This window comes from Pezoporus flaviventris, unplaced genomic scaffold (genome assembly GCF_033815535.1).
Source record: "Pezoporus flaviventris isolate CSIRO_AGI_PZ_B2104156 unplaced genomic scaffold, CSIRO_AGI_Pfla_v1 ptg000007l, whole genome shotgun sequence".
NCBI lineage: Eukaryota > Metazoa > Chordata > Aves > Psittaciformes > Psittacidae > Pezoporus > Pezoporus flaviventris.
Window position 1 is genome coordinate 25839607 of NW_026892555.1, and position 288358 is coordinate 26127964.

At 38.3% G+C, this 288358-nt stretch overlaps 2 protein-coding genes across 3 annotated transcripts; one reads left to right on the forward strand and one right to left on the reverse strand.

Moving 5' to 3' along the window:
• Positions 1–7213: 7213 nt before the first annotated feature.
• On the reverse strand, positions 7214–19187 carry LOC133266323 (rab-like protein 3). Its single transcript, XM_061447532.1, has 2 exons — positions 18566–19187; positions 7214–7329 (listed from the first exon to the last, which is right to left on the reverse strand). The coding sequence occupies exons 1-2, from the start codon at positions 19185–19187 to the stop codon at positions 7214–7216; spliced, it is 738 nt and encodes a 245-aa protein (XP_061303516.1).
• A 21576-nt stretch (positions 19188–40763) lies between these two features.
• On the forward strand, positions 40764–242493 carry MMP16 (matrix metallopeptidase 16). Of its 2 annotated transcripts, XM_061448176.1 has the most exons (10): positions 40764–41037; positions 140531–140679; positions 150817–150939; positions 162602–162906; positions 183323–183484; positions 190454–190671; positions 220539–220677; positions 231626–231776; positions 234141–234256; positions 238759–242493. In XM_061448176.1, exons 1-10 carry the CDS (start codon positions 40906–40908, stop codon positions 239091–239093), a joined length of 1830 nt encoding a protein of 609 aa, XP_061304160.1. In that variant the 5' UTR covers positions 40764–40905; the 3' UTR covers positions 239094–242493. The 2 variants fall into 2 exon arrangements, with proteins under 2 accessions (XP_061304160.1, XP_061304161.1); XM_061448177.1 differs by lacking the exon at positions 140531–140679 and having other exon boundaries at positions 40954–41037.
• The last annotated feature ends 45865 nt before the right edge of the window (positions 242494–288358 follow it).

A 288358-nucleotide genomic window follows, 5' to 3' on the forward strand; every position in this document is an offset into this window, starting at 1 on the left:
TGGCTGGATGGCTGCACGCAAAGAGTTGTGGTCAATGGCTCAATATCCAGCTGCGGACCAGTAACAAGTGGTGTCCCTTGGGGATCGGTGTTGGGACCAGCCTTGTTCAACATCTTTGTGGGTGACATGGAAAGTGGGATTGAGTGTGCCCTCAGCAAGTTTGCCGATGACACCAAGCTGTGTGGTTCGGTTGATAGCTGGAGGGAAGGAATGCCATCCAGAGGGACCTTGACATGCTTGTGAGGTGGGCAGATGCCAACTTCATGAAGTTTAACCATGCCAAGTGCAAAGTCCTACACCTGGGTCGGAGCAATCCCAGGCACAGCTACAGGTTGGGCAAAGAAGAGATTCAGAGCAGCCCTGTGGAGAAGGACTTGGGGGTGTTGGTCGATGAGAAAATGAACATGAGCCGGCTTCAGTGTGCACTTGCAGCCCAGAAAGCCAACCGTATCTTGGGCTGCATCAAAAGGAGCGTGACCAGGAGGTTGAAGGAGGTGATCCTGCCCCTCTACTCTGCTCTTGTGAGACCTCACCTGGAGTATTGTGTGCAGTTCTGATGTCCTTAACATACAAAGGACATGGAACTGTTGGAACAAGTCCAGAGGAGGGCCACGAGGATGATCAGCGGGCTGAAGCACCTCCCATATGAAGACAGGCTGAGGAAGTTGGGGCTGTTCAGCCTGGAGAAGAGAAGGCTGTGTGGAGACCTGATAGCAGCCTTCCAGTATCTGAAGGGGGGGTTTTATAATAATGCTGGGGAGGGACTCTTCATTAGGGACTGTAGTGATAGGACAAGGGGTAATGGGTTCAAACTTAAACAGGGAAGTTTAGATTGGATATAAGGAAGAAGTTCTTTACTGTGAGGGTAATGAGGCACTGGAATAGATTGCCCAGGGAAGTTGTGAATGCTCGATCCCTGGCAGTGTTCAAGGCCAGGTTGGACAGGGCCTTGGGAGACATGGTTTAGTGTGAGGTGTCCCTGCCCATGGCAGGGGGGTTGGAACTTGATGATCTTAAGGTCCTTTCCAACTCTAACTATTCTATGATTCTACAGTCTCTCTTGTCAGTTTTCTTTAGAAACAGAGACACCATTACATGCAGTAAGCTATATTTTTTCCCATTGAATTTGTGTCAAATGTATGTAATTGCCTTTCATTTGTTCACCTTTGTCACAGATGTTCCAGTCCTTCGCACGGTAATGCTCAAGCATAAATTTGCATATATAAGTAATCAATCAAAAAACCGGGAGGTGACTGAAGTGCTTTGGACATACAGATGTGCTAATTTCTCCTAGGCCCAAGCTGAAAAATTAAACAATTTGTAATGCACTATGAATACAGAGTGTCCAGAGAGCCAAAAAAAGGGACATGTGAAAATGAAGATTACAACAAGATGCTGGAATTCTATCTCTGTTCAAATTGATGGCAACATTTTACTGACTTCCATGCAGCCAAGTTTTCATCCACTTTTTCCAAAATAATAATTCTCAGAGATCACCCCTAAATCACAAGCCTGTATTCTGTGAATAACAAATTTCTATTGATCTTGTCTGCTGCTGGGTTTGCTTTCTGATAAGCATTATTACATGTCGCTGTACTAATCTGTCAAGTTTTTCTGCTTACAAAAGGAGAGAAAATACAGTTTGCCTTAGCTGGAAAATACTGTACAGAACATGTTTATCACTTCACCCAGTAAGAAATTTCTGAGGTAGTGAATCACAAGAGGCCTTAGTGCATCTGTATTTCCTAGGTTGCTCCTTTCCTCTGGAGCAGTATTTCAGGCATTGGCATTAACACCTAGCAGGAAACGTATCAGGGCTTATTTGATGTCAGATGTGACATACAGATGTGATGTATATTACAAAGTAATTTCCTTTTTTAAGAGAGCACAGAAATCATTTTTGGTGCATTTAGAAAAGCTGCAACTTCAAAAAGACTCTTCATTTTCAAGGAATAGGCAGAATAATATCCTAGTGTTGTCATAAAAATGAGTTTGTGCCCTAACTTTAGTGACCCAATAACTTGCAACACCAATATCATTCATCACACTGTCAGAAAGAAAGAACCAAGGAGGAGGGAAATAAAACACCATATTATATTGTACAGTCAGTATTTGCAGTTGCCAAGGGAGCAGGGTACCATCTGATTGGTGCATAAACATCAGATCATTAAAACTGATTCAGTTAATAACTGTAATTTTAAAAAATATTATTTTTTAATCTGATTTTTCTGTATAGTTTTGTTTTGGTTTCTCTCCACCTATTTTAATAAGAAGTCTTTCAGTTTGGGCTCTGGGTGAGTTCTGAGAATATTACTTCTCATTTTTGATTAATATCTTAAAATTATTATCTCTTTACACTAAACTTTGTGAAGATGTAATTTCTGAGCTGATTCAATATAATGAATCACATTTCCTTTGTTCCTAAGCCATTTAGAGAAATGCAGCAGATTTAATCTGCTCTTCACTAATAGAAATTGATGCAGTATCACATGGAATGTTCATTACAGCAGAGAAAATGGGAAGAAGTAGAGGAACCATGTGACAGGTAAGAAACTGACCAATGAAATATGAAAAAGAACTGAAATGGGATTTGTCTTCATATGAGAAGGTTAGTAAAGTTCCTAAAAAGTTAGTCTTGGTTCTGATGTTATTTAAATACTTCCTTAGGGATTTGGCACAGAAGTGTCAATGTGATAATAAATTTTGTTGAAGATATAGAATTGGAAAGCACTTTAAATACAGAGTATCAAGTGTCCAGGTATTGCAGGCTAGTCCCCAAGGTATTATTAGTGTATACCCTGTGCTAGTGACCTTCCATTTTAGTATAAAAGCACACAAGCTTCTAAATGTAAAGCTTACATCTCTTTCATCGATACAGAGAGGCAGGCGCCTTTGGAGTCCTCATGAGTGCCTAATTTAGGTGCTAAACCTTGGACAAATACATCTTTGCGCTAGAGATAAATCATTAGATACTTAAAATGGAGGCATTATGTAGTTACCTAAATTAAATGAACTGGATTCATCCCTACGAACATATGGATTTGACATGTGAGACCTACCAGAGTGGAACCTAAAATATAGAAATAAAAACCTTGATTATGTATTAGGGTAATCCAGAAATGACACTGTTGTGTGAGGAATCCTCTTTAAACTACCCCATAGCAAACAAAGAAGTTTAGAAGGGAAGCATGCCAAAAGCACATTCCTTTATATAGCTTAAGCAAGAATCCTCATTGGATTTCCTTTTCAAATTCACAAAGTGAAGGAAGATGAGGTATCACTTAGCACTATAAGGGTTTGGGGGTAAAAAGCTTTCTCCAGCTAATTAGAGATGGGCCAGGATGGACTCAGGTGTAACAGAAGTCCTTAATATTTTTAAAGGGACTGAAAATCCTGAGGTAGATGCTTTTACATACACAGATTGACTACATAACCTGTATAAGACAGGAAACTCAAACTTTCTTACATCAGACACTTATTCTTCTATTCACAGACATGGGTAGAGGTTTATGAAGTCTGGAAGTGACAGATAAAACTGCACTCTGTACTTGTAATTTCCGTATTTTTAAGTTGCAAATGATACTCAGTCTCACCAACTTTTTATCTTTTTCCTGCCCTTGAATGAGTTAAAAGAAAAATGACTGGATTTCTGCAGCAGTAATAACTACTCAGTATATCCTAGCATAGCTTGTCTCTCTTCTGCCACAAACAGCATATTTAATGCTATTTCTAATGTTTTTCAAATGCTGTCAGGTAAGACTTTTCCTATGTAAGGTTGCACACAATTAAAGGGCAAAATATTGAGGAATGTACTATTTCAGTTAGTAATGTTTCGTTTACTCACCTTCATTGATTATTTAAGCTTCAAGTGCTTTGATTAGTTTTTATACATTTCCTGTGGGTTTGAAAGATTTATTGATGACTGTTAGTGCTGTAACACCTCAGTTGTTGTTAGGCTGGAGATACGTTTTACAAGGACTCCAGCAAGGACTGCCCAGCATCATAAAAGAGCAATAAAATTGGGGACTTTTTGATTGCTTGTTCATTTAGATAAATCAAGAAATGTTCATGATTTAATGAGTCAAGACTTTAAAAAAATAGCACACCATGCAAAAGCTTTCAAGTTGCTTACAGCTAACAGGGTTCTGTATGCCCTGATATGCCAGGAAACACTTGTGCTTTTCTGCATGGTACTGCACTGCATGATGTTCTATTCCTCAGGTATGTGGAGCTCTTGAATAACAAAACTCCACAATTTCAGAACCCAGGAAAGCAATTTAGGATGGTACAACAAACATATACTCTCTTTATGAGCTAGTTGGGAAATCTACACAGAATAGTGCATTTAGATGCTGCCAAACCCTTCTGTGTGTGTAAATCTCTCGCTAGGTCGAGTCCTCTGTGTCTCAGAGGAGTTCATTGCTTCTTTTTACAACTCAGTCTGTAACCTTGAACAGAAAACCACAACCCAGTAGGAGTCAATTAACTTAGAATTATTTAATAATTATTTAGTTTCCAACTAAAATGGAAATGGGGTTTCATAAACCCCATTAACCCCATTAACTATCCTCAATGAAAGCCTTACAGATTGGAAGGAAACAGCAAATGTCTACACGTGCCACTCTCAAACTATAACCTTACTATAGGAAGTAATGAAAGCAAAGGAAACAAAGCACAAATGGGACCAAATGCTGCATTGCTGCCACTCTGTAAACAAGAGCTGTCTTTTGTGAGATGTCTCTAAATGATGCATTAGCCACATTGAGACATCTCGGAATAAAATTAGGATGTCAGTATGGTTCTGCCAGTTTTATATTGAAGATTTTTCAGTATTGGGAACATCTTGAGGCTTTAAATACCCATTAAAATGATCTGTTTCCTCACAGAGCAAAGTAGGAAAGGTATTAAAAAACCTGCTACCAGCTTGAATTAATGACTAATCCAATAATGTTCATGCAACACCAGGGCAATTAAAATTATTTTTAACATTTTCAAATTTGCATTTAAGAAAAAGCTAACCACATTTTCCTACCACCTTTCAAACCCTTTATTTCCCTTGAAGATAAGCTTTCCAACACTCACTTTTTTTTTTTCCCTGGGAAATTATTATGTATTACCTTTTAGGGCTCTAAATCAGCACTGTAATGATAGAGTGAAATGGTTAGCTTATTCCATTAAAAATACAGTGGTAGAGTCAGACTGTAAAGTTGTTAACTCTTTCCTCCTCACTTTATTGTATCTATGAACATACAAGCACATCTATGAATGCGCAATTTTAAAACCTATAAAATCAAAGTTTAATCTACATATATTTAAAATAAAAATTCCAGCTAACATAAAATATAAAACTGCTTTCCAGGGAGACAGTTTTCATATGCCAAGTCAGGGCATACTTCTCTGTTCCCATGCACTTCAAATTTTTGTTACTAGACAAAAGTTGTACTAAGATCAAGAACAGAGGTAATGGGTATCCCATAAATGCTCTCACATCACAGCATCCAATAACCACCGACAGATGTTTAATTTTTTCCTTCAGGGTGGAAGTACATTTATCCCTATTGTGATGAGATGTTACAGGTATGATATTGGGTCACAGATTTTTTTTTTTTTTTTAGAGTATTTAAGGAGAGAAATATCATTATAATTACATTTTGAAAATATCAAAGGAATAGAAATTCATATGTGCCCTTTAACTCATTCATTGCTTCGAGAATGTGTTTTAGGAAGACATTCAGTTATCATATCAGTGTAATTAAAAGAACAACCACACTTCTTGTTGAACTGTCTCAGCAGTTAATTGCCTTCAGTAACTGTTTTGTTTTGAAATATAATATAAGCATCAATTTCTAGATTTGATAAATGATCTCTTTAGATTATCTTCCTAACTTCAGGTTAGGCATTCTATATAAAAATCTGGAAATTGTATTAAAATCATTCTCATCTGTTTGTGAATTATTAAATAAATATTATTTATAATGGCAACTAGGATTAAAACTTAATATCTGATATCTTTTTATAAATAGCATAAAACTAAATAATTCCCTGAATGGACTTTTCTTTGTATGAATATCCAGAAACATACATACAGCTTTGAAAATGTGTGCCTATTTTTAAAAATAAAATAACTGAAAGAGGTAGAATTAATGTTTAAGAACACTGCTTACTGCTTAAAAAAAAAAAAAAAGCAAAACCACTGCATCATATTTCATGATTACATATGTCAAAAAGGGTGATCATTTTTACTATAGCTACTTCACAGACAGGGAAGGTGGTTTTGGTCTGAAGCCTAAGTATCATGATTCTCTAGGGCTGTATTTTAAAATGCTCTAATGCTGTTTAATATTTTACATCCAGCATATTATATGCTTTGCGGTGTAAGATATATTTGTTCCGTTCCTGCAATACTTGGCACCACTTCTTCCATCCATCCTGCATATCTACACTGGATCAACTATGCATTTCATTTAAATGAGAGTGTTTCATTCAGTACGGCTACCTGAAAAATATGGATAAACTGAACTAGGCACTGCCACACTGTCAGCAATCTTAGTCTCACTGAGAGGAGGTTAGAGAAGGTATTGCGCTTCTAAACCCACTCACACTGTTTCCCATTAAATTTTCTCCTGCCAGTGCTAATTTCTGTTTATAACTCTGAAGTTCTCCTATACTAGTGTGGTGGAGATAAAATTAAGAAACTGCTTTCAGCTGTCCCCATACAAATTAACTATAAACTGAAATCTCTCAGTAGTGTTAATTAATAAGTTCTTCCCTGACAGTGCAAACACAACCTTTGTAAAATTTCACATTGATGTAATTCTGTAACTGACTTATACGGCTAACCAGATCTAACCTAGACTAAAGTTAGAATCTACAACACAGATAACCTATTAAGAACAAATGGTTTTATCAATATATTAAATAATATTCTACACAATTACTTAAGGATGGATTATACAGGATAAATGCAAAATTTCTCACCTAAAAATCAAATCAGAGAAAAATTTGAGATTGTGGTAATGGTAGCTAAAGCTGTATTTAATAAAACAGTTTTCCACCGCTTTGTATTTGCACTTAAAGCTTAAAGAATCAGCATCAAATTAATGTATTGTTGAGCAACACATATTTGGGAACATATGATATTATTTAAGCTATTTATTTTCTTTCTTTTTTTGAAAGTCTACATATTATAATAAGTAAGACTTCAAAAAAAAGATTATAGGTCAGATGTGGTGGCAAAACTAAAGATCTTGCCATCAGTTTGAAACAAGTTTGACGTAGAGATGGCTACATCCAGGTTTTCTGTTTCAGGATAAAGTTTGATGATTATTTCTGAACCAGAATGGAAACGAATATTTTCAGAATTCCTATCAAACATAAATTCTAAAAATATTTTCTTCTTCAAAAGTCTGATTTTGGAAGCATTTATGGTGCCTAAGGGGACTTGTCAGCTCATGTAATGTACTTCATTGTCACAGATGTATTATGCAAATTCATTTTGCTTGAAGTGTCACCATCTAGGTCACTCTAGGTCACATTCTTTCTGTCCTTTCTATGCTGTCTGTCTGCCAATTTTATGAAGTTGCCGATGGTTTCCTCTCCACTGTTCTCTCCATCTGTGTTTACCTTATATGCAATGTTATCCATGGGAACATGGGCTACTGCCACTGTTTCTGTGGTGATTTGACAGTTGGACCCAAGCATGCTCAGCTGTACATCCTCAGCTCAGGTCATTGACTTCTTTGCTATAGAGGGCTATTTCACTTAGCATTTTCCTAACTGTGACAGGGTCTGTTATTTATCTAATGAGGTTCAGATGACTTCAGGGGATAAAGATGATTTTTTCTAGATCGTCAGACTTTGCTTTGTTACCTGGGAATATATTTTGCTGAATCCAATACTAGCAGGTAGGTATCCTTTTCTGTTTGTTTGCCCTTGCCATCAGTTTCTTGGATGTCTTTCCAGGGGATTATGCATGCCTACTGCTATCCATTATGTTTTCAGATTCCCAGATGCCACTGAACCACTTGAATTCTCCTGCAATGTGTTCATTTCCTGAGCCAATGTCAGATAGGTCAGAAATTGTAAAATCTATCTTTAGTTCCCTCACCACACTTTTTTTGCCCTCCAGATAGACTTTCTCTGAGAAATTTAGAAATTAACCGTCTATCATCCCTGTATTTCCTAAATCCTGACCTGGTGTTTTCTAGGTTCAGTTGAGAATTTGGTAAGGCTATAAATCTTCTGTATTGTTTGCACTCTTCTCACTGTTTCAACATATGCCAAAAAAGTTTACTGATCGAGACCCTAGTCTACTTTCATGCAATTATAAACATACATTTTTCTTAAGTCTCCTCTTAAATCTGCAAGGGTTATCTGCACAGTTCCCTCAGTAATTTGGAATATTTGCTCCTTAAGATCTGTGCATCTGTTCAGCCTCCTTCTCAGTCACTTTCATGAAGTAAGGGTATGGTAGCAAGCTGATGGAATCAATATTTCACTTTTCGGAGCTATGTTCTCAAAATCTTCTCGTTTATGTCAGCTTGCCAACAGCTGTCAGAGGCAAAATATTTCCAAATAGAGGAATTTTATTCAAGTTTCATTTGAAATTCATGTGAACTTTTGATAACTGATTTAGGTACTGAGAAAAAAAGGGAAAATATACACAATTAAATGTTGGCACTTTCCTCCCCTCTCCCTAGGCTCAACTGCTCATTGCTGCCAGTTAACATGATTCCAGTCTTCAAGATGTTTCCACACTGCCTTAGACACCATCCAGGAGTCTGTACATACATATACCGAGGCCAGTGATACTCCTGAATATGTTCCAAGGCTATTTTCAAGGCCATTACTTCTGCAAACTGACTAGAGCTTCCAGTCCCTTCACAGGTGGCAGCTTCTTCCGTGGAGGGATTCCAAATAGCAGCTCACCACCTCCTGATCCCTGCTGTAATTTTACAAGATTCATCTGTAAACAAACTCCATTGTTTGTTTTCAGCACTTAATTCATCATATGCTTGGGCTTCAACAGCCTCTCACATTGTTAATTTACTGACTGCAGACTAATAAACTCAGCTAATCCCAATCTGGAGCTTGAACCAGCACATGCCTACTGGGTAAAGGCCAGCACATATTTTTTTCCTTCTAGCACTGGTTGCTCCTCCATCAGTTGGTTTTGAATTCTTGAACAAAAAATTCAGGACAGGTAATCTAAGGTATAACCACAGTGGCTGCTCTGTGCCTAACACTTCAGTGGCATGCAGAATAACCTTATCTGCAGCTTGAACATTTTGCTCCACATAAATGAGTTATTTTTGGGTCTTTTGTAGCTTCAGGAGCTCAGTCTCCTCTCATGTGAGAGATGTTCCAGTCCCTCAATAATCTTAGCTGTCCTTTTCTGGACTATCTCCAGGATCTTCTTACCTCTCTCACATCCACTCCTGGATATCCCTTTGTATTCAAGCTTTTGAAAATAATGCTTCTTTCAGGCAAAATGGTCTTGACTTGGAGCATATAGTTTAATTTAATGCCAACTGAAAAAAAATATTTATTGTTGATTCAGGTACTGACGAAAAATAAAACAACAAAACAAAACCATAAACAATCAAACAGTTAGGAAACACCTTTCTTCCCCTTTTGCCAGGCTCAAGTTCAGCCAAACATGTTTCTTACTGCCCAGTAAGTTTTGATGCACAATGAAGCACTCACACAGGTGTCAGAGCTGGTTAGAACTGGTTCATGGTTTCCTCCCATACTAGCTACAACTGCTGCCCCTGTAGTGAAACACTACCAGCTATGCCAAATACAATAGGAGAGCCATTTTTTGAGCAGTACAATGTTATGACTCCAGACTGAAGAGATTTAACATTTATACATTTAACGTATTAAATGCCTTTAATCTTCATTGCATTTTCTTTATGGAACTCTTTGAACATGATAATGTGACTAAAAATGTTACATTTGTCTTGAAAACTACTTCTGGAAAGTGATTCTGAAGAAACAGCCTTTAAGAATCATGTTTCAAGTACACCCTGTTTTATATCTCCTAAACACTTACTGATAGATGCTTCTTTCTATCAACCCATGGTGCCTCAAACACCATTTCAAAACAGTGTATTGCTGTTCCAGTTTCTGAAGTAGTAAGGTTCTCTGGAAGTTGACTCTTTCCATAGTGCCACTTTGCTGTCTTCCAAAGTAATTCTTTATGCACTAATCAAATACTGTTCTTAACTCTGGATCTGACAAGCTACTTTAGTTACATTAACTCAGTATGAAGATGAAACCACATCAAGTTTCTAAAGATAATTTATTTTTTTTAATAAAGAAAATTCATTATTAATTTATTTAGATTATGTACAGCAAGAATCTTAGCTATAAATGAGCTGCTGTCATGATTTCTTCCTTCAAAACATATCCTGCCTTAACTGCTACTCTTCTAAATCTAATCCTAGTCTGGTTGAAACTAACGTAGTTACCAGTATACTTAAGCATGACTGCAGACAGCACAGTTATCCTTCAGTAAGAAAAACAGGCACTCACCTTCTATTCCTGTGTGCTTGTGTACTGTTGCCAATTCCTACTGTAAGAAGGATTTCTTTAAACATCAATTCTCAGAGATAAGTGTTTTCATTTAAATTATACTTGCAGAGGGAAGTTGAGTAACATCTTATGGCCACAATACAGCAGTAACAGGAAAGATGACAACATGATTACTTCGAAGAAGTAATTTAGAAGCTTAATTTAGAAACCACTCTTAGGATCGAAGATGGTGGGATGGGGACTGTGAATCATGCACCCATACACATTTTAAAATTTTGGTGGTGCTGCCCAAAGTTATTAGGTTACAGTGCACTGTTTAAAGGATTCTTGTATTTGGTAAGTCAAAATAACTCTGCAGAAATTTCATGAAACATGGGCAAAGGCAATTTAACTGATACTGGATTCTGTGAATCTGTGACAATTTAAGATATCAGGAGGTCCTTTCCTGACCAATATTTAGCTTTCTCTTGATGTAGGCATTAATATCTAAAATCAAAGTACATCACTTTGCATCCAGCTGGATTATTTATTTGCCCAGATGTTGTATGGGGAAAAAAGTGACTGGAGAAGAGGAAGAAGATATATGTGCCTATGCTCTGGCTGCATTTTTCCTATTCATTCCTTTAATTTGCACTTCAGAAGATAGCCTGGCACAGTCTACTCTGGCGGGTTGAAGCAGGGGAAGTTCCGCTAGTACTTCAGCTACATCCCTTCCTTTGGGAAGAAAGGAATATACTGGGCTGCCTCCTTAGGTTGTCCTCCCCTTGAAAAAGCTCTGTCCATAATTATTGTTTAGGAAAGTTCCACGTGAGGTCAATATAAACGTCACCGGAATGAGGATGAATAGACTGTTCCCCTCATTTTACCAGACACATTCTACTCATTCTTACACATCCATTGAAAAGACCTGCTTGTGTCTCATTTTCTAAAACAATTCAGGGTACCTTGAATGCAAAAGACAGTGCATAAAACCAGATTTTATTACTTTTAACCTTAAAAAAAAAAAAAAGAAATAGAAAGCCATGAAGAGAAGTAAAAACATCGCTATATGATGACATCATACTAAAGCATTTTAGACTTCACTGTCATCCATTTGTTAATCTGAGCTAACAAACTTCAGTCTACGGTGAAACAGGCTCTTTAGGTAGGACAGGCTGGTGAGATGAGAATGGGGTGTTGCCCTCTACATCAGTGACCAGCTGCAGTGCATGGAGCTCCATCTGGGGATGGATGAGGAGCTGACAGAGAGTTTATGGGTCAGGACTAAAAGAAGGGAAGGGACCCAGGATATTACAGTGGGGGCCTGCTACAGGCTGACTAGGATGAGGCCCTCTCTAGCCAGACAGGTGCAGACTCACATACATAAGCCCCAGTCCTCGTGGAGGACTTCAGCCAGCCTGATATCTGTTGGAGGGACAACACAGCAGGGCATAAGAAATCCAGCAGGTTCCTGGAATGCACCAGTAACTTCCTTCTCCAAGAGACAGAGAAGCCAATGAGGAAGGTTCTATGCTGGACCTTGTTCTTACCAACAGGGAGGGGCTGGTGAGGAATGTGAAGCTCCAGGCCATCCTTGGCTGCAGTTACCACAAAACCCTGGAGTTTGAGATCTTTAGGGCAGTGAGGAGGATGCACAGCAAACTCATTACCCTGGACTTCAGGAGAGCAGACTTTGGCCTCTTCAGGGGTCTGCTTGGTCGAGTACCATGGGATAAGGCCCTGGAGGGAAGAGATGCCCAAGAAATCTGGATAATACTCAAGGATCAACTCCTCCAAGCTCAGCAATGATGCATCCCAACAAAGAGAAAGTCAGCCAAAAATGCCACAAGGCCTGTGTAGATGAACAAGGAGCTCCTGGACAAACACAAACTAGAAAAAGAAGCCTACAGAGGCTGGAAGCAATCCTGGGAGGAATCAGAGAAATTGTCTGAGCAGCCAGGGATCTACAAAAATGTGTACACCTTGGTGAAATTGTAAAAGAAATATTAAAATTAGTTCCATTTCACTAGTGTGACACAGCTACTTTCCACCTTTAAAAGAAATCTGCATTTAAAGTGAAATGAGCGTTTCTTTCAACATGAACACCCAAAATCCTTTTCAAGGAGAATCACAGAAGTCACTTGTCATCCAAAGGGACACAGCCAGTGGCTCTAATTCAGAGTAGCTTGCTTAGAAATATTATTTTTAGTATCAGACTGGCATTGCTCTGCAAGCATATTAGGCTAATAATGTTATTTTATAGGGTACCCAAGTCAGTTCTTTATATAATAGTCCGAGCACATTGCTTAACTCAATGCGTGATTGTTAAAGAAAGACTTTAAAAAAACCCTGCTACCATTTGTGCCTTTCCTTCAGGAAGGAATAGTAGAGGCATATCAAGAAATAAAAGTAGTGATTGTTCTCATTCTTTTACTCATCTATTTGCTTTATATGGCTTCAGGATTTATGTACCTAAGAGTGTAATTATGGAATGGGCCTCATTTGCAGGCAGGAGAACTTAAAATTCTTTCAGACTTCAAACATCTTGCTGTTAAAATCATAGAATAGTTAGGGTTGGAAAGGACCTTAAGATCATCAAGTTCCAACCTCCCTGCCATGGGCAGGGATACCTCACACTAAACCATGTCTCCCAAGGCCCTGTCCAACCTGGCCTTGAACACTGCCAGGGATCGAGCATTCACAACTTCCCTGGGCAATCTATTCCAGTGTCTCATTACCCTCACAGTAAAGAACTTCTTCCTTATATCCAATCTAAACTTCCCTGTTTAAGTTTGAACCCATTACCCCTTGTCCTATCACTACAGTCCCTAATGAAGAGTCCCTCCCCAGCATCATTATAAACCCCCCTTCAGATACTGGAAGGCTGCTATGAGGTCTCCACGCAGCCTTCTCTTCTCCAGGCTGAAGAGCCCCAACTTCCTCAGCCTGTCTTCATACGGGAGGTGCTTCAGACCGCTGATCATCCTCGTGGCCTTCCTCTGGACTTGTTCCAACAGTTCCATGTCCTTTGTATGTTAAGGACATCAGAACTGCACACAATACTCCAGGTGAGGTCTCACAAGAGCAGAGTAGAGGGGCAGGATCACCTCCTTCAACCTCCTGGTCACGCTCCTTTTGATGCAGCCCAAGATACGGTTGGCTTTCTGGGCTGCAAGTGCACACTGAAGCCGGCTCATGTTCGTTTTCTCATCGACCAACACCCCCAAGTCCTTCTCCACAGGGCTGCTCTGAATCTCTTCTTTGCCCAACCTGTAGCTGTGCCTGGGATTGCTCCGACCCAGGTGTAGGACCTTGCACTTGGCATGGTTAAACTTCATGAAGTTGGCCTCAGCCCACCTCACAAGCATGTCAAGGTCCCTCTGGATGGCATTCCTTCCCTCCAGCTTACCAACCGAACCACACAGCTTGGTGTCATCGGCAAACTTGCTGAGGGCACACTCAATCCCACTTTCCATGTCACCCACAAAGATGTTGAACAAGGCTGGTCCCAACACCGATCCCCAAGGGACACCACTCGTTACTCGTCTGCAGCTGGATATTGAGCCATTGACCACAACTCTTTGTGTGCGGCCATCCAGCCAGTTCTTTATCCACCGAGTGGTTCACCTATCAAATTGATGTCTCTCCAATTTAGAGACAAGGACATCATGCGGGACAGTGTGAAACGTTTTTCACAAGTCCAGGTAGATGACACCAACTGCCCTACCCCATCCATCAGTTCTGTAGCCTCATCATAGAAGGCCACCAAAAATGAGAAAAGTGGTATTGTATTTTTTTATTCAGCATAAATATTTCATGTTCATCCATTCCTCCATAAAGTTCCACAGTATACAAAGTCTTTCATGATACACACTGTAGTGAAATCACCTAATGTAAATCAGCATGGATCAGCCTGAATCTCTGATTAGACGGCTGAAATTATAACCTATATGTATGTGTAGGTGTCTGTCAGTTAACAACTGAATGTCACCATTTTATGTACATTTGTGTAATATATAATCCAGAGACAAAAAAATATTTTAACACAGAAGTAGAGTGAGTAGTGTGTGTCAGTAGATGAAGAATAAGCAACATTTTGCTTTGGGAAAACTTTGCTTTTTATCAGTGTATTTTTCTATATATTTTCTTATGTTTTAAGAATTGCAAAACAGTTCATACTAGAAAGTGTTCAGAACATATTCTCTTCATAACTTAATGATATGAATACATGAAATATCAACTTTTAAAAAAATAAAAATATTTCAACTGTTGAGATCAGATTTGTTACCATGCCAAGGAATTCAGACCCCAGTAAACCTGCAATGATAGTTATTCTGTGTTTTCAGAGCAGAGCACACTGGTGAATCTAGTCAGTCTTTGAGTTTACAATACTTTAGAGAGCTGCATAACTAAAAGCAGTGAGTGTTATGTGAAAGCTGGACAGAGAAAGTCACATTCCGGAGTTCCTCTGTGTCTCCCTGCATTAAGGATTTCACCCCGTAAACACAAAATGCTGGTCATGGTAAAATCATAAGGAACCTTTAATGATTTTGGCAGCAAGAAACTATAGCACTGTAGAGGACCATTAACTACCAAGCATCCAGAATTCTTGAAACAATCTTTCTGTTTTTTGTCTTTCTGAGTCATATCATAATAGAGACTGCTTCCTGAAGATTAATTCTAAAGGAAGAATTTTATAACTAATGGCATTTCTTGCTAAATTTGCTGAGGGAAACTAATTAGCAAATCATATGCAGAAAATGAAGACACTGAAACAAACCCAAAAATTCTTAAAGGGAATACTTTAGCTTAATGTTTCCTTCTAACATTTCACCAGAAGTTAGTTCTATTGGCTAGGCTAGATACTTGGGAAATACTTATGTATTACTTTTCAGGCAAAGAAAATTAGAAGAAATTGTGACTTAAGCACAAAATTAGATCACAACCATCCTGTCTATGACTCACTGTATTTTAGTTCTGATTTTTTTTAGAAATACATTATTTAATGATCTAACCATCATAATAGCAGAATTTCAAACTTCCAGAGAACCATATACTAGGTAGAGAAAGCCTACACATTTGGACTCATCCTCAGAAAAAATATAATCAATTTCTTCTAAGTATATCTTATTATATTTATAATGTAATCTATAATTGCATCTATGCTTTGGCTTCATGTATAACCCACACAGAAAGTTTCCTCCAGAAGTAGTTCAGCATGTTAAGTTAAAGACCTATTCATTTAGAAGGAACCTCTTTCAGTGACTAAGAAGAAAGCTATGGAGATTATCTTTTTTTCTACTCTACCTCTCGCTGGGTGTTAGTAACTCCAAGAAAGAAAGCCCACTAATCCATTCATAATGGATAATTGGTAGAAATATGAAAATAAATCAATCTTCTAACAGAAAATAATTAAAATTTTAAATTATATTTATTACTTGGATTCTGATCTTGGTTAGAGTGCTTAAAGTTCCTTTCAAAACATAGTGCAAAGGACATATCACCAAAACAGCTGAAAGATTAACTTGAAAAGTTTCCATATGCAAAGAATAGGGGCTACTAATCTACTGAAATTTCACCCAGTTAGTGATGTGTACATAGAAGAGGCTTATATTTGCATACCAGTGAGTATGGGCTTTTGTTTTTGGCATGACACCTTAGAATCATAGAATCATGATTCACAGAATCATAGAATCAATCTAAGTTGGAAAAAACCTTTAAGATCATCAAGTCCAACCGTTACCCCAGGACTGCCAAGTCCGTCACTAAACCATGTCGCTAAGGGCCTCATTTACACGGATTTTGAACACTTCCAGGGATGGTGATTCCACTACTTCCCTGGGCAGCCTGTTCCAATACCTGATCACCCTCTCAGTGAAGAAGTTTTTCCTAATATCCAATCTAAACCTCCCCTGGCACAGCTTGAGGCTGTTTCCTCTTGTCCTGTCACTTGTTACTTTGGAAAAGAGACCAGCCACCTCCTCTCTCCATCCTTTAAGGTATTTGTAGAGAGTGATAAGGTCCCTCCTGAGCTGTCTTTTCTCCAGACTAAACAACCCTAGTTCTCTCAGTCATTCCTCGTAAGACTTGTATCACAGTATCACAGTATGTTAGAGATTGGAAGGGACCTCGAAAGATCATCTAGTCCAATCCCCCTGCCGGAGCAGGAACACCTAGATAATGTTACACAGGAATGCGTCCAGGCGGGTTTTGAATGTCTCCAGGGAAGGAGACTCCACAACCTCCCTGGGCAGCCTGTTCCAGTGTTCCGTCACCCTCACTGAGAAGAAGTTTCTTCTCAAGTTTAAGTGGAACCTCTTGTGTTCCAGTTTGTACCCATTACCCCTTGTCCTATCATTGTTTGCCACTGAGTAGAGCCTGGCTCCGTCCTCGTGACACTCCCCCTTTATATATTTATAGACACTGATAAGGTCACCCCTCAGTCTCCTCTTCTCCAAACTATAGAGACCCAGCTCCCTCAGTCTTTCCTCATAAGGGAGATGCTCCACTCCCTTAATCATCTTAGTTGCCCTGCGCTGGACTCTCTCCAGCAGCTCCCTGTCCTTCTTGAACTGAGGGGCCCAGAACTGGACACAATACTCCAGATGCGGTCTCACCAGGGCAGAGTAGAGGGGAAGGAGGACCTCTCTCGACCTACTAACCACCGCCCTTCTAATACACCCCAGGATGCCATTGGCCTTCTTAGCCACAAGGGCACAGTGTTGGCTCATGGTCATCCTATCGTCCACTAGGACCCCCAGGTCCCTCTCCCCTACACTGCTCTCTAACAGGTCATTCCCCAACCTATACTGGAACCTGGGGTTGTTCCTGCCCAGATGCAGGACTCTACACTTTCCCTTGTTATATTTCATCAAGTTACTCCCTGCCCAACTCTCCAGCCTATCCAGGTCTCGCTGGATGGCAGCACAGCCTTCTGGCGTGTCAGCCACTCCTCCCAGCTTAGTGTCATCAGCAAACTTGCTGATAGTACACTCAATTCCCTCATCTAAATCATTGATGAATATATTAAATAATACCGGTCCCAGTACTGACCCTTGAGGCACTCCACTAGTTACAGGCCTCCAACTAGACTCAGCCCCATAGACTACAACTCTCTGGCTTCTCTCCTTCAGCCAGTTCGCAGTCCACCTCACTACCTGATCATCCAGTCCACACTTCCTCATTTTAGCCGTGAGGATGCTGTGGGAGACTGTGTCAAATGCTTTGCTGAAGTCAAGGTAGACCACATCCACCGCTCTGCCATCATCCATCCACTGTGTTATTTCCTCATAAAAGGCTAAGAGATTGGTCAAACATGATTTCCCCCTGGTGAAGCCATGTTGACTGCCCCTCATAACCTTCTTATCCTTGATATGCCTTAAGATGGTACCAAGGATAAGGTGTTCCATCACTTTCCCAGGGATGGAGGTGAGGCTGACCGGCCTATAGTTACCCGGGTCCTCCTTCTTGCCCTTTTTGAAGACTGGAGTGACATTTGCTTTCCTCCAGTCCTCAGGCACCTCTCCCGTTTCCCAAGACTTGGTAAAGATGATGGAGAGTGGTCTAGCAATGACTTCCGCCAGTTCCCTCAGCACCCGCGGGTGCATCCCATCTGGACCCATGGATTTATGGATGTCCAGATTGCTCAACTGGTCTCTAACCCATTCCTCATCGACTAAGGCAAACCGCTCCGTCGACCTGACTTCATCTAAGGTCTCAGGGGTACAGGGCTCTTCAGGACTGCCCGCAGCAGAGTAGACGGAGACAAAGAAGGCATTCAGTAACTCTGCCATCTCTTTATCTTCTGTCACCAGGGCACCCATCCCGTTCATCAGTGGGCCTACATTGCCTCTGGTGTTAGTTTTGTCTGCCATGTATTTAAAAAAGCTCTTTTTGCTGTCCTTGACCCTTCTTGCCAGGTTTAATTCTAAGGATGCCTTAGTCCTCCTAGCTGCCTTCCTACATCCTCTAGCAGCAGCCTTATATTCCTCCCAAGTGGCCAGCCCCTCCTTCCATGACCTGTAAACTCTCCTCTTCCACTTGAGCATACCCAGCAATTCCCTATTTAGCTCAAAAAACCTGCTTAGTTTGACAGCATTGGATGAACCTGCAGCCAGGTAACGAGGATTGGTGCAATCCAAATTAATCTCTTCAGCATTGAAATCCTCAGCCAAAAAAGCTGTTCTGGTCAAAACTTCATTCCGTTTAGTTTCTGGGATCTGATCCAGCTTAGTTCCTATTACCAGCAGTGGAATCTGGTTATCAGCAAACTGTTCACGGTCATAGTCCCCATTTGTCACGAGAACTCCTGTTGGAGCGATATCTCTGTTGAGTGCTTCCAAAGACCAGCGATACAAATTCTGGGATGATTTCTTATTGGTTAAGTCATGCACTAATATTATCCCATTCAGCAAATTATAAAATACTGCTCGTGTGCTTTTCACACTAGTGGCACTACCCACAGAACCTCCAACATCCCACAGCTCAATGTAGTAGGTCTTCTCTTCTGGAGTCCCCTCTTTGTAGTCATGGATTCGAACATCCACCGAGCAGCCCACCGTCCAGGATGGGTTTCCCAACACTTGGTTGTGGCATAAGAGGTGAACAAGCGAAGACTTCCCGACACCGGAGTCGCCCAACACCAGCACCTTGACCCTGTCCAAGGCCGCCATCTTATGTGTTCTAAAAATCTTCAGAAGTGAATTTGCAGTTGCCAGAACCATGTAGTTATTGGGAGATAAGACTTCACATAACATTTAATAATATTCTTATAATGAATTTATTTTTTTAATTTGTGAAGACATGGTAACAGAAAAAGCTTCAACTATAATAAAGTGTATAGTTGTTATTTTAACTATCTTGCGCATGGATCTACAGCATAATGCACTGGACATTATGTTTTAACACATAACCACCAGTTTAGGAGAATAATGTGCTTGTAGTTGGATGCAGAATTTGTCATTTCAAGGTTATCAGTTCTGGAAATAAAAACTTTAGGCTTTCTAGTCTGAGTTTTAATATTTATATGTGTTATTTCTTTTTCTTGCATACATACTACCTAGAGGAGATTAGGGTGAATCAGAATTGATGTAGATAACCATGATCTTACTGGGCCAGGACTGTATATTTTAGGAAATCCATATTCTCAACACTATACATTTTGGGCAAAAAGAGAGAGGCTATGGACTTCTCTAAATATTTACCGAGGCAAAAGAAAAAGATGGCTTCATATTCCATTTTCCTTGCTTCCAGGCAGCTATCACAAGTCATGAGGAATTCAGCAGGCCTGGCACGACAGCACACTTACACTGTGCCAGACAAGAAGGCTCAAGCAGAATATATTCCCCCATCCATCTAGTGCAACGGTTATGACCTTCTAGTTTACAGTTTCCAGTGTGAATTCCTCCTGGAGCATATATCAATGCTACTTTATCTTCAGGATTAATTCAGTGCTACTACTAAACCCCATTTACTCATCATCTTTGACATCACATCCCAAGCATTTTACCAGCATCTCCTTTGGCATCTGGAATGTATTTCCATTTAAACTGATTTACCTATAATTTAGTATGTATGTATGTTTATTATTTCCTTAATCCATTTCAGACCTTACATATAAGTGTATGTGCGTATAGTAACGAGAGATATCATTAGAACTTCATTAATACTGGGGTGAAATTTAAAGAGGGACCTTTATTTCTACTTTAATTGTTCAAATAAATCTGCAAATTTAGTTTTACAACATAGATTAGCTGAATTTGTTTCTTAATAATTGTGTGTTTTCAGAAGAATAATATGCTTTTTTGTTAATGTTGTTTTCTTCATGCTTATTTCCTACCCACATTTCCTCTGCTTGAAATGTGTAGACCTCTGAGAGACCTGCCTAATGCCACAACTACTGAAAAATGTTTCTTTAGCTTTCCCCAGCTGCTGTTACCAGGATTCACAGGTAGTGGCAATTTTTCCTTGGAGCAAAGAACACTATTGAGGCAATAATTTTGTTGTAATACCAAATGGGATAGCACTTCTACAAAATTATGCATAACCCCTATAAACTATCCAGTTTTATTTCTGATTTTCTCTGTTAAACACAGTTCAACTTTTTTAAAGCAGGATGGCAATATTTTGTTACAGAAGGCTCTGTTTGGAATTAAATCTGCAACGGAGTTGTCAGAGTTCCTGAGTCTGGAGGGTCTTCCAAGTACCCATGAAGACATGATTTATTTTCAAGAATTCTTTTTTAAGGTTTTAATTTTTGTAGAGAACAGCAAACAACCATGTATAATCCACACAGAAAGTTTCCTCCAGAGGTAGTTCAGCATGTTAAGTTAAAGTCCTAGGGAAGTTTTTCCTAGGGAAAAAACAAAAACCCAAGCAAAAAAACAAACTCTCTGAAGCTCACTAACACTTGGTGAGTATATTGGGATTGTCTGCAAAGACCACAGATGCTGCTTCTACTCCTGAGTTGTGAAGAGACCAGGTAATGTACCACTTATTATGGTGACAAAACCTAAAGAAAAGAATGATCACCATACAGTTTCTAGGTTTTCTTAATTCAGTCAGTATTTGCTTTGTTAAAAATGTGTTCTTTCAATAAAAGTTAACTGAAACCAAATAATACCTATTTTCCACACAGTTTTAAACTCAGTTAAGTTGAGGTTTATCAGAACTGCATCTTCATGGATTTCAACTAAGCAATAGTGAGAATGAGAATATAGAAAACTAACATCGCTTCACCACTCCATTTTAAATGTGTTCAAATTCTGTACTTATGAATATTCTGGGGAAGAAAAGAAAAGAGATATTGACTCTATAAACAAATTTACTGCAAATTATTCATACAACACAATTTCTACATTTAATTTACACATAGTCAAAAGTTAATTTACTGATGTTTTTCCATCTTTTTACCCTATCTTGTTTACATAATCAATATTTGAATTCATTATATGAGATAGCTTGCTGATGAGATCAATATAGCTTATTATTTTTCAGACGATTTAAGTGAATATGTGTTTCCACCAAAACTTTCCTAATATCAATATGGACAGTTTTGCATTAGTCTTACCTAGCAAGACAAATAAGCAGACTTACGAATCCCTCATTATAATTTATGCAGTAAAAATTTGACATTGCATGTATTCGTTATTTTCATACACTACCCACATTTACATCAAAAAGGTAAAGCAAACTAGATTTTGAATATTTAATTTGTAAAGAATTAAAATTATGCTTTTGTTTACTGAACAAATTACTACTTATTTCATTGGATGTGAAACACGCATGATAGACAGCCCCATCAAAGCTCGGAGGAATTAGGTGGGGAAGGTGAGTGCATTATCGGGTAACATGGTCTCTCCACTTAAGAAGTATTCTTTCTGTAATTTCTTTCGGTCAAAACATTTTGGAAAGATAGTTCTACCAACTCTTTTATCTCTCCATTTTTTACTCACATTTTCCTTCTCATATTGTAAGGGTTGGCATATAGTCCTAAAGGACAGCTTTTTAAAGACACTGGTAAGAGTTTCTGATTGGTACTTTGCAGGTCAGGAAGGGGTTTTCTAAATAAGGCTGAAACTGGTGATCATTTGACAACTTTTTTACTTTTCCAACTGGTATAACGCGGTTACTGTTCAGGCTAAAGACTGACGGGTTTAACATATCAGGTTAAGTTACACTGGGAAAGTAGGGTTCCTGATATCCCTACAAAGTTGTCCTTTTGACATGCCCTTGTCACTTCATTGAACAGGGGTCAGTACATCTAAAGATGTCTTCCCTGGCTGTTAGTTTCTATGCTTGGAATAGGAAAACCAAAGTATGAGTACTGTTCCCAGACTGGAGTCAGCTCAAATACCCTGTCACTCACATGATTTCCTGTGGCTTTCCTTATCATTTAAATATTTTAAACAACCAGATTTTTGTTATTTCAGCTGGATTAGCAATGTTATTGCCCTCTAGTGGGCTTATTTATTTGCAATTCTATGAATTATCCTAAAATATTTTGAAAAACCTATGCTCTGTGACATAGAACGAGTCTGAACCAGAAAATATCCTTGATTGAAAAATGCCCCATGAGTTACGTTTTGCAAGGTATGTGGGGGGATTTTAAAATGTAAATTACATTGGAAGAGAGGAAACTTCTTGTATTATGTTAAACAATGAGTAAAGTCTGATGCAACAAAGGTTCAAAATCTACCTAGCAGTGGCACCAACTGAACAACTACAGCATGACCACCTAAGGCCCAAACCATGCAACCAAATTTGGTTGGTGACTGTCATTTCAGCACTGCAGTATCTGTACTAATCAGTCTTAATAACTCTGAACCATTATTCATATTTTACTGCAGCTTCAATGCTTGGTTAAATTTCTGAAATTAGTCAGCATGTCGAAGTCATATGGCTTCTGCTAGGGACAGAGAGCAAGCCTTGGATAATGTTCTATCAGAGAAAAAGTAAATGGTAAGCACAAAGGCAACAAAAGAAAATGCTGTCAGAAGTACGTTGGAGAATTATCAGGGCATGCATAGAATATAAAAGTGTTTTGATTAATACAAGGATTAGAATTGAAGAGACTAGTCTAATAAAGACAGCTAAGTTGAGTAAAGACACAGGAAGGTATTCAAAAGAACCCACTAGAGTAAGCACTTAACTCACTGACTTCTAAAAGCCTTGTTTAATGAACCTCACTTGCCATAGTAAATTGCACTGAGCATCAATCTGTATAGCTAGACCTCTTCAAATGTATGTAAATGTGGCCTTTATATCTACAATGAATTATGTTTTATATATTTTAATTTGGAACAAGAATCAATTAAAGTCTCTTTGGGATCAGATGTGTCTGAATTTTCATGAAATATGGATTAATAGGAGTAAAACATGGCTACACAAATGTCACAAATTTACATGCTGCAGCAACTGCAGGTTTAACATAATTTGGTCATTTAACTGTTTTTAAGCATCCAGTGGGTCTTGTTTTAATATTCAGGGTCCATCAATAAGAGTTATTTCACACAATATGGAGCAACATAAATATTTATTAAATGACTCATTATTTCCCTAAACCATTTTTTTAGCACAGAGTGGACTTGAAGGCTTGACTGAGAGAGACCAATTACTGTAAATTCCATTTCTTATACTTTGAAGTGAATGGCATTACTTTGGATTTACACTGTCAGGGCCATGAGTAAATTAATAGGCTTTAGCTACCCTAAACAGCCTCACCTGGATCTCCACCCACTCTTTCTGCCCATAGGTACAGGGGGTTAATTCAAGGTCATGGGTGGACAGCCAGGCCTAGCGTGATCTACACATTAACCCAGTGGTGAAATTGTGGGCAGATACTGTATATCTTATACATCCTCAGAGAAGAATGCAAGGAAATAGAATCTGGCAAGAGGGTGCTTTGCCTCTGCCATAAAAAAAAAATAAATTGGCCATTTCAAGTGCTCCACAATACAGCTATCACCATACTGATGCATCATATGCATGGCTTCTAAGAGTGAGCAAGATGAGCAAGGTGAGTGGTGAGATACATGTCAGCCATTGTCGTGGTTTAAACCCAGTCAGGCAATTCGTTCACTCACTTCCCCCCCTCTTCTTGCCCTCCCCCTGCTCCCAGAGGGACAGAGAGGAGAATTGAAAAGAATGCAACTCCCACGGGTTGAGATAAGAACAGTTTAGTAACTAAGGTATAACACAAATCACTGCTGAAACCACCAATAATAATAATGATAAAGGAAATAACAAGGGAAGAGAATACAACATCTCACCACCAGCCAACTGATAACTCGGACCCCCAGCCCGACCAAGCTCTGATCGATACCTCCTACAACCCCGCAGTCCCCCAGCCCTTCCGGCTAACTCCCAGTTACATCCTGGGCATGACGTGCTGTGGTATGGAATACCTCTTTGGTCAGTTTGGGTCAGGTGTCCTGTCTCTGCTTCCTCCTGGCTTCCCCTCCTCCCTGGCAGAGCATGAGGCTCACAAAGTCCTTGGCCAAACCAAAACATCCTTGTTATCAGCTCTGTTCCCAGGCCGAAAGTCAAAACACTGCACTGCACCAGCTACCAAGAAGGAGAAACATGACGGCTACTGCTGAACCGAGGACAGCCATGCACACAGTTTTATCCCTGTACTATTGCTGGGCCAGACCAACTATAAAACACTCTATATGCAGCCATTGAAAACATGCAAGCATTTGAGCGGTCATAATTAATTGTGATCCAGCACTACATTATAATAAAAAATGCCACTAAGGTGGATTCCTCATATTAAGTAATCAATTTGCCATCCTCATGGAGTTTCAATTGTGCTTACCTTGTTATGAATTTCATAAAATTCTATTAAATTACAGGATTGACTCTATGAATAAGATAGGCAGAATCCAAATTTATGTCAATATTTGTGAATAAAAGTCCAGGACTAGTTTTATGAGATCTTGAGATAGCCAACTTTAACTGAAAATTTAGTGCAGGCACTTCCCATTAGATCTGTGTTTTTATATTAACCTGATATTTAAATTCTCTACAAAGAAATATGCACATCTATCTCATAGCAAGATTCCACTTTTTTTTTGTACTACATGGTTTTTAACTTATTTCCATCATTAGAAGTAATTTTTATTTGGATATTTCAAGTACTGCCAATGGAGTTTTGCTTGATCTCAGTGAGCTATATTAATATTGGGTTTACCACGCTACATTAAACTGTATGTATTCTTTTATTCTGATACACAGACAATATGCTCCTCTGCCTGGTGTTACCCTTTCTACATCTTTTTATACTTACAATCTCACTCTTTTCCCTGCCTCTTAAAACGTACTTATTAACTCAAGGCCATAGTTGGTATATAATGGATACATTTAAGAATAAAAACACGTACTGCTAAAGAAATTGTCCAAGAAATTCATAGAAAAGGCATAGGAGATAAACTACAATATACAGCAAGGTATAAAGGTAAATATTCAATACTTAGGGTGAACTCATATCCCTGGTTGTAATTATATGACAGACTTCCCTCTGAATTTTAGTGGATCCAGGATTTCACCATTTTTCTTATATGGAGTAAAAAACTGTTTTCTGTACTACCTAGTAATTTTGACTTTGCTGTTTCAACATATTCCTGGCAGTTTCCAGACTAAAGATATTTTCTCCCAATTCAGTCAGGCAGCAATAAAGCCTCACAGTTCCACTTCTCGATCTCATTCTATTACTTCATTATTTCTTTGTTTCACTGTTTCCAGTCATGATGTTCTCAGATAGTATCATTTTTCCTGCTTTCTCTTAGGTGTCCTGGTATCTTCTTACCACATATGATTAATCTCTTGTCTACATCTGAAAAGGATATTCCCCCATTCAGCTTGACTCATCTTTTTTTTATGACTCGCTGTCTCTTTCCTTGTTTTTGTATTTTTCTGGAGCATTGGAGCATTAAGAAAGTGGCCTTCAGATGGATATCACAAACATAACTTATCACTCAAGGGAGAGATTGCTTTTCCCATTCACCACAAAAGTAAAAATGTTTCCCAAAGAATGAGGAAAACAGCTAAAGGCATTAACAGGAGATGGCTGGAAATGCCTGAGAAGGCTGATAGTATTCAGGGATGTATCAGAAATTGTAAGCTCATGTTCTACACCTCTGCTCCTTCTCTGTCTTAGGGCTTTTCCCCCACTTTATTCTTTTGCTTTTCTTTCTTTTTACTATCTTACAAATAATTTGAGCTCTGTAGGTAACTGATCATGTCTTCTACCAGAAAAAGGAGGAGTAGCATGAAGGGCAGACTTAGTTTTACCCATTACTGACTTCTAGGAATACAATGCAGATTTTGCATAGCTGAAAAAACTTTAAAATTTACAACCTACTATTAGTGAAACTGTTCCTGGAGCATTCTATTATAGTATGCAGGAGTTCCACATGAAATTATAAATAAAATAAACTTATCAGAAGTACCTGAATGTAGAGGAAGCCAAAGTTTCAAACTGGTCTAGTGAACAACTAATTACACAACTCATCAGAGTCCACATAGGGGTGTGAAGGTGGATGAAGTAGTTTTTTTCCTCTCACTCCAAGGAAATTGTAAGTAAAAGACTTTGACTCAGGAACATGTAGATAAAAGTCTCTAGAGCTGCTTCAGCTTAATTTCAGATAATAGCTCAAACATGGAAAGGTGGTACTAAAGAACGGCATTAGTATCCTCACGCATCTTAAAGCGGAAGGTCTGGCTCCTATGACATTTTCTTGTTTGTTTTCCATTTATCGGCAGCTGATGAGCTTTCCAGTTGCAATGTACTTGAATTGCCATGACTAGTTTTGTTGACAGATACAAGACTCATCTTCCCTAAACATTTTCCAGCATTTCCTTTAAATGAACAATTTCTTAGAAATAGCTAATTAGCCAAATAAATACAATCCTGCACTCTAATTCTAGTTCACTAGAATATTCATAGACAAACAGAACCAAGAAATACAATGCTGAAGTGAATTAATTAAAAAATTAAATGACTATTTACACCTTTCCCTGTATTCACTAGCTTGCTTTAATGAAAATTACTTGCATAAAGAGTAGGTTACTCAACACAAGGTCATGCCCTTGCATGCCTCACTTTGTTGTTCTAAACACTACTGGTGTCATATTATGTTTTTCTTTGCCAGCCATACTGTCTATTGCTCTACTCATGTGGAAGGTTTCTAGACATATGGACCATGAATTGTTTATAAGGTACTACATGCTCAGGGGTGCTGTTTCTTCTTCTTCCATCTTCATTACCAAAACCAAGACAATGGTCTTGCTGGCTGTAGACATTTAGGCTAAATAAGAAGCACAGCTGATTACAGCAAACAGCAAGCAGAAGAATGATGTGGTGAGCAGTATCACTGCTCAGATTGAAATGATCCCTTTACAGCTGCATTAGTAACAGGGTGGTCTTCAATAATGTGGACCAAGGTTTAAAAGTTATCCAGCTCTTGCATTTTTCCCCCTCCAAATAGCATCTATTTCTGAAAAAAAAAGGCAAAAAAAAAAGAAGGCTAGAAGAAGTTATCTAAGTTAATGTAACAGAAACTCTAATCTTCTACCAATCTAGGTAAAACAATCTAGAAAATAAGCTCTTGTGGTCAGTATTTTTAACAATTCAGGATCCTCAAGCTCACTTTTTGAAAAGGGCAACAGGATGCCTTAAAAGATGTCTAGAGTCTGACTATTTGCATCTGCAAAATTTGCATCTGTCCAGACAAACTTTACCCTCTTTGCATCTGTAAAGGTAAGTTTAAAGACGGTACTGGTAACTACTATGAGGAGCTATGGGTTTCTGAGATTGAGATCACTTCCCAAAGCTGTATATGCTGTAATTACATCACAATCATATTATTGTCATCATATTCTCAGAATGGCAAGCTCATACCATTCCAAGCAAGTACATTTTTAATCATTAAATGAAAAGCTTTTAGTTCCAAGACCTAAGCAAAATATCATCTGTCAGAAAAAAATGAAAGGAGAGAATACTAATGTTTCAAAGAGTAGCCCTGCTAGTCAGCACATTAATGTGCTCCACAAAAGCACACAAAACTACAAAACTTCCCATCATGTGAGGGTCTTTCTTGAAAAAAAAAAAAAAAAAGAAAAAAAAAGAAAAAAAGAGAAAGAAAGAGAAGCTTATCTCTAACAAATAAATTTACTGTATGAACTGGAGAAATGCAAGTATTTCTCTGTCATTTCTTTATTCCCAATGAGTGGAACAAGAAAAAAATTCTTCCTATGGAAAAAAATACTTCTGTACATACTACATACTTAAATCCAGATCAAATATACATTTGCTATTCTTTTAATGTTGACTGCATTACCTATAATTCATTATAAAGATAATTCAATGGGTCAGTCATTTGGTCAATCTACTTTGCTTAAAGGCTTGAAACTTTCTTATTTTTAAAACCTTTATGGCCATCTTAAGTAGCTCTTCCGATGTTTACATAGTATTACAGCAAGGAAAAATATATCTTAACTAAATGCCCTGAGTTTAAATTTGGTCAAATTTATCCCACAGTGATCGGGGATAAACATATTCTGCTCACAATACCTGTAGAGTTTCACAGATGTCATTGCATTGACAGGTCCTCTGCACTGTCTTTCATTCTAGGCTACACAAATCTAATTTGTATAGACAAACAGACAGAAGCTTTTCTCATACACTTTTAAATTTCTGATCACTTTATTGTTCCTGTTTTCTCTCAGAAAATGGTGCCCAAAGCTAAACTTCTAGCTGAAGCCTTGCCAAGCCTGAGGAAAGAAGAACAAATATCACTCAGAGCTGTCAATTTTCCATGAACCATTCCCAGAATGACATTTATCTTTTTTAGCAATATCTTATAAATCTTAATTCAGATTACGGCACATCTATACTTTTCTGTAGTCTTTCTTGCATTGCTCTTTCTCCTTTTGTATTTGCTCATATGACAGCTTTCCCAAGCATGGTACTTGTGTTTGTCATCATTACATTAAATCAGATTTTGGATCTTTTCTATTATATACTTTGATCTCCACAAATATTGTGTCATTTGTAAATTGCATAGTTATGCCCTTTATTTAATTTTTAAAAATTATTAATGACAATATGGAATAGAACTTTAGAGAAGCTGTTTTGCTGAATAGGTCAAATGGGACAGACACGTACCACCTTTCTAGTTTGACACAAAACTACTGAAAACTGAACAAACACTTTTTTCAACCTCTTCTGGTGATTTAATGTAGATTGTGTAAAATTAACATGACAGCATATTATTAAGGAGCTGGATTTCTAAATATTGTATATTACGAAAGGATCATTTTTCATCTCTAGTCATGAACTGTCCCACATTTTCAGACTTAAATCCCTGCTGCCTCCACGAAAAAATATACTAATCTGGTGAATGTACCAAGTAAAATAGAAATATTTGTTTCGTTATGGCAACAAAGTACTTTAGTGGGGAACAGAACATTCAGCTAAAATGTACAGAGCAAATAGTTACATAAATTTGGGAACTGAACCATCAAATCTTGAAAATGAAAACTGTGAACTGTTTTGATAGTATGGAAAGGTAGGAAAATGGAGATTCCCAGGTGCCAGTTCAGTACCATGATGCCAAATATCACAATAAAGTACTGCCAAGTAACCTGAAATTCCTGAGGGGTTGTAAAAGTAGCCAGTGACACTATTTTAAAGAAAAAAGAATATGTGGCATGTGTTGGCAAACCATGTTACCTACACTGTTATTATTTAAAAAGACAAAAGTTAATATGAATCCAATATAATGCATAGCATGATTATTAAGTTTTAGTATGTATTTGTAAAATGCCATAATGAAAAAGTACTTATCAGAACCACTTCTGAATACTGAAGTAATCTTGTTAGACTGAAGACCTAAGTTCCACAGACTCTGCATGTACCTGAAACTCATATTATAAAAAAATAAAGCAGTATTTAGCTTTCAGAATTATTAGTCCCTTCACTTAGCACATACATATACATTAATCTGTCCTTTTGCACATTATCAAAGTATTTGGTTAATCATAGAATCATAGAATACAAGGTTGGAAGGGATCTCAAGGATCATCTGGTACAGTCTTTCTTGGCAAACATGTGACCTAGAAAATATGGCCCAGCATCCTGTTCAGCTGAATCTTAAATGTGTCCAACGTTGCAGAATCCACCGCATCCCCTGGCAGATTATTCCAATGGCTGATTATTCTCATTGTTAAATTTTTTTTTTGTGTGTCCAGTTGGAATCTCCCCAGCAATCTCTTAGTAACTTGTACCCATTACTGCTTATCTTCTCCATAAGAGTCCTTGTAAAAAGGGTGTCTCCATCTTCTTTGTAGCCACCCTTCAAATACTAGTTGTACTGTTGTACAGGAAATTATTTAGGTCAAATGTAGATTTCCTGAGGCAGATCCTTTGGTAGTGAAAGTTAGTTCCATTGAAAACACTGAAAGTATCAGGCTACAGCACACTGACCTGAACCCTCATGTGAATGCTGGAAATGCATCTGTTTTACACTTTTTTAGAGCTGAATTTTTAAACAAATTATTTTGAATTCATAGGTTATTTGCAGAACACTTACTGGAAATTTCCAAGTTTTGTATGAGCCTGCATAGCTTCATAAGTTATCTGATAATTATTTATGGTCCCTTAATATTTTTTGTATGTATGATTATGTACTTACAGATGTACTTGAATTCCTCATCTAAATGTAAAATTAGCTATTTTCTTTTGACTATTGATCATTTATGTAGTTTGAATATAAATTTTCTCTCTGTGCATATTTAGATTTTTAAACTTTAAATTTTAGTTTTTGAATGTTCCTTATGATAACCTTTGCTCAGAACTACACTGCCTAAGGAAGAAAAACTACAAAACTTAGACACTTAAACACTACAACTATATATATTTTAATATCACTTAAGTAAAAAATGAAGCACAAACAGCATAGAAATAAACAAACTTACAACTAAAATACTTTATGAGCTCCAGTCTCAAAGTTGTAATGATAATTAAAGAATGCACTAAGTAATAACTTGGTCAACAAAAAAACGGTAAACTCATCGATTTGATGTTCCAGATTTAAAGCCATTCCTCCTTGCCCTATCATTACATGCCCTTGTAAAAAGTAATTTTCCATCTTTCTCGGAAGGCTGGAAGGCTACTCTAAGGTCTCCCTGGAGACTTCTCCAGGCTGAACAACCCCAACTCTCTCAGCCTAAAGAAGGTGGGTTTTCACTATGAATGACTGGCCACAGTAACAACAGAAACAATATGAACAGCATGAAAGGTTTTCAGAAGAGTTAGTAAGTTGAGCAACTGCAATATCAGTCAATTAATGTAAACCCTGTGAAAATCTCTGGTGATGACTAAGCAACTAAATAAACAGCAGTAAACTGACTTTTTAAAATAATTAATTACCTATATTATCAAGTCTCTTTATAATTCTACTGGTTTTGCTTTCTTTCATTTTTATTTCATCCTTTCCACCACAGGACATGAAATAGACAATGGAATAGACGAAGTGTAAGCCTTGTGTTTTTAAATATGCCTATGAGATGGGTTTGTGCAGTTGCCATAAAAATAAATGAGAACTATATGCCCAAATCTGCTAGGTTGCCTTGAAATTTCAACCTGGAAGTATAAGCATTGTTTGGAAGCCACTCTCAAGCTAAAGGTCTAAGCATAATTCTGTCTCTTCTGCAGTTATGCATGAGTAAGAACACATGCTTAGGATCTCTACTGGGAGTCCCCTTAATGATATGGAAATACTGTATAGCCAGATCTTGTACTTTTATGAAGTGTCAAAGCAATACAGAAGTTAGAAGAAAATAAAAGTGAGAAAAACAGGAAAAAAAAACCAACAACAAACCAAACCAAACCTCAGAAAGAAGACAGAGGAAAGGTATAAAAACCGGCATGTCTTCAATTAAGGAAGATTAAAAATTATAAATTACAAATATATAAATAGCAGCTTTTTTGAAGAACAGCAATACAAAACATTACAAGGACCAGGACTGTGTTCTCACACGTTATACAGAGCAGAACTGGGGGAGAAGGGAAAAGCAGTGTTGCAAAAATCTTCAGTAGCTTTTGTGTGACTTTTCTGTGTCTGCATTGCACAGGTTACATCAAACTGAAGCAGTAAGACTTTATAGAAGTGCAGACCATATTCTAACTACTTTCTGTGTATTCCTCCCAGAATACAGATATGAAACCATACTGCTTATCTCACTTTCCTGACAATGTTACTGACACCAAAAGCCATGTATAAACAGACTTTTCAAAGCTAATAACCTCCAGTTGTGCCTCACCACTTTATCCTCCCATCTTTTGCCTTTAACTGTGTGCACTGGAAATATAATGAGTTTAAATCTATTTCTGCATCTCTACGCACACCTACAATACAATCATATATACAGATAGGTTTGACATGTACCTCTTTACATGAGGTCCTCCCCACCAGAAATGCTATTGTGGCAGACGGTAAGATTCTAGAACGTTTCATCCTCTTCCCAACAATCACATCTACACCAACATCTTTACCCTTTTTCATGTATTTTATGCAAATATTTTAAATTACTCGTTGCTAAGGTCATGACTGCCGCTGGAATTGCAAAGAACAGCCAGGATGGCCATGAAATTTGACTGATGAAAAAAGCTAACAGGGTAAAATTTAGTTTAAGCTTAATTACTTTAAAATTATTCCCTATCTTCTCCTTCCAGAATAAACATAAATTAAACCCCACATATAAGAGTAAGTGGTCTAATTGAGAAGTAAACAGTGTTAAAAACAGAGGAACTGAACACTGTTTAGTCAGAGGAGCTTGGGCAGAGAAAAACTGCCAGGTCCAAACATATTCCCCTAAGAGAGGTAAAATCATCTCTATATGGTGCAACTAAATACTGTATATGTGCAATGCATTTTCACATAGCATAGCCCTGGTAAACACATGTACCCTACTGTTCTAAAGAATTCCTTTTCTGAATATTTATTTCCCTTCAGCTTCCCAACTTTTTAACTTTAGGATGTGTTTATAAAAACACACCCACACTTCAATATTCTATATTAAATGGAATGCTGCATTTCTAAAATGGTTAAATGTTGCTTATTAGATCATCATCATTCAAGTTAAAATGTTGAAATTGCAAATAGAATTTTAATACTAGTCTCATGAGAATGTGCATTATTTTATATTTTTCTTTGACTGACCACTATTTCCAAATGACAACATCCTACCCCCAACCCCCAATTATAGCAAAAGGATGCTATGATAATTCTGACATGGAAGTAAGTGAAGGTTGTCAATAAACGGGGAAAACAAACAGCTTGTAGTTGGAGGAGTACAGACACAGAAACTGAAACCTGTGTGTGTGTTTTTTTCCCTCTCATAGTTTTTATCAGATACACATCTCTCACTTTGGGTGTATCTGTATTGCAGAATGGTGGAATATGAAAGGTTGACATGAAGTGAACCCTGCTGTTTCTTGCAGGCTAACCTTCTCAGGTATGTTTTCAAGTATGGCTTTTTAAAACTCATTTTCTACTGCTAACACAGCTCTCTCTCTACAAGCAGTGTGCAGTTTTTCTTCTCTAAACTATTCTCTCAGGTCTTCTTGATCCAAAATCTCATATATAAATGGTATAAAATAAAATGATCTTAAGCAGTCATATGTCCTCGTTACTTTCAAGGGAAATAACTCCAGTTCTTGGGCTACCAAAGCAGCAGAACTGGTTTTTAGAACCTCAAATTTAATTCATGCAAAAGCAAATAAATAAAGAAATCATGCTGTGATGATAAAGATATCCTTGAATCTATATGCCAACTATAATAATTTTTTTCTGGAGTCTGAAGAACAGTGATTTTATTAATGACACTTGTAATTATCTCTGAAACTCACAACTGATATTCAAACATTAGCATTACTACCTATTTTACTGCTACTCATTTTGCCAATCCACCTATAAAATTCCACAGTCTTGGGTTTACTCTTCAAGTGCCAAATGCAATGCGAGTTCTCCCAGACCTCAATTGCCAAGACTTATATTTCTCCAAGTAACATTTCCAACATTTATTTGTGATGCAAACATATGAAAAAAAAAAACCTTAATGTGTTGAAAGTCAAATATAAAATTAATTTCTATGGACAACAAAAGAAATTACACAGGTTGTAAGCACAGATAGCTTGGGAAGGTTAATTAATAGAGTAACTTAAAATAGTCTATTTTAAACATTTTGATGTTAGAGCAACACAAAACCTGGGATAATTACTTTCTATATAAGATTCAACTTGATACAGAGTTGTGGAGGTCTTCATGTTTACATTATAGAAGCCATCTATTAATTAGACCTTTGCACACTTTTGAAACATAGTATTTATGACAGACACCTCTTTGTTTCTTTCTTGACCAATCCCTTCAATATTTCTGAGATGACTTCATTGATTTTCAAGCCATTCAGCTATGTCACTGTATTCTCACAGAACTCATGTCTTCCTCCTAAAATCTGTCAGACTCACCTGTCATGCTTTTCATTATTTACTTCTGTTTCATGTGTACTTCTCTGAGCTGTTAACAACATCAATCTTACACACACAGCACCTTGCAAAAATGAAGGAGATAATATTCAATGTAGGATCTCACAACAAACACTGGACGGCTTTCCTTTTTACTATTGTAAACTCAGTGAACAATCACCAACACAGTCCAAAGGATAGATGGACCACTTGCAAGCCTTTGGCTATAAAGAATCCTTTAGTTTTAGATACATATGTTGGGAAATTGATGCTTGAATGAGCCTTTCTTGCCCTGCAGACTAAGCCAAAAATCAGAAATCCTGAAGAGAATGTATCAGGAGTCAGAGAGAAAACAGCAGCATGAAAATTGTCATAAAGTAGAGAAAGTTTGATATCAACAGTTACATGGAGTAAATAGGTAAGGACTTGGCTGCTTCCATCCATTTTCTGGATCTATTCTTCACTAAACCAATATGAACGCATGTTCCTAGAAAAGTTCTTATGAAAACGTTAGTATTAAAAAAAAAAAAAAAAAGGATATATTCTTTTCTTATTCTTTTCTTCTTATTCTTGTTCTGTACTTCTTGATGTTTTTCTTCCAGGAGCCATTTCTCATTCACATTGTATCTTCTTTATCTTTAAAATGTATTTCTCTCAGTCTTCAGCTACAGAATCATATTTTTTTGTATCTATTTCTCTTGACCACTTCTCTAGCCTTAAAGAGAGAGAGATACTTGTTCTACTTGGTGAAACGGGCATTGCCACCACAAAGAGCAAAATAACTGAAGGCCTGACAAATGCCTCACAGAAGAAATTTTACCCTCAAAATAGATCCCTGAGAAGAGAAATTGCATTTCAGACTAGGAAATGATTCCTATGTTAGATTAACTTTATTCGTGCTCCTTGAACAAGCACCAGAGTAAACCTGAGTTGCCTCTGCTTTGCGCAGATAGCTGGATAACTTACAGATGTCTCATTTAGTCTAAATTATTCTATGATATTATAACTGTATGAATTAGGAATTCAACTTATAACTTCATTTTTTAATTTTTTTTTACTTTTTTAGACTTTCTTCCTCTCTGACTTCCCTGGCTGTGAAAAATTGCAACCAAACATGAACCAAAATATCCTGAAATATTACTCACTTTTATGCAGGATCACAAGGAATTTTCCTTGCGATCTTACAACACTTATGTGTGAGTTTTAAACTGTGATTTATCTTTACTTAGGTTCTTTGTAAAGCCATTACTGGAACTGTAAGACAACTCAGTAAAGTGCATTGGCAGTGTAAGTCAATTCTGCTTCCTGACTGGATAGCCTTACGCCTCCAATGAACCTTGTGTAAATAATGAACCATATATACCTGAACACATGAAATATGAGTGTGATCCTGGCAGGAATACATATTCAATGCACTATTCCCTCCTACACTATTGAAGTCATTTGTTGCCTTCACGTCCCATAGGATACTTCAAATAGCAAAATCACAGAATATTTGGGGGTGGAACAGACCTCAGGAGATCATCTAGTCCAATCCCCCTGCCAAGGCAGGACCACATAGGGCAGGTTACACAGGAACACGTCCAGGTGGGTTTTGAACATCCCTAGACAGGGAGATTCCACAATGTTCCTTGGCAACCTGTTCCAGTGCTCTGCCACCCTCAACGTAAAGAAATTCTTCTCAGGTTGAGGTGAAACTTCATATGGGCACATCTATGATAGTATCTTTCGTTGGGTAAGTTTAGAACATCTTTTCCAAATCAGAACTAAATATGTATTGTAAGATGAATACAGATGTGTAGACATGTGACATCTACCCTAAATCTTTTCAGTTTACTATACCTTGTAAAGAAGATGTCTTCTCTTTAAAGATTCCAGCTGGTACTATCAGCAGCTAAGCAACACAAAATGCAGAAAGCACAACCTGCAATATTTGATTTTTTTAGTTACAGTATGTATTTCTATTCAGAATTGATATAAAGGCAAATGGAAGATTTGCCTTTTGTTCAAAGCTTGACATGGGACTGTTTAACAATGTCTACGTCTGCTTCTGGTAATAATCATCCACTTTAAGCCTGTGACTATAGTCATACATAAAAGATACATTCTACAGAGTCTAAGAAACTCAGCTGGTAAATGGGCTGGCTAAGAGCACAGGAGACAGATCTCTTCCTGCCTTTCAAAAAGTTTTAGAACTAAATGGAAATTTTTCAGTTTTGTTTCCCTACAAACTTGCTCACTGCCTAGTAATTACTGCTGGTAACTGCCACAGGCAAGAACAATCATATTGGTATTTGATAAGGATAAAAATATGAATGAAATTATAAAGCATACAACTTGAATTATTCAAACATGTCAACAAATATCTCACATGTATTTTTAACTGCATTTTTCTGCTTCCTTCCTTGTTTACTTATCTTTCCATCTTTGCTGCTATTTTGTCTTTGCTTTAATTGCTCTCATAATCCCATACACATATAACTGCATGGAGACACATATAACTGCATGGAGTTTTCAATTTTCTATTTGTCTTTACTTTCTCACATATCCCATGAGGCTCTGACCCTACTCCTGCATGTTCCTACCCACATTTTACTCATAAATATTCAAAGCCATAATTCTTCCCTCACACAAACATTCCTGAGTCACATTTTTCTCTTCAAAGATCTCTGTCCTTCATATGCCTTGCCTCTTCCCTTGGTACTTATATTCACACACTGCTACTCTCTTTCCTGACCGATTTATTTACTTGTGTTGTCTCCCTCTCTCTTCCTCAAACATGCTTACAAATACTCAGGTGATTTTGTTCTCCACCACTTTATTCATACCATTGCTATTCTTTTTTCTTCTAATGGATACAGTGTAAAGGAAGGGGACAGCTGTATTTGTCCATGTGCTCTTCATAATAAATAGCCATAGCTATTTATTGTCATGACAGTGAAGATTAATGAAATTCCAGTTACAGTAACACATCTATTTCCACTTCCGTTTCCATTTCTGGGTATTACACTAACAGCAGAGCCTACAAAATGCACCAGCAAAAATAGAGCTAGCGCTTGCTGAGAGTGCAGAAAAGGAGGAGGTCACTTAGGAGAAGAGAAAAAGCAAAAGGGATGATATGAAGTGGTTTAGTGTTTCTTTTACACCAGTTATAGTGCTTAAGGAAATAAATTACTGACATACTAGAAACAAAAATGTTTCTAGAGACACTAGTTTAGGAATGGAGGGAGGTTAGCTGCAATATTCTTGCCTATCAAACCTTGGAAGAGATTCCACACTCCCATAAGGTATTTTGTTCCACACGCTACTAACATCACGTTTTAGAAGGTTTTGTCTAACACTGAACTTTCTGAATAATTTAGTTGATTCAATTTTTCCTCCATCCCAGACCCAGAAACAAAGAAATATCCTTGTCCTTTTCACAGCAACACTTTCCATATAAAGAAATCATTTATTCTCAGTCTTCTCTGGATAAATAGATAGTATTCTTTCAACTTTTACACATCTTAGTTTCTACAAGTTTTAGTATTTTGTTATTTTCCTCTGGACTGTCCTTAGTTTGAGGCTTACCACAGCTGGCTTCATCAATCCTAGCAGAAGAATAATTTGTCCTGTCAGGAGTACTGCACACCTATTAATATACTCCACAATGCCTTGTCTTTAATAGCAGTACATTGCTGACTCATATTTACTTTATAGTCCATTACAGCTCCCAGATTCCCTTCTGAAGTGCTGCTGTTTTACCAGTATCCTTTTGATTCTTCTTCCCAAACGCGATTTGCATTTGTCAGTATTAAGTTTCCTCCTGATGATTCCAAGATGTTCATTTAATTTGTTAAAATCATTCTGACTTCCGACAGTGGCTACCAAAGTGCCAAGAGGTCCTTCTAGCTTGTTGCCACCTCTGTATTTCATGATTTCATCTTTCACACCACTAAAAATCTGCAGAACAGAAAATGCCTATAAGATCAAGCAGTTAACATGCAAAAGTGTATCACATAAGGAATTCTGCTTAAATAGCATTACTTTTGATTAGGCAATATATGACTTCTTCATTACTCTTATGATAACAAATGATGCAGAACCTACCACATTCCCATGTCCTGCTACTGTGTGCTATGAAAATTTTATACATCTAATCTGCATGTGTTTTAATTCTGGCCATTGACCTCAACTATTGGAGTAAGGAGATTTCAGCTATTGGCTGTACCTTCTACTCCCAGGCTGTTCTGCATCATGATCAATAACTTTGCTTTGCTTTTTTTTTTTTTTTTCTTTTCTTAATAACCAAACATGTAAAAATGAGATAAATTTTTGAATATTGCAATTTTGAGATTGCTTCTTTTTTTTCTGTAAGCTTGCCTTTTTTTCCCCCACCCCTCCTCAGTTTTCAAAGGATGCATTATTGTAATAGTTTGCTGCCTTAATGTGTATCACACCATATTGCTTAGACTAGATAACATATCAAAGGACTGCACAAAAAGCCACCTTAACCATAAAATCTCTGCAAGAGTGGTTTATCTGCCCTGCACAATACCCAGCACAAAGTTTGTTAGCGCTACAGGTATTCCCACATTGTTTTCCCTTGAATACACGACCACGTATTTGGACTCATTAAAACAGATTTTCAATCAACACAATGCCCAAATTTTTCTCAGTTTGTTTATGTCACTGTTAATTACACTACCACGATTTCTGTGAACTTTGTCAGCAACGAATCAGGATTTTCTTCTGAGCTGCGAAAGGAATAAATGGCCACAGGACGCCCTCTGGACTTCACGATCATCCGTCCCCTGCACTTCAGACACTCCATCCCTCCACCTCAGCTACCATCCAACCTCCTTTACAACTGCCTAAAAGGTAGTTCTAGCGAGGTGGGGATCAATCTCTTCTCCCAAGTAACAAGTGACTGCACAAGACGAAACGGCCCTCAAGCCGCGCCAGGGGAGGTTTAGGTTGGCTATTAGGAAAAAAAAATCCTCACTTACAGGGTGGTCAGGTATTGGAACAAGCTTCCCAGGGCAGTGGTGGAGTCACCGTCCCTGGAAGTATTCAAAAACGTATAGATGCCCTCAGTGACATGGTTTCGTGGTGGACCTGGCAGTCCTGAGGTAACTAACGGTTGGACTTGATCTTAAAGGTCTTTTCCAACCTCGTTGATTCTAAGATTTTACGACCTCGGTGTGCCGCTCGCTCTGCCAGCTCCTCCGCCGCTGTCCGTCTCGGTGTGAGGTACCGAAGCGGCGCGGTCAGGGGCGTGGGCAGGCAGCCGGGTCGCACCCGGTGGCGGTAGGGGGAACCCCGAGGCTGAAAGACCCACTCGCCCCGGCGGCCGCCCCCGGCGGCCGCCGAAAGGAAGCAGGCGGCGCACAGGGCGGGCGGGGAAGCCCGCTGGTGACACGCAGATCCCCGACCGCACTGGGAGGGATCCGGGCTCCTCTTCGTGAGGAGGGGAGGGGCAGGCCGCCCTGCCAGCAGACCTGGCACTTGTACGGCTGCTGGGGTACGCTCCTGTAAAGAAAGGCCGAGCGCGCCCCCCACACGGCGCCCCCCGCGACAGCCGCTATCGACTACAGCTCACGGCCAGCTACCCGCCGGCTGGGCTAGCGCGGCCGCACGGCGGCGGAGCGGCAGGGCGGCCTGGCGGACCCGCTGCCTGTGAAACGCCTACTAGGCGGAGCCATGTAGATTTCGGCTGAACATTCTGGAGTGGAGGGGAGCGGCGGGGGGCGATGTGAGGCGAGGCGAGGAAAGGCAAGCCAAGGCAAGGCAAGGCAAGCCAAGCCAAGGCAAGGCAAGGCGAGGCGAGGCTAGGCCAGGCAAGGCAAGGCAAGGCAAGGCAAGGCAAGGCAAGGCAGTGTGCCGAGCCGCGCCGCGCCGAGCCGAGCCGAGCCGAGCCGAGCCGAGCCGAGCCGAGCCGAGCCGCGCCGCGCCGCGCCGTCAGGCTGGCCTTCCCCGGGAGGGGGAGGAGATAAAAGGAGGAGGGAGGAGAGGAGGAGGGAGAGAAGGGAGGACACGGGGAGGCGGTTGCTGCTCCTGATCAGAGGGGTGTCGTGCAGGAGCTGCGGCTGCACTCGGACGCCACATTTCCTCTTTACGGGACTGGTGGTGAGGATGAGGGAGAGCTGACCCTGTCACTGCCGCCGCCAGCGCTGTGAAGTGTCTGTTGCTGCTGCTGCTGTTGCTACTGCTGCTGCTCCTGCTCCTGCTGCTCCTCCTCCTCCTCCTCCTCTTCCCCTGCTGTGGGTGAACCTGCGCTACGGGCTCTTCACCGACACGGCCGGGGGTTGGTTTGTTTGTGTATTTGTTTAAGGCAAGGTGAGAGAAAGAGAGATCTTCCACCCGCTGAAGCACAGTTCACTATGATCGTACTCGCATCCAGCACTAGAAGCCGGTTGGATTTCGTGTCTCAGTCCAGGGTGTTTTTCTTGCAAACCTTCCTTTGGATTTTATGTGCTACAGTGTGCAAAGCGGAGCAGTATTTCAATGTGGAGGTAAGATCAGCCGTGTGCGTGTTCGATCGTGTGTGCTCTCCCTCTTCCGTTTCCCCTTCCCTTTTCTTACATCCCTTAAATGAAATGAAATAGCCAGTCAGCTATGTCTTCCAGCAGTCAGGGCAGAGGTCTGTGGTGGCTTTCTTTCCAGCAGCCGATAGATAGCTCCGCTCCCTGAGTTCCCCGCCCGGTGGATGCATTTCGTCCAAAGATCCCGCTGTCCGCGGCCCCACAAAGCGCGGAGCTGGGCGGCGGGCGCAGCCTCAGCAGCCGCGCTGCCCTCGCCCGCCCAGCGCTGAGGGGACATCCTCGCCTTGGGCACGGGGGACTCCTGGGGAGAAGGATGTATCTCAGGGAAGCTGTGAATATCTTGGGCTTAAGAGAACACTGTATTGCTGAGTTCTTTTTTAATGAAGAACGAATGAAAGAGCCTTATGGGAACAGGAGGAAGGAAACTTAAGATTTTGGCACGTTTCTTTGTGGTATTTGACAAGATAACATCTTTTTCCTATTCAAGGGTAACAGAGTTGCCACGGCATAAAGGTGCACCTACAGCACAAAAGTTGGATGGTGTGGAGGACCAGGAAACAGCATTTTTCCAAGTGAAAAAGATAATAAAATGTGGGGATACCTAGATGGGGCAAACCCTAAGAGTTTACAATGACGCTGAGAATTCAGTGGGCATCCACTTCCAGTCACTCTTCTGTACATTCCCAGTTTCGCCGTCTGGGGTTTTTACATAGTGCTTTTTATTAACTTATGTTCCTTTACTGACTTTATCATCTTTACATATATTCTTCCTTTCTTTTTCTCTCTCCTGTCACTTCATTCGTTCTGCTGTGAGCCCCGTTTCTCAATCTGTTTCAGCGTGGTGTGTATTTCCCTCTTCCTTTCCCTGTTTGACTTCTTAATCTTTCTTGTCATGTGTCTCTTTTTAATTTACTGTGGGCTCTTTCAACTTCTGTTTTTCTCTTAAATCCCTGTGTGCCTTCACTTTCTTCCATTCTGCCAGTGCCACTCTAAACTTTATGCTGCACCCATCCATTGCCCTCGTTTTTGTTTCTAGTTTCTTTCATCCCCTGGGTTCCCACAATTCTTTGAAAGAATAAAGCCTGTGTCTTTTCTCTGTCTCGCACACATGCACACTTGCTTGTTTCATATAAGTTCTTGTTCTCAGTCACTAACACTCATTTTTGCTACTGTCTCTGTCAGGATCTACTCCTGCAGATGATCCTCCGTTCCTAGACTGTTTCCTTCTTTGTCTGAAGTTTTTACCTGTACTTCTTCCCCCGAGTCACGCAAGATGACCTCAAATGTATAACCCCCCCCCACACACACACTTTTTCTTTCCCCATGACTGCTTTCATTCAAGTCTTTCTCTCTCTACAGGCAGTTTCCTTTGCAACCTGCAATCCTTCTCTCAGCCTGACAACACACAACCATAGCTTGTCTCTTTGACTTTTATTTCTTCAGACAGTGTTGTCTTTTTACTCCATCATTAAGGTCTTTCCCATTTATAAGTCCTAGTCTTTTTTCTCTGTCATCTACGTTCTAGTTGGTCTTGTTTGTTCCTTATAAGCAGTGTTCATCTCTGCTTCTGTTTGATTGTAAGCTCTTTGGGGCAGGACTCGTGTCTTCTTGCATGTTTATGTGGTGTGTACTGTGCTCAGGTCCAGAGTACAATTGTGAGACTTTTGCCATATAAATATTAAAGTCACAAATTTCAGAGTGAATGTTGAAGTTTTATCCTTCTTTTGCTCATGTCCTCAGCTGCCTTCTTTACCGATGAGCAGGGGAATACAGTATGGAAGAGAGGAAGTTGCTCTCTGCATCCTCTTCAGGCTTCACAGCCTGGCCCCCTGCAGGGTATAGGGAAGAAATTCCAGCGACAGAACTTTCTCCTCCCACAGCAGTCTGCTTTGCTGGCATCTGGCTCTGCTGGAGAGACGGGCGGCAGATGGAGCTAGTGTGGGAGGAGAAAAAAGATAGGTTTAGTCAAGTGGAATATGAACAGGAGGCCAACTCTAGTCAGAAGGAGGTTTTATGAGAAAAGAAGGGAAGCACTTTCTTTTCTGCAGCCTCTTCCATATGGAAAACAGTACATTTTGAGGGCAAAGGCAGTATTGGAAGCAAGAAACGCTGCTGGGTGGAATGAAGTAGCATGTGTGTGTGATGAGAGCACATATTTCTCCCTTTGAAATAGGCCATCTCCTGTTCTTCATCTCAGCCCTTCAGAAACAAAGTGTTATCTTATGTCAGTGCTCCCAGTCTCTTTTCATATTTAAGTCTGAGCAACAGGTTGCTGGGAGCTAGAAGAGTTTCAGGGTATTTAAGTTTTAACTTAAATACTCTGGTATTTAAGTTTTCCTAATATGAGGCTTTACCCTGGGCTTTTGACAACTCTCAGTGACATGGTCCTGGGCTACATAGACCTAAGATCTGCCCCAGAACAGCCATTGCCGTGTTCGCATTGTTTGAATAGCACTAAAAATTCAACTTTGTTTTCACTGGGAACTGCAAAGGCTAAAAGCATGGGAAATTTGAGGCAAAAGACTTGGCAACAGCATGCATGTATTGTGCTGTACAATCCTCCGTGTCAGCGTGAGTGCATAAACCAGTTGTACTTAATAGTAAATTGTGAAAATATGTCAATTGTTTCTTATAGCAATAAGAATATGCAAAGTACAGTTCAGGAAAGAAGTAGTATACGCACAGTTGAATGAAATGTTATTGAAAAATACTTAGGGTGGTTAGAAAGCAGTTGTTTTTTTTTTTTTTTCTTTTTTTTTCATTCCTTACTGTCTCTAAACAAAGTCCAGATAATACCTGTTGAACATTAGAAAATGTGGATATCATTTATTTCCTTTTGTTGTTCTGTCTTATTTGATCCACATTCCTGATCGATAGACAAAATCTGTGCAATAGTATATGATGTTTTGTTTTGGGTTGTTTGTTTCAATATGGGTTTGTTAGGCTGTGAGCCAGGGCAGTTCTTAGCAGATACTACTATAGCTCGAAGATACTAAATAATGATATTATCTTTTAAAAGAAAACAGAAAGCTGAAGTTTACAAGCTTGTGTTAACATTATTGTTCCTCGTTGTTTGGTTGCCCTCTGTGAAATTTCTTTTAACCATACGTTTTCATGGATGAAGTCTTTAAGCTTCCAATGATAGCCAAGTTGTCAGTCCAGAAATGTATTCATGTATGTAGTATTTCATGTATAGCCATAGTTGCGTAGGATTCAGATATTGGAGTACAGGACTCTGGAGGGGCACACTTGCACTCTTCAGTCAGTGAGAGCTTTATGGTAAAGCTGTATGACAGATGACTGTAAACTGATATTTTAATCATGATAAGGCTTAGGGTTCACATAGTATCATTTTTAAAGTCCAGTGATTGCCAGTGGCATTTTTGTGAGACTTTGTTTCTGACATCATGAGAAAAGCTAAGGACTACACTGCTAGCTCCATCCTCTCAGTGCTGAACTACTGGTCCAAAATGATAACGTCAGTAAGTGCGTGCACTAACAGAAGAATTAGTCCATCAGTGTAGAGTTTCTCTACTATTTTCAGCTAATTCTGTACAGTTGCAGAGGAAGGTAGACATGAATGAGATAGTGGATGGAATAATAATTGTTAAAAGAACATTTTAAATGTAAAATTGAAAAACTGAAACAAAACTCACAAAAGGTAATAGAACAGCCAGCTTTCCCTTCCTGCCTTCCCCGCGTTTCTCAGTATAGTGATTATATCTTCTGTTCCTCAAAAGTAAATCCTTTGTATGTTTAGCTGGCGAATGAAGTAGCTAAGCCACTGTCCATCATATTTGAAAAATCACGGCAGTCAGGTGAAGTTCCCAATGACTGGAAAAAGGGGAATATAACCCCGTTTTCAAGAAGGGGAAAATGGGTGACCTAGGGAATACAGACCAGTCTCACCTCTATGCCTGGCAAAATCTTGGAGCAGATTCTCCTGGAAAGCATGCTAAGGCGCATGAAAAACAACAAGGTGCTTGGTGACAGCCAGCATGGCTTCACTAAGGGGAAATCCTGCCTGACCAATTTGGTGGCCTTCTGTGATGTGGCTATGGAACTGATGGACAGGGGTAGAGCAGTTGATGTCATCTACCTGGACTTGTGAAAAAACGTTCAACACTTTCCCACACAGCATCCTTGTCTCTAAATTGGAGAGACATCAATTTGATAGGCAGACCACTCGGTGGATAAAGAACTGGCTGGATAGCTGCACGCAAAGAGTTGTGGTCAATGGCTCAATATCCAGCTGCAGACCAGTAACGAGTGGTGTCCCTCGGGGATTGGTGTTGGGACCAGTCTTGTTCAACATCTTTGTGGGTGACATGGAAAGTGGGATTGAGTGTGCCCTCAGCAACTTTGCTGATGACACCAAGCTGTGTGGTTCGGTTGATACGCTGGAGGGAAGGAATGCCATCCAGAGGGACCTTGACATGCTTGTGAGGTGGGCAGATACCAACTTCATGAAGTTGAAAAACATGTCTACAACACTTCAAACAAAGGTTAATTTATGAGAAAAGGTTGACTTTTTTTAAAGTATAAGTACCAAAACTTGGTAGAGAGCATTATCAGTAGGGTTATGTGAAGAATTACGTGATGAAATCCATCCGCGGGTCCTGAAAGAGCTGGTGAATGAAGTTGCTAAGCCACTGGCCATCATATTTGAAAAATCATGGAAGTCAGGTGAAGTTCGCGATGACTGGAAAAAGGGACATATAACCCCATTTTCAAGAAGGGGAAAACGGATGACCCAGGGAATTACAGAGTAGTCAGCCTCACCTCCGTGCCTGGCAAAGTCTTGGAGCAGATTCTCCTGGAAGGCATACTAAGGCACATGAAAAACAACAAGGTGCTTGGTGACAGCCAGCATGGCTTCACTAAGGGGAAATCTGCCTGACCAATTTGGTGGCCTTCTATGATGCAGCTATGGAACTGATGGACAGAGGTAGAGCAGTTGATGTCACCTATCTGAACTTGTGCAAAGCGTTTGATACTGTCCCTCATGACATCCTTGTCTCTAAATTGGAGAGACATCAATTTAATAGGTGGACCACTGGCTGGATAAAGAACTGGCTGGATGCCAGCATGCAAAGAGTTGTGGTCAATGGCTCAATGTCCATCTGGAGACCAGTAACGAGTGGTGTCCTTCAGGGATCAGTGTTGGGACCGGTCTTGTTCAACATCTTTGTCGTTGACATGGACAGTGGGATTGAGTGTGCCCTCAGCAAGTTTGCAGATGACACCAAGCTGTATGGCTCAGTTGATACGCTGGAGGGAAGGAATGCCATCCAGAGGGACCTCGGCACGCTTGTGAGGTGGGCGGATGCCAACCTCATGAAGTTTAACTATGCCAAGTGCAAGGTCCTACACCTGGGTTGGAGCAATCCCAGGCACAGCTACAGGTTGGGCAGAGAAGAGATTCAGAGGAGCCCTGCGGAGAAGGACTTGGGGGTGGTGTTCGATGAGAAAATGAACATGAGCCGGCTTCAGTGTGCGCTTGCAGCCCAGAAAGCCAACCGTATCCTGGTCTGCATCAAAAGGAGCATGACCGGCAGGTTGAAGGAGGTGATCCTGCCCCTCTACTCTGCTCTTGTGAGACCTCACCTGGAGTATTGTGTGCAGTTCTGATGTCCTTAACATACAAAGGACATGGAACTGTTGGAACAAGTCCAGTGGAGGGCCATGAGGATGATCAGGGGGCTGAAACACCTCCCGTATGAAGACAGGCTGAGGAAGTTGGGGCTGTTCAGCCTGGAGAAGAGAAGGCTGCGTGGAGACCTCATAGCAGCCTTCCAGTATCTGAAGGGGGGTTTATAATGATGCTGGGGAGGGACTGTTCGTTAGGGACTGTAGTGACAGGACAAGTGATAAGGGCTCAAACTTAAAGAGGGGAAGTTTAGATTGGATATAAGGAGGAAGTTTTTTTTGTAAGGGTGGTGAGGCACTGGAATGGGTTGCACAGAGAGGTTGTGAATGCTTCATTCCTGGCGGTGTTCAAGGCCGGTTTAGACAGAGCCTTGGGTGGTATGGTTTAGTGTGAGGTGTCCCTGCCTATGGCAGGGGGGTTGGAACTTGATGATCTTAAGGTCCTTTTCAACCCTAACTGTTCTATGAATCTGTGTTATTTGGAGTGTCTGCAGAATGGTCTTTCACAAGTGTCATCCATATAGACTATACGTATATATTCATGTTTTCCTAAAGCCAATAATACTGTACTGTTTGAGCTGGTATCATCCTGTGAGTTTATCTTCTAATGTTATCTGTTGATTTATTTATATATTTAAATTATATGTGTGTATATATTTACTATGAAATATTTAATAGAAACGAAATTGAAAAATGATGTCACTGTTTTGTTAAGGGAAAAATGGTTACTGAAACAAGAATATCTTGTTTGGAAGACAGGATCAGCATGCATCTAGAATAAGATTAATCTCCGGATGCTAATACTGCCCACTGTTACTCAATTGAGCATCTGCGTAAACCCTGTTGAGCAGAGAAGTGTTTTTTGAGAATGGCACCTAGCTTCATTGACTGCATCTGTGATGAGGAAAACACTAAAGAGAAAGCATGCTTCATCATCTTTCTCCTCAAGCTGTTATGCTTTGTTTTCCTTCTTCTAACGCTAAATATGTAGACTTGAATTCGTATGGTAGGTCTGAAAATTATGCAGCTCTTTAAGGCCATACAGTTATTTCTCTGTTTTCAGAGGTGGAAGAGTTAAACTGCATACTGTGGAACAAAATACAGTAGAATCTGAACTTCAGGAAAATACCATTACTTTCTTTCATGTCAATAAGTGCCTGTGAACCCCATTGTTTTCATTGTTAATGACTTTACAATTAGCCTCCAGCTCCTGCTGAATGGTAAAGCATGACCTTTTCTCCCATAGGCTCTGGGTCTTTTAAGCTTAAAACCAGACCAGTTTAATGTTTCAGCTGGTAACTGAAAGGGAATAAACATTTGGAATGGGAAAAAGTCCTCCAGTATCACCTTTACACACTTTTTAAGAAGTGGGCTTGATTGTCAGGTTTGCAAGTGCAACACAATATTTCTATAATTTGTTAAAATTCAAGCTCAAAACTGTATAGAAGCAGTTAAGATGGTTTTGGTATAACTAGTGGCATGTGTCCTAAAAGGAACTTCCACGATCTTCTGCATTGTTTCTAGTTGTAGTCAGTGTGCATGATTCTCAGTTATTTAAAATCTGAATCTTACTCTTATATAAGGTATCAGCTAAATGAATTGGATTTCTGTTAGAACAAGAAGTTCAAATTGAAATTACTAGGATGGAGAGGAATTACTGAATCAGGTGGTGGAGGTGGTTAGTGGTTGAAATAGTAGTCCATAAAAATACAGATATAATGTGGTGCATTTCCTATTTGCTTTTGAGGAAATTCAGATGTATAGAAAATCTCCTGTAAAGGCTTCTAATGAGTAGATATATCTAGATAAGGAAAATAATGGTAAAGTTACGTGTCTGATCGATAGGCAACAGAACACTTTCTTGTCGTAGAAGGTAAATGACTACTGTATAAGCTGTCTCTTATTTGACAGGAAGAAATAGAGGCTAGTAGCTGGCAGAGTGCATTCTCTACTGTAATATAAACAATGATTCCTGTTTACAAAAATTGTGATTGGTCAATTTCTTACTGTAAAGCAGGAAATTATTTTGTGCTTCTAATGTTGCAGGGGAGTTTATGGATTATGTTACATGTATGTTGTTCAAAGACAGATTGAAAAGATGGTCCTGGTTCTTATGAGTTCCCAATGGATGTAGTATGTTAGAAGAAGACATATTTGTTTATACTTGTGGCTCATCTTACTCTCCTATTGGAAATTTTTGCCTGTTTTGTGTTTAAATGTCAGACCTCTTAGTGATTCTCAATTCAACTAAAGAAATAAAATGGTTAAAAGATTTATGTAATCACTTTATGTAGGGAAAGATAAATCTACCAAAATTAGGAATACTTCCAAAATTATGATATTCCTAATGTTTTGTGACATGAGGTCTTACTAAAACAAATACACAATTTGTTAGCTCACCTAAAACCCCTGAACAAATGCAAGCTTTCCACCTTCCATTACTCAGAAGGCATAATGTAAAACTGCATAACCATTCATTGTTTCTTCAGAGTGGATATATTGTGTTCTTTAACTGGTTTAAGATTTATGTTGCTCTTCCTCAGTTTTATTTGAATCCATCTAAAAGGTCAGTGCTTGCTCTAGGCACCTCAGCTCTTCTTATGCACTCAAGACAGAGTTGTAAGAGTTTATAAGCTAGAATGCAGTATTATATAGAAAATGTTTCAAACTGTATCTGTTTTCAGTATTTTAGTCTGTCTCATTCTTCTGCTTTACTGTGGGGTTAAACACTGGAGGACTTTCGGTTAATGCTTTTTGAAGATCTTTAAAGTAACAATGTAATTAAAAAAAAATATTTAAATTATCTATTTAAATTGCTTAGTTCTTCTCACCTCTGTGTCTGATTCCACTCTATTGTCTGACCTGTTTGCTATCCTCAAACTACATTATTGACCATAATCTGAAGGAACAGGTTAAGTCTGTTTAATTTGTTATCTGTGATATGTCAAATGACAGATTTGGTTTCATTTTGTATGAGGAAGACCAGGATTAGCACTGCAAATATGGTTTTAGTTGGCACTGAAATGGATTTGAAAAATAATTATGATTAGAGCTTTATCCTTTAAAGAGGGGTCATGCTATTTGGAACCTTTATTTATTGGTTGCCTGGCAACTGTTCATTCATGCTCCTGCTTATCATCATTCATTATAAGTATCTTTGCTGTATAGTAAGAGCAAATACATGGTAACAATTTATCTCTTTGCTGAATTCAAATTGACATGTAAATTACTGATATAGAAAAAATATTTATGTAGTTTTAGTTATTAACTGTAAGTGTTGGTACAATGTTTCTCTACTTACTAACAGCTGAATTATACCAGTTGAGGAGGAATCTGCACTTCAGATGTTGTCATAATGTTCCTAGCATACCTTTTAATGTATTACAGTACATAATTGATTTAGGGGCTTGTTCAGGTGTTTTTGTCATGATTAAAATCTCCTGTTAATTTCAGGATCAAGGCTTCAGGATGTGAAAAAACTTGTTTCCTGTGATGTCAGTTGTGGCATTAAGCAACCCAGTCTCAGGTGATGAGACTTGAACCTGTTGTTGGGAAAGGGGTTTAAAATTCTGGGATTAAAACCGCTGTGACATGGAATATGCAGCTGAAGCAAGGAGCCACAATAGAACATTAAAGACACTTGATGAGTTCTCATTGTAGAAAAATAGCAGTTTTTATCACACTGTGAGAAAACATAAAGCATAATATTTGACAATTGTTTTATGACTTGATGAAAAATATTTTGCCTTTTGTATTCATTCTTTATGAATCGTACTGTAATTGACCCCAGTGCGGAATAGCAGTGTGGAATGGGACAGTTGTACTGTGGAGCATTCATAGAAGGTGCCTCTGCATGTTGGGAAGAATATTGGAACAAATTCCTTATAGCTGCATCTTAAAAGAGCATCTGTCACTGTAGGGGCAAGGTGGAAGTAGATTTGTCTCTCTGCTGCTGCCTCTTGGTAGCAGTGGTTTTGCCTCAGTATTGGACAGTTCAGAGCTTAGGGGAATAATGTACTTCTAAGACTGATGCCCTCAGCTTTGAGATTCTGGTTGTATTAACTCAGCAGTACTCTTCATACCATGCCACGATTATGGGGGACAAAGTAACTGCTGTGAGACAAATCTGCTTCAATTTTTCATAAGCTTTTCCCTCTCACATGGCATGTCTGTAATACACGAAGATGCTGTTGTGCGTTTTTCTCTTCTATGAAACAGCTGAACTGGTTTCACAGTTGTATAGATAATTTGAAAAGAAATGCTAACCTCAGAAAATCTGCTCTTTAATTTTTTCCTCCTGATCTTGTAGAGAAACAGCCATTTTATTTCATTGGTCCTGTTAATTTTTGCTGACATACAATCAAATTTCACAAGTGTGAAATACAGGTTGGCAAGGGGAGACTTACTTACCTTGTCAGAAAATTACCAGCTGAAAGGCATATGGAAACGTATCAATTTCTTTAAAATTGCAAGAGAAGATTGCAAAAGAAGATTGCAAAAGAAGAAACCAAGCATTGCTTTCAATGAGTAGAAGGACACTTCCTTTAAATGTTATCAGTGGGCATTTGCAACATGCACCAAAGAGGAAATTGCTTCCTGGTTTGTATTGCATACAGATCTGAAAGTGATGATCCTGTCATATTTTTCTTTCTTACTTCAGACTTGTTGTGTGATGCTCTTCTAGGATGTTGCTTTGACCTACTGTCTTTGCAGAGAAATTGACAGACTGTGTTTGTCTACATGTCATGGTTTACATGCTGTACAGAATAGTAATATTACAGTTAACTGCATGTAGAAATAAATGATCTGTCTTCCACACAATAAAATCTGTTAGTATTACTACAAGTAATAGTTTTATAGTGCTAACTATACAGCATGATTTTAGTCTTTGTGAGTGAGGGTTTTTTTTTCTTTCCTAATTACTTTGTATATTTAAAAAAATAAAATAATATATATAAAAAAACCCCAAACCATGAACAAACAGAACCTAGGACTGTGTTCCATTATTTTATTTTCCTTACTGATTATAAAGTGCTGCATTCTGTCCTTCATTACTTGTACATGGAATGCCAGCTTTGGTAAGGTCTTTATTATCTCTTTCTTTGTTGCATGTATTTTTAAACATGTTTGGAAAAGGAGGTAATGTAAGTGACTGTGGCACGTGGGCATGGAGATCTAAGTTTTGTGTCCATTTATATCATGAGTCTTCATATCGATCATGTAGCTTACTCATCTTTGTAACCTTTCTTGTGCAAATATGAAGTGGAATAGTTGAAGAATGTTTGCTGCCTTTCCCAATGCTTGACAAGATCAATAGAAGTGATGTAAAAGAGCCAGTAATATGTCTTCATCACTCACTTGTCTCAGAACTATTTAACATTTTTCATAATAAGTAGTAGAGGGATATAATAAAATGTAAATACAGCATTTCAATTTGATCATTTGTGTAGTCATTCAAGTAGTGAATATGTTAAAAGAGACAAATACCAGATCAAAAAAGGTGAAAAACATGTCTACAACACTTCAAACAAAGGTTAATTTAGTTTTGTTGACTTTTTTTAAAGTATAAGTACCAAAACTTGGTAGAGAGCATTATCAGTAGGGTTATGTGAAGAATTACGATGAAATCCATCCGCGGGTCCTGAAAGAGCTGGTGAATGAAGTTGCTAAGCCACTGGCCATCATATTTGAAAAATCATGGAAGTCAGGTGAAGTTCGCGATGACTGGAAAAAGGGACATATAACCCCCATTTTCAAGAAGGGGAAAACGGATGACCCAGGGAATTACAGAGTAGTCAGCCTCACCTCCGTGCCTGGCAAAGTCTTGGAGCAGATTCTCCTGGAAGGCATGCTAAGGCACATGAAAAACAACAAGGTGCTTGGTGACAGCCAGCATGGCTTCACTAAGGGGGAATCTGCCTGACCATGAGCCGGCAGTGTGCACTCGCAGTCCAGAAAGCCAACCGTATCCTGGGCTGCATCAAAAGGAGCATGACCAGCAGGTTGAAGGAGGTGATCCTGCCCCTCTACTCTGCTCTCGTGAGACCTCACCTGGAGTATTGTGTGCAGTTCTGGTGTCCTCATCATACTAAGGACATGGAACTGCTGAAACAAGTCCAAAGGAGGGTCATGAGGATGATCAGGGGACTGGAGCACCTCCCGTATGAAGATAGGCTGAGAAAGCTGGGTCTGTTCAGCCTGGAGAAGAGAAGGCTGCGTGGAGACCTCATAGCAGCCTTCTAGTATCTGAAGGGGGCCTATAGGGATGCTGGAGAGGTACTATTCGTTAGGGACTGTAGTGACAGGACAAGGGGTAATGGGTTCAAACTTAAAGAGGGGAAGTTTAGATTCGATACAAGGAAGAAGTTGTTTACTGTTAGGGTGGTGAGGCACTGGAATGGGTTGCCCAGGGAGGCTGTGAATGCTTCATCCCTGGCAGTGTTCAAGGCCAGGTTGGACGAAGCCTTGGGTGGTATGGTTTAGTGTGAGGTGTCCCTGCCTGTGGCAGGGGGAGGTGGAGCTAGATGATCTTAAGGTCCTTTCCAACCCTAACTATTCTGTGGTTCTATGGTACTATGCCGGAAGATAGAGAGTATCTTCTCTTTCAGAATTAAAGTTTGAATAATTTTTGGTACCCCAATACAAATACATACAAATACCCCAATACAAAACCATATAGTCTGCTCATAATGTATTTAAATAAATGTAAAAGTCTTAGCAAGTAAAATAGATTTTGGATCAGATTGTAAATGTTATAAAATGCATAATTAAAAACTGCTCTTTTTTTGAATGAATGTACTGTTTTGTAAGTAAATTGTTCCAGAAACATTCATATTGCCTTGTCTTCACAGTATCTAAGCTGCTTCTTTTTTGTTTGAATATTTGTGGATTTTTATGAAATACAGTAAAAAATTGGCCTGTCACTTCTCCAGGTATTAATGTTTTTTATTAGACACCACTAACAGGCAGACCTGGTGCTCACGTACCCCTGGATGTTAAAAACATAGTATTGTGAGAATGAGGCACTGGGGAAATAAAAAACTTGCTATGCTGGCATCTTACTTATGGTAGAAGTGGAAACTGAATCTTGTTTTTTAGGGTTCCTGTACTATAATCACATTATGACCTTCCTTCTTTCAACTTTCCTCCTTCGTTTTTTTTTCTTACTTCTTTCTTTCTTGTCTCCTGTTTTCATCACATTTTTTTTAGTTTTCTGTTCTTTCCTGTCAACTTGTCTTCACACAGACTATTGCCAGCAGCCAAGTAAAATCATTTGTCATTATTGAGCCATAGAATTAGAGATACTAGAGATGGAAAGATTTATCAAGAGCCTATTTCTCTGCCAGTGCAGGATTGCTAACTATTGTATATTTGCTGGAGTTTTGTCAAGTTTTAAAATCCACAGTGGTGGGACTTCTAAAATTAGAACTGAAAAAAAAAACAAACCTGGTAAAAATACAATAGGGAAAACTACAGTGGAAGATTTCATTTCAATAGACTTTTCCTTTGGCTACTGGCAAGAGATTGAAGTTGGCTGAGGCTAAGCAATTTTCGATAGAAAGTGATGTCTGTTCTGTACTCCAAGATGATAGAAGCTGTTTATGAGCATAGATGACATGCTCCAGTTGGTAATTTGGTGTATTTGACTTTACAGAATGAAAAATAGAGGAGGGGTAGAAAGAAATGAAAGATTGATTTAATTTTTTGCTCAGTTTGAAATCCTTAGTGCAGTTGAAATGGACTAACACTGCCTGATTCTAAAAGATATGTAGATGTGTGTGTGGATTGCTGACACAGCTCAGGAGGACTTGACTAATTTCTGACGATTTTCTCTACTGTGGCTTATTGTATTGAAGTATTAATACTTAGTGAATAAAACTGGATGTTAGTAGGAGTGTTACGGATAACTAGGTATTGTGCTCTGTTAAAGAATCTTATTTTGGAATTTCATGCATTATATCATTACTGTGGTCACAAACAGAGATTTAAAGATGTTCATGACACTGACACATATGCGCTGTCAGAATGTCCATGCTTTGCAAATTATTTAACACTTGGGAAACAAGGATCTCAAGATATTCAGTGTGAGAATGTTGAGTCTTTTTAATGATATACATCCTTATGGTGGGATTTGTGCAGGGAGATTTGCATGAAGTAAATTTTCCAACAAGTGTGCAAGCTGTAAGGTTAGATTTGGAAAGGGATTTGGTTTGAGAAAGCAACACTTAAATTTAAGTGTTCAAATATGCTGTACACGTATCCTATATACTAATAAGTCTGTTTCCTGAAGTCAGTGAAACAGAGAAACTAATTCAGCTGATCAACCAGTTAATGTTTGTATCAGAGTGAATTGAATCTTTTTTCTGGGCTCTACTGTTAGTATTCACTATTAGTGTGATTCAGTTGCTTACGAATGGGCATCCAGCACTGTTTAAGGTGCCTTTGTCTGAGATGTGCAAAAGGCTGATGGAAATAACATGGGACCTACGAAAGCTTCACCTTTCTAGGAAGCCAGGCTGTGTGTCCTAAGTAATCTCAGATGTCATTAGACTCTTCTATTTAGTTTTCTAAATCCTGTTCCCAATTTTAAGTGATGGTGGAGGGTGTTAAGACACCAGTAGACACTGACAGTCAGATGTAATTTGGGTCTGAATCCCTGCCCTCTGCAATGGTGGAGATTCATTAACACTTGTCTAGGTACCTGATACTGTTTTGGCCCTGGGGTTTGGCTTGCTTGGCCCTTAGATAATGTTACAGAAAAGTATAGGCCCCCTAAAGGTCTGATGATATATCTGCCATCCCCTGGATAATGTAGATCACCTCAGATCACACCAGACACCTGTACTTCTGATAAAACCAAGGACATAACTTCATTTTTATGGAATTTTTACCCTATTGCTCTGATGCCCTGCACATTAAGTGCAATATCCTTAAGCACAAGAGGCTAAGACTCTTAACATCTTTAGAGCTCATTATTTTTAATAATATAGGGATTTATATCCTATATTATTTTTATAGATTTATATATTTTATATTTACATATTTTAATAATATAGGTTAGGGATATAAAGAACGCAACATTTCTCTGCTGACGTCAAGGCAGTTTTCCCTTCAACTGTAATGAGACCAGGTCTAGCCCTGTTTAAATCTGTGTAAAACTATTACCTAACTTACAACAAATACTGCTCACATGTTTTACAAACTCAGTGCTTCTGACTGTTGTTTGATGCCTTACCATAAATGATTTTAAAACTGTCTTTCCTTCCTAGACATACAAACTTCTAAACAGCTATTTGTTGCTCTTGAGAGAACAGAATGTTAAGCATCTTTATAAACAGTAATCAGAAAATATATTTTAGAAGAATAAGCTTGCTAAATGTCTATTGTCTGATAGACAATCCCCAAGAAAATAAAAATGACACTGTAATAATTTATTTGGGTAAGAGCCCTAGGCTCTCAAGAATAATTAGCAATGTTTTCAACTACTTTTGTTATATAAAGTAACGTAGATTAATTCAACAGAAATTTACATTTCTGTGTTGATACCAGAATTTAGATCTCATCATAGACAGGTATGTATTTCATTGATCTATTTACACTGCTTGCTTTAGTTCCTCAGAACTGTGGAGTTAACTGGGTCAGAATAAGAGTGGTATTGGTGAGCTTATATTTATATATGTACTCACTATCTGTAACTACACAATTTAAAATACCTGAATATGCTACCTGATGTACTATAGAATCATAGAATAGTAAGGGTTGGAATGGAACTTAAGATCATCTAGTTCCAACCCCCTGCCATGGGCAGGGACACCTCACACTAAACCATGCCACCCAAGGCTTCATACAACCTGGCCTTGAACACTGCCAGGGATGGAGCATTCACAACCTCCCTGGGTAACCTATTCCAGTGCCTCACCACCCTAACAGGAAAGAATTTCTTCCTTATATCCAGTCGAAACTTCCCCTGTTTAAGTTTGAACCCTTATCCCTTGTCCTATCACTACAGTTCCTAATGAAGAGTCCCTCCCCAGCATCCCTATAGGCCCCCTTCAGATACTGGAAGGCTGCTATGAGGTCTCCACGCAGCCTTCTCTTCTCCAGGCTGAACAGCCCCAACTTTCTCAGCCTGTCTTCATACGGGAGGTGCTCCAGTCCCCTGATCATCCTCGCTGCCCTCCTCTGGACTTGTTCCAGCAGTTCCATGTCCTTTTTATGTTGAAGACACCGGAACTGTACACAGTACACACAGCTTGGTGTCTTCGGCAGACTTGCTGAGGGTGCACTCAATCCTGCTGTCCATGCCACTGACAAGGATGTTGAGTAAGACCAGTCCCAACACTGATCCCTGAGGGGCATCACTCGTTACTGGTCTCCAGATGGACACTGAGCCATTGACTACAACTCTTTGAGTGCAGCCATCCAGCCAGTTCTTTATCCATCGAGTGGTCCACCTATCAAATTGATGTCTCTCCAATTTAGAGACAAGGATGTCATGCCGGACAGTATCAAACGCTTTACACAAGTCCAGGTAGATGACATCCACTGCTGTACTCGTGTCCATCAGTTCTGTAGCCCCATCATAGAAGGCCACCAAATTGGTCAGGCAGGATTTCCCCCTTAGTGAAGCCATGCTGGCTGTCACCAAGCACCTTGTTGTTTTTCATGTGCCTTAGCATGCCTGGCAGGAGAATCTGCTCCAAGATTTTGCCAGGCAGAGAGGTGAGACTGATTGGTCTGTTATTCCCTGGGTCATTCATTTTCCCCTTCTTGAAAATGGGGGTTATATTTCCATTTTTCCAGTCATCAGGAACTTCACCTGACTGCCATGATTTTACATGAGTTTTCCGCTAACATGTAATTATGGAAAGACTAGATCTATTGTTGATTTTTAGGTCTAGAAAAGCTTCCTTTGTGATTTTTAGCTATATTCCATTATTTTTTTTTTCACTGACAGGCTCATTTAGAGAAAAAAATCCAGTATTTTAGTTCCTTTGTGAATAATCCTACCATTTTTCCTAGCTGCCAAGAGAATTCACGTTTTGTCCCAACAGTGACATAACGATAGAGTCATTTTTCTTCATAGATTAATTGCTTAGATGCCTTTTTCACTGAGATATTAGAGAATTTTTCTCTACATGCAAGATCTTTCTAAGGAGGAGATGTCAATTTAATTTGTGCTGAAAGATTTCAATTTTATAGAAATACATTCTTTCTTTGGCTTTGCTCAAAATAAAAAATCTGTTCCATTTTGTCCTGGGTTCAGCAGTAGCAGTTATGTTTCTCCTTCGTGATAGCTGGTGCAGTGCTGTGTTTTGACTTCCAGCCTGGGAACAGTGTTGGTGATACCGACGTTTTTGGTTGTTGCGAAGTGATGTTTACCCTGACCAAAGAGGTGTGAGGCTTATGCTCTGCCAGGGATGAGGGGAAGCCGTGAGGAAGCAGAGATGGGGCGCCTGACCCAGGCTAGCCAAGGAGGTATTCCATACCACAGCACATCATGCCCGGGGTGGGGGGTAACTGGGAGTTACCTGGAAGTCCAGGTGGGACTCGTTTTCTTGGCTGGTGGTATTGTATTCTCTTCCCTTGTTATTTTCTCTTGTTGTTGGTTGTAGCGGTGGTGATTTGTGTTGTACATTGGTTGCTGGACTGTTCTTGTCTCAACCTGTGGGAGTTGCACCCTTTCGAAGGGGAGAGCCCCAGGGAGGGGGGGGAGGAGGCTCGATTCCTCTCAGCCTGGCACCATTCACTGGGAGTGAGTGAACAAGCTGTCTGGCTAGGGTTTAAACGATTACAGTTCTTTTGGCGCCCAACATGGGGCTCGAGGGGTTGAGATAACAACAGATCTGACCGGATTAATAGTTACTCGTCGCAATGCTGATTTATTGGCTCTCAAGGTTGTTCCTCTTGATCTCACAGTTGATTTATTGGCTCTCAAGGTTGTTCCTCTTGATCTCAGAGTTTCAGTATATCATATCTTACTTCCATCCAGTATTTGCTGTATTAGTGTTTTTCAAGTGTGGGGCTTGGGCTAAGGTTTTTGTCTCATTGTACTTTATGGTAATGACTTGTAATACAATAGAATCATTGATCATGAAACTGATCTGGCTTATGTTCCCAGTGTGGTCACCACCTTTATATTTTGGGAGGTATATAATAGAAGCGCTTAGCAATTACACATCTTTTTTCTCCTTCTCAGGTGCTCAACCTGTGAAGGAGACATCCTTTCACCCTCCCAGTCGTCCCCCCAGACCATTTACATTTGAGAGTTTTGAAGTTTTTGAATGGCCTTTTAATGCTGTTGAGACTTGTTTGCTGATCATGATGGGAATCACCATGGTAGCATGCATACAGAGTGTGTTTTGCCCACGACTGATTTCAAGAGTTAATCAGAGTCAGGTTTGGGTCTTGTCTGGGGTCAAACGACGATGTAGGAGGACCAAGGGATTTTCCCTTAGGCTGGACAGCCATGAGTGGCAGGGTGTGTGGGATAATGTGGGCAAGTATCTAAGTCAGTGGGCCCCTCCAGTACTTTGGAATTTCACCACCCAACAACTGCAAATTACAGAATAATTAGTAAAACACTTAAATGAGGTGTGTGGTCATTCTGGCCATACCAGAGATGGACAAATCATGGCAACGTGCTGGGGCTTGGCTTATGCTTACAGGGCCTTGTTCAACACTATCCAGCACCTTCAAAAGGAAAAGAGTGTCAGTGGATCTGAGGGCAAAGCAACGGTCAGCGCAGCTACTCCAGCTCCAGGCACAGCAGCTTCACCACCCCCAGGGACAAGTACAGTTGCTACTCAAACCTTGGCTGCAATGAACAGCACAGCTACCCCAGTGGCAAGTACAGCAGCTGCTCAAACTTGGACTGCAACAGACAGTGCGGTTACCCCAGCTCCAAGCACAGCAGCTAAACCACCCCCAGCAACAAGTACAGTTGCTCCTCAAACGACAGTGATAATTACTGCAGCCAAACCAGAGGACCAATTCGTACCAGTATCGGTTGCCCCTGTACGCAAGAGAACAAGCAAAAAAGATGCAAGAAGGGTGAAGCAAGATGAAGAAACAATGTACTCACCACCCGGCCAGCATCTGATCAGGAGTCATGATCATATGATGAAGAAGAAGAAGAAGAGGTAACTTCTCGACCTCGGACCTCAACCGAGCTACGGAATATGCAAAAAGATTTTACCCGTCAACCAGGGGAGCACATCATCACCTGGTTACTCCGATGCTGGGACAATGGGACCGATGGTCACGAACTAGAAGGTACAGAAGCCAAGCAGCTGGGATCACTTGCTAGAGAAGGGGGAATTGACAAAGCAATTGCAAGAGAGAAAAAGTCCCTCAGTCTTTGGAGGCAGCTCTTGGCAGCTGTGAAAGAAAGGTTTCTGTACAAGGACGATGTTATGAGTTGTTCGGCCAAGTGGACTACTATAGACAAAGGCATCCAGTCTCTGAGGTAATCAGCCATCGTAGAGATGATCTGTCACATCCAGCCGAATAACGGGTATACACCCACAGATCCAGATGAAGTTGAATGTACACGACCCATGTGGGAAAACTTACACGGAATGCACTGTCATCATATGCCCATTCATTTGCAACGCTAACCTGGAATGACATAGTACCACTAACAGTGGATAAAATGGTTCATAAACTCTGAGAGTTCGAAGACAATCTCACCCCTTCCATCATCTCAGCTGTGGAAAAACTGTCCCAGGATCTCAAACAATTGAGGGACTATCTATCTGATTTATCCAGCTCCTCACGTGTACCAACACACGTTTCAGCTATTAACAAAAGGCGTCCTATTGTTTGAGAGAGGACATACAGGAGGTATATGCCACGGGCTACCCTATGGTTTTACCTGTGGGATCACTAAGAAGACATGACAAAGTGGGATGGAAAACCTACTTCAGCTTTGGAGGAACGGGTGAGTTAATTGAAGAGGGGAGCAAGGGCCAAGACTGATCGTCCCATGAGAGCTACGGCTTCAGTCTCTGGTGAGCAGTTTCCCAGATGGAGTGGAAGAGCTGATTTTACTCCAGCTCCTGTGATAACGAAGAATAATCCCTTTTACCACGACTTAAGTGTCCAGTGCTGTGACGACCATTAGAGGGGCCCTGCCTCCAGCCAGGTGGAGGTAGGGAACAATCGGATTTACTGGACTGTGTGGATCAGATGGCCTGGCACATCAGTCCCACAGAAGTATAAGGCTCTAGTAGATACCGGTGCACAGTGTACCCTGATGCCATCATCTGTCAAGGGGTGGAACCCATCTGTATTTCTGGAGTGACAGGAGGATCCCAAGAGTTGACTGTGCTGGAGGCTGAAATCAGCCTGACAGGGAGGGAATGGCAAAAGCACCCTATTGTGACTGGTCCAGAGGCTCCACGCATCCTCGGCAAAGACTACCTCAAGAGAGGGTACCTCAAAGACCCAAAAGGGTACCGGTGGGCTTTTGGTATTGCTGCTTTGGAGACTGAGGAAATTGAGCAGCTGTCCCCCTTGCCTGGTCTCTCAGAAGATCCTTCTGCTGTGGGGTTGCTGAAAGTCAAAGAACAGCAAGTGCCAATTGCGACCACAACAGTGCACCGGCGGCAATATCACACCAACCGAGACTCCCTGATTCCCATCCATCAGCTGATCCGTAGACTGGAGAGTCAGGGAGTGATCAGCAGGACCCGCTTGCCTTTTAATAGCCCCATATGGCCAGTGCGAAAGTCTGATGGAGAATGGAGACTAACAGTAGACTATCGTGGCCTGAATGAAGTCACACCACCATTGAGTGCTGCCGTACCGGACATGCTAGAACTTCAGCATGAATTAGAGTCAAACACAGCCAAGTGGTATGCCACGACTGATATTGCCAATGCATTTTTCTCAGTTCCTTTGGCAGCAGAGCGCAGGCCACAGTTTGCTTTTACTTGGAGGGGTGTCCAGTTCACTTGGAACCAACTGCCCCGGGGGTGGAAACACAGCCCTACCATTTGCCACGGACTGATCCAGACTGCACTGGAACAGGGTCAAGCTCCAGAACACCTGCAATACATTGATGACATTATTGTGTGGGGCGATACAGCGGAAGAAGTCTTTGAGAAAGGGAGGAAAATAATCCAAATCCTGCTGAAAGCCGGTATTTCCATAAAACGGAGTAAGGTCAAGGGACCTGCACAGGAGATTCAATTTTTGGGAATAAAATGACAAGATGGACGTAGACAGATCCCCACAGATGTGATCAACAAGATAACAGCAATGTCTCCACCAACTAATAAAAAAGACACGCAAGCTTTCTTGGGTGCTGTGGGGTTCTGGAGAATGCACATCCCAAATTACAGTTCGATTGTAAGCCCTCTGTATCAAGTGACCCAGAAGAAGAATGATTTTAAATGGGGCCCTGAGCAACAGCAAGCCTTTGAGCAAATTAAACGTGAGATAGTTCATGCAGTAGCCCTTGGACCTGTCCGGACCGGGCCAGATGTAAAAAATGTACTGTACACTGCAGCCGAGGAGAACGGTCCTACCTGCAGCCTCTGGCAGAAAGCTCCAGGGGAGACTCGAGGTCGACCCCTCGGCTTTTGGAGTCGGGGATACAAAGGATCTGAGGCCAGCTATAACCCAACTGAGAAAGAGATACTGGCAGCCTGTGAGGGGGTTCCAGCTGCTTTGGAAGTGATTGGCACTGAAGCACAGCTCCTCCTGGCACCCCGGTTGCCCATGCTGGGCTGGATGTTCAAAGGCAGGGTCTCCTCTACCCATCATGCAACTGATGCTACACGGAGTAAATGGGCTGCACTAATTACACAATGAACTGGAATAGGAAATCTCAGTCGTCCAGGCATTCTAGAAGTCATCATGGACTGGCCAGAGGGCAAAGATTTCGGAATGTCACCAGAGGAGGAGGTGGTGCGTGCTGAAGAGGCCCCACCATATAATAAACTGTCAGAAAGTGAAAAGCAGTATGCCTTGTTTACTGATGGGTCCTGCCGTATTGTGGGAAAGCATCAGAGATGGAAGGCAGCTGTATGGAGTCCTAGATGACAAGTTGCAGAAACTGCTGAAGGAGAGGGTGAATCGAGTCAGTTTGTCAAGGTGAAAGCCATCCAGCTGGCCCTGGACATTGCTGAACGAGGAAAGTGGCCAGTACTTTATACTAACTCATGGATGTTGGCAAATGCCCTGTGGGGGTGGTTGAAGCAATGGAAGCAGAGCAACTGGCAACGCAGAGGTAAGCCCATCTGGGCTGCTGCACTGTGGAAAGATATTGCTGCCCGGGTGCAGAACCTGGTGGTGAAGGTACGTCATGTAGATGCCCATGTACCCAAGAGTCGGGCCACTGAGGAACACCAGAACAACCAACAAGTGGATAAAGCGGCTAAGATTGAAGGGGCTCAGATGGACTTAGATTGGCAACATAAAGGTGAATTATTTCTGGCCTGGTGGGCCCATGACACTTCAGGCCATCAGGGCAGAGATGCAACATATAGATGGGCCCGTGATCGAGGGGTGGACTTAACAATGGACACTATTGCCCAGGTTATTCATGAGTGTGAAACATGTGCTGCAATTAAACAAGCCAAGCAGTTAAAGCCTCTTTGGTATGCAGGATGATGGTTGAAGTATAAATATGGGGAGGCCTGGCAGATTGACTATATCACACTGCTGACATCCCCCCAAGGCAGGCGCCATGTGCTTACCATGGTGGAAGCAGCCACCGGGTGGCTGGAAACATACGCTGTGCCCCATGCCACTGCCCGGAACACTATCCTGGGCCTTGAGAAGCAGATTTTGTGGTGATGAAGCACCCCAGAGAGAATTGAGTCAGACAATGGGACTCATTTCCGGAATAACCTTATAGATATTTGGGCCAAAGAGCATGGCATTGAGTGGGTATATCACATCCCTTACCACGCACCAGCCTCTGGGAAAATCAAATGGTACAATGGGCTGTTAAAAACTACACTGAGAGCAATGGGTGGGGGAACTTTCAAGCATTGGGATACACACTTACCAAAGGCCACCTGGTTGGTCAAAGCCAGAGGATCTGCCAACAGGGCTCAGTCAGAACTTTTACAATTTTAGAGGGGGACAAAGTTCCTGTGGTGCATATGAAGAATTTGCTGGGAAGACAGTCTGGGTTATTCCTGCTTCAGGGAAAGGCAAACCCACTCGTGGGATTGCTTTTGCTCAGGGACCTGGATATACTTGGTGGGTAATGCGGGAAGATGGGGAAGTGCGATGTATACCTCAAGGGGATTTGATTTTAGGGGAAAACAGCCAATGAACTTAATTGTATGCTGTTGCCTGCTGTGTAATACTTTTATAGCCCATCAACTAGATGTCTCCAGGTCACCAGCGACTATCCCTGACTTCCCTCCAACCATCATCCTAACAGAGAATGAACTTTGATAGAACCGGATGAGTTCTGCAGTAAAGGAATGACCCGCATCAGCAGGCAATGATCCAATACTGCACTCAGCCTTTCCTGCCCTGAAAGATTGTTACAAGGGATGGAACCTGACATCATGGACCGGATGGACTCGGCAGCATTATAGGGATTTGTCCATGCACTAAGAAAACGCTTTTTTTTCCCTTGGTCTGTCTGTATATGGATGTATATATGTGGGAGAGCGATAGTGTATTGAAAATGTGGGATCTGAGCATGATGTGAATGGTATGGTATAAGGGGTGGATAATATCCTGGGTTCAGCAGTAGCAGTCATGTTTCTCCTTCGTGGTAGGTGGTGCAGTGCTGTGTTTTGACTTCCAGCCTGGGAACAGTGTTGGTGATACCGATGTTTTTGGTTGTTGCGAAGTGATGTTTACCCTGAGCAAAGACTGTGAGGCTCATGCTCTGCCAGGGAGGAGGGGAAGCTGGGAGGAAGCAGAGATGGAGTGCCTGACCCAGGCTAGCCAAGGAGGTATTCCATACCACAGCACGTCATGCCCGGTGTGAGGGTAACTGGGAGTTACCCGGAAGGACACGGGCGTCCGGCTGGAACTCGTTTCTTGGCCGGTGGTGTTGTGTTCTCTTCCCTTGTTATTTTTTCTTATCGTTGGTGGTGGTGGTGGTAGCGGTGGTGATTTGTGTTGTACATTGGTTGCTGGACTGTTCTTGTCTCAACCCGTAGGAGTTGGACTCTTTCAGTCCTCCTCCCCATCCCTCCAGGAGCGGGGAAGGGGAGAGCCCGGGGGGGGGGCCTTGATTGCTCTCAGCCCGGCACCACTCACTGGGAGTGAGTGAACAACTGTCTGGCTAGGGTTTAAACCACGACACATTTAAAGGGGGTTTTAAATCCCTTTATGAGTATTCCCTCCCTACTTTAAATTTTCAGCAGCAGAGGAGGATTTTTAAAGTGAATCTAAGCTTTAAAAATGGTTGAACAATACACTTTATGAACAAATAAAGACAGAAGAGCCTAAAGCAACCACAGCTTTTCTCACTCTAGGGACATGGTTTCGTGAGGGACTTGGCAGTTAACACCTGGACTCAGTGATCTTAAAGGTCTTTCCCAACCTAATGATTCTAATAGAATAGAGAAATTCATCATACCTGTTAGCTTTAGTGTGATAGCTAGAAAAGGAGAGAATGATAGATAGAAAAGGACAGAGTGGAAATTAAAATGCCCCACAGTGCAAGGTCTTTGTAGGTGTTAACTTTTTTTTTAGAAATAAAACAATTGTATGTGTACTTGAAAATTGTATAATGGTATTTGATAAAATATCTAATTAAAAAAATGGTTATTTTTTTTACTTTGGAAGAAAACGTTCGGAGTTGCTGAAAGAAGTCAACAGTCTTCAGATTTATATTGAAATGCAGAGTATAAATATGCTTTTGCTCAATGCATTTTTTTTTTCTTTTTTTTCTTCTTTGGGGATCATACACTGTCCATATTTCAGTGATGAGAAGAATCTGTTTAAAGACAGCGAGAAGGGAATCCACTCATACTTGATCTGTTTTATTTTACATAGCTGTTACTCGTTTACTTATGTGCTTACATCACAGTAAGATATCTGTGTCTAGTGTTCTTGATTGCAAAACTTTGATGAGATTCTAACTTCATGGAATTGGTCTGATTGTACCATTGATTTCATTGAGTTGAAGATTTTACTCCAAGCTATTTGAAAACACTGAATTGTCAAACATTTTAACAGAGCAAATTAATAGTTTATACATATTAAATATGTTTGGTAAATATTGTTGTGGAAATCTATAGGTTTAACCTGTGGGATTTTAACCTAAGGGACAAAATTGGTAAAAAAAGAGGTGGTGATACAGTATGTGTAAACTGCATCTTGTGGTTAGAAGAAAGTTTTAAATCATTAGAGGAATTGTATTCTTAAACAACTTTCCAGAAAGAATAGTCGGGAAGTAATGTATGGGAGAAACAGTTAACTTCTTTCGAGATGGAATCTAACTATTTAATGAAAGGGTTTACATAGTATTACTTCTCTCATTAGCAGTAATGGACTGGATTCCTTCCTTGTCCTGTACCCTCAATCTAACTAATTTTCCTCGTTCAGTGGGGCTGATGGCTCTACTGACAGCCACCGACAGTAATGTTTATTCTTCTGTATTAGTCTGTCTACCTTAAGAATTCTATTGCTATTGTATTAGACAAAAAATGTGGACTATTTTGCAGCAGTTGAGTTCTCCATTTTATTGCTTTTTTGTCACTTTCTCTACTCAGACACCATGTGTGAAAGTCTGTTTTTCAAATAACATTTAATTCAGTGCTTACAAGCATGAATAAGGCCTATGGAATCAACCAGACTGGCTTGAAAAATCGTAAAAGGGCTTTTGGAATATTTTTGGTTGTCTTCTGCTTTTTGAGCTTTTGGGTTCACTTTTTTAGTAGTTTCGGGTTTTTTCTTTTTTTCTTTTTTCCCCTGAAACAAAGATAAGAAATTCACAGTTAAGGAAGGAAGTGGATATTTTCATTATGCGCAGTAAGCCAAGTCTTCTGGAAACATACCAAATGTTTAAGAGAAACCTATCTAGCATTAGCCACAATGTTCACTTCATATCTCTTTTCAGCTTTGTCTTCAAAATTGTATTTGCTGCTGTTTTTTATGTTGTTCAAACTTGTCACTTCATAATGTCGAAGTACTTCTAGCTGCTGACAAACAGTTTTTCACTATATGATGAGTACTAACATCTACTAACATACAGTTTCCATAATACCATTAAACTGTTTAACAGTGGCTAACTGGCTGGCCTTTTTCATCACTATTTGCTTAACTACAGAGTAGCCTAAGCTTGATTCTGTGGCTTAGCCACTGATTGTTTGCAGCAGCAGGGACTAGGTGATTCTCTAGAGATTTAGCTTTTATTTTTACAGGTACTGTGATTTTTTTAGTAGGAAAAAACCCACAGATTTTACTGCTTTTAAACTAAATTTGCCATTTTCTACTCTTGTTATTTGGTATCATCTGTGAGAGACAAAAGGAATTGCAGTGAGATGGGACCAGTGTCCTAGAGTTTTAAGGTTAGACCTCCAAAAGCAGTATGTTAATACATCAATATCAGTAATGATGTGTATTTTCAGTCATAACAATAATTTGTGAACTAGGGAGGTTAATTTAAATAAGAAATAATGTAAACGAATTTTTAGATAAGTATTTAGGTAATAAAAATTCTCTCTCCTCCTATGTAAAGAGATGCTTTTTCTTTTATATTCTTTTATTGTTTTATTTTTTTTACTTCAATTGAGATACATGAAATTTAAGACAAGCCTTGAAGAAGACAGTGGCTGACTCCTTAGATAATATTTTCATGAGAAAAATGCCAGCGATTGATACATACTCAATGGATATTGATTGGAGAGGGGACAACATGACAATAGTTGACTGCCTAACAATGTAATTTAAACTTCAGAATTTCTGTAGTGATTGACTTCATGTATGAGTCAGGAGCTGAAAGTCAGGAAAACCTTGGAAGACCTGGCAGTAGGGACTCTGCTTGTTCAAGAATGAAAATAGGGAGTTCAGCATTATTTTAGCCATATATATGTCTCTTTTAGGTCAGCCACCTAATTTCTTTCCTACGATTCAGGAGACATTTCTTTGGTAGAAAGGAGAAAGCATGTAATGAATTTCAAAGTAAGAACTAAACAGAAACACATGTTTATATGTCATATAAATGCAGTGGATAGTGTGACTCTTGACTTTGAAAGAACAGAGGAGGTAGCCCCTTCGGGCATTGCTTTTTGCTTGTGTTAATAAAGCTGTATTCAGCTTTTGAGGTGTAGTGCCCCAAAGGGATTAAAGACAGTGAAATGAATTTAGCTCATTATGTCCAGCTTGGATTAAAGCCCTGATCACATTAATGTTGGAGACAAAAAAGCATTTGAAATGCAGTCCCACATGACTGTGGACCCCTTGTCTTACATACCGTGAAGCAGAGTCTGTACAAGAAGGTATCCCTTGGGTTCACTGTGAGTTTCAAATTACGCCACCTCGGTTCATGCTGAATGAACACAGTATTGGAAGATTTTTGAAAGAGATGTGGCTGTGTTTATGTTTAATATGTTAAAATAATAAAACTGGTTTTGCAGGTTTTCTGGAGATCTATATGTAAAAATGCCAATACAGTTTAAATTTCTGCATTATAGACCTAACTGAAACTGGAACAAGTCTTAGTATCTTTAATTACATTGAGAAATGTTCAGCAAAGATGGTAAACTGAAAAGGTTTGGATAAATTTTCGTATTGTGGAACTGCTGACTATTTCACCTGATGATTTGCTTGATGTAAGGTATCATAACTTGCAGGAGTTAAGTCTCAAGTATAAAAGTCAGTATCAGAGTAACTCTGTCTACATAGGTAAGCTAAGCAATGCCAGAGAAGTATTCAGGCACTGAACTCATCTCTCTATGGAGTTCAGCTTTCAGGCAGGATTTTAGTAGGGACCAGCTAACACTCTCACTGACCAGGGGCAACCTCCTGAAGTATTTGAATTCAGACACTCCTGTGTGTTTAGCAGAATGGAAGTGAGCTGTTGTGCCAGTAATTTTTTCGTGCTGGAGAATAGTCTCAGGCGTGTGTAATTTAGACATGACCAGGGTTTTTTTTTTTGTGAGTGTTCTTAAATGAACTGATCCTGATTTGTTCCTCTTGGTGATTAACTCTTCTTCAGATGAGATGTAAAGGGTAAAGGTCCAGAACATCTATCTCCTTGTTATCAGTTATTGCAGTTTCTGTCAGAAAATTGTGATGACAGACACTGTGTTGGAAAACTGATTGTTTTGTTGTTTCTTTGTTTTTTCATATCAATATTTTCTTTGGATTTCCATCAGCCAAGCACCACAAACAAAGGTTAGCCCCAGACACTTCCGTGCTAGAAGGAGAATCTAACCAGATTTAAATACTTGAGGATCAGAGCAGTCTGCATTAGTGTCATAATGGTGTGTTGGACAAGGGCTCAGTCAGGTTTTATGTGTGATTTAGAAGGTATGCCTTCAAAAGCCTGAAATAATTTTATTGTCATTTGTTGCGTACATTAGATTGAGTCAACACTTTGTCTACCCTGTATTATATTTCTTTTGACTGTGCTTTCTTATGATCATGTTTTTCTTGGTTGTAAATTTGGCTTACATTGGCTGTTGAGGAGACAGACATGCTTTTTTCCATCCTTGTCTGTGGAATGGTTAGTGGCAGGGCAAGTGACCCAGTGCTGTACCAAAGTTCATCAAACCTGAGCTGGAGAAAGCAGCACCCAAATCTCCAGCTGAAAAAATAGTCAGCTGAAGCAGAGGTATTAATTGTTATCTCTGATCATGACCTATGCAGTTGGCTCTCAGGAAACACTTCCATGCAGTTTATGTGCTTGCAGTTCTGCATTGCAAACTTCTGGTAAATTTGTGCATGGTGCAAACGTTAAGGTGTTGCTCCACAGTCAGGTCCGTATATGATTGGAGTCTCCTGTGTTGAGGGTGAGGTAAGTCAAAAGAGCTTTCCAAAGCTCCTTCACTCTTTGGTACTTCCTGAAACTGTCAAGGAAGAATGTCACTGAGAATTTAGTTGAACTGTATGTTTGGGAACTGAGCTGGGATATCAACTTATGTTATGTACTAGCAACCCTCTGAACTCCTGTAATAGGATGGTGTAGTATTATTAGTCTTTAAGACTACATTCAGAGTATTACTTACATGGGGAAAAATGAGCCTTCCTCTGCTTTTTTCCTTTGCATTTTCCTTTATAGAACTCAGCATAGTACATAGCAGAAGGCTTTAGCTTTGATCTGGGAAAGCATGAGATTGGGAGCTGTTTAAGGAAGCTAGGCAGTTCAATGTCTTGAGAAGGAGAAAACTCAGAATGGCTTTTTGTGATTGGTCATATTAGCCTTCTCTGACACCCTGTGAAATAGCATCTTCTGTATAAACTGTAAGCAAAATCAAGCTGTTGATACCTATTGTGGTTACTACTCCTGCCCAAGTCAAATGTTTCATCTTGACATGGTGCCCTCCATTCTCATTGTGTAAGCCAGTTCTTAATTTGCATGAACAACTTTTTTAATGTCTGGCCTTCTAGGTGGAAGTGCTGTGTGATGCAGAATTAACTGATTTAAAATTGAGGTAAATAAAATGTTCATTATGTCACATTTATCATCTGTTGTATCAGAAATACATACACTAAATTTGCAATGTGTATTTTTTTTAAACGTTTAAGTTACTCTGGCTGCTCTGTGCAGCATACAGTTTTAAAGGTTTGTAAATGAGGCCATATCAAGCGTTTCCAATTTCTGACCTAAATGTGAAGCCAGTTACTGGATTGCAGTTTTTCAGATCCTCCCTTGTTCTTTATGTAAATGTAGTTATTATCATATAACATATGGTGCTTCCTCTCCCCTTTTTAACTTCACATCTTTATTCTAAGTAGAAGAAAGGACATTGAAAATACAGCAAACCTAACAATGATGAAATTCCTACAGTGAAATTGTGTCCTGACTGAAATTAATGGGAGTTTTACTCTGACCTCTGTGTGGCTGTGGTTTCACCTGGGTTTCACTCTTCCAAAGCTTTCAGTTCAAGTGTGAGGGAACTACGTCTGAAGCCATGGAATCCCTTGTCATTAGCTATAATGTTTCATGTTGCTTTTGCTCTGTACTCTTAACTCACAGGATTAGCTCTTGCTAACATCTGTGCTATTGGTCAAACACTGTAGGCTATGGGATAAGTGTAATTCAGGGGAGTATTGTTTGCAGGATGATAGTGTGGCTGATATTTTTCCAGAAACATTTTGTGTGTACTTGGCAAAGTAGTTTGAAGTTATTAAGACTTGTTTCTTTTATTTTGTTTAGAAAATGTTAAAATACAACAAAACATCAAATGAGGCAGTGCAGATACTTCAAAGGGGGGAGATTTAGCTAGGGATCATTTAAATAAAGTGTCTGACAATTTTCAAGGTAGTGCCTCATTTTAAGCCACTTGTAGAATAAAGTGCCAAATGATTATCAGTATGTTTAACGTACCTGTATGTACCAGTTAGATATACACCAGATCACTAAAAATATTTTTATTATGTTTCATTGTGATGTGAAATGAGAATATAATTTCTTCATCAACTTGAAATTCTTCTCTGTCAAAATTAGTCTGAATGATCACCATGAGAACAAGGTATCAATGTTGCTACTTTGACCTAGCCTCTTTGCCTGAACTACATACTGAAACAAATTGCTCGCACTTCCCTTCCATATGGAGGAGGAGATTATGAGATATATTGCACCACTGCTACTTGATTGGCATTAGGAGTGTTACTCCTTCTTTCTTTGGCCAAGGACCAGGTGAAGTGTTTCTTTTAAAATGTATGAGATGCTTATGTCACTATAGCATCACATGGATCTGTGATACTGTTTTGTGATATGCAAGGCATATGTGTCCTACAGTAAAGAGTGAAACATAGGTATCTTGAAACTAGTATTACTCCTACCTGCTATGTCTGCTAGGTAAAGATACTTGATTGGGCTCCCAGTAGCAATCATACAGTGCTATGCCTGACCCCCAAATCCCCAAATCCAAAGACAGAAAATTATCATGTGTGTGAGTAGATCCAGACGCATATCACTTTACTCCTTTTGGTTAGGGACCTTTTGGAAGGTCCCATAAAGTCCATCTTACTTTATTTCATTTTGCTGGCCAGCCTCACATTTTGTTAAGCAATTGTCGTGGCTTACTTAACCCAAGTAGGCAGCTGAGTCCCTGTCGTGGTTTAAACCCAGTCAGGTAACTTGTTCACTCACTCCCAGTGAGTGGTGCCGAGCTGACAACAATCGAGGTCCGTGTCCCCCCCCCCCCCACCGGGGTTCTCCCCCACTCCCGGAGGAACGGGGAGGAGGATCGAAAGAGTGCAACTCCCACGGGTTGAGACAAGAACAGTCCAGCAACCAATGTACACAAATCACCACCGCAACTATCAACTACAACAATGATAAGGGAAAATAACAAGGGAAGAGAATACGATACCACCGGCCAAGAAACGAGTCCCACCCGGAAGCCCCGTGTCCTTCCGGGTAACTCTCAGTCACCCCCCACCCCGGCCATGACGTGCTGTGGTATGGAATACCTCCCTGGCTAGCCCGAGTCAGGTGCCCCATTTCTGCTTCCTCCCGGCTTCCCCTCCTCCCTGGCAGAGCATGAGCCTCACAAAGTCCTTGGTCAGGGTAAACATCACTTAGCAACAACTGAAAACATTGACTTCACCAACACTGTTCTCAGGCTGGAAGTCAAAACACAGCACTGCACCAGCTAGCACAAAGGAAAAAAAAGAACAAACATGACTACTACTGCTGAACCCAGGACAGTCCCACACAGCCACTGGCTCACTTTCCCCCCCAATGGGATGGTGGAGAGAAGCAAAAGGGAAAAAGTGAGAAAACTCATGGAGTGAGGTAAAGATAGTTTAACAGGTACAGCAAGAGCTGTGCATGCAAGCAAAGCAAACCAAGGAATACAGTCACTCCTGCCCGTCAGCAGGCAGGTGTTCAGCCATATCCGGGAAAGCAGAACTCCATCACGAGTGATGGTGACTTCGGAAGGCAAAATGCCAACACTCTGAATATCACCCTGTCATGGTTTAAACCCAGCCAGACAGCTCGTTCACTCACTCCCAGCAAGTGGTGCTGGGCTGGAAGCAGTCGAGGCCCGCGTTCCACCCCCCCTGCCTCCAGGAGCTCTCCCCTTCCCTGCTCCCAGAGGGATGGGGAGGAGAATCGAAAGAATGCAACTCTCAAAGGTTGAGACAAGAACAGTCCAGCAACCAATGTGCAACACAAATCACCACTGCTACCACCACCACCACCAATGATAAAAGAAAATAACAAGGGAAGAGAATACGATACCACCCGCTGAAAAATGAGTCCGACCCAGAAGACCCTGTGTCCTTCTGGGTAACTCCCAGTTACGCCCCCACCCCAGGCATGACGTGCTGTGGCCTGGAATACCTCTTTGGCTAGCTTGGGTCAGGTGTTCTGTCTCTGCTTCCTCCCGGCTTCCCCTCCTCCCTGGCAGAGCATGAGCCTCGTAAAATCCTTGGTCAGAGTAAACATTACTTAGCAACAACTGAAAACATCGGTGTTATCAGCACTGTTCCCAGGCTGAAAGTGAAAACACAGCGCTGCACCAGCTACCAAGAAGGAGAAAAATTGACTGCTACTGCTAAACCCAGGACAGTATCCACCCCTTATTCCATACCATTGACGTCATGCTCAGATCCCACATTTTCAATATACCATTGCTCTCACATATATATATACATCCACATACACACACAGACAATCTTTCAGGGCAAGAAAGGCTGTGTGCAGTATTGGATCGTTGCCTGCTGATGCTGATTGTTCCTTTACTGCGGAACTCATCTGGTTCTATCAAAGTTCATTCTCTGTTGGATGATGGTTGGAGGGAAGTCAGGGCTAGTCGCTGGTGACCTGAAGACATCTAGTTGATGGGCTATAAAAGTATTACACAGCAGGCAACAGCATACAATTAAGTTCATTGGCTGTTTTCCCCTAAAATCAAATCCTCTTGTGGTATACAACGGACTTCCCCATCTTCCCGCATTACCCACCAAGTATATCCAGGTCCCTGAGCAAAAGCAATCCCACGAGTGGGTTTGCCTTTACCTGAAGCAGGAATAACCCAGACTGTCTTCCCAGCAAATTCTTCATATGCACCACGGGAACTTTGTCCCCCTCTAAAATTGTAAAAAGTTTGACTGGGCTGGGCCAGCCTTGTTGGCAGATCCTCTGGCTTTGACCAACCAGGTGGCCTTTGGTAAGTGTGTATCCCAATGCTTGAAAGTTCCCCCACCCATTGCTCTCAGTGTAGTTTTTAACAGCCCATTGTACCGTTCGATTTTCCCAGAGGCTGGTGCATGGTAGGGGATGTGATATACCCACTCAATGCCATGCTCTTTGGCCCAAATATCTATAAGGTTATTCCGGAAATGAGTCCCGTTGTCTGACTCACTTCTCTCTGGGGTGCCTCGTCACCACAAAATCTTTTTCTCAAGGCCCAGGATAGTGTTCCGGGCAGTGGCATGGGGCACAGCGTATGTTTCCAGCCATCCAGTGGCTGCTTCCACCATGGTAAGCACATGGCGCTTGCCTTGGGTACATGGGCATCTATATGACGTACCTTCACCACCACGTTCTGCACCAGCAGTATCTTTCCACAGTGCAGCAGCCCAGATGGGTTTACCTCTGCATTGCCAGTTGCTCTGCTTCCATTGCTTCAACCACCCCCACAGGGCATTTGCCACCATCCATGAGTCAGTATAGAGGTAAAGTACTGGCCACTTTTCTCGTTCAGCAATGTCCAGAGCCAGCTGGATGGCTTTCACCTCGACAAACTGACTCAATTCACCCTCTCCTTCAGCAGTTTCTGCAACTTGTTGTCCAGGACTCCATACAGCTGCCTTCCATCTCTGATGCTTTCCCACAATACGGCAGGACCCATCAGTAAACAAGGCATACTGCTTTTCACTTTCTGACAGTTTATTATATGATGGGGCCTCTTCAGCACGCATCACCTCCTCCTCTGGTGACATTCCGAAATCTTTGCCCTCTGGCCAGTCCATGATGACTTCTAGAATGCCTGGACGACTGAGATTTCCCATTCGAGTTCGTTGTGTAATTAGTGCAGCCCATTTACTCCGTGTAGCATCAGTTGCATGATGGGTAGAGGAGACCCTGCCTTTGAACATCCAGCCCAGCATGGGCAACCGGGGTGCCAGGAGGAGCTGTGCTTCAGTGCCAATCACTCCTGAAGCAGCTCGAACCCCTTCATAGGCTGCCAGTATCTCTTTCCCAGTTGGGGTATAGCTGGCCTCAGATCCTTTGTATCCCCGACTCCAAAAGCCGAGGGGTCGACCTCGAGTCTCCCCTGGAGCTTTCTGCCAGAGGCTCCAAATAGGACCGTTCTCCCCAGCTGCAGTGTGCAGTACATTTTTTACATCTGGCCCGGTCCGAACAGGTCCGGACAGCTACTGCATGAACCCAGGACAGTATCCACCCCTTATTCCATACCATTCACGTCATGCTCAAGGAGGGCAGGAAACCCTCAGGATGCTGCCCAGCGTTAGCTCTGCTGGTAGCTTGATACCTGTATCTTATTTCCAGACTAGAAGGAACTCCAACAGCATGAACAATCTCGCGTTTAATTTGCTCAAATGCTTGTTCTTGCTCAGGCCCCATTTAAAATCATTCTTCTTTTTCTCCTTCCCCCAGCTTATATTGCTGGGTGTGATGACATACGGTATAGGTTGTCCCTTTGGTCAGTTGGGGTCAGCTATCCTGGCTGTGACCTTTTCCAACTTTTTGTGCCCCGGCCAGGTCACTGGTGGGACAGCAGGACAGAACCCTTGGTGCTGTGTGAGCACTGCTCAGCAATAACTAAAACTTCCCTATGGTATCAACACTCTTTTCATCACAAACCCAAAATATAGCTTGATAAAAGTTACCGTGCAGGTAATTAATGCTGCCTAGCCAAAACCAGTACAGAAATTAAAAAAACACAAAACAAACCAATGTGGAACTGAAACATAAGCGTCGATAATTCCCAAGTGCATGGGAAGAAATATGAGGTGTCAAGATGGAGTGAAGTTGTGGTGGTAGTCAGAATCTTACATTCTTTCATAGTTGCCTAGCAGCTAAATGTGAAATTATTACTGCATATAAATATGCCCTTGTTCAGAATGTTTGACAGACATTGGCAAACAAATTCTCACAGTGATAATAATGCTGTGTAAAAGTGTTATCTCTGCAGTATCCATAGCACTTTGTAGGACATTTATTGAAAGCTTCTATGTATATGCTGGAAAATACTCATCACTCCAGACAGACTTTTCACTCACTCTTCTAGTCCTGTCATTCCTTCTGAGTTTCCAGTCTGTACCGCTTTCACATTCTAGACATGCTCACTGTTTGTTTAATTATCCTGTTCGATAAGAGCTCAGCATCCCCAGTGATTCATACTGCATTGCATTGCAATGTGTTGCATTGCACTGCATTGCATTGCATTCCATTCCAAGCCTCCCCATTCCATTCCATTCCATTCCATTCCATTCCATTCCATTCCATTCCATGCCTCCCCATTCCATTACCAGCTGGCAACAGAACAGTCACAATGACCTCCCTCCCTGGGAGGGAGCAGCCTCTAGGGTCCTCTGGCAGAGATGGCCTGGGGCGGCCTGGGGCAGCCTGAAAGCATCCGAGAGGAAGTCCTTAAGATGCTGCAGTTAGTTACAGTGGGCTGAGGGAGGAAGACCAGTGGCTGGTCGAGGCTGCTGGAGATTCTCTGCTGCAAGGCCAGCTCCTGGTGGCACCAGCTTATTAGCTCATGGGAGGGATAGTGATACTTTTTGGCTGTATAGCCATGGCGTGACCATAGGAGTGCCTTCTTGAGGAGCATGGCAGAGCTCATCATCGCCATCCACCATGGAGCCAGGTACAGCAGCCATAAGCAATAAGATGCAGAGATGTTTTCAGGGATGCCAGTGCTTTGGAGCAGCCACTGGTGCCGTGCAGTGGTAGGAAGGATTTTTGCCCCCAAGGTCATTCAGGCCGAGGGCCTTTAGCCACTCTCAGAAGCCCCTGAGGTGGCTCCAGTTTGAGGGAGAATGGGGCTTGGGCATCTCTTGGGAGGTGTGACCAGCCTGTGGATGGGGGGCAGGCCCTGCTCACATGCTCAGGGATAGCCAATTGCCAGCACTGGGGTCAGGAAGGAATTTTCACCTGGGCAGATTGGCACTGGTCCCAGGTTTTTTTTTTGTCTTCCTCTGAGCATCGAGCAGGACCACTTGTCGGGGTGCCTCTGGTCCACCCTGGCTGCATTACTGCCTGCTGCTTTTGCACCACAAAGGTGGCTCCTTGTGTCCTGCAGCTGGGAGGGGAAGGCTTTTTTTCCCCCAGTGAGGGCCTTGGGGCATACCCAGGGTTTTTTGCTTTCCTCTGCAGCTGAGCACAGCCCTGTGAGAGGACTGCTCGTGCTCCATGTAGGTGGCCTTCGTGCCCCTTATCCAAGGGGAGGAAGCCTTCTGCACTCCCAGGGTTTCCCCTGGACTTTCTGCTTTTCCTCTGTCTCACTGAGCACATCCCCTTGTCAGGGCTTCCAGGCCCCTTTGGGATCAGTTGCTGTCCACTGCTCATGCACCTCCAGGGTACCACTTGTGCCCTGGCGCTCTCTGTCTCAATAAAAAACCCAACCAACCCAAAACCAAAATGCCCCCATAAAATAACATAAAGTAATATAACATAAAAGTAACAAAGCCAAAATAAAATGAATTCATGAAATAAAATCATGTTTCCACTTACAAGCTTTGTGATATGTGTCCTTGAAAGTGGTTTTGGATCTGAAAACCTCTTGCATTGCAGGGAGATAACAATCTCCATATTATTCAGCTCAGGGTGAGTGCAGGGAATGGAGTGGAACTGAATAGAATGGAATGGGATGGGATGGAATGGAATGCAGTAGAATGAAGTGAAATGGAATGCAATGCAATGGAATAAAATGGACTACACTAGACTAGAAATAGAATAGCTTATGCTATGTTATGTCTATAACTTTGCATGACAAGCAATGACCTAGGTCTAATGTGAAATTTAGTGCAACTCACATAAACAGCTATTTCTCTACTTCTTCTATGTTAAAAGACCTAAAGCTCTGTAAATAACGTTTATGTCCACTGTAAGATTCCTGTACTGAAAAAGCAGGCCAGTAGCTGAAAACCAAGTCCAAAAGAACCCATTTCCAATGTTCTTTATCTCCCACATGTTCAGGATAACAAAAAGAAGAAACTTAATATCAGGAAATGTGATTTTTCTTTATTTCCTTTGTTTCCACAGTATATACCCTCAGCAACCACTGAATCCATCCGTAACAGTATTTAGAGCAATTTTTCATGGTAATTGTTCTTTTATACTTTTTCCCATGTCCACTTATATGTTTTTTAAAGGAAAAGTTTGTCAACAGACTCTCATTTATGCCTTTTCTTTGCACATTTTAGAAATAATGAAAATTAAGATGTATTCTTTCTTCTTGCAAGTAACAGTTTACAGAAATCAAAGAGATTCAGTAACATTGCTAGCTGCAGGGATTTACAGGAGTGTAAGTGCAATATTTATTAAACAACAAATCAGTTTAAGGCAGATGTATAACAACTTTTTACAAGCTAGATAACAACTTTCCATGTATGTTCATGAGAGGCCAAAAGGCCTGCCTTTGGCATTGCATGAAGGTTGGGTTGGAGGTAACCCTCTTCTAGTCAATTTAAATCAGCATGTGTATCAGAACCATTCAGCAGATTTCCTCATCTGTCCAACACTTGCTGGTGTTTGTGTTACTGTATCTGCAGTTTTTACACATTCATAGTGAGGTCTTCAGATCCATGATACTCAGGCTGTTCTGTGTGCAGCCTTGGAGGTAGGCCAGACCTGTCATATCTAATGGAAAATAAATGGAATGGTCAGCTGTCTTAGAAGGCTGCAGTTAGATCATCAAGAATGAAAACTCGACAAGGAGGTCTGCTCTTATGTAGTGGAGTTTGGACTTCCAGCAATGGGCCATGCTGTCTCTACCTGAACTGCAAGGCTTCAACCTGTGTTTTTTTTTACCATTTTATAATTGAGCAAAGGGGCTCTGCTTGTTCTAATTTTCTGCATATGGTGCTTCAGAGCATCAGGCGAGATATTTTTTTTTGGTGATTTAGTAGTCTCTTTCTAGGAACTTTTTCTCTTTTTATGATGAGATAATGAAAAGATGTCCCACATGCCTTCTGTCTAACAAATATGTGATGATAAAAAATCAGTCACGTTAGTACTTGGATTTCTGGATTGTTTCATGCCAAATATTATTCTGGGGAAAAGCAAATCTTCTCTAAAACCTAACAAGGTATGTTTTTTAATTCTTTTACCTCCTTCATAATTATACAGGAAAGATAAAAAAAACAAACACTGATATTGTGGTTTTTAGAGGGTGGACTGGGATTTAAATTAGGCCTTGTGGTTCTGACATCAGGGGTTGGCTGACTTATCTCCTCGGATTTTTTCAAGAAATGCACTGATTTTCAGTTCCTATTTATCAGCTTTACCTCAGGAGAAATTAGTCTCAAATTTTATATGGCTTACATACATGCAGTTGCTAGAGGATACTGCTGCAAAGCGTTGTGGGGCTTGTGTTTATTAACTTTTATTTGAACATGGAGAATTTCTGTAGGAGTACTGGTAATACAAAGGAGAGGTCTATTATGTCCACTCAGCCCTGCTATAAAATATAGCAGGTACAGATTTTAGTAAACCAAAGATTTTGAAGGGGAAGTGATAGACAAGAATATGGCTACACAGCATTGAGCCAAAGCATAGGGTGAGATTGGCAATTATAGAGAAAAAACTTAAAGGGTTGGTCCATACTAGTTTCAGGGTTCTGTAGCTGTAACAGGAGTGTGCACTGGAGGCAGTGGGAGGCTCTTCCAGGGCAAGCAGTCAGAGATGCTCCTCTGTTGGTTTCAGGGTTACCACGCAGAAGTAATGTGGTCCTCTCACTTATGTGCTTGTGGTCTCATACTGTAAATTTCCCTTTTATCGCCTATAGAGAGTACACTGTGGCTTGCAAAGGTTATATATATAGTACCATTTTGTATTAGCATAATGTCAGCATTCCACAGAATCACTTTTTCCAATAAACGCATAAGCTGCAGTATGTGGGAATGTGCTAAAGGTAGTGATTTTATAAGTTTTGTGGAATGAACAGGCTTAGAAGTGAGCAAAAGAATCCAGATTTTTTTTCTAGGAGGTGGCAGAATGGATCTTATTTTAGGTTTTTACTTTATATATCTAATAAAAACATGACCAGGCCCTCACTTTACAGGTGGTTTTGAGTAATAAAATGTGGTGATGTTTAGTAACAGGTGCCTGGAGAGCAAGATAGTCAAACAGCAGTACACAGCAGGAAAAAGAAGGGATGAAAACTGGTTCTAATGTTAAGTGGATCTACTGTAAATATTTCAGAATAGAATTTCATTTTTTTCATTGATAGAGCATACCAAAATGCTCTAAATAAAATTCATGTTAATGAAAAACATTAATTGAGAGAGAAAACAACCCTTCAATAAACATAGTTAAAAAACATTTTTCCTCTTTGATGTATTTTTTTTTTTTTTTTTAGATAATAAATATGCCTGTCTTTTTAAAGAATGATGAGAGAACTCTGAAAATCAGTATTACGCACTTCCCATATGAAGACAGGCTGAAAAAGTTGGGGCTGTTCAGCCTGGAGAAGAGAAGGCTGCGTGGAGATCTCATAGCAGCCTTCCAGTATGTGAAGGGGCCTATGGGGATGGTGGGGAGGGACTCTTCATTAGGGACCATAGTGATAGGACAAGGGGTAACAGGTTCAAACTTAAACAGGAGAGGTTTAGATTGGATATAAGGAAGAAGTTCTTTACTGTAAGGGTGGTGAGGCACTGGAACGGGTTGCCCAGGGAAGTTGTGAATGCTCCATTCCTGGCGGTGGTCAAGGCCAGGTTGGACAGAGCCTTGGGTGATATGGTTTAGTGTGAGGTGCCCCTGCCCACGGCAGGGGGGTTGCAGCTAGGTGATCTTAAGGTTCTTTCCAACCCTAACTATTCTATGATTTTATTATACAGCAACTGTATATGAAGGTAAAAGAAGCCCAAGCAATAAATCTTATTTCTGTATTTGTGTTTCATTTTACCCCTACAACTGTATTTTAATAACAAAAATGAGTCCTATAAAGCATGTATCTTTAATAATTTGCCATCTGCAATGTATAGGACAATCTGTTTGAAGAGCAGCAGTAGCTCTTACTAATAATGGGGGGGTTAGTACTTCTCTCATGTAAAATAATAGTTGTATCAGTGCAAATAGGAACTGCTTAATGACTCATTTGTCACTTAAATCTTTGAATGCAGTTACAGCAGATGCTTTTATATCCTTATTTTGCTTCTCTTTCTTTTGCTTTTATTTTACCTATTGTTCATTGCTGAAATGAGCACAGCTGATCAGCTGATGCGGTTTTTCATTGGCTCTCTCAGCAAGGGAAGGAGTGGGGATGAAGCTGCATGTAGGTCTCCATGGTGACCTCAGTCTTGGCCTGATGCCTGCAGTCTGGCCTGCTCACAAAACACCATGCCCTGATGAATTATTTAGCTCTGTCGAATTAAAAAAAATACAGCAACAGGCTCCTAGTGAGTAACTGAGGGGAGCAGTGAGGTTACATCAGTCGGCTTATGTGCTTGAGGGTTCTCCCCAGCTAGCAGAGGGATCAGTTTGCTCTTGCTTTTCCTAAGGCTTTGCTATTTATTTCTGTCCATGTTGGATACCCACATCTTGTCAATGGTCATGAACAGAAAATAAGAGAATAATAATTCTGGAACTTGATGGTCTTTTTTCATTTGGGGATCTTTTATTTATGGTTGAACAATTTTGTTCTTCCATTTTTAACAATTTACTTTCATAGAGAAAAATTACCACAACAGTTTGACGATATCATACAGCAAATTATTAAGCCAAGAAATAATTATGCCCCAAATTGCTATGTGTTTCTGTGTATTTAGATGATTGTATCAGTTTACTGAAGAGCATTTTATAGTTTTCAGTTGTTTCCAACAAAGTTAACTGATCTGTATTCTGTTTTCGCATTGTTACCATCCTTGGATCATATGTACCCTATCCAAAACACATATATGCAGTTTGGGGTTTTGAAGCATACCTGCAGGTAGATAATTTAAGCAGACTAGACAGAAGTTATTTCTAGCAGTACTATCTGATGCAAGTATGAAGAAATTCTGGAATACTGGGGGAAGAGGTAATATATCAAGTGTACACTGTTTGCTTTGGCACCTTAGACTTTGGAGACAAATTGTGCCAGTAAGTCTGATTTTTATAAGTTCAGTCTATAAAGGATTATTCACGTGCATGTCCTTCAGGACAGAGTACCATTACAAGCATGTATAAGACTCAAACCCCCTCTATTTCAGAACTTGTAATTTTCTTTCTAAGGAGGGAAGGTTATTTCATACTACCACTGACTTTCTCTGTTCATGTCAAAAAAGTGAAATGTTTCAAATAGTTTTTTTCTTGGCCCTGATATATTTTTGTATAGTTTTGAGCCATACAATAACTCGTGATCCTTCCTTGTATAATATCACTAAGTAAGGATTGCAAATGAGCTGTTTGATAGATTCAGTGGGGAGCATGTCTGTGTCAGGGAGTTGAAATTAAGGTATGTTTTCTTTCTTGACTAGCCACCTCTTTTCAGTTTTGACATGGCAACATGACATTGACCTTCTGCATGAAATCAGGACCTGCAGAAGGAATACTTTGTGCACTCACAGCTGAGAAAGCCAACTGTGTCCTGGGCTGCATCAAAAGGAGCGTGACCAGCAGGTCAAAGGAGGTGATCCTGCCCCTCTGCTCTCATGAAACCTCACTTGGAATATTAGAATAATAGAATCATAGAATAGTTAGGGTTGGAAAGGACCTTAAAATCCTCAAGTTCCAACCTCCCTGCCATGGGCAGGGTCACCTCCCACTAAACCATCTCACCCAAGGCTCTGTCCAACCTGACCTTGAACACTGCCAGGAATGGAGCATTCACAATACTCCGAGTGAGGTCTCACGAGAGCAGAGTAAAGGGGCAGGATGACTTCCTTTGAGTGTTGCAGTTCTGGTGTCCTCAACAGAAAAAGGACATGGAACTGTTGGAACAAGTCCAGAGGAGGGCAGCGAGGATGATCAGGGGACTGGAGCACCTCCCGTATGAAGACAGGCTGAGAAAGTTGGGGCTGTTCAGCCTGGAGAAGAGAAGGCTGCATGGAGACCTCATAGCAGCCTTCCAGTATGTGAAGGGGCCTATGGGGATGGTGGGGAGGGACTATTCATTAGCAACTGTAGCAATAGGACAAGGGGTAACGGGTTAAAACTTAAACAGGGGAAATTTAAATTGGATATAAGAAAGAAGTTCTTTACTGTGAGGGTGTTGAGGCACTTTAATGGGTTGCCCAGGGAAGTTGTGAATGCTCCATCCCTGGCAGCGTTCAAGGCCAGGTTGGACAGGGCCTTGGGAGACATGGTCTAGTGTGAGGTGTCCCTGCCAATGGCAGGGGGGCTGGAACTAGATGATCTTAAGATCCTTTCCAACCCTAACTATTCTATAATTCTGTGATTCTGCGATACTCCGAGCTTGGTATACTGTGTAATTAGTCCATGTGAGTCTTGAACTAGTCCAGAGGAATGCTACCAGCACTACCTGTCATCATCAGCAGCTTGCAAAGGATTTGTGTGCCTAACCTTCCCTTCATTTGTCTTTGCAGCTTCAGCTTCAACCAGAGGGATCCTCTTCATGTCTGTGTCAGCTTCTAAGTCCAAGGCAGGATTGTGCTGTCCCCTTGTGCTTTGCTTTTGTTCTAACCAGAAGTAACATTAACTAAACCAAAGCCTTAGCTAAGGTTATTAGAAGTAGAAAGTTGCATGTTGGGTTATTAAATTCTTAGTTTGAAAGTGAGTAATTCAGTCTAATAATCTCTTTTTGCCTTGGGCCTCACATTTCTTGCAAATGAAACATGGAACAGTTTGCTGAAGGGAAAATTGTAACTTCTCTACATTTCAAGAAGTCACATGTCAAAGTCACCTGAGTGTAACTAACATCTTTGCATCTGCCAGCTGCGAATAGAGATTAAATAGTAAATACAGAGCTCAGTTACAGTCTAGAGAATACTAGAATGTGAAGACCTTACAAAGTCACTGTAAAAAAATACAGTATAATTTTAAAAAGTACAGTATAATTCAAATGTAGACAACAAATGATCAAGTAAAACAAAAAAAGTTATAATTTTTTATCAGACAAACATACCACAGTTATAGAACATTAAATGAAGCAGCACTGATGGCTTCAGCAGAAAAGAAACACAGATTTTTGACTGTAAGAGATTATAAAGTCCATATTTTCTATGAATAATGAAGTTCTATTCTCTTTTTCCATTAATGCTTAGTTTATAAGCTTATTTTTCTTCAGTTATATGAATTTTCATTATTCTTAGGGAACTGATTCTGAGTCTGGGAGTGCTGCTTTACATAAGGCTATTAGGTGGTTACTTAGAGCTGAAATCCGGAGTTTGCATTCTCTATTCTTTTAGATTACATTATTTTTTGATAAGTGGAACATATGGGTATTGTTATTACATGGATTGTATTTACTCCCAAACAATCAAGTATGTAAACTTAGCTTCACTTTCAAAATCTTACAAAAATCATAATTTCAAAATGTATTTGTAGAAACCAGTGGAAACAATTGTTAGTAAATCAATTCCTTGAAATACCATTATAACTGTGCAGATAAAATCCACTATAAAGTCCCATTAGACTGATCTCAATATTAGCTAATTTGTAATTCTGAAGGTACTAAAAAGTGGGAATGGGTTCTTTTTGCTTTTAAAGTAATAGCATATAAGTAATGTATTTTATTTCCAGATATGCATGTTTTTAGATTTTTTTATAGTATCAATTTATCAATCCTGGTCATTTGCAGTAACCATCCAAGGTGATGGCTGTATTGCTAGTACCGTGTCATAAAGGGATTCGGGGATTCAGGGGAATCCAACTTTGATTACTCATTGATAGTTGCAGTGGTTTACGAGATGTCCTTATTTTTCCATCTGTGGCTTTCAAAATAACCTGGTGTTACTAAAAATAAAGTCTACCATCAATATAATGTGTGGGTTTGGCTGTGATGTTTCAGGTTCCGTTTAGTAAAACTGGCTGTTTTAAAGGCATCTCCATGTGCTATTTTATCCTGTTGAAATACCTCAATTTGCCACTGAACCTAGTAAAGAAAAGACTTTAGTCTTTGTTATCCTTGGTTTGTTTTTTTTGACGCTTGAAAGCTGTGGTCAGAATACTTTCCTCTTCTGTTGAGTTTACTGCTGAATAGCTCAGCTATGCTTAGATGTCAGGTGTAGAACCACTAATCAGTAGGCTTAAAAATTTATTGTCCAGTTAAAACTGATTTGCAATGGTCTAGCTGTATCATGTGGTGTTAAATTCCAATATTCCCCACATTTTTTTCTCACATTTTTCTTGTGTTACTTAAAATAGAAATGTATGGAGCAAGGATGACTGGCATTTTAGACATTTTGAGGTTGCACATCTTTAGTTGCATTTATGTTCAATGAAGAGTTCATTTAAGATGATGTGACTTTACCTATGCCATAGGAAAAGCAGTATGTGCTTCTTGAAAAAAAAAAAAAAAATTCTTTTTTGAAAGTACTATAATGCAAGCAAATTTTCCCCAAACACTTAAAAGCCTGTTATCCGGTTTAGTATTTTATTTTGATATTTTCCTGACATGTTTTCTGAAGCAGAGAACATTTTTTGTAAATCAGTTTCTATTTTATACAGTTTTTACTCAGAGAAAAATGCTGTTCAAGTACACTGTTACTACACCTGTGTTTTACATCCTAGATAAAACAGAAGAGTTTTGCACCAAGTTGTTCAGCAGAATTCATTCCTGTGTCTTTGAAGTTTAAGACAGATTTGAAAAAAAAACAAAAATCCTAATTAATATTTAATGCATTGTATGATCTCATGGCTTTGCTGAAGTAGAAGGCTGTAATCTATAATTTAAGAGTGTGAAATGCACTTTCTTTGTTTTATGCAATTAAAACCGACATTATTTAAGAAATACTTTTCATATTACTTAGGCCTGGCTTTCAAAGGATATTCAAAGGATATGGAAGGAGAAGTTTCTATTATAAATTATATCTCAAAAATGACACTTTAAGTCTCATTTGTTAGTACAGTGGACTGAATTCCCATTTAGCGACTGATTACCTTAATTCTTTTCTGATATTTTCCATCAGTTGAACATTTGCATGAATGAAACTGAGAAAAAGAAGCATGGGATGGTTTTCATGACACATCTTGAAATATATGGGCTTCTATAGGGATCTCTAAGGGGATGAGCTCTCACAGCTAAGATGTAGCCTGGCACGGATTTGGTGATCAGCACAACTATAAAAGAAGTTGTGAGAAAGGAAGCAAAATTTAGCGTGTTCTCTGTGGAGCTGGACAGTTCCCTCTGTGTCCCAGCCTTCTGCAGCTGCCCACTTGCTTATTTGTGTTGCTCAAGAAATGGCTGCTGTTGTGGGTATACTTTTAGCATTACAGTGAGCATGAGCATTAGTCTGTATCATTTAGTGTGCTGTTCTTAAAATTAGAAAGGAACAACTTCAGGCTGACTGGAAAAAGATAACTTCAAAAATATATTTATAAAAGTTAAGGAATAGTAAAAGTAAAAAAATCCTTGAGGAGTATTATACAGCAGTGTCACAGATTGAGACCACATTGATAGTCTGGAGACTAATAGGGCTGCAGAGGGTTGACTGGTGCTGTGGTTTTGGGTTACCTTGTTTCAAATAGCTGGGTTTAATCCGATTGTTATGCATGAGACACTTCTCATTCCTTATGATAGGTGACTTTATGACAGCAGTCAGAGGTAAAAAAGGGGTTGAATTCTTGAATTGATGGCCAAATATATGAAGTTGCAAGACCAACATACTGGGTACAGCTGGATTCTATTACTGCTTGCTTTTCTTGGTGGTGGTTTTGTTTGTTTGGTTTTGCGAGAAACATCTGAAGCTTTCCTGATTTGAGAACCTATGTTTTAGTGGCATGGGACCCCAAGTCAGCCACAGCTGCAAGGCAGATGTGCATAGACTTTCCCTTACAAGGAACTCTTCAAAGAAAACCAAAAGATTGTAAATAAACAAGTAAATAAGTAAATTACCTTTAGGTTTTACTAGCATAAAACTAGATTAGTTAACTTCCTAAGAAAATGCAAAGAATTTAGGAAAGGCAATAGAAATAAGAAGGATTTATAAACAAATGCCTTCCCAGAGTTGATTCTTATTTCCAGAAGATCCACTGATATCCTGACTCAGCACCATTCTGTGGGGCTCACAGGGAAAAAAAAAGTCCCATCAGCTCTGAAGACTGGTTTCTGAGGCCTGGTTATCTGCTCCTTGCAATTATTTCTTCACCTCTTAAAATGAGTTGCAGGCTCCCAGCTCTGTATTGCTACGCAAGTTCCTTTGGCCTTTTTGAGGATGCTCGGCGTCTTCCCTGGGGATGGAGCAATATCCCCTTTTCAACAGATTACATCCCAACACGTGTTCATAACTTCCATCAAGAATGAAAACCCAAGAACTGCCTGGTTTGCTCCCAGTACAAATTTTTTTCCTTGCAGCAAATGAGACAGCTAAAGAAGCAAACTCCACTCCAGTATGACTTGGTAGAATTGACATGAGCATAAAGGTGATCTGTACTGTTTTATCTATCTCTAGATGTGGAAGCAGGAAATTAAAAATATATAGCAGTATGAAGACTCAAATGTAAAGAAGGTACCGTCATTTAAATCAGAAGTTGCAGTTGTGTAATTACTGTGCTAAAAGAACCCACAAATCAAAATTTTAAGTATGTTATAATCTGTGTATAGAATAGCGTTAGGTGTATATGCACAGGCTGACAATTGTAATGAAGAATGTCTGTTAAATAATTTCAGGAAAATACTCAGACCTGTGTGTCAAATAATATTTTTTTTTTCTTCAATTTCTGCCTGTGCATGCTGTTAAAATTGTTTTCATTCCTTTGCCATGCAGGCAGTTTTGTGATTTCATCTGAAAATGATCCTTCTGCATTTCAAGGAAAGGCTTTTCATTGGGTTCCTTCAAAACACACGCAGGCAGGAGTATTTATCTGAATAATGCATAATGGGACTGTTGCATTCCTTTTATTAATATGATGGTCAATTAATGCTTTTCTCTGAAGAGAGGCTTAAGAGCAATGATCCTGGTAACCGAGAGCATGTCATTCAGTCATTGGTGTGTTTTTTATTGTGCTGGTCTGTCTGTGGTTGTGTATATGTGTGTAGATACTTCTCAGGTGATTGTGAACATGGATGAGAGTTTTCAGGGGTCAGTTTTATGACTCCAGAGTCCTTATTCCTGTCCTTGGGGACAGACTATTAGTGTCCAAGAAAATGCTGAAAGCTATTTCTTTTCCTTTCCTTCATTGTGGAGTTTAGCTTGTAAGGCATACGAAATGGACATATGAAAGCACTTGTGGTGTGATGTGATAAGTAACTATTTCAGAATTGAGCACTTCTGCTTCTGAAATCAGTTATGTGGATTTTGCAAGGCTTGCTTGGTGTGCAACTCCAAATGCAAGCAAACTTTCAGTTTCCATAGAAATATGTACAGCATGTGTTTAAAAACTTTGAATCACGGCCCTATTTAATACCATCAAAAGAGATTTAACAGCAATGTAAATCTGCATGCTGAAGTTGCAAGCTGCTTGCTGCTTTATTGCTATCTCACATTTTTCAGTTTCTGGAAATGTTTGTATATGTCTTTTTTCTCTGATTTTTTAAAAGAATTATTACATCAGCAGCCGTATGGTAGATTGAAGCTGAACACTCATTAAAATTGCAGTTCATGTTCACAGTTCAAAGTAAGGAAATAGTTTAATATCTGGTTTTCATTTCTGACAGTTACATGTGACATACAAGCACTGCTGTCTGTCTGAAGTGAAGACAGTGCAAAGCTGCTCAGAAAATGAAAGTCTGATTTTCTGGAAAAGCTTTAGCAGAGCACCATAGTGAGCATCAACTGTGTGTGACTGGAGAAGATGGTGGCTGTTTATGGAAAAGTAAAGAGAACATAAAAACCAAGAAAGCTGTGGATGTTTCAGCATAACTTGATTGACGTATGCTTTCCATGTCTGTTACCCTGCTAATGTATCTTTATACATGCTGAAATCTTTGAGAAATGTCTGGCAAGCAGTCTGTGATAAATTGAATGCTGTCAGAAACCGAATCCAAAAGGAAGAAAGTAATTTAAAAGGCAGTAAGTCAGTGAAATCAGCATTTCTTCTGAAACAGTTAAGATTATATGGAAATGGATAGTTTTCCATTCTTCTTAAGATATGGAAGGTTTTGCAGGAGCTTCTTGCTGTGCTCAGTAATATTGCTAAACTAATGTTGGATAGACACTGCACACGTTTAAATGAGAAAGGCAAGCTTACAACAGTTAGTGCAATGTGATTTTTCCTTCTCAAGCATTGACAACTCTCATAATTTCTCTAGTTTTAGCTGCTTGCATGACAAAATTCTTTAACCTGGCAGGCCTTACAGTCTAAGAAAAATAATTAAGCATACCAGCGTCTTAAGAAAGTGGTATCATAGAATCGGAATGGTTTGAGTTGGAAGGGACTTTAAAGATCATCTAGTTCCAGCCCTCTTGCGATAGGCAGGGACACCTTCCACTAGACCAGGTTGCTCCAAGGCCTGTCCAACCTGGCCTTGAACACTGCCAGGGATGTGGCATCCATATCTTTTCTGGGCAACCTGTGCCAGGGACTCACCACCCTCACAACTCGCATTAAGAATTTCTTCCTAATGTCTAATCTAAATCTGCTCTCTTTCATTCTAAAGCCATTCCTTCTTGTCTTGTCACAACAGTCCCTTGTAAAAAAGTCCCTCTCCAGATTTCCTATAGGCCCCCTTTAGGTACTGGAAGCTGCTGTAAGGAATCCCCAGAGCCTTCTCCAGGCTGAGCAAGCCAAACTCTCTCAGCTTGTCTTTATAAGGAGAGGTGCTCCAGTCTTCTGATCATCTGCATGGCTGCCTCTAGACTCCCTCTAACAGGTCCACATCCTCCTTATGTTGACAGCCCCCGAGCTAGATATATATCACAGCAGGAGAAGCCTAGATTTTCCTGAGAGAAATAATCACAGAGCCTTGTAGTTGTGATTACATTCTAGAACGTTTTCATGTTATTTTTCAAGAAAGGTTGTGTATCCCTGCAATAGATTTTATGGTTCAGGATTCTTGAGGGTCAGCTAGCTAAGCAGTCAAAAGAAAACCTGAAATATTATGAATGATTACAAAATTAAAGCAGGCATGGACATAAGTATGATAATGCTGATGCCTTAACCAGATGTTTGATACTTTAGGACAGGATCTAGGTGAACAACATAAATAAAATGTACAGGAGAAAAGTATAATGGTAGGAGTCACCTCTGTTCATAATTCAGTAGATTTAAGATTAAGATCTGTTTTCAGATCTACTGAAAACTTACCTAAGAAATTCCTAATGTCAGAGTAGGAATTAGTGGAATATGAACTGGTAAATTCATCCACTCTGCAGTGTCATATGCTCCTCAGAGAATGTACCACTTTTAAATCAAAGTATGAAAGCATAACTTTTGCAAGTGAAATATCAGGATGTAGAGGAAGCCTCCAGGTGAAGGACATGAGTAACAATTGGCTGTTCTGTTCAGGAGAAGCAAATACTCTCTTTCTATAACTTCATAAAACTATTGGTCTGCTGGGGATTTCAAACTCTGAAGAGATTTCTTGGTAAAACACTGAATAGGAAGATGTGGGAAATCACTTCAAGTGAAATAAGCTTATGTTACAACGACAAGTTGTTTTTAGACAGACAGCTCCAAAAGTTCCACGTCATTCAGGGTTCACTATTGGAGTAAGTTGAGGTTTGGGCATCTGGCTGGAATACAAGCTGACAGTCCTGTTTATTGATAGTGATGAAGTGCTTTGCAAAATAACCTGAAACTTATCCAGTAAGAAACAAGCTTTGATAGTAGTGGGGGCTTCACCAAACGAATTGATTGGATTGCGTGTTCTGAGTCAGTTTAGAGGGGAAGGCCCAGCATCTAAAGAGTTTCAAAGGACATGAAATAGTCTGGGTTTAACAAAAGATACACCACCTTGGAAACTAAAATCTAAGATAAATGTAGTGTCAGATCTCAGGAACTCTCCTAGGGTATGTTCCCACAACATGCTGCAGTGATTGGTCTAATTAGCTGTGGCAGAACACTGCTGTACTGCAACTGTACTACCTCTAGTATTTGAGCTAGTTTGTGCAGCTCCACAGGCAGCATTACATCCTGCTTACGTACCTTAGAATTCAGCTTACTGCCTATGCAGAACAAGAGCATTGCAGCTCAGAGCCAGTCTGCATGGAAATTCAGGTGACCAGGTAAAAATAAAAGCAGAAGAGCAGGAGTCTACTGTCATTAAAATAATTTCCTATGTTGATGAGTCTCGCTGCTTTCTGCTGACACACTTTCTTGTTTTCACCGTGCCGTATCTTCCCAGTATTTTGTAGCAGAATATCTGGGCCCTTGGTTATTACTGAATGAAATAGAATTGGTTAGTTAATCCCAGCTTCCAACATTATGAAAGCGAATGTGGCAACACTTCCACTGATCGCTTTGTGTTGCTGTGTCTCATTTTCTTTTAATTTAGAATTATGGAGAGTTGTTTGGAGGTTGCATAGTCAATACCTGCATCCGTATGTAGAAACACACCCCACTTCCCGCAAGTCAGGGAGACTCAACATAGCTGTGAAGAGAAACAGAACGTCTACTGGGATCAGCATTAATTACCTTGATACCAAACTTCTATCCCAGAACCTGTAAAATCCAACTAGCCTTGGGCTACCAGTTTAAATGGGAGAAGAGACTCACGACTGTCTCATCCTTTACTGGCAAGCAAATGCCACCTGTTGGGAAAGATTAGTAGAAGCTTGATACCCTTTCCTGGTTGTTGGGAAAATCTTAATGATTAATTTCTTCTGGCACTGGTTGGCTCAGTTCTTTCCTTTTCCACCTGTCATGCATTCTCTCTTTATCTGTTCTTCCTGCTCATTAGCCAAGAGTTTCCGTCCTGCCTCCAGCTAGAGACTAGTCTTACTGGCTCTTACTACTTATTCACATACAGGAATGGCATGTTACAGTAAAAAGATTAGCACATCTTTGCAAAGCTTAGTATTCTGCCTCCTAACTGCCATCTCTGAATCTTTTTTTCCTCCTTTGAGAGCAAACCTAGAAGAAATTAAACACACATGGAAATAGGAATTGTAGGGAATAGGGTTTATTTTAAAAATCCAAGCAGGAAAAAAGACCCAGGGAATTCTATTCAAAATTAAAGGCAATGCCAAAAAATTAGGAGTCTGAAATTGAACACTCTTAATGTAATTACTTTTGAATTTAGACCAAAAATCATAAAGACCTATGTTCACATTGAAAATGAAGATTAGAAATTTGTACCAGTGACTAGAATGGGGAAAAAAGTAGCTCTTCTGTTTCATGATAATCACATTTGTTGCCTGAGTGTGTTTCATTTGGCGTGGCTTGTTAGAAAATTAAACTAAGACATGTTATTAAAATATTTTTATTTGATCCCTTTAGATGTCAACTGAGTTAGCAGTTGTTCTAGCAAGGGAAGACGTGGTACTTTTCCATTACTGAAGATTACTTATGGAATGACTGTACTGAATGAAGAGGACATAAGTGGCGCTTTTCAAGCAGAAAGTAACTACTGACCACCATGTGTTTTAGTGATATTAGACAATCTGCAGTACATATGTGACATACAGTGTTTTCAAACATTAAAACATCTTTCTTTTATGTAGTTCTTTTTAAGAAAATATCCAAAAAGCATTCTGACATTTGAGTGGAAATTCAGGTGGACTTGAACAGAAAGATCATTCTTCAAAAGCCCTGCTGAGGGCTTACCTTGAAATGTTTGGAGATTACAGCTTTTTTGTGCAGTGTTTACAGGACCTATAACTAGTTGAGGTTATTTGAGCTTCACAAACGAGGAATCCTTAAACTTGCAATCCCCTCAGCAGTCAAATTTAATAGGCAGGTTTGAACAAATTCAACTATTTAATATTAGAGGATCTCTTTTATGTGAAGTCGTGTTGGTTTTGCTCTAACACAGACAATAGGAAATATTTTGTGAGGTAGATAATTAGTTACAGAGAAAATAATTGCAATTTACAGAATGTTAATCAAAGGCAATCCTGGGGGTAAAAAAATAGTCTGTTCTAAGGCTATATTTACCTGAGGCCAAAAGATGACAGATACTTTACAGATTGAGAAAATCTTGAAATATTTTCCCTGCTTAAACAGGATTAGATTACTTCATCTCTGATGGAGATGCATTTTATGTGTTAAGAGATATGATGAGAGACTCAAGGTCTTTAAATATATTTGAGGAAAAGCAGCATGAAATTCGACTTTCTGGTTTTCTTCATAATCCATCTCTTCTAATTCTGAAAAAAAATTTCAAGTATTTGATGGAACATGGCTTGGTCAAGTGGTCTTTGCACATCAGTGAAGAACGTTAAAAGCAGACATGTTGTACTAAAATTGGGGTTGTAATAAAACAAGAGACTAATGTCACTGATTAATCCCTGTTGTGTGAGAACATGACATCACTGCAGAAATCTCAAACTAGTCTCTAATGTGGTCCTGTCTTGGGCTAGCTCTGTCAGTAACTGTCAGTATCATTTTGGATGTAGGCAGTATAAGGGAACTCTTAGAAGGCAGAGAGAGCACTCTGCAGACATTTTTATTACATTGCTGGTTTTATGACTTCAATGAGAGCATTTCCTGCTCAGTGCTTTTAGCATAGAACAGGACAAGGTAAGAGCCTGATAGAAATTCTTCTAGGGAAGAGAGCATGTTGAATAACTTGCTAAATCTGAAACATTTCATGAGTATGTTTTTACCTCCACTTACTTTTGTTTGTGATGAAGACTCCCATGAAATAGTGTATGAGTTTATTTTATGTTTCTCTCTTTCTTTGGGTAAATCTGGATTGGTGATAGGTAGTTTCCCTACCTCTTTTCTGTGGAAAGTCAAAACGATAAATGCATGCCATTCTTCCTAAATTTTATGGCGGTGATACTCTCTTTTTTTTTTCTGTATTTAGATATATACATCTAAACTATGTACTATATAAATCTAAACTATGCATACTATATGCATACTATATTATGCATATAATATAATATAATATGCATATAGTATGCATACTATTATGCATATAGTATGAAAATAATACCATATTTGATGGCAAAACATCTATAGAAAAAGGAATGACAGTATTTGGTTTATCGCAGTAAATTTAAATGATGTCATGCTTCTATGGTGCATGATTGAGACAGGAACTTTGTTGAGAAGCATCTTTCTCTTGGTGTTTTTCTACCTTTCTTTCCAGTGTGTATCGACAGCATTTCTATTAATTATTCAAATGATGCAACGGGAGACGGAGCACCTATCCCACTGGAAGGTCCTCTGCTCTGAAAACTGCAGCTTATAACACAAGTTGTTAAAGTCAATTTGTGCTCTTTTAGTATTTGCTGGATGTGCACTGCTGTGAACACACGTCCTAGCGTAAATTGTTAACATCTATGTTCTCTTTTAATATTTGTTGAAGATGCCTGGGTGTGAACACATCCTGGATTTGTAGCTTGGGTGCTGTGGATGGTGCTGGTTACATTACTGCATTCTAGCTAACAGAATAATTTCAAAGTATGATAGCTGTTTGTTGATAACTGAAGTTTACATTGATTTTACTAAAGTCTCATTGAATGTATCGATCCACTGGCATTAGCATTGTAAGAACCAAAGAACTGTCCAGGAGCCCCCACTCAGTTTGTAAGTTGCAGTTTCTTTTTTACGACAATAAAGTCTTCTGAAAAAACTTAGGCTGGCACTCTTAATATATTGACTTACAAGGTGCCTGGCATGTGCAGTGATTGCTCCCTATATTCACACCACCTTGTCAGTGTTCCATGAGGCTGCTTATGGTGAAATCACTTAATCATTTGTTTTATAACTTAGAAAGGCTAAGAGCAGAAGGTGTTATTACATCAGATAAAGTGTTGCTATGTACTGCAGATGCCATGCTAGTAGAAGCTAAACAGTCTATGGGGACATCCTCCCATATGGTTTGTGATAAGCTAAACTCTTGGCTGATGCTGATGCCCACTATATTTTGCATTTTTCTCAAAGTGAATGTAAACGTTGATTTGTAAAGCCTGAGTAATCATTTATTTGAAGTTCCTCTTCTGGTGGCTGGGCTGAGTGTTTTTTTTGGTGAACTCTTTCTAAGATAGTTATTTTTCTTTCCTTGTATGTCCATGGAAATATAAAATATGTGTGAATCCTATTAGGAAAAAAAATAGCATTGTCTTTTTACAAATGGTATGTTTTCATTCCACACTGTGTGTATTGAGCTTTTATGTTCAGAGTGTTACTGCACATTTCATTTCTATGTCTTTTTCTTGAAGTGCTTGTACTAGCTCAATGTAAGTGACTGCAGCTGCAGAATTTTATTTAATCCTGTTGGATAGCACTTCTCCAACTGCTTGAGTCTTCCAGAATTATATATCCATGTTTATTTTAGATTCTTCAGAATATGATTACTAGTCAGGTTTTTATAAGTAGGGAGGCAAAAATAGGCTGCTTTGCCATATTCTTAGGTTTGCTATATTTGCCTTTTTTTCTTTTTTAATACCTTACCAGAAAGATATTGAAAGGAGTGGTCTGCTATTCAGTTGTCTGGTTCTAATAATTTATAGAATGTTGAAAAACTTGATAACTGCTTCCCATGGTTGTGGTGGAAAAGGGAATAAATGTCTACCTAATTAAACGTTCCATTAGAATGGAACAACAGATTTGATGTTTTCCTTGATTTTATTATTTTCAGTAGAAAAATGCTACAATTTTAAAGAAGGAAAAAAGTGTTGCAAGCAATTCTCAAATTCCTTTAATAGTTTTCTTCAACTAGTTTTGTTTTTATCTATTGTTTGAATTTCCAGTTAGTCACACATAGTTCTATGTAGCTGATGAGTTTTGAAAAGTGTCTTAGATGGCATTTCTTGTGAATGGAGCAAATTTCTGCATCTAAGAATAGAAGATATTTTTTTTGGGAGAATCCCCATGGTTCTTCCGCTCTGGTGGAACAGGCTGCATCAATTTCAGTCAACTCGTGTAGTTTCCTGTAAAGAGATGAAGGCGGAGTTAAAAGTTCAAAGAAAAGGTGATTTTGCTTTGTCACCCAGAGATTTTAAAAAAATGTATTTTTTTTTAAGCGGCATTGCTATTTTTTCACTGTTATGCCTACAAACTACTGACTAAGATGAACTCAAGACTAAGATCTAAGCAGATATAAAAGCATAGCAGAGGAATGGTTAAGAAAAGTAAGCCCTTCATGGGTAGGTCTGGCAAAAACTATTTCAGTAATAAATTAGAATACCAATATATGCTTATAAATTTAGAATAGGCAAGCCTGCTCAGAGATTAGTGTATGGGGAAAGGATGGAGAGAAAACCGTTTTGTCTTAATAGAAGTCATACTCTTCAGGGCATGAGCAGGTAGCAGTGTATGTTAGTGTCTTAGCGGTACATGAAACTAAACCCAGCTTTTTATTCATGTGCTCAAAGGTAATGTGATCAGACTGTTTTGATTGTTGTTTATACAGAAGTCAGTCAGATATTAGTCTGGCATGACATACTTATTATATAATAGTATGTTAGGCATCAAAACAGGCTCAATTGTTGAGTGTTACCGGTTTTTGGTTCTTGTCTTCAGTCCCCCCTTATGTAGGCTGGGTTGCTCCTATTGAATTATGATGTAAGGATTTTTTAAATCACTTATTTCTGTGGAGTACACAGTATTTTTAGTTCTTTCGTTGTTGTGCCGATAATGGTGAAAAAGCAGTCACTGTTCCCAGAACTATGCAAATATCAGTCAATTGATGGTAGTATGCAGACAAAGAGATAATGGGAATGTTGAGATACTGTGCAAGTTCAAGTTGCTCTTGTTAAACAATGCAGACATGCAAATTTCACTTCCATTCAGGGCACAAGAAAAATCAATGTTTTCCAAATGGTGGAAATATAAATAAGTGTAAATGTGTGAATCTATATTCTCTTGATTAGTGTTAGTTTCTAATAGGTTGTTGCAGTCATTGCACTGGAAAAGAAGAGCATGTGTTGGTTATTTTCTTACCTAAAAAGAATAGAAGAATACTACTAAAGATAAAACAATCTTCCCTTCAATTTTTTTGTTGATATTTGAAATTCTTTACTTTTTTTCTTACTGTATAGGTTTCTGAGACGATGGAGTTTGAAACACATAGGCTTTGTATATTGAAATATCCATTTTATGTAACAATGGCCAGCTGTAACTTCAGGAAGAAAGCCAGTTTTGATGGGTAGTGGTTTTGGATCTGTTTCGTCTGAATGACCTCTAGTCTAGTCTTTAAAAGGGTTCTGTATGATGTGTACCAAGATACTAGGAAGACAGTAATATAATAGAGAAGGTATCCTTTTATGAAAAAAATTAACTATGAGAGTAACCTGAAGCACCATTTACAGAGGAGGAATAATACCCTGAAAGAAATGCTAAAGAGTGATATAGGTTCCTCAGATCTGAAATGATTTGAAGATTCAGAAGGGTAAATATCACTTGAAACATAACTGGCATACATATTGCCATATGAGGAATAAAAACTGTTCTTAGCCTCTGTTTTAATGCAAACACCACCTTCTCCCCATTAATTTGAAATGAAAAGGCTTTGTAATTTTTGTACAGGTTTCGTTAAACAGATTTGTAGGCAGACACACATGGCCTCTTCAGAATGGTGATCAAGTGTTGGTATAACAGGGAGTTAGTTTGCAGAATCATAACCTGTGATTCTGTGAGCTTAAGCCTTCAGTAAGCTTAAGCCTTTAGTTTTTCAGTTCATAGCACATTTTTTCACAGAAACGTTCACACAGTTACATCAGGAAGCTTTAGTGGGAGGAGAGTGCAGATTCAGTGGATTTCTCTTTAAATATATTATGCATATATAGGCTATCTGTCAGGTTTTAAACCCTAGCCAGACAGCTTGTTCACTCACTCCCAGTGAGTGGTGCCAGGCTGAGAGCAAACAAGACCCCCCGCCGGGGCTCTCCCCTTCCCTGCTCCCGAAGGGACTGGGAGGAGGATCGAAAGTGCAACTCCCACGGGTTGAGACAAGAGCAGTCCAGCAACCAATGTACAACACAAATCACCACCTCTACTACCAATGACAACAACGATAAGAGAAAATAACAAGGGAAGAGAATACAATACCACCGGCCAAGAAACAAGTCCGACCCAGAAGCCCGTGTCCTTCCGGGTAACTCCCAGTTACCCCCCACCCCGGGCATGACGTGCTGTGGTATGGAATACCTCCTTGGCTAGCCTGGGTCAGGCGCCCCGTCTCTGCTTCCTCACGGCTTCACCTCCTCCCTGGCAGAGCATGAGCCTCACAAAATCCTTGGTCAGGGTAAACATCACTTCGCAACAACCGAAAACATCGGTTTCACCAACACTGTTCCCAGGCTGGAAGTCAAAACACTGCACTGCACCAGCTACCAAGAAGGAGAAAAATGACTGCTACTGCTGAACCCAGGACACTCTCACAGAGTAGCATGTGCAAAAGCCAATGTATTGGAAATATTCTTTTTTTCTTTTGGAGGGGCTGGTATTTGTGCTAAATAGGTAAGATTTCTTCTTAACCCCTAAGAAAAAATAATACATTTTTTTTTTTCCTTTTCAGAGCAACTCTAACTGCAGAACACATTCACATGTACTACGAAGAATTCTTTTGTGCCTGTTTGGAATGCTTTATTCAGTCTTCTTTCCTTCTTTCTACATTAACTGTCCACCCAGCACTTTGTGAAGCAGTGGACCACTGCAACTGCATTGCAGTCATTCTTGCTTTTATTATGGTCTATTTTTTTTACGTTTCGATAGGCAAATAAAAAGAGGGCCTTTTAGAAATAGAATAAAAAGAACAGAGATATTTGCTTCCTGGAACACTAGAGTCTGGAAAAGAATTTTAAGTTCCTTGAGAGTGACTGAAATTAATTCAAAGTTCTCAAAATGCTCTGAAAACATAAATGAGTTTAATTATTCTTTTGTGGCATGACCTTGCAAAAGTATCATGAACATTTTTGATCTGAACTACAATTATATGACTGTCCCTTCCAAATGTTTATGTACCTGAGTGCTTGAGAGTTATGAAAAATGAAAGATAGTTACATTTTCAATAATTCTATCATCAGTGCACAAGGCTGATGTTATTTTTCATTTTTAAACTGTTGATATGTTTAACTCTGAGGTTGTATTGCATGTTTGAATGAAGAAAAGGGGTAGTCAAACATTAAGGGAACTTTTGGGTTGCTTTTCTGTGTTGTGCTGAATTGCGAAACTCAGGCAGTTTGGACCAAAACTCCAGTTTATGGGATCGTAGAATAGTTAGGCTTGAAAGGGACCTGTAGGGGTCGTCTTATCCAGTGCTCCGCTGTAGGTCAGTTACTCAGGTAAAATGTCAAGTGGGATTTATTGATGTTTACTGAGTGGGACTGAAGCCTTGCTTAAGAAAGACTGGTTTTATCTTGCCCTTGGTGAGATTCATGTGTGAAACTTTCCCCCCAGATACCGCGAGGTCCTTCCACAAGCAAATCTTATCTAAATCAGTTGTGCTCCAGCCTTGGAGCACAATTGCTTCTGCAGTCTTATGTGCTGGTACTAGCCTTCAAAATTTCCATAAGAAATTCTCAGCTTTGCGTCTTTTGCATAGACCCCCTGACTTAGATAACAAAAATTACATCCTTAGTAGTTAAATATATATTTTATCCTTAATTTTTTTTTCTGATATTTGAAGTTCTTCACTTGGTTTCTTAGTGTATAGTTTTCTGAGAATATGGAGTTCAAAACACATATGGTTTATACACTTTATACATTAAACGTCCATTTTATGTAGCAGTGGACAGTTATAACTTTACATAAGAATATAAATGAGAATAATTTGCATAGTTAGGAACCAGGATTTGACTGAAAAAGTGTGCAAAAACTTTTTTTTTTTCAAACATGCACCTACAGTTTGTATCTTCCCAGAATTTAGAGAGTTTGGTGTATATCCCAGATGTATTTTAATATTCATACACGATTAATTAATATTATCAAATAATATTTTTTATAAAGATAATTTTTAATGTCCATGTTTATTGATGGTGGCAGTACTCCAGAGAAGTGACCCTTGCCACAGATGTTTCTTTTCTGTGTACAAGTTGGATCAAGATTACTGGGGAGAATGTGAGAGAGAAACCAGCTTTCTGGATCCCATGCTGAAAGTTGGAAGGGGTGTGGGGACTGGGGTGGGAGCTTCTTTATAATCTTGTTGCTTGTAAACTGATAAAAGCCATTGAAAAACAGTACACTTTAAGCTAAGAGGTGCTGTTTTCACAAGAACACTTCAGAGTTGAATCATCCCTTGAAACTGAGTGCACTCACAGGTTCAAGAAGCATGTTTTGTTCTCTATTCTATGACCAATCCATAGATTGGAGCTAAGGCTCCACCAGGGTTGAAATCCTTGGTGTTTTGGGGTGGATTCTTCTGTGTCTGTGCATGGCTTTCAGTCTTATTTTGAATATGATTGTTGCTAAGGCTACAAGAGTAAATTTTTCTACAAGAAAACTATTCCCTAGTGTGGGAAGATGTGTGAGGGAAAAGCAGTGCTATTGGCATTGATTCCCCTTGGGAACAGCACGGATGTTCTGTAGGCAAGGCTATTTACTCTACACAGCTCTCTGGCCAGAAATGACAGGAGCATTAGAGTGAAGAGAATTTCTATTGAAACAGCAGAAGTAGGGAAATGTTAAAAAGAGCATGCAGTCTGGATGAAGAAGGCTACGTTTGTCCAGAAACAGAATGAACATAGCTTCCATATGAGGATAAAGTTAGAAGCTGCATAAGTAAAATCATACTCAGGAGGTTGCTGAGGAACTTGCTTTGCCCACTTACCTCACTCCCTGACTCCTTACTTTGCCTACTCCCTCCTTTCCCCCCATTCATTTTTCACTCATTTTCTTTTTCAAAACAGCACTTCTGTGTTTTATAGAAATTCCTTTGCTGAACCCAAATTCTTTCTGTCACCAGCTTTTTCTTTATGAAATTAATGATAAGCCAGTATTTCTGTTAGAGGCATGTGTTTAATAGGAGAAATGTATTCGATTAACGGTGGCACTTAAGAGGCTTGAAGGGCTAGTTTGCAGTATTGAGACAGATGAATCTTTGGATTCTGGTCACCTGGAATAGTGTCAGATTAGAATCTGCACTTAAGAGAGCCAAACTAACCATGGTTATCACCCAGTGCTTAAACAGAGGGAGATTTATAGCATATAAAGTATGTAATTCTATCACAACAGGCAAGCTTTCACTGAGAACAGCAGAGCTGAACCATGGTCTTGGTTTTGACATTTTTACAAGAATGAACCCATTTAAGATTTGTGCTTATCAGATAAACACTAGAAGAGAAAAACTATTCTGTGGATTTTCAGTAATTAAAGAGGGAATAGATTGTAGGCTTTTCATTTTACTATTTGCATAGCTGAGGAAATAGCAGACTGGAAGAAGTGGGCCTAAACCTGAGATGAAAAAGATAATAGATTAGATGGTACTTAGCCAATCAGGGTCACAGAAAATTGAACTCACAGGAAATTCAAACTTTCTGGTTGCACTTAAAAAAATAAAAATACTAATATTTTAATACTGATATTATTTGTAAGGATGCATTATATGGCAATTCATTATCTCATTTCTTTAATGCCTGAGTAGACATTAAAGAAGAATTCAGAATTTTCAAGATGGAAAACTAGATGCATGGATAAAGTGATCTGTTTCTTCTCAGCAGAATATATAGTGCAGAGTACTGCAGCAGTGTTTTGCATATAGTCTGCATATAGTGTGTGGTTCAATTAGGTATGAATCTTTAGATTGGAAGTGAAGTTTAGACCTGTCAGACTAAGCAGATGAAAAACAATTATTTGTCATGTTTCGGCTCTGGTGGAATTATATCCATCACTGATTTGCAATAGTAAATCTGTAATGGAAAGAAACATTATACTAATGTGAAAAGCAGGGGTGTGGGCTTCAGCCACATGCCATTTGGCTGAAGGCATGTAATTTTCTCATTTTTGTGTCCTATTTTTGTCTTTCCCCTATCACATAGGAAAATCCTTTTCCACTGCCTGCAATTAGATGCCTACTACTGTCAAGTATTCCTATCCAGTTATGTGTAAGGAAACTGCACTACATGGATGAACTAGTGTTTCTCATTCTGCCATGCATCAGTAATGTTTGAAGCAAATTGGAGTGGTCTGTCTCCTTCAGAGAAAAGATGTTGTCTGTATTCAGTAGCTGTTTTTCTTGGGTCTAGCATCTGTCCCAGAAAGGAACAGTATCTCTGTCATTACTGCTCATGCAAATGAGTTTGTTTAAGTTTGGAAAAAGATGAATAGGCTGCAGCCTTACTTTGCTCTTTCACAGGAGTAGAGAGGTGCTCCAGATGCATCTTTGTGCATTAGATCTACTTAAAAAGAGTGCTAATAAATCAATTCTCACTTTTAGTGTAGACGTTTTACACTACAAAAGAGGAGAGAAAACCCGTGCTAACACTAAGAAACTGTGATTGTAGAAATACAAACTGGTGTGGGAACTGTGGGCCTGTAGTGTACATGCAGCCGCTTTTAACACTGTATTTGGCAACTAATATTATTTCTAACTCCCAAGCACAGATCAGTGTTGTGCAGGCTAATATGGGTAAGTTATATTTTCTTCCATAACAGGAAATGACAATGTATAATCTTGCAAGTACTTAAGGCAATGAGCAGAGTCTACTGGAGTACTTTTAAATAATGTGACAATACATTTAGTTTGGTTTATTTTAAGACTTTATTTTTTGTAGTTCATACATACCAGTGTTTTATGCTAACAAAAGGCAGAAGAGATTTACCCACAGTTGTAAGTCAGAATTCAAAACATGATGGTTCTGTAGTAGACTTAGTTCATGACAGCTGCAAAGCAGACACTTGCTAGAATATATTTCAATTAAAAATATAAGCCTCTCTTGCTTAAGTTACACTTTTAATATAGTCAGTTATGATTGTATTTCACTATTTGTTTTGAAGGAAAGAAAAGGAATGTAATGCCACAGTAGCAAAGCAGAGCAGCAGAGTCAGTAAATCTAGATTCTTTGCTTCACTGTGCCCCTAATCCATCATTGGAAAATGGAAGTCATACAGCATATGAAAAATAATTATAAATAAAGTTACTGGGTTTTTCTTTCTTTCAGCTGGAGGCATGTTATGCATCTCTTATGAGTCCATTACAATAATTAACTTCAGCCTTTTCAGAATACTGATTACAAAATGATGGACATATGTATATATAGAAGTGTCAGCTTTCTAGAAAGAGTGTTGCTTATCTTAGACTATTAAATAAAAAATTATGGGGTTATGGTAGAGTCTCAGGTCTCAGTATTATTTAAAAAGATATTCTTAAGGGGACTGAAAATCCCACATCATGTAATGATTTAGAAATCATCCTCTCTCAAAAGAGTATTCTGGACGTCTGCAGTTGGAACACAAAGTCAGACTTCCCAGTTAAGCAGTTCCAGAAAAATTGTAAGATTATATTTCACTAGATGTCCAGAGGCATCTAATGAACATTAGCATAAGTGACTGCCCTTCAGTCACTTCTGTTGGTCCACTGGTCAAGTCTCCATATATGGCCTCCAAGTTGCTGTGAACATGACCCAGTGGAAACTAGCAATGACCTGGAAGACAGAATTGCCTTGGCAGTAATCTTAGCAGTCAAGTACACATTGAAGCAGCCTTGTTTGCACCCTGAATAATAAAAAAAAAATAAATAAATAAATAAAATAAAAAAAAAAAAAGAAAAAAAATTAAAAAAAAAAAAAAATAGGGGGAATTAAGTGTCTTCTTGATGACTATTGCATATCCAGAACTCAGTCTAACTTTTATTCAGAATTAGCTGGTTGCACCCTGTAGAATTCATCACAGATAAAAGGAAGAGAGTTAAGAGATGAGTACATTATGAGTGAAATCTAGGTTGCAAGGGTACAGCATGCTTTGAAAAGCTACAGTATCACAGCAGGTTGAATTCAAAAGCAGAGTGCCCCTTAACTTTAACGAAAGCAGTATGGAACCCCCGTAGAGTAGCAGGGTTTGGATGATATCTTATTTTTCAGTCTGGAAGTGAATTAGCAGAGCTGTGACAACAAATGGTACAAGCTGATATCTTAATATGTTGGGGGAAAAAAAAAACCAGTTTCTAGGTGAGAAAACAGATTAGGATCAAGATACAGGTCTTTTTTAAAGTAGTTCTGGTAGGTTGTGGCTGGATCTATAATTAAACTGGCTTTGTTAGGGGAGCTTACAATGGGTGTTTTCCATTCTGTGAATGAGAATTGATTGTCTCTTCAGCTGCTCCAAAGCTTACCTCTTCGCCCTAAAACCAGGACAGATAAAGATTTATAGAACTGGATCTACAGCTAAGGCAAAAAAGTATCACTAGCTATTTACTAAGAATTTTAATATAACTTCACAATAGCATCAGCTGTAAGCAGGAGCTGTACGTTTTGTTCAAATTCAGCCTTACCACAGCTATTAATTTTTTTTTCTTTCATAAATAGTGGTTTTAGGCTTAGGTGCAGTCCAAAGCCATTAGTGTGTGAAATTAGTATAATTAACTTCTAGATGTTTGTTAGGATATTGTTAGGTTGCTTGATGATGACTCCTGTGTATTTGCACCTAAGGTTTTGTGTTTAGCCTTACACATAATTATCTCTTGTTTTAAGCTAACTTTTCCAAAACCAAGTAAAAGGGGGTTGGGGGGTGGGGCATAATGGGGAGGGGAAATAAAAACAAAACCACCCCCCTCCCCTCATTCTTCTGTGACATTATCTGTTGAAGTGTAGTGGATTTTAGAGTAGATGTTTCCTCCTTAATAGTCTGAAGGCATCTTTCTGTTCATTTATTTGATAGTCTGATGAGAAAGGCTATGTAGAATTACTAAATATAACATCTTTGCCTTGTCAGAAATAGAAAGGTGCAAATTAGTCTGAGAATTAAATAAATACAAAGTTTGAGGATTCTAGGAGAAGCAAAGAAATAACTGGAAGCTGGGGCTGATAGCTGCATATGTCTCCTTCATTAAACTGACTCCTCAAACCCAGCCAATTCAAGGAAAAGTTCGGTGAGCCATCTTCTACCATATACCTATTGTGTGCATGTAATCTCTTGGGTTTTGGTCCTGTGAACTATTGCAGGTTTTTAATGAGATAAACACTTTTCATAAAACATGGAAATCTAATTTGGTTAATTCCATGATGTGTGAAATACAACCTTTCTGTTGTTTTGTCACCTTAGTATATGGTAAAATTTAACACTGCCAGTTGAAACTGCAGTTTTCAAAAAAGTGCTGGTGGGGAAGAAGTTTCTCAGAATTTGTGATCACCTACTTCCTCTGTGAGCACTGAGTTTCCTAGTACAAAAAAAAGTTGATGGGAATAAATTACAGGTTGCTAGGAACATTACGTGCTTTCCTTCCTCTGCACTCTACATTCTATAGCCTACAGACTCTTGAATGAGTGCAAGACTTCTTTATAATTATTAAAGGCAGATATTTAGGTTTTGTTTGTTTTTTTTTTTTTTACTTAAAACCTTTAAGTAATGAAAGTTTGTGTGTGAGAAATTAAAGTTGTTGAGAGTGCTTGTGTAGAAAGTTTGGATCCCCTACTCCAGATAAAAGAATTGTGACATTACCTGTATTCATTTGCAAAACAATATTCTTTTTCTTTTTTTCTTAAATTCCTGTAATGGATAATTAATTCTGCTTTGTTTTATAGGATTCTAACTTTCAGTGGAATTTTTTTTCAGAATTCTGCTTTGGTCTGAGGTTCTCAGTACAGTTCAAACCTTTTGCTTGTTATTGTAGCTTGATTCTTGGAACTTACTGCTCAATAGAAGAGTATGGGATTTTAGTGAAAAATTACCCATAATACAATGACATTTAGTTTACTGGTAAATCTGTTGTTGATCAGAAAATCTGGTAGCAAGGATTTGATTCCAGTAAATGAAATTAAATTTTTAAAACATAACTTTTCTGAGTGCCTACAACTTACCACAGTAAGAATTCCTTTTCAGATCTCTCTAGTCTGTTGACCTCTCTTCGATTCAGTGATTTTCTGTCTCAGAGGCCTGTTCCTTAGCTAAAATATCTCTTACAGGTTTTTACAGAGTTCATATAAACTGGAACACATTCAACCATTGTTTTAATGATCTCCTTTTAGGTTTCTTTAGCATCTTAGTACAAGTCTGTGAACAAGATTTTTTTTCAATTTGTAGGGTGAACTTTGGGAACACGTTATTGAATTCCTATACCAGTTTCTGCTAATAAGAGAAGAAGCTTTGTTCGTTTCTAGTGGAAACTGTAAAAACATCTTACTTTGTTGGCTCAGGCAGCATAGGCTTCTGCAGAAACAGATCAGAGCTAACTTACTATTTTGACACCGAGGATTAATACATTTCTTTGTAACTAAGTCTAAGATGGATTTAACCTAACATCTGACCCCTCTTTTCTTTTTATCTTGAAATTCTTGAATTTCCCTTGAAACTTTTCATGTCACTTTTTCATAGACTACATTACCCGTTTCAAAACTTCTCTTCATTATTTGCACCACTACTATTTCATTTCAGCTTTGAAAATTTTAGCAAATTGGGACAGTGATGTTGTTAACAGTGTCCTGAGGAAATCTGGATCTTCTTGAATTTAGGGAGTCTTCTCTTGATTTCAATATTCTCCTTACTTTTAGACGTCTATAAGGTTTGTATTTGGCTTTTTTTCTTTGCCAGACATGTTTGTGTAATTCTAAAGGTTATTGTACTGTATGTAGCTTATTTAAATTGTCTTCTAGTGAAAAGATGTTCTCTCTCAGTATTTAGATCTTTGCAGCTTCTCTTCCTCTTTTATTTCTGTTTTTTCTCCCCACCAGAGCACACTACTCATTATAGACTGCCATTATCTGATTCATCATTAAATCATTGCATTGAGCAAAACTATGAAAAAAGTGTTTCTCTGTAACACTCTATTAAGCACAGTGTGAGGAAGATGGTTTACACTATCTCTGAACTAGAACCAGATTAAGGCACCTTTGGAAATCATGAAATAATTGAATGCTTTCTTGCTATCCCTGATAGTTTTATTTTTGGGTTTTTTTTTGTTTGTTTGTGTTTTTTTTTTAAATAATGCTAGCTATCTTGTGATGGGAAAGACATTATACCTACAGTGGTTTTAATCATAGAATCATAGAATAGTTAGGGTTGGAAAGGACCTTAAGATCATCAAGTTCCAACCTCTCTGCCATGGGCAGGGACACCCCCCACTAAACCATGCCACCCAAGGCTCTGTCCAACCTGGCCTTGAACACTACCAGGGATGGAGCATTCACAATTTGGGCAACCCATTCCGTAAGCACCCAAACAGTAAAGAACTTCTTCCTTGTACCTAACCTGAACTTCCCCTGTTTAAGTTTGAACCCGTTACCCCTTTTCCTGTCACTACAGTCCCTCATGAAGAGTCCCCAGAGGCCATATCCTACATCTTGTGGAAGAGAATGCAAGAATATACTCCAATGAACTGGAAATTAAGGTCATTTTAGAGGAGCCTTTAAAGAGAAAGCTTTTTCACCATACATTGGTCCAGCCAAAAGAAACAGAAAGCAGAGCATTTTCAATAACAGTCTATTACTGTATCAAGAACAAAACAAGGAGCTGAGTTTAACGCCCTCTGGGCAAATTTTAAATATTTTTAATTACAAGTAAACCACAATGATTAACATTGTCGTAGATGTTTATACTGTAGAGAGATTGTTAAATTGACAAGCATTTGTTAGTGACAGTGTATAAGAAACCCTCTCAAATATTAAGCTATACTGCAACAGGCTGAAAAGTTTTCTCAAAATTGTATATAAACCAAGTACATACTGGCACAAGTTGCCCAGAGAAGTTGTGAATGTTCCATCCCCGGCAGTGTTCAAGGGCAGGTTGGATGGGGCCTTGAGCAACTTAGTCTAGTGGAAGGTGTCCCTGCATGTGGCTGGGTGATTGGAACTGGATGAACTTTAAGGTCACTTTCAAACCATTCTATGATTCCATTCTGATAAAATTTCATGTAAATCAGCAATAGCTTAATTAAAGGTAAATAAACCAATTAAAATGCAAGTAATGTCACTGTACTATTTGATAGTTAAAAGCCAATGTTTCAGTTTTTTGTTGTGCAGCAGTGTGTATGAAACATGAGAAAAATATTACAAAAATACTCTATATTTTTGGAATTTACTACTTACTGGAATTCTTTTTGCTTTTAGTTTGATTTTAGGACAGTGGAATGCTACAAGTCTGACTCAGATCCCCAGTCTTTAAGCTAGTATTAATCTGAGATAATAAATCAGCTTTATATGAGCAATTATTTTAGAATTTAAATGGATCATTTCAATTTTTTATTGCATTTTTCTGATACATAATGCAAAATATGCAAAGACTTTGTAAGGTTTTTTTATATCCATTTCAAAGATAAATATCATGTATTTCCGAGTATATTATTGTGTAAATATTTGCATGCATGGATGTATGTTTTCATCAGTATATATGCTTAAAAAATTATAGGTATTATTATTTTTAAGTAGAAAGATTTTACGGTTTCAGTGTTTCAACAGATGTATTTGAAAAAGAGATATATTTATATATCTTGAATAGATATATCTTGACAAAGAGGAGTGAAGTATATATTAGAAAATGCTCTCCTCCTTTCAAAGACAAGCTTGTGATGGTATAGTGGCCCTTTGGATATTTGTTACTATAAGTACAGCTTACTTTATATAGGCATCCCTGTTCTCTTCAATGCCTGCTCACTGAGGAGGTAATCTTCCTTCACTAGTCTTCTAATAAAAAAAAAAAAAAAAAAAGCCCTATATTCCCACAAATTCTTTTGCACAATGAAGGTGTGACGCAGATTGCCTCAACATTGCATCTGAATAATGTAATGCCAGTGGTGGAACTTTCTGTTGCTTAAAGCAGTAATAAAAATGTTCAAATCCTAAAAAATGTACCAATAACAGAATGCTGGGTTGTTTGTTTTTTTTGTTTTGCTTTTTTTTTTTTTTTGTATAGAGTCACTAGAAACACCTGAAGGATCTGTTATGGTTGAATTTGAGAGCATTACTTGCTGAATCCCAAAAATGGTATGTAAGGGTGGAGAAGGTCTAACATATGAACAAATTAATTTAAAATATAAAGAAAGTTGTTACCATTTAAAATAGTATTTCTTTGATTTGGCTATGGCTAAGAGATTTCTGAAACTGAATGAGAATCTATGCTTGCAAGCCAATTTGGGTGAAAGTGACAGTAAGATGACCGCATTTGTGGTTTTAGGAAGAATCAGCCATAGTACAGAACATGAACAACTGACTTCAGAAAAACATAGTTTAATGAACTCAGGGGGCTAGTAGAAATGGTCTCCTGGGAAGATCATACAAAGGATAAATGGGTGAAGGAGAGCTAGCAGTTACTGGAAGAGATGACATGTTATAATAAGTGTCACAAACTATCAGAATACGGAGGAAAGACAGGAAGTATATTCAGAAATATGGATGAATCATGGTACACAAATAAGGAATATGAAGGCTTTGGTGAAAAAGTTTTGAAGGTCTTAGAATAATATGTTAGAATAATAAAATGATAAAGGATAGTGCTGATTCATTGCTTAGAAAGAAAGAATTACAAGGTACAGAAAAATCATCCCCTTCAGTTGTGTAGTCATGTATTTAACAAAACAACATTACCATGTAGGTACAAACAGAATTGGGAACGAACAATTTGAAGAATGCTAATTTAACATGATGTATTCATATTGACAGGATCCAATTAAATTTGCTCTTAAGTACTTAGAAAACCTAACCAGCTCAATCCCTGAACTATTTGCGAATATAGTACCTAACTTGAAAAAAGGAAAATCAGACTGTTCTAGAATTATAGATGCATCAATACTTTTTCAGCATCTGGAAAGTTACTGGAACAAATTGTTAAGCATTCAGTGTGTAGGTACAGAGAACATAATAAAGTAATAAAAACAACTAGTATGTTTTTGTCATCAACCTACTCTAATTACTTTCTTTGATGGGGTTTCTGAGTTAATCAGATGTGGGAACAGATAGGATTAATTTTTACTTCAGGCAAGGTTTCATAAAGAAATCCATAAGTAAATTAGGACAATATGATCTAGATGAAATTAAGACAAGGTGCAAAACTAGTTGGAAACAATACTTAATGCTGATACTTAAAGAGGGGTTATCAATATCCAACCATCAAGGATATTTTTCATAAATGATGAAATATTTTCATAAATGATTTGGTAACAGACTAGCAAGTATACTTTGTATAATTTATGGATGAAATATGAGAGTTTGGAAGCATTTTGAACAATAGGAAGGAGCATTATCTTAGAAATGTTGAGATGTTTTATATCACTGTTCTGAAAGTCACTAATAATAAAGTGTAAAATGTTTAGGGGGAAGAGTGAGTTGCAATGTCAAAATTCTGAATTTGCCCACATCTCTCTGAATTTTAAATTTCTATTTAGTTTAATGCGGCTTTTAAATTTGGCCTTTGTATCTGGTGAACTGGACAGATTACCTCAAATATGATGCCTTCCTAATTAATGAGCTATTCCAAATAGGTTTACACGTAGAAAGTCAGGGAACAGAACTTCTGAATCAGCTCAGAGTGAGTCGCTTGCCAGACTGTTGCTACTTATTACTCCAGATATAATCTCTCTACGATTTTGCATGAATACTTTTCTGTCTTGTGAATGCTTCAGAATCTGGACACACCAGTCTCTCTGATGTGGACTGAGAATACCATCTATCCAGGCTTCAGTCTCATTTATTTTGAGGCTGTTTGATGGAAATGACAACCACTGTATCTGAACATATCACATTAGAGCTAGCTGGCATCACAGATTTTGTCCTGTAGGCAGTTCCAGTATTTTGACATTTCTTTTCTCTCTGATTTACTAGATTAGATCTTGTCTATCACTTTAGTTTCATTTAGGTAAGACTGCAGTGCCTCATGGAAGCTGTAGCTCAGGCAAGCTAATAGTTATTTCACCACTATCTTGCATGACTTTTGTACCAGATCAATTATATAAACTTTGATAGAGTTCTTCCTGATTTGTGCTTGTATAAGCAAGAGAACCATAAGCGGATTGTTTCAGACTGACTGTGTGATTCAGTAAGAAAACAGGGCCTTATTTCGTAATTTGAAAGGTTTGTTTTCTCTCACTTTAACTTAAAAGCTGAGAGGCTTTATATGAAAGAAAAGATGGACAGGTTTTATTTTCATTAATGATTAAATTAATTTCCATGAATACTCCCATTAGGAAGAATTCTTTGGTTTTCCACGGTTGAAATGGTTATGTAAAACAGTTGTTTATTTTGGGTTTGTAGGTTTGTTTTTTTTTATTATTTCTGGCAAAACAGTCACATTTTCCCTTAATATATTACAGTGTTGTAACAGTTTACTTATTCTGAAAAATAAGTAGTAGACCACCATGTCATATTGGTTTTTCAATGGAAGTTTACTAAAGCTATAGGGTTCCTTGAAAGCGCTTAAGTATTTGCAGTTTTGTGGATAATGAAAGCAACCTCATACAGAACTTCTGGCCATTTAAACAACAGCAGCAACCATATTGCTTCATCCATTGCAACGTTTTTGTCTCTGATCCAGCAAATGAGAAGTACAGTTTGCATTATTCATTTATCATCGATTAGTTTTGCATTTCACGTAGCTATATTTTTGCATGGCTGATGTCCAGTAGGTAAATGGTTGGAATTTCTAAATCAGTCTTATGCTTGATTTGCTCTAAGGCAAAACCTACACAGACACTTTCTTAATTTTATATGTGTTTTTATGGATCTTATTTGCAGATTTTCTCCTTTTACGTGGAAGTGACAATCTAATATTTACCTTTTACTTCAGGCCTCAGCAAGAATAAATTATTCTGCTTTTATTTCCTTTCATTTCCTTTCCTTTTCTCAGAATAAAACGGGCAGAAAAAGCTAAGAAACTGACTCCTAGGAGGGGGTACCAGAGTAAATACCTGTGTAGAGGAAAATCTATGTAAGCTTGCTTCCTTGTCCTAAGATAACTACCACTGAAATGTTTCTGTTGGTGGGGAAGTGAGGAATATCACTGTCATGGCATTCATAGGCCTTGCAAGCACTGAGCTGAAATAGGAGCATCTTATCCAGCAGGCCTTCCTTCCTTTCTGTCCCAGATAGCTCTTCAGTCATTTAGAATTGTGTCCCTCTAGCATAGCTACATTTTGACTTGTCAGTCTACTTCTAGTAGTAAAAGTCAAGCAGCACTAATGCCAGTCTCTCTGTGGCAGAGCTGCATCTGTGTGGCTTTTATCTTTAACTTTATAATTCGTCAGGGCTTTGTCCCTGTTACTCAGTCTAATTACATATTTTAAGCACTATAAAACTCTTGGTAGTACCTTATATAACATATGCAAAAAAAAAAAATTAGAGCATTGGTAGTTTATACTTTTTCATGAAGCAGGATGATGTTTCAATTTGTTTGTTTGAATTTGTCATAAAGTAAAATTTTATTAGAGAAAGCTTTGTTTTTGTGTTTTTTTTTGACGAGGCCTTGGGTGATATGATTTAGCGTAAGGTGTCCCTGCCCATGGCAGGGGGGTTGGAACTAGATGATCTTAAGGTCCTTTCCAACCCTAATGATTCTATGATTCTATGATTCTATACTGCAACCTATAATAAAGCAGACATACAGTTGATGAAATAATTTACTACTTCACCTTTTTCTTCCCTTTATTGGATCTAGCCCACCTCAATTGGACAAACAGTGCTCTTTGAAGTTTTTCTTTTGTGTCAGCTTGAATGTGTGGCAACAACAAAAAAATACAGTTGATATATAATGAGGTTTGAAGCTTATAATGGACCATTCTTACAACAGTAATTAACTGCAGTATTAAAAAAAAACACAAAACAGTATAAAGCTTGGTGTTTCTTTCTCCAGTACTTTGATGTAAGTTTTGCAGCATGGAGGACCAGCTTCTTCCCTCCATTGCTCCTACATAAGCAAGAAATAATTCCACCAAAGCCATAAGGGTTAATGAGAGGATGATCAAGTCTCATATTTACCCAAGGTCTGGGAGGAGGTGGAAAAGGGATATTGAATATGCTAATTTTACAATGAGTAACTGAAAAAATAATGAAATTTTAGTTTTGTAAGTCTTCCCTTAAAATCCTAGGATGTTAAGGCCTTCTTTACTTTGATATTCCTGGTAAACCAGATTGTGCCTATTATAATAAGTAAAAGAGAATCACAGAAGGGGTTTGGGTTTAGTCAGAGCTAGCATGACCTCTTACCTTGTGCAAAGAAATAAAGAGACTTCAGAGACTATAGAGATATGACAAGGGGTAATGTGCTCAAACTTAAACAGGGGAGGTTTAGGTTATAAGTAAGGAAGAAATTCTTTACTGTGAGGGTGGTGAGGCACCGAGACAGGCTGCCCAAGGGAGTTGTAAATGCTTCATCCCTGGCAGTGTTCCAGGCCAGGTTGGACAGGGCTTTGAGCAGCCTGGACTAGTGGAGGGTGTCTCTGCCTATGGCAGGGGGTTTGGAACTAGATGTTCGTAAGGTCCATTTCAACCTAAACCATTCTAAGATTCTGTGATTTTAGACAAAGGTGACAAAGGTGATCAGTAACTGAGAGAACAGAAATGTAATCAACTTTCTGTTATAATTTATTTGGTCTGTATATAGATAATGCTGTGGGTTCAGGCAGCACGATGAACTCTACACTGGCTTTCTTGCATGTGACATTGCTCAAAAATCCAAAAGCCATTTGGGGATGGTTATGCTGCTTTCTGATTTGAGCTGACTCTGCATTCAGGTGTCAGTAATGAGCTTTTCAGACCAAAAAGAGAGACACAAAGTGCTGGGAATGGGATAAGGAGAGAGAAGAGGGAGTAGTGAACAGTGTAAAAAGCAAGAATATGGATCAAACGCAAAAAGTGATACAGAATACTTGAAGGCTGGAAGGCATCTTTGGAGATGATCTAGTCCAACCCCCTTGATCAATGAAGGATGAGCAGGTTGCCCAGGGCTACGTCCAGCTGGCTTTTTAATGTCTCTAAGGATGGAGACTCCAAGACCTCTGTGGGCAGCCTCTTCCATTGCTTGCCCACCCTCTCAGGCAGAACAATTTTTCTTACATATAAAGAGAATTTCCTTTATGTCAACTTATGTCAATTTGTACCCATTGCCTCTTGTCCTGTCTCTGGGAACCATTGACAAGAGTCTGCTCTTGTTTTCTTATTCCTACTCATAAGTTATTCTCACATTGATGGGAACATCCCTAATCCTTTTTTTCTCCAGGCTGAACAATCTGGGCTCTCTCAGCCTCTTTTCATATGCAGGTGCTTCATTCCCTTAATCATCTTCGTGGACCTTTGCTGGACTTGCTGCCATGTTTCTATGCCTCTCTTGTACTGGGAAATCCAGAACTAGACACAGTAATCCATAACATGATAGGAAATGTATTCACTATGTGGAAGTAGGAATCCCCCAATAAAGGGTCAGCAGCAGAAGCAGGGCAACTATACCTGAGTGAGGAACAGCCTGGACTAGTGATGCTCTGTATCCACATGGTCCTAAGCAGACCTGGTGCAGGTATTTTTGCACCTTCAGCAGAAGTTTTGTGGGAAAAGGATTTTTTTTTAACACTTCCTCCCCCAGACAAAAAAAAAAAAAAAAAAGTTACAGAGGAAATGGCAGGAGTAGACAAGAAGGAACACTCTACAGTATGGGCTTGTCTTTTTTGCTTCACCCAGGAATGGTTTGCACACATTTATATGAATGCATGTGGAGATTGTGAAAGGAGGAGGAATAAGCATAATGGGGAAATGTCTCCAAAATATTCTGTATTTGGTGTCTCTCATGTGAGCTAAGAAAAGGTGCAGTATGAGTTGAGCTGAGTCCAAAACATCTGTGCTTATACTGACATAATGCTGAGCTTGATCTGGTGTATTTTGTATCTCAGGAGGGCTTTCTAAATTCAGGCTTAGCTCTGTATAAATTAGGTACATGTTGGCTAGCTCATAGGGTGGGCAGAATGAACTCAGCATCTCCTGTAACACGCTGTGTGAACTCAACGGGCCATTGCCAGAAAGTCTATAATCTGCTATAGGTGTTGGCTTAGAAAAGAAGGGAAGCAGGCTGGGGTAAAGCCCAAGTGGGAGAGTGAGCAGGTACTGCACTCAAACTGTACTTTGAAATTGCAAGGCAGGTAGTAAAAGAGGAGAAAAAGTAAAATTTTCTTGGAGTTTGTAGGGAGGTACAGTTGGGGTAAGCAGGAATAATTCAGGACCATGTAAAATTTGAGCAAAGATCTCTAAATGTAAGTCTAAGAAGGCAGAGAAGGCAGGTGGATGACAGCAGGGAAAGCCTTAGGAAGAGTATCAATCAAGTTTTCAGAGACAAGTGGGCAAATAAATGGAAGCAAACTATACAATCACATAAAAGAATGTAAAATACATGCTTTTGAAAAAGGAAGACTGTTTAAATAGCTGGTTTATGAAGATATATCTGAATCTAAACTCAAAATGTATTGCAATTTATTTAATTCACAAAGAAGCTGAAGTACAGTTGATATCAACTCTCTCGCTATTCCTGCTTCTTTATAATCAAAGGGCAAAGATATGAACTTGTTGAAGATTTTTCCAGCTGCAGTTTCTTCCTTTACAGTATAATCACCACACAGCTGTTTTAGAGCATACTTCAGGTTGATCATATGAATTTAGTTTTGCTGATGGCTGCCTGCATGTTTTTGTTTGAGAAAGCTTACGCATGTCAATCCATAATAGCACCTATTTTCATTTTAGGTCAGTGTGCTTATGATGGCAAACAGCTATAAATGGTACCACCAGGTGCAGGCATGAGAAAGCAAGTAAAATAAACTCTTACCACAATATAACTTCAGGTTTTCCCCTTGGCAGCAGTGGTTCTCTTCTGCAAGATACAAACCCTATGCTTCCAAATAAGTCATTATATTCCTGAAAAAGAAAAGGCATTATACAGTAGCATTAGTGTCTGTGAGGCTTTTGGTCTTTTGTAGTGGAAGTCAACAATCTGTTACATGTTACATGGTGGGGACTTGAGGTTGTGGTGTGCTGTGGATGATCTTTCGAACCCCAAGTGTGGGTAAGTGTACCAGGTTACAGATCTGAGACAGATCTGTATCAGAGACAGATCTGAGTATAAAATACAGTTCTGGCTTTGATGCTGCTTTAGGATAAGCAACAGGTAGCTCAGTTTTATATGTGTCCTTACAGTGGAAACATTCAAGTGCATATTTGTTCTGTAAACTCCACAATGCTACCATCAGCCTCTAGATGCCAATTGACAGCTACTGGTAGATTTTGAAATTATGATGGCTTTTTTTCTTTGGGTCCAAAAAGCCTTAAGGTTTTGGGGTTTGCTTGGGAGTTTGTTTTTTTGTTTTCTCCTTCAGATGGAGAAAAAACGTTAGATGAAATTATTTGAGAATTATTTATATGTATGAGTAGCTAAAAAGAAACAGCTATCAGTAAGGCAAGCACCCTCAACTGTATATGGCGTACCTGTCCTACACAGTATAGCTGAGGAAATAAGAATCAAAATCACTTGCACACCTCATAAGTATACTGCAAAGTGTTTTCTATAGGCATATACTGGAACCTGTTTAAACCCAATTTAAATTTTTGAATTTAGAAATACCTTTTGTTGTGCTTATCTAAACTTAAATGCATACTAGTTTATTATTCTTGTCTTTTGTCTTTTCCATCATACTCATATCCCATTTTTTTCTTTCCTTTCCTTCCTCTGTACTCATTTCTAAAGTTTTCCCAGATACCTGGCATTTCATGATGTACAGCAGATGATTCTGGGTATTAACAATCTCCTGTATGAGGTGTGATGGCTTGCTTTTACTCTTTAATACATTATGTTTTGACCATGGAAGTCACCTGCCACGAGCCAGTTTATCCCAGAGATCAGTGAGCTTGCATCCAGGTGGCTGCATGAACTGAATGTCACATGGTCAGATGCTCTGAGAAGGATTCTTGAAAAGATGAGGTAATAATGCAGCCTATATGAAGAAGCATAGAAAAATTTGAGTCAAGTTTATTATGAAATTAGATATAATTCTAATTGGTTAGAATTGCATCCTTAACTGAGGTTAACTTTTTTTTTTTAATATTCCTTCACAAGTATCAGCAACATTTCCCTCTGTGGGGTGTGCAGTTTCTCTGATTTACATATTCTCATATCTTAGAGGTGTCAGTTTTCTTAGACACTTCAGCTGTATCAGTTCTGCTTTACTTTTGCTTGAAAAAATACTGGTGTATTGGCTGGGCTGTATTTTAAAATGCTAGTCTGGCTTCGTGTTCTTTTCAGAGCTGGGCTTTTTAATTGTAACTATAACATACGGCTACATGTTATGTTTTAAAAGCAGTAGCAGAATGCGACATTATTTTATAGTCACTTTTATCAAAAGATTAAGAGAGAGAGCCTTACAGTCGAAATTCAAGTCTCATCTGCCCTGTTGTGTTTCTGGACCTTTTTTGTCTCCATCTCTACTAAGGACGATATCAAAGTATCTGGAACTAGACCAGAAACTGATCTGCTTTGACAGTTGTACCATCTGGAAACTTTTATCTTTCGTAAGTGAAAGATGTAAATTTTTCTTTCTTTTTTTTTTTTTTTTTTTTTCAAATAAGAGATATTTTAATTCAGAGTCACAGCTGTGGCCAAGTAGTGCTTGGCACATCTTAAGTGCAAACATTACTTCAAGCCAGCCTGGTTTCTCATAAAGACAGTCTCTGAGCAGAGGTGAAGACTGTAAGCATTGTGCTTTGACTTGCACTGCTTGCCTGTGATCCCAGAGGACTTTTAGGACAACAGTGGTTTTGTTTTCTTTTGCCTGGCTTTTCTGCCTGATGTATGGTTTTTAGCTGGGGCTCAGGAAGCTTGGTGGAAGTTGTCAGGATTGGAAGGTAGGAAGCATTTCATGCTCTTAAAAATGTGAGTCACTTCTTACCCTGATGGTTTGGAGAGCACTGAACTTAAATAGCAATTTGCATTGCTTACAGTAGTTATCATTGCACAATAGTTGGGGGGCAGCACTGCAATGCAGGTGTCCTAGCTGGACTCCTTCATAGCTTGTATGGAGCTTCACCACTTCCAGCAATGGGCTGACACTGTTGCCATTTTGGGGCTTCCTAGACAAAGATGCAGAGTCCGGTTTAGAAAGGGTGCTTCATGGAAATCACCTCTCTACAAACTAAGCACACTGATGATCCTTAAGCTATTTATACATTTTGACAAACAAATCACTGTTCATTGGTTGAGAGTTACATAATTTGTTCCTTAGTTAGTATTCCACCCCTTATTGTCTAAAAGTGCCTCTTCCCTCTCATGGTACACAGATACTCAGTCTTTCTCTCCTTTTCAGTCAGTGGTCCTGCTGCCCTCTGCCAGAATTATCTTTCACTTAATTACTAATTGCTGCCCATTTTCTTCTGGGTAGTCATCTAAGGGTTAGGGCCTGATGTTCCTCTTTATTCAGTTCTAGCTCATCACTCAGAGAAGCAGGATGGATGCTCTTTGTTTAGAGAAGTCTTTGTATGTTATCTCACTTGTCTAGATTAGCATCGTTATCAGTTCTGAACTACTAATTGGATTACCATTGTTTCTCTGGATGCTGCAAGCATCACCAAGTCTGAATTGATCTTGGATATAGCAGAGCAGTGTGCTAGCTATTGTTCTAGTCCAAAACAAGGATTACCAAACTGTGTCAACCTTTTTACACAATTCATATATCATTTTAAAGCAGCTTGCAAAATAAAGTATTAAAACAAAAATATGACATAGAGTCATAGTATTGTTAGGGTTGGAAAGGACGATAAGATCATCTAGTTCTAATCCCCCTGCCACAAGCAGGGACACCTTCCACTAGACCAGGTTGCTCAAGGCCCCTTCCAGCCTGGCCTTGAACACTGCCAGGGATGTATACCAGATTCAGAACTTCTTTGGGCAGCCTGTTCCAGTGCCTGACAACTCTCACAGTGAGGAATGTCTTTCTTATATCCAACCCCAATCTTCCCTGTTTAAATTTGAACCCTTTACCCTTGGTTCTGCGCTACAGTCTCTGATGAAGAGTCCCTCTCCAGCATCATTGTAGCTTGCCTTCAGATACTGGAAGGCTGCTATGAGGTCTCCACGCAGCCTTCTCTTCTCCAGGCTGAACAGCCCCAGTTTTACTACATCTTGAGCCTTTATTCACAGAATGATAGCTGTTAGGTGGCCAGTAAATGGCCCCTCTTGCACCTGGGCAGTTTGGTTACCACCATTGCCATTCAGAAGAGGTGGGACAGGATACTAAGTATGCATCTGACAGCACTGACTGCAGGAGTGGCTGCTCATTATAGAGAGGCACCCCTGTGGAAAAAATTACATATTAAGAAATGTCACAATCAAGGCGGGCTAGCCAGAGCTATGAGGAGTTTCCATGTGTTTTGCCAGTAAGTGCCTTGGTTTCATGTACTTGGTTTTGGTTAAAGAAGCCTACAGCACACTTGGTGAAGTAAAATACACTAACAGTTTAAACTAAGGTCAGCCTATAGTGATTTCCCTCTCCCTGCCACTTCACTGGGACTTACAGGTAATAAACCAACATGTGTGAAGAGTGAAATCACTGTCCATGTTGTGTCCACATCACAATCCACAATTTGTTCAGAGCAATCATTTTGAAGAATTCTTTAAAATGAAATTAAAACCAGTATTGGAATTTGAGATGTCTTTCAAAGATGATGTTCATTAGGTAGTACTACAGCTGCTTAGAGTCGTGATAACTTTTAAATATTTCTTGTAATATTTGACTCACCTAACCACTGCATACATATTCTTAATTGTATCATAGTCTGAGCATCTTCTTCACACTCCACTTTTATTTCATATTTGTGCTTCTGCCTGTCAGCTGCTACATCAGTCTAGTCCAGGGGATTATCTAGTCAGGATGCTAAATATGGCTATTACTTAGTTGTTCTTTTAGTGCTAATAAAATGAAAAGGAAAAACAACTAAACATGGACGAAACAATTACAGCAAGTAGTACTTACGGAAGATATAATCTGCTTATGGCAAGTTACGTTGGTGGTAGAAAGATAGCATGAACTATTTGAAGAAATAAGTGTATTCTTGAATTCAGTGTCTGTTACTTGAATGTTCCATCCTGCCAAAGAAATAATTATAATTATATGTAAATTATTATTGTATATTATTTCAGCAGTGGAAAGTAATCAAAGAGTTGAGGCCACATTTCATACTGTTTTGTAGACTTCTGTTAAAGCTACTGCACCATAGAGATGAAGCAGTGCTTGATACTGATTGAAATCAGTCAGTCTAGGTTGGCACACCCTAAGCTATCATTGTGGCTTTCTATACGGTTACTCCTACGTTTTTTTCTACATTATTTGCACTAATTCTGAACAAGGTTCATTACATCCATACATACTTTCATGTACTGTTTCTACTTGCATTTTTCCTAGTTACCTATGTAGCTACAAAGCTGGCACCACCAAAAAGTAACACTAAGCTTCCTTCAAGACTTAAATGTTGCCTGATTACTATAGCTTTTTTTTATCTGATGTGTGCATGGAAAAAGTTGACTTCTGAGCAAAGTGCAGTGTAAGTAATTCTATCTTGCTGTCACATTTTGAAGAGCCATACAGAAGATCAAAGTGTTCCTGCAGAGCAGAAGCACTGAAAGGTGCTGAAGGGCATTGACTGAATAGGCAGATTCAGGTAACTCATGAAGGAATAATGGTGTGTCATGGCCCTGAGGCTGTTGGACTGGACGGCATTGTAACTAGTTAACCAGAATTTAAATTATACTGATGTTTCAATTAAAATAAACTTTCCCCCCCCCATGTATTCTGAGACATTATAAAAGTTGTGATTTAAAGAGAGCACTGTTTCCCGAAGCATTTTTTTCTGACAGCTTTTCAAGTTCTTCTTTTCCATGATGTCAAATGTTTTGAAATAGTCTTCCAGACTGGAGTATTATGCAGATTTCAAGGTGACAGCATCAAAGAAAAATCAATATTTGCAAACATATTAGTGCTTGTTTATAGTATTTTGAGATGTTGCCCTGATATTGTGTGGTTGATCAGACTAAAGGAAAGCATTTTCTTCATCCAAGCTGCTGAATTCCCTTGTGATGGATGCGGCAAGCAAGGTTGTCCTTCTGCACTGACCTTTCTAAAACTGAACATGTCAGACTCTCATCACAGATGGCACTGCTTAGAGGTTCTCTGTCAGATCCCTTGTCACTGACATTGTGTTTGAATTTTGTGTCAGTAAAATACAGGCTGATAAAAAACTTGAACATTATTTGGGCAATATTTGAAAAATGTAACTCTAAAAATCATCTATCTTACTATTACACAGAGAAAGTTGATAAAATTTTTGACAACAAAATCAAGGTGAAATGAGAACTGCCTTTTGAAAACACTGGTCATAGTTTATTTAAATTTTGAGAATATTAATAAAACCCCCAGGATTTATCAATGCTTGGACAAAATAACAATAAGCAATTGACACCAAGTCTAATTTGTGCTGCTCTTGAGCATTTCACAAAAGTAAACATCTGGTAAGGCCACTTTAATCCCTATTTTAATAATATACCATTTAGATAATAAACTTCTGACTTTGATGTGCTTGAAGGTAAGCCTTTCCTCGTGTGCAAGTCTGTACAAATTTGTAACGCACAGGGGAAGACATCTTTCCTTTCCAATCCTGACCATTCTATGAGTCTGTGATTCTATAAATATATAACATTATAAAACTTAATGCCAGAAAAAAACTGAAATGTGCACGTTTTAGCAAATGAAAGGCATTTTAAACAATAGAATCCGGGGAAAAATAACTGTCAAGGACAGTGAGCAGAGTCAAATGATAATTGTTAAGGTATTTGGAAACTATGAAACAATTATTGTAACAGCAATGGAAGTAAAATGTAAACACACTGTGAAATTCAGAACTCTTCTATCTGGCTGCAAACACAGTGGATGCATGTAAGGTATTTTAGTTTAATCAGACTAGTACATATAGAATCCATCTGCAATTCCAGTTGGAAAAATCCAGGCTTTGTCACTTTATTAACATAAAAAGAGAAACTAGTTGTGGTTTTAATAGCTCACTATATTTTTTTTTTACCTTAGATGTGTTGTACTATATATGTATATGTGCTCTTGTATTGTTTTCATTCCTTGAATGAGGATTTGACTTTTTAACAGATACTATTCACAGTCACTGTGAAGTTCACTTATATGCAACAATTTTTATATATTTTATAATTCTTCAGAGTAGAGATGAATTGTATACAGTATGAAAATGTGGTTTATATGGAAAAAAAATCTTTATGATACAACCATCCTGGCCCTTTAGAAATATATATTGAAGAAATGCTCACAATATGTATCTTTTGTACGGTTCCACCTGACCTATTGAGTTATCTTCCTGAAAGGGCCTTGATTTAGTTACACAGGCTTTTGATTTTGACAGAAGCTTTTCCAGGTAATAATTTGCTGCTTATAACTGACACTAAGTATGTGTTCAAGTCCATGGTAAGATTTCTCAGTTTATCTCTGAGATGCTGCTCTGTACTTAAGCAGCTTATGCTACCACTTGAGGACTTCTGAGGATTTTTTGTAATTACCCATATTATTCTTCTCTTTGTGGCATCTCTGCACTTTGCAAAAACATAGATGCATTCAAAGTTTTACATACAAGGGTGCAGAAGATGGTTAGATATGCTGGTTTGGATCAGAAGGATGAATGCCTCCCTTGGCTGCCTGCTCTTCCATATAGGACCCTATCTTGTTTTCATTGTCATGTTCTTTTTCCTATTTTTTTTTGCATGTATGCTTTTTAAGCTGTTCATATTTACATTCACTGTAATATGTGCTGTCATTTGCAATTCTCTGTGAAAAAGTTGGACCCAGGAAAACAGGAAGATGTAATGTGAAAATGTTGAGTATTAGCAGGGCTTAGACTAGGAAGAGAATTAAAAAAAATATGTCTCAAGTCTGCATTCTTTTTACTGGGAAGGGGTAACAGGGTATTTATCAGCATAAGTTATACAATACCTTCAGCTTCCACTCAGAAGTACAGGAAAGAGAAGTTTGTTTGTGACATGAATTCTCTTCAGGTTTTTGTCAAGCTAAATAAGCTCTTTGGGTAGTTGCTGCATCATGGTCTTTGAAAAGTACTGCCAGATAGCTGGTGCTAAGGAGTCATCAAATTTCTGTTATGGTCTTTTAAGTAAAGCATTTGTTCATATTCTTGGCTTTTCTCTGACACAGACTCTTGCAAAATTCTGTTAGACTAGAGGCAGGTTTGAAACTTTCCAGCCTCTGAAGAAATACCACTGTAATTTTTTAATCATATGACAGAAAACTGGATTTGGTTAGGTTTGAAGGGTTGTATATGTGTTTTCCACCTGTCCAGACCTTATGTGTACAAATGAAGCCATTTATGTAAACAGCCATTGAGCCAATATATCATCTCAGACCTCAGTAGCAGACTTTTGATTCATTTCTCTCAGATTCTTTTTCCTACAAAGCAGTTCAGTGCTCACTAAAACCACATGAATCTTTGCAGTTCCTTCCAACTCCAAATTGGTCTGTATTAGTCCTTCTGCAGACCTATGTCCTGTTATTTGTCAGTCTCTGCTGCTTTTTTTCATTAAGCCTTCTGGACTGTTCCCTGGAGGCATCAACTGCCAGACCTCCCAAACACTTATGATGCATATTGCTTAAATATACAGCTTTTGCTTACAGTAAGCATTTGCTGTCACAACCACATGTTTTGTGGGGCTGAGATAAAATGAACAGTCACAGAAGAAAGGCTAATGATTTCTACATCATGATACACAAAAACGCACATCTAATAGCTACTGCCATGGTGATCTTACAAGTATTGCATCACATCTTCCTCTTCACGAATTATTATCTCCAGGAAGTTTGTTAACTGTAGGAGGAAAATAATGTGAAACCTGTTCTCATAGAAGATTGTTGATCATTCTACTTCCACAGGAAAGGTCGTTGGACTTCCTTGAACTAATTCTGCTTTGAAATAAAGCACATCTGTTAGAGAAAAGACAATCCATCCTGATTTCCAACTTGTCAGTGAAAAGAACATTTCTTAAAACTTTGAAACTTATTCCATCAGCTACTCACCCTCACAAGGCTTCTTCCCACAGATTTTTTTGTAAGAAGTGAGTTCAGGATGAGATTTTGAATTTGCTTTGAAGGAGAGTTTATTTGCTGAGTGCTATAGTAGAGTTCTTAAAATGTGTCTATCAAAGTGAGTGGTTGTCAGTTCTCAAGCGTGGCAGGTGAAATTGAGTGCTGATAAGGTAATGCATGCTAGAGGGTGTAATTTGAATTTCTCACACATGTTGCAGATTTTTAAATTAATTGTAGTAACTGAGGGAAGAGGCTTGGGCAATGTTTTACACAGCTCAGCAAAAGCAGCTGCTCAGTGTGCTACAAAAGGAAAATGCTAGGATATTTAAAATATTCCAAAAATCGTGAAATATTTTTGTATCATTAAGTTGACCTGTTGCTGTTTTCCTGCATAGTGTTTGTTAGGTTCTGATAACTTCATCTCAGAAAGTGATTCATCAAAAAAAAAGAATTCTAGAGGATGGACAAGATAAATTTGAACAAGTTCATGCTTTTTTTGTAAGGGTCTATATTAATAGTGTTTCATTTGAAGAGGCTAAATAGGAGCAGCCTTAAGAATAAGAAAGGCTAAACTGAGTTCTCCTATTTATATTTTCAAAACTTAATGCAAATCAGTTGAAGTGGACAGTAAACTATGAAATGAAAATTGCTTTTAAATAAACAACCTTTAACTGATGGGATGAAAATGATTTTTCCACAGTAGCCAGATTATTACAAAATTGTCCAATAGGAAGATTTTTATTAAGGCAGGAGATGAAGCACTACTGAGATAACCCATTGCAGAATTTGTCATACTAATTTCCCAATCATTTCTTGTGATTATAAAGGGATAATGTTTCTGGCATGAGTACATATAGTCAGTTAAGAGCTTTTGATGTTATCAAATCTTTCAGCTTTACTTTGCTTTCAGATCATCTGCAAAACTTACCAAATGCTGAAGCAAGACTGCATTTCTGCACTAGAAAGGAGGTAGGGAAGGGGAACTAGAAATCAATTAAATTTGATGAATCAAAAAATGCAGCTTGCTGAAGACTTGTTTCATTAGGCATGCCTCACTTTATGGCAATATAGCTATTTGACACTTTTTATCTGTAAAATTGAATGAGGGTAAAACTTCCAGGTTTCCATATGGAAAGTTTAGTTTCCCAAGGGTTACAATGCTGAACCTTATAGAAATGAGATATTGCAGTGACTATGGGTACCTTAGCAACTAATGGAAAATTGGTTATAGTTTCTGTTAAGGTAGTGTCTTAGGATCTTCAGTAGTTGCAAGATAGAACTTTTTAAAGTTTGCATCATATGTCAAACTTGGTCTCCATCACTGCTTCTGTATACTTTATGCTATGAAGAGAAAGAAAAGAAAGATTGCGGCCACCATTTCCATCCCTGTGTTGGCTACAGGTAGCTTTCTCAGCAATATAGAATCATAGAATAGTTAGGGTTGGAAAGGACCTTAAGATCATCTAGTTTCAACCCCTCTGCCATGGGCAGGGACACCTCCCACTAGACCATGCCACCCAAGGCTCTGTCCAACCTGGCCTTGAACACCGCCAGGGACAGAGCATTCACAGACTCCCCAGGGAATCCATTCCAGTGCCTCACCACCCAAACAGTAAAGAATTTCTACCTTATATCCAATCTAAACTTCCCCTGTTTAAGTTTTAGCCCGTTACCCCTTGTCCTGTCACTACAGTCTCTAATGAAGTGTCCATCCCCAGCATCCCTATAGGCCCCCTTCAGATACTAGAAGGCTGCTATGAGGTCTCCACACAGCCTTCTCTTCTCCAGGCTGAGCAGCCCCAACTTCCTCAGTCTATCTTCATACGGGAGGTGCTCCAGTCCCCTGATCATCCTCGTGGCCCTTCTCTGGACTCGTTCCAACAGTTCCATGTCCTTTTTATGTTGAAGACACCAGAACTGCACACAGTACTCCAAGTGAGGTCTCACGAGAGCAGAGTAAAGGGGCAGGATCACCTCCTTTGACCTGCTGGTCACGCTCCTTTTGATGCAGCCCAGGATATGGTTGGCTTTCTGGGCTGTGAGCGCACACTGAAGCTGGCTCATGTTCATTTTCTCATCGACCAGCACCCCCAAGTCCACCTCTGCAGGGCTGCTTTGAATCTCTTCTCTGCCCAACCTGTAGCTGTGCCTGGGATTGCTCTGACCCAGGTGTAGGACCTTGCACTTGGCATGGTTCAACTTCATGAGGTTGGCACCAGCCCACCTCACAAGTGTGTCGAGGTCCCTCTGGATGGCATTCCTTCCCTCCAGCATATCAACTGAATCACACGGCTTTGTGTCATTGGCAAATTTGCTGAGGGCCCACTCAATCCCACTCTCCTTGTCACCGACAAAGATGTTGAACAAGACCGGTCCCAACACTGATCCCTGAGGGACACCACTTTTTACTGGTCTCCAGCTGGACATTGAGCCATTGACCACAACTCTGCATGCAGCCATCCAGCCAGTTCTTTATCCACTGAGTCATCCACCTATCAAAGTGATGTCTCTCCAATTTAGAGACAAACCATAGAATCATAGAATAGTTAGGGTTGGAAAGGACCTTAAGATGATTCATTGCAGCTTTGACTCTCTAGGAACCTCTCCTTAAAGTCTTTTCACATCTCTGCTCCTCTGTGTAAGATCATCAGAGAGCTGCATGAGCACTTCAAGTACTCTTCTGTAGATTCAGGAAGTCATCTTTGCACCAGTTTCTGTTCAGATAATGGCTGCATTATTAAATCCACTATTAAACTAAAAAAAGACTTGAGTCCCAGTGATATATCTAAAATTCCTTTAATAATAACTCAAATTAGATTGTTGAGTTAGAAAGCTATTACTGGTTTAAAAACTGATCTCATACAACTTTCTAAAGTTAGAAGGTAACATTAGGTATTTCTACTTTTTAGTAACATGACATTCTCATTGTTAAAAAAGGATCGATAACATTCTCATTGTTAAAAAAGGATAGGTAACATTATACCTTACCTCAAACTGAATATTCTTAGATTGGGATAAAGATGAAAAATTATTTTTTGGTGAAAAATTGATTACAGAAAAAAAGTATGTGGCAAGCATGTATTAAAACCAGAAATAATTTGAACCTTATAATAGATATGATGAAGGTCAGTTGCACACTTTTAAGGTGACCAAGGAGATGGTGCTTGATACAAATGAAATTTATAGTGCAGATATTTATCATACAGATGTCACCCTCAAACAATGCAAAAGCATACTGTTAGCCTGTAGGAAGTAAAAAACATTGCCAAGTGTCTAAAATATGCTCTTGTTTAGCTGTCACACAGAAAACAGCACAGCAGAATGAAAGTATACTTCCATGATGTCCACCACTATTGGAAGAGCTCAGCTGGAAATTTATTTTGTGTCTGTTCTGTTTTGGGTAGGATATGCTAGAATAGTATATCTTAACCATATTGACATGACAGTCAATCTGTATTTTTCTGTTCATTATACATGTGTCACAGGCTGGAGGGTTTTTGGGTGTTGGTTCCTTAGTTGCAGTTCTGAGGTAACTTGATCTGGAGGAGAGCTTAATATTTGCAGAATGCAGGATTTTATTTGAATCCTGGTTTTGAGAGCTGAGAAATCAAATACTCAGTTCCTTCATCAGCAATTGCTACCTCAATCACTATACTTTTTTTTTTCACATTTCTAATATCAAAACTGAAGAAAAAAGTGATTTTTTTTTCTTTTCAGCAAATGTATACACACACAGATGAACAGTTGTAAACATCTTTGGCTTTAATACATGTTCTCCTTTGCAGTTTGAATCTGAACAAAACTGTATACATACTTTTATAAGTATTTATAAGTATTTATAAGTTTTGAATGGGGTGATACCAGCTCTAATTTTTCTTCTGGTTTATTGTAGACTAAGTCTAAAAGACTTAAGTTAAACTAAAACCAAACAAATAACACATAAAGTGCTGTTTGGGATACTTAAAGATTAGGTTCACAGGATTCGCATGCTAATGACATTGCTATGAGAATACAGGACCTATGATGTTTATTAATTGCAAATGTAATTTCTAAAATGTACTAGGTTACTTTTTTTGCATATTACCCTTAATTGCATGGAAGCCTTTTCTGCTATTTTGATTCAATTTGCATGTTTGAGCAAGAGAAACAATGTATTTATAAAAAAAAAACTCTACAATGTCTGAGCTTTATAAATGCTACTAATGATGAGTATAAGGAGACTATTTTCTTTTAGCAACTTATTTATTTAAATGTATATAAATGTACAATTAAATCCTAATCTTGCTATTGGTTGATAGAGGCACTTAACTGAGTTCTGCCAGGTACTGAGTACTCTAAGCATCCATGTGAATCTATGGCTCTTGAGAGTACTCAGGAATTCACAGCACCAGGTCCTAATTAAGAAAAGCTAAAATTGTTTTAATACATTTTTAAATTGCAATGAACATGACCATAGCCCATGGGGGAGCTAATAAAAGATAATCCTGTGGTTTGCTTGGAAGCAATTACTGTATGTCCCTTTCTGCCTGCAGGAATCTCCTTGTCGCATCCCTCACTTGCTTCAATCCACCACTTCCCCTTCCCCCTTTCTATTTTTGTAATCCTTCCCTCTAACAAAAATAGAGTTAGAGGATGACATCAAAAGGAGAGTTGCAGATATACTGAAATATATGCAGTCTTTCTGTTACTTGCAGAAGGAGTACAAACAGCTGGTGAGTTAGTGTACTACAAGCAAAATAGACATCAAATGAAGTATAAGGACTTCTTTATGAAAGTAGGAGGGTAATACAGCTAGCCTGAGTTGGTCCTATTTTGCCACTAATTGACACAGAGATGGTTTCAAGGAAAGGGAATGGTTTAATTCAGAATTGATATGTCCTTATTATACCAAGCAAGATAGCCTTTTCTGCATTTTGTGTCTTTTTACCTTCACCTTAACACCTATGTCAGGAGTCACCTGCGATGTAGTCCATGCTGATGTGAAGCAAAGATATTGTTGTACCCATTCTAAATTCACATTTCTTGCTTCTTAAGATTTGAACTCTATACAGAAAAGCTTCCATATTCACCTGTTGTTATCCATGCTAAAATGAAATTTATGAAGTGATCACTGTTGATTAATTAAAAAAAAAAACAGGTAAAAGTGTTTAACCAGTATTGTTATTTTTTCAGCTGTAGGGTACTGTCTGGCTCCATTTATACAAGAGGAAAATAAGACAGGTGTTATTTGCATAAATTATCAGAGAGAATCATTAGAATGAGCGTGTAAAATGGAAGTGCTGGATTCTGATTGATCCCTCTCCTGTCTGTGGCAGAGTCATCTCCCACAGGAGTTTTCTGAAGAAGGGTTTGAAATGAAAGTGGGAAACATTAATTACAGATCAATATCCCATGGATACTTCTCTACTGGCCCAGCATTTGCAAAACTGGGGTGTAAGTCAGAAGGTAAAAGAGGGTGGAACAGAGGATGAGCCGGTTTCTGTACTGCCCTTTCATTGTTATAGCCTCTGATCAGATAAAGTTACTGTGTTGCTGAGAAGAATGTCTCCATTGAAAAACAGGAAGGGAGTGGCTGAATGTACACCCAACTGGATGTATTGCTCCAAAGAAATCATACATTTCAGGGATTTTTACTTCCTTTCTTCTCTATTAGCTCCTTGGCCTCCTTGCAAAAGTTACAAAGTTTTCCTTTCAAATGATGCTGTGTTGTAGTATTTACTTTTTTGCTGTTGTTGCTGTTGTTTTCATTCTGCTGTGTGGACCAAATAATTTGGGAAACCATGCTATTATATGTTCATTGCATTCTTTTTCTGTCTCTTCCTGGGAAGTGACAAACATAGTATCTGCAGGTTTTATATACTTTTAAATACCATGTTCATCTTCTGTCTACAGATTTCTGCAGAAAAATATGACTTAGATTTTTCAAAGAGCTGTTATATTACTGAAAATATCACAAACCTCGTATCAGCTTGTTTGTCAAAAAGAAGGGTTTCTGAAATATTGAATGGTATCCAGCAAGGAAGTGAGCATCTTAAATTTTACATGTTATATATCTAACTTTGAAAAGCAGGAAACAGAAAAAAAAGAGATATTTTCAATTTAAAGTGGGTTTAGTATCAGTTTATCTTAAAAAAACTCTTTTAACCAAGGTAAGCAAACATACTGTGCCATAAAAGCTTATATTGCAAGTAGTGACATAATTCATTGCTGAAAAGCTGTAGAAAGGAAAAAAATAAAAGTAATATCCAGCAAAATAAAGGAACTGTCTGATTCAGTTAAATACCTCCTGTTTCCACTGAATGCAGCTTTGCAGTTGGTTTTAGCATAGGCAGTTGTTTACAGTCACAGTCTTTCAAAGACTCTGTATGTGCAGTAAAGTATGAATTTGTATTCAGTGTTACCTATAAAAGTGTAGTAAGAAGAATATGTGAAATATAAATCCACAAAAGATACACAATGCATTGTTGAATTTCTATTCTTTTGCTTTAATGCAATTTTAGTTTAATCCATAATATAAAAATATTCTATATATACAAGAAATATTTGCATAGACATTTAATGGATATGCTTATGATTCAAAATGTTAGGTTTTTATGTCCAGAAAATGAGAAAAAAACCTATTATAATGAAGAAAATTTAATATAAGTGATATGGAGAAAAATGAAAAAGTTTGGTCTTCACATTTCCTGCAGATGTTTAACTTGCATTTCATCTGCTTCACTGATATGAACTTAAAACTGCATAAACCACAATAGTAAAGTTATTTTATTTAATGTATTCAAATACCAAGTGTCAGATGTGGTTTGAATAATCATTTCCCCAAAGGAACTTTATAGCTTGACCTTTTGATTTTATTACAATGGTCTACCTTCCCACAAGCATTATTTAAGTAGCAAAACACCATCTGTTGGTATATTATGTGTTTATGTATTTCCTATGTAAATGTCTTAGAACAAAGTTTTAGTACTTTCATTAAGATAATTTGAAACAACCTATTTGGACATATAAAAAAGTGCAGTGCCAATTAATGTAATTTTGGTTAATACACTTGTACATTAGTCTTATAGGAGTATACAGATTCTATTTGATGTAACTACTGCTAGTAATAATTTTACAGCCTCTGAGGAAAAAATCATATGCTACTGTTAAATTTCACTGATATGAATGCCTTTCTTTTGCAGTACATGGTTGACTGCAACAATATCCTCAGAGCCTAAAAGCCTATGTGACCACTTCCAGCTAGCGCAAACCACTTTGGAACTGCTGCTGGTAGAATAGTGATGGAAGTAATGAGGCAGCCCTTACGAATTCATGATGAAATGCACTGCTTTGGTTGTTTAGTCTATGTGTGCAAGGGGAGATGGGTCTTTCTCTTGTGGAATCTAAAACAGAAGAAACAAAAGTCTGCACAAGTGCTAAGCTGTAGGATCTAAGCAGCAAACTGTTTCCCTGGTTCATGTTCAGTTCTCTGCTTGCTTTTAGAAATAGTGAATTAGAAGAAACAACTCTGCATTAAAATGCTGTAATGGTAAGCATAGTCAAAATAATGTCAGCAATATGTAGATGGATTAGACCAAAATAATCAGCTTGCAGGTGAGGTATTGCAAAGCTATTGGGATCAAAGATGCTAATACTAAGGCAGTGACAAGGTGGGCTAATCTTCTGGAGTGTGATGAAAGAGTCTTTGAACTTTTGCTTTCCCTCATATATCACCAAATGACAGTTGCATTTATAGAGCATTTTATATATTCCAAGCCCTGTCTGGATTCTTGCAATGCTCTGCTGAGGAAAGTTTGGAAGCATCACTCATTCTTGTTTTTGCTACCACAAAAGCCAGCTGATTTTCGCAGGAACAGCTAATGGGCCTGTGGCTCAACCGGTATTGTTCTGACTACAGTCTTATCATTGATTTTGATATATACCAATCACCTTGATCTGCCTAGTGTTCTGGAATCCAAGTATCTGAATGAATTACACAGTTACATATAGCAAGCCATAGAAAACAGTAAAAGAAAGAGAAAAAAATTGAACCCAGTAAAGATCGAGGTTATTCCATGTAGAAACACTTGAGTAACTTCTCAGAAGACAGAGAGAGAGAGAGAGAATGAGGGGAAAAAAGTAAAGCTTCAGCAAATAAAATGAGTCTTACAGGGACTGGAGGTTATGGAATCTTATAGGCAATATCTGTACCCTCCAATATGATGGTTGTCAAAGAAGCAGACCACAGTTCTTGCAAAACATATACCAGAAGTGAGACTGTGAGGATATCAGGCAGAATGTTGCAAAATTACAAGCAACTCTTCCTTAGTCTGAGATTCATAAACAAAATGTGCTATGAGTATTGAAATAGAGTTCTGTGCAGAATTAACTTCCTGGGTTGTATTTTCATCTTTGAATGTGACTTTTTTCCCTAATCTTGCAACACTCTGCTGTGTTGTTATCTCCAAGACACTCAAATTTTTTCAATGACTGTGGATGACTACTAGAAATTACTCCTAATTTTTTCCACTTCATCTTGTCAAAATATTAAATTAGTCAACCCCCCTTTTACATAGAGGTTTTCAGTCTTTCCTATGTATAAACTATTTCTTCATTTCACATTGAACTTGGTAAGTGTCTATTTGTGATGAAGGAATCAACTATCTTTCTAAGTTTGTTAAATGTAGCACAGTGGGACTCTGTTGCTTCTTATAGCAGACTGTCTGACTTATACTGCATAAATACTAATAATTAGTGTTTCCATGTTTATATTTCCATATTCTGTGCCAGTCCTTGGGCTCTGTTTGGTAGAGTACCATGGGATAAGGCCCTGGAGAGAAGAGGGGCCCAAGGAAGATAGATAATATTCAAGGATCACCTCCTCGAAGCTCAGAAACCATGCATCCCAACAAAAAGGAAGTTGGGCAGAATGCCAGGAGGCCTATGTGGATGAACAAGGAGCTCCTGGACAAACTCCAGCACAGAAAGGAAGTCTATGGAGGGTGGAAGCAAGGACAGGTAGCCTGGGAGGAATACAGAGAAATTGTCTGAGCAGCCAGGTGGCAGGTTAGGAAAGCTAAAACCCAGACAGAATTCAGTCTTTCCAGGGACATCAAGGGCAACAAGAAAAGTTTCTATAGGTACATCAGCGATAAAAGGGGTATTAGTGAAAATATGGGCCTTCTCTGGAAGGAAATGGAAGACTGGTTACCTGTCATATGGAAACAGCTGACTTTTTTACCTCAGTCTTCCCCAAAAAGTGCTCCAGCCCCACTGCCCAAGGCACAAAAGGCAAAGGCAGGGACTAGGAGAATGAAGAACCCCCTGCTGTAGAAGAAGATCAAGTTTGAGATTATCTAAGGAACCTGAAGGTGCACAACTCCATGGGACTGGATGAGATGCATCTGTGGGTCCTGGTGGAACTGGCAGAGGAAGTGCCTAAGCCACTATTCATTGTGTTTCAGAAGTTGTGGCAGTCTGGAAAAGTTCCACTAACTGGAAAAGGGGAAACATAATCCCCTTTTTAAAAAGGGGAAAAAAGAAGACCCAGAGAACTACAGACCGGTCAGTCTCACCTTGGTTCCTGGCAAGATCATGGAGTAGATCCTCCTGGAAACTATGCTAAAGCACATGGAAAATAAGGCTATTTGCAACAGCCAACATGGCTTCAGTAAGGGCATATTATGCCTAACCTATTGGCACAGGTTCAGAGGGGGGCCACGAATACAGTCAGGGGGATGGAGCACCTCTCTTACTAAGACAGGCTGAGAGAGCTGAGCTTGTTCAGCCTGGAGAAGAGCAGGTTTTGGGGAGACCTTAGAGCAGCTTCCAATACCTAAAGGGAGCCTACAAGAAATCCTGAGAGGGACTTTTTACAAGGACATTTAGTGATGGAACAAGGGGAATGGCTTTAAACAGAAAGAACATAGATTTAGATTAAATATTACAAAGAAATTCTTTACCATGAGAGTAGTGAGGCACTGGCAGAGGTTGCCCATAGAAATTGTGGATGCTCCATCCCTAGAAATGTACAGAGACAGGTTTGAAAGGTACTGGATGAGCCTGGTCTACTGGAATTTGTCCCTGCCCATGGCAGAGGGACTGGAACTAAAATGATCTTTGAGGTCTTTTCCAACCAAAACCATGCTGTGATTCTGTGATCTTTTCTACTCCCTCCCTTCAGATGTTTGTACACATAGGCAAGAACACCCTTGAGCTTCTACTCTAGGCTGAACAGTCCCAAGTGTCTTAGTCTTTCCTCATTAGAGAAATCCAGAAATTCTTTAATCACTTAAATCATCTTCATAGCCCTAGAAAGTTTGTGGGGTATTTTTTATTGGTTTTTGTTTGTTTGTTTGGGGTTTCTTGGTTTGTTGCTGTTTTTTTTTGTGTGTTTTCTTTGTTTTCTTTTTTTTTTTTTTTTTTTTTGGTGTGTGTTTTGGGTTTTGTTGGTTGTTTTGTTTTGTTTTTCTCCTGAAGCATGGCTTACGAAGCCCAGCTATTCAACACTGGATCCTTAGCTCTGCAGAGCCTTTAATATTTTCTTAGAAGCTATAGAAATTCTAGTAAGATGAAAGGATAGTGTATCCAAAAATGTGCTCTATGATTGATTGTTTACATCTACTAGAAGTGTTAGTTTTATTTGTGGAAGTGTTTCCACTGGTCTGGGTCCATGCCGGATTTCTGCAGGGATTCCTATTGGTGAAGAAAATTTCCTTTTCCTTAAGCAGCTAACAAATAAGGTCCCCATTCTGCAGTCAGTTATAAATGTGCATACTGTTACAGGGAAAGATGAAGGTACAAAGAGTTTCTTTCCAGGGCAAGGATTTGTGTCAGAGTTGTTACACCACTAACCCAGTCCTGGTACAGACGTTCAGCAGAAGTAGTGAATGAACAGTGTAACTCCTGCCTTTGGAGCTAGGTAGTATTTGATCCCTGTTCCAAGTGTATTTCAGAGTCCCTCAAGCACAGTGTTAGATGCATATCCCACATCTGCCACTTACTGGTATGTCCCCACCTGCCTGGGATTTTCAAATGGCTCTATCCTGATGCTCCTGACTGCTCTTTTATGCCTTCCACTCCTTCTGCTCTCCAGCTATATTGTTTTTAACATGCACAAGTGTGACAGTAAAGCAAAATATTTAGAATATTTAAAACTTCAATTATAAATTAGAGGAAATCAGCCAAACTTTTGTGGTTTTGGGTACTTGTTTTTTTTTGTTTGGTTGGTTTTTATTTTTGGGGTTTTTTTTTTGGTTTTTTTTTTTTTTTATTTTGTCTGTTATTTTTGCCACTCCTGGACTCTTGAGTTTGGTACAAGTCATTAATCAGGCAAGTCCTTGGGTTGCAATCTTTATACAATAGAGTTACCTCTCACTGGGAGCAGGAGTTTCCTTTTTAATATCGCAGTCATCATACACTTCTGTGGGGAAATTCCTGACACTGTCCCCTCTCTCCTGACTTCATATAGCAAGAGACATACAAGATTATGTGTTGGTAAATCTAGTTTGCACTATCTGATACTTACATAATATGAATGTTCAGCTTCATTTCTACTTTGTAGCCAGAACACAGAGAAAGCAGTAAGCATATACATACTAGAACAGTGGAGATGATATTGCAACTAATTTTGAGCTCTCTAGCTGCATCAACACTAAATTCGGTGGGGCCTAATTTGTCTTCTTTGGCCAACTGTGAGCTCAGCTCTGTTACTTCTAGTACTGCATCTAAGTATTTATTGTAGTGCAGTCTGCCAGCTAGACGTCCCACAGTTTTCTGAATCACTTAGTGCTTGTTACGAATTCTGTAGTCCACAATAGAGGTTGACACCTTTAATGTGTCTAAGACTGTGCCAATAGCACATGTACATTGCTTTTTGAAGGGGTTGTCACAGTAGTTCACAAGAAAAGAAGTTGGTCACTTTCTAGTTTAGGTCATTGGAGAACTGAACTTTCCAGTTGGTATTATGACTTTTTCTTTCTGGTACATTCATAATGACTAAAAAGATCATTGCTTGGTCTGGAGATGATTCCTTCTGTTTAACATCTTTTCCACCCTGCTATGTGTTTTCCAAGAAGTGGATTTGTTTGTGAGCTTCAAGCCATTCCAGATGAACGCATTCTGAGCATGCAGGCTCTTTTTTTAGCTGTTAAAGATTAGTTATTTTGAATTACAGCCATAGGCAGCAAACCAATCATAATCATTATGCTACTATATTATCTATCATAAATCTTATTCTAATTCTGTAGACATTTCTCATTGGCTAGATTAGACTCTTCAGCGGTATATGTTCTTATTACATGCTTTTTTTTGAATTGTTTTTCTCACTAGGTAGGTATCATAAACCATATACCCAGTCTGTAAATTCAGTTCAGTATCTTCTGTTAAGAAGAGGAAACATCACCAGTGAGGAACTGGTGGCATTAGAAATATGAGGTAGGAAAAACAGTGGAAGAATCTCTATAATGCTCTGTGTAAACACTTCTGTGTCGCTTTTCTATCTATCTGGCTATCAACCTGTCACTGAAAAGTCAGTATTAACTGTAATAGGTTCATAATTAAAACACACCACTAGCCATTGGCCTAAATGGAGAAATGACGTAGTCACATGGATGCTAATTCTGGAGTCAGCTTATTTCTCCATACCGTAATAAAAGCCTTCAATCTCTCTTCAAAATGACATCAGCACTTGAAGTGCTAAATCCTATGGTGATCAGTGTATATTAGATTTTTAAATGTATGTTTTAAAAAACATAAATCTCCTGAATTACTCAGACATTTTAAATAATTTGGTTTAGAGTGTCTTTTGTACAAGTGTATTAAAAACAGAAGTCAAAATATTTTGAAATTATGAAATCTCACCATTTTACTCAGTGCAGATAGGAATTTTGCTTGATAAATCTAAAAAATGGAACAGGAATACATGAATAATAATGATATGCAGCTGCACAAATAACAATTACAAAACTGTTTTGATCCATGCTTTATTAGACTGATTTACTAAGCTTTCTGGTTCACAGAACATAATTGTACTGTATCTTACACTACGTACTGTCATTCAGGAGCATTAATAATTTGTTGATAATTTCTATCTTAGAAATCAGCCAGCGCTCTGAAACTGATTATCTTAATAATATTCTGTCTTAATCTTCAATGATGATATATGGGTTTTGTTTGTTCTTGGTAAGTTTGGTGTCATCAGACTGTTTTTTAGGACCATTTTTTCCTGTAACAGCATGCACATTTATAACTGAGAAATCTGAGGAATGCACAGGAATCAGATTTGTTGTCTCTTACCTTCTTCTGTGATCCTTTCTCACCAGGACAAAACACTAGTAGCGTTACTAAATGCTACTAGTTCTCAATCATCTTGCTTTTGGAAGATCATCTGACTTTCTGGTACATTGGCTGTGTCTTCTAGTTGATATTTTGAAAGCTGAAGGAAGACCCAGGTGGTCTCCTTCCTTTGCTCAATAGTAGGGAATGACTGTCAGGCACAGAATCACAGAATCATTAGGATTTGAAAGGAGCTCTGGAAAACATCTAGTCCCACTAAGTCATAGAATAGTCCTGTATTTAACTTGCATTTATGTCTTCTTAGAAAGCAAAAGGCTACACTATTTTCTCCTGATGTTTCTGAGCCACCTCTCTTTTCCTTGTCTGTGTCTGCAGAGGTATGCTGCTAGATTCCAGTCTGTACTCTCTACTCCACTTTTCCCATGAGCAGTACTTCCCAAGCTATATTTTCTGTCTCTCTCTTTTAGCTTTTCTAGTTCAGGTATCTGAAGGTTCAGATCCTGGTAAATTTGATTGCTTGTAACTCCATACCTCTGTCTCCTTCAGTTATGCCACAGTAAGGATGGTTTTCAGTGATGATATGTGGCCTCACAAGCCTACCAAGCAATTTCATGTGCCCCTTTCATGAAGGGAGCTTCATGAAAAGCCCTGCTCTGTGTCTGCATACCAAATTCATACTAAGAAGGTGGCAAGATAGCGTCATCATTTGAGACAGCAGTGGCATGCTGCTCAGAATAATTTTTCTTCCCTGACTGATCACTTGTTTTAATATCACTGACATAAGAAGATGAATCTCAAAATAACACAGTTCTTAAATACATGCATTTTTAATATTAATTTGAATGGACTCTACATGCTACATTGAAATCAACCCCTTCTGTGTCAAAATGATTTCTTTCTTCCATGCTCTTGTTTCCACATACTGCATTGCTCCTGCCAGCCTTTTAGCTTAATCTGGCCTTTCAAAGCTATCTTCCAATATTGGAAGGAAAAACAGACTTCCTGTGCAAAGCGACACATAAACTAAATCATTTGTCTGATCACCCAAATCTAGGAAAAATCTTGTGTTTATAAGTTCACTCTTGAAGCTGAAAAGTGCAAGAAGTCAGGAGTATGTAAAGTTGGATGTAGGTACTGAGTATAGCAATTAATTTATACTGGAAATAACATCTTCCTACCTATTAGACAAAATTTTGTTCTTATTCTGAACGGCTCTTATATATAGAGATAGTGTGAAGGTGGAAGAGGTTAGGCTGGATCTTAATCCTGTTTGTACTGTATCTCCCTGTTGTGTGGAGCTTACAAACCTCATTGAGATTGTGTCTGAACTGCATTATGGGAGGGTAAACATTTTTAAATTAGAGATATCTAAACTCATACTTTTAAGATTTACCCCATCTTTAATGCCAGTTTGATTTTCTCATTTACATGGAGCCAGTGTTCATCTACAATACGCATTCAGTATTAGTAAAGTGAGCCATAGCAATGAGTTCACCCATCTTGAGGTTCTTCACGGCATCTGTAAAAGAGGAGTACACCACCAACATGGTTAACCTCCTATGGAACTGTATCGATAGACCCTGCAAGATAAACTTAAGGCTGAACATTGCAGAACACACAGTTTGGTGTTAGCCTGTGTATAGGTAGTGTGTATAAAAATATAAAAAACTCAGAAGTGTTGTATGAGGCAGACAGAGCCCACAGCACACTATAAGGGGAGAGTGGGTGGATAGCATTCATTAATGTAATGATTCAGAATCCGTGAACTGGGACTGATACATTCGAAAGAAGTGGCTGAAACTATTTTATTTATTATTTTTTTAATCTATTCTTTTTTTATAAAGCAAACATTTTTAGGGTCACAAGTACTTTGTTACTGGGGAAGCTGCAGCTGTGTCTTGGCGATTGGCCTTATATGTACCTTTCATTCTAGTGAGTAGTTCCAGTCCTTAGATAAAAAGTGAAGACATTTTTAAAGATGTATCAGTGCACTCATTGCCCTAGAAGTCTTACACTGCATTTTGTATAGGCTAAATTTTGAGACTGTTTAGAAACATTAAGATAACCACAGCTACTCATTTAGAAATATTGCCTCAAGAGGACAGTGTGTTTCAGAGGGTTTTTCCAGGTGTTCTTAAAGATACTGGCTTTAATCCATAAAGCTCTCAGTCATTTGGACATACCTTCTCCCTCATTTCTACACAATTAAGAGCATAAGCAGTTGGCATTGACTCCATCTTGATTTAAAAAGGAAGATACTCTTATCAGGGAGTTTCCTGTACATGGGAACAGACTGCTACTTCACTATCTCTTGGACACCTGCTTTGCCTATAAGTATGTAATTCTGATAGTCTTCTCAGAAAGCTGAATGTCTCCCCGCTACTCTCTTTCATATTCTTTGAGAGATGATAACAATATACTGTAACTGTGTGAGAACTATTGTGGATTTATTGTTGTAGTTGGTGAATATTATCATGCACCCTGTAGACAGTCAATTAGACGTGGCATATATTGTAGATTTTATATTTTGTCTGCTTAATATTTTCTTGAAGTGCCTAGAGCCATGGTTAGGTGCTTTAGTTGTAACTTCAAATAAACAAGTACACTAAATAAATAATTGAAGCAGGCAGTTTCAGATAATAAAGAGAGCTGGCTTCTCGGTAGAAAACATTGTAAGTCTGAAAACAGCAGTATCTTTAATAAAGGAGGTTAAATAAAAGCCTCAAAGAATTTTTTCTTACAAAAAAATCCAAATCCCCAGGTTAATAGGATTTATGTTTGGTGAATTAGAAGCGTCATTATATATGGTACAAAATTACTAGGGAGCATTTTATTTACCTCTAATTTCTATTTAATAGCCACTGCACTTGTCATTGCAGGTATGGTTACAAAAGTATGGCTACCTTCCACCAACAGACCCCCGAATGTCGGTGTTGCGCTCTGCAGAAACCATGCAATCAGCTATAGCTGCCATGCAGCAGTTCTATGGCATTAATATGACAGGAAAAGTGGACAGGAACACGATTGAGTAAGTAACCAGTACTGAACTGCTCTTGACTTTTCTGTTTCAAGCAGGGTAAAATAGAACTGGAAAAAATGTTACAACACATGGAGCAGGGTGACTGGGATATTCAAATAGCATTGCAGCTTCAGATGGGGAGTTAAAATGTTTCTCTTTCTCCTTGTTTTGTTTTTTTTTTTAACATCTTCTATATCTCATGGCAGCAGGTTAGACACCTGCCTAACTACTGTCTGCCTTTGGGCAGGTGATTTGTAAAGAAAATGTTTCAGGGCTACCTGAAGAAAGGGCCATAATTTTATGTATGCGGAAGTGGAGAAACCAATTCAAACTCGACAAGAATTCATGGTATGTCTTTTCTTACTGGAAAATCTCTAGTGTAAATTTCCTTATCCTCATTGAGAAAAAATTGAGCACACTCTGTTAGCCTATTCATTTGATAATTTCCTGTGAGAAAAGACCAGATGTGGTCGTTTTGGCATGCAGTAAATTTGGAATAATTTTGCATGCCCTTCTGAATTTTGTAAGGCCAGCAGTATCTTATTGTCAGACTGAACACAGAGAAACTGTGAAACAAAGCTATTAAAAGGCACTTCCAAACAACTCTACACTATGCCAAATTTTAAAAATGTGATGGGAAAATAATAATAAGTATTAGTGTACAAGTAAGAAAATGCATCTGGGATTAAAACAGCAGGGGAAGATTTTATACCCCTGTATTTGACATTAGTGAGGCTGCACCTTGAATACTGTGTTCAGTTTTGGGCCCCTCACTACAGGAGAGATATTGTTGCTGGAGCAGGTCTAGAGAAGAGCAATGAAGCTGGTGAAGGGTCTGGAGCATAAGTCTGATGATGAATGGTTGAGGGAACTGGAGTTGTTCAGTCTGGAGAAGAGAAGGCTCAAGGGGATCTTACCTCTCTCTACAAATACCTGAAAGGAGGTTGAGTGAGGTGGGTGTTGGTCTCTTCTCCCAAGGAGCAAGTGATAGGACAAGAGGAAATGGCCTCAAGCTGTGACAGGGGAGGTTTAGACTGGATATGAGGAAAAAAATTGTTCTCTGACAGCGTTGTCAAGAACTGGAATGACCTGCCCAGGGAAGTGGAGGTATGTAAAAGACATGGAACATAAGGATGTAGATGTAGCACTCAGGGACATGGTTTAGTGGTGGACTTGGCAGTGCTAAGTTAATGGTTGGACTCGATTTTAAATGCCTTTTCCAACCTAAACAATTCTATGATTCTAAGATTTTACGTGCTTGTTGGACTCATTTCAAGTAAAATGGAATAATTATTATTTTAGAAAAAGTTACTTTGTTTGAAAAGTAAGCAATTATAAAGTAGTAGCAAAATAGTACTCTCACTAGATACTCAACATTTACTTCCTTGAAATATGTTTCTACTACTTCTCTAAAATGCTTTTTAATGTGTGTGTGGGGAAAATCCTCTGTCATTTTCCATTTACCAGCCCTAACCCGATGTGTCATATTTCGTTATTCTTTTGTGGTAAAGTAGCTGGCATGAATGATTTTTCTATCATTTAGATTTTAGGGAAGAGACTACCCAAAATGCTGGCAGGATTGGAAAAATCATTTTATTTCACTGGCACATGCATTATTGTATTGAAAAGCAATAAAGCAAAGCAGATTTTAGGGCTGCCCTGAGGGAAGGTGAGTTGATTGCACATCCCTCAGTTTAGGAATTTAAAGGGCCTTAGAACATGCAGTGCAGTATCAGTAAACACCTTGTGAGAGAGCTATGCTCAGAAGTATGTTTAGGATTCAATCTGCAGGGTGGAGAGACTGGGCTTTTTATACAGCTTCAGCAATTGATCCTTGAGGGGAGAGCGCTCTACCTGTCACTAGTAGTCTTTTAAAGACACATTAGTGGCAGCTTTGTAAGAGTCAGTATCTTTCACTAAAAGGAAAATAGTTTGCTCATAGTACCTAAAGAAAACCTAAAGAAAAGCAGGGGCCATCTCTTTGTTTAGAAAAAAAAACATCTCTTTGTTTAGAGTATTAGCTAGTGAGTTGAAAAGCAAACAAAACTTCAATTGCAAAGGGAAGGGGTTTATGTTTGCTAAACTGGCCTTTTTGGCCAGCATGTCAGCAACGTTGTCTCATTCTGCTATGTAAGAGACAAAGGAATCCATCTATGCAGCAGTCCAAAACATCAGTTTTACAATCTGGTGGATATTAAGTCTTACAAACCTTTTGGTACATTATTTTCTTTTACACATAAAGGCATATTAGCGTGGCAATTCTTAGCTACAGGTAACTCATGCTGGATGAATTCTGCATTTAGTTACACATTTGGAGTTGCGTAAAGTTGAATCAAGTTGGGAACAGAACTGATTCTTAAAGACTTGTCACATTTACATTCATGTTAAGAAAAATCTAATTAAACTAAACTGTGGCCTCAAGTTACTATCAGTTGACACTAGTGAATATTCTTGGGATGTATGACTGTATAACAAAGGATAATTATTATTTATTTTTAGTTAATTTATGGCAGTATTTTGTAAATATTTAAATAATTTTCCCTTTCATTTTCACAGAAAGTATACATACTCCCCTTTGGGCAGAAATATGTGATAATTTACCATTGTTTTCTATGTGATTAATATGTTATAATGACTTACAATGCGGGAGTACAAAATAAAAAAGTACAGCAGGAACCTCATAGAAACAATATGTTATCAACTTGTGCATGTGGATTTACCTGCTTCTCAAGCATGTTTTGAGGAATATTATGATGTGCCTCTTTGTCTTCGGAAGGACAAACAATTAAATGAAGTTATAGTAAGAACTTGATAGGGACCAACTTTAGGGGTGTCCTGCAGCATCATCATCAAAAGTCTCCTGGGGGGACTTTATTGCTCTGGAAAAAAAAATATAATCCCTCAATGAATATTTTGGCATGCATAAATATGAACAGCATTCATCTTCCCCTTACTCCTCATAATTCACTTTTTTTTTTTTTTGCTATAGTTTTTTGTTTGTTTCTCAAGTGGCCTGGAAAGCATGATGCTTACTTATTGCTGGGGATAGGGAAGAATGTTAGAAAGAGATTTCAATATAGTGGTGTTAAAATATGAGGAACGTTCTGAATACAAGCATAATGACAATGGCAAACCCAGTGAAAATCCTGACATTTGCATGGGGTATCACAGTATTTTCTGTGATTCATTTATATATTACCAAACACAGTCAATGATTCATTAAAAAACAGACTGCTGAAAATGGACCCACTGTTGGCATCCTGGCCTTTCACATCCCTAACCAAACATGCTGAGTAGGAAGACTAGATTAAATTAGTTATCTAATTAGTTGTCTTTTATTAAAACTGCTATACATGTTAATTTCCAAAACATGTTTTGCAGTTTAAAGAGGTACATTACAAACTTCTTGGTATACAGATGGAATGGTTGTGTATAGGATGATGACTAAAGCTGTGCAATAGTAACAAAACATTTATTTTAATGTCATCCTTTATAAATAAATGGCAAATGTGCTTATATTAATGCTCAGATGAGCTTCTAACCGAGTTTATATCAAGGTTCATAATGAAGATGTAGTCATATTTATGTGGGATCTCTGTTGTTTATATATTAATTATCAGTCTGAGTAAGCATGTATGATGAATTTTGAGCTGTTGAAATTTGAATCAGTGGTCTATTGTATTTGTAAACGTTTTTTGTTCAAAACCTATACATAATGTCTTGTACCTTCAGCAAACATTCAATGAGAATGAATGTCTTGTAGACAAGTCATCGTCAGTAGCAAGGCTAAAAGATAGTCTTTTACATCAATCTTTGACTCTCCTCAAAAGAAGTTTAAGGGTACTATTCCATTCAGTAGTTTTCTTAAAGGAATGTTTATATTTTTTCCGTCCACTAAATTGTCCAGTTAGACTCTTTTTTTTTTTAACTATAACTCTTCAAAAAAAAACAAAAACAGAACCTACCAACAATAAAAACATTATACAGATGAAGCAGCAGTTTTGATCAACGGCAAACAAGAGGAAACATTTAACCAAAGACAGGGTCTTTGAGTGTTTTGATTCTGTGTTACACTAAAACTTTTTCCTGAAGGCTTAAAAAAGTGAGGAGACAGCAAGAGTTTCTTCTCTCTGAGAAGTTCAGTTTTAGCTCTTGCTCTACTAGAAGAACAGTTTTGCTGCCTATTTTTATTTTAATCTTCTCAGATTTTCTTTGAGTCTAAATTGTTTTAATTCTCTTGACATATATAGCTCCTCAAGATTCACACTAATGGAGCTAGGAGCGGAACTTGATGTGACATACTCTACAGATAGATTGCATTAGTCACATATAAGCCCCCTTAATGAGTACTGATAAAATATTAATTTTGAGGGGCTGCTGCATAAAAGATTTCTACAAGTTCAGAAACAAACAGATGCAAGACAGGCAAATTCATTACCCATATTCACCCTTTTAAAAATGAAAACCAATTATTTTAAAAAAAGAGTTTGAACAAGCAATCAAGAGCATGGAAGACTTTGATCATGTTATTAAAAGCAGCTATATTTGGAAGAAAATGGAAATTAGTGTTTTATTTGTCGATTCCCCCACAGATGGAAGACCATATTACACACTAAGTATAACCAAATATCATGAGCATTAATTATTACTATGGACAGAAGTCTTCAAGTCATTTTGAGAACAATTACACTTAAAAAAATATTTTTAACATATTAAAAAAAGAAAAAAATGTATGTGCCAGAAGTTGTTAATATTTTGCCTGATTTCTGTGCTAGAAAATACTGAACTTGGTACTAAGCATGTAATAATTTCTCTAAAATTCTGACTGCTAAACTTAGCTCAGCTAAGATCTAAGTGATAAATCTAGTGGTAGTCCAGCTCTTCAATGCAAATTGCATTTTCCCTTAAATTTTACATGAAGGTAATTTCCTGAAAGCTAGTAAACAACTTGCACAAAGGCTTCTGTTTGATTTACTTTGGGATTTATACTGTGTGTGAACCACAGTCCCAGTCTTCATGTAAGAACAGTAAGAACATTAGTGGGCCAGACAGCACAACAACATGGAACATCCCTTGCCCATCCAAACCAATCAGGAATCAAGCATAATGTTCTTGATAGGAACATACCACTTCAAAATCAATGCAGGAACAAATTGTGACTGCTTGCATTTCATAATATTATTTTGGGCTGTGTTTTGCTTTCCTAAAAATGGATTGTCAGTAGTTCTAGTAGGTTAACACAATGTTGAATTTTGAATCCATGCTACCTACTGTTCTTGACTTTTTGTGTTAAATCCTAAGTCTAAACCATTCTATGCTAACATTATTTTCTGTAAGATTATTGAACCTTTGACATAACTGGAAAGGTTATTTCAATGACAGCTTTGAAAATTAACTTTCAAATTCACAACTTGGAATATTGATATTTGCCTGCACCTGGTTTGCCAGTGAGCAAACCTTCTTACTAAAATAGGTCTCTGTCAGTTAAGCTAAATAAGTTAAACTTTTCTTTATGGGGGGAGGCAGTTCAATTGATTTGAAGTCATTGTCCTTGGAACAATACAACTATAATCTACCTGGACTTGTGTAAAACGTTCGATGCTGTCCCACATGACATCCTTGTCTCTAAATTGGAGAGACATCAATTCAATGGATGGACCACTCGGTGGATAAAGAACTGGCTGGATGGCCGCACGCAAAGAGTTGTGGTCAATGGCTCAATGTCCATCTGGAGACCAGTAATAAGTTGTGTCCCTCAGCGATCGGTGTTGGGACCGGTGTTGTTTAACATCTTCGTCGCTGACATGGACAGTGGGATTGAGTGCGCCCTCAGCAAGTTTGCCGATGAAACCAAGCTGTGTGGTTCGGTTGATACGCTGGAGGGAAGGAATGACATCCAGAGGAACCTCGACATGCTTGTGAGGTGGACTGATGTCAACCTCATGAAGTGTAACCATGCCAAGTGCAAGGTCCTACACCTGGGTCGGAGCAATCCCAGGCACAGCTACAGGTTGGGCAGAGAAGAGATTCAAAGCAGCCCTGTGGAGAAGGACTTGGGGCTGTTGGTTGATAAGAAAATGAACATGAGCTGGCAATGTGCGCTTGCAGCCCAGAAAGCCAACCGTATCCTGGGCTGCATCAAAAGGAGCGTGACCAGCAGGTTGAAGGAGGTGATCCTGCCCCTCTACTCTGCTCTCATGAGATCTCACCTGGATTATTGTGTGCAGTTCTGGTGTCCTCAACATAAAAAGGACATGGAACTGTTAGAACAAGTCCAGAGAAGTGCCACGAGGATGATCAGGGGACTGGAGCACCTCCCGTATGAAGACAGGCTGAGAAAGTTGGGGCTGGAGAAAAGAAGGCTGCATGGAGACCTCATAGCAGCCTTCCAGTATCTGAAGGGGGGCTATAGGGATGCTGGAGAGGGACTCTTCATTAGAGACTGTAGTGACAGGACAAGGGGTAATGGGTTAAAACTTAAACAGGGGAAGTTTAGGTTGGATATAAGAAGGAAATTCTTTCCTGTTAGGGTGGTGAGGCACTGGAATGGGTTGCCCAGGGAGGTCGCGAATGCTTCATCCCTGGCAGTGTTCAAGACCAGGCTGGACGAAGCCTTGGGTGATATGATTTAGCGTAAGGTGTCCCTGCCCATGGCAGGGGGGTTGGAACTAGATGATCTTAAGGTCCTTTCGAACCCTAACGATTCTACGATTCTATAAGTGATACGTTATATATACAAGACCTTGACATTTTTGTGCAGTGTTTGCAGCAAAATACAATAGTTGTTTTTACTTTATTCCTTGCGTCTTTTTTTTGATGTAGTGATGTCACTTTAAGGTGAGAACAGTGATCTTTTGTCATATTTATGTCTTCTTCTTCAATGTGTGTGTGCAGTTTCAATAGCATAATTTAAATATATCCTATCATTAAAATGCATGGTAACTGCATGCTGATCTAACATGCACTGCAAAAAAAATATTACTGACAACATGTCTAAAAGTTTTCAGAGGTCTGAACCAATTTTAATCTCATTTTACTAAGAACTGCCATTTGGTCTATAACTAAAATCTGCTTCTTTCATTCAGTTTCTTTTCTTATTAGGGCAAATTAAACTTTTCAATAATATTTCATCCCAGAAGTTGCTAACATCCTCTTTGCTGAATCGACACTTCTAAAAAAACAGAGGAACCTGTAGGTTCTATAGATTGTGGAGTACTGTCTTTGCAGGCACAAGGGAAAGAAGATTGTCTTCCATGAAGATACAAATGGTAGCCAGCTCTTTTATGTGCCACACACACTTTGTAATTATTCTGACCAGAAATTACAGAAATAGTTACTTGTTTCTTACTTGAAACCGGAGACTGAACTCCAGGTCTTCAGTTCTGGCAGTCAACTTTGTAAGTTTTGGCTTCCACACTTTTAACTTGATGTATGTGTCACCCATGAAAGTTTTTACAGACACCTCCATCAGTCTTTATCAGTGCAAATGGGGTGTACTGCCATCTTGGTACTATCACTAAAATTTTTTGGTTTCCCACAAGCTGGTGAGCTTAACTCCTACTTACACATTTAAGCAATACTTTGCTACAACAAACATCCATGGCTGCAGCATATATGAAATGTGTAAGTCTGGCTGTACTGTTAAACCTCTTAACACTGATTTATTAGTGTGGCTGATTTTCTCTGGATTATCCCATCTCTGAAAATTCATTCTGTATGCCATATGGTTTGTCTTATATTAGTAGGTGTAAAACTTACAATGCACATCTAATTCTTTGAGTACAGAACTGAAAAATCAATTATTTCATTTTGGAAGGGCATGTAAGGATAGGGGTAATGGCTTTAAACTGAAATAAGGTAGATTCAGATTAGATATTAGTAAAGAATTCTTCACTCTGAGGGTGGCGAGACATTGAAACATGTTGCCCAGAAAAGCGGTGGCTGCCCCCTCCCTGGCAGTGTTCAAGGCCAGGTTGGGTGGGGCTTTGAGCCACCTTGTGTAGTAGAAGGTGTCCCTGCCCATGACAGGGAGATTGGAACTAGATGAGCTTTAAGATCCCTTCCAACCCAAACCATTCTATAATTCTGTAATTCCTTGTATTGTGTAGTTTTTTATATACACACACACTCCTCCTTTGTACTGTAAATATTCAATTTTTTTTTTTTTTTTCATTTGGACAAAGCAAGATGGTTTTCTTCATTTTGCATATACTAAGAATATCTACCAGGAAAAAAAAAAAAGAAAGATAGTTGGCTGGTTGAAAGTGTTTTTGAGTTTTTGCTACCTGCACATGTTTTCAAAGGACTCTACATTCTGAGATGACATTTCAAATGACTTTTCTGTCATCCAGTCATACACACAAACAGCTGCTGTGAGTATATTTATTTATGAAACAAGACTTAAATGCCATCTTAATGGTCAAAAATTCATTCATGCAAGTCTGAATATAGGGTATGACTACTTTTGTGGTGAATACCATTGAAAAACTATAGCTTTTACATCAGTAATTATTTGGCATGATGGAAATAATGTCAAATGAACTTGGAAAGTAACAGAGGAGATTTGTCTTATGCAGTTGTCGTGGTTTAAACCCAGTCAGGTAACTTGTTCACTCACTCCCCTCCTTCTTTCCCTCCCCCTACTCCCAGAGGGACAAAGAGGAGAATCGAAAAGAATGTAACTCCCACGGGCTGAGATAAGAACAGTTTAGTAACTAAGGTATAACACAAATCACTACTGCTACCACCAATGATAATAATGATAAAGGAAATAACAAGGGAAGAGAATACAACACCTCAGCACCAGCCGACCAGTAACTCGCCCCAGCCCACCAGACCAAGCACCCACCTATACCTCCTCCACCCCTTGCAGACTCCCAGCCCTTCCGGCTAACTCCCAGTTACATCCTGGGCATGACGTGCTGTGGTATGGAATACCTCTTTGGTCAGTTTGGGTCAGGTGTCCTGTCTCTGCTTCCTCCTGGCTTCCCCTCCTCCCTGGCAGAGCATGAGGCTCACAAAGTCCTTGGCCAAACCAAAACATCCTTGTTATCAGCTCTGTTCCCAGGCCGAAAGTCAAAACACAGCACTGCACCAGCTACCAAGAAGGAGAAAAATGACTGCTACTGCTGAATCCAGGACAGCAGTCAATGTCTTTATGATGGTAAATTCTTCTGCAGCTATTCAGCTCGCATAAAATAATAACTTCAGCTGAGTTTTGTTCAGTTTAACTCTACTAAATCCTTACTCTGCGAGTGAGAAATAGTTCAATGATACTACTGTTGAACTTACGCTTTTGAATTAGATATCATCCTAATTCTGACATATGTAGAATGCTGGCAAGTTCAAAGTTTTTGAAATATTGGGAAAAAAAAATGAAATATTGAATATCACTGTGAGAATCAGGCAGTTCTGTGGAAAGCCTGGTGCTGCTGCAGTGGTCATTTTTGTTATTTGCGATTTAGAGCTTTTTCAGCCTGATTTTGATTTAAATATACTTAAGCAGAATTCTTGAGTTAAATATCCCCACTAAGTGCTTACAGCTGCAATTAGATACTGCTCATTGTGTGAAAAGTGTAAAAGAAGAACTTAATAGTATCATAAAATCAGTAGTTTCAGTAACTTGAAGTAAAAAAATAAAATTCTGGCAGTTGACTGGGCTCTCTAATTAAAAGAATTCGAGACATTTAAATATACTGACAATGAGACAAAAAAAGAAGGATTAGAGAATACAGAAATTATTTTAGGAAGTATTGCTTTGACTGATCTTTGTATATATGCTTTATCTTCACCTTCAGGAAGCAAGCTAGTAATATGGATTATAATTACCTTGAATGAATCAGTATAAATTATTGCTGTGAAATTCTCATCCAGTTGTGAAGTCTTTGTTCAGAGGTTATAGCAAAAGAAAAGTAGGAAAAATAGCAGCAAAGAAATTGCTTTCTGAAGGTCATGTGATACAGGGAAGTTCTACAAAGTATGCATCTGATAACAAAATAACTGTTCCTTTTGTTAGTCATTGTTGCATGTAGTCACAAAATTGATAAAACTGTAACTTAAAAAATTACAATATTTTTATTAATTCGATTCAGTGGTTACAATTTGTCTTTCATGTTGCTTTAACTATGTGGTGTGGTTTTCTTGTAGCTGGATGAAGAAGCCTCGATGTGGTGTGCCTGACCAGACAAGAGGTAGCTCCAAATTTAACATTCGTCGGAAACGCTATGCGTTAACAGGACAGAAGTGGCAACACAAACATATCACTTACAGGTGCCAAATATATTCATATAAGTATATAAATGCCACTAGTAGTGCTGACTTTTAATTTAAAGTATATACTAATTTCTGAAATATTTTTTAGTATTTTGAGAAGTTTATGATTAAAATGTGATATAAAAATGCTGAGTTGAATACCTCTTGAATAAGTATGTATATGCTGCACAAGAACCAAATTATTTTTGTGGATTAAAGTTGCATGCATTTAGTAAATTCTCTGAAGCTTTCAATGTTTATTTAACACCCAATATTACCTTAGAAACCTCTTGAAGACTTCTCAGGGAATGTTGCTCTGAAACTAGGACTGCTGTAATAAAACTCAGATCTCTAATTTCAGTATGTAAAACAAGTTACTGAAAGGAGGTGGACTTTGCAAAATATAAGTGTGTACAGGTCTCTTCTAAGTACAAGTGAATTTGATTATAATTTGGTGAGTCACTGACCCAACCATTTCCTGCTGACATGATGATGGGCACAGGGGTATGTCCCGAATTTACTTCAGTGTAACTCTTGCGTCTGGCATGTAGTTTGTACAGTATGTTGCCTACTGTCAAAACTGATCTCGCAAGGTAGATGCAATCTCTGTACTTGCTAGAGGTCTGACATGCAAAGGAAGTGTAATGCACATAATATAAAATAATATAATATAATTTGTCCATAATTTCAAGGATTCCAATACAGCCTGTTTGAAAATTTGCACAGGCTTATTGGGACTCCTGTATTACCTAACAAGGGAAAGTTCTGAGGGATAATATAGTTTTCAAATTCATTGACTGCTGCTATTATTCATAAACCATATAACTATTAAATTTTAAGTTCATAAGCTCTAATGGTCATATAGACTGTTTTTCATACCACAATGAAGAGATAATTTTGTTAGTAATCTGTGTCAATACTATCTGTGGCTTAAGTCTGAATTAGAGAATTCTAAGACATTACACACTGATATAACTTCAAGTTATAGAAAACTGACTGACTTGAAATTAGTATGTTTAGCTCATATTGGCTATTGGAGTCCTTTATTGTTAATGTAAGTGTAATGCATAGTTACTTAGAATAAGAATGTCCACCTACAGCACTTAACATTTATCTGCATTTTAAAATTTAAATGTAGTGTGCGTGTGTGCAAAAATGTGACAAGGCATGCATGGTCACCTACCAATGTGTGATTTTTCTGTCACTCTGATTTGTGCAGTGTCTTGTTCTGTATTCCATTATAGGATTTATTTACAAGTGTCTAAGTCCCGCCCCTTGTATATATTCTGTACTGTCACACAAGGCATTAATCACAATAACAAATAAGGCATTATTCACAATAACAAATAAGGGTGCCCAGTATTAAGCTATCAAGCAATCTTTCTCACTTTGAAGAATTTATAGCAATTCTTTACCTCCTGCCTTCTGTCTTGTAAAATGTCCATTCTCTCACTTTGACAAGTCCTCCAATCAACCAGATCTTTGAAGTTAATAAACCTGTAATATTTTTTTGAAGTGAATTACAATCCAAAAAGTATTTAAAGTAGAAAACACAAATGTTATTTGATTAAAAAATAAAATATTAATCTTTCTGAATTAAAAAAAAAAACAACTCAAAGCAAATAAGGACAACAATAACAAAAAAAATTCTTTACATGCTTCTTGTTACCTGCTTTGTTCTTTCCAGCAATTCCTTGCTTACAGGCTTAATACCACTTAACTGAATGACTATGAAGTTGCTTTATTCCCTAAAATTTTGATCATATCTCTAGTATCAGTTTTCTGCTTACTTCTTCTCAGTGTGACTCTCAGTCTCTTTATAATCTGCAGGTTTCCAGCTGCATTCTGTGTCTTCCTGTCCAGAACCTTGTAGTCTAAAGTGTGTCCACTAAGCAAGTTTAGTAATTCCTCCAAAGAAAAAAGTGATTTCTCGCTCATTTCAATATCTGCTGCTTCTTCCACTTTTCTGGAACCAAAAACACAGCCAAAACCCCCACAAAACCACCCCCAAATCTAAGCCATATCCCCTCCCCTAACAGAAACACAGAATAAACAATAAAAAGGATGCCATCTATCTTGCATATATTATCATGGAGCTTCACTCACCACCTTTTCTGAACAGGAAGGGCAAAAAAATGTGTTATGTGGACATATCCATTATGTTGAAAAGAAACCAACACATGAGCAGAACTTGGACCTTAACAGCACTCAATGGGCTTTCCTAAAATATTTGGGTTTGTTTTTTTTTTGTTGTTTTTTGTTTGTTTGTTTTTGGGGGGGGGGGGGGGGGGTGTTTATTTTTTTTGTGTGTCTGTTTGGTTTGGTTTTGTTTTGCCAAGAATTTTGCTTGGAGTAAAAGGAACGCAAGCTTTTCAAATTTGCTTCTTTGTTGCTTACTTCAAGAAAATAATACTGTAAATGTATAAACTCTTTTTTGGACTCAGTGAAATCTGCTGATGTGGAGCTCTTCTTTGTATGCACCACTGTCAAGTAGGTGCAATTCCTGTGCTGAGGGGAGTCCACTGAATCTGTATTTACTATTAACCATTTGCTATCTGACTGGCTACTTAGTCTTGGAGTATATCCTCAGATACTCTATTTAAATGAAATAATTATCATTTCAGGCAAAGCATCAAGACATTTTTAATGGAAAAATATAATTGAGATCACATATAAATGCATTTTAAACTGTGCCTATTTGTGTTTTCACTCTAGCCTTTTTTTGTCCACCACTTATTTTTTTCCCCAAGGTGCTCCTGACACCTGCTACATTTAAATTAGCTAATGTTGTTCAAAATATATTTCCTCTTAGCATGTCACATATAATGTTTTTTCTACATTTCCATATTTTTAATTTTTCAAGTTGAAATAGCTCCCCAGAATCTCAAGATGGAGTTCCAAAGTGTCTTACTATTTTAATTCACAGTAATTATGTCCTTTCTGAACATATACTACATTTTGGCCTTATGTGATAATTACATTTATAAAACCGCATTTGTCTGCAGACAGCATCAAAATGCAGAGTTCTGGTTTTGGGAACGTCAGCATGGAATGGGCATTGTGCTTCATTGATTATACTTTCCCTCAAGGAATGCAGCTTTCTGCTTATTTGAACTAGTGAATAAGGTGTTGGTTAGAATTTCTTTTTCTAATGAAGTTAAACAGCAATATCACTTACTGGATCTTCTCTGCCTGGTATAGTTCTTGCTGGCATACTTTGTAAACGTTATTAGTACTAATGTTATATACGAACATGACTTTTACAAAGAGAGAAACAGAAAGCGTTTATACCAGCCAGAAGAGTATGGCAGTGAACAAGAGCATCTAGGATATATGAGAATTATAGCCATATTATAGAACAAGCTACAAAGATCTTACTGATATAGTCTTTATTCTTCCTTAATGTTTTAGACAGCATCAGGTTACACAACAATATCTGTGAATAATAAAGCAATGAGCTTTGTAAAAATAGAACATAAATGTTTATATGTCCTTTTTAGACAAAGAATTATTGAATATAAAGCTTTTTCATCAGAATTCTGGGTATACAGTTGACAATTTTAACTCCAGCAGCCAGTCATTGATCAGATTATTCAGTCTGAAGAACGCTTTTATGAATAATATTGGAGAATGCTCTATAAAAGCCAAGTTTTGTCTTGAATTACAGGCATTATGTAGAACTTACAAAAGTGTAAAATAAAATAAAACAAAAAAGTTAAGTATTAAAAGCTATTCAGCAATATTTTTGCTATTTTGAGGAAGAAAAAAAGCCTAATTTGATGATTTAGCAATATGTAATAACTTAATTGCTGGAGGTAATTTAGCTGTGGTTGAAAAATACTTTCACACCAAACCAACCAGAAAAAATCTTTTACTTGATGTCAGTGGACTTTGGGTCAAGCCATTGATTAATGTTTTTTTCCTTATCAACAAGTTGGATGCATCCTGGATTTCAGCTCTCCAGAAACCTACAGAAGATGAAAAGTTTGGACATGTCTAACTTTATGCTGTCCAGTTAAATGAATTAGTGCTAGATGGGAGCTTCAGTATGCAATTAAAAATCCTCTTTTTCTTCTTAATAATAAACTATGTTATTTGTATGATCTGAATGATCCATATTGTGTGGAATATGGAAAGAGAATTTTTCTTAGATGTTTAAAAACTACACTGAAAAGTTAGAAAATACTGAATTAAGAAAAAACATACAGAATACTGTTGATTCAAAGTATTAACAAGATTCTTTTAATAAAATAATAATTTTAGTGTACAGCTACAGAGGATTATTTAGAAAATACTTTCTAAACCAAGGAATTGCCCCTTACTAAGAATACTTGTCACAAAGTGAATATATGATGAATTTCCTTGGCTGCATTTTGCTCATGAATGAAAAAAGGTCAGCTCTGTGTTCAAACTGAAATGATAACACAAACTTTGCATTATGATGACATTTACACTGAATTAGTTTTTTAAATATATGGCTATACTATTTCAGCATTAAGACATGAGGATTGTCTTTTCACTAAAAATGAAAAGCAAAAATAAGTAGAAATAATGATTATCTTTTTTTTTGTCATTGATGCCAAAAACATTCTTACTTGAACAATTTTGTGAATAGAAGAAATGTCTAAAATCTTTATATGATAGCAATAGTCTATGTTTTGATTCATTTGTATCTGACTAATATATTTTGAAACACACCAGAAGCATTTACAGGATTGGGCTGCACTTTAATATATCTTTTTCCCTATGTACATATACGGCCTACAAGACCTACAAATGGAAATGCTTAACAATGTGCTTTAGAATCCTACCTTACCATTTTAAGTAATTAAAAATGTTTGTAGTTCGTAGCTCCCTGATAGCACAGAACACACAGTAGTATGTAAAATGTGTGCAGATTTATATTGAGAATTGATACCTCCAGATGTGGAAAGCATTCAAAGTGACATGGTGAACAAGTTTTCACGGTTCTCTAATAACAGATGTTTTCAAAATGACCCACCCATGAGTACTTTGCGTTCATACTTACATGTTTTGCTGGAACTCTGATGATTTACAGCTGCAAATCTAGAAAAGTAGTAATTTGAACAAGACACATTGCTTGTTTTCTACAATAAAGTTCTCATAAACTGTTAGACTACCATAGGGCTTCAATCCTTAAAGACTAATGGGACAGGGATTCCTGACACTAAGCATTAGCTTTCGTAGTAAGCATGGATGCAGTAATAGATGTTAATTAAGGCTCTATTAACATTCTTAAGTCATTATAACTGCATCTCCTACCAGTAAAAGATGCAATTCCAGTGAACCTAAGGATACACAGGGAAGTTTCCTCTGTGTGATATCTGCTAGTGTAATTTTAGGCACTGTTTAGGAATCTGAATAAAACGGAATGTTTCAAATGCTGAATGTTGATTTAAGCATATTTATCTCTCTGGTAAAGCTTGATGCTTTCCCAAAGTCCAGCTTAATGAAGGTTATACCTGCCCTTTTGTTTAAAGAAACATATTAGTATTAATATATACCTTAACATTTCTAACCTCTGAATGGAAGGAGGAAGAACGTGTAAAATATACTTAATAAAAGATTAAATTACACTGTGGTGATTCTAAAATTTGTGCAATGAAAAAAGTCTATGTAACTGTGATTGTGAGAGAGGATTCCTACATAGCAATCAGTTAAGCCAAATGGCTGTGCTCTTCCATAGTGTAAATAACAAAATAATGCTCTTCATTATATTTATTTTTAGTGCTCTTTCATAAAAAATTGAATATTATAGAATATCTACTCTCATTTCTTTAGTATTTGCCTACTTCAGCAATCCTGAAATAATGAAATATTTTGATATCAATATGCTGTAAATGTAAATGTTTATGTTGCATTTTATTATAAAATAATAAATTAATATAATTTATAAAAAATAATATTATTTTATAATATAATATATCGATATATTATATATATTATATATTGTATACATTATATTATATTATATTATAAATATATATTATGAATATATTATAAAAAATAATATAAAATAAACAAAATAGTAAATTATGACATGGGATACTTAGAACACCTTTCCTATAAAAACTTTTTCTGTGAAGTACTTTGCTAATCTTGGTTTCGTATGTTGTATAGCTCAGCTTTTGTCACTTTTCATCTCCTTTTAATGAATTATGGGAAGACTATTATCCGTGAAACTAAAGAGGCAAGAGAATTATGAATTCTTTCTAAATGGCAGCAGTAGGTTGACTTTTAATGTGGCCACAGAACAAGAAAATCAAAAGCAATAGTTCTGACTTGGGTTTAACCAGCTGGAGCAGGAGCTTTACGAACCAAGATCACATTTTACCTGAGAAACATTCTTAGATTATAGCTACAAAGACTTAGCAAAGTGAGACTGGAAAGAAGTTGAAGCTAAGAAAACCCACATCAGTGAGACATTAATGAAGCAACTTGATGGAAAGTATCTCTGGGAAAATGATGGTGCAAAATGAAACACAGCTTTGGCCAGAGGTAAACTATTATTTTCAATAAAAGTAGCACTGGGGTTAAAAAAAACAAGAAAAAGCTTTCATCCAGTTTAGGTTTGATTTACAGCAATGGAAACGAGAAGGTAGTTTCAACAAATTATTCAAACTTAAGCTGTGTTTCAACTAATTTTATCTTAACTGTTTCATATCTAATACAGATCTATAATTGGATTACTTCAAACAGATTAGTGACGGCATCTTTCTGCCTACTTAGCTGAATTTCCTGCTCTTTTATCTTGTGTCCTTTCTTTATTTCTTTAGAATGGGATTTCCAATTTGTGACTTTGCTCCAAGAAAATCCTGGCATATTTGAGAGAAATGGTGTTAAAGAAATATTTTCCCTATTTATGTTTAATGGATATATATATACATGTTCTAAATTAAAATATCATTTTGCATCATTATCATTACTTAGTGATTATAAAACTGCTCATTACTATTCATTCAAATCAGCACAACAGGACAGGAAGTTATTGTTAATCTTGAACTCTAGATTTAATGAAGAAATGAGCATAGAAACAATTTTTAAAAGTATTTATTATATACAGTGGAGAATAGAAGTATCAAGGTCTGCAGACCATAAAGTAGTTATTAAAACTCTTGTGGAGGCCATTACTGCTAAGGGAAGCAGTAATAATAAGCTTTATGGATTTCAAGCTTTGTCTAGCCTTTGCTGGGTCTAGCTCAGCTCCGAAGGTTTAGCTTTCTATGAAGAATTGTAGCAATTTATGTGAAAAATATAACGAGCTGTTCTACTGACAGCTCGGGAAGGAAAAAAGGAAACAGTGAAATTTAATGGCAAATATGTGCTACTTCATGTACGGTATTTAAATTTCAGATGACTGATTTTACACAGCCAAGTGAGGTATATCCTGGCAGCCTTGCAAGGCTCCTGAAGCTGTTGCAGCCAAAAATGTGTCACTGAAACATGGATAATTTTTTTGAGGATATTTTGGTGAAGGAGGGAAAGGGGAAGGAAAACCTGAAATTTTTATAAAATCAGTAGGACTCAGAATTTCAGAATAAAACAGAACTCCTCAGGCATCTGTAGAAATAGTAAATCAGTGTGAAAAGAGTGTATCAGTGGTGAAATCTTGTTCTTGTGAGAGACATGGATTTAAAGCTGTAATGCCTAAAACAACTGTAAGGTTGAAAACCATGTTTGCATCAAATGTCAAAAATAACCACAAAATACTGTATTCAATTGTCTGTGTTTGTCTATGAACTGCGGTTTTCAAAATTGATACAAAGCATCACTCAGATTGCTAGTTTGTAAAAAATTTGCACTGAAATGTTTTATCTTATACATCATCTTTTGTTTACTAGAATGCTAAATCACTACTGATTTAGTCAAGGTCAGCATTGGATCTTTCTCTCTGTTGAACATGTTTTCTGTGAAATAATCACCAGACTTAGAGGTTAGGAAAATAATACTTGGGAAATACTGTTTTTCATTGTGATGGCCTTTGTCTAATGCTGCCATCTTGCAATAAGAGTGTTCTCAGTTGGCATGTCCTTCATTTATTTTTATTTGAGCTCCATTATCTGTACATGTTGAGAGTAAGATACCGATTTCCTCTTTTTTTGTTACCAGTGATGTTTACCACTATTTCATGTGACTGTTGGCTTTGAGATGTTGAGCCAAATATAACAGTAAAAGTGTTCATGGAAAACTTTGCTCTCGCAGTGATATGTCTAAACTGAAGATTTTTAAGAGATGGGTCCTAGAACCTTTGGTAGTTGATAGATTGTCTGTAAGGATTCATCTTCTTACTGTACTTTCCCTTTGGAGGTTATATAATCCACATCATGAAAGAAATACGAAATAACTTGGATTCCATATGTCTACATGGGTGAATTACTTAAGCAAATTTCCCACCTAGACACCTTCAACATTCACGTTGCACACACTGTTGGATTTTGCCGTTTTAGGATTGAACATGTGTTGTGTTAAACACATTAAAATGGACAATCTTTTTCTGGAATTACTCTTATACTGGAATAACTATTGATTTATTTTTATTCTTTTAGGGCTATGTTTTTCAGTGTAATCTTGCCCTCTCTGGGAGGTTGTTTTGGAAGCCAGAAATCTGTCTTATTTTAATACAGACTGTTGCTTTGAAAAATCTTTCTTCTTTGCAATGAATCTTGAGATTTATTGCAAATAGGATAGTATTTTAAAAGTTATTTAGCAGCTTGAACCCCTAGAAAAGGTCTTCATCATAATTAAACACCCCTAGTTAATGTGTGTGAAATTAGCACAATGGCTCAGTTTTTCAGTTGTAATCAATGACTAAAACTTAATTCTGTACCCTGGAAAAAGCAAGAAAATGTGACGTGATAAGGTTTAAAATGTGACTCAAACCCCTTTTAGACCAAGTAATTAATCAACTTACCACGCATACAAAATTCCAATCTGTTTTAGCCATTTCCTCATGTCATATATACTAGCATAAAACCATCCTTTTGTTCTATTTGTGTAAACCCCAGTGTGGGACTTTGATCCATTACTATGGTTCCTAAATACAAACCAATAAAATAAACCTGTATCTTTCAGATGAACTTTTCCTATGTCAAAATGCCAGTTATACTCTGTTTTCTATGAAAGCCTGTTGATTCATGTTGATTTGCTGTATTCATTATATGTAGTGAATAACAGGCTCATGTAGCGATATGTAAAGAGGGAAAGGTTTTGCACTGAGAGAAGGTAGATTTAGATGACATTAGGAAGAAATTCTTTACTATGAGGGTGGTGAGACACTGCCACAAGTTGCCCAGAGAAGCTGTGGGTGCCCCATCTCTGCCAGGGGCTTTGAGCAACCTGGTCTAGTGGAATGTGTCTCTGCCTGTGGCAGGAGGTAGAGTTGAAATGATCTTTAATGTCCCTTCCAACACAAACTATTCTATGAGCTGCGCTTGAGACAATTTGCATGCTTTAGAGAGCACACTGCAGGATTGATTAAGAGCAAATTCCTCAGCATTGTAAGTGGTATTCTTAGCATGGCAACAGGTTAACTGTTGTCAGGTTTTCAGTAATGGCAGTGTAAGTATGCCTTTGTGAGGTGTTTTGATTTGGTTGCACATGACGCTGTGGTTGTAAAATACTGTACCCTGTCAAGGGGCACAGGGTGAGTAATTTATGAACCTGCTAACATCTCAAAAAAGTATTTCACAAAGGAAGGGTGTTCAGAAAGGGTTTCTGCAGGCACTGGTGGTGGGTCCAGAGCATCTAATATTTTTTTAAACACCTGAAAATCAACACAACATTAGTCATAAAATCACTGATGAGTAAATAGCTATGAAGAGCATCATACAAAGTAATTTGAATCACATGATATTTGCATCATATAAGGTAAGGCTATGCCTACAAATCAGAGGTCTTTTTCTCTCTGACTGCAAGATCAGTACAGCAGTACTTTGTAGTTCTGACAGAGCCAGTTTTAAAGAACATTGCAAAGTTGGAGTAAGTTCAATGAAAATTGCAGAAAATGTTGAACAGGATGGGAAGAATGTCTTATAATAAGAGATTTAATGAGTTCAAACTTTTAATTTCAAAGAGATAAAAAAAAGGTTATGACTTTGCAGTGCAGAAATGTCTTTTAAATGTCTTTTTTTCAGGGAAAAAAATATTCTTCAAGCTCCTGTATGTGAAAGAGAAAGGCAGAATAAGAACCAATGTTAACAGACTGATAATTAAGGGAATAGACAAAAGTATGTAATGACTGGTTAAATCATCTTTGGAACAAAAGATCAAGGGAAAGAGTGGATTCTCTACAGTATGCTATCTTCTAATCTGTTACCTTTTTGGAACATACATACTAGATAAAAAGATATAATGCCTTGGTTAAATAGCATTATTGGGCTCAGTACAAAAATATTTTTGAGTGGAAGTCAAAATAGGCAACTTTATGTTTCCTGCCTGAACCTGTGAACAAAATATACATGTCAAGTCAAATCTATAAAATTAGATTTGAAGGATTTATTTCCATTTACATTAACTAACAATACCATATAATCAAGCACATTTAATGCACTAAGTGAATGAATCATTCCACGTTTATTCATGAAAATATTTTCATTCTCCACTAACATGACATGCTGTCATAAGTTGCATAAATCTTACATATACTCTAGAACAATGTCATTTCTGAAATTTGTGCTGGACATTCTGTCAAGCACATGTCAAATGAACAAAGACCATCTGACTGCAGCAGTTTGAGAACAGACACAACCCTAACAGATTTTTCTGGTCATGCTAATTGAGTAAAAATGACAGAAGAAATTGGATAGGTCTAAAATTTATTCTTTTCTTTAATTCAATAATTAAAAAAATAAGGTTTTTTTAATGATGATTCCGCTATAATTTGTTAGTAATTGTGATTCTGAATTAAACTGTAATTTGATGTTTCTTTGCCTTTCTCTTATGTGTGTCATTTGAAGAGTTAGTGGAGACTGAAATTTCTGTTTAAATATATGTTTCTGAATTAGTAGATAGTTGTGTTCTATAAAATTATTTCTCTGATTAATTCTACAGTTTTAGGCAAGATTCATGGAAGTAATCAGATCATAAAAGGACATCTTAGCCTGTATTGAAATAAAAAGGCTTTGTTTCTGATAAGGAATTCTCGTCAGTCACAAAAGCAACAAGAACTGTTTTTAAGGCTTTGTGAATACCGGCTGGTGGTCACAGTATGGAGCTCTGCTATTGTTAATGGACTCATTGAGAAGTTAAAATTTCATTTTACTGGAAACATTTTTCTTTTGATCAGAAATGACATGCTGTTCTTTAGCTGTGATAGATTCTAATTGTTCTCCAGGACGTAAACAGTCAGTGGTTGATTAATCTGGTTATCCCACTGTTAAGAATTTTTCATTTTAAAATATTTTTAATCTTCTAAAAATAAGATTTTTGTGCTGCTGAGAGTAACCTAACACTTAAGAAGTTCTAGCATAAAGGGCTACACAGATCGACACAATAATTTTGCACTGACTTCATTAAAAATACTATTCTCAGAGGATACAATGATAGAATAGTATTTTTTTATTAAAAGCACAGTACTTTTAATAATTAGGGGAAAATGGATGTAAGCAGTGTCACTTACCACTCTGTCAAATTTAATGTGTTTTTTGTTTGTTTCTTTCAGCATAAAGAACGTCACTCCAAAAGTAGGTGATGCTGAAACTCGTAAAGCCATTCGCCGTGCCTTCGATGTGTGGCAGAATGTAACTCCTCTAACATTTGAAGAAGTTCCTTATATTGAATTAGAAAATGGAAAGAGGGATGTGGATATTACAATCATTTTTGCATCAGGTTTTCATGGAGACAGTTCTCCCTTTGATGGGGAGGGAGGATTTTTGGCTCATGCATATTTCCCTGGGCCAGGAATTGGGGGAGACACTCATTTTGACTCAGATGAGCCATGGACTTTGGGAAATCCTAATCATGATGGTAAGAAAAGATTTTGGTATAAACAAAATAAATAAATGGCATGAACTTTCAGCTAACTACTATTTCCATGCTTCCCTGTCCCTAAAGGCACATACTTTTGTTTTCTAATTTTACGTGACTTTAGAAATGTGTTCAGTTGATTGTTCTATTAGAACCTCTGAGAGAAAAGTTTATGTCCAAATGCAAGTTGTGGTATGAAAACATGTTTATCTTGAAAAACATTGAATTCTTGTTAGGAACTTTTGTGTTCATTCAAACATTGTACGGATGAATGTTTGCATAAGCTACTTTCATTTTGGAATTATTTGCCATATATTTAGGTTTAGGAAAAATGTGGAATGTTCTTTAGCAGTGATATGAGAGATTAAGAACAAGTAAGACTACTCACCAATACAATGGATACCAAAGTAAAAAAAAACAAACTCTAGACTTTAGGTTTTCTTTATGGTGGTGCAGTAGCAGCATTTTAAGTCAACTCTTAAAGATGCCATTCTAAGAACAGAGTTAGTGTTTCCCATTAATTTCTTAAATTCTTTTGGAATTGTTAATTCCAACGATAATTCCAATTTACTTAAATTGCACATTCCCTGTAGTCAAATATGTGACTACATAGTGCAGTTGACATACCTAAAATTTACCAAATGAAAATTAAAGATACTATAAACAGTTACTCTTCACAGAACTGTAATCTGTCCCTTGCTGAGCTCCAACTTGATAGGATGAAATACTGCCATTATTTAGGGAACCTAATTTAAAACTAGCCTTCACATCTTTGCAGAACAGTATCAGAAAAGAGGTTTTGTGTAGACATGTTGTCTGTTTGATGCTTTGACAGGTTTTGGTCCAAGCAGCCCCAGTTGTCCTAGTAGATCTCTCTAAGCCAGTTACCTAGAGTTTGAGAGTCTCTTCAGCAAACAGTGATTCAAAAGAGGATTCACAGATGCACAAAGAGGATATTTTTGGCATACAGAAGATGATAAGGTCTACAAGAAGTGCAGAACTGCTGTATTTCAATGTTACACTGAATCTGGGAACAGTGAAAGACTTTATCTAATTCCTTCTCATTTCGAGATCTTCCAAGTAAAATTCAGAGCTTTTTATGTAGCATTATTTGTAGCCTAGAGTTTGCAATAAAGGTTTAAATTAGTATTTCAGGAGTATAAATATGGTAATGTGATTGTTCTTCTGGTGCCACACTTCTGCTGAGCCAGAGTCAATGAAGCAAGAGCAGCATACTGCATTGTGAAAGCTTTTAGTAGCAGAATAAGAAGCTTATTTCTTGTGGACCAAGCCCTAGATTCTTACTGGAGCAAAATCTGTGTCATTGCACTGCTCATTATTTGCCCTCTTCACAAGTTTAGCTCAAAGAAACAATGGGAATCTTCCATTTGTGCAGTTCAAGTACATAGTCATAGTACTGTGAGTCTAAATGAAGGGGGTTTTGTTGGCTTCAGTGGGAGATCAACACTGTACATAATGCTCTGTGGTTTTGGAGCTATTACTTCAAGCACTTGGGAAAATCTACAGGCATCTGTATGTTGAAGTCAAGGTGTCAATGTAAAATGTGATAACTCTTTTGGAGCAGTTCCACATATGGATACTCTTAGTCTTTATGAAAATGGGGAAACTTCTCGCTATCTCCTTCTCCTTTAACTTAAGTAATTTTCAGAGTGCTGAAAGGCACTCATGTCTTTTTATGTTTTTTTTTGTGGTTCAGTTTTGTAGAACAGTTTTCAAAAGTTATTTTGTATATTAATGAATCTTAAGATATTTTGAAAGTAAAAAGATCAAGTGAAAGTAAAATGATGATATCACTAAAAATACACTCTTATGTATTGGAAAACTGTGAAGTCTTATAATAAAAAGCTTTGCTATCTATGCCATGAAGATTTAATAGATAAAAATGGAATTTTACTCTGCAGATTTAATAACTTATGTTGTTTGGTGTGCTCATGCATACTTTTTTAAGGGACACTTTTTCCTGTTAGAATTCCATAGTCAAGGTAGAAAACCCAGGATATTTTACAACTAGAAAATTTGTGCAAAATACATGAAAATTAAAATAAATATCTTACCAACATAACTTCTCTGAAGAATGTTGGCAACTCCAAGCTCTGAGTTTCATTGTCAAGATGGTATGAACCATGGATCTTCGGTCATAGCTATTGCCCAGAGAAAAAACATATGTCATTGTGACTGTAGAAATAGCAATGTACGTGCAGTTGATCTCTATATGCAGTGTCTATTTGTCTGATTAGTGACCTCCAGTTATCAGGTAGTCCAAGTTCTGATGATGATCGGACTGCATTAGCTCATGTCTAAGAATCCTGAAGGAACATCCAGATTTATTTTATTTTTTTTTTTTGAGACTGGAAAAAAATTCTGGGTGGAAAAAGAAGACAAACATGCCATTTGGAATTGGCAGGGAGAAAAAACTTACACCTCTGTTAGGCTCCCTATTATCTTGAGCTTAATCTCAGAGCACTGAAAAGCAGAAGGTTGAAGCATTTATGATCTAGCTATGAGCAATTTTTCCAGGTGAGTGTCATTTTTTTTTTAAGTTCTTTTCTTCAGTAGTCATTTTCACATAGTGTTATTCAAAAATCCAATAGAAGTGGGAAAATATTTGGTGATTTATTTTTATTTGTGTTCTTTAATCAAGTTTTTCCCTAGAGTGCTGATTTTCTCTGTTCCTGTTCTATTATCCAGAGTGATTTGAAAACACAGACCAACTTGGTTGTTTAGCAGCAAAAATGCAAATATAAGATCCTCTTGGAAAGCAGTAGCCTCATTCTCCACCTTGTCCTGTTCTTCTAATGAAAACAATTTGCATACTGTCTGCCTCAGAAAAGACAGGCAACTTCTTGAAATGCTTTCGTTAACTGCTGTCCTTTTTAGAATATTTTTTGTTACAAATAGAAATCATATGCAAGTTCAGTATTCTAACTATAGTTAATTCCCAAGGAAATTTATCCTGATGACTTAATTGCTGTGTCTTCATACTTCAGGCTTTTTTGTTTATCTTACCATGTTTTCTTGACTTTCTTGTGTTTTGCCTGGTTTTAATAATGTTCTAGACTGAAAGGATGGCTCTGTTAGAAATACATCATCTCCACAGTGCAGTGCTGCTTTCCTTTGTTCTCACTTCAGTTGTATGTTTTTATGGGTTGCAGACCGATCTTGCCAATCTGAGGAAGATAGCTGTGCTTTGACTCCTCCTTCATTCTGAAGAATGAATAAGCTTTTTGTAGGAGTAAAGACTAATGGGCCTGTCACTCAAGAAAAAAAAACTCCTGTCATGCAATTTAACACTTGTAGGCTCTCTAAAATGATGTATTTATGTGCTTTCTTAATACCCTGTAAGCACAGTACAGCTGGTACCATAACTCCAGCTGTGCTGTAGAGTTAAGCTGTAGAGTTTCCTTCTATAGTGCTGCAGGTAATGCCAGAAATAAGGCAGAAAGAAGTACAATAACCTTGCCATCACAGGGGAGCAATGGAAAAAGAACAGCATTTCTTTTGCTAGGGAAGGAGGATAAAAGGTGCTAGGTTTTTTTTCAGTTATTATTATTTTTGCAAGGTAGAGAAATGGCAGTGTTCCAGTATTTTGGACAAAGTGTTTGTATGCATTGGACTGTAGCCTTCCTCTAGTCAGCTTTCATGTTCTACTTGTTCTTTTAGGACATCTACTTTTCAATTTGTTCTGTGGGTGTAGGCCTTTTCACCCCATTTCCTTTATGATCTTCTATGCAGGCTTGAGTGTGCAATGCAAGCCTTAGGTTTGTAAATTATTGGGATAAGATGTTTTCTTCATGTGTCTTATGAAATACCCTGGTAACACTTGGCAACTATGGTAAACAAGGATGCAGTTAGAAAAACAAGTATAACAATGTTCAGGAATAGCAAATCAGAAAGGATAGGGAATATCACAGGAAAACATTTCACAATAGGTACATTTACTGATGTCAAAAGAGAAGATGATTAACAGGAGATGAAAAGTTACAAAAGTAGCTATCTGGAAATTAGCACTTATTAAGAAAAACTTAAAATGCTTATTTTCTTTTGAAATGGTAGAAAAAAAAGTAGAGGGACAAAAAAGAAACGAAAAAGAAGAAACCTTTATATAAACAGCCTTGAGGCTAGGGAGAGATTTCACTGTTCCCATGACTCCCAATCCATTTAGGTGATACATATCACCTCATTTTTTGAATGAAAAATTTACGGACAATGAGTAATATATCGAAATCCAGAAAAGGACAGTGGCTTCTTGCTAAGGGTGGCGGTATTTTGGAGATATTGTATTGTAAAAATCCTCAACAAAAATCTTTTTCAAAGTATTTTTTTTCAGTTGCAATATTTCAAATCACTGTGATGAAATTCAAAGTCACTGCCAGGGAGTGGCAAGGATAGCAACTGTCTCTGTAGTAAATTTTCTAATAGCTAGTAGGAAAATCCTATCCTGTGCTTTGTCTTCTTGTACCAAAACTGAAATAAAAACATTTAGTAGCCCAGTTTTCCTGTGTGCAGCACAGAAAATGCAAATTAGAAGTTAAAATATATATTGTGAATGGTGCTTACTAAGATTTTATTTCATTGTGTCATTCCTGTGGCTGAAGGTTGGCTGTGATCCTGTAGCAGAACCTTCAGAAAGAGAGGAGGCAACATTTCCTTGAAGACCTGCTATATGCAGTCTACACAGTGGGGGCTTCATCTGAAGTGATAAAACATATATAGGATCATGAGCTGCTGTATTTTGAAGGGGAAAGGTTGGGGTGTTTTTTGGTTGTTGGTATTTTATTGTTTGGGTTGCATTTTTTTCTAGGAATCCCTTATAAAGCCTTGGAGACAACAAGAACTGTTCTCAGTTTACTTTGCAGTTTTCCCAGTAATTTAAAAATGGACAGTTTCAAAAACCAAATGAATCTCAGACTCTTTAATTTCTGAAATAACACAAGAAAGGGACAGATGAAGAGTCTGAAACCAGTTTTCTGAACAGGGACTACAAAGGAAGGTGTCTCATCTTTAGAAACCCATGTATCTTTGACTAGTTCTGTGGGCAAACACCAAGGACCATTTAATAGATCAAGTTTGTGTAATGTTCTGATATTCCCTGGCAAGATCAACCAGTCAAAGCCATGTTCTTTAACTAGTGACTGTGCTCAGAAGTTTCATTTTGGCTGACAGTGGAAGGAAAGAAAGGACTGTGATGAATTCTGTGATTAGTAGTCGCTGCTGCCTGCATGTTAAATTCCTATCAGGTTGTAGTAATGACTGAGATGTATCTGTTATTCCTCACTATTCCTATACATATTTTCAACCCATCTCTTTTCCCTGGACTTATTGCATGATGTATTATAAACGTAATTCCCATTAAATACAGGAAAGTTCTCAAGTGAATTCTAAAAAATATGGTAGAGAGAGCAAAAAGGAAGACATTCAGAGAAGGGGCCTTAATGGATGAAGATATATATACCATATTCTGATTCTAATACTTAAAATCATATATTTTATGGCTTCTTAATTAATATGTTTCATTTCTCCACCTGAGAGTGTATGAAAACATTTTTGCTATCTGTCAAAAGGTAAACATCTCTAACTTAAGGCATAAACTCTTGCCTCTAGTTTAAAAATTGCACTGGTTTATCAAAATTGATTTTACATTTCTCTGGCTACATGCTCTTAAGTTAGTTTAAACCTCTAAAGCAGTCATTTTTTATTGGGAAATTACAGAATGCATCTAAGCCTGTTTAAGGGAATGTTAAACCAGTTTGAATGGAGAGTGCACTACTTTTACCTAGATTAATTTAAGATTGACCTACTTACACAAGTGCAGCTTTTTAAAACAGAACAAGATTTAAACATAGCTCTTGGGGAAAACAAGGATTTCTTGGGAACTTAGATTTCAAGCACATTAGACATGATGCTTAATGTACCAATTACTGGCTAAAAATTTACCATAGAACTGTGTCTTTCAGTAGCAGAAAATGTTTGGCAAAATATTCAGCTAAGTTTAGGATAAACACAGTAATCAGTAATGGTAGTTTGATACTCTTCTGTTTGTATTCATATCTGCAAGAAAAATAGAAGTCAAAGTAAAATGCATGATTTTTTTTTTTTAACCTCTGTAGCAAATATACCAAGGCAACTACTGTACCATACTGAAATTCTGCAGAAATCAGTTCTGTCAAAACCATAGAATGAATAGTAGGAAATGAAACTCCATTACAGGTTTTTAGCGTTCAGTTACATTTAAATGTAAGGAGAATATTACTGCAGAGTGCTCATATTCTTGTGGAATATTTGTACCTTGCATATACATGAAGGTGTGTTTTCAGGAAAACAAAACCAAACTTAAATAATTTAGTAATATTTTTGTTAACTCTCCAGCATGCAGAAAAATATTCAAGTTTTGCAGGCAATAAAAAGAAAAAAAAAAAAAATCCATCACTTTGTACAATGCTGTCTGTATAGTGCCAAGTAAAAGCTTCTTGGACCTGATGCAAATACAGTACCTAGTGTAATGTACATGGACTCTAGTTAGTGCATAGATTCTGCTGTGTGCACTCTGTTGGCAGCCAAGAAAAATTTATGAAAATCCTGATCTCTGAACTGTATAGATCAACTTGTAGTAAATTTCTTTTGGCTGCCAGTGTGGTTGACACAGTGAAGGAGATATATGCTGCTGGAAATATGAACCAGTGGAGTTGTGAAAATTAAGTCTCCTAAGGGAGCTCTGTTTCTCAGACTCATGTCATATACTATGGTTAGGTATAAAGAAAGCCAAGCATTTCAGATTAAAGGAAGCTCTGTATTACAGTATTACCATGACTTTAATTTCATAAAGCATAATGCTCTCAGTTAATTGATTATATAAATATATTCATAAGCTCTTATCAATATCAAATTTGATCTGTAACCAAGCAGTGTATGACCTTGCAGCTGTCACATGCTTGTTTTCCAGATCTGTACTAGGATAAATTTGTAAAAGATTAATATCTTCATTTTGTTTGTATTGTATTAGACTTCTATATGTACTTGTAAATACAGACTTGCCAACATGGGTTTATATCAAGGGTTATCCTACAATATATCCTATCTCTAGTTATGGCTATTAACAGATACCTAGGGAAGAGAGTAAGAGCAGGGCGAACATATGGCAGCAAAACACCAGCATATTCCCTTTTAGCTTCCAGAAATCTGTGGCTCAGGTTCCTGAGCTACAGACCATATTTTTGTGTTTAATAGCCTTTGAGGGATTTCCTTTCATGAATTGGTGCAATCTCTTTTTGAACTCATGTAAGCATTTGGGATCCACAGCATCCTGTGACAATTGTTCTATAGCTTAGATGTGAAAATTACCTTTTCTGAACTTTGAACCTGCCATTGATAAATACACTTTAGGTAGACTGGTGCCTATATTGTGAGAAAGTAGTTTCCTGATCATTTTATCTAAGACATGCATAATTTTATGGACCTCGGTCATATCTAGTTTCCAGGGTAAAGACAGAAAAAGACCCCTAGCCTGTTGAGTTACATCTTTGTTTATATGTAGTTGTAAGGTTAAGGAAGCACAACTGTTATTTCAAACTGAATCTATTTAAGTGCTAAATGAGAATTAGCAATATTATAAAAGACAGCAAAAAGCAACTATTACATTTATAACATTACACAATGATGAAGATATTTACAAGAACTTTGCAAGTTGAAGACAAATGGAGTAAAGATTGATTATTTTTTTTTTTTATTTCACTATTCCCCCTGAAATCCAATTTAATTCAGGAGTCAGCTAACACAGATGATAACTTTCTATTGCTATACCTCAAGGCTTCCAGTATTTAAAAATCAAACCAGTCCTTCCCCACCTGTAAGTGCATGTTTTGTTGATAGAACTTAACAGGGTAGTCGGTCCTCAAACTTCCTAAATCTTCCATGGGTTATACTTGCTTGGTGTGCATATGCCCACCTGTTCCATATCTAGTCACTAGAAGATTTTACACAGAATGGTAACTGAAGCATTCAGTGTCAGCTGCATAAAATATGTCCTTGAAAAAGCAGTGGGTGCAAAGCTGCACTTGAGAATAGAAAGATCCCTTTCAGTTATTGAAGAGGTAGGAAATGATCCAAAAAATGCCCATAAATGGCCCTGGCTGGTTTGTGAGGACTCAATCTTTAGGTATAGTTCTGTACAGATAGGAGAAGAGGATCTCTCTACTAGACATGCTAGACCTCATTTACGCTAGGGCTGCAAGTCAGATAACTGAAAATATTAACTGTTGGTGTGATAATGACTGCATTTTTATTGATGGGGCAAGTTCTTTTGCTTTCATGGAGCACCATTTTGGCTTTGAGAAAAGTGCTTCATTTACATGTTATTAAAAGGGAAATCTGTTAAAAACTGGCAGTCAGTGAAAGCAGTCTTGTGGATGACTCCAACTCATGATCTAGATGTGTGCTTAGCTGGCTGTTTTTAACACATCCCAGGGGCTATCGTGTGCAATACCATGCCTTCAGCTTCCTTCTGGCCTAAAATTGCCACGTGCAAACTGAAAGAGAAGCTAACAAATACGTCAAGAAGATGGACTTTGTGATATTCTTAGTTAAAACAATGGAAATGTAGACTGTTACATACATCTCACATTGTGCATTTTGTGTCTATAGAAGCAAGGTGATACTTACATTGTGTGATAATTGCCAAACAAAGATGGTCATGATGCAGGTCAGGTCATAAACCAAAAAAGTCTATGTAACCTGACCCACTAAATTGCATATAGCTTCCATCATGGTGTAGGCAAACATAGGCAAGCCTATTTGGAGTAGTTAGGAAAGTTGCAAACTCAGTTATCCATTCAGACTGCAACTGGAGGTTATTATATTGCAAATACTAGGGCCAGTAGAACAACTTGTTTGCATTTGCCATCTGCCTCAGTTCACAATCAGCTAACCTATCTTAAACTGCTAATGAAAAGTGTTAAAAACAAGCTGGCCGACTTTGCATGGGAATAAATGGGGAAAGTTCACATTGTCTGTTACAACTTTACTGCCAAGGAAATGTCCAGCAGAAAGGCAGAGTGGACCCTTGCAGATGACTCTGGCAAAGATTGCACCTACATTGACAGAAACAGAAGTGCAGTTCCCCTCCCCCCCCCCCCCCCCCCCCCAAGATGTCTTTGTCTTAAACAACAATGAAGAGTTTATCTTTGCAAACTGGATTCATTTAGTCAGACACTCCTGTAAATAAGTTAAGAGATGTGAATATGGGGAACTTCAATTGAAAAATGTTTGTTAAATCCTTAAAAAGTTGAAGCTAACATTATTGGAGTTTTGTGGGTTTATTTAGCTTTGTTTTGTTTTGTTTTGCTTTGTTCTCCCTGCAGTATGCTAGAAAAGAGCACTGGGAAGGCTTTTTTGTTCAGGCAAACAGATGTATTTTGAATGAGTGCATACGTAAAATGTGGGCCACATGATTATTTTTATGACCCCACAACCCTTCACACACTGAGAATAACAAGAAAAAACAAAAGTAACACCTAACACATGACAAATAAATGAAGCTAGCTCTTACCTTAACCTTTTATTCTTTTAGAAAGAAGCTTAGCAGATTTCAAGTTCTGAATCTGAGAGGTTTTTGTATAATCCTTGTACATGACAAAGTTTTGGGGAAGAGGAAACAAAATTAAATAATTTAACATATTCCAATATTTTTTTCTTATCCCCTATGCATCTTTTTAGAAGTGTTCTCCATCAGCTTACAAAAAGGCAATATTTCTTTAAAATGTATGATGTAAAAAAAAAATACTAATAGAGCTAATGGTAATAATAAAGAAACTACCTTATGAGCTATGAGATTTCACACCAGAGAATGAATTTCAGGTTCTTGAAAGATTAGTTGCTATGGAAAGCTTGTGAAGAACCATGCCCTCAAGCATGTTGGGTTAAAAAAAAAAAAAAGATAAAATCACCTTTATTATTGATAATAAGTTGAAATCAGTTCACAAGTAAAAACATCACCTGATAATTAATGGCTTCACCTGATAATTAATGGCTTGAAGTTGATTTTTTATTCTTTTCAGTCTGATCTATTAGTGGAAATAATTTAGGAAAGAGAAACTATCTATGATTGTCAAATTGTCCCTTTAAACATAAAGTGGCAGTTCTGCATTTTAAAGCAAGCACCAGGCTTAGCATTCCAACTCGTATGTGACCCAGAGACTTTTGAGTCTTTGTTTGCTGCTAGGGCCATCTCATGGAAACTTTTTCACCAAGACAGCAGCTTTAGAAAATCTGACTTTTCCCAGAGAAGTTCTATAGGATATTATTATTGCACTGCCCTCTCCTTTTCAAGGGCAAACAGAATCTGAAAAGTCATGTTGCAATTACTAAGGATGTTGTCATGGTTTCCTGAGAGAATGAGACAAGAGTTTTACAGTAATCACGTATTTATTTATCTGTTAAGCAGAAGTTTAATGGATCGTTATTTCAAAAGTAGAAGAATGTAAGATAACGCTAAAACATAAAGTAATACTACATTTGACTTTTTCAAGAATATTATATGAATAACGATTTCTTTTGCTATATCTCTGTTCTCAAGCCTAGAGAATAATTTGTGCTTTATGCTGAAATTCTTCAAAATGCTTGAACCGTATGTTCTTGAGGCCAGAACAATTTTAATCTATATTTAGACTCCTTCCTAAGTAAGGGGCTTGGGTTTCAAAAAAAGTGCTGAGCAGCTAACACCAATACCTGGAAACACCCACAGCTAAAACATCAGGTTGGGGAAAAAAAGATGAAAGTAGAAAAATCAAAAAGAACCAGCTAAATTAAAAGAGCAACATTGTTTTGAGCAAAATGTTTTGTTGTAGTGGACAGATTTAAGTCTCTTGTTCAAATGAATGATGAATGCTTCTTGGTTTTGTAATATATATCATTTAAGTCCATATCCTGAACTTCTATAATGAATGTTTTGCCACTGACTTAAATGAAAAGACCTAAGTCAGAAGCCAGAAGGGGTGGAATTAATCTGGCCATATGTTGATGTTTATATTTAAATTAATCTCAGAGTCCGTTTAGAGTTCGAAGACAGATATATTGCCTTCCTGGGTAAGATTTGTCGCATCCTGAAGTAGGTGTCTAAAATTAACTAGATGAATCATGTCCTGAAATACCTGTTTCTTATCACTGGCTCTGAAGGGTGCAGGTATAGACATTTGTGTTACAGTTTTCTATAGCTAGATGACTTCCACCAGTGATGTTGAATTGTGTGCAATCTCAGATTAGAGAAGGGCTAAAGTAATAAGTACTTCAAATAACAGCACCAACTGGGGTCCAAAGAAATCTGTCTCAGCAGCAGAGATGTCTGTTTTGGAAATAGTTCAGTATTATACTCAGAAAAGGTAATCATCCCCTGTCACACTTTGTATGGCAGGACAAACACTCTCCTATTGGTCTAAATATGGCAATTCAAAAATGGATGGTACCACTTATATTTTGAATGCGTAGTTGGTAATATGTTAATATGTAAACATACTTTTAGTTTCCCTTTTCTGAGAATATAGTTCCTTATGGTGCAGTTTAGGAAATGATACTATGTAAGTATGGGGAAATGGGACTGTCAGTATTCAGGGAACTGAAGGTATGGTAGTGACATAGGATTGAGGTTGCTAGCTGTACTACACCTAGCAGTGCTAGCAGAAGCAGTAAAAATATTAGGGCCTGAATTTCAGGAAGAGTTAACAATTGCAGCATATACCAACAGTCAGTCCTTAGCTGGTTTGTGTTTTAATGATCACTTGTGTTACTGGCAGTGTTCGCTATGGTGGCTGGCAGAGGTGGAGAGATAATGGTCACAGACCTGCCTGAGTGTTGGATGTGGCACAACTGCTGTGGGAGCAGTGTGCTCCAAGCAATGCTGCTCTTAGCTCCTTGCTTTCCAGTGGGAAACTCTGGTGTGAGAGCCATCAGGCATGGAACTTCTGGCATTGTCCATTCCCCCTGCCTGTGTCAGCCGCTGTCCCCCCAGGGGTCTTGCTGAGCTCCTAACACATGGAAGCGAAAGTGTGCTAGGACTGACCTCTGCCCTGACTAACATTCCTGTGTCCAAGCTGTCCTGCACTTCAGCAGAGGCACCTGACCTCTGCCTTCATCTTGCTCTCTAAGCATCCTCTTGCATAGGCTTTCCTCTGCCAGGGGGCCCAGCAGAATGACTTGGCTGCCTAACCATCTTGGTGTCTCCAGCACCCTTTCATCCTGGAAGATGCCTTTCCGCAGCGAGTGCTGAGGCATCTCCATACTGACAAGTACCAAGAGTCACTAGTGCCAAACTGGCAGTATTCTTTGAGTGCTAGAAAGGCTTCCAGTATTTCCTCTAGCTAGAGTGAAATGGACAGCTATATAGATATACCCACTAATAACAGCAGATAACGAATAGATCAGGGTATTTCACATGAGCAAATTTTAATGAAGTAAAACCAAAGTAGCAGATTTGTCTATCATTTTTTTTCTTATATATGATCCCCAGTTTGAAGTTGTCTCAATTTAGAATATGGTACGCATTAGGATCATTTCTCCTTTGAAGTCTGCAGACTTCTTAGAAAACATATCTTCTTTTCAGATCAGAGAACTTTAAATGATTTTTTTTCTTAATCACTTTTCAAATTGGGATTCAAAATTCCCACTTCTTTTATCACCGTCCAAGGATAAAAAAGATAAAAAAAGAAAAAAAGGCAAATTTCTATCTTTACATTTTTTTCTTAATAAGAATTAAAAAAGGAAGATAACAAGGGGCTGTTCATATAAGAACTGGTCATATAAAATTCCCAAATATGCATACAACATTATGTCACTTTCTCTTTAAAAAACCTTGACTCATATGTACATGTTACATACATAAAATGACAGGGTAAGAATAATAATCTGGGTTTGATGGCTTTAATATAAGTAAAGACAGAGGATAATATAATTTCTGTCAGTAGTTTAACTGACACAGGGTAAAAATTTATCTCTCAGAAAGGCAACAGAAGATTTAGACATGAATTAAATTCTATGTACATTCTATTGTGGGGATTTCAGTCAGCTGTAGGACTCTCAGATTTCTGCCCCATGGCAAGTTATATCTATTGTAAATATTGGCAGCATGACTTTGAACTTCCTCCTAGTAATTATGGGTATTTCTTTATAGTAGGACACACAGGACATGAGGAAAATGAAGAAAAAAAATCATCCCGTCAAAACAAAAGCAGCCACATGCCAGCATTTTAGCTGAGTGGCTTACAGAAAAAACTACCGTCGTTTTTGTCAAAGGCAAGGATTTGATTTTAATATGCACTCATGGACAATTAAGGTCCATTTACATTTAATCTCACTCAGACTGGCACTTGCTTAGGAGTGATAGAGAGATGTCCATTCCCTTCACATGAATGACCCTCAGGGACCATAGTGGATAGCTGAGAATTGTGTAATACATGCTCTTTTCATGCACATGTACACTTCTCCAGCTTATTGTTCCCACAGCAACAACTAAAAACAGAAACAAAGATGGGATAGGAAAGAGTATAAATAGATATGGTTGCTTCAGTATTTGCAGAATTTGTAATTGCATTGAGTCTACTGGAAAAAAGTGCAAATGTTATTTAACAACCTGGTCATTTGTGATGTTATGAGAATGGCCATTGAATTTTCAAACATTTTTACTTGCTAGGAGAAATTGATTTATGAAGATCTTTTCTGACAAAATGCAAAATTCGATTACAATTTTAATTTGTTTAAAATAGTTGTTATCTAAAGATGAGCAGAAAACTCCCAAAATAAAACTTTTCAGTCTGTTAATCAGCATGACTTTATAACTAATAGAATGACAATGTCATTTGAGAATGCCATTAACGGATCTGAGGGATGAAGAATTTTATCTCAGAAGCCAGAGATTCAGCATAAATGTAGTTAGTTTGTTAGGTTCACTATCAAATCAGGGTTTCCTCAAAGTATGAAATGAAGCCATAAACATTGTATTTGCAGAAGGAACACATACCATCATATTTACAGCTTTCCGGGAAGCAGCAAGGTCTTGTGTCTTCTTTACCTCCCTGAGGATCATTTCCAGCTGCTTTACTTCTTGCTCCTTGGAGAAGTTGGTATTGATTCACTAGTCAGAATAGTTTGTGAAACTTTTCAGTACTAGTGATTGAAACTGTGAGAAACAAAGATTTTTTTTTATGCTTTTTTTTAGAAATAAAATTAAAAATACATAAAGTAATTAATTCTACCCATTTTAAGCAATTTACCAGAAAGTTTCAGAGTGCACTTGGTAATAAATCCAAGTAGTAAGGCAGAAATTCTTACCTTTTCCATGTCCTTGCCTTCAAAATACAGAGCAATCTGTATTATAATAGAATGTGGGCTCCTCTCAAATGTTATTTATCAGACTCCTGACTTCTTCTAAATTATGCCCAAAATATGCAGAAATGGTAGAATACTGCCAGGAAGGACATACACACCTCTAAGCTCACATGTCCTTACCATATCTCATCAAATATCACTGAGTTACCTGAGACAATCTTCCCCTAAAGGAATATCCCTTTGTCAAATTTCAAGCAAGCAAGTTTAAATTTCACACTAATCTGTCGATCTTTTAAAAATAGCATAGTTTTTCAAAAATATACACATGTGGGTGTAGGTGTACTAAATTATACACAGAGTAATAAATATATACTTTGTATATAACCAAGTGCCTGTACCTTCCCTTCTGTCTGCAAATCCATATATATCAGTAAGTCAGTTTGCAGAGATTTTAGTGTATACGTTTGTATATGTAATAATAATGTTAGATCCCCCATATTTTTATGTCATTCTCTTTTTCACAATAGAAAAAAAAGGCTAAATGTATAACTATGTTATTGAAAAATGATTGTTTAAAACACGGTGTGTACAACATACACTAAATTCTTACAGAAAATGGGTGCGCTATATATGATACATTTTGATTTAAAACCACAAGAATTTAGTTTTGCTCTTTAAAGCTACTGCACCATCTCAGCTCCATCTTTTAGTGAAACTTTCCATAATAGCCACCAAGCTACCAAATTTCACTGCCAGTGGCAGAAGATTGAATTAATCAGGCAACTATATGTGATTTTTTTAGACTGGAAATCTTAAAAGAGTATGCCTATGAGTTATACTTAGGTCCATGTATACGCTTTGTATAGCATATATGGTGCTTACATAAGTGGATACACAATGTATATGCTCAATTCTGCTGTATTACAATAAGGTCAGAGAGTAGGACTCTTACCACTGACTGTTGAAGTAGCATGTTGAAAATTCTGCCCTTGGGAAAGAATAATAACAACAAAGTTATTAAACTTTTTTTTTGTTTTCTGGAGTTTTGGTTGTTTTTTTCCTTTTCTTTCTGCATGCTACTTAGGGTAAGAATCTTTCGTATTCTAAAGTTTGCAGTACTGCAGCTGGTTGGGATTAGTAGTGTTGGTTTGATGAGTCAATGGTACAAATGAACAGAAAAATTAAAATGCTGATTTCAAATACATCGACACAAGTTCATGGGTAGTGTGTGTGTAATATTTTATAATGAACTATAATCTTAATTTTGAGGTACTGTCTTGATGATACAAGCCTGTCTTGTACAGATTTACCTTTCTGATTCATATGGACTTAATCTGAAATCATCTATCTGCCTCACATGAAAATAAAGTAGAATGATCTTTGGGAGAAACTGTATGTTGTAATTTTCCAGTTTGATTGTCATTTGAAATTCAGTTTCTAGATTTTTTTTTATTTTTGTCAGGATGGGGAAGTCTTCAAAATTGAAGTCATATGGCATTTAAACAATGGACAATTTGAGTTCACAATGTGTTGTAGCAATTACTGTAACATGCCAAAGAGAAGAACCAAGTGACATGCCCTGAGGTGTCATTTAATGCTATATTAAAAAGATGGCTAAGTGATAAATCAGAAGCTTTCTAAGCCATTAAGGATATTGCTTTTATAAATTAAACTCACATACCATTTAAAACAGGAATTAATATCTTCAGAACTAGGGTTTCTTAATAGCTTGCTGTGGACAAATATAATAGCTTTGTTTATCTGGAAATACGAAAAATAGTTTATATATTAACTATAGGGAAAGGCTTCCCTATATCCCATGCTCCACAGTGGTGGCTGTTGAATATTTGATATGTTAATGCATACTTATATTCTGGTATTTGAGCAGTGATTGTAAAGTCAGGCAGATTTAGTACCTAAAACAGTTTATAGCCTTAGAGAAAAGTGTCAGTATGAAAATAATAATTTTGTCTTAGTTAGACACAGTATCTTTTTTTTTTTCCTTGTGAAATCAAACTTGAGAAAAAAATAAGAAAAATAATCATAAGTCTTTTTAAGCTTATATCCATTCTATTCTGAATCACCATGCTAATGAGGAACACAAGAACAGAGATGCACAAGTTTTGAGCTTGTGAAACATATTTTCTGATGTTTTTTTCCTACTCTATAAATATGATGTAACTGAGACAATCACAATGAATATTCACCATTGTGTGCTCTGCAGGGGCAACTTTCTGTTGGAAAATCATCATTGTCTTACATAGTTTAACTCTTGTTATTCATGACTCATTAAAGTTTTGTGATGGTGTTTCACTTTGCTAAGTGGACTGAAATACATTTCTACTTGGGTAATGCTGAAATATAGACTCGTTTGTGACTCTCTCCTTCAGTGGTGGGGACTGAGTATCTTTAAAAAGCATCCAGTGTCAGGATGATATGGTCTGGTATGAGTGTTCACTTGCCTTTACAATCCTTCGTAATGCTCTGACCACTGGCCAAGGAAGTGAAGTTGGCCTACCGTTAACCTTGCAGTCAGGCTTCTGTCAATCATCCTGGAGAAAAAGAGAAAGCACTCAGGGTTACCTTTCTGCACTCTTGGTAGCTAGTCACAGTAACATTGAGATACTCAAGGCAAGTCTGCTCCTGAAGGCAAAGAGGGACTAATTGTTGCCTAATTGGAGAAATCTAATTATATGCAAAGGAAAAAGGATGGAAACTAAGACAATAGTAAGTTCTACATGCATTGGTCTCAAGCAACAAATCCTGAACTGGTTTAAACCTCAGTTTCAACTGCACTAAGTTATTTGGGTCAGTTTAAATTCAGGATGCCCTGGAGACAATCATGCCTCTTTATGAAAATTGTTATGAATAATGGGACTGTTTGACTACAAGTAGAAAATATGTTCTATGTTAAATCACTGACACCACAGGCAAGAATATTCTCCCAGCTCTTTTCCATGACCTTCTCCCTTCCTCCCCTTACTCATTGCTCTAAGGACTGCTCTGTCATTTAATACCTCCCCTGACAGTTACAAGTTGCATTGCAGGAGGTGCAAATTACTTTTCATAGTCCTTTTGCCTTTTTCCCTGGTGTATTTGGACTTTAACAAAAGCCAGAGGGGCGGTCAGATGCTGAAAAACTATATATCCTTTCTTTAACAGAATTACTTCTATCCAAAAAAGAAAGGGAGAAGACATACTAAGAAACGGCCACCCCCTGCATAATATCTATTCTCTGACATTGTCCCACTGTCATTTAGAAGTACTACCTTAGAAGTGCTCTACCATATGCTCATTATCTGTCATCCCAGAAGGAAAATATGCCAGTAGATGACAGTATGGTTTATTTATTTCTCTATTACTAATGTAATTCCCACCTCTTCAAGGTCAGCATGGAACTAAATATGGAAATTCCTGGAGATCTTTGTGGGGACTCAGTGAGAACTGATAACCAAAGGATGTATTGATTCTTCATGCATTGCATAACTGGCACAAATAGAAGCAATAGATTCTTCCGAGACTCTTTCTTATTGTGGTTTCTTGAAATTTTAGAAATTTTGACAAATTCACTTCCTCAAAGATCTCAGAGGAGATCTCCTGCCTCAAATAAGAGACACTGAATACCACATGTATAATAACAAACACCTTCTGGTATGATCAACCTAATAATAGTGGTAGAAGCAAGTAGTATTAATTTAAAACTATTTGAAAAAGATTCAATAAATCCTGTGGCCAACTTATTAGTACAATTATTAATATAGGACCTAGACTGGTTAATATTCTTAATTATGATGTAGGAAGAACAGGTCTAGGAGGCAAATTTGCCTTTCACATGGTCTGAAAGGCAAAAGAAAGTTTCATCTTAAGTATATGAGTTAATGCCAAACAAAGAAATATTTCATTTGAATAAACCTGTGTTAGAACTTGTAACTTTCATAAAACACAGAAAAGAATTGAAAAATAATGTAAGGCATGTCACAGTACAATACAGAACAGTAACATCTTCTTCCTTTATGTCTTTCCATCTTAAGCCTATAATTTTTAAAATTACATTAATTATTCCATTATGAGTGAAGAATGAAAACCTTTCCAGAGTTTCTTCTGTGCATCACTTCCAATGCTGAGGTTACCTACAGAAGCTGTAGATTATTCATATAATATATGAAATCAGCTTGGACTTCATGTAGAAGGGCAGATTCAGATGGCAAAAGCATTTGTCACAGGGACAGTCAAGCTTATCAAACCTGTTACAACAGCACATTGAGAATTCACTTTACTATAAAAAGAGCTTCATCCAGGAAAAATTATTGTGATGAAAATATTTCATCTGGAAACCATATAATTATAAATGATAGGATAAATTCTTGTAATTTTTGAAAGTATATTATGTCATTAATTTTTGAAAGATGTTATTTTTTGCTCAGTTATACCAAATAAAAGAGCAACAGCATTTAGTTTTAGTATTTCCTGAATAAAAATCAGACATTAAAAGAGTCTGTCATCTCAGCACATAGGTTTAGTTATGACTGTTTAGATGCTTTCAATCAAACATTTATTTTACAAACACCAGCATGACTCTATACATACATCTACTGCCAAGTCCCCTTTCATATATTCTTGGGAGAAAGCTTATTTCTTTGTGTCATCAAGAGGAAATACTTGAAAAATTGAAATGTTGTCAACTATGTCCTCAAAGTTCTGTAAGTCTCTCTCTCTATATAAAATTTTTACTAAATTAAACTTTCTGACATTATTTTATTAATATTTTAATAGTACTTAAAATTCCAGATAAAGTGCCAAGAGTGGAAAATAATTGTCTGCCCCCTTCTTCTTCTACAGAAGAAGAGTTAATGTTGAGTGTTTTCTTGTTTCAGTATGCAACTATTAGGCCAAAGTGTGAGCCTTTCATTATTTATACACTCTTTCAATGAGAAACTACATACTGCACAAATCAGCTGTTTTACTGGAGTTCAGCCATCCAAAAGTTAGATGCTCAGCATCTAAACTGCTGATCTAGAATACTTCTCTTGTCAGTGGGAGAGGAGCACACATGTGGAGGATGATTCTTCCCATCCCTCGGTGGTAAAAATGAGCAGTATCCTAGATGTGACCCTCTCCCACTGACCAGAATCTTTCTCCTGATGTAAAACAGTTTTCCAAAATCTCATTATATGACAAGTTGACTACAGAGAGAATCTGTAAAACAGGACTCATAGACAGATATGCTGAATTAAGTCTTAGATGAATAAAAATAGACAAAATTAATACCATAAAGGTCCAACTCTGCTTTTTTTGTAGAAACTGTCCAATTGGCTTTGATTTGCTTTTGCTTCAGAGTGCCATAATTCTACTGCTCAAACTTCCAGCTGTGCCTAATACCCTGCAATAAAAAATGAAAAGACAATTTTTAGAAGGGAATAACAAAAATTTAGACCTAAAAAAAATCAAAAGTTCTAATACTTAAGTAAGCAAGTACAGTTATATGGGAATTACACAATGAAATAAATAATGACATCCTATATTGAGAAGGGTAGCACAACAAACCTATTTTCCGCATTCACATTTCAGTTATGGTGATTCAGAAATGAACAACATCTACAAGTAATCATGAGGGGTCTGATTACTTGGATGACTAAGTTCCCTGTGGGATTTGTCCTAAATAGGTAGTCCTCAGTTTATGAAGTTTACTACATACAGCAAGGGTATTTTCATTTTGAAATAATGTCTTGATGCAAGGATTTTTAGTCAATTTCACCACAACATCAACTTTAAGTCAGAAATTGCATGCAAGCCTAGACATAAGGTATAAAATTTGAACTCTACATTAACCATGTGCATGAGTTAAAAGATTATACTTACTATGTCTGTAAGAATATCACTTTTTATAACGAAAAAATGGTTTCCTTGCTTAGAAAAAGGGAAAGCTGCCTTTACTACTACATTATCCTTATGAATAATTATTAAGAGTTACCTTGTAAAGTACAAATTCAGTGAAAACATCTATCAAGTGTAGAATCCTCCAATTGTGTTATTTCTGTTGCTATGCTCATGGTTTTAAAGGTCTTTTTTCCCTTTCTTCTCTTCACAGGAAATGATCTGTTTCTAGTTGCAGTGCATGAACTGGGACATGCTCTGGGCTTGGAGCACTCTAATGATCCCACTGCAATCATGGCTCCATTTTATCAATATATGGAAACTGACAACTTCAAACTACCTAATGATGATTTACAAGGCATCCAGAAGATATACGGTATGTCACAGTCTCATTAAGCAACCTAAGTTTTTCGCTCTAGAATACATTGTAGATTCTCCTGTCCATACTACGTCCCCAAGAGAGTCTGTTAGTGTAGACTCTGCCAGCTGTTACACCAAAGGCCATTTTGTGGGTACGCCAAAGATTTTGATGAAGCTCTTGTACTTTGTTTCTCACTGTTTATAATCTGCATTCAAATTTTCAATCAGCTGGAATAGTAATTTTAGATGTTTTAAGAAGTGATAGACAGTATCAGCAAAAGGATCCCAAACTATTAAAATATTAAGAAATGCAGGCCTTCAACCATAATGAGTAGTAGTCCAAGCTTGTATAACTGGATTGATTGCTTCCTTGCTTATCAGTTTCCTGGGTGACAAAATTTGTGGTCACAGAAAAAACCTTTCTTGTGATAACTATAGCAAACTGATCTGAAAAATATTTTATTACCAGTCCAAGATTTTGAGCTTCCTAGGGGGAAAAAAACCCCACTTCTTTAATATATGTTTTTTTAGGGGGTTTTGTGGCCTGATAAGAGACCTAATGTAGATAAATTCTACATGTATTGAATTCAATTTGACAAGGCAAGGTAATTGAAAATTAAAAACAAAATAATAGCATTATTCTTATGGGCCTCCAGAAAGACAGCTTACAGTAAGAAGACTGTAGCAACTCAGACAGAGACCCCGTCCCAAACCGTGGCTGTTCAGGTCTCTGGATGCAGGGAGTGCCAGAGCCTGCTGCTGCCAGGGGAGGGAGGACAGCATTCCACCTGCGTGAGGTGTGAGCAGGTAGAAGATCTGCTTAGCTTGGTGGCAAAACTTAAGGAGGAGGTTGAGACGCTGAGGACCATCAGGGAGTGTGAAAGGGAGATCGACTGGTGGAGTAACTCCCTGGCGTGCCAGTCAGAACGGTTCCAGGGAGATACCCCCCAAAAGGGGAAGGACCCCCTGCCCTCTCACACAGAGGGGGATGGCCCGAGACAGCCCCTGCCCTGTAGCTGTTGCGCAGAGGTAGGGGACCAAAAAGACGACGAGGGCTGGAAGCGAGTTCCAGTTCGGCATCGTGGGAAACCCTCCCCCCTTCCTGCCCTCCTTCCCCAGGTGTCCCTCCGTAATAGGTTCGAGGCCCTGGATCTTGAAGGAGAGGTAGGTGAGGATGTGGTGCAAGGCCAGCCTACAAGGCCACATAGGAAAAGGCGGTCAAATTCGCACCTCAAGACTGCCTCTGATAAGAAAGAAAGAAAGGTCATTGTAGTAGGGGATTCCCTTCTGAGAGGAACAGAGGGCCCGATATGCAGAGTTGACCCTCATCATAGGGAAGTGTGTAGTCTGCCTGGAGCCCGGATCAGGGATATCACTAGGGCGCTCCCCAACCTGGTGCACCCGACAGACTACTACCCGCTGCTAATCTTCCAGACAGGTGAGGGGGAAGCTGCTTCCCGCAGTCTGAGGGGGATGAAGAAAGACTACAGGGCCTTGGGGCGAATGGTGAAAGAGTCTGGGGCTCAAGTAATCTTCTCATCACTCCTTCCATCTTCCACTGATGATGTGGGAAGGAATGGAAAGATTCAGTCCATAAACGATTGGCTTCGAGACTGGTGCTACAGGCAGGGCTTTGGATTCTTTGATAACAGCTGGTTTTATAGGGCACCAGTCTGGACAATGACAAGTGGGAAAGGTTTATCTCACAGAGGCAAAAGGATGCTGGGGCACGAATTAGCAGGGCTCATTTGGAGAGCTTTAAACTAGATTCGAAGGGGGATGGGGTTGTAGCTGGGCTTGCCCCAGTGGGGCAGCACTCCAGAACTGATGAAGACTGGGAGGCCTCCTATAATGCTAGGGTGAAATCGGTGTGCTCAGCTCGCTCCCTGGAATGTCTGTACACCAATGCGCGCAGCATGGGAAATAAGCAGGAGGAGTTGGAAACCTGTGTTAAGTCAGGAGACTATGATCTGGTGGCAATTACAGAGACGTGGTGGGACAGCTCACATGACTGGAATATAGTCATGGAGGGCTATGTCCTTTTCAGGAAAGACAGGCCAGCCAGGCGGGGTGGTGGGGTTGCTCTTTATGTACGGGAGCAACTACAATGCACCGAGTTCTGTCCAGGGACAGGTGACGAGGGAGTTGAGAGTCTGTGGGTGAGAATTAAGGGGCAGGCTGGCAGGGGGGATACTGTTGTGGGTGTCTGTTACAGGCCACCAGATCAGGGTGAGGAAGTTGACGAGGCCTTCTACAGGCAGCTGAGAGCGGCCTCACAGTCACAGGCCGTGGTTGTCGTGGGGGATTTTAACTTCCCTGATGTTTGCTGGAAGGACCACTCAGCAACCCAGCCACAGTCCAGGAGGTTCCTCCAGTGTATGGATGATCACTTCCTCCTGCAAATGGTGGATGAGCCAACCAGGAGAGGAGCGCTGCTGGATCTCAACCTCACTAACAAGGAGGGTCTGGTCAAAGCAGTAAGGGTTGAGGGCTGCCTTGGTTGCAGCGACCACGAGATGGTGGAGCTCAGGATCTTGTGTGGTAGGACCAGTAGAATAGCAAGTAGAATTGCAACCCTGGACTTTAGCAGGGCAAACTTTGGCCTTTTCAAGCAATTGCTAGGGGAAATCCCATGGGCAAGGCTGTTTGAAGGTAAAGGGGCCCAAGATAGTTGGTTGGCATTCAAGGATTGCTTTTTCCGAGCTCAAGCTCAGAGCATCCCAACACGTAGGAAGTCAAGGAAGAGGACCAGGAGACCTGCGTGGCTAAATAGGGAATTGCTGGGTATGCTCAAGTGGAAGAGGAGAGTTTACAGGTCATGGAAGGAGGGGCTGGCCACTTGGGAGGAATATAAGGCTGCTGCTAGAGGATGTAGGAAGGCAGCTAGGATGACTGAGGCCTCCTTAGAATTAAACCTGGTGAGAAGGGTCAAGGACAGCAAAAAGAGCTTTTTCAAATACATGGCAGATAAAACTAACACCAGAGGCAATGTAGGCCCACTGATGAACGGGATGGGTGCCCTGGTGACAGAAGATACAGAGATGGCAGAGTTACCGAATGCCTTCTTTGTCTCTGTCTACTCTGCTGCAGGCAGTCCTGAAGAGCCCTGTACCCCTGAGACTTTAGATGAAGTCAGGTCAACGGTGAGGTTTGCCTTAGTCGATGAGGAATGGGTTAGAGACCAGTTGAGCAGCCTGGACATCCATAAATCCATGGGTCCAGATGGGATGCACCCGCGGGTGCTGAGGGAACTAGCGGAAGGCATTGCTAGACCACTCTCCATCATCTTTACCAAGTCTTGGGAAACGGGAGAGGTGCCTGAGGACTGGAGGAAAGCAAATGTCACTCCAGTCTTCAAAAAGGGCAAGAAGGAGGATCCGGGTAACTATAGACCGGTCAGCCTCAAATCCATCCCTGGGAAGGTGATGGAACACCTTCTCCTTGGTGCCATCGTAAGGCATATCAAGGATAAGAGGGTTATGAGGGGCAGTCAACATGGCTTCACCAAGGGGAAATCATGCTTGACCAATCTCTTATCCTTTTATGAGGAAATAACACGGTGGATGGATGATGGCAGAGCGGTGGATGTAGTCTACCTTGACTTCAGCAAAGCATTTGACACAGTCTCCCACAGCATCCTCACAGCTAAATTGAGGAAGTGTGGTCTGGATGATCGGGTAGTGAGGTGGACTGTGAACTGGCTGAAGGAGAGAAGCCAGAGAGCTGTAGTCTATGGGGCGGAGTCTAGTTGGAGGCCTGTAACTAGTGGAGTGCCTCAAGGGTCAGTACTGGGACCAGTATTATTTAATATATTCATCAACGATTTAGATGAGGGAATTGAGTGTACTATCAGCAAGTTTGCTGATGACACTAAGCTGGGAGGAGTGGCTGACACACCAGAAGGCTGTGCTGCCATCCAGCGAGACCTGGACAGGCTGGAGAGTTGGGCAGGGAATAACTGGATGAAATATAACAAGGGAAAGTGTAGAGTCCTGCATCTGGGCAGGGACAACCCCAGGTTCCAGTATAGGTTGGGAAACGACCTGTTAGAGAGCAGTGTAGGGGAGAGGGACCTGGGGGTCCTAGTGGACGACAGGATGACCATGAGCCAACACTGTGCCCTTGTGGCCAAGAAGGCCAGTGGCATCCTGGGGTGTATTAGAAGGGGGGTGGTTAGTAGGTCGAGAGAGGTCCTCCTTCCCCTCTACTCTGCCCTGGTGAGACCGCATCTGGAATATTGTGTCCGGTTCTGGGCCCCTCAGTTCAAGAAGGACAGGGGCCTGCTGGAGAGAGTCCAGCGCAGGGCAACAAAGATGATTAAGGGAGTGGAGCATCTCCTTTATGAGGAAAGACTGAGGGAGCTGGGTCTCTATAGTTTGGAGAAGAGGAGACTGAGGGGTGACCTTATTAGTGTATATAAATATATAAAGGGGGAGTGTCACGAGGATGGAGCCAGGCTCTACTCAGTGGCAAACAACGATAGGACAAGGGGTAATGGGTACAAATTGGAACACAAGAGGTTCCACTTAAACTTGAGAAGAAACTTCTTCTCATTGAGGGTGACAGAGCACTGGAACAGGCTGCCCAGGGAGGTTATGAAGTCTCCTTCTCTGGAGACATTCAAAACTCGCCTGGACACATTCCTGTGTAACTTTATCTAGGTGTTCCTGCTCCGGCAGGGGGATTGGACTAGATGATCTTTTGAGGTCCCTTCCAATCTCTAGCATACTGTGATGCTGTGATACTGTGAAAATAATAACATTATTCTTATGGGTCGGAGTTACCACTAACTCCCATATTACTATTTTTTACATTTCCAAAGACATGGATTTGGTTTTGTTTTTAAAGACTTTGATTCCATTGGTATATGTTAAACAGTCTGGTTTTTTTTTTCTGTGATATCTCTATTTTAATGCTATGTATCTGGTACATATCATTTGAAATTGCCTTGCTTAATTTTGCCCTATTAATTCTGTATTGCATTAAATTTTTTACTTAAAATTATTTTCATTTGAAAGATTTTCCATGTTTATATTGAATATTATCAGGACTATTCCTTCTTCAACTTCACTACTAGAAAGGACAGCTGTGATCATGTAGAATTACTGTACTGCTAGCTAGAACCCTACAGCCTCCATGATATTTTATGTTAACAGACTTTTATTGCTTAACAAGCACTGATGTATATTTTCATAAAGCATAAATAGCAATTTCAAAATGATTGGCTAATGAAGTCTTGTTTGGTTTGGTTGTTTTATTTTTCCTGTGTGATTAGATGGAAGGAAGGTTGTTTCTCATGACCTCATAAGTTGGTAGTCTAGACTTGAGGGCTAGACAAGAATTCTGTGCTGAAAACTAACTGCAAAGCTGCAACAGCTGTGGGCTATACATTAGGAGAAATGTGTTACCCCTGGGAAGTAATATCTAACATCACCACCAAATGGCATATGAAAGCTTTGGTTTGGGGTTAAAAACTTTCCAACATTAGCTACTGCAAACTGATTCTTTTGCTTCCTTTAAAATCAAGAGGTGATCTGGAATCATATGCCTCAATAAAAATGTCACACCTATTAAAATAATTACTTTGGTCTGCAGTATTCCTTGAAACACCATTATTAGCTGTAGATTATAAAGGTCACAAGCCTTAAAATTGTGAATGAAATAAATGTCTTATTAAATTGCATAACAACCATTTGGAAAGCTTAATATTTCCTTACATAGTCCATCTTATTTTTTAAAAAAGTTTGGTTTTCTTTTAATGTATCAGAAATTCAAATGCCATTTATGCCGATTTACAGTTTTACAGTTGTCTTAATATTCAAAAGTCTTTCTGAAGCTGTTCATACAAATGATATTTATTTTTTAAAATCAAAATTGATGTATTTAAATGACTGGGAGAGAGGCCTAAATAGAATGAGCAAAATTAAAATGTTCTTCTTATTTCTAGAAATCTTACTGATCCAACTGAAACTTCTTATATTTTGCACATGGAAAATATAAGTAAGCATAATAATGTGTAGAAAGGGAAAGGCATTATCAGTACAACCATTGCAAGTCATTTAGTATGCTGTTGGGGTTATGAACAGCATCTATCTGGTATGTCCTCTTGACTTTCAGGTAGAGAAATTATGACTGGGCTAGTTATTTCACTTGACATCAAACTCTGTATATTTTGACAGATAATGTATTTGAAAGAAGAAAAATATTTTAAAATCACTGCACAGAGTTTTAGTTTTTCATTTTATTTCTTTTTAATCCATTTATCCTCAGAACAATCCCCTTAATTGTTAGGTATCTAGGTTTGTAAGACTCGCTGAAAAGAAAATTAGAATAAGAATTAATTTCAGAATATTGAATAAAACTTGTGAATTATGTTTTTTGTTTATATGGAGGCCTAGAATCTGAAGTCCAGTTTCAACAGCTTCTGTACATAGCAAGGGTCGTTGGAGAGAGCTGGGAATGTGCTGTTACTAATGCACATGACATTACTGGGCCTACATATTGGGTCTTTAGGAGATACCAGGTATGCTACGTATATGTATATGTGAATTGATGAATGAAAGTTAAAAATATGAGTTGAAAATCCATTAACTTCTGTTGATTCTATTAGGAACAGGTTTTTTATTTTCCTTTATTTTGTACAATAGGCAATTATTCTGTTTTAACAGTTCTTAGTTGGTAAAGTATGTGCTACAAACCACATCTCTTCTAAAATGATGGTGGACTATGCAACCTTTCCAGGTTTTATTTAAACTTTATTCCAATAAGGAAGGAAGATTCTGGATAGAATAAAGTAATTATTTTTCTTGGGCTTGGTAGTTGTTTGTTATACCCTTTAACAAGACAGGGAAAGTGTGTTAGGTCACTTTCTCCATTCCTCTTTCACTGTAGGATTTGCACTGCTTACAGCAGGTTTTTGGTGTGTATTTCTTTTGAGGACCTCTGCTGGGCATTTAAATTGCATCCTACTGCTATATTTTTAAAGGTCCACCTGACAGGATCCCACCACCAACAAGACCTCTGCCAACAGTGCCCCCACATCGTTCAATCCCTCCAGCAGACCCACGGAAGAATGACAGGCAACCTAAACCTCCCCGGCCACCCACTGGTGACAAACCTTCCTATCCTGGAGCCAAGCCTAACATCTGTGATGGGAACTTCAACACTCTGGCTATTCTTCGCCGTGAAATGTTTGTTTTCAAGGTAGGAGGTGAATTTTTCAATGTTACATCAAATATCTACATTTCTCCTTTTCTTTTATTAAAAGCACACACTTATTCATCATGACTCCACTTTACCAGACTGCTCACAGTCAGAAAGTTCAAGAAAGAAATTAAAAAGTAAACATACACATGGTTTCAGCATCTAGCGGAGGACTGCTGTAATATTCTATTTTGGGAAAATACCCTTGTCAGCAGAAACTCTAATGCCTCAAAATGCAAGGCTAAATAAATGCTGCACGTTATGGAGAGATAAAAAGTTTAAATCAGTCATGAATAATAGGAATGATTTTGCTGGGAATACAGCCACATCCAGAAATACAGTAGATATTGTGTCTTCAATGTCTTAATTTTTTCCGTGAAGCTATAATTTTAACTTTACAATTAGATCTGTCATTTATAAAGGAAGTTTGTCATTGTGTTGTGGTTGCCTTTACTATCTCAGTAAAGGTCTTTGACACAAAAATCTTGCAAATGTGTCATTGTTTGTTTCCATTTATCTTCTTGCTCTGAGCTGAAAATGTGGTATATGCAACAAATTAAAATAAACAAACGGAACTGAAAGGCAATCTTTTGATAGAAGGACTTCGCTAAGACTCATGGACATCAAAGCTATTTTAGGAGGATGATCTGCAATACATTTTCCAGAAGGCATTGAATGTTGAAGAATAATTAAGAGTCCTTATTATTTGGCCTCTTAAATGAATTTGCTGACAGATAGTGCTGCAGAAATGTTCCAGAAAAAGGCAACAGGATAATCTGTTATTTTGAACTACTGGTGTGTCAAATTTGCTTAAGCAATACAAAGTGGGATCTTTGTTTTGTATGATATGATTCTTTCTAACTTCAACATCATATGTAGAGAAGAAGGGCCTTTCACATGAATAAATAAATACTTTTCCCTTCAGCAGTAGTGTAAGTGTTAGGGAAGTGCAATGAATTTGTCCGAAAACATGAAGCTCCCAATTCAGCGTCTTTTGTTGTCCTTTCTGATAGGACCCCTTTCACCCTTACGTGTTTTGGTTTTATGTAATCTATCACTCCAGATAAACCTTATTAGCAGTGCTACCCAGGCTTTCACTTTCTTTAGCGTACCTGAAAAAATGCATACAAATAGCTTTACATAAATTCATTTAAAATTATTGGGCTACCTTCACAACCCAATGGGCAGGAAACATTTTTTTTCTATAAACAGCTAAAGATTTAGCTGGTCCTGGGGCGTTTAGCCTTTTACATTTGAATAGATGAGAAATCTTCAAATACTGTGAGGTCCTGAACCATCAGTCTTTTTATGACTAAAACTCAAAGGTTAAGGAAGAATCTAATTTTCTAACTTGATATTAAACAGGGTAGTAGAATACCTACTTCAATCTCATGTCATCCACCTCAAGAGCAATAGGACAAGCTCTCATTTATTTTAGACATAAATGCATAAATAGTGAAATATTATCCCACTAATACAAAATTTCCTGTCTAGCCAAGTTTTTGTTCCTGGATGAATAAATTCATTACCATTATTAATCACTTTTACCTATTCTGACTGAAAATACAAAGAAGTTTTCTCCAGGAATGTTTACTGTTTACTGCCTTAACACTACATATTTACTATACTGTTTGTGCGCTTACTAGTGTGCAAACTACATTTATATTCCAAAATTAAAACTCCATTCATTCCTAATGAGGAAACATGGGAAAACTTTTTCAGAGAAAAATGACCAATAGCAGGGTGTTTACAGATTTCATGTTTAGAGTCTGACTTTCTGAAATAAAATTGCTGCAATTGTAAAAGCAACATGTTGGGAACAGAAGAGATAGCCTTTGTTTAGATTAACTTCTTTAAGAAAGTTCTTAAGTTCTTAAAATTCTCCTTTTCTCCTCAGGGTACATGGGAGCATGGCAAAGCATGACTTGGATTAGCATGCTAAGCAACAGAGTTTACTTACATATATGTACAAACTTGTCTTTGTAGTCTGACTGCGAATGCTTGAGTTGGTAGGCCTTAACTTTCTGTTTTGTACATTAATGTGCTAATGAAGATTTTTGTCTGCTAAAGGATTTTCATTACTTTTTTGAGAATATTGTTTTTCTTGGAGGTGTGGGGCTAGTGTATGGGGAGGAGTATGAAAAGGACAGAAAAGGGGAGAAGGGATTAAAAATGTCAGGGGGAATTATTAATTTACACCTTACTTTGCAGAACCTCAGGATGGCAGGTTATAAGGAAATGTTCCATGTCAGACTGTAGCAGAAAGAGGGCAGGAATTAATTCTCAGAAGGTATAAACAGGAATAGGGACTGAATACAGGAAAGGCATCCAGCCACGGAGGAAGTGAAGCTGGAGGTTTTGTGGCCTGACAAAATTAAAAAAGCAAGCCTTTTTGCACTTGCCCCTCAATGATAGTACAAGGATATATTGGGAAATGATGGGCTGAGAGCCAAGTACAGAGAAGTGGAGAAGTGGATTGATGGCAATATTGCACCAGGTGGAAACAATTAAAGAAGAATTATGACCTTCACTGGAAGAACTGTTGCTGGATAGTTCCCAGATGAGTTAAATTAATAAAGTTGAGGGATAATCAAATAATATCCTTTTCTGTCTTTGTCTTTATCCACAGGTCTGTAATGACTGTGTAGTGGCAGATTTTACTGCCTAGTAAAATCTGCCATGTATGCCATGTACCAATTTCAAATAGACACTTTTTTATCTCATGGGCAAATCTGGAGCTCAGGAGCTCAATTTGTTTAAATAATCCTTGAAATTGCTTGGGAACTTAACCACAGAGTTGAAGAATGTGAGCCTTTTTTAATAATTAAATTCTAATCTAAACATAAAAATGAAGCTTGAAAGATAGCAGTTTAAGATAAACTGTGGATTTTCATAAAAGATGGCAAGCAATATTAATTTCAAGATTGTTTTCTCTTGGCTGTTGACCTGTTAAGTGCACTTAAGAGTATCAGAATATTAGGAACAATTTCTATGTTCAGTCAAACTGATAAGCTTTGTCTGTGGTTTTAAGACTATCTGGCATTCTTGAATGGGTATATCCAAAGTAAAACTGAAAAACAGTGAACTTAAAGGGAAAATGGAATTTACACTTATCCATCCCTTTTTTATTGTTTTGCCATCACTTTGGCAAAGCATCAGTCCTAGCAATACTTGATAAAAATTGTAGGGTTATAGAAATGAAATAAAGAGGAACTGTTCTTGATCTAATATAAACAGTAAACACAAAAGTAAAGCAATCAACTTCTTAAAGATTCCCCAAAGACCACCAAATAAAATTAAAATTTGGTGGATCTATTGTTTTGGTTGAAATTATTGGATTTTAAGGAAAGCAAAACTGTTTTTCACCAAATATATTGGATTACTGACATATAAATGTATTGTCTCAAAGGGTCTTCTTCCTCAATTCTTTGAATTAGATGCCCTTAAAATGCCCCTTCTATCTGGAAGGCTTGGAGGCACAGTATGCTATAGAAGAAAAATATCAGTTAAAATCAAAGTATTATAGCTGTTGGCTTCAGTTGTCATCCACTGTTATTTTGAAGTGTATGAAATTTTTCTTAATTGAATGCATTTGTTTTTAATCACTGCTATTACTCGATACGTTTGAGCTGCTGTAAGCAACCATCAGGATAGAAGAATATCTGTGCCAGAATTAATGAATGCCAAGTTTTTATCTTGAGATTCCAGTTAGCTTCTGTATTTATGCTGAACGCAATTAGTATTTAGCTGTCACACTCTTTTCCAGTCTTTTCTCCAGCTATTTTCTCTTTCTGTTTAGTTAGAACTCTCCTGGGACACAGAAAATGGTGAAAAACAGATTGGCCTTCCTTTTCTGGGAAAGTTGTGCAAAGTGGCATGACACTGTCTGCCTTTAATGGAAAAACCTCTCAGCCATTGTATATAGCAATGTGGTGTCTGGCAATACTGTCTTCTCCTTAAAGACTCCTGAGAGTACCTCCAGGGATACTGCATCATGAAAAGAAACCCTGTTGTCTAAGGTCACCAGAAGAGATCCATTAGTGAGGATGTTTACAGCATGTATTTCTACTTTTTTCTTGTGTTCTGTGTAGTTCACACTGCTTTTCGAGCCTTCTGAAGCAAAAGAGTTTTGAAGGTAATCTAGAACGTCCTAACAGTAAAGGGACTTATGTTAACACATTCTGAATCATTTACACAGTTAAAAAAAATGCTGGTTGAAGGGAGCCAGTGATTACGCAGAATGTATTGTCTCTCAAAGGATGCAGATCAATTAACAGTGGTTACTTATTCTGTTATTTTTGAGGTGTGTATAGCTTCTGTTTGACTCTACATGCTGGCTGTTCCTTGGCAACAAAACTACTTCTAGCTCTGTTTCGACAATCTGTGTTATTGTTGTTAATATCCTTTTTCTTTATGTCCTTTTCAGTTTCACAGATTTTAACAAAGCACTTAGTTTTTTGAACTGGTTAAATCTAGAAAAGTAAGCACTAAATGTGTGGAACTTGTTCTATGACCAAGTTAGAGGGAAAAGTCACTGCTCTTTATGTGGTACAGTTTTTTGCCTCACAGAATTTCTCATGGAGGTTTCACCGGCTTGTTCTTTTTTTTGATGCTACATCTTTAAGAAACAAATTAACGGATCCTATGTAATCTATAATGAATTTATTATTCATATTGGAAAAGTTGACTCACTCCTAGAAGAACAGCATTTTTAGCCACTGTTGTATGCTAAGGTGTTTGTTGAAATGTAATGTAAGATAAAGAAGCTTGTCCATTAGACAAATAGCATTTACAGCTGAGAGAAATGTCTTCTGAAATGTTAACATTACAGATGGTAGAATATGGAACTAATTTTAGGAAGGCTTTAACAGGCTGTGTTTTACTATTTTATAGTAATTTCTCCACAACTTGCAGAAGTTTGTTTTCTGACTCTTCATCTGCTAAGAACCATTGTAAAAACATTTATGACGTGCCAAACACCCAAGCCAATTAGGCTATCATTACCCCTTGGCATTAGTGTAGACTGCAGTTCCTTTCATACATAACTGCATAGATGCCATTTAATATCCCTTTCAGAACTGTGTGTTTATACAGGGTAAGCTGTTAAACACAAAAGGAAAAGGAAAACTGTTCCTTGATACATGGCAAACACATGAGGAATTTTTAAAGCATTGTAGCATTGGCTATTTAATCATAACTGGTAGGTCTAATAAAAAAAAAAATCTGTGAGATGGAGGGAAAATAATAATAAAAAGTAGAGACAAAGAAACAGCTGCAGTATGAGACTTGACTCCACCTTATTTGAAAGCAGACATTTTTTCTAAGCTCTCCCGGCCTGTTTGTGTAGCTGGTTTTTGTCGCATGGTGCTGTGGATGTCTGGGCTGTCAGTTGCAGTTTGGAAAAGTTCAGAAGAGGGTACTATGGAATTAGACACTTTCAGGTCTGAGAGGGAAAACCACTTAACACCTCAGCTATAAAAGACAGGAGACAGGAGGTCAGAAGTAGCTAAGTTTGCAGAGCGGACTCCTTTCCCCCTTACTTTTTTATATCTTTATGTTAGGATGAACAATCTAGTGGAATTCACCATTTTGGAACTCATCAGGGAGAAGGACTGCTTTAATTCAGTAATTCATCAGGTAATTCAGGTTATATGCTGAAAAGGAAGGAGAAAAGCAACAAAAACTCAGTGCAGATTTCAGTGTATCACAGCAGACCAAGCCCATTGGAAATGTACAGGATGGATGGGTTTTGGAAGATTTTGGATATCAAGAAGGGAAAAAGCAGAAACATGCTGGAATACCAAAAATTCATAGCTTGTATATTTTTGGTAAATGTATACTTTCACTGAGAAATGTAAAACTTTTTACCAGTGTTGCCTAAACCTCTCAGTATGCTTCTAAGCTAGGGAAGAGTTTTAGCTGACACATTTCACAGGTTTAAAATGTAAAGCACAGTCTGTTCATCACTGTATGTAAACTGGGTAGCATATTCCATCCAGCTGCAGAGGAATTTAGACAAGAATGTAGTCATCTGGGTAATAATAGTACCAGAATAGTTCAATTAAAAATCCTTCTACCCTCTAAACTTTTAAAAAATTCTCTTGTACTTTATTACATAGTTTTATGTTGAGTCGAAAGACGGCAAACCAGTATAGCTATACTTATTATCTAGCACCTACTAACCTACAGGTATATTTCTACACACATAAATATTATACAAAGCTCTAAGAAGTCAGAGCTATAGTATTAGGGCTTTATTTACAAGTGTTGGTGTAATGGATATACATGTTACTGAAACTTGTAAGCAACTTGAACTGATTAGCTGGTTGTACTATCTGGCTAATAAAATTCCTATTATTTATGTACTAGCCCATTAAGAAGGATAACCTTAGCAGGATGCATGACTCAGTATCTTCAGCAGGGCTTTAGATTTGTCTGAAGAAAGAGTACTTTTTTTTTCCCCCAAATGGCTATGTTTTCATTGGCAAACAAGGTGGTGTGAAAGGATTTGATCAGTAGCAGAGCAGACGGTACTGAGCTCCTCTCATGTCCATCATATGTGCTTTGCCTTTAATTAGATACAGTCTGTCCTATGAGGCCAAATAGTTCCACTATACAGATTTTCCTGAAGGGTAGCTATCCCTTAGGCACTGGTGTCTTTGACTGTGGACCCCTTTGAGAGTACATTACACAAGCATTTCATCTAATGCAAATGGTGTTTCCATCTTCTGAACGTGTCATTGCTCACACCATCTTGACCAAAATAAAATATCACGTTATTTCTCCTGAAGCCATTTTTTTGCATGATGAGATAGCTTGACTACCTTCATACTGTGAGTTAGGATGATGTGCATTGCAACACAGTCCAGGGAGAAGAGGTAGATTTAACAGCCATGCTGAGACATTACCTTAAGCTTACAGACTAATATCCTTCTGAATTTTCTTTTCCCTCTGAGAAAAGCAAGGCAGAATGCCTTGTTTAAATTCAGTTTAAACATAAGAAAAACCTTTTTCTGGAACATGTTTTCCAGAGAGCTTGTGTAGTCTCCATCTTTGGAGACAGTAAAAATCTTACAAGACCTAGACCTAGTCAACTGGCTGTAGCTGACTCTTTGAGGAAAGGTAGGGATTGGATCTCTAGAGGTGTCTTCCAACCTCAATCCTTCTGTGATTTTGTGTAGCAATTGAAATATGAGCATTACAAAGGCATAGTCTCCTAAAATATTTCTGTTACCTGTTTTCCCCACTTTCCTCTGAAGTAGCTTTGAATATTTCTTCATACTCTTCCAAAATGTCCAGAGGTCCCTTCTAACCTCATCCATTCTGTGATTCTGTAAATCCACTGAAGTTTCACTTTTTCACCCACTCATTTCCCAGCATTTGTTCCATCATCTCTTTGGGGATATAGCCCTCACAGGCAATAGCTAGTGAGACTTAGTCAAGAGACTGTTCTATGACTTCTGTATTTAGGTCAGAAGAGAACAAGCAGAGGAGATTGTGGTGTGTGGCTTCTGCTGACAAAGCACTAACAAGAGAATTGCAGGGGAAGGAATGTCTGCCCTTTCCAGCTGTGTGAGACAGATCCACTACTGTCTCCAACCCTTGTCTCAGCTTACAGGGGAAGTCACCCTCCTTTCTATGGTCAGGCTGTGGGCTAAAAGACTTTATCCTGTCTCTGAGACTCTTACCATCTCATGGTGAGCCAGTAATACCTACCAGGTGAGCTCTCTACCCCAGAGAGTCCTCACAAATTACAAAGAAGTACTTCAGGCTTCAAGAGTTTTCACAGTGAGATGGACAAGCTGAAATTAACAGAAATGATCAAGTACTTGTCTGAACTTATTTACAAACGTGGTAGTAGGATTTGGGACAATATTCATAAAAGTTTGAACAGTTAAATGTGGATCTTCAAAAAAATAAATCTTATTTCTGGTTTGGTTTTAATCTAATAAATACTGGAAAATGTAAGAATAAGTACTTGTAAATCATAGGCCAAAAACTCCCATGAATTTGTCATTCTTTAGAAGTAGGATTTTTGTCATTTTTTTAATAGAGTGGAATTGGCAAATCTGAAGATCTCAATTACGTTCTTTATGGAAAAGTATAGAGTAGGTCAAATTTTAAATATTCTCATTTATATATTTATATATATTTATATTAAAAAAAAAGACCTTTTCTTGATGACTCCAAAATAATTCACAGGATCCTCAAACAAATAATAGCGTACTTAGATGGTGTTAGTTGTTTATTTAGAATTGCTTTTTCTTAGTCATTGAATATAACTGTTTCTTTTTTCTTTCCATACGTCAAGAAGTTCTGAAATCTAGCCGACCATTCACATAATTCTGCTTTCAGTCAGAACAAGTTTTGCATACTATCAAATACAAGAACTATAGAAAAATTATAGTTCTGCATAGCACTATTAAATAAGTGAAAGACATTAAAAATACAGATAAAAACATGTACATGAAAGACTTTGATCTGGCAGATTTACTTCTTATGAATAACACAACCTAGCAGAGAATCTCAATGTTAAAAATACATGCATATAAGCTCTCAGTAGGCTTAATCGCTTAAGGGCTAACTATGTGTATCAAAGTTAAAAGATCAAATCCTTTTTTTTTTTTTTCACAGTTATATTTGCTTGCTACGGACAGAGAATGCTGTGACCCAATTAATTATTCACTTGTTATTTTACTACAATAAAAAAGACTAACATAAAGCTTTAACTGAATGCTAGGGTAGAAAAGGTGCTTAATTTTGTAGAACTTGCCTGTTTTCAGAGGCTCTTAACGAACTGATTAAATATAGTCCATTGGCAAGACAGTAGAAAAAAGCATTATAGACAGAAAATAATTGCAAAACCTCACAGCAAGGAATAATCTAAATTTACATGGAGGCATATCTTCAGTTTGGTACCACCAGCAAGTGTTATCTTCTAATATTAACAATACATTTTAATTGGGTCTATATCCTAATGGAACCAAAGGGAGTAATTGCAGAAACTCTTCAAGCACAAGGCTTAATTAAAATTTCTTGTTGTACAAAATTGTGTCCTTTCAATTAATTTAGGTAAACATTTGGGGAAACAATTGGAATGTCTTGTAATGTAAGCTCTTTTAAGCAGTGGTGTTGATCAGTGTTAGAAATGCATGCTTAATCTTGATTTACAGCTAAAGCTTTATATACCAGAAATATTTGCATATTTTTAATTTTTTTGTTTCTTTTATTTTTTTCTATTGCAAGCAGTTTAGGGTCTTCAATGCAGCAGTTTCACCAGCATTTTAATTTTATTTGTTCCTCTTAATTAGTCGTTTCCTATGCAAAACACTGCACTACTAAACAGTTGAGGTCTGAAATAATTTAGAACATCCGTGTTTATAATCAACGAATAGTGAAACACTGTTCACACTCTTGAAAATCTGTTGAAAAAATAGAAAGTTATAGTAGATATTTAAGTCCTACATTTTCTTCTTTTTTATAAGGTATAGCTTGAATATTTGATTTTAACTGTGCCTTCCTTGCCTACTGAATGAAAACTTGACCCAATTGAAACTGATGAGAAAAAAAAACATTGACTGTAACAGATTCCAGATTTCAGTTATTATTAAGTACCTTTCACATGACAGGGAGACCATCTATTTTGAGAAATATGTATGACATAAAATAACAGAAGAAATAGCAGATGAGCTTGTAATACCAAGCATATGAGATTAAAAAAAAAAATTAAAACCAAAACATTTTTCCTGTACAAAATCAAAATTTGATTGTCTGGTCTGTAAATCAAAATGAGACAGAGATCATTTTAATTAATTATTTGACATATCTGTCCAGTGAGAATATCTTCACTGAGGAGAATAGACTGTATTAGCTCAAAGGTTGTACTTGATAGTGACAGAGTTCAACCCTTTCCCATTCTCCCTAGCTGTTCACCAGCATTTCTTCTCAGTTTTGTCATCACGGAGCCTTGGGTGATGTTTTGGAGTAATAATCTGACCAGCTCTTTATAATACCCACAGTCATTTACTGCTTCAAGTTGTACATTCCCAGCTTATCTGTAACCAGATAATGTAATATGTAATTTACAATATTACATATTCAGTTAGAAATCACTTTCTCCACAATCTAATATGTGACAAAGGGAGTAGGCAAAGAAAATCAAATATCTACCATTTTCATATTCGTGTTGTCATGACAGATACCACTGTTGGCTGCTCTTTGCTGGATACACCACTCTTAATGGCCTGTTTTTATCTTTGGCCATTGCTGTCAACCTCAAAGCTGAGTATCTCCTCAAATAGTGATGTTCACTCACTGATTGCACTGAGAAGTTCTATAGTCTTTTTCTAAGCCTGACACTTCCATAGGGGAGAAAATTTACGTAGCTTTGTGCCATGCTACTCAAAGCTAGATTTGGTACCCAGATGTTTTTGTTGTTGTCAGCAAAATTTTGTGGATCACAAGCATTAATCTGAAATCAAACAGCACATATTAGTGCCTTACATTGCAGCAGCTTGAATCCAAAATCACCCCCATACACTCACTCACAGAATTTCTTACATCATGTCTTCCCCTATTTCATATGTTACCAGCTTATCAGAGTCTACTGCTTAATTCATATCCAGGAAGAAATACTAATGCTTTCTCACTGTTTCTTGCTCCCACCTGGGGTTCTGACATGACTCATCAGAGCACTGCTTTTGGTGTCCTCAGAGAATTCATGTGCAGTGGGCAAGAGGCAGGGTAAGTGGTTGGATGAGCACTGCATCTTCTTTTAGGATTGCATTGATTGCATCTGTGTTGCAAAACCATGAGATTTTGCTTCAGAGATTATGAAGCTTCAAGGGAGGGACATGGTTCTTTTAGGTCTTCAGAAAGGTAACAAATATCAAGGTGAGAATTGCCGATGCAGCTGCTTTCATGTATTGTACTTGTGTATGACAGATTGCAATTACCATCAGCTCATCTATGTCCTCACCCACTGATATCCATCTTTATTTACAACTTACAGTAGTATTTAATTAGGAACATTTTGCCCAATTTTAATTTATCCTTTAAATGTTTTTTTCTTCTTTCTTGTGAATGCTTTCCTATTATTAATCATAGATTCATAGAATCACAGGATCACAGAACCATAGAAACATAGAATGGTTTCAATTGTAAGGGACCTTCAGTGATCATCTGGTCCAAACCTCCTGCTATGGGCAGGGACATACATATGTATATGGAGGGAAACACAGATGTATATGAATTTATGGGTACAACAGAAATATGAAAATACAGGTGATACAGTGATGTCAAGTAAATATTAATATAAATGTATCCCAATTCATTCTGGAGTAAACATATTACTACTTTAAGGAAATGAAAACTCTATTACATCTAGAAAAATATTTTGAGTACTAATTTCTGTTATCCCATAATATCAAGAATAGATTTTTGATAGTTGGTTTTAGCTAATCTTGGTGGATATAGTCTGTTACTTCCTCATTTTTACAAGCTTTTGGTCAACAAGAGTAAATCGTAATGACTCACATTATTTTCACCATGAAAAGAGACGTTGAAGCTTCCTATAGCAAGAAAATATGTTAAATGATCTCTTAGACATACTGCAGTTCACAAGCCACAGGCTTATAGATGTAGGTGAACGTTATATTTTACCGAGTGAATCCTTCTCTACTCTATTGGAGTTTTCCAGTTTTCTTGGTTTGTTAGTGATATCTAGCTGGGTTAAAGAAACTAGAAACATGTATTTATTGATCATTATTTCTCTGACATCTTTCATTTTTTTTCACTGCCTGCATCTAGAAATTTTGATGGAGGTCATCCCTTCTCTTGGATTGTAAGTAACTTCTGTTTATCTAGTTTGATAGCCTCTATTCCGTACTGATTTAATCTGTAGATTTTGGGGTAAAAATAGAGAAAGGGAGTTGAGTTTGTCTTCCCTTTTGATTTTAAGGGACTGCCTGAGTCATTACAGAGAGCTTGATGACTCAGACATTCTTGTAGTAGTTGTTAAAATAGTCTGCTTACCTCTCAGGCAGATGGTGAAGTATCATATGAAAAAAAAGTATCATATCATAAAAAAAATGAAAGAAGTCAGAGAAATAATTATTAATAAATACTTGTTTCTAGTTTCTTTAACCCAGCTAGATATCACTAACAAACCAAGAAAACACTTGATCTGTTTTGATTGGACATAGATGAGTCTATCCTGGACCATTTTCATATGTTTGTACATCTATTCCTTACAAATGTGGCGTCAAGAATTTCTGACTTAGGTGGTACAGTTGGTCTTCTCCAGAAGATTTCTGTTCTAAGGTCTCTGCTATTGCTGATAAAGCAGTATAAACACAGTGCTAAAGAATATTGTAGAGCTGGGAAAAGAATCTTGAAAATACTTTTATGCTGATATCCTGCCTGTTTCTAGGGAACCTCATGCTTTCAAATCCTCCTGACAGTCTTATTAAAAGGAAAAGGGTAGTCCAAGGTTCTTAATGTTTTTTTTTTTTTTTTGCTTTGTTTCTTTTTAGTGGAATGGTGAAAGAGGCTATAAAAGGGTGGAAGAAAAGTGGAGAGTATGACATATAATGTCCGTAATGACTTGGAGAATGAAGGGAATTGTAATATTAGTATTACTGAGCTTTCAGATAGAATAGGCACGCGCATTCTTGTCAGATTTAAACCAGCAAACTGTCATAGAAAAGCATTGGTTATTTAGTTTCCTACAGAGTGCATCAAGAAGGGAATGTGTTAGTGTAATAGAAGTACTAAGAAGTAGGTGCTGGTAAATGGAAAAAGGGATTTAACTCCTTTGAACATTATGTTTATTGTATGTCCCATATTTCCAAGAATTGTGATCACCTGCTGACACAACCTGTAAAATGCAGGTTCTCAGAAAGGCAGTCTTCATTCCAGCTTGGTTTTACACTATTATTTGTAGAGACAGGGATAGCTGCTGTAAAGCAGGTATCTTTACCTGATATTGTTATGCAACTATTTATTAAACCTTTTAACACCTTTTCATTTTTTAGCCATTACCTGCCTGTTTTAAAAGATGGATCTGTCAAGAATCCCTTGTTTCAATTATATTACATGAACAGGCATGTGTATTACTGAAAACATGTCATACTTTTTCCATTTGAGTCATCACTTAAAATATTTGAAGCTTAAATATAATATATACCTCAGCAGAACATTTTTTTCTCCATGCCAGGAGAATTTTTTTCATTTTCAATCGAGAAGTTTTTCATTCTTTATAATTAAAAAAACCCAAACAAACAAAACCTTTTTTTTTTTTTTTTTCATGGTGCAGAACACGCCATTGCTCCATGAACTCATGGAACTAATTGGCTTTTATTGAATTCCTTATGGGTACAGGCAACAGAACGGGGTTCAAGGTATTTTACAGATGGCTTTTGCAGGCTGAAAGTGCAATCACTACTGAGAAAATAAACAGTTAATGGCTCTGTAAAGGCGTAATGTTCATCCTGTGGATAAAGGGGTTTATGCAGTACTTCATGTGCATGTGCTGTTTGCTACAAAGCATTACAGGGAATGTAAGCACTTCGGAGATTCTTGGCTACAAGCCTAGATTTGATGTCTTTGGAGGTCTTTATTATTACTCTTTTATGGCTGACTGTTTGTTTCTTCATATTGGATCATCACCATGTGGCAAGGGGAACATTTTATAAAGTCTCAGTAATTTTAGTTATTTGGACAAAATCAGAATGAATTGAAATGCTGAGTTCAGTTAAGAATACAGAAAGTAAGATAGTTTTGGGGTTTTGCTTTTTGTTTGGGTTTTGCTTTTGTTTTTATCATCTAATGATTAGTTGACAAAGATAAAGCATTGATGACATGACTCTCATACCTGAGTGGTTACCATTAATATGTTCTGGGACACATGAGAAAAGCAATAGAACTGCGCAATCTTTTCTCCAGCTGCATCATAGTGCAAGGTCAGACTGTAGTCTGTGTAGCTGTTAGACTTGTAATCCAAATGGCTTGTGGGGGTGGTGAGGCTGCTGTGCTTGGAGCTGGAGTAGCTGTGCTGACCGTTGCTTTGCCCTCAGATCCACTGACATTCTTTTCCTTTTGAAGGTGCTGGATAGTGTTGAACAAGGCCCTGTAAGCATAGGCCAATCCCCAGCATGTTGCCATGATTTGTCCGTCTCTGGTATGGCCAGAATGACCACACACCTCATTTAAGTGTTTTACTAATTCTTCTGGAATTTGCAGTTGTTGGGTGGTGAAATTCCAAAGTACTGGAGGAGCCCACTGACCTAGATACTTGCCCATACTATCCCACACACCCTGCCACTCACGGCTGTCCAACCTCAGGGAAAATGTCTTGGTCCTCCTATATCGTCATTTGACCCCAGACAAGACCCAAACCTAACTCTGCTTAACTCTCGAAATCAGTCGTGGGTAAAATACACTCTGTATGCGTGTCAACATGGTGATCCCCATCACAATCAGCAAACAAGTCTCAACAGTATTAAAAGGCCATTCAAAAACTTCAAAACTCTCAAATGATGCTGTAAATGGTCTGGGGGGGAGGACTGGGAGGGTAAAAGCATGTCTCCTTCACAGGTTGAGCACCTGAGAAGGAGAAAAAAGATGTGTAATTGCTAAGCACTTCTATTATATACCTCCCAAAGTATAGAGGTGGTGACCACACTGGGAACATAAGCCAGATCAGTTTCATGATCAATGATTCCATTGTATTACAAGTCATTACCATAAAGTACAAAAACCTTAGCCCAAGCCCCACACTTGAAAAAACACTAATACAGCAAATACCGGCTGGAAGTAAGGTACGATATACTGAAACTGTGAGATCAAGAGGAGCAACTTTGAGAGCCAAAAAATCAGCGTTGTGACGAGTGACTATTAATCCGGACAGATCTGTCATTATCTCAACCCTTCGGGCCCCACGTTGGGTGCCAAAAAGAACTGTCGTGGTTTAAACCCTAGCCAGACAGCTTGTTCACTCGCTCCCAGCAATCAAGGAAGCAATCAAGGCCCACCCCTCAGGGGCTCTCCCCTTTCCCGATCCTGGAGGGATGGGGAGGGGAATCAAAAGAGTGCAACTCCCACAGGTTGAGACAAGAACAGTCCAGCAACCAATGTACAACACAAATCACCACCACCACCAACGACAATGATAAGAGAAAATAACGAGGGAGGAGAATACGATACCATCCGCCGAAAAACAAGTCCGACCCAGAAGACCCCGTGTCCTTCCGGGTAACTTCCAGTTACCCCTCACCCCAGGCATGACGTGCTGTGGTATGGAATACTTCTTTGGCTAGCTTGGGTCAGGTATCCTGTCTCTGCTTCCCCCAGCTTCCCCTCCTCCCTGGCAGAGCATGAGCCTCACAAAGTCCTTGGTCAGGGTAAGCATCACTTAGCAACAACTGAAAACATCGGTATTATCAGCACTGTTCCCAGGATGAAAGTGAAAACACAGCGCTGCACCAGCTACCAAGAAGGAGAAAAATTGACTGCTACTGCTAAACCCAGGACAATACACTGGAAAAGTTCTGATGTGACAGATTTCCCAGGAAGAGCCAAGAGCTCTTGGAAGTATGTGATAGTGATACAGTACATGGAGATCTTCCACGTAAGGCAGAGACCAACCGACAGTGTTGTGAGGGGTCTCTAAGATTGTTGAGTTTCATGTATGATTTTGTCTCTAAATTGGAGAGACATCAATTTGATAGGTGGATGACTCAGTGGATAAAGAACTGGTTGGATAGCCGCACACAAAGAGTTGTGGTCAATGGCTCAATGTCCAACTGGACACCAGTAATGAGTGGTGTCCCTCAGAGATCGGTGTTGGAACCAGTCTTGTTCAACATCTTCATCACTGACATGGACAGTGGATTGAGTGCGCCCTCAGCAAGTTTGCCGTTGACACCAAGCTGTGTGGTTCGGTTGATACCCTGGAGGGAAGGAATGCCATCCAGAGGGACTTTGACATGCTTGTGAGGTGGGCTGATGCCAACCTCATGAAGTTTAACCACGCCAAGTGCAAGGTCCTGCACCTGGGTCAGAGCAATTGAAGGCACAGCTACAGGTTGGGCAGAGAAGAGATTCAGAGGAGCCCTGTGGAGAAGGACTTGGGGGTGTTGGTCAATGAGAAAATGAGCATGAGCCAGCTTCAGTGTGTGCTCACAGCCCAGAAAGCCAACCGTATCCTGGGCTGCATCAAAAGGAGCGTGACCAGCAGGTGGAAGGAGGTGATCCTGCCCCACTACTGTGCTCTTGTGAGACCTCACTTGGAGTATTGTGTGAAGTTCTGGTGTCCTCATAAAAAGGACATGGAACTATTGGAACAAGTCCAGAGAAGGGCCACGAGGATGATCAGGGGACTGGAGCACCTCCCATATGAAGACAGGCTGAGAAATTTGGGGCTGTTCAGCCTGGAGAAGAGAAGGCTGCGTGGAGACCTCATAGCTCCAGTGTGAGGTGTCCCTGCCCGTGGCAGAGGCATTGAAACTAGATGACCTTAAGGTCCCTTCCAACCCAAACGATTCTACGATTCTGTGATTCTACGATATAAAATCTAGTGTCACCCAGCCACTGGTGATAATTAAAGACTCTATAGCACATTTTAAATGTATTCTGCATAGTTCTGCACAGTTTTTGCTAGAACTGAAAGTATTACATAGATACAGGTTTTGATTGCTTCAGAATAGTTTTGAAATATTGATGCATTCAAAGAAAATAAATGGGTAAATGCCACTGCTACTGTCTGCACAGGCAAATTAAGGAGGATAGATAGATGCGCATTAAAATTCTTATAAAATGCACACATAAAAGTTGATAATGAAAAAATTATGAAAACACATTTGAATAAGACTGAAAGAACTAAAATAAAGGATCTAATTAGAGAATCATTTGCTAATGAGAACAGAGCTGTTGCAAAATTAAATATTAGCCAAATGTTCATCAGTGTTCTTAAATTCATTAAATTCATTAATTTCATTGCTTCTATAGAGTATATTACTGTATAGAGAATATAGAGTAATAGTAATTAATAGAAGCAAATTCATTACTTCTGTAGAGCACCAAAAACTAAGAGTCTTAAGAGATGTTTATTTTAGAATGAATTTGTTCATATGAAGTAATTTAAATTTGCTAGTTTAAAATTTAGAGAAGATTTTAAAAAAGCCAACTCTTTTCATCTGCACTGGAAAGGGCAACAGCTATCATACGGCCTTTGCAGTGCAGATGAAAGGAAGTTAGTTACCACAGTTAGCTACTGCACTCAGCTGAGCAGAGATAGGAAAGGAGCAGGATTTAAATCAAGACATGTCTGCTAAAAGATAACTATAGCCATGGTTGTTAATACTTCTGCAAGTAGGCTATGTTCACAATATTCATTTAATGAGGTGATTTCTGTGACAGTTCTCTCTGAATTGCACAAAGAATGTGTCCTTAAGAAAAATAATAATTTTAAAAAAAAATTAATTGGCCTCTTTGCGTATTTTTCTTAAGCCTAAGGTCTGTTTTTACAAGCTGCTTTTCTCTGTGTGTGTGTGTGTCTTTATTATACATGGAGTATTCAAGGAAGCACACAGAGTATTTGGATAAACTAATAGCCAAGCAAATAGAAGTCCAAAACCATCTCTGCATGGAAACAACCAAACTGCATAAGGCTGGTCATCGGCTTATGCATTGGCTGAATTAGCATATTGGCTGAATATCTTGTTACATTTTGTTTAGGAAAAGGTAATGTAAGTTCATAGTATTATGCACTTTTTTTTTTTTAATATTTGCCTTGTAATATGCAAGAAATTTAGCAAAATTTCAGCATATGATACCCAAAATAAATGTCACAGTTACATTCTAAAAACATTAATTGTTTTATAGTCCTTTTATGGTGATTTTAGACAAAACAGTACCTCTGAAATAGTTGAATAATGAATGTTGTCTTTCAAGATAAAAAAATATAGCACAGAAGAGTGATTTGCAAAATCTAGTCTAAATATGAGTGGGTGTTTTTCAAAGCTAGCTTAAGAACTGCAGAATTCTTGTAGAGCTAGTCAGGCATTCGGTATTACTGTTTGTATACTGGAAATAAAATCAGAAATTCCTCAAATCTGCTACTAAACATGAAAGTGTTTTGAATTTTTTAAAACCCCTCTGAGTAGGCAGCAGCAGCTTGATAAAGTGGCTAGCTTATCCTAAGGGGAGTCTCTTGGAACCAGCTGGAACCAGCTGTGTCCAGCATGGGTACTTTGTTGAAATTACTACAAAAAGATAGGAGACGTTTCAGAGCGATTACCAATGTTTTGGTTAATGAACCATACTTTAGAATTTGATGCTGAACGTAAAGGAAATATTAAAGGAGATATCAATTGCTTGAAAGAGTCCAGTGCAGAGCTACAAAGATGATTAAGGGAATGGAACATCTCTCTTATGAGGAGAGGCTGAGGGAGCTGGGACTCTTTAGCTTGGAGAAGAGGAGACTGAGGGGTGACCTCATCAATGTTTACAAATATGTAAAGGGTGAGTGTCAGGATGACGGAGCTAGGTTTTTTTCAGTGATGTCCAGTGATAGAACAAGGGGCAATGGGTGTAAACTGGAGCATAGGAGGTTCCATGTGAACATCAGGAAAAAATTCTTACTGTGAGAGTGACAGATCACTGGAACAGGTTGCCCAGGGGGGTTGTGGAGTCTCCTACATTGGAGATATTCAAGGCCTGCCTGGACAAGTGTCCTGGGTTCAGCAGTAGCAGTCATTTTTTCTCCTTCTTGGTAGCTAGTGTAGTGCAGTGTTTTGACTTTCAGCTCGGGAACAGAGCTGATAACAAGGATGTTTTGGTTTGGTCAAGGACTTTGTGAGCCTCATGCTCTGCCAGGGAGGAGGGGAAGCCGGGAGGAAGCAGAGACAGGACACCTGACCCAAACTGACCAAAGAGGTATTCCATACCACAGCACGTCATGCCCAGGATGTAACTGGGAGTGAGCCGGAAGGGGCTGGGGGACTGCAGGGTTGGAGGAGGTATAGGTCGGTGCTTGGTCGGGCTGAGGGGGGCGAGTTATCGGTCGGCTGGTGCTGAGGTGTTGTATTCTCTTCCCTTGTTATTTCCTTTACCATTATTATCATTGATGGTAGCAGTAGTGATTTGTGTTATACCTTAGTTACTAAACTGTTCTTATCTCAACCTGTGGGAGTTGCATTCTTTTCGATTCTCCTCTCTGTCCCTCCGGGAGCAGGGGGAGGGCAAGAAAGGGGGGGAAGTGAGCGAACAAATTACCTGACTGGGTTTAAACCACGACAACAAGTTCCTGTGTGATGTACTCTAGGTTACCCTGCTCTTGCAGGAGGGTTGGACTAGATGATCTTTTGAGGTCCCTTCCAACCCTTAGGATTCTGTGATTCTGTGATTTTTTGCTCCAGCTTCAGTCATTGTTCCTCTGGCTACATCATGCCATCCTGGTGGTTTATATATTAGTCAGGCTTGAGATGATTCTGATTCTGATGATTTCCCCTGAGGAGAAGGACTTGGGGATGTTGGTGGATGAGAAGCATAACATCAGCCAGCTTCAGTGTGCACTTGCAGCGCAGAAAGCCAACTGTATCCTGGGCTGCATCAAAAGGAGCGTGGCCAGTAGGTTGAGGGAGGTGATCCTGCCCCTGCGCTCTGCTCTCATGAGACCCCATCTGCAGTGCTAAGTTCAGGTCTGGGGTTCCCAACACAAGAGGGATATGGACCTGCTCAGGAAAGTCCAGAGGAGGGCCTTGAAGATGACCAGAAGGCTGGAGAACTTCTGCTATGAAGACAGGCTGAGATAGTTGGGCTTGTTTAGCCTGGAGAAGAGAGGGCTCAGGGGAGGTCTTAGAGCAGCTTCCAGTACCTAAAGGGGGCCTACAAGAAATCTGGAGAGACTTTTTACAAGGGTATGTATTGACAAGAGAAGGGGGAATAGTTTTAAACAGAGAGGGTAGATTTAGGTTGGATATTAGGAAGAAATTCTTCACTGTGAGGGTGATGAGGTGCTGGCAAAGGTTGTCTAGAGAAACTGTGAATGTCCCATCTCTGGCAGTGTTCAAGGCCAGGCTGGATGGGGATTTGAGCAACCTGGTTGACTGGGAGGTGTCCTTGACCATGGCAGGAGGGTTGGAATTAAATGATATTTAAGATTGCTTTCAACCTAAACTATTCTATGAGTCTATGAACAAGAGTGCATATTACAGTTTTCTTGGATAAAGTGTCCACAAAGGCAATCTATGCAACAATTTATAAATTAGGGGGAAAAAAAAAAAGGTTTTGCTTGTGAAGAGGGTCAGAGTATATATGGAGTCCCATAGCTCTGTGACTACTTTGGAAAAATAAATTTTGTTTTCTATATTTTCCCTAATCTTTGAAGCCTCCTGGATTACTGTAGGTGATTTTTAAAGAGCACAGCTATAGATTTCAGCATGACCAGTGAAAAAGAGTTTTGCATATATCTCAAATGATCAGAAGAGGCTTGTCAGGTCAATAGTTAGGACTCAGGATATGAAGCCAAGAGTGTAAATTTTAACATAAACAGAGCCATTTTTGACCTCGAATAAATTACTTGAGATTGCTTTGTCAGTTGCATATTAAAACAGGTAAGAATAGATACTAGAAAAAATTATGCTACTCCTTAGTAAAGACTTCATGGGTAAAATTGCAGGATAATTTTTCCACTTGAAAATATATTTACACCAGTGAACTTTTCATGTCACTGGTTTAGCTGAAGACGGACACTTTAAAGCAGACTCAGTGTAGTACTACCCATGAACAACAAATGGGTAAATTTATCAGGTTTTTACTTGCTCCTACTCTGAGTCACAGTAGTTAAATTCTTTTGCTCTTGGTGTTGCTTAGCAGTAACATGAGTAAGATAATAAACAACAGCTTTCATTTGTCTGGAGGAATGCTTCATTATCTGATTAAATGGCAATAATAAATTGTAATTAACAGCGGTTAATAATTGTACCAAGAATGTACATTCCTTGTTTAGGAATGTATGGAAGCAACAGAACTAGCAATAGCATTCAGTGATGTTTTGAATCCAATGAGTCGCTCTCCTCTCTAGTGAGGAGAGGATCAGGGGATCCAGGATCTCAATATAGAAGGTGCTGAGTTTTCCCTAATTAGTGCTAAATGATCTGACTTCTCACAGTGGTTCTCAGACCACATTTTTCCCCTGTTACAACCATGCCATTGTCTCAAACACATTAGGAAAGATCGTTTCTAGAAATTCAAATAAGTCATCTTCAATGCATTATACATTTATCTGTTAACAAATGGATAACAGTCCTTTGTAGTTTCAAAGGAGCTTTGTTTGTTCTTAATGTTCTTATTACTAAATTGAGCTTAAGTATTCTGTGTGCGTATAGAATAGCCCATTTAGCTAACTGTTTCCTAAAATGAGCTGGATTAGTAGCATTCATAAAATGTCTGATTCCAGTCTTGCTAGAGGCAGTTGTTTTCTGCTGTGGGATTAAGTAGGGAAGCTAATCTATAAATTTCCTTGCAAATTTTATATTGAAATTCTGTATTGAAAACAAACAAACAAAAAAGCAAAACAGAAAAAAAAAATCCCAACAATAAGTCTCATTGCTGAATGGTGCTAAGAATTTTTTCCATATTTAATTCCCCTAGATCGTACCTTCCTTTTTTCTGCTCCATGAAAATTATTTCACATAAAGGTACTCAAAAGCATTTTATTCTTATTTTCCTATTCTATACAGTGGTGTACCTTGACTTTAATGCTATAAATTTCAAACTTGGAATGCTGAAAATGGATTCCCCAAATGAGCAGGGAAAAATCCTTTAATCCCACGTGCTGCAGACCCAGTATTACCATCCCTGAGATCACCTGTGGAATTCACATGAACTAGTGAAGTAGATGTGGAAAAGTGTCTCTTGAGATTAGACCAAGATTTTTAAAAGAATATTCCTGATTTATTTTGGCTTAGATACAATAAATATACCCTGCATTTCTAAAATTCAGGAAATTTCTTAATACTCCCATCAAGGTGTGTCTTAGAGGAACCTCATTCTCTCCTGGATCAGTCTTGAAATGCAGTAGGTTCTGTCCTTTGGAAAGTTTCTCTGTACATAACTGGAACTCTTCTTTGTAAGAGAATAATTTGAAGTTACTAAACAACTTAGTATATTATTTAGCACTGTTTTGTGACTGAGTTTTTTCTTCCTACAATACAAAGATGGGAAAAAATCAGAAGGCTATCATTTGTCTGAAAGTTTCAGTCTGCCACTCATGCTTTGCATAGCTGATGGGTATATTTAATCCACTGACAAAGGCTTGCTTTTGCACTTGGCCAGAGGTAGCTTATGGAAGAAGGCATGACCCAGTGTGATGTGTTAATCGGAATGCATTATTTGATTAATGTTGATGTAGGTCAGTAGTTTTATGTTTATTTGTCTTTTTTTTTCTGCTGTATTTTTTTTTTGTTTGGGGTTTTGGTTGGTTTTTTTGGGGGGTGGGGGGGTGGGGGAGTGGGAGGGGAGGAGGTGGAATGGCGGTAGGATTAAATAGACCAAGCAGTGATCCTCTGGAATCTAGCTATAGTAAAACTTCTCTCTCTAGCAGCTGTAGATACTAAGTTTTGAAGTTTTGCTTCTCAATCCATCTTTTGGTGGATATCCTTACAAGCACTGTATTTATATTTTAACATCAAGTTAGAGTCTCAGTACTGACAGGGAGAAATTCACACAGATATTTGCTGTACAACACAAGGGTAATTATTAATTACGGGGAGTTTCAGACACATGTTTATAATTATAGTCAGAATATTATAATTAGTTGTGACTCGTACATGTTTTTCACCTATCTCATTGTCTGCCTTAACTTTTACTGCCTTATGCACCTACAGTGAGTTTTAAAACCTTGTAAAACCAGCACAAAACCTAATTTCTGCTAAAGTCAACTTAATCGGCATCTTCAAGTACTTACTTGAAAGGTTTCCAATTTTTACTTCTTTCTAGTTCTGTAGATTTTTTTAGAATATCTGTCACATTGGGCAGTCTTTCTGGATTTAGTGGCTGTCATTTGGACTTCTAAATCAGAGCATTGCATGTCATTATGGAATTGCAGGTAGAGTTCATTACGTATAAAATAAAGGGCAGAGCTATAGAGATTTTGTAACAAATTAATATTTTATTGTTGGCAATAGTTGCTGGTCCAGAGACGAATGAGAAAATGAGGTGCTGAGAGGTGAAAGCTCCATTAATTTTGCACTAGAAAGTCCACTAGTTTGTGTATTATGGATGAACTGAAATATCTGGAGATTGGTTTTAATTCTCCTACCCATCAGTTCTGTCCCTTAAGGAACCTGTGAGATGTTTAAGGTGAGAATAAATACTGAAATTGAAATTAATTATTCATAGGAGTGCAGTTTTAAATGTTAATTTGGAAAAAAAAAAGATTACAGTAATGCTTTACCAGTATCAAAGTAAAAAAGTGTAAAAAATATGCATTATGATTATGATCCAGATTTTTTTACCCTAATACACTCTTCTATTCAAAATTCTTCAACTTGTTAATTAAGAAGTGCTTTTATGAGGAAGGTGTTTGCAATGATCGTACTCAGTGTACTATATTTTGGCCCCTCCACTGAGTTACATATATATGCACAGGAAAACTTACCTAGGGTATTAACTGACAGTGCAGAATGACTTATGTATTACCCCTTGTTCAGGTTGTTTTCTCTACAAAGCTATATTGTCTTTTATTTTTGTTTATATCCCATCTTCTAAACAAAACAAATTTTCTAACACTCGAGTGGCTGCTCCTGATTCTTTATCCTACTATTGTCCTTTATCACCTCTGTGCCTGGCAAAATCTTGGGGCAGATTCTCCTGGATGGCATGCTAAGGCACATGAAAAACAACAAGGTGCTTGGTGACAGCCAGCATGGCTTCACTAAGGGGAAATACTGCCTGACCAATTTGGTGGCCTTCTCTGGTGGGGCTACAGAACTGATGGACAGGGGTAGAGCAGTTGATGTCATCTACCTGGACTTGTGTAAAGTTTTCGACACTGTCCCACATGACATCCTTGTCTCTAAATTGGAGAGACATCAATTTGATGGATGGACCACTCGGTGGATGAAGAACTGGCTGGATGGCCGCATGCAGAGTTGTGGTCAATGGCTCAATGTCCATCTGGAGACCAGTAACAAGTGGCGTCCCTCAGGGATCGGTGTTGGGACCAGTCTTATTTAACATCTTTGTCGCTGACATGGACAGTGGGATTGAGCGCACCCTCATCAAGTTTGCCGGTGACACCAAGCTGTGTGGTTCGGTTGATAGCCTGGAGGGAAGGAATGCCATCCAGAGGGACCTTGACATGCTTGTGAGGTGGGCTGATGCCAACCTCATGAAGTTGAACCATGCCAAGTGCAAGGTCCTGCACCTGGGTCAGAGCAATCCCAGGCACAGCTACAGGTTGGGCAGAGAAGAGATTCAGAGCAGCCCTGCGGAGGTGGACTTGGGGGTGCTGGCTGATGAGAAAATGAACATGAGCCGGCAGTGTGCGCTTGCAGCCCAGAAAGCCAACCGTATCCTGGGCTGCATCAAAAGGAGCGTGACGAGGAGGTCGAAGCAGGTGATCCTGCCCCCCTACTGTGCTCTTGTGAGACCTCACTTGGAGTATTGTGTGCAGGTCTGGTGTCCTCAACATAAAAAGGACATGGAACTGTTGGAACAAGTCCAGAGAAGGGCCACGAGGATGATCAGGGGACTGGAGCACCTCCCATATGAAGGCAGGCTGAGGAAGTTGGGGCTGTTCAGCCTGGAGAAGAGAAGGCTGCATGGAGACCTCATAGCAGCCTTCCAGTATCTGAAGGTGGCCTACAGGGATGCTGGGGAGGGACTCTTCATTAGAGACTGTAGAGATAGGACAAGGGGTAATGGGTTAAAACTTAAACAGGGGAAGTTTAGATTGGATATAAGAAGGAAATTCTTTCCTGTTAGGGTGGTGAGGCACTGGAATGGGTTGCCCAGGGAGGTTGTGAATGCTCCATCCCTGGCAGTGTTCAAGACCAGGTTGGTCAAGGCCTTGGGTGATACGATTTAGCATAAGGTGTCCCTGCCCATGGCAGGGGGTTGGAACTAGATGATCTTAAGGTCCTTTCCAACCCTAACTATTCTATGATTCTATGATTCTATGATCTATAATAGTGTTTCTGAAACAGCTTACAGTCTCTCCTTACTCAATGCCCATTTTCTGATTCTTAGATATATTGTTCATTTTTCAGTTTGATTTTGAGAGCTTTTTTTGTTTCAATTCCACTTTTTGATCTGGGAATAGTTATACAAGTTTATGTCTATAATCATAATATTTAATTATCCATCATTATGCAAGATTTCAACTGCACAGAAGCAATCCATGTCTGAAGATATTGGGTAACCACAGATGCTTAAAAAAGGCATTTGATAGCTGGCAAGGAAAGGTACTAAAAACTGTGCATTCAAGGTATATGTTTGTCAGGCTTGGAGTCAGATTGCATGTGACAATTCACATGTTCAACCTGTCTGCAGCAGTTAATGTGTTTTGGGAAAATATAATACCTCAAAGTATATTTAACCAATATAGTGGGAAAGACAAACAGTTTTTCAATACACAGTGTTTCTCAAAAGAGACAAAACTGTTTTTATTCAGTATAATCAAATATACTGAGACTTGTGCCAGAGAAACTGTTTCAAGCTTTTTACTCCAAGTGTGAAAGAGCTTCCTTAGAGAGAATATACGTTATCTTGGACTATGCCTCTTCTGAATTTCAGTAATAGCTGAACTTTGTTGAAAGCACCTTTTCAGTAATTATACCTGTTTAACAAAATGCAGATGATCAAATTGCTGGTAAATATAACTTTGTTTTAAGATAAATTAAGTACATTTAGTTATATGTGCTGAAATGATCCATTCTTTCTGTAAGTAGAGCCCATCTCATCTGATACCACAGAAAGGTCTTTGTCTTGCTTTACAGACACATGCTAGACTTTCTTGATTTCCAGAATTTGAACTCTGGCATTCTAAAACTGTAGAGACTAGTATGTTCATAGGAAAGTCAATTAGGAAAATGAAGTTCACATAAATAAATTATTCTTTCAACCTCTGCCAACACTTACCTTGCCAATTGCATAAATGATCCAAACTTGAATTTCTGCTCTGTTATTTCCAGATATTTGCTGATTCTTGTTGATCTGGCTATCTCTAAAAATTTGTTTATTGCCAAATCATGTGCCTACTTCTGTCTGTTTAAAATAGGACCATAAAAATGCTAAAATTGTACATTTCCAGAATTCTAGTTCTGTGGAAACCTGTAGGGCCCTGACTGATGAGCAATACCCCATTGTGCATGATTATTGCAATGACATGTAAATCTACTGAACATAGAGCAGGAAAATAAAGATTCCATCAACAGAAAAGAGAGCATGGTATGTTATGTTCACAATTATGCTTCAGGATGGAATATTGAAACATTAAATGCAATGGCACAGGAAGATTTTATTTCAAGCCATTTTAGATACCATTTCTATCAGAAGTATCTCTAAAATTACTATAGAAAAAGAGTGGGCATTTTCTATAATTGGTTTCAAGTGAAAAAGCTGGTGCCAGTCCGGGATGGATTTATATATATATATATATATATATATATATATATACACATAGTAACACCCTGTTGAATGAATTTCTTGTCAGATACCTTAACTTATTTTTTTGTTGAAAGGTTATGGATGCATAGTATTGATGTAACTCTTCCTCTCCCTCTCTTTCAAAACAAATTCCTGGGGTTATGCTACATGAATCAAACACTCCAGCTTTGCTATAATTTTTGTTGTGAAGATTTTAACTGTGATATAGCAGGGCAAATTATTGCTTTGTCAAGAACTTGGAGAAAAAAGTTAAAAAGTCTCATTTTTATGCTGCAAATGCCTAATATTAATATAAAATACATAGTTTGACATCCAATTCAGTACCAAATCTGCAGAATTTAATTTTATTGGTCTTGTTATCAAAATGAATTAATGCAAATATGTTCCACAAATTACTAAGGCTGAAACATAACTCATTAAAAGGATCTTTGTTGACTTACTGATTTTACAGGTTTTGTCACACTCTGAAACCTGTGTTCCTTACAGAGTCAGTATCTTTCAAGAATGCATGTTTAGTCTCTTTGCTGAGGTCATTCCACTGACATTTCAATATTATACCAGAAATCACTGTGATGGGATAGTACCACCCAATCAGCAGTGCAATGCTGACCAAATTGACTGCTTGCTATTCTGGACACATCAGTTCTTACACTTGGAAATTTGTGGATTATGAAATATAGCCATGACTAATTTAAAGTGGGGGTTTTTGTTGCTGCTGTTTTGATTTTGCTTTAAGTTAGTGGAATTGACTGAATATTTAACAATGTAGAAGATTATTCCTGTCATTGCAACTGCTTCTCTTGAAACACATTAATGTGATTTGCAACATCTGCTTTGGTGTACTAGTTGAAGTTGGGATTCATTAGCCTTCCTAGAACTTTATAAGTTTTGTCTGTAGCACTGATGTCCAGATTTTCCAGAGTACGCAAGCTATATTGGGAAACTCATGAAAGCCCAAACATTTCATTTACCACCTTTGTTCAGTGAAGTGATTATGTGGGTACACATGTCTTTTTGTAATCAGCTAAGTAGTAAGCCTTTGTTCAGCTTTAAAGATCTTGCTTATTTTGTACCCACAACTTCATCAGTGACCTTCTGAGTTGGTGGACATTTAATGAGAGATGTATATGTTCTGTCCTGCAGCTAAACATTGTTTTCTAAGATGTGCTTTTGCAACCAAATTCATACAAATAAAAAAGTTTTCTCTATCCTGGAGTGAAGAAAGACAAGATTGGAATATTCTATTGTACTCAAGATAGTAACAGATCTATGCAAACAGATCTATCTGCAAACAGATCTATGAGATATGTTGTGGCTTTTGAAGGTTTTATAGAAAAATGGGGAGGGAGGGGGATGAGACAGGGACAACAAGGATCTATTTGGCCTATTGAGACTTATCATTACATCATTCCCTCCTAAAGTAATTTCTAGATTGATGATACCTAAAAAAGTCTGACCTGAAAATCCATTTATCCATTTCAAGCATTTCTTACTGCTTAAATAAAATAACACTTCCAAGTGTCTTCTCTGAGGATTTTCCCCCTGATTTTAATTTTTCAAAGCTGTCTTGTCTTATTTGCATTATTGACAATATCTGTTCCAGCATTCAGAACACATACTTCAGTGAGGCCTTCCTAAATACTTGCATCTCTAAGGTGTATCTCCCCACATTTGCCAGTTCTCTTACTGAATTTTGTCAATCAGTCCTAAAAAATTGCTTTGCTGACCTTCCTTAAATGTTATCATATCATTGTTCAATTAAAAAAAAAAAACAAAACTGAAAATAGGAATCTAATCTATGTTATACTAGCAATGAAATAGCTAGCCATGAAAAAATTAGAAGGATTTTAATAGTATTATTTCCAGGCAATTGCAACTTTTTAACATAATATTTTGCAGGTTGTGTAAGCTATTTCAACTTTTTTCTGGGACTCAAAACAACTCTTTCAACTTTAGACTCATTTATGCACATGATTAAAATGTATTTTTGTATATATATATATCTTGAGCTGCTTTGTATTTGTATGGCTAATGCTTTTTGCAAAGATTTATAAATGTTGAGTCATTGGAAAAATAAGCAGAGAGAGCTGTGATTTCGGGTTCAGAAAGATGATGAATACAGTTCATCATAAGCCTGCTCTGGCAAAGTATTATTCTCTCTCAACTGTGTCAGTTCCCAGATAGGAGCACAGATCTCTTTAGCTTGGCAAGCTGACCTGTAGAGGAAGAAGGCTGAACTGCTGTGTAAACTGTAACATATCTGACAGAATAACACTTTCTTTATTAAGGGGTTTTGTTTTGTATAATACTAATGCTGTAAAAATGTGTGAATGTGTGTAAAAATTTAAATACTTGCTTACCCCATCCTTCATCTGTAAATATTAGATGAGCTGGAACTGTTGCTTTATAAGAGCTGGGGAGGTACAACCTCGTGTCACATACTCATTTCTAACTTTAATAATCCTCATTCCTCAATAACACAACTTCTGTATGGCTCTCACTTAAAGCAATAGCATATCCCACAGGGAGAAAACATTTTAAATGTCAACAAACAAAGAGCAATTTACGACAACATTAGATTTAGCACCTATAAGTGGCTATGATATTAACCATTCTATTTAATATTACATGGACAGGCTGCAAATCTTCCCTAAAGTTATCATCAAAGCATAGTTCTTATCAGACTGATGTAGTAGGATTAAAGCTGTATTTATCAACCTTTCACTATTAGCAGCCACTGCAAAAAAAAAAAACAAAACAAAAACCTGCTTGCAGAATTAGTTGATCTTCAAAGCCTGTCTGTAGTCCCATTACATTAGCCTTATATATATGCATATGGTTTGGTCTAAGGGGACTTGTAGTCAGTCCACAGATTTTAAGTTGGGCTTTTTGTAGGATTGATGCTGAGAAAGTTACATCATCTCATACAGCATGCTGTATGTTCTGCTGAAGGCTATCATCTCTACCAAACACATAGTTCACATGAGTAGCTTATTTTCACCTCAGGGAACAACTAGTTCTGACATATTCTTAGTGTGTGGACGTGACATGGATGCAAGCACAAATATGGTTACCCAAACAGCAAAAGGTCATGCTATAAAAATGCTAGGATAGGTTGTTCAGTGTTTTCAAGAGAGCAGCTGAGCACATATGAATGCTCAAAGTATAGTAAGAGATGTATATTTGTTTTCCAGGATCAGTGGTTTTGGCGAGTCAGAAACAACAAAGTGATGGATGGATACCCCATGCAGATTACCTACTTCTGGAGGGGACTGCCTCCCAGCATTGATGCAGTTTATGAAAACAGTGAGGGGAATTTTGTCTTTTTTAAAGGTAAGAAAAAAGTTTGTGTAATATTTTCTGCTGTGATGATTTCTTGTGTCTTGCTTATTTTTACTAATGATTTGTAAATCATGTTGCAAATTGGTAGCTAAATGAAGACTATATGAGTTATGTTATCTCATTTTGGCAACCACAGCTTTAATTGATTAACCTTCAGAGTGTCAGATCATTTACATATTCAGTAAAAATTAAATTTGGAAGTATAAATAAGAGACATAGTAATGCAGTGATCTACTATGGAATCCTTTTTGAGAAATGTGGATTAGGAAGCAAGAATGAAACCACAATCTTGTTTGTTTGTTTGTTTTTGTGGTTCTCTTTGCTCTTCTTCATTTTTACAAATGAAATCTGCATATGTTTAAATGGTGTCCCTGCTACATATATATCTCATTGTACTGCACTTATTTCATCTGAGAACTGTGATGTTAGGATTTTCAGGTGGCACAAATAAGTATATTTTTTAGATGCATGTTTAGTAATTTGAAGGAAAAAAGCTGCAGAAAATGTGTGGATTAAATTGTTGCTAATCGTTCTTTTCAAAGTTTCACTCCCATCATCAGCCGCTCTTCAAAATGAGAGTTCTTGAACATGCATCTAACTTAGGTTTAGAAGAAAATTATCCTGTATGTTAAATAAATACCCATTTAGCAACAAAAGAGTGCAAACCATATAGAATATGTTTTATAAGATAATAATTTAGAAGAAGAAAGAAAAAACAATACGTATGTGAAAACTTATTCAGCTGTTTAGTGCTGTGATTCATTTGTTAACTTACTACAAAAAAAGTAAAATTTTTTTGGAAGTTGTTATATAAAAAATTAACTATATTTTACTAGTGGAATCATTAACAGATAGATAGAAATAATATTTCTTTCCTTATGGAAACATTATCATCTTGGGAATGCTAAATTGAAAATGTTTAATAACATCCAGAAACACTGCACAATCGTACAATGCAGTTTATGCAGTTTATGTTACTAATAGGGAAATTGTATTTTTGTGTGGATAGTAAGGGAAATTGCATTCCATATAGAACATCTTTATTTATGTGACTTCAATACAACATGTACTTTTACTTCTGTTGCCATAAAATAACATTCATATCATAAAACCTGGGAAGTTGATAAGATCAGGAATCATGATAAAGGTGCCTCCAAATTCTATCCCTCTGCTTGATTTTTGGTCCATGAGACATGAGAAGAGATAAATATCATTCTGTAGATATTTCTTTGCTCATCACTGCTACATAGAGCAAAGAAACTACCCTCTGCATTGCAGACCTCTACCTTGATAATGCTGAACTTCAGACAGAAATGGTCAAGCTTATTGTTCTACCAGCTTTCTTTTCCTTCCCAGTGACCTCAGAATATGTTTTATCATTATTTAACTCTGCATCCAGTGCTGACTGGCTCCTGTTAGGTCTTAGAGGAATGGGTTGATTCAGTAGTCTCTAAGATATACATAACAAAAAACAAAAAAAAAAAAAAAGAGAACTTCCTATTTTCTACCTGGGAAATTTAACAATTAGGACTAATCAAAGCAAATAGAGGTAGCAGGATTGTGCTCTTAGAAGTCAGAACACTGTGTTCATTTCCTTCCTCTTCCCAGCTTATGCTCTCTGGTTTCAAACCAGCTACTTCTGTGCTTTTTACCTGATATGATATTTGGATTTTCTGTTGCAGGTATTTTTCCACCTGCTGTCTGAAAGTCCTTCACTTATTTTTTCAGAGACATCAGTATTGTCCCTTTGTTTACCAAAGTTAAAAATCCTATATTTCCTTTTGTAATTTTTCTGATTTTTTTTTGCTTTTCTGCCACTTCATGATTTCCTGTATCTCCCTAAAGCTGTTTGTTGGTCCATGTAATTCATGTATTTTGCATTGCAGCAGAATCAGTAGGTTCAGCTGAGTCTTTTGTATGTGTGTGTGTCCTTGAAAATTCATGTTAACCAGAGATCTCAGCTGCCTTGTGGAACATGATTGCAGAAGTATATCTCAATATATTGTGGGTAACAATCACTGTCTTGTTTCTTCCATTCCCTCACAAAATGTCTTTCTGGAAAAAGAGTATATGTCTTCCTCCTAAAGGTATTAAAAATACACAAGTTGATTATTGCTAAGATAATGAGCAAGTAAAGTATGTTATCCAGGTAATGTGCTTTACCGATCTAAAGCTGGTCAAGCCAAGTAAGTTCTAGAAGGAGATTAAAATCTGAAGTCTAGCCTAGAGATGTGTTCATTTGCATCCACTATTCAGAGGAAAAATAGAAAAGATGGAGTGCCATCAGAGAGCTTGGGCTAGAACAATGTCACCATGCATTCCTCTCAAAGAACATTTTCCACATCACTTCAAGACTGGTCAGTATATGGGTGAAGACTGCATTTATTTGAGGATTTTTAAATAAAGTTTCCAAAACTTCTTCTTAAGTTATCATTAACATACAATGTCCTGAAAAGCATAAGGTCTTGAATCTTCAGTGTGTGGTGGAGAAACAGGTCAGTGTGTAGATATCCTCCCTTCAGAAAAGCCACTGCTTCTTCTGCAGATGTGCAAAGGAAGGTTCCAGGCACACCTTCCATCTCCATTGCCCTCTTTCACTCACTTTGGAAGCTTTTTTTGCTAGTGTGAAACCGCCTCCTATGACTAACTTGAGGAGCAGCGATTCTGCTCTCTGAGGAAGGTGAAGACAGGAGTAAGACAATCTACTCGTCTGCAGTTGTACTAAGCAATTGCCACCTTGTTTCTCTTTACATGCCTACACTGTCATGAGTTTAGGATAAACAGTATTCTGTTAGGCAGGTGACATTTTTAAGATGCACTCAGGGTAGGCCTTGTGAGCAATCCTGGATTAAAACATCCTGTTTATCTCTTTAGAAAACCACAAATCTCATTTATTTTCAATGATCTATGCTCTGTTTGATTTGTTTAATCCTTGTCTTCAGGACTGCAAACATCAAATTTGAAACAATAAATTATAAAACAGGTTTAGACCTTGTTTAGATATTGTTTTTTTATCAGCATTACATTTTTTTCTCCCTATGTGTATACAGTTGGATTCATGATATTAGTAGATGTCTTTACAGTAGTATAAATAGAGATTGATAAATGTATAAAAATACATTTAACTTTTTTTCATAGGAGCTATATTGTAAAATATGAACCATATACAAATGATACATGATGGCAGCTCTGGATAGTACATTTAGTTAGTAAACTTTGAAATCTTCATATCAAATGTGTCTGCGATGAGAAATGTAATTATTTTTAATTTGTGCTAATAAAATCTATCAGTATATTTAAAACTATTTGGCATTATTCAACTAAGAATACCTAAGAAACCAGTGAAATCATGCATAAAGTGTTAGATGTCTGTAGAAAGTCAAACTGAGTTAATTTCAAGACTATTGGATAAAGTGTCTTTGCTTTTAGGATTTCATTGGTTTGATTTTTTTGTTTGTTTGTTTTACCATATTAACTTTTTAAAAAATATTAGTATTTTTTTACAGAAGGGTAAACAATTGTAAAAAATCATCAACATGCTTGCAGTGCAAAGTGAAATTTGCTCGTTTCTGGTGGCTTAAGGTACTTGGCCTGCCTCATGCCTCATGATGCTTGTAAGGTACATGACAATCTGGATGGCTGGTTATAAAAAACCCAGATGTTTACATTCTTGTTATTATTCATTGCTGGTGTCCATGCTGAATGATAATAAGAAGATGGCACCAGAATAATACTTTTTCTTTTTAATGAGAAAATGTGAACAATAAAATTTATTCTGTGTATCTGTGGGAATTTATATGGTGCTAAAAACAAAATTGTCAAGCCATCTGCACTGTTGAATGTTATAGCAAGCCAAATGCAGCAATAGAAAGGCTGCTGTAAAACTCATATTAGCGGTGCCACCATCATAACTTTCAACTGCACTTACACAACTGTTGACAGTTTTGTTTTAAAAGTAAATTTACTATACTGCTGTCAGATCATGGAGCAGAGAAATGACAGAAACTTAACATGGAAATAAATAGAGAATGAGAAAAAAGGAAGCATGAATAGTAATTTGGTGATACAAATATGAAGACACTTGATCCTGGCTTGAAAGACTAAAGAACAAAGGTGACTGGAGAAAAATAATAAAATCAGAATTAGGTATTAAAATTTTCACCGGTTTCAATTGAATATAATTCCTAAAAATTTGGAGAATTTGTCTTATCACAGTTAAACTTACAGTGATTTATACGCTAAATCCCACATAGGTCTTGCACTACACACATACAATAATTGTGTGTAAGATGACCAAAACCCTGGTTGCTAACAACCCAGGAGCACAACTGTTCAGTATTCTGATTCTACGAAGGAAGAACTATCATTTAAGGTCTGTATAATTGTTTGCAGTAGTCAGTAGGCAGTTAAATAGTCAGAAGAACATCTGGAGTTAAATATTCAGTATTTTAAGTAAAGCATAGCAATACTCATACTCTTTATTTCCAGTATTTTTTTTTAAATGTCAAAGATAGGTGTTGAGAAACTGCAAATAACTGCAATCACAGTTCATCTGTCTCAGTTGTTTCCCTACAGTAATGGTATTTAACAAGGAAAGACTTCAAAAAGTAAGACATTTTGACTTTTTTATCACTTGCTTCATTCCCAGTTTGTGACCTTACCATTCTGCTTGTTATTATCACAGTATCACAGTATGCTAGAGATTGGAAGGGACCTCAAAAGATCATCTAGTCCAATCCCCCTGCCGGAGCAGGAACACCTAGATAAAGTTACACAGGAATGTGTCCAGGCGAGTTTTGAATGTCTCCAGAGAAGGAGACTCCACAACCTCCCTGGGCAGCCTGTTCCAGTGCTCTGTCACCCTCAATGAGAAGAAGTTTCTTCTCAAGTTTAAGTGGAACCTCTTGTGTTCCAGTTTGTACCCATTACCCCTTGTCCTATCGTTGTTTGCCACTGAGTAGAGCCTGGCTCCATCCTCGTGACACTCCCCCTTTATATATTTATATACACTAATAAGGTCACCCCCAGTCTCCTCTTCTCCAAACTATAGAGACCCAGCTCCCTCAGTCTTTCCTCATAAAGGAGATGCTCCACTCCCTTAATCATCTTTGTTGCCCTGCGCTGGACTCTCTCCAGCAGGCCCCTGTCCTTCTTGAACTGAGGGGCCCAGAACCGGACACAATATTCCAGATGCGGTCTCACCAGGGCAGAGTAGAGGGGAAGGAGGACCTCTCTCGACCTACTAACCACCCCCCTTCTAATACACCCCAGGATGCCACTGGCCTTCTTGGCCACAAGGGCACAGTGTTGGCTCATGGTCATCCTGTCGTCCACTAGGACCCCCAGGTCCCTCTCCCCTACACTGCTCTCTAACAGGTCGTTTCCCAACCTATACTGGAACCTGGGGTTGTCCCTGCCCAGATGCAGGACTCTACACTTTCCCTTGTTATATTTCATCCAGTTATTCCGTGCCCAACTCTCCAGCCTGTCCAGGTCTCGCTAGATGGCAGCACAGCCTTCTGGCATGTCAGCCACTCCTCCCAGCTTAGTGTCATCAGCAAACTTGCTGATAGTACACTCAATTCCCCCATCTAAATCATTGATGAATATATTAAATAATACTGGTCCCAGTACTGACCCTTGAGGCACTCCACTAGATACAGGCCTCCAACTAGACTCCGCCCCATAGACTACAGCTCTCTGGCTTCTCTCCTTCAGCCAGTTCACAGTCCACCTCACTACCTGATCATCCAGACCACACTTCCTCAATTTAGCTGTGAGGATGCTGTGGGAGACTGTGTCAAATGATTTGCTGAAGTCAAGGTAGACCACATCCACCACTCTGCCATCATCCATCCACCGTGTTATTTCCTCATAAAAGGCTAAGAGATTGGTCAAGCATGATTTCCCCTTGGTGAAGCCTTGCCCATGGGATTTCCCCTAGCAATTGCTTGAAAAGGCCAAAGTTTGCCCTGCTAAAGTCCAGGGTTGCAATTCTACTTGCTATTCTACTGGTCCTACCACACAAGATCCTGAGCTCCACCATCTCGTGGTCGCTGCAACCAAGGCAGCCCTCAACCCTTACTGCTTTGACCAGACCCTCCTTGTTAGTGAGGATGAGATCCAGCAGCACTCCTCTCCTGGTTGGCTCGTCCACCATTTGCAGGAGGAAGTGATCATCCATACACTGGAGGAACCTCCTGGACTGTGGCTGGGTTGCTGAGTGGTCCTTCCAGCAAACATCAGGGAAGTTAAAATCCCCCACGACAACCACGGCCTGTGACTGTGAGGCCGCTCTCAGCTGCCTGTAGAAGGCCTCGTCAACTTCCTCACCCTGATCTGGTGGCCTGTAACAGACACCCACAACAGTATCCCCCCTGCCAGCCTGCCCCTTAATTCTCACCCACAGACTCTCAACTCCCTCGTCACCTGTCCCTGGACAGAACTCGGTGCATTGTAGTTGCTCCCGTACATAAAGAGCAACCCCACCACCCCGCCTGGCTGGCCTGTCTTTCCTGAAAAGGACATAGCCCTCCATGACTATATTCCAGTCATGTGAGCTGTCCCACCACGTCTCTGTAATTGCCACCAGATCATAGTCTCCTGACTTAACACAGGTTTCCAACTCCTCCTGCTTATTTCCCATGCTGCGCGCATTGGTGTACAGACATTCCAGGGAGCGAGCTGAGCACACCGATTTCACCCTAGCATTATAGGAGGCCTCCCAGTCTTCATCAGTTCTGGAGTGCTGCCCCACTGGGGCAAGCCCAGCTACAACCCCATCCCCCTTCGAATCTAGTTTAAAGCTCTCCAAATGAGCCCTGCTAATTCGTGCCCCAGCATCCTTTTGCCTCTGTGAGATAAACCTTTCCCACTTGTCATTGTCCAGACTGGTGCCCTATAAAACCAGCTGTTATCAAAGAATCCAAAGCCCTGCCTGTAGCACCAGTCTTGAAGCCAATCGTTTATGGACTGAATCTTCCCGTTCCATCCCACATCATCAGTGGAAAATGGAAGGAGTGAGGAGAAGATCACTCGAGCCCCAGACTCTTTCACCATTCGCCCCAAGGCCCTGTAGTCTTTCTTCATCCCCCTCAGACTGCGGGAAGCAGCTTCCCCCTCACCTGTCTGGAAGATCAGCAGCGGGTAGTAGTCTGTCGGGTGCACCAGGTTGGGGAGCGAGTTATTATATTAGGTTTTACATTAGGGAATAAAAACGGAGGGAGATGAAACATTCTGAAGGTTTGCCAGACTTCATGAAACACGTGGTGCTTTATTTTTTGTGTGAGTAACAACCCATCAACTAAACTTTAAGGGACAATGTTATGAAATAAATACAGTGGTGATTTCTGCCAAGCGCATAGGTTAGGACTCTGAAAAGGCATCAGTTACCTATAAAAAGAATCAAGCTATAATTATTCTAGTTATGGCATATATTTTTTTATTTCCATTATAAACACGATTAATGAAGTGTATTGAATATTTACTAGTGGAAGTGGAATATGAATTAAGTGAACACATACTGACTCAAGAATTCATTTTTAATGCATTTTAAGATACATAAATATAATTTGAAATAAAAGGAGCTTATTCTCATCACAGTAAAGTATCATTTGCATTAAATTCCAGCTTTAACTCTTCCTAACATTTTGTTGTGAATTTGAAAGCTTCTAATTTTTTCTGTCTTTTTTGGAAATCCTCTGATCAACAGCCCTTCACTTTCCTTCAGCTGAGGGAGAGAAACTAAACCGGAAAAAAAACAACAAAATCAAACAACAAAACCAAGAACAAACCACCTAAAACCCTCTGAAACAAATAAACAAAAAAACCCTGAAGTAATAATTGTCAGCTAGATAAAACATTTGTATTTCCTATATACAGTCTCCCCCATTAACAGTCCGTGCAGCCGTAGCAGACTAAACATTTCTTCCAAAGCACATCAATAGAAGTCTTTCCCACATATGTTAGAGCTTTCAATGCCCTACCGTCTCTATAGAAAAAACAGTCAAATTTACCTTTTCACTATTTAACCAGAAAGAATTTGCTTTTTAGTAAGAAGTTATGTGAAGAATTTAGTTTTTTATGTCATGTGTTCCCAAAGCTTCACTTTCCTTCTACTTCAGTATATTTGAATATGCAACAAATATGTGCCTTAGTGTTGCTGTCACTTATAGTGGCGTGTGCTCAACCCGTGTTTATTTTGGTATGACCTGATCTTGTTAATGTTGTAGCTGATAATGTTCTTAACAATTGCTGTTACTTTTATTCCTTGTGAAGTCCAGAGAAAGGTAATAGCATTACATACATCACAGCATATGTCTCCCAATGCTGTGCAACAGCTGTGATTTTGAATGATCTTTGAAACAGAAATGAGCTGGCTCAGTATCATTCACTGTATACCATCTGTTGTTCACACCATAACTACCAACTGGTAAGGTCCAAAACACATGACTTATCATCGTGTTTGAAACTGCCATTACCATCTGAAGCCTTCTGTGCATGGTCATGTGAATTGGCAGAAGGATAAACCACATGGGAGGCAGGACAGTGAATGACTGAAGATGCTTACCCCTGTCATAATCAAGCCCTATAAGTGAATTTTGTAAGGAATCTCAATAAAAGTAAATGTCATGTTAGCACAGACTTTAATCCTCAGAGAGCACAGACCTCAGCTTTCCGTGACCATTCTTCATTATTCTCTGTGTCTCCTTTATTTTCACTACTTCAAATGGCTCTGCACGTATTCATTGAATCCTTTCTTCTTTCAACTGGCAGGGAAGGAAAGATGGATCTGTTGAGCAAACTGTAGTGTTTGTGCTTGGAAGTGGGTGACAAGCAGCTGTAAAGAAGCTGATAAAAAATTTACTCTGGAAACCCAGCATGGGAGGGACTAAAACTATATCTCCTCTCCTAATTAAAACTGTGATAATATGTAACATGCTTAAAATCACTACAGCATAAACAGGGAGATTAAAAAAAACCCTCCCTTTAAACAAACATTTAATACCACTGAGGGATAGTTAAAATACAGCTCTCTAGATTTTTCCCTCTTGGTGAGTGGCATACACCTGATCCTCAATCTTTGGGGTAATATTGCATTTCCTTATAAAATATTTATACAGCACAGTGTCTTAACCTTGTAAGTCTTTGTAGCAGCCTGCCTAGCTTTACAGGTAAGTGCAATGGCTAATATGAACAGCTATGATTTTATCTCTCAGGATATCTTTGCAAATATGCTTGGGCAAAATATATTTTCATATTTCTCCCCTAATATTTTAAATATTGTCATAAATAACAATGGATTGACCAAAGTGAAGTATCCAATAAGCCAATTCAATATATATGTTCATGGATCTTCTGTGATGTAACTCAGAATACATACATGATGTCAGAGTATCTTCTCCTTCAGTGTTATTATTACTAAAAATAGCAATGTTTTTTGGAAACGCAGGTGAAGGTAGTGCTTTGAAAAGAAAAAAACCACATGGTTCCTGCACAGTGGAGCCTGTAGTCTAGCTCAGAAAGTGTCCCTGTGGCCTAAATGACATAGTACAAAGGGAAGACAGACCTCAAAGCAAGCTTTTCAGATAAGTACTAAAATGCAAATTATGCTCCCTTTTCCCTGTTTCTAGGGGGCATATGAGGATCTTTATTCCCTTTTTTCAGCCAAAGCTGTGTTTGAAAGCGAAGTCTCTACTGAAAAGACACAGGTGAGAAGTGTATTTTGAAGAAGAATTAGAAGAAAGAAAAAAATGTAAAACGGAGAAGATAGTTGCAAGAATAGGAGGAGAGGCACAATTATTGGGGGAAGTGTTAGACTAAAGGCTTAATATGAGAAGAGGTGAGATAATCACAGAAGTGTTCAGTGAGGAAGAAGAGCTTAGCTAGGAAGCTAGAGGAGATTGAAGCTGGGAAACTGGAGTTGTGGGCTGGTGAGGTAAGCTATCCAATTACAAGACAGCACAGGAAGCATCCTCTCCAAAAACAGGGACAGGGTGTGGGGGAATACTACCAAACACTGGTGCAATTGCTACTTCTGTAGACATGCATGCCAGTATATAGAGAATATATTTAGTTAGTAAATGCAAAGTAGGGTTTCAACCACTGAGCATTGCCAGTATCCAGGAGGCACCAGCCTATTATTTTGATTTAAGACGGTTTAGGTATCATGAGGTTTGTGTAGACGCTGTGCTAAGAGTTATGCATTTACCTTGTATTATCAGCATGTAAAAGTCAAGTGGGTAGTTTTGAATGATTCGTCACCCACAACCAAAGGTTAAATCTTACTGCCACAGGTACTAAAGGCAACCCCCATTGATTTCAGAAACACAAGGTTTTCAGCTGTGGGATTTCAGAACTGCAGTTTTGTCTTTAGGCCATAGTAAAGAAAATCTGATTAAAAATGTTTTAAATTCTATGGTCATTTCAGAAATAATCTAAATAATTTGTACATCCTTCATGAGTAATTTAATTTCTTGAGGAGCAGGAGAGTGCAAAGTAACAAAAGTATATGGTCTCTGTGAGGCTAGGATTTTTTATTTATTTCTATGCTTTCTTACCTCATTTTGTCTTAACATTCACTCTTCTTTCCTAATAAAATGTAAAATTGTTGTGTATTATTGCTGCAAATGTATTACATTACCAGCCGCAGAGCCTCTTGAGATGATTTCATTTTCATTCTGGGTTTGAACCCTATATAGCTGATATCAAAATACTCTGTGGACTTATTGAACTGAAGGTGCTTTATAAATGCAAGGTATCTGTAAGGCATATTTAATTTTGCATTATCTGCAGTGATAGAACATTTTTCATTTGTGTTTGGCAGAACCACTGTAGCCCTTTGGGAGTCTTTCTTATTTCTTCAGTATGTATTAATATTAATATTGATAGTACTGAAGACTAACACACAATATGTACGTGTATATATGCTTTTGTACAGGTAACAAGTTCTGGGTTTTCAAGGACACTACTCTCCAGCCAGGTTATCCTCATGATTTGATAACTCTTGGAAGCGGAATACCTTCCCACGGCATTGATTCAGCAATTTGGTGGGAAGATGTTGGGAAAACCTACTTCTTCAAAGGAGATAGGTTGGTATAGGAATTATGCAAGGAAGCACATTTCTTATAACCTAAATCATATTTGTGTGAATATACTGAAATGTTCAAAAACCGTGTAGAGGAGGCTGTCAGTGATATGGCTTAGTGGTGGTCTTGGCAGTCCTGGGGTAATGGTTGGACTTGATGGTCTTAAAGGTCTTTTCCAACCTAGTTGATTCTATAAGTATATGAGTATATGTATGTCCAGTGGAAAATTTTTTTTATAGGTCATCAGTGCGTCATAGTTGTCACAAATATAAACTTAAGTATTCAAATTAATGTAGTTACACACACTCTTACCTGCTCCTTTTTGGACACATTTCTAAACCCTGTCACATAAACAGGCAAGGCATGTTGCAAAGCTTTTTAAGGTCAGTGAAAATTACTTCTCTGCTACTATTCAAAAATAGGGTAAGAAAGGGAAATGACAGCTAAGCCAGGAAATGAAAGAGCAATCTGAGCAGTTCCTTTGGAATTATTTTTAAATAAAACTTACAGTTCCCTTCGGAAGGGACACTTATTTTTATGATTAATAAAGAGCAGGAAAAAATTGTAAAATCTGAGTTACTTGAATCCTGAAAGAGACTTGTACTGGTCACTTAGTGTCTCTGTGTCTTCATTTCCCTGTCTATAAAAATAAGTTATCTGACTGATGGATTTTATGAGTTTTCAGGATGTTACTATGTTTGTTGATTGATGTATCACTGCAAATTCTGAGTCCTCAGAGAAAAATTATCCCTTATTAATAATTGTAATGTCTGTATTAATTTTATTAAAAATATAATGACTGCTTTTGTTACTGTTTGGTACTTAGGATTCTGGGACACTAACAGTATTCATGGATCTCTTAAGAAATTAATGTACATCATAGAATATGTTTACAACACTGCAGCTGAAAATTTACTAGCAGTACTCTAATATTGCACTACAAATTGACATATGCAATTTTAATATTAAAGCTTTTTTAAAAAAGAAACAATTTTTTTCCCAACACTCATGATGAGGAAAGCACATAACCAAGTAAAATTTCTGTGCTGTTTGAAAACTAAGTATCATTTCAAGCAATCTGTTTCCACAGTGAAAAAGAAAGCCAACTAAATAATTTGCTTCCAATAGCTGAGTCTGGAAAAGAAAGATGTTACATTTCAAAATAAAGAGTGTCATTGGCTGGTTACTGGTGCATATGTGACTAGATTAAGGAATCAGGCTATAAAAATAATTTATGCATGAGAAAGAAAAAATAACTACAAAGGATTTTAATATAACTTGCCAACTCTTAACCCACTTGAAATCTTCACCTTTTAATTTAATTGAAAGTTTAAAGCCAAAGGACTGCCCCACAGAGAGAATTCAGAGGAGTTTAAACCATTTTGGTTTTTAAAAAGATTAATATGTGAATTGATTAGAGTGTCTTAAGTAACTTGCAGGGACAAAATGTCATCCATTTAAGGATTTTTTAATATGTCAGGAACAATCATAACAAGGACTTCTAAAAGTTTAAGTCAAATGAAAAGGGGCCAAGTTTTCTGCAGTGACTAGATTATGAAGGAAAGTGATACATTTCAGGCTTTTGATGTCCTGAAATGTCGAGTGGATGCTTTCAATGTAATTTTCACATGAATAAGACTGATTTTGGAAAAAAAAAAAAAAAAAATTCTCACAGGAAACCATGCTCTAAATTAGTGGAGCTAATCAAAACACCCAAATGACCCACCCAAATACTGTATCAGAATACACAGAGGTACTAGAGATACAGTATGCTAATTCTTAGAACCAGTAAGAGATAATCAGCAGTAACTGTAAGTATTAGATAATAGTAAATACTTCTTACATGTTCGGGCTGCATTCTGAAGCTTTTTAAATTGGAAAAGGCCTAGCTGAGAAAAAAAGGCACAAAAGCAGGTTGAATTTTGTATCTATTTAATGATAATGAAATGAGAAGCTACTGTAATGCATACATATAAGGAGTTAAATTAGGATTCCTGGGAGTATTTTAATCTTAATCTACTGTCATTTTCATAATTAAAATATTATCTAAAACATTAATATATTTTTTGCATGTTGTATCTCTGCCACCATGTAGAAGTCCAAGGCATCAGAATTGCTGCAATTATAAGTGAGATGCATACTGATTTAGTTGTCAAAGTGCATATGTCTTTTATCTTCTGCTTACATGAAACAGTTGTCCAGTCAGCAAAGAGATTTCTTTATAGTATGCTAGTATGCTCAAAGAAAAGAAGTCAAGAATTCCCATTTGTGGCTAAAGAACGTAGCAACGTTAGAAGGCAGAAATATGTAGTTATTCAGCTGCTCTCTTATAAATGATTTTTTCTTTTTCTTTATAAAACATTTCAGGTACTGGAGGTACAGTGAAGAAATGAGATCCATGGACCCTGGTTATCCCAAACCAATCACAATATGGAAAGGTATCCCAGAATCTCCTCAGGGAGCCTTTGTCCACAAAGAAAATGGTATGCAAACACATTCCTGTTCTAATGATTTACTAACATCTTTTATGTGAGATAGAGTAGTAGAGTGGTGATTGAGTATTCAGGGTAAGTAATGAAGGAATTCTTGATTTATGATCAGAATATTTACTGTTGTGGAACTTGCTATTGTAGAAATGGCTGTTTGCATGTACTTTTTAGCACAACAGAGAAAAGTCTTTCAAATTTAGTATCATAAACCTCAATTTATGTTTTTTCTTTTGTCTTAATTCACTTAATTATTTTTGTTCTCTGCTGTACCTCTTAAAAAGTACCTCTTAAAGCAAGCTTCCTAAACACAGTATATTCCTGTTTGAATTGTCAAGGTATTGGCTGTTTAAACAGCTTAGAAGGTGTTATTTTTATTCTGAACTAGAAAAGGGAAGCAAAATCATTAGCTAAGCAGAAATATCCTTAAGAAACTATGAAAATAAAAGATGTCATAAGCCCATGATGCAGAAATGCAGACCATAGGGATGTTAGTCTGAAATGCTAATACCTGTATCAAGATGCATCATCACAGGAAACTAAAATCTCATCTGGCTTCACCTCCAAATGAATGAAGGCAGCCCAGATATCCATCTTACAAGAATTCAGTGCTTCTCAGGGGCTGCTGGAAGGCTGCCAACACAGCGCTCAGTTGCTCAGAGTTTAAATCGCTTTGACAGGAATAAAAACATGCATTTATTGTCACTTATTGTTGGAGAATTGTTGTATCGCATATGTGATTTATTTATTAGTAGGTTCCATTTGCCTCACAGGCAGCACATAGAAATATTGTCATTATTTTAATTTCCTTTTAATAAGCAGATAAAAAATTCTTTCCTTGTATAAATCATTTAATTCTCATATTTCAATCTATAGCTTGATTAAGCAATTTATCATGGAAATGTTTGGGGGAGGAGGGAGTGGGTTTTAGGTTTGGATTGTTTTTTTTTGGGGGGGTGGTTTTTTTTTCAGAAATATGTTTTATTGCTTCCTTGCTTTGTCTCTGTTCTATCCAGAAGCAGAAACTCTCTCTAGATTCTGGACTTTTGGATAGAATGGATTTTTTTGTGTTGTATTTATTTGTTTTAACTGGAAAGTAGGTCAGTCAAGATGTTACTCTGCACACATCGCATTCAATAGCTAACTGTTTGTAAACACAGATGTATGTGAAAACGGACACAAACATTATATATGCACAGACAAACATAATGTATACAACCTCTGCTTTCTTCCTTCAATTATTTTCCAGGGTATTTTCAAAGAAATTTAACATATATATATATATGTATGTATGTATTTCTTACCTTGACTACATTCCCCACAATAAGTTTTCTATGCTGAGCTCAGGTACACATGTCTCTCATTACAAATTAAAATTATCTTACTGTAACACTCAGACCAGTGTTTCTGAAAACACTGCAGTGGCAGAACACTCATTGCTAAATCGGGAAAGACTCTTGACTACAGCAAAGCCGCTTATCTTTTTATCCCAGTGGCTTTGATAGTCTGTCTGACTCTTTGAATGAGGAGGATGGTAAAGCATGACATGAGATAGCGGAGGAGGGGAAGGGAAAGAGGTCATTCTTGGGCTTCTCAGAAAGCCTAAAAAGGCCCAAGGGCAGAAAGAGGCATTGAAAATGACACCATAAGGTTCCCAAGGAGACCACTAAGAAAATTTCCGTGAAATCAAGAAAATAGAAATGTTAAGAAACAGTTCGCAACTCCACTGTTGTTTGTATGAGGACAGAAAGAAACAATAGCAGATGAAAATAAGAATTACCACTGCTTAATTGGAAAGAACTTGATTACATTTTGCCCAAAACTGTTTTCCTTTCCAAAACTGTGTTTTCTTCCCTTTGGGCAGAAGTAGAGTTGATAAGTTTTATTACTATATCTTTGTAAAGGAACACTTGAAAGCATGTCTTTCATTAATCCATTTCATTTTAAAGAATACTTTCTTCTTTCCCTTTCTATTTTGTAAACCATGCAAATGAGCACCTGCAATAAATCTGATCATAAAGGGGTTTTCTTACTGTCCACAAAAATTTCAGGTAATCTTGCAGTAAAAGGCTTGGGAAAGAAAGAAAAAACAATTTCCTACTCGAGTCAGCATACTGACTCGGTGTCCTAGAAGCTTGGTTAGGCTCAGGTAACATCTTTGAAACTATCCTTGATACTTCCCATATTGTGATTTGGATACTAATGCTCTGGTAGAAACTCTTAAGGAAGAGTGAGGAAGAAATTTCCTTTTGTTGCTCCATAGAATCTGAGATCACACAAAATTCTTCAGATTGGAGAAAGCTTTCCTTCCGCCTTGAGAGCAGCATAGAAAATCTTATCTCTCAACTAAAAATTATAAAGCGAATAGTGAGGCAATTTTTAGAGGGAAAAGAAAATGTAGTCTCTTAGTCCACTGAGCTTTTTTTGCCTTGTGCTTAACTAGTACTCCTATTCTGAGTTCCTATTTGGCACATTAGTGACCGCTATGTCCTTTCATGCTGTTTGGGTCAGGTATTGTGCTCACCACTGTCAGGTTCTACCACCTTGAAAATTTTAAGGAGCAACTCACAGAGCAGGTTCAACAAGTCAAGCAGATGAAAGCACTTTCAACAGTTGTGTGATGTCACTTGTTCTGCCATGAGAAGCAGTAAAACTGCTCAGTCTCTTAAAACTACCCTTCTCTGCTGGTGATTTCTATGCTTCTGAATGTTACTGACTGTTATCCTGGTTCCTGCCTCAGCAAAGCAGAACTTTCTAAGTAGAAGGCAGTTTGAAACAGGAAAGTTTAAACTACCTTCAGAATTTTCCAGTGGAAAATATGCTCTGATTGAAGAATTTTTATTGGTTCTATAGAGGCTAGCAAGTCCTTTGCTGCTTTAACAGCTTTAATTTGATCTTTCAGTATAATAACAATTAATACTAACTAATGTCAGTATTCTGACTTATGTGTACATTGGATGTATACCTGTATGTATTCTGTATATTTGTAAGAATATAGATTTAGAGATGTCATATCTGTATGTATTCTATATGTATTAAAATACTGATAATATATCAGATTTCTACACTTGAAATATTTATCCAGGTCCAGTATGTACAGTGTGTTCTTACATATACATTGGTATATGAAATGCAAGGATAGCATAAGCTGGGGTTCAGAATGCTGAAATTCTTCAGTTTAGAGTATTTTTCATTTAAAATACAGATTGCTTTAAGGAACTTGATATATGCTGAAATTTTAAAACTACATCATAGTAAGGAATTATAGTCCTCTTTTTAGTTTTGTTCCAATCAGAATAGAAGGCATTTTGTGAACAAGCCTTTTAACTACTGTTTTGATATAGCTGTGCTATTCTTTTCTTTTTTCTTTATAATCAGTATTGTACCTTTCTATAGATAAACTAACAATACGGATTAAAGAAAGGAAAATACTACCTTTTCGGTGGCTAGGAAGGCCATTAAAATGACATAAATAGGAAATGTAGAATAATGTTCTAACATTCTAAGTATTCTGAAAAATGGCAGTAGATGATGAGGATGATCTTACAGTTTGAGCTGCCAAATATGCTATCAAGTAATTTTTTTTGGAGAATTGAAAGAAACTAACCGCTGTTTAAATAGGTAATTACTAATATTATCTCCAGATAGCCAGTCACTGATGTTTTCAGGAAGCGTTGTTAATACAACAAATAGTGCCCAATCCTTCTTGATGTTCTTAGTTGACTCTAGTACTGCAGGAAATACACAGAGGTCTATAAAGTGAAGCTAAGCAAAAATCCAACTGTTTGCATTCAATTCATTAGCAGTGGGAAGTTCACCCATCCTGATGTTTGTTTTTTTTCTTGCTATTTTTCAGCTGGGATAATAAAGTAATGCAGATTTTTGGCAAAGTGGCAAGGGGTTTTTCTCCATTTAGGCATGTTTAATAATGAGACTGAATTGTGAATTAATAATCAAACACTTTGCAGAAACCTTAAATCTTGTTACACCTGTTTGCTCTTGGCAAAGCTGGTATTTCATCCAGTTTCCTTCTTCTGAAGTACAGAAGCTGGCTATGTGAGTGTAAAGAGGGTCAGTTCTCATTTCTGGCTAGCATAGCATTGCAATTTGTTTCAGTAGACTTCCCATCTTGAAGAGGTTGTGATGCTTTAAAGTCCTGGCCCTGAGGACTGGTTGGGTTTTCAGCAGCTGAAGAAATCATGTGGACCCTTGTCTGTCAAAGATCATATTCTGTGTAATTCCTTTATTTTTCTGTAGTAATGTAAGAAAGTGAAATCCCAGTTTATTTAAAAAAAAACAAACAAAAAAACCACCCCAATGTTAGATTCTCTAGAAACAGTAAGAAACAAAATCTGTAAAGATTTGAAAGACCTAGAACTGAAGTCTATTTTTAATTTTTTAATTACAAAAAAAAATGATACCAGTAGTTTCAGTCATAGTGTGTTGATGATGTGATTTGATCCAATATGACCATGAATAATTTGAATTTTCTTCCTCAGGCTTCACATATTTCTACAAAGGAAAAGAGTACTGGAAATTCAATAACCAGATGCTCAGGGTGGAACCTGGCTATCCCAGATCCATCCTCAAGGATTTTATGGGTTGTGATGGACCAACAGATCGAGATAAAGACCGACACAGCCCTCAAGATGACGTTGACATTGTCATCAAACTGGACAACACAGCCAGCACTGTGAAAGCCATAGCCATCGTCATTCCCTGCATCCTGGCCTTGTGCCTCCTTGTCTTGGTTTACACTGTGTTCCAGTTCAAAAGGAAAGGAACACCCCGCCACATACTGTACTGCAAACGCTCTATGCAAGAGTGGGTGTGATGTAGGGTTTTTTTTCTTTCCCTCCCAGGAGTTTGTGGTAACTTGAGATTCAACACAAGAGCTGTTATGCAGTTTCCTAGCTATGAGCGGGCATCTGTCAGTCTGAAACAAAGCTGATCTTTAAAACCCAGGGGGTTGCCTGCCCTGCGTATGAGTGGCGATTAGCTCAGCTGGGAAGCTTCCATGATACACAGTATCTGCTGTTTCTTCAGTCCTTTGTCTTTCTTTGTCATTCAATCTAGGCCTTTCCTCTGCACGCTCAATGCCCTATAAACTATCAGGATTAACTAACAAAGAGGAAAAACAAAAAATCTCCAATGTTTCTACATTTGTCCCTTAAGGCCTGTTTCCCTTTGAAAAATTTTTTGCTGAAAGTGAATTTTTTTAGAAAAACACAACAACCTACAACGGAACTTTCAGGAAAGTGAGAAGACCCAAAACAGCTTTGTCTCCAAAGAGGATTGCTTTCTGTCTGCTACGGATAAAGTCCTATACTCCTACTTCCAGTTTTGTTGTCAGGTGGGAGACTCGGATGACACACAGGACTTCAGACTGTTTGGACAGCCATTTTCCAACAAACAAGGGGCCAAAATATCTGCAATATAGTAACAGCCTTAATAATACATTCATTTTGTGTTTTATACAGCTGCTCTGGGCTACGTCCTCAATGTTTTAAACTCATTTATATTCGTCACTATATTCAAGCAGAACCTTTTTATTGGTTTGTTTGGTTTTTGGTTGGTTTTCCTGCATAATCTTTCCCAAGCTGTATCAAGCCAACTGCCCCAGGCCTTTCATAGGTCTGTCAGGAGCATTCATTCCAAAGCATGGTAAAAAGCAGTGTGTCTCTGAAGCGGATTTCAATGAACTAAAGCAACAGTCATGCTATTGAGAAACTTTACGCTGGTATTACATTGGTGGTGTAACCCTTTGAGAACTATTGCATCCTTTTTCAGAGTCTGGTGGATGTTAGTCTTGGTTGTCATTAAATTACAGGACTGTGTTTGGATTATACAGGTTTTTAAAGAAAATCGTTTTTCAAAACAGATTTCCTGTGAGTGCAAGTGAGTGTTTTTAATTATTTGAATTATTGATAGAAAAGCATTTGTAACATAAATAGAAAACAGAATATATTTACCAGCTACTTTCTGGTTAAAGGAACCAAGCCTATTTTAATAACTTCTACCACTTACGAAGAATTTTTCTGAACTGGCAACAGTTTTATAACTTCTCCTCTTAAGCATCTTGAATTTATCTTTTAAACTATGTTGCATGATAATTCAATTTGCCTCCACAGAGGCAGTTACAGTTTCAAAGGAAAGCTAAAACGACTCTGATAATTGCATGAATATCCTCTGGTGTGTTACCCCTTTGCATGTTCATCATAGTTCTCAAAGGGTTAGTCAAATTTCTGGCCTTCAGCCAAACATGATTATCACTGACAGAGCCAAGGGACCACCAAAGCATTTTGTCATTCTGTGTAATTTGTGCTAACAGCAGTATTGTCATTTTCATGTGACCTGCAGAGCAGGTTTGTATCAATATTTTTTTCCTAGAGAAAAGTCAGCAACTGACGAACCTCTTTATTGATTTTAGGAGCTGCTTCTTGCAGTGATAGGCTTTACAGTCACTGGGCTGTGAACTTATTAAAGGTGGTCAGAATGATGCACCCCAAAAGTCAGACGCCTGGTTTTTTATGAAAACCAGGATTTGAGGGGAGTAGCTTTTGCAACAATGAACAGCTTGCCTTGAACTTGATTATTGACCTGTTGACTGTCATTACCAAGTTAAACATTGTCTTCTGTGAACAGCTTCACTGTCTGAATTTCCTTAAAGTGTACTGTCCTATGTCTTTGATCTTTGACCTTTAACTTGCAAACTGGCACAAACTGAAGGGAATCTGGTGTTGCAAATGGACTAAGACAAGTTTTATTTCTTAAAAGGCCTGATATACATAATCCAGAATTCAAGAAAAAAAGGTGAAGTGTTTTCATAGAAAAGAATGGACATAAACCTAAATATTTATGATAGATCTGTAGAAGGGTATTTTGCTATGTATACATGCACACTCTAAAAATGAACTACAGTAGAAGTTAATTTTTATTTAACTTGAATACAATTTTCATTATAAAATTATCATTTCTACAAATAGCTAATTGTTAATGAGAAGGTTATAGGAAAATATTAAAATACTTGAAATGGCCAGTATGGGCTTTTACATAAACTGAAACTTTTGTACTACATTCAACCAATTTCTTACTGGTTTCTTAATCTACATAACTGGATCACTTTTTAGAGAGTGTAGGTATATATAGATATATATTATTGTTATTATTATTTTGGTAATGGATAGCTTGACTGCCTTGAATTTATATTTATATTGAGCATAGCATGAAAAATAGTATGCCTTTTTGTTCAATTACATGGTTTTATATTGATTTGAGGACTTATTTTATGAACATATGTGGCATGCTATAAAGCATTGCAAACGTATTTCTTAGAGCATAAACAGATATACATATGTATGGCTAACAAAAATGAAAATTAGAAAAAGATATAGTTTTACAACAAATATGCAATGCAGATGGCATTTTGGAGATGTTATGTAGAGGTACTTCAGACTGTAGGTTAGAAGTGCACCAGTATCAGCCCATAGCATTATTTAGTAAATCCAACTCTGTTGTTGCTGAAAATGTAGATTAATTGACAGTTTAAGTAATGTAGCATATTTACTACACATCAGCTCATTTGATGAATTTGGAATTCTATGCCTGTTTGTCATATATATTAAAATGTGTATGTGTGTTTGTATACTTGTAAACACACACAAACACACACATACACATACATACATATTTTAATCCATGGAAAGGTTTTTACTGTCAACAAAGTAACTTATGTTACGCTACAAACAGAACAAAATGATTCATGTTTCTGTTCCAGTTTTGTCCCTTGCATAGTTGGTGGAAAATACTAACAGCACTACTTATTCTGCATTTGATTTCCTCTACAATGGAAGAACTTATTTTATATTATCTTTATGCCAGAACAGCATCTCATCTGTTTTTTTATTGACTTGAAAATTTCACTTCAATTTTGAAATAACTTTCATGGCAGCTTTAACTTTTTGTGCAACTGTTTCCCTGACAGTAATGAAGTGCCGAGCATGTAAACTGTTGTTCTTTGATAAGGAAACAAAAATGTTTGTATTTGGAGAATTTAACTTTAATTATGCAGGAAGGTAAGTGTAATAAGTCTAGTGCTTGATATATGGTACATCATAGATACATGAATACATGATAAATTGATTGATCTATTTTCTTTTACTTAAAAGTGCATATATGTTATATACAGAGAAAGGGAGGAAAAATAATACTATATTGGCATGTTTATGTCATGCGGAGAAAGATTGCGTCAGTAGGCTATAACACAGTCATAAAGGTTTGCTTTAAGTAAAAGATGTAGGAGCATTTGTTTTCACTGTAATTCCCAAATGCATACTAGCTAGTTTCAGATAACTTCAGCGTAAACTAGTGATGTTGCCTGATCTAGTTTTGAACTCAAATGAGTGAAAGTGCTAAGACAATGTTATATTTCGAACAGTTGTTTTTCTACCAAGGCCTCTAATTATGAGAGTTAAGAAAAAACAAATTGCAATTATTTTCAGTTCTGCAATCTGGGTTCCTGCTCATGTGCCGTAACTTTTTCATGAAGTTTTTAATAAACATTTCCATACTGCTATTGTTATGATCTCAAGTGTGGAACAATACAAAACTGAATATGTATCGCATTAATCAGTTACAGTCTATCAAGCTGATTATACAGGGTCATGTATTTTCAGAGTATGTATGATGCAGGAGGTCAAAGTAGATAATGGCAGTGTTTCCTCTGGCCTTTTAATGTAATGTGAAAAGGTTATTGACTGTAGACAAAAATTAATTTTTATTAAAAAAATACATTTAAAAACTATGTAACTGTATATTTACTGGATAGGCTGGGATGGAGAGGCTCAAATGGCTCCAAAGGAGCCCTTTCAAGTCTCCTGAATAAATGTAATACATATTTTATATATTCCTATGAACTTCTTTTTCTTCTTTCAAAGTGGGGCAAAGGGATGGGATAATTAAAGAAAAAAAATGTTTAAGGCTAATTTTGTGAATGAAAATTACAGAAACTAATAGATTCAAACTCAAGGGACAGACTTAAACGTTTTCTTAGAGGTCTACTTCACATACCCAGTTGCTTGGTCAAGACTTCTGCACCATTAGCACTGCGTTAAGAACAGAGTGTAAGGCTTAATTATTGAACTTTCAACTCTTTTTGGGGGGGGGTCTTAATTCACAATCTTGGTGTCAGTTAAATGTAGCTTTTGGTACCAAATTATATAGAATCAAATTCTATCTTGGTTAGAAAAAAGTGCATAGAATAGAAAGTAGGTCTGCCTATAAACAGTGGAAGTATTACATTCCTATTCTAGGTTTTTTTCATATGAACCATAGCTAAGGCAAACCTTAAAAAAGACACATAGAAAACTGAAGAGTGAATGTTCCAGTCACTGCATTTTCAAGGAAGTAGAAATGCAAGCTACCACACCATTAGCAGCCTAAACTGGAGACAGCACAAGATCACTGGGCTAAGGAGCAAGAATATAACTGCAGGGGCTTGCTCTATCCTGGCTCCCATGTCTTCTCACAACATGGCCTAAGTTGTTTTACAAGTTACATAGGTGAAGCCATGCGCCATGGCAGTAGGAGATGTGAAGCAGCCATTACAGAGCAGTAGCTCTCTGTCACTTTTTGTTGTTGTCAAGGCTGTGTTTGGACAGCTCTATTTCCAGAAGTATAAATAGATGACTGCAGCCCTATGGGCCATGAGGAAAATCATTATTATCAGTGGAGGGAACAAATGTCACTGGCCACTTAGGTGTTCAGCTGTGCTGTAAATCAAATAATATTGTGTGGGAGCTAAGGAACAGGTAACCTGTAATTGAATATGATGGTATAGCCATGACTGATACACCAGCACTGCAACGTTAGGCGTACGTCCTTAGCTAACACTACACAGACTGCAGATAAACAGTGGTTCACATAAGACAAGACAATTTAAACATATGTCAGTTACAAAATCAGGTGTAAATGAACCATATACTCATCAAATTAACCTCTGATTAATGCATGCAAATCAATGAATTATCTGTCACTGGTCTCCTGAAAAATGGAACGTGTGAGTCAAATCTGCCCAACCCATTCTTGTGATTTGCTATCTGAGATGACAGAGGCCGATAGAGAAAGACATTGTCATCAGTGCCATCAGTGCTGAAAATGCTTGATAAGCACCAAAAGCATACAATCACTTGCTGCAGGCTGGTTCCATTTGATGCTTGATCTAATGTTAGGCAGAATAGATTCTGTATTATGTTGCATTATTTGATGTGTTTATGTACCTAGGAAAGACCAGCATTAATCAGGAGGTCATATTTTGAAGGGTCATCGGTATGCAACCACTGCAAGCATCTGTTGTCAAATTAAAATGTATTTCAAAGTAGCATGTAGACAGCATTAAACACATGCATCATAAACAGGTCTTGATTCCAGTATGCATAAGGTTTAGCATATCATGTACTAATTTTAGTCAGTTTATTAACATTTGCAGTTGCAGCTGCCCATTATGTCTTTGAGATATGACATCCTGTGAGAGGTGTACATAAAGTACATTTGCTCTGTATAAACAGCCTTAAGTACTGCCCACAGTATAGATTAAATAAATTTTAGAGGCAGAGAAGACATAAATGAAGAAATGCTGATGTAAACTAGCATGCTGAAGACAATTTTCTACTCTTGGATGTGCATGCAGCGCTCTGCTACATGCTGTCATAGTAAAACTACATAAACAATGATCTTTACACTTTCCAGGCATTTACGATGGCACAAAGCTTTCCAGGCACACAGCTCAGTTTCTTCTGCTTCTGTAGAATGACATTGTTCACAGATGATAGTTATAATAGCCACCACATAAACCAAAGCTTTCTATTTAGTTAATAGTAATTTGTACCTGATGAAATTGCATCACATACTTCTTAGAACTACAACATTAATCTCCTTGGTGAGCTATCGGCATATCTTAATTCAATAGACTTTCATGCCAGTGATGATTCTTTTTTTTTGCTGTTGCAGTAAAATATATACTGAACATACTCCCCATCTTGCCATCTGGCACTAGCACATTGAATAATCACTCATTGTGTCCATACATGTGTCCTGGGTCATCCATTTGCCCATCCATCATTTGGGGAACTGGCTTTCTGGGAAGCTGAGATAAAATAACTTCCTAAAGTACCTGGTTAGCCCTTAACAATATGACAACAGAGTCTGAAGAGTTTTTAGTGAAGTATTATATTACTTACAGGCAAGAGAACAGTGTAGCTCCACCAGATGGGCTCACCGCTTGCAGAAAGTAGCGTGTTAAATCAGAAAAGGATGTTTCTAATCCATATTTCCATCCTGATGTGCTGGCACAATTCAACACCCAGTCTACACACATATTCACAGCTTACATGGCTGTACAGAAAATCATCTGCCTTTTGGAAGGTGAGAGTGCTTAGGGTCAGCAGGAACTCAGTGTTAACTAATTTATAATGTATGAACAAATTTTGATTCCCTTATTATCAATTTGCATCCTCAAAGAAAATAAAGTGGTTTTTCATATTGTAAAATGATGGTTTATCATTTTTCTCAGTGTTCATAATTATATGATATTATATATAGCTCCAAAAATACTAATGAACACTGATACATTCCAGTTGAAACACACAGTCCCATACTTAGGCATACAATTAATTTAAACAGAGATGTGCATACTGTGTATGCTTGTTGTATGCTTGCCTATTGCTACAAAATTGTCAGTGCTCACATAGTGATCCTATCTTATGGAAGTAACCATGTCTGAGCCAGTTCCAGGCAGTTTGTCTCTTTGGATACAAGTAGAGTTGTATCACTTAGGAAATGGTACATGTGGTGTATTCAGAAGACACCATCAGAAACCTACACCACTGTTTTAAATGGTCCTGTCAGCAACAATTCATACCTGCAGGGCACAGCTGTGTCTTGTGTTTACATGGTTGTGGTTTACTTCGTATGATAAAGTGCTATGAACTCTGGCCGTGTGTCACGAGGTAGATGAAAGCTATTAAAAAAGTCTTTCAGGATAGCTGTTGTCAAAACTCACACAGCTCACAGAAATACCTCAGGTAGTTATACCCAAGAAAGTTTTATCTTGAACAGGAATCTAGAATTGAAGGGATGTGTGATGATGCAAATCATCTTTTTACTCTGTTCAACACAGTTGGTAAAACATTGTCAGCTAAGCTGTATGCCTAACAGCTATCTTTACTGTGTTTCTAAACCCAAAATCTCTTGTCAGTTCATGCACAATACTGTCTTACTGCATCTGGTCGAAAACCATTTGATAGGATAGATCAAGGATTATGATCCTCCCTTCTCATTTTCCAAGATGCATAGTTCATTATCTGCTAGCAATATGCATTCCTTTGAAGGTTGTAGCTCTTGGATCACAGCTTCTCACAGCTATGACAAATACAGATTTAAAGGAACACCCTACTGAAATCTTTCTTAGAGGAAACATAAATTAGCCGTAAACTTTCTTTCCACAATTTCTGGGATCCACAGGAAAGCAAACTAGGTCTTTTGGTCAAAGATTGCAGACAGACACAGAAAAAGCAGCATAAGCACATTTCTATTTTTCATTTCCAGAAAAGAAATGAAAACATTTTGGTTTATAATTGCAAGTACAAACCCATTTTCTCAGAAAGGGAAGGAGTCAAGGACCACTGATACCTCTAAAACTGCATGTAACTGCTATGTAATCAACAACAAAAGAGAAGAGATATTATCAGGAAGTTTGTCATAGCTTTGAAAGTATTACTGGTCTCCAACAGCAAAGATACCTGTTAGGCTGTAGGAAGTCCACTGAATTCTATATCTGTTGTCATAACACACCAGAGAGCAGCCAGTCAGAAGGCTCCTCAGATAGTTACTCTGAACCAGCCCACAAATATATAGAGTGCATTATTTATCTGCTGCATTCAAAAATCTTTTGAGAGAGATTTAGTCAAACTAACATTAGCCAGATATGTGCAAAACCTTGTCACAGTAAAATGCTCTTATGTTTGATTTCAGAAATTATATCCAAAGACTTATCTATCTTTTGAAGAACTCCACTGGATGAAATACTGAAGGACAAAGAACCTTTACCTCTATTAGTCTATATTATAGCCATGTGTCATTATCTCCATGATATCTCAGTCCTGAAGAGTTTGATATAATAGAAATACTTTTATGACCTTTGGGTGGATCATCTATTGCAATTTCTTTATGTAAACTAATAAATGCAATGAAACTTTTGATTCCCCTCCACCCCCTTTTTTTCACACATTTCCTGAATAAATAAGGTAATATTTAATCTTATATGCTCCTGGTGGACAAGTAAGAAATTATCTGTTCACTATACAGAGAAAAGAAGAAAATAAAATTTTGTTGTCTGTCTCAATCACACACATAACATTTTACAGTCTGCAGGTTTTTGTGTCTATGGTGAAGAAGTAGTACCTTCTCAAAAACTCTTGTGAATATTTGAGGAACTTGATCTATATCTTTCACTAAACCTTGTTCATTGTCCAGTCCCTCAACACTGACCTCCAAATTACTCACTTATTACTAAAGTCTCTGCCATCCATTTACACTGCTGTCCTTTAAGTCTTTTATGAAAATGACATGATACAGCCCCCACTTACCATCATGGAATCCTTATTTGCATCTTGTGTCTACTTGCCTGGTCACATGTGCAATAGTGTAACAACATAGACCTATCGTTTTTGATGCCAGCCATTGCATACTATTTGCATGCATGGTTTATGCCATCTGTGAGAGGTGAGCAGTCAAGAAAGCTGCATTTGAAAAATGTTTGTATTATTTACAGTGGTTTCAGTCTTAAACATTTTTAATTTCTCCTTTGCTTTCTCATGCCTATAATCTGTGCCATGGATATTCAGACAATAATTATATGTCCGGATTCCTTCCTCTACCACAAGTCAGTTCATACGCATACATCAGCTATCATTACATTACTGCTGTAGCATAATAAGATAGCACTGTTGCATGGCAGAATGCTTTGCTATTATGCATTGTTTTCTGATTGATCCAATTTTTTAGGTATCATAACAAATTTATTAAGTGCTCTCTCAGATATCTGCTGCTGTAGTCTGGGAATTGGATTCATTGCACAATTCAGCCACAGATTGCAGAGGAAGACAGAGGTGTTTCTTTGACTTCTGTAGGTTTATTGTATGTGATAAGTGTTCCTATATGGTCAGAAGCTGATCGAGGGAGGTGATGTCTGCTCCTTGCTAGTCCTGTGATTAGTACTGTTAACAGCTCAAGCGTGTACAGCTGGTTTTGTCAGTGTGTAGAGTTTGATATGGATATGTACAAGAAGGGTACATTGTTTTCCATGCTTCATACACATTCTTGTTACTGTTACTTTCTGAATAACACGCACCTTGCTTTCTCTCCAAGTGCTGTACTCTTGTATCTACCAGAACATGATTTCTTCTTTTGTTCTGCTTGTTGGATGGTTTTTAGCAACTGGTTCAATTTTCCATCTTGTTGCCATTCCTTTTTCCCTGTAACTCCAGCAGAAATTCTGGTTCCCATGTTACCTAGAAGCTACTACAATTTTGCCTCTCCCCACACTGTGATTTGTTTATCTTTCATCTCTGAAAAAAAGGAAATCAATCTTTCATGCAGAGACAAGGATATTGGTGCAGTTGTCAGGTTATCGCTGAAAGTGGGTTTATGTATAACATGACCATAGAACTCATAGATTGTTAAACATTTGCGCTCTTCAAGCACTGCTTCTTGAACCACCCGCCAACTACTCATTTAATTTACAAAGCGTGACAAATAAGTCAGAACATGGATGTGATGATTTCTCTGTATGAAGCAAATTTCTCATTTTTTTTCCCTTTTCTCTGCATAGCCCTATATGCATTTCATGCCTGTGTTTGACTCATTAGGATGTGTGTTAGTAACAAGATAACTGGAGCATTTATTTGCTTTCTGCCACTAAATTTTGTCTTATTACTGTTATTTTTTTAAATTTTACTTTATTGGCTCACACAGCATTCTATACAGTAACCTTTTTATAACTACCATATGTTATTCTTTCAGGTAGCTTCTACTGACAAACACAAAGCTTGTTTGTGTGCAAATGCAAGGCTGACTAAATGGTGCTAAAGTGTATTATGACTGTCAGGTATAATCAGGCAAAATTTTGTGGTGCTTAGACTGATTTGTTTCATTGATTTTATTGATCAATGCATTGAACAGTGTTTTATTACACACAAGTTGTCTTTTGTTAGTTTCATAGTGCATTGTTAAACAAAATGGGTTAATTAATCTATGTAACAGCTCACCAAGCTATTATCTCTTTAACTCCTTATAATGTTGTGTCATTAAAGGTCAAGGGGTCATGGTAATAATCTCATTGCTGTAGACCATTAACATGACTGAACATTTTCAACAAAGTACTTATGTTTACAATGCTATAACCCTTTGACTGCTGCGGCAACCTTTAACCACAGAAAGTCACATGCTAGAATCATCATTATGGTTCTTGCCATGGAAATCAAAGAGTTAAGGGCTGTGCAGTGATTTGGTTTGTATTTATTAATTTATATTTATTTTTCATTTTTATTTGAGAAGGGGAAATTGGGGTGGGGCAGTTCTTGTCTGCTGTGTCTTAACAAAGGGAAGGGTTAAAATGGCTTTTTATACTATTGCATCTTATGTACTTGCCATCGTTTCATTGTGTTGTAATTACAAAAAAAAGTCAATAAATAAGAGAACAGAAAAAAGTTTCATAAAGGCATTGTGGTTTAATTGGTGTATATTATTGTAAGATTTATAGCTGCTGTTCTTTAGATACTGTATAACATGACTAGACTGCCAACTTAAGCCTCAGAAGAGGAATGCCTAACAGATAATGACAATGTATAGAGATATTATGTATATGATGATCTGAGCAAGGTAAAATAAACATCAGTTAATCTTCCTAATCAAAATATAGTAGGAAAAAATAATTTATATGGAAAAGAGTTGGGGTGTGTGACACTGCACCTAATTCTGTAATGTCTGAAAAGCCACTCAGAGATTCCTGTCACAACCACTACAAAAATGAAAAGGTGGCTGAATTTCCTTCTTTGTTGTGTATAAGACAAATTACGAAATGTATAATGTGAACAAAAGGTGAGCCCAGTGATTCAGATTAGGAAATAGCCAAAAAAAAAAAAAAATATAGGTTTTCTTAAAATTGAGTCATAATAGAAGACCACAGGACTATGATGCAAAGGAGAGTTTTTTAAAATTTTGGCCATCCAGCTCAGCATTGCAAAGATCTGTTTCTGTCATGTCAGCAAACACATAATTCTTCTGCTATAGAGGGTTAAGGTTTCCTATACTCATGCATGTGTGTTGAAGGAAACCAGGAACAAGCTATATCTATTTGGAGACAAACTGAAAGTTGTTATATTATTTCAGAAGGAAGGCAGTGCTTGTAAGCTGATCCAAGACCTGAGGCCAAACTCATCACATATCTAAGCTACCTGAAACCTTGCTCTTTTCCATTCTAAATCAGAGGTGCACGTTTTACACTTGCTAAAAATACAAGTAGCTTATGATTAAAAAAAAAAAAAAAAAATCCATTATTTAGCTGATTAAAAGAAGAAAGGAAGATAACAGACTAAAACAGATGCTATAGAAGTCATTGATTAAAGTTCTTTTCTCACACATGAGAGAGGAAAAGGCCTGCAGATTGGGCAAGTCTACAGGTGACTGCTAGGAAGAATCCGAGTTCTGAATGGAAAGTTTCAAGGAGTGTCTTAAGTATCTTAGCATTTTAAATTCATGAAAGTGTGTTGTTTCTGAAAGATATGAATTAACTTCCAAGCTGATTCATATCCTGTTAACACCATTCACTTCATAGGTAAAGATGCTGCTACATGAAGATGCTACTTAGAAGATGTCTAGCAATCACAGTTAAGATATGAGAAATCTGGTGCCATAACTCACCCCTTTTCAGACCCATTTTCACATTATTATGTTGCAGGTAATCAGATTTCTGTTTTAAAGTTTGGGCCCAAATTCAAGATAGATACGTCTTCCAAGAACTATTATCAAAAAATCTTCTGCAGAAAAGAACTCCAATCAATACTAGATTAACCGATTAGACAAAACTGATTATGAATAACAAATATTCTTAATCACTGCTTGGCAACCACTTTTATGCTAGTCATTTGAATTATTACAAACAGTGAACAAAATCAACTAAATATCTGGACAGTAATAACTGTCAATAGAACCAAAACTTACAAATATATCATGTATGACTTCATATATGATGCAGCATAAAATGGCATAGAACACACTAATTTTCCAAACAAAGGAATCTAAAAATAAAAAAATAGTATTTTATAGATCACCTACTAAGTCAACTGGGAAAACTCTGGGAACTAAGAATTGTGAGGATTGCACTTTAATGAGCATTATTCAAGCCTAAAGCCCACAATACTCCAGTTAAACTGCCTTTTCTCCAAGTCTATTGGCACTGTTTGCTATTAGCAGCATTGCTGATGATGGTGAAAATGAGTGTATTGGTAAAGGGGTTTTTGCTATAAAATATGCAAAATGTAGGTGCACATTTCAACTGTACTTAACTAGTACAGAAAATTAGACCTTGATCAATATCTAACTGATATTCACCCAAGTCACCTTCAACCCAAAAGGTGAATTACTGTATTCTGAAAAAAAACATTTAGAATGTAAAGGAGGTTTCCGAAAACTTGAAAAAACATATTCCCTTACTTCAGTGTGTGTTACATTAAATGTAACATACAGAAATTTTCACTAAAGTGCCTCTTTCCCCATTAAATTATGGGTTTGTTTGGTTTTTTGATTGGTCGGTTGGGGTTTTTTATCTGAAATATTCAAGTTATAATACAGGACAACCAGAGTGGATAAGCTGTAAAAGAAGAGCAGCATTCAAGAAAAGAAAAAACAAACAAACAAAAAAGTATTTGAAAAAAAATATATATATTTTTGGAAGGCATTTTTATATTTCTATGTAATTTCTGGAAAGTGTCCAAGCTGAAATAAGTAGCATTGGTATCATACTGTTCAATATATTGATGTGAAGTTTGGTTTGCAACGCATTCAAGCCTTCACAAGTCACTGTAAGAAACAACTCCTAATGAGCATGCTTAATTTCCCAGATGTTTGTGTGAAATTACTGTCATTAATCACCATTTTGATTATCCTTCTTCACTTTTCAAGGATACTTGTATTTAAAATGTTCTTCTTGAAGTGACATGTATAGGCATCCTTGTTATCCATGACTTGCTCACTTGCTGTCTAATTGCTAGATAAGAGATTCATTGTGCAGTGCTTTTGTATTGTGGCTCATAGTTATTTCTTGCTTTGATTTTCAGCATCAATCAGACATTCTCACCATGACAAATGACAAGTGTGGCTGCACTCCCCTTGTTTCTGCTCCTGGAAGTTGTTATTCTGTCACACTGGTCAGCTTCCCACTGCATGTCTGCTCATGCTTCGATTAAAGTAACAGATTAAGGTTGAAAAGATCCTGAAGAGTTTTTCTATTCATGTTGTTCTTTTGTAGGGAAATAATCTATTATCTGTGAAAGACTAGTTTTACAAGGAAGATACAGAGTATCTGAATACTGTTACAGTGTCAAATAGCTTTGTTCCCAAACCTCTTAAAAGTCCTGTTTCTGTGGCAGTCCACACTGTGTGCATTGCGTATTTTCTTTTGTAGTGCACTAGCTAGGTCTTTTAGAGATAAAACTGCATTTTCTTTTGCAAGACAGTTATTCCAGGAATCACTCTGACATACTGGATAAGAGAGCATCATCTCTTCTATATGACCCAGCAGGTATAACACATTCAGGAGGAAAGCATGTTCTGAAAATACCTCAATTCAGAAAGAAATAGAACCTCACAGTCCACGAGAAAATCAGTTCAGTTAGAAGAATGATGAGTCTGTAAGTCTTGTTTAGGTAAAATGGCAACCAGTCAGAGACTACTTAGACTCAGAACTGTAGCACACTCAGAGGTAAAGAGAAGTTAGACCTTCTCCAAGTCTATCAGAAAATCGGTTTGGGATACCAGAACCTAAATGCCCCTTAAAAGTCTAGCATAGGTGTAATTGCCAACTTGTAGCTTCTAACTTGTGCCTAAAGTAGCCACTTCAGGGGTCTACCTGACTATAATAGATTTGCACCCTAACTGGTGGCCTTCAGAAGTCAGTTCCTCTCTCCATTGAACAGAGAGCTAAAATTGGGAATTAATTTATGGCTCTTCCTCTTCAGAAGACATGTAAGTTATACGAATTGTATCCCTTTCACACCTCAGCTGGGAGAACACAGATGCAGACATTAGAAAAAGATGCTGGGAAAAGCAACACTCAGAGATCCCACACAATTAAAGGGAACGAGGTACGCTGGGACTGTCAAGAATCCCAGTACAGAGGAAAAGAGAGAAAAATTGAAAGGAAGCTCAACACATGCTTCACTGTGTTTAAATATCTGATGTGCTTGCACATCCAACTGTCCTGCAGTTGAGTACTATCACAGGACACTGCCCAGGTGACAACCAAACCTGAGTCTCCCACTTACAAGTGTCAGGCAGAGATACTCTCTTTCCAGGTATGCCACTATGGTATACCCGGTTGGATGCTAGGTGCCCACCAAAGCTGTTCTCTCATCCCCCTCCTCAGCTGCACAGGGGAGAGAAAATATAGCAAAAGTCTCATGGGTTACAATAAGGACAGGGAGAGTTCGCTCACCAATTAGCATCATGGGCAAAACAGAGTCAGCTTGGGGATATTAGTTTAATTTATTACAAATCAAACAAGAGTAGGATAGTGAGCAATAAAACTAAATCTTAATAAACATCTTTCCCCTACCCTGCTTTTCTTTCTGGGCTCAGCTTCAATCTTGAATTATTATGTCCTCCCCTTCAGCAGCACAGGGGGATGGGAAATGGGGGTTGTGGTCAGTTCATCACATTGTCTCTTCCTCTTTCATAGGGGCAGGACTGCTCACACTCTTCCTGTGCTCCAGTATTGGGTCCCTCCCACAGGGTGCAGTCCTTTAGGAACAGACAGTGTGGATCCCTCACAGGGTCACAAGTCCTGACAGCAGACCTGCTCCAGATCAGGCTCCTGGCAGGAAGCTTCTCCAGCATGGGCTTCCCACAGGATTCTCCATGGGCTGCAGATGGAGATTTGCTCCACTATGGACCTCCATGGGCTGCAGGGCACAGCCTGCCTCACCATGGTCTGCACTATTGGCTGCAGAGGAATCTCTGCTCTGGCACCTGGAGCACCTCCTCCCCTCCTTTTGCATTGGCCTTGGCGTCTGCAGAGCTCTTTCACTCACATGTCCTCACTCCTCTCTCTGGCTGTAGTTGGTCCTGTTTAGTAACTTTCTCCCCTTCTTAAATACATTATCATAGAGGTGTTACCACCATTGCTGATGGTCTCAGCTTTGGCCGGTGGCAGGTCCATCTTGAAGCAGCTGGCAATAGCTCTGTCAGGCACAGGGGAAGCTTCTGGCAGCTTCTCACAGAAGCCACCCCTGTAGCCTCTCTGCTACCAAAACCTGGCCATGCAAATCCAATATAACTATTTCCTGATTTTATTTGTTTTTGTCAACTAAAGTTCAGTTATACTTGTTGCTATTATCACTTGTAGGGAAGGTGCCTTCACTGGTTCACTACTAAAATTCATGTGTGTAGTAGAGGCATTGCTCATTATAAGCAGCATTGAGAAGACGCGTTCATTGAACTATCCCATATGGACATCGGTTACCAGGACAGGAGGTAGGTGAAAAGCAAAAGAGATGTTTCAAGGGCAGCAGTGCTGAATGCCCACTGACTGTAATGCTAATGCCACCTAAAGCTTTTGCACACATAGCCCTTTTTACAGCACTTTGCTTGCATGCTGTCTTATGCCATATAGCACAAGCTTATATCTTGCTGAGAAATGTTACTATATGTGTATACTAAGGTCTCTCTGAGGATGAAAGGAACATACAAATGAGCGTATTACTAATGTAATAAAAAGACAGAAATAGGTGAAAGATAAACATTCTGTGTGAAATAAGAAAAGCAGTAAAGACCAGAGTGTTTACAAGAGTGTTTAGAAAGGGTAGTTCTGAGGTTTGCTTTATACAATATGGAAATTAGTTTTGACAGTAGAATTTCTGTTTACTTAAATTTTGGAGAAATCTGGATAATACACATTTTTATGACTGTGTTACTTATCAGGCCTAGATACAATCAGTAGTTCAAGAGGAAGCAGTAAAATAAATCCAGATCAACAGTGCTGGAAAAGTATAAAATGCCTGGATGTGAGAAGATTTGTCAAAGCCTTTGATATGAAAGGGACAGTGTCTAATGCCGTAAAGTCCTAATGACCTCTGAAAATGTAAGAAGGGAATTGCAACCTCATTTAAATGTTAATTAAAAGAATTGAACTTAAGTGGTTCAGAGAGACAAGAAATTGAAAATTCTGAAGATTAAATTATTCCTTTCATGGGTCAGGCTACATGGCTGTGCAGTACATATGCCTCTGTTGCTGTGGGCTGCAGGAAGAGCTCCTTGAGGGAAAGACCCTCTTCACCTCTCCCACTTCTCTCCAAATTACACTGGCACAATCATATGTGTCTGATTATCTCAAAAGCTGTACAGTTCATGCAAAGCTTTCTTCTTTATACATAAAATTAATTATTTTAGCGTTGGTAATCTGATTTCCCCATGTCGCTTTTCCTTCATACACTTTACATGGATAATTATAGCAGTTAGTCCCAGTCTGCAGCCCAGCAACCTCAGAAGTTCCTCTAAGGCTGGTTCTTTCCATCTGCATAGAACATAAAGTAGGTTTGCAGCTGCTTTTCTAGTCTTGTGTCTACAGTGAGAAAAATACGTAGGTGATGGCAACACTAGCCTAATTGGAATGAGATTCATCTTCCCAACACAGTCACATTACTTTTTTGAACCTTGGTGAATCACACAGTTACAACTGGCCAACTGTTTTAATACTCTGTATTGAAATGAGTACAGTTGCTGTCCTGAGCTCAGCTGTAGCAGTCATTTTTCTCCTTAGTAGCTGTTGCAGTGCTGGGTTTTCAGCTTTAGCCTGGGAACAATGCTGATAACACACCAATGTTTTTAATTGTTGCTAAGTAATGTTTACTCTGATCAAGGACTTTACAGTCTCTTGCTCTGCCAGGGAGGAGGGATAAGGGAAGCCAGGACAAAGCAGAGACAGGACACCTGACCCAGACTAGCCAAAGGGGTTTTCCATGCCACAGCACAACATGCCCAGCATACAAACTGGGGAGAGTTACCCAGAAGGCCCAGGTCACTGTTTGGCTGGGGCTGGGTATTGTTTGACAGGTGGTGAGAGGTTATATTCTCCTCCCTTGTTATTCCCCTTATCATTATTGTTATGGGTGGTAGCAGCAGTGGTTTGTGTTAAATATTGGACTGCTCTTATCTCAGCTCATGGAAGTTAACATTCTTTCTATTCTCCTCCCCATCCCTCTGGGAGTGGGGGGAAGAAGAAGGTGAAGAGTGAACGAGCAGCTGCCTGGTTCTGAGCTATCGCCTGGGCTTAAACCATGAGATTTGCCAATACACAGTTGAGTGTCTAAGCTCTCCATACCCTGCGTACCCAAAATATGACTTCTAATTCTGAGCAAGGTGACCTTTAAGCTTATTATTAAGAGGCACTGAAGGAGGAAGAAGACAGAGCAACTCTGCCTCTAGCCTTAGCCACCAGCTAGGGGAAAAGATGGGCACATCTGGAGCTCTGGGTCATCATTCACAGGTGAATTGGGTATTTTGCACATTTGGAGATGGATGACTCATTCAAGCATTGTCCCCAGGGTGTGGAAACTTATAGACTCCAAAGTCCTCTGAGCTCAAGGGCATCTGGCTCTTCTTAGGAATTAGATGGCTTTCATCACCTCAAGTCTTTTGTCCTCTGTGTCTAAAAAGGGAAAATTTAGATAGCTAATCTCCAGAGAGCTTTTGCTATTCATATACTTAACCTGGAGAGAGAAGGATTTTAAATGCTCTATTTCCTCAGTATTTCTGAGTATTGTTTTTCCTCAGCATCCACTTAGAAAATGGAGCAACTGGTATAAATCTGATTCTAAACTGCCGCTCCAGTCAACACTGAAGGAATGTAGGCACGAGTTTAGATATGAAAGCAAAGACTCTTTGCAGTGGATGTCTTAAGCTGGGTCACTGGTAAAGTCTGTAAGGTGGCTGTGTTTCTTGACAATTTAAGGTCGCATTTGTCACAGTAAGTTCCTTCTGAGTGGGACAAGTTGACTGATCTCCTTTCCAGGGGAATCTTGGTGGTTTACAGGGATTTAGGCACTGTATCTGCTGTCAGTGCCCAGGTGCTGGCAGTGGGAGCCTGCAGGGTTGCCTCTGAGGAGAGGCCAGGGCTGTCTCAGACAGTTTCAGCTGGTGCCTGCTGACTCCAATGGACCCATTGCAGGACACAGCTGGCTTTGTCAACCAAGTGGGTGGTGCCCCTGGAAAAATGTGTTTTAGAAATGGAGAAAACACTGCACAAGCAAGTGAGGAGTGTGGGAAAAAAGGTGAGGAACATCCCTGCAACCACCATCAGCAGAGAAGAATGAGGGGGAGGCAGTGCTCCAAACACCAGAGCTGAGATTCACCTACAGCTAGTGCAAGAGGCAATGACAAAGCAGATAAGCACACCACAGTCCATGGAGGACCCTGTGCTGGAGCAGGTTCATCCTAAAGGACTGCAGCCTGTGGAGAGGCCACACACTGGAGCAAGGGAAAAGTGGGAGGAGGAGAAGCTGCAGAGAGGAACTCTTTATCTTAACCCAAGGTGTTTTCTGGACTGTTTTCTGCCCCTGTCCTATTGCAGAGAGGTAGTGAATAAGCAGCTGTGTGAGTGTGTGGCTGCTAGCCAAGGTTACACTTCCCACTCTCCAACTCTTCTTTAAATTGATTTGATTTGATAATATACTTGGCACTCTTTTCCTGACACAAAATTCCATGGAGATGCAAAATTCTATATATTTTTTAAGAGCGTAAGAACATGCAGAGGTAGAATTATCCTCCTGCATGTAGCTATCACAATATCATCTTGAGCTGAAATGTCAGTGCAAGACATTAAAGGATATTTGATAGGATTTTAAGTATCAAATTTCTGGTGGAATTAACTGTTCTAAAGATACTGAAAAAAGAAATAAATGGATTTATGAACTATGCTGTATCACACCTTCCTAAAACTGCCTCATGACTGGAAGGTGATTAACATGACAATGATTTTTCACAGAGTTTTGCACAAAATCTGAAAAACTGTAGCCAGTCATCTCTCGTGACCTCAGGAGAGGGACTTGTAAACATGTAGATAAATATGAGAGTGGGGCCAGAATTACTTAAGTAACAGAAGCATCTATTACAGTTCTTGAAACACGTAAATAATACTAATCAAGTTGAGACACTCTTCTGGATTTCAAAAAGGCATTTATTAAGATGCTTTTCCAATCACTCTTCAAGAAATTCAGCTGTAATAGCAAAGGAGGTAAGGCCATCAGGTGGATGAGCAAGTTATTAAATTATGGGAAACAAAAGAAAGAATTATTACTTCATTTCCATAGTAAGGAGATGTCATAAATAAAACTCAGGAGTCTATGCCAGAGACTGTTATTCACTATATTCATAAAAGATCTGGAGAGAGTTATATGGCAAAGTTTGCTGATGATACCAACAGTAATAAAGAATGGGTGTTAACAATTGTAAAAAGAAAAGTTGTACAATACAAAGGGGCTTGGAAATGAAATGGGATATAAATGAAATTATGTGCAAGTGAAACACGTATAAAAAATATAAATTTGTATATACAATTATGTTTTCTGAGCCAAGTATTAGTGTTTGATAACAGCTCTTAGGAATGAGAAAGCTAAGAAAGTGTCAGTTCAAAACACTGTAGCAGTGAAGAAAAGCAAATAAAATGTTAGAAGTTGTTAGGTATTGAATTGAGAACAAAACAAAATAATAATAATTTGAAATCATTATGCTGCTGTATAAATCCATTACATACCTGCATCTTGAATCCTATTCAAAGTTCTGCCTTTTTTTGTCCACTTGCATGTCAAAATTCACATGGTAGCAAAGTAATAATATTGTGTAATGTAGCTGTGTTTCAAAAAAAAGGCTGCAAGGATAAACAAAGTTATAAAAGACATTTCTATTTTATAAGAAATGACTACATATAGGGGAACTTTTCAAAAAAAGTAGCTGAGGGGAAGCACAAAAACAGTCTAAAAAACTGACTTATATGTATAACTGTATAGGAAGTTATTTTTCAATGTCTTACTTATCCTGTAAGTGAATCAGAAGAAACTAGCAGGTGTCAGGCCTAAAGATGTCCAGAGTACATACTTTACATAACACACAGGTAAGATGCTAATTTATTTGTTACAAATTATCACAGACACTAAATTTGACATATACTCAAAAATGGAATTGACAAATGTAAAGAAGCAAAATCTCTTTAGAGCTGTTCAATACAAACCACTACCATAGGCACAAGGAGTCATCCAGACAGGACCTGACACATTGAGATGAAAGACTATGGAAAACAATAAGAATAATGCAAATTTAAGGTACTATCTTTGAGAAAGTGGCTCTGCATACTGAACTAAATCCCATACTGTCATATGTTTATATACTGAGCTGGTAAACAAGTCGCATTTGTTATAATTGACTTGACTCAGTGCAGAGTAAAATACCAAGCTTCCTGCTGCTTTGGGTAACAGAGATTTCACATGTAAATGTGAAGAATCTTCATTTACTAAACCCTGCCTTTCATATCAACCCATACATTATTAGATATACTTAATATCAATATTTAAATGGGATAAGTGCATGTAATTATTTTCTGCCTCTTCACTGAAACCAGACACAATGATAATCAACCGCTCGGGGGATGATAAGCTTGGGGATAATAATCCTGAAAATATGTCTCTGAGAGCTATCAATCATAACAGTCATGCTTATCACTAGTAATTGAATCTTTACGCAGATGAAGGCCTAATCTGAGATAAATATTTCTGTGTATTATATTATGACAGTCTTCTTGACACAGGACTTTACATCATCAAGATTTCTACTGAATATGCCTTCTGTGTGTTGGTACTCAGTGTGCCTCATCAAGGCTGACTTGTCACACTGAGGCCAACCAAGTACTAATACAGTACTTGGAATTAGAGGAATTAGAGATGTGTGCAAGTCTATGGGGGTATGATATAACAGGCATCGCAGAAACATGGTGGGATGGCTCCTATGACTGGAGTGTTAGAATGGAAGGTTACAGGCTTTTTAGAAAATACAGGCCTGGCAGCTGGGAGGGGAGTTTGCCCTTCATGTTAGGGATAGGCTTGAGAGTATGGAATTCTGTCTGGGGACAGGTGAGCAGTCAGCAGAGAGTTTGTGGGTCAGGGTTAAAGGGAATATAGCTATGGGAGACATTACTGTGGGGATCTGTTACAGACCACCTGATCAAGGAGAACCTGTGGATGAAGCAGTCTATAGACAGAAAGGAAAAGCCTCACGCTCACAGGCCCTTGTTCTCATGGGTGACTTCAACCACCCTGACATCTGTTGGAAGGATGGTACGGCCCGGCACAAGCAATCCAGGAGGTTCCTCGATTGTGTGGAAGACAACTTCCTTCTGCAAGTAATAGAGGAGCCGACAAGGAGAGGTGCCGTGCTTGACCTTGTGCTCACCAACAGGGAAGGACTCGTTGGAAATGTGACTCTCCAGGGCAGCCTTGGTTTCAGCGATCATGAGATGCTCGAATTTGAGATCCTCAGGACAGTGAGAAGAGCGTGCAGCAAGCTCAATGCCCTGGACTTCAAACGAGCAGACTTTGGCCTCTTCAAGAACCTGCTTAGTAAGGTTCCATGGATTATAGCCTTAGAGGGAAGGAGGGCCCCAGACTGTTGGTTGATATTCAAGGATCATCTGCTACAAGCTCAGGAGCGTTGCATCCCAATTTGAAGGAAGCTCAGCAGGAGGGCCAGGAGACCTCCTTGGATGGATAAGGAGCTCCTGAGGAAAATTCAAATGAAAAAAGAGGCTTATAATAAGTGGAAGCAAGGACACGTGGCATGGGAAGAGTACAGGGATGTTGTCTGGGAAGCTAGGGACCAGGTTAGGAAAGCTAAGGCCCAGTTAGAATTAAACTTCTCTAGGGACGTTAAGGATAACAGAAAGGAATTCTACAGGTACATAGCAAATAAAAAACAGACAAGGGAGAACGTAGTCCCCCTCAGGAAGCTCTCAGGAGAACTGGCTACACAGGATTTGGAGAAGGCTGAGGTTCTGAATGACTTCTTTCCCTCGGTCTTCACTGGCAAAGGCTCTGACCACACCACCCAAGTCGTGGAAGGCAGGGGCAGGGACTGTGAGAATGAAGACCTTGGGCCCACTGTAGGAGGGGATCTGGTTTGAGACCATCTTAAAAATCTGAACGTGCACAAGTCCATGGGTCCTGATGAGATCCATCTCGGGTCCTGAAGGAGCTGGCGAAGGAAGTTGCAAAGCCACTGGCCATCATATTTAAAAAATCATGGCAGTCAGGTGATGTTCCCAATGACTGGAAAAAGGGAAATATAACCCCCATTTTCAAGAAGGCGAAATGGATGACCTGGGGAATTACAGACCAGTCAGTCTCACCTCTGTGCCTGGCAAAATCTTGGAGCAGATTCTCCTGGAAGGCATGCTAAGGCACATGAAAAACAACAAGGTGCTTGATGACAGCCAGCATTGCTTCACTAAGGGGAAATACTGCCTGACCAATTTGGTGGCCTTCTCTGGGGCTACAGAACTGATGGATGGGGTAGAGCAGTTGATGTCATCTACCTGGACTTGTGTAAAGCGTTCGACACTGCCCCACATGACATCTTTGTCTCTAAATTGGAGCGACATCAATTTGATGGATGGACCACTTGGTGGATAAAGAACTGGCTGGCTGGCCGCACGCAAAGAGTTGTGGTCAATGGCTCAAAGTCTGGCTGCAGACCAGTAAGGAGTGGTGTCCCTCAGGGATCGGTGTTGGGACCGGTCTTGTTTAACATCTTTGTCACTGACATGGACAGTGGGATTGAGTGCACCCTCAGCAAGTTTGCCGATGACACCAAGCTGTGTGGTTCAGTTGATATGCTGGAGGGAAGGAATGCCATCCAGAGGGACCTTGACACGCTTGTGAGGTGGGCTGATGCCAACCTTATGAAGTTTAACCATGCCAAGTGCAAGGTCCTACACCTGGGTCGGAACAATCCCAGGCACAGCTACAGGTTGGGCAGAGAAGAAATTCAGAGCAGCCCTGTGGAGAAAGACTTGGGGGTATTAGTTGATGAGAAAATGAACATGAGCAGGCAGAGTGCGTTTGCAGCCCAGAAAGCCAATCGTATCCTTGGCTGCAGCAAAAGGAGCATGAGCAGCAGGTCGAAGGAGGTGATCCTGCCCCTCTACTCTGCTCTTGTGAGACCTCACTTGGAGTATTGTGTGCAGTTCTGGTGTCCTCAACATAAAAAGGACATGGAACTGTTGGAACAAGTCCAGAGGAGGGCCATGAGGATGATCAGGGGACTGGAGCACCTCCCGTATGAAGACAGGCTGAGGAAGTTGGGGCTGTTCAGCCTGGAGAAGAGAAGGCTGCGTGGAGACCTCATAGCAGCCTTCCAGTATCTGAAGGGGGTGTATAGGGATGCTGGAGAGGGACTCTTCGTTAGAGACTGTAGTTACAGAACAAGGGGTAATGGGTTAAAACTTAAACAGGGGAAGTTTAGATTGGATGTAAGGAGGAAATTCTTTCCTGTTAGGGTGGTGAGGCACTGGAATGGGCTGCCCAGAGAGGTTGTGAATGCTCCATCCCTGGCAGTGTTCAAGGCCAAGCTGGACAGAGCTTTGGGTGACATGGTTTAGTGTGAGGTGTCCCTGCCCATGGCAGGGGGGTTGGAACTAGATGAACTTTTTCAGATGGCTTCCTCACAGGTTATCCCTTCGTAAGTAAGTTTAAAACCAAGATTCCCTTGCTTTTAATTGATTTAATAACTGTTAATGGATTTAACAATGGTGATAAGCTATGACCAGCATGATATATATGACGTATATGACATAGCATCTTGCTGGCCCTTGGAAGTAAGCAAGGTAAAACAGGCAAATTTTTACTCAGAATTTTGCACTGAGGTTGCAGCAGTAATTTCCTCCATAGTTAAGAGCTGTTCAGTCCTTTCACAAATGGACAAGGAAATGTCAGATAGATAGAGGATGTGAATGATATTTTTAATTCTAAAAGAATTAACTTTGTTGATTAAATGGAAAAATCTTCCCCTCAGTGAAAACTGAAGAGTTTGTTCCGATATTTCATATAGCAGCCAGTGTTTTGAATGAGGCCCAAAAAAGTGGTTTTGTCGGCAGCCTATGCATTACTTACATAGGTACAAAAGAGAACAACAATAAAATTAAAATCAAAGAAGAATGAGAAAAAATTGCTGACAGAAGAAATAGCACTAACATTACTTCCCTTCTGTCACCATTTCTTCCCTTTTCAGTACCCTAGAAACATAAAAAGAAATGGGTTCTTTATCAATAACACTTGGCCATGAATTTTTGATACACAACAGGAAACATATTGCAGTGTATTTGTACAGTACTAAATTGATTCCATGCTTTACATTTTCCTCTGGGCTCTTTTGTGGACAAGAAAGATTATTTTTCTCTTGTACTTGGACAATTGTGTATCAGAACTGCATTTCATCTTCTTTAAGAGATTCAGAGGATGGCCATACTAGGTACAGGGCATGGGAAAAAAATGTGAGCTTTTTGGGTGCAAGGTGAGATTCAGAAAGTTCCCCTTGGACTATGAGCTTAAGGGATGCCCGATCTGGTGAACTTTAGGACCCAAAAGAGTTATTGTTCCCAATCCACCAGAGGCAAAGACTCGGGGGTGTCTTCCTTGCCCAGTCCCTAAGAGCCAGGCCAAAGCTGGGTCCTAGTGAGGCTAAGCAGGTATCCCCGATACACACACACACACTTACATAAATGCGCACAAAAGCAAACAACAGCAAAGTAACACAGACAAGAAAGCAGGGCCCTTAAGAGGCACCATGCATCCACAAAGAACAGTCCCACCAATGTGATTCATACCAATGGCCTTATACAAGTTCAAAAAGTGGGCTTATTTGAACCTCACGAGGTTCAACAAGACCAAGGGCAAGGTCCTGCACCTGGGCTGGGGCAATCCCCAGTACCAAAACAGGCTGGGGATTGAAGGGGCTGAAAGAAGCCCTGAAGAGGACAGCTTGGAAGTGCCAGTAGATGAAAAACTGGACATGACCTGGCAATGTTCACTCACAGCTCAGAGGAGTTGGACTAGATGATCTTTAAAGTCCCTTCCAACCCAAATGATTCTATGAATCTATGATCCTGTTCTCAACTGCAAGCTAATTCAGCTTCAAGACTTACTAACAGACACCACATGCACACACTCCCAAATGGGACCTTCTGGTGGCTGGCCCTGTCATAGGATCCCTCCTGTAGCTGCTCCCAGTTTCAGTTTCCAGTAGCTGGCTCCAGGCCCTGGTCTCTCCAGCTGCCAGTCCCCTCTCCTATAAGTCCCTTTGATTCACAGTCTCTGTTTTCCATACCAGACACTTAGACCACTCTTCCTACTTGCCAGCTAGACCGGCTTCATGCTCATCAGCAGGTTGCACACATGCACCCACACAGAGCACACTCACACAGGAAAACATAGGAGATGGGTTTAATAAGAAGACTCAACAGTCTGTGATGATTACATGTAGGGCTTAGCCAGTCAATCATGCCAAACCAGCAAGTTGTTCATACACTGCTTTCCTTGGCCCTTCTCCTAAACATCCCATAATAAACTAGATAAGCTCCTTCAAATATTCTATAATAAGTTTCCTTTTTATCTTTAGACTCAGGATAATCTTGTTTCTCTCTTCTTACCAGTTGCAAAACATCTGAATGAGCCTCCTCAAGGCTTCAAGTGGTTCTGTCTGTGGCCTGTCTCAATAAGGCACCTGAAAGCTTTGGTCTTTGATATTATCTCTGTTACCTATGGCTCATTAGGGTATGTGAATCTGAGTGTTTATTGCTTCTGTCTCTTTTCCTAGCCTTTTGTGTAGAGTACCCACTAAAAAGATACCCTCACAAACTATGCATCCACATATTCCATTACATCCATGCACTACACATATGATTTATTTGATTATTTAGACTGATTATTTAGATTAATTAACTAGAGACTATTTCCTAAGCATGCACATCTTCATGAGAACTTACCAAAGAAACTGTAACAGCAACCATCTTGGCAAAACTTCCTGCATTACAAAGATTTATTGGTGAACTAAAGTCCCTGTAATGATTCCAGCAAAGGTTCCAGGAACACTGATTACATTCAAATGTCATAAACATCTGCATCAGTTAAAATATCTAACTGGAGGGAGAGTATAGTTCAATGTGCTTTAACAGCTATGCAATAAATAGCAGCTGATTTTCAATGGGTAATTAGAACTGTTCACATGTACTTATGAAGAGAGATACATTTCAAACTTATACACTTATACTGAGCCCTTTTAGCCCCAGATGTGTGAGGCATTTAGGCAGGAGAATTAAGTCCTGTCCAGCAGGGAAATTAATCTTACATGTCTGTGTATGTTTAAAGACTTTCCTAGAGGCAGATGGGCTCCTGAGTTTGGGCCATTTGCTTGAAGTACATGGTTGTAGTAGAAAGGGACTCATCAACAATAAAAAGCCATGATGTGTGATGTACTGAAAGTAATGATCATCTCATAGGCACTTAGAATCTTATAGCAGAATATTTTTTATGAATTAAAATATGATTCATAAAACTGAGGTAAGGCAAATACCTCTTCTGAGATTATTGTGTACCAAGGAAAAAGTATTATCATGTTTTTCAGGTTGCTTATGTCAGCAACTCTAATTATTTCAGATTTTTTTTTTTTTGTTTTTGCTTCACTATATTTACAAACAACCAATTTTAAATCATTAAACGTATTGTAAACATCACTAAAAGATGGTATCATATACCTTAGCAATTTCTCTAGCTTGGGAGATACGCAAAATAGAACAATTATCAGCAAAAGGACTCTTCTATTTGTCAGCTTCTCTCTCATCTGCATCTCAGGGGTGTGCTACATGCTACATTAGATTAGCAAATTATTTGTTAACTAGAGGCAGAGTGGACAGCTGCCTTCATTTACTTTTTCTTACTACTGCTATGGCTGGAAGGATTCATGTAGAAAATTCAATCTTGTTTTCTCTTCAGGATGTCCTGCCTAACCCTGGGAGTGAAAAATATGAAGAAGTGCAGGATGTGGCTATCTGTGAGAGACAGACAAGGTGAAGGTAGCCATGGACTCCAGTTTTCAAAGAGCTGAACTATTTTTGCTGCTTGGGATGCCCATGGCCATGCTGCCAGGTCAACATAAAGCCCCCAGGACCACAGGCTTATATTTGGCAGGTTCATAGCTGCCTTGCTGCTCATCCTCCTCTCCAAAGTCTCTTCTCACCATTAAAATGTCCGTATTTCTTATACTTCTCTTTGAGCTAACTCCTCTTGTGCTTCGAAAGCCCCTTGATAATTCGTTGGTTACTGTCTAACCTGTCTGTTCATCATCTTCCTTGCTATCATATTCAAACTAGGGTGAAATGATCTCCCAGGCAGTTTTGGGAGTCCCATTCACACATACAATTACTTGCATGTTCCTCTCTTGTCACCTGACATTTTGGCAAGGTGAAAATCCCCGAATAACCCAAGAGCTGAAATGTCTTCAACTGGTGTGAAATCAAATTCAAACCTTTTTTTTCTCAATATATCACACTGTTAAGATTTTTTAAATGAACATAAAAGAAGAAAGAATGTTGGGAGAAATTTCTTACTTATATTGATAATTATAGTAATAATATGCAAGTAATATATAGACCTAGGGCCTTATAGAATAACTGAATACTTTCCACATATATCTCTCTATGTATTTATGATCTCTTGCAAGCTATACCATGGAAATATTTTGTGTTCCTAGTAAGCAAAATTTAAACTTCAAATTTAAACATTTCATTCAAACAGGATAACGCAGTCAATGAATATGCTTTCGTGAAGTACATGCAACAAGAATTTTCCTTCATGTTCTGCATAACTTTGAGATTTCTTGGAACCTGTAAGTGTCTGGGCCTCTGGAACTCATCATAAATTTAACAGTGACACATTTAGTCGAACTTGCCAGTTGGAGCTTTCTCAGTTAACAAACATCTTCTAAGTCTTCCGAAAGCATACACCTTTGAGTTTCAAAATGTATGTTTTCAGTCCCACTAGAACACAAAACAAAGACCTCTTTTCATTTGGATGCCATTGAAAGATGTTTCAGTTCTTCTATTAACACTATGAGTAGCCAGCACATATAGCTGAAGAACTTTTCCCTGTGCCTGTTGGCAGCAGACTAGAGATCCTAACAAATCCATTATCAGTAAACATAGTCTTGATTTCAATTTTTTTTCAGGTTGTGGATCATTATGTGAGATGTCAGTTGTGCATGTGAATATACTTCTGTTCTTGTTCTGAAAAGCATAATTTTCGTCATAAAAAATCCAGTATTTCTCAATCTGTATTTCAAAGCCTAATTTATAAACCAAAACTTCCATAGCCAAAGTAAAGCTTAAAGCATTAAAATTACATTTGAATCATAGAATGTTCCATATTTGAATCTAATACCTCATTTTAAAGCAACCTTATACAGAAAAGATTGCAGAAAAGAGGTAAATGTGGAGTCCAATTCCCATATAAATGGCTGCAAATTAAAATTTTTACGTATCCATGTGCCTATTTTGAACTCTTTCTCCCATCCTTTGTATTCCTCATTCTAGAGAGACACTTTAGATCAAGGGTGACTTTATTATAATCCTGAAGATGGACTAGTGCAGTTCTGAATCTGTTAAAATAACTTGACGTTTTCCAGACAGATACAGGCACCTAAGAGCATGTGATCCTAAGAGCAACCAGCTCTTAGGATCACATACCCTGATTTTTTTATTATTTATTTAATTTTTATATGTAAGTTTTCTACAGTCTCAGTTCTTTCACTTCTCTGAAGGTACACAGTCTTTTAAAATAACCTTTTATAGTAATATAAAAATCTTTTCCCTGCTATTTAAGCTCAATGCTGGAAGATTTAATAAAATGAATAGTCATGAAAAATGCTACAGTTCTGTTGCTGACATTTTTAGTTTAGAAAAAAAGTCATACAACTGCTGAACTCTACTTTCAGAGAAGAAAAAAATTCAGTGAAGGTTTTGTTTCCTAATGAGGTGATACTTCAGATACTGCCAACTGAATAGTTGCACAAAGGAAAAGAGTCTTCCACTTCTTTTAAGTGGCTTCTACTCGTAAACTAAATATTTCTATAAAAGCCTTCCAATGACTATTTTTTCACTTCAGATGCAACGATAAATGACACTGAAAGTGAATTTCAGGACATATGGGAACTCTAAAGCTATGGAGTTCTTTTCACAATCATACAACTGTTATATTAAAATACTAAAGATATTGACATCATGTCTGAGGTTAAGTGTGAGAAGGATCGATTTTCCTGAAATATATAAAGAAGTCCATTGGTTTGAATGCTAGCAATCTCTATTGTGCTCTGACGTAAGCGGGTCTGAGGCCTCAGGGACAGAGAATTATTTTTCAAACTACACTGACTTAAGATAACTCATGAATCTCCCTTCTTTGTGCCTTTCCTAGCAACCGCATTTTAATTTTTAAACTTGCTCTGCAGAATGACCAAAGGCTTCTTGACAGAGAGATGGCAACATGAGAGTAGCTGGTTGAAATTTAAACTTAGTCTATACACCAATGATTTAAGTAAACAAAATTCTCATGATTAATATAATAGATTAATACAAGTCACTGGAACAATTCTTTCTTAAATAACGTTACAATATCATGTGAAAATTCAGCCTAGCTATTGGTGATAATAGATGTTGCTTTGTCATTCTAACAAATATAGTGTAAGTTCCATCCTAGTCACATTCCTCCATCAGACTGATCTGGTTTGGCAGCTGCTAAACTAGATCCCTAAATTAGGCAGGCCTTATAATAAACTGCCCATCATCATATTGTGCAAAGCCATTTTATTTAAAAAAGTGCAGAACTAAAATAGAACTCCAAGCTTCATGTCTTCTTGTTACTTAAAAATACGACTATCATAGCAGCATCTCATTTGAGGTTATTTTCTTTCTTTTAGCTTAAATAAAAATTAAGCTTTGAACTGCTTTCTGTTGTCTTCCTTAAGAATATTTTTTTTCTTTGGTTTATTTATTAAACAAACTTCAGGAAATCCAACCACCATGTCAATTTGCTGTGACTCTGAGACAAACAGGATGACTTTTAATGGGTTCTTTGCAGTTCATTTAAACTAAATCTCCTCTGATTCTAGAGGAGTGGCTATGTAGTATACATCAATAGCGATTGCTTTCTTCCCACTGAATAAAACCAGGCAAACCAAACAGAGTACAGAATAAAGGGAGTTGAATCACTGTGGTGGGCATCACCAGACTCCTACACTACATAAAAAGGCTATTTTACCAGAATTACAGGGAATGCATTGGGAGCACCCATTCAGTTCATGTTTATTTTGTGTTTCTGAAAAAAATTCAAAAATTTCAAAACTGCTGTTTTTAAAAAGATAACTTTTAGCAGTATTTGAAAATACAGTAGAAGCTCCTATGCGAAACAATCTATGTTTCTGTCTCTGTAAGGTAGTACATATGGAGCAAAGAATGTAGGCTGTGTTTCCAGTATGAAACCCAGGAAAAAATGAGTCTTAGAGAGGTCATAGTGGAGAGTCAGCTGAATGTGGCCTTCCATAGTAACACTCTGGTTTACAGTGATTACATACAAACTGCTGAACACTGAATAGTAGTAGGAAGCATCTGATACTACTACCACTAACTATGACTGCTGCCTCTGGGATGTGTGCCCCACTCTGGTGCATGCCTTGTATAAAAATAATATTAGTAAATAGGATGCATTGCAGAGAAGCAAGAGAACAGTTAAAACTGAAAGTTAAAAGAATATTGAAGCACAGCATATTCAAAGATAAGGCTGGCCATAGGTCAGCATTTCATACATTCTCTTCCTCAGGCAACTTTCTTCTTACAATAATCTCCTTCAAACTACAGCAATTTCATTTAAATTTTTCTTTATCTTACATCTAGACTCTTCACAGCCTTTCCTCCCCAGCTTTATTTCAGTAGCCCTCTAAGTTGGTTTCTTAGATTATTAATTATTGAAGCAAAGTCCTTCTGGTGGCCAGGTAAGAAAAGTCCATTCCCAGTAGTGAGATCTCAATTCTAATCCCTAGTCCCATGTCAACTGCCATAGTCAGAGGGTGCATTTTGCCAGCATACTTAAATGTCTTTACCTGAAGTTCATGTGACCTGCAAGAATATAATTTGAGATCTAGTATGAAAAGTAGATGCAAAATTAAGTTATGCCCTAAAAGATCAGAAGACCTGTTTCAGAGCACTGGATTAGCCTAATGTGTTTTACCTAAGGATCATCAGTGTAGCTATTTCTTTCAGTTAGGATCAGAGAGTAGATGATTGAAAATATCTCCATTGACTTCACAGGGAATGTGAATTATTTCACTTGTGCAAATTGAAGCTACGGCACAAGCCACCCAAAAGGGCACTGTAACACTGAATCTGGACACATAGTGGAAGGGAAAAGAGTTACAAATAATTGATGGAATGAAAAAACACTGACTTTTCATTGAATAGATTTTTCACAGATATATAAGTATCTGACTACTGTTTGAAATGTAAAGTCACACACAGTCAGGTAAAATGTTTCAAATCCTTGATAAAGTTTCTGCAGCAAATTGTTCTGCTTGGACTGAGTTTCATCTGTTATCCTGAGAGTGTACCTTTGGAAATTAAAAAATAGGCTGAGACTACTGCAACCATAAATAAATGACAATGATAGTTTCCATTTAACACAATTAACATTTTCCCAACCAAATTTGGTCTTTTTCTTCCTTTTCAGTCCATTACAACCCTGCATCAAAACTCCTTTCTAATACCCACACAAGAAAAAAGAGAATAATAACATGAAAATCAGTACTGACTGTGGTAGTATATTATACTGCACCTGGAGACTTGAAGTAAAAAAATCCACCTCCAAGAATAAAAGCTGAGGATGTGCTCCATCCTCACAGAACGTGAGGAAAGAAGGCTGGGAGCTCTGTATACAGCAGTCTGCTTACCTTATACCGAGCAGCTGATACTAAGTCCTTTCACTTTTCAGCTTTGGAATTGTTTGCTGACTTATTAGGCTTGGATCATCACTTTCTGTATATTAACCTGTCACTGTTATTTTATTCAGATTTAACCCAGGACTTCATCCAGTTATCTTTTATGCACTTACAGATTTTATTACGGTGGTTGTAGGAGAGCACTAATATATAAGAAAAAATCAATCTACCTTAACCTTTTTCTAAAACACAATCTTGCTACTTTCTAACAGGAAGATTTTATTTTTACAGATCCCATGCATATTTTCTGATTCCATCTTCCTGAACCTCTTCTCAAGTTGGTTTGTTTATTTTCCCTTACAGCAGCAGCTGGTAAAATTTGGAAAAGAGATCTGTAATTAAGAAGAGAGTTAGGGGAAAAGATTCTAAACAGAAAATGACCACATCCCTCCTTCAGCAGTTTTGTGATGAGAAAATTAGGACTTTGAAAAAAGAAAACAACCTGGATTACTCCCAATTTTGGTACACAAACATACCTACCAAGATATTTAAGCAGTGAATAGAGCATCTTGTTACATTTAGGTTTTTTAAATGCTCAAGTAAGCCATTGTGTCTAAAAAACAAATCTTGTTCTGCTTACACATCCAGGATGCCACCCGTCTGAATTTTCAAAACAAATCCATGGTAACAGAATGCTTCCTCCAGATGGCAAAAATGGCTTTAATTCTGTCTTACAAATAAATTTGAGTATTTTAACCATGTTTGTTGCTAAAAGGGTTGCTCTTCCAGAATTGCAGGCTGGAAAGAGCATTATTTTCTGTAACTGTGGGTGAAATTCTGGACTTCAACTCAGCAGAGAACTTGACAAGTAATATCATAAAAGAAGAAGTATGTAAGTATATAAGCTGAATATGAGTGTATAAGACTATATATTAAAAATAACTCTGAACTTCCTTTTACCAGGGAAATAAAATGTACAATAAAATTGATTAACCTGAAACTGAAGAGATATGATGTGACTCATAGTTAGAAATATGGATATTGTTTGGCTTTGGCTCAAAGGTAGCAGGCACGCATATACATTCCTGGAAGTTTCTTAAAATAGACACATGGAATAAACATAATCTTTGTGACTGCTCAAAAACTAAGTTCAACATGTATAGGAGGAGCTGGCTCTGCTATCAAATCTGTGGTTATGAACATGTGCAGGCAGGAATGAATTGCCTATTTCTCCCATAAGAACTTGTGTCCTTGAAAATGGAGACTGAGGGAAATGAGTATTTTTCAGAAGGAGGGAGAGGAAAGCTTGTTTTAGAGAAGATCAGAGCAAACTGCATTTTCATAGCTGTATACACTGTACAGAGTGGGATCTGACACACCAAGCATGTTGAGCAGGGAGATGTCAAATACATGCAGTAGGAAATGTAGAAAAAAGGGCTGTAGCTCTTTCTCACCATCCCGAGACCTGAGTATCTATCTTTCCTAGTGGAAATAGCTGACCTAAGGCTTGAGCTTTTATTTAACATGGCTAAGTCTAATCCAGGCTTTTCAATTCCAAGAAAAGTGCCCTAAACACTAGATCTTCACACATACTTTATAACTTCTCTTCAGAAAGCATGTCATTCGTTAGAAATTAGTGTATGGAGCCATTGACGGGGTCCAAGAGATACAATTTTATTTTAATTATGAGGAAAACATTCCTACAAGTGAGGGAGAAGGAAATACAAAGTTTACATTGCATTTCAAGGCATTTTGTGTGTTTCAGTTCCTACCTTTAGCATGCTCTGACATTCATGTCTCAATATGTGTCGGGTACTGAAGGGCATAAAGCCCTTGGGCCCTTTCAGTGCTTCATCCCTATAAGTTTAGAAGTCAACTATACTGCAGTTCTTACCTAGTTCCTCACAAAATTTTTAGCTGTTGTTATTACAACTGTACATTATACCTCAACCCCTCATATAAAACTAAATGAGGAAAGGAAAATTGCACTTATTTGTAGTGGAGAGAAATACTTTGGGGTTTGTTTTTTCTTTTGTCAGAGAAGCAGAATATACCATCTGTTGTATGAAGGGTGGATACAAATAGCAATAGGTACACATATTCAAACCCTCCCCCCTCCTCCCCCCCTTCTTACTTCACCCACACACTCTGGCTGCTTAGTAAGTAATGGTATTTCACTAAATTCACCTTCAACTACTTAACTAAATCCTGATGTTCTTCCTCAGACTAAATTCCTCTTTATTTGATAGCAACTCAGCTTTTATTCAACTGTCAGAATCTGTGCTTGTTTATTTATCTTTCAATAGTACTATGGAAAACAATGAATCACTGAATAGTTTGGGTTGGAAAGGACCTTCACAGGTTATCTAGTCCAACACAACTTCTGTGAATACAGAAAAAGACAACTGGCTGTATGAGGAACTTTCAAAGCTCATAGCATTATTGTGTTGATTTAGAATTTTTTGTGAGATTATTTAGCACATCTCATAGTATACCTTATAGCAGCCTTCCAGTATCTGAAAGGGGCCTATAAGGGTGCCAGGGAGGGACTCTTATTCGGGACTGTAGTTACAGGACAAGGGGTAATGGGTTAAAATTTAAACAGGGGAAGTTTAGATTGGATATCAGGAAAAAGTTCTTTACTGTAAGGGTGGTGAAGCACTGGAATGGGCTGCCCAGGAAGGTTGTGAATGCTCCATCCTTGGCGGTATTCAAGGCCAGGCTGGACAGAGCCTTGAGAGACGTGGTTTAGTATGACGTGTCCCTGCCCACGGCAGGGGTGCTGGAACTTGATCTTAAGGTCCTTTCCAAACCTAACCTATGATTCTATTTTATCTGTGAGCCCTGTAGCAGTCAAATACTGCTAAATATGCCAACAAATTATATTTTGAACAGCAGACAGGGTTCCTAGAACAGATCTTTGCTGATGAATGGTGACAGAAACACAGCCAGATCCACAAGCAGATTTAGGTGTGACAGCATGACATGTGTCAACCACCTAATGAAATTCATTAATTGAAGCTAAGCATGTAAGTTCTTAAGGCAATTTTAAGTGTGCCTAATAATAGGGATTCATGGCACCAATAGGCTAAGCAAGATGACATCTCAACACGCCTATAGGAAATAATGTTGCAATGCTGTAGCAAAAGAAATGTAGCAAAGCTCAGCCTGAGGCATTATAGAAAAAGGTATTTTGCAAGAAAAACCCATTTCATTTGTTCCCACTCACACTGTCTTGCCACATACCCAAAAAACCTAAAACCTATGTGTCCAAATAGTCCATCTAGCATCTAAGGCACTTATATTCAGGTAGTCTGAGGATTCCTTGTGATGATGCAGAAGGCAAAGTGTCCTGTCCTCCTCATGTCTCCTGGTATCATCTTGTTCTGGTTTTGAGTAGCCTTTTTTTTCCTCTAGGAGATGCCAGTATTTCCATTCTTTCACATATATTTTGTAATTAGAATTTACTCACAGTTTGTCTTTTAGTTAGCTTGTCCTAAACAGTTGCAGGTAAATATACTGGGATCCTCTTAATCTGGGGGAAGACAACATATGGCATTCTTGAAGCCATTTTTTATGACTGCTATATTTTCCTCCTAGTGCCTTATTCATTCCTATTCAAAGAGACTGGAGTGTGTGCATAGTGTGTGGGTAAGTATGTCACTGTGTGATTATTTGTGAATATCAAGCTGGACTGGCCAATAGGTAGGACAAGTGGCCTGAGAAACACACAGTGAAATGGCCAGAAGCAGAGGCCATTTCAATCCATTCACTGGAGAGACAAACGAATTTGCCAGTTGATTACTAGAGGGACCAGGAAGACCCAGCCATGGGGGTCAAGGATCCAGCCGGGGGACCTATTTACACATGCATGTCAGTGCATGAGGCAACAGGAGGTGATGGGGTCTCAAGGCAAGTTACTGGATAGACTGTGTCTGAGATCAATTATGGAGTAAATTCACAGTGTGTGCGCGTCTGTAGGTCTGCACCAGCAGTTGGATTGGGGCTCCTATGTCCAGATGCTAACAGCCTGGGAGAATGGGACCCAGGGGTCAGTTCCAGTGCAGACTGAGGGTCTAGGCCTGTTACTGGAGGGATGCAAAATCATATATTTGTGCACATTTCCTCTAGAGGTTTTTGTCCTGAGGGACTGGATGGGGGAACTGGAGGAGGCCACTGGTGCTGCCTACGTTTGCTTGAGTGCTGTGTTTTCTGCCTGTGCTACCTGGTGTGGCTGGCCATGTGGATATGCATATTATATGTGTTTGTCTGTGTACCTGTTGAGACTACATGCTCAGCTTTGTTGGCTGGAGTAATGAGGTCAGTGGAGCTGCAGCCACCACACCTCTATCAGGTGGCTGGATTGGGTAGCTCCTAATGGAGAACAGTTCCTTTCCTGCTGCTTTTCTCCTCTGACTTTCCTGGCGGTGATGCCAGTGAGATTTCCATGCGCAAAATGCATAAGATTGATGCTGCTATTAGCTGAAATTTTCTAGCATGATTAATTACCTTAGCTGCCCAGTATATGGCATTTTAAAGAAACACCATTTTAGGAAGTGCATAGTACCTGACATATAAAATTCATAACCCTTTAAGCAATCTTTAGCTGGACAGATGAACATTGTGGCATACAAAATGATTAATTGTGTTTAAAAATGTGCACCAATATCTATATAGTGCAATAGGACAGCATAACACCAGGAAAGTGAAAAATGGTTTCTGCCTTGAGGAGTTTATAGTCTAAACTTAGATCTGACAAGGTAAGTGACTGCAAAAAAAGAGAGTATGAGAGTTACAATAATAGGAAAGCTGCATTTGCTACTTAATCCCTTTCTTGTTTATGCTTGTTCTTATCTTTGGGATCAGTTTCTAATTACTTAATTGGCATGAACTTAAAGCTGCTTTGTGATGAAGCAGTCACATAGAATAAGTGTGCGGAATGGGTGATATGGTAAAAGACGGAGAAGCAGAGCACTAAAGGTAAACAGAATAAAATAACTGGGTGGGTACAGAAACAGCCATGAAAAGCAAGGTGGAAAGAAAGGAGGAAAAAAAGTAAGGTAAGGAAGCACAGATGACCTGATATAGAACATCTGTAAGACTAGACAAGCAATGACAAAATATCTGTTATACATTCAACACCAAGATGCTGGAAATTTCAATTCAAATTTCTGTATTTGGAAGCCTCTGGGACAAGCCCCCTCTGATAATAGGATAAGACAGAGTGGGATGTCAGCAATCCATTCCAGGTACTGTTGCTGCTGGTGTACAGAGACATATAGAGAAAGACAAAGCTTACTGTCTTCCTGGCTTGTAGATTTTGTGCACTTCTGCAATTACACAGGGCCCTCTAGGGCAGTGGTCTCCAAACAGTTTTGATTGTACACCTCCATCAGTAAAAATCTTTGAGCACACACTGTCAATATATTTATATTCGTTTATTTATAAATTATATATATTTACTGCTCTAATATTATTCATATTATAAACCATACACAACCCTTAAAATTTAAAAAAGGATGAGTTAAAGATGAACTAAACACTCTTTTTAATTTTATTTATTAATGATTAAAAAAAATATATATTTTCTACGCAAATCCCAATGGAGCGCACACCCCCTGGGGTGTAGGCACCTCAATTTGGAGACTGATGCTCTGGGATACCCTTAACAAGATGAAAATATGTATGTCAGTAATGCACATCTCTGGGCTAAGGTCAAGCTACAATTCTTTGCTGAAATAGATATTTTCTCTTCTGGAAGTATGCTTCAGCACTGCCAGAAAGAGGGAAAGACAGTAGAACAGAGAAATTGGTCTACAAGATGAGATATACGAATGGACTCCACTGCCTGGAGAAACTCCGTCATGAATTGAAATGTGTGTCTACAGCAGAAAGTGAGGGATCTGAAATAAGAAAGGCATTCAAAACTAATGAGTAAAATGGGAGCTTTTCGCTAAACCCAGGTTGGAGCTAAGTATTGACAACATTCAATCTTTACAAATAGATCCCTAGCATGAACTACCCTTTCTTGATAGTAATTAATGACTCTGCTTTAGCTTCCTGTGATTTATAGTCAAGAAGAATCCATCTATGTATCCCAGTATACATTTTGTAATGTGAGTTTTGTAAGTCAGAAAAATCCCAAAGACTTAGGTCAGAGATCTATCTAGTTCTTTATCAGTGTTTGAAGAATATGCATAACTGATCTATGATAATAGGGAAATTTGAATTTACTTGTATAATAATTTCTGTGTCCTGGCTGTATGCTAAGAAAGTTTATTTTTAAAGAGTCTAGACAGAAATGTAAAAAAACATGAGAATGATATTAACACGGCAAAAAATGTCTTCAAAGTCTCACCATACACACTACCTTCCAAATTAAATCTAATATATAGTGTCATATGGACAGTATCCAAAATTGCAGTTAATGAACAGACCCACAATTTGAAATCAGGCATGCATAATTTGCTTTGTTTAGATTAAAAAAATAATTTTGAACTCTAAGCACAATTCAGCATGTTGTGAGAAATACTTTCTATACTTAGAATCATAGAATCATGGAATCTTTAGGGTTGGAAAGGACCTTAAGATCATCTAGTTCCAACCCCCTGCCGTGGGCAGGGACACCTTACGCTAAATCATATCACCCAAGGCCTCGTCCAACATGGCCTTGAACACTGCCAGGGATGGAGCATTCACAGCCTCCCTGAGCAACCCATTCCAGTGCCTCACCACCCTAACAGGAAAGAATTTCCTCCTTATATCCAACCTAAACTTCCCCTGTTTAAGTTTTAACCCGTCACCCCTTGCCCTGTTACTACAGTCTCTAATGAAGAGTCCCTCCCCAGCATCCCTATAGGCCCCCTTCAGATACTGGAAGGCTGCTATGAGGTCTCTATGCAGCCTTCTCTACTCCAGGCTGAACAGCCCCAACTTCCTCAGCCTGTCTTCATACAGGAGGTGCTCCAGTCCCCTGATCATCCTCATGGCCCTCCTCTGGACTTGTTCCAACAGTTCCATGTCCTTTTTATGTTGAGGACACCAGAACTGCACACAATACTCCACCTGAGGTCTCACAAGAGCAGAGTAGAGGGGCAGGATCACCTTCTTCGACTTGCTGGTGACGCTCCTTTTGCTGCAGCCCAGGATACGGTTGGCTTTCTGGGCTGCAAGCGCACACTGCCAGCTCATGTTCATTTTCTTATCAACCAGCATCCCCAAGCCCTTCTCCGCAGGGCTGCTCTGAATCTCTTCTCTGCCGAACCTGTAGCTGTGTCTGGGATTGCTCCGACCCAGGTGTAGGACCTTGCACTTGGCATGGTTAAACCTCATGAGGTTGGCATCCACCCACCTCACAGGTGGGTCAAGGTCCCTCTGGATGGCATTCCAACCAATACCCCCAAGTCTTTCTCCACAAGGCTGCTCTGAATTTCTTCTCTGCCCAACCTGTAGCTGTGCCTGGGATTGTTCCGACCCAGGTGTAGGACCTTGCACTTGGCATGGTTAAATTTCATCAGCCCTCCTCACAAGCTTGTCAAGGTCCCTCTGGATGGCATTCCTTCCCTCCAGCATATCAACTGAACCACACAGCTTGGTGTCATCGGCAAACTTGCTGAGGGTGCACTCAATCCCGCTGTCCATGTCAGCAACGAAGATGTTAAACAAGACCGGTCCCAACACCAATCCCTGAGGGACACCACTCGTTACTGGTCTCCAGCCGGACATTGGGCCATTGACCACAACTCTTTGTGTGCAGCCAGCCAGCCAGTTCTTTATCCACCAAGTGGTCCATCCATCAAATTGTTGTCTCTCCAATTTAGAGACAAAGATGTCATGTGGGGCAGTGTCGAATTCTTTGCACAAGTCCAGGTAGATGACATCAACTGCTCTACCCCTGTCCATCAGTTCCGTAGCCCCATCACAGAAGGCCGCCAAATTGGTCGGGCAGGATTTCCCCTTACTGAAGCCATGCTGGCTGTCACCATCACCTTGTTGATTTTCATGTGCCTTAGCATGCCTTCCAGGAGAATCTGCTCCAAGATTTTGTCAGGCACAGAGGTGAGACTGACTGCTCTGTAATTCCCCGGGTCATCCATTTTCCCTTTCTTGAAAATGGGGGTTATATTTCCCTTTTTCCAGTCATTGGAAACTTCACCTGACTGCCACGATTTCTCAAATATGATGGCCAGGTGCTTCGCAACTTCATTTGCCAGCTCCTTCAGGACCTGTGGATGGATCTCATCAGGACCCATGAACTTCATGAGACAACATCCAAGCTGTGATAAATAAAAGAGAGAATGTAGCTTTTTTCATAGCATATAGAAGATTAACATTTCTTTCTTTCTGTGGGGTACATCCTGTTTGGCACTGTTCCTGTAAAAAGAAAAGGCAAATAAAGCTCACTGCAACAGTTAAAAAAATACTACTTCTAAAGCAGATCTGCTCATTTGAGTACAGGTTGACTAGAAGGTATTAAAAATCAAATTTTAAGTATATTTTTATTATTTTGAAAAGCCAAATTAGTTAATTTAAACTTGCGGTTTAAAACATTAAATTACCATATAACAATGAACGGCTTGGAAACAGTTATAATGGAAAAACTAAACAATGAAGACTACAATTCAAGGTTATGAAAAAGTATTCTCTTGATTCTAATCACTGGCATAGGAATAGTATCTGGAATTTAGTAGCTGGACTGATATTAAAAATAATACATTTTAAAAAGAGTATTTAAAAAAAAACAAACAAACAGGAGTAAACATTTAGTTCTCTTACAATAAATGCCAATACAACATCCCACAGATCTCAGTAAAAAACAGGTCAACCCTGCATACTTTTCCAACACTGTTCTTACAAGCTGTTATGTAGTAGTTCACAGCCATATAATCTGGAATAAGATATATTTAGTTTTTATATTAGGTTTTGAAAATTGGGTAGTGTATGATCATTTTTATCTGTGCATGTGTGTGCATTGATAGATCTTTTGGTGTTCCTTAAAAACCTGTTGTCAAAAAGAAAACATCAATATTTAATCTCATCATATTTGGGACTGATGTCTGTTATTAGTGTAACTCCATTTTAACAGATTTTGAAAATTAGTCTATTGTACAACAGCATATGAGCATTTCCTGCTATCCTCTTTCATTAATAACAGATAATTACTGCAGGAAGAAAAACACAACAATCATGCTAATCAGCAAGATAGATTTTCATATACTAGACTAAAAACTTTGCTATCATTCATGATGGCAGCATGTAATAAAAATTCCTGGGCCACCCCTTGAAAAAGAACAATAATATCTCTCCCACGGGTATTTTTCTGGTTGTTCTTAAAAGAATAAAAGAACAGTTGTATGGGTACAGAGCAGTCCCTCCAGCCATTACACATGATTCAGGAAAAGTACAACAAGAAGGTAATAGTATAACACTATTTCTTTGGTAAAGCCTCCAAACCCGTAGCAATTGGCAGCACACAGTATTCTTTCGAGCCAAGGTTGTATCTTCTTTAATACCTCTTGATGGACTTCTCTTTTTTGTGACTCTTCTTTTTCATTCTAAGAAAACTTTCTTAGAATTCCTAAAGAATTCCTAAAGAAGAACAGATTTATTGAAACAAATTTGGGAAAATAAGAGTCAGGAACAGAAGAAGAAAGCAAGTAACTCTACGGGATCCCTGTGTGGAACAAGATTAGTAAAAGTGTTGCGACTGATCTCTGGCATTAAAGCCAGCTGGCAGAACATGGTCCACAGTTTATTACTACATAGCATTAAACTCTCTTACCACTTAAAACGGACTGCATGAAATTACTTATGAGGAATTCTGACCTATGAAGATCCATGATTCAAATGTTAAGTACTGTTTAGGAGAGCATTTTGGAGAATTTTGGCTTAAGCTAAGTTCATGGTAAGGATAATACTAGAAATTTTAAAACTGTATTAACAGTTTAACAGCTGATGAAGCTTCACTGCCCAGAAGTCTTCCTTCACAATATCTAATGAACTATGAAAGGTGAAACCGGTGTCTTTCTGCTGGTGTTTTATGTTCTGCAGGGTTGTGTTAGACTGGAATTAAATGATTTTTAGCATGTCAGTTGGTATATATATAAAAACTGGTAATCTTGACGGGGAGTCTCAAATTACAGTAGGAAATTTCTTTATCTTAACAAAAGCTTTGCTGTTTCTATTAGAAGTCACTTGTGCATACTGAAGAGATGATAGAACTGAGCCCTAAGGAAAAAATAATCACCCATTAAGATGCATAGAATGACGCAGGAAAAAACTGTTCAGCCAGTCAAACATGGTTACATCTGTTTTCATCAGGATCTGGAGAAATGTCAGACAGTTTTTGTTACTTGTGGTACTGAAGGAGGTTTATCCATCCTTGTGAAAGGTCCAGGCTGATATGTCCCTGTTGTGCAAAGGAGATAATTAATAATCCTGATTGCTTAGGCTAGATATTCTTCTCCATTTGCTCTTCTCATGCAGAAGACAAGAATTTAGATCCCGATTTCTGCTAAACACAAATGTTCCCATCTCAGCATTAATGAAATATTTAGGAAACACAATGCAATCAAGACACATTCATTGTTCTGAAATAGTCCATGAGGCCTTCCAGCTAATGAGCTTAGTATAAACTTCCTGACTAATTGTGTCATATATATTAAAAACTGAAACTTTACTTTCATGTCTTCAGACTGCAACCCATTACAAAATTACATCTTATAAAGGCAATGGTATTAATTAACTAATTTTCTGATTTTTTTTTTCTATGCAAAAAGCTGTTTCTTTGTAACAACCAGTTAAAATGAATGAGTTGTTATATTCAGGGTTGCTAAGACACTGAAGCTGATAACGTTGTTTCTTTATGCTACAGCACTGCTAAATTTGGTATCTGGTGTATGATATATAAACAGAAAGGACAAACAATCCTACCTCCAGTTTCTTAGGAAGTTCAGTGAATACTGTGGTCATAACTGCTGTGCATGGGTGGATCCCGGTGCTGCTGCTTGCAAGATCTTTCCTGTTAGGGTGGTGAGGCACTGGAATAGGTTGCCCAGGGAGGATGTGAATGCTCCATCCCTGGCAGTGTTCAAGACCAAGTTGAACGAGGCCTTGGGTGCTATGATTTAGTGTAAGGTGTCCCTGCCCACGGCAGGGGGGTTGGAACTTGATGATCTTAAGGTCCTTTCCAACCCTAACGATTCTATGATTCTTAAAGTCAGTGAAGCTTCAAACCTATTTATGGATTTTCTGAGGTGAACCTCCTTGAATGATTGGTACATAATATTATGTATAACTTTGAATGTACAGGTGCAAAGAACCTTGTACTGAAAATTACCTTTCAGTGGCTTGCTGATTTATTACAGTTCATCAAATCCTAATACATTTAAATTGATATAAGAATGAAAAATAAATTGAAGGCTTTTGTTGTATTCTAGTTTTCTTATGTCAATAAGCAGAAAAATAATGTATAACATTTTCCATCAGTAACTCTCATTATTCATTGGCCACATATGGTTCTTATCTAACTTTTCTTTTTCCTTAAAAATATCTTAATTGATAAAAGTCTAAACTCCTTCAGAATTAGAAAAACTTGTGGCTCATATAAGAATAAATGTATTCTGTGAGCCCTGGTATCTATCAGCTTTTGCAGACAATTTAATCAATGTCAGTTGTTTCATAAGTCTTTTTGTGACTGGTATCTGTAGGGGTCACAACTGATTGCAAGAAAGCTGCAAGTAGTGTTGTTGTGTTTTCATTTGTACTCACATTGCATTTAAAAGCATTGTAAATTGTGTTAAGGCTGGGCCCTGGCCTAAGGTTAGGCTAATCATAAAGAGGAAGAGAAACTGCTGGGCATGATATGAGTTACTGGACAAACATGAGAAATGTACAACAAGGCCATTTAGTTGCTTATACTAGCCAAGGTGACCTAGCCAGGTTCTCCGTTTTGCATAACCATTGCTAAGTCGTTGCCTCGGGAAAGTCGTATAATGACCTACAAAGGAGCCCATAAAGGATAAAGGATGCTAAGCTGCCAACAGGTAAATTGTCTCTTTGTAACTTCTAACTTGCACAATAATAGCAGAATGGGAGAATCTGCCCTAGGAAGAGGCTTTAGTTCCAGGTGCCACCCTATTACCACATCTGTCAGAATTAGGTCCTGCTTACTTTTGCTTTATTTTACTATTATTTTCACAAAGCCTCTTACTTGCTGAAGTCCTTCCCCTGCTAAAATGCAGGATGTTTCATGCTGTTCATAAACTCATGTTGTAACAGCAATTATAGCTGAAGAGATGATAACACCTAAGGTGTTTGACCTTATCTAGACTTATTTTATTAACACATGAATACTTCATGATCATCCTACTTAGTGATTACATAAGGAAGATTATACCTGACACTTCAGTTCTGTAGTCGATTTGTAAGGTGCTATTTCTGCATGTTTGTCATGCAATAGAAGAGCTCATTTATTGATTCTTATCTCAGAGTCTTTTACAATATTTTTCTGTCAGAGCTCAGTAATTCATACTGTGTGGAGACATGGTTTCTGTGTTCAAGGGAATAATAAAAAATATTACCATTATTTTTGACTTACAGATTGGGTTTGCAAAATTATGGTTTCTTCTTTTATAATGATAGGCTGTAGGTGAATGCATTATATCTGCATCTGAAAGCCATTTACCTATGTTATAGTACACGCTATCTCTATTTTATAAGGGCCAGTTCAGCAAAATACTCAATACTTTGGTTCTGATCCTGCAGAGCACTTACATGTATGAGACATCACACTAAAATCAAAGGGATATCTCAAATATACAGAGGTAAGGACATGTTTAGGTGGCCAGTCTACAAAATTTATGGAATTTAAATGTACAGGTAAATTATCACTGCTGGAGATCGGTTTAAGCCAAACTGCCTAGATCCAGAATAGTTCTTTTTTTCCAAAATATTATTTTACTTTTATAAAAATCAAGCCCTTGAGGACCGTATTCACAGCTTTAAAGCTTGACCTACCACAGTGATAAAATCCAACCAGAAAGCTTAAATACTTAGACAAACTTCCTCAAGATCTGTGCTATGCATGTCAAAGAGTTTGACCTAAACTTGTTTTTGATTACTTTACATGAGAGCTGGGTCATGAAGCAGAGTGTACTCCCATAGTTTCAGAAAGGTTCAGGCAATTAATACCAACTGTTTGAACTAGACCTTAACTCAGATAGGAACACCAGCTCCATTGGATTTACTCATTTGAGGAACTAACTACCAGTATAAGAACATCAATACCTTCTCCAAGATTTGCCTATAGCTAAAGCAGTGCAACTGTTGCCAGTCCAAAGGAAACAATTTCGTGAAAAAATTCTCAAGTACAGTTTAGCTGTATTATATTTATTACATTTGAATCTCAAGAGACTAGCAGTAATATGGCAAGTTCTGTGCAAAATGATATGTACGATTGAGAGAATATAAATATAACTTTGGTTGCTATGCAAGCTTTTGAAGTTCACCTCTGTATCAGCATTATCTTTCAAAGTTGGGATCATTGTCGAGTTTATACTATTAAAGATGAGACACGAGTACTATGTGAGATGAATATCCTTGGCACATGTCAAATCCCAAATTTATCCAGCTTATATTTTAAAATAATGTATACAATTATGTCTAGCACTCTTTGATTCTTCCTTTGGAGAAAGATAGAGTGCATGTTTTTAACAAGCAATGTCTACCTTTGCTCATTCAAGCCCATGGTGCTTTATGTGGTTTCAAGTACAGTCCTTTTCACAGGCCTAAAATGCTGGCAACCATCCCCTATATAGTTATGTGTGCTTATATGTGGTTTTATGTGTTTATATGTGTTTATATGTGCTTATACGTGTGTACATGAATATGGCATTCATATAAAACTTGTTTCTATCAATCTGTTTTCATGTTCAGTTATGCAAATCTGTAAACTATGCACTCAAGGTTCAGTGCATCTAAAAGTAGTGCTGGCTGAAGTTAGCACACCAGTGTGCAATCAATACAATCATGTACGCATTATGAATAACATAAAACATTTATAAGTGATAAGAACTGTGGAAAATGTAGGTGTACTTTACTATTAGTGCCTCTCTACCTTCTTTCTTCACAGAAATACAATAGAAAGGATGAAAGAGCTAAAGAGACTGATTTATTAGAGAAGTATAAAAGACAGGCATGCATAGCTTGCTAAATAATGATTAAAAGAATGACACTGACACTTGAAAATGCTGCTAGCAAACAATCATGTAATGACAGAGAGTGGGACTAGATGTATTATTATTTATTAACTAACTGTGTTGCAGTTATGCCTAGTGGGGTCTGTTATGCTAGCTACTACACAAACACCCAGTGGGAAACAGTGCCTAAAGAGCTCGCAGTGGGAACAAGGAGAAGGAAATACCTTTCACCAAGATCACGCAGCATGGGAGTAACTGAGCTAGCAGCGGAAGTCCAGAGCGCTATTCAAGACTGCCAAACTTAGCAGTTTCACTGGTAATTTCTCTAAAATATACCCCTGCTTCTAATCTAATGAGTTTATTATAATGTGGTCTGTTTTTTAGTATGCTGTGATCGGTCCATTTGTAACTGGGAGGAATCCTGTAACACTCCTATACAGAAGGTAAAACTAACCATCCAATGAACAAGATTGCTATCCATGCTAGTCAGCTCCACAAATGAGTAGCAAACTACAGCAAATGAAATTCCAGTTTTGTGCTGTTGCAGGTTTCCATGGCAAAGTATTTTAGATGTGAAAATAATGCTACTATTTCAACAGCCAGCCCTTTCCACGAGACTGAAGTCTGTTTTCTCTCTCTCTCATATACACACACATAATGAAACGTAAGCTCTTTTTGACCATCTTCTGATTGCTCTGATTCACACAAAGCTAAGCTTTTTCAGCTCCTGTTGAAGCCAGCTCCACCTGCACTCTATGCTGACTTATTGTCATAGTGAAACCTGACTTCCAATGCAGCCAATAAACCTCTTTTCCAGGCCCTGTGCTGGTCAGGAGCCATCAGCTGTGGAACAGAGGTCGAGTCTGGAGCACCGTCGAGACAGACACAAAGTCTGCATGGACTCACTGTGCAAAGAGAGGGTGCAGCCCTCAACATTTGCTGCTTTAGGCACCCCTCACATCCAATGCACAATACCTCAGGTGTCCCAGAAGATCAGAACCAAAAGTGAGCCATCAGACAATTAGATATTTGCCTGTGGGTTAATAGGAATGACACAGGAACAAACATTATATAAACCAATACTTTTCATGCATGTTATCTCTTTGCAGACCAATCCAATACAGACAGGCTTAGAGTTTAAGCTTTTTATCCTTACAATTAGGCTTTATTGTCCCACTAGATCTATGTCATAACCTCTCCTAAAGAAGTAATGGATGGATTGCCTGATGCAAATCTGCAAATAATGGTTTTATAGTACAGAAAATTCAGAAGTAATTTCTGTTCAGAGTGGAAAGAATACTTTAATTTCTCTTCAAGACAGATGTTTAGAAAGCCTTAGAGTAAACACCAGCACCATCTGGATGACATGTCACCCTACCCGGATGGAAAATTGCTACTTAATACTGGCTATGGGCAGAGTTGTGTAAAAATGCCATAAAATTTCAAATTAAACAATGTTGGAAAATCCACTTAAACTGCCAGTAACTACTTCATCATTTCCAGGAGTTTGGAGAAAAAAATCTGAATGAAAATTAGCAGAACTTGCTATAATAACAAGACATGACTCCATATTCAAAAGTGATCAAATTCATGAGAAGCATTTTCTTTCAAGTAAGAGTTTTTTAAATATGCTAAGTGAAAATATTGCTGAAGAAAGCTTCAGCCTTTATGTTTTCTTCTGGTAGGTGTCCTGATTGCTGTCTCTCATTTTTCTAAGAAGAGTGGGAAAAATATTGCAAAGGAATGATATGTAGATAACAAAATCTACCATTTCTGGGAAGATAAGATTTTGAGATTAGCTCAGATTTAGATTTAAAACTTTACCAAGAGAGCTGTGCATGTTACTTAACAGGAGTTTTTTGGAAAAGAGATCATGTAGGTTTCTTTACCCACTGCTTTTTCTATGCTTAATTAAATTTTAACCTATCATATAGCAAAGTTTGAAAGAAACAGAAACTATTTAAAAAGTCTAAAATAAATATTTTGCTATTGACATATTAACACAGCCAACACCTACAGTGAATTCTGAAGTATTTTTCTAGCTGTTCCCAAAAGTAACACCCAGGGAAAAGTTTCTAGGAATGACAGTGCAGACTTGCTGTGATTCGGTACTGTGGAATACAAGAGGACCCTCTCATAGAGGCAGTGAATGAAGTGAAGCTCTTGTAATGCTGAGAACTGAAGTCCCCAGGTGCTCCTTGGCTTTGAGTCACATTTCTGTTTACAGCAGCGTCTAATTTCCAGGGACTGAGCTTTGTGTAAACATGTCAGCCGTGCAGTAAGCCTCCAGTGTGGGGCTAAGGAGAGCGTCTCCTTCCTTCCCCTTCCCCGTCCAGCGGTCAACAAAGCCAGCCCTTGCTCCCCACTCTGCTCTCCCTGAACCTCTACAGAGAGTCTCTTTAGACCCCTGCCGCCAGTGTCTGTGCAGCCATCCTGCTGCTTCTCACGCCGTCTGCTGCTCCGTCTGCCACCCTCTGCCCAAGCAGCTAGATCTTCCCCCAGATACATCTAGGGCAGCCTGATTTGTAAACCTGGGGACTTTTTTCCCCTTTTCCAA

Excerpts from the sequence above, each read along its gene's own strand:
- MMP16 (XM_061448176.1), top strand. The coding sequence starts at position 40,906 with ATGATCGTACTCGCATCCAGCACTAGAAGCCGGTTGGATTTCGTGTCT. Across the intron at positions 41,038-140,530 it reads AGCAGTATTTCAATGTGGAG|GTATGGTTACAAAAGTATGG; the intron begins GTAAGATCAGCC and ends TTGTCATTGCAG. Across the intron at positions 220,678-231,625 it reads GAATTTTGTCTTTTTTAAAG|GTAACAAGTTCTGGGTTTTC; the intron begins GTAAGAAAAAAG and ends GCTTTTGTACAG.
- LOC133266323 (XM_061447532.1), bottom strand. The coding sequence starts at position 19,187 with ATGGCGGCCTTGGACAGGGTCAAGGTGCTGGTGTTGGGCGACTCCGGT. Across the intron at positions 7,330-18,565 it reads GCTAAATAGGGAATTGCTGG|AAATAATCATCAAACTTTAT; the intron begins GTATGCTCAAGT and ends ATTCTGGTTCAG.